At 37.1% G+C, this 288,358-nt stretch overlaps 7 protein-coding genes and 1 long non-coding RNA gene across 14 annotated transcripts in view; 3 read left to right on the top strand and 5 right to left on the bottom strand.

Moving 5' to 3' along the window:
• The window catches only part of LOC109098546 (immunoglobulin superfamily member 21-like), a 203,797-nt gene extending 177,968 nt beyond the window's left edge, over window positions 1-25,829 (top strand). For 2 of the 3 annotated variants that reach the window (XM_042766509.1, XM_042766507.1), the window contains exons 6-10: window positions 9,165-9,645; window positions 15,075-15,175; window positions 19,040-19,232; window positions 21,678-21,716; window positions 24,520-25,829. In XM_042766509.1, coding sequence (XP_042622443.1) covers window positions 9,165-9,645; window positions 15,075-15,175; window positions 19,040-19,232; window positions 21,678-21,716; window positions 24,520-24,596 — 891 coding nt within the window. In that variant the 3' untranslated portion in view covers window positions 24,597-25,829. The remainder of the gene's footprint in view (window positions 1-9,164; window positions 9,646-15,074; window positions 15,176-19,039; window positions 19,233-21,677; window positions 21,717-24,519) is intronic. The other variant, XM_042766508.1, reaches the window with a different exon arrangement.
• A 2,633-nt stretch (window positions 25,830-28,462) lies between these two features.
• LOC109098547 (kelch domain-containing protein 7A-like) lies at window positions 28,463-31,518 on the top strand. Its single transcript, XM_019112137.2, has one exon. It carries the CDS (start codon window positions 29,237-29,239, stop codon window positions 31,508-31,510), a length of 2,274 nt encoding a protein of 757 aa, XP_018967682.1. The 5' UTR covers window positions 28,463-29,236; the 3' UTR covers window positions 31,511-31,518.
• Window positions 31,519-33,284: 1,766 nt separating this feature from the next.
• On the bottom strand, window positions 33,285-38,424 carry LOC109098548 (uncharacterized protein C1orf158-like). 3 transcript variants are annotated; one of them, XM_042766505.1, is made up of 5 exons: window positions 38,084-38,416; window positions 37,778-37,945; window positions 35,971-36,081; window positions 34,890-35,064; window positions 33,285-33,895 (listed from the first exon to the last, which is right to left on the bottom strand). In XM_042766505.1, exons 2-5 carry the CDS (start codon window positions 37,841-37,843, stop codon window positions 33,639-33,641), a joined length of 609 nt encoding a protein of 202 aa, XP_042622439.1. In that variant the 5' UTR covers window positions 37,844-37,945; window positions 38,084-38,416; the 3' UTR covers window positions 33,285-33,638. The 3 variants fall into 3 exon arrangements, with proteins under 3 accessions (XP_042622439.1, XP_042622440.1, XP_018967683.1); XM_042766506.1 differs by having other exon boundaries at window positions 37,831-38,424; XM_019112138.2 differs by having other exon boundaries at window positions 37,778-38,416.
• Window positions 38,425-40,116: 1,692 nt separating this feature from the next.
• aadacl4 (arylacetamide deacetylase-like 4) lies at window positions 40,117-44,834 on the bottom strand. 2 transcript variants are annotated; one of them, XM_042766504.1, is made up of 4 exons: window positions 43,014-44,112; window positions 42,725-42,891; window positions 42,581-42,644; window positions 40,117-42,479 (listed from the first exon to the last, which is right to left on the bottom strand). In XM_042766504.1, exons 1-4 carry the CDS (start codon window positions 43,019-43,021, stop codon window positions 41,696-41,698), a joined length of 1,023 nt encoding a protein of 340 aa, XP_042622438.1. In that variant the 5' UTR covers window positions 43,022-44,112; the 3' UTR covers window positions 40,117-41,695. The 2 variants fall into 2 exon arrangements, with proteins under 2 accessions (XP_042622438.1, XP_042622437.1); XM_042766503.1 differs by lacking the exon at window positions 43,014-44,112 and adding an exon at window positions 44,634-44,834 and having other exon boundaries at window positions 40,118-42,479; window positions 42,725-42,950.
• A 3,698-nt stretch (window positions 44,835-48,532) lies between these two features.
• Window positions 48,533-57,050, top strand: dhrs3b (dehydrogenase/reductase (SDR family) member 3b). The gene is made up of 6 exons (XM_042766502.1): window positions 48,533-49,198; window positions 53,971-54,114; window positions 54,401-54,520; window positions 55,652-55,890; window positions 56,374-56,499; window positions 56,614-57,050. Exons 1-6 carry the CDS (start codon window positions 49,004-49,006, stop codon window positions 56,696-56,698), a joined length of 909 nt encoding a protein of 302 aa, XP_042622436.1. The 5' UTR covers window positions 48,533-49,003; the 3' UTR covers window positions 56,699-57,050.
• A 21,664-nt stretch (window positions 57,051-78,714) lies between these two features.
• On the bottom strand, window positions 78,715-100,238 carry lrrc38b (leucine rich repeat containing 38b). The gene is made up of 2 exons (XM_019088916.2): window positions 98,837-100,238; window positions 78,715-82,102 (listed from the first exon to the last, which is right to left on the bottom strand). Exons 1-2 carry the CDS (start codon window positions 99,462-99,464, stop codon window positions 81,855-81,857), a joined length of 876 nt encoding a protein of 291 aa, XP_018944461.1. The 5' UTR covers window positions 99,465-100,238; the 3' UTR covers window positions 78,715-81,854.
• A 15,883-nt stretch (window positions 100,239-116,121) lies between these two features.
• LOC122146721 lies at window positions 116,122-121,634 on the bottom strand. 2 transcript variants are annotated; one of them, XR_006161241.1, is made up of 3 exons: window positions 121,326-121,634; window positions 120,031-120,108; window positions 116,122-117,113 (listed from the first exon to the last, which is right to left on the bottom strand). It is a non-coding gene; the product is annotated as an uncharacterized LOC122146721 (long non-coding RNA). The 2 variants fall into 2 exon arrangements; XR_006161242.1 differs by having other exon boundaries at window positions 116,122-116,851.
• A 7,564-nt stretch (window positions 121,635-129,198) lies between these two features.
• On the bottom strand, window positions 129,199-273,480 carry LOC109072073 (ephrin type-B receptor 2-like). The gene is made up of 16 exons (XM_042766500.1): window positions 273,091-273,480; window positions 215,696-215,781; window positions 202,108-202,792; window positions 168,192-168,347; window positions 165,845-166,180; window positions 148,747-148,871; window positions 147,092-147,254; window positions 145,388-145,496; window positions 145,056-145,120; window positions 142,350-142,472; window positions 142,010-142,257; window positions 137,592-137,807; window positions 137,349-137,498; window positions 134,688-134,881; window positions 131,131-131,286; window positions 129,199-129,841 (listed from the first exon to the last, which is right to left on the bottom strand). The coding sequence occupies exons 1-16, from the start codon at window positions 273,140-273,142 to the stop codon at window positions 129,733-129,735; spliced, it is 2,973 nt and encodes a 990-aa protein (XP_042622434.1). The 5' UTR covers window positions 273,143-273,480; the 3' UTR covers window positions 129,199-129,732.
• Between the last annotated feature and the right edge of the window lie 14,878 nt (window positions 273,481-288,358).

Below are 288,358 nucleotides of genomic sequence, written 5' to 3'. Positions count from 1 at the left end.
ATTTGAGTCCTTTTTTATATTTATGTATTTATTTAATGATAATTTTAAAAATTACTTTATTTTATTTCCCAGCATATTTTAGGGGCAAGTTAGAGTGCTTTATTTTTATTTTTCAATCTTTGTGCAGTGATTGTGTATAGGGCACAGAGTGCATAGGCCCTATAACTGTTTAAAGTGAATCTTTTCATTGAATGCAGTGGGGTTTCTGCGGCCCACACACCTCAGCCTCATGAACACCATCGACACAAGCTCTGCTTGAGTTCAGCCAGCGGTTTGTGAAAAATCCCACCAGCCCATTAATCATGCTCTGTGGGCGCACCATAATGTATTCCGGATCTATTTTGCCCCCATCTCCAGCAATTAAGAGCCCAGCGTGATAGACATGTGGTGTGAAAATGATTTCAACCACCCCACCTGAAGAGTCACATTGCAGAGTACAAGGCTGACCAGTTCTGGCTTCCATTAGCACAAAACCCATGAGAGCAAGTCCCAAGGAGTGCTCACCCCGCCGCTCTGCCCCTCATTACCGGCCAATCCACTGCCATTCATTCACACAAGACAGTCTCCGCTTCATCAGCGTAGGCTGCACGCTCCTCATCAAACTCCCAGGTACACCCACTAATGCAGACAAGCGACGGGAGCCAAGAAACAGCAGTTAAATTAGAGCTGAAAAGATCTTAGTCAAAGGTTCCTGGGTGTCTGGGAGGCTGATGAGGCTCTTGCGATAATATTTTCCAAAGGAGTTTCAGATCTGGGCAGAATGGTTGAATGTGGCTTGATTTGTGTCATCCTCAATAGCGAGTGAGCTGGTTCCTTTGGTTGTGTGTAGACAACTTATTCAGAGATATAAAGGTTGATTCTCTCTTGCACCGTTTGACTGCATTTTCCACATTTTCAGTAGCCTGTGAATATATTTAGAAACAAATGTGTTTCTAAACCTTTTTGCTGTCAGAAAGACACACAGTTTTTTGGAATATAGTGATGTTTTGATTTGTCCAGTTAATCAGTGTAAATGTGTTTTCTAACATATCTGGACTCTGTTAATTTAGATCTTCCTGATTCTCACATTATTGTCAATATTATAAATCTTAAGAAAATTATGCCATATTCACAGAATTTAGTTTTTTTTTTTTTTTTGCTTAATCATTAATGTTGTTAGTTGGCCTCTGAAAATTATTAAGGATTATTATGTTTATTTTTTATTATGTTTTTTTTTTTATTATGTTTATGTCTTCAAAACAAAAGCATTTGAAGGTTGGACCATACAGGGTAGCAAATAATTACGATCATTAAGTATATAGTGTCTTGTAGTAATTAAGTATGTGTTGAGAAATCGGGAAAGGGATCATTCAGAATCTCGATGGGACTAAAGCTAGATGGGTAAAAATGTTTTGCCAAATTATATTACATCTCATGTGGATTACTCTATTCTATGTTCAAAAAAATTTGGTATCTCCAGACCTGAGGCTGCCCCATTAAGGGAGAACAATGATGTCAAAGTCACCTTGTAATCTGCTGTACTGTAAAAACAACAAGAAAAACGGAGTAAACAAACAAACACGTACTGTAACACTTGGGGCATTATTTGGTTATTAATTAGGGAAGTCTCCAGATACCTAGACCTAGATACTCCTAAATCTTTCATTCTTTTAACATCTAGTTGTTTAGATCTACATACCAAACAATATTCTGATTTGGATAAAGACAAGATAGTGATAAAAATGGGGGGCAATCTCAATGCTTTTAAAAGTATCAGAAACCTAACAGTAAAAAGTAAAAAAGTTTTAAAACCAAACCAAATTATATATCTAAATTATACCAAATCTAATTTTTATCTTGTATTGCAGGATGTTTATTTACTTATTTGCCTCTTGCTTCACTAAGCCTACAAATAAGATAAGATATTGCTGTGCTCCGGGACTGCAGCATTGGACTAAATTTTTCTTCTGCAACTTCAAATGCCTTTCTCCTTTACTGTCTTTTGATTCTTCTCATTTGGGCTTTTCTGGTGTCAGTGCCTTTGTGGCTTTCTTCTAAATCATCTTAAACATTTTCTATTTTCTTTTTCATATTTTTTTTTTTTTTTTTTTTTAAGTAAGACAAATCAGTGCCATGGCTTTGCAGTTTATCACCCTCTTGAAATCAGTTTTAACAGCCACCATGCATAGCTTGGGGTTCAGAACATTGTATCATTCCCTGAATGTGCCTGGTGCTCAATGAGCTGAGCACCAGGCACATTCATCATCTCACCGTTTTTGGAAAAGGCTGTCTTTATTTTGTCACTGTTCAGCTCTTTTCAAACAAATTTGTCTTTCATCAGGCTGACAAAATTCTTCCGACAGATTTGGATGTTGAATAAGGGGATAGCACACCCTAAAATGAAATGATGTAATTATTTTCTCACTTAAGTGTTATTCCAAACCTGTTATATATAAACACAAACCAGTTAAGTTCCACAAATGTTTAAAAATCAAAACCTAAGCAAGCGAATTTATGCATTTACTGATTTGGATCCCTATGTCATTCAGTGACTCAGTGATTCGGTTGCAACAATTTTCAGCTCAGTGAATAACTTACATTTCAGTATTTTCTACACACAGATGTGTGACGTTTTTTGTTTGTTTTGTACTGTTCTGTTGTTTTTTGTTTTTGTTTTTTGGGAGGGGGGGTTGTTTCAATGTTGTTTTGTTTTGTTTTTTTGTTTTTTTTCACTGTAAAGATTATTGAAAATGTCACCTTTGAGTTCCACTGAAAAAATAGCAGTAACAATGAGTTGAGAATGACAAAATGTGATTTGGTCCTTTGAAGTAATTTAGTTCTTTTGGTCTTTTTTTTCTGGCCTGAACATTATTATGTACATACGCATCATCATATGTTTTTGATTACTGATACAGTTGTAGAAATGCTGAGTTTGCTGCAAATTATTTTCACTTTTCTTATATTAACAAAAGGGGCTGATAATAGAGAGGTTAATGAGATAAAATTAGTAGCATTCAGCCATCATGATGGTGTCTCACTCTTACATAACTGCTTTCTATAGGCCACTGATAGGACTCATGTACATCATTTTAATCGTCTTTGTCCAAAGTATTTGTGCATTTTGTTGGGGAGTCTCCTCACATGGCTGATAGACCTCAAGGGATATTTCTTGTCTTTAAATACCATGAAGAGCAGTATTGGAAAAAACAGCAGTCTATCAGCTGACGGGCCAGGCTGGTGTGTCCTCTGCACAATCTGGTGCTGATTGAAAGAGGACTAGATAATAATCCCCCATATTATCTGTTATTAAGTCTGTTCAGCTCTCTCTCCCGCATAACAGCACAAGTAAGGCCATCATTCCTTTGACTTTCCAGTGATTAAATATGACAATTTTAGAAAGCAGAAAAAGAGGCCAAAGGACTCTATTGTCAAGTCTCTAAATGAGCTTTCCACTCAAAATAGTGCACTTGGCAATAAGCTGCATGCAGGTGCTTTCATTAGCGTCCATTCATGGGCAATCCGCTCCCTTGGAGGCGTGAAGCATTGTGCTCTGGTGAGCACACGGAATTACATCGCTGTTTGTTTGCTGCGCTCATTTAAATCCACAGAGGTGCAGGCACATGCATGTTTTTTTGTGCGCATCCATTGTGAAAAGCCTGTTGGAACATCAGTGCATTCAAGACCTGAAACTGAAGGGTTTTTTTTCTTTCCTTTGTAACGTTGGGCGTTAGAACTATCAAAACACTTCAAAGGCACAGAACTACATGCTATTTCGGCTTATTTCAGCACTTACTATATTATTGTGAAATATATCCTGCTTGGATACACTCTACATTGGCTGCTGTGTAATTACTCTCCTTGCTAATGCTTGAGACACAAGTACTGCATTCATGCGGAACTATTTCGGGTTGTGTGGGAGTTAGATGTGTGACAGCCCAGCATCTCCATAAAAAGGACTTTAGAAACTCTGCTTTTCCCCAGACAACAACCAACCAAAGGCAGCCCATCAACAGTGCGTTAAACATGTCTGATATCTAATTTGTATTGACTGAAATGAGCATTGTGACTATGGCTCTAGATACAAGGCAATTATTGAAGGCACTTTAGAGAGACATTAATATAAGGACAATTGATTATCCCCTGTGAAAAGAAACAATGCATTTTCCTGCTCATTGTGTGATAAGTCATTACCAGTAATAAGCAATGCTCTGTTGAAATGATTAATGGCACTTACCGTAATGTACAATAGTTAACATCCCAATTGGACATTGTGGGGTGGGTTTGAACAGTTTTAGACAAAACTCTTATGCATGTTGACTCGCATTTCTTTAGAAAATGTTGGGGAGAGGATATATGTTCAGACTGTGTTAAAGTAAAAACTCAAGTATACCAACCACAAAACACAAAAACTGAATTCTGTTCAAACAGGGTTAAATTCCGCAAGCTGTATTACAGTATGAATAATTGAAGAGACCATGTTTGCTAAGAATGGTGCTTGGAATGAGTTGAGCATGTTGTGTGACCGTTACCTTGGTGATTAGCATGACTATGAATAGGAGTTCTGTGCACTATTTGCAGAGGCAGACTACCTCTCTCTCTTTCAGATCTAACCCAGATTGTGGCAGAGGATTTACAGCTCCACATGCTGGTGACATGTAGGAACTGCAGGAGATTTGGCATATTAACCAAAGATACAAGACTATCACATAACATTCATCAAACCGAAATAGAATTAATAGAAATTAACAGAATTTGGCAAGACATTTTGTTTACTTTTGTATGATAAACCAAGGCTCACATTTTTGTTCATATTTATACATTCTTATGCTTTGCAAAGTGAAACATTCGTGTATAAGTGACATTTTGTTGTGAATTTTGCTTGTCAACTTAAACATTTAGCTAATCAGTAATGTTTTGCCATGTATGTGTATATGTGTGTATACACACACACACACACACACACACACACACACACACACACACACACACACAGTGGGCATAGAAAAGAATCACCCACCTTTCAAATAATCACATTTTGTTGCTTTGCAGTCTGAAATGAAGACGGACACTTTTTTTTTTTTCAACTTATAACATCCAACTGAAGGATATAACACCAACATGTCAGTAAAAAAAAAAAAAAAAAAAAAAAAATAAAAAAAAAAAAAAACCTTCCATGAGTTAGAAAAAGGATCACCCCCTCCTAAAAACAACTTGTAAACGGAATCGGTTGTAGCTAATCACCTTCTCAATGGCACACAAAGCCATTTGACTTTCAGCTGTGGTCATTTTGATTATGGCAAGCGGGTAGGTGATAAACTCTGTCACTGATGCTACAGTATGCATGCTCAGAAAACTCCCTCGTGTGACTTTGTTTGACTAACTAAAACTGAGGCCTGTGGAACCTCCATACATTGCAACTGAACCTCTATTCAGCCATAGCTTGAGTTATTGCATTGTCTTTTGCAAATGGCTCCATAGTCAAAGCATTGTTTTGTTATCTCACATAATCACTAATATTAGGCATTAGCTGCTGTCTGGAGCCTTAGCTAATAGCTTACGGTTCTACTATGCATCTGCTTTGGTCTGCTCTTCCCTGTGTCTACAGGCGCAAATGGTCAGATAATTCAAGTAAAAGCCACAGTGTGGTATATACTGTTAACCCCTTTCAGCAGCCAAGATAAAGTGTGTACTTTAGAGCACATTAGCCACAAAAACAGTCCTCGCATGGAGGGAAATAGCACTGTCCCTTACAAGCCTATCTCTCGCTTCATCTCTCTCTGAATTTTTGTGACATTGCTAGCAGAAAACAAGACTTCTGAAGGACTTGAGCTTAATTCACCCATGTTATATTATGTTTATTTACCCAACAGAATTCGGGGGAAAAATGGTGAGATCAAATAAAAGCCAGACAAAGCCACACACACACAGAACCAAAGGGCAAACAAAGGATACAGTGCAAGGATAGGTCTTGTGTAATGCAATAAAACTTTGATCTGGTGCAAACGGAATTTAAAGTGTCCAAAGGTCCCTGAATGGGCACACAGATTATATATACAGTACATTTACATTTACATTTAGTCATTTTGCAGACGCTTTTATCCAATATGATATGTAAAGCAATTCTTCTTAAAGAGGCAAACAGACACAGGAAGTGCTTGTAATATCAAGTTTTAGACATTGTTCAAATAAGTACAAGCTGGAAAGAGAAGGAATAAATAAAGAGAAAGACAGGTTTTTTTTTTTTTTTTTTTTATGATGAAGTCAAGTAGCTTTGAAATAGATAAGTTTTCAGCTGTCGCTTGAAAATTGTCAAGGATTCCTTATTCCGGATAGGGGTGGGAAGATCATTCCACCAGCCAGGAATGGTGAACGAGAATGTTCTGGAAAGTGATTCTGGACAAGAAGTTGTGCTGCATGCTCCGTTAGAAAGGGCCTGATTTTTCTGATGTTGTGCAATGCAAACCTGCAAGATCGAGCCGTCTTTGCAATGTGGTCTTTTAAGGTCAGCTGGTCACCAAAGCTTACACCAAGATTTCTGACCGAAGTTGATGGGGAAATTGTAGAAGAACCTAGCTGGATGGAGAAATTATACTGTAGAGTTGGACTGGCAAGGAAGACAAGAAGCTCAGTCTTTGCCAGGTTGAGCTGTAGGTGATATTCTTTCATCCATGCCGAGATCTCCGCCAGGCAGCCTGAGATCCGTGCAGCTACCGTTGGGCCATCCGGTTGAAATGAAAGATAGAGCTGTGTGTCATCAGCATGGCAATGGTAAAAAAAAGTGAAAGTAAAGTGACATACAGCCAAGTATGGTGACCCATACTCAGAATTTGTGCTCTGCATTTAACCTATCCAAAGTGCACACACACAGCAGTGAACACACACACACACACACCATGAACACACACCCGGAGCAGTGGGCAGCCATTTATGTTGCGGCGCCCGGGGAGCAGTTGGGGGTTTGGTGCCTTGCTCAAAGGCACCTCAGTCGTGGTATTGACGGCCCGAGACTCAAACCCACAACCTTAGGGTTAGGATTCAAACTCTCTAACCACTAGTCATCCCCACTTCCCCAGCCATGGCCTAGTGGCACATGGCTTCTCCTTCCCCAGGAGAAAACCATTAGCTCCTATGAGAAGAAATGCATGCATATGCATTTACATTTTTGTATTTGTTTCCTTTGTTCTTTGCTAGGCATGTGCAAAACAGTCCTTTTTGAAGTCAGAATTTGAAGTTGGGCCCCATCATACAGGCACATGGCTTCTCCTTCCCCAGTAGGAGAAGCCATGTGCCTGTATGATGGGGCCCAGTGATGTCATGTATGTGGAGAAGAGGAGGGGTCCAAGAACTGATCCCTGAGGAACCCCAGTGACAAGTTGATGTGCTTTGGATACCTCCCCTCCCCAAGCCACCCTAAAAGACCTACCAGTGAGATAGGATTCAAACCAGTGAAGTGGAATCCCTGTGATGCCCAGTGAGGAGAAAGCAGACAGGAGGATCTGATGATTGACAGTGTCAAAAGCAGCAGATAGATCTAGCAGAATAAGAACTGATGAATTGGAATCAGCTTTTGCAATCCACAGGGCTTCCGTGACTGACAGTAGCGCTGTCCCAGTTGAGTGGCAACTCATGAAACCTGACTGGTTAGCGTCCAGTTTGTTGTTCTGTGAGAGAAACAATGATAACTGGTTGAAAACAACTCTTTCAAGGGTTTTCGCTATGAATGGAAGGAGAGAGACAGGTCTGTAGCTAGTTGTAAATGAAGTGTTTAATGTGAGTGTGAGTGTGCGTGTGTGTGTTTGTGTGTGTGTATACATATATACATGCAATGCTTTATGCCGAACCCCTCTTATCCCTCCTTCTTGTGGAGCAGTGGAGGGTAGGAAAAGGAGGGATTGAGAGTAAAAGGGGTACAAGCAGAGCACCGTGCAAACATTAATGCTACAGGCATTAGGCCTACTGAATTTAATACACATATCTGGAGGTTGTGTGTTGAAGTGGGAACTTAATTCCCTGTCAAGTGATTTACCGGCCGGGAATCTTAATACCCAGATGCACTGTAGTGTAGAGAGGCTGTTACAGCAACGCACTAGTGGAACACAAACACAAAGCAGAAACTGTGTCGCGTATATTTACCATTCACCGGCACTGTGGGCTGAATAATGCTTTGCATTGTCCCAGATAGTTTTGTTTAGGTAATTTCACAATTTACTTTGGCAGATACTGACTATTGCGTCCTCTTTTATAAAAAATAAAATAAAATAAAATAATTAAATTCTCATACCTTTTTATACAAAATGATGCTGGTTTTCATGCTGTAGATGTGTAATCTGAAAAAATGCTTTCAGAACCAGCCTGCATATCCAGTTGACAGTCAAGCGATGATGTAACTGACTATTGTACTGCATATTCTGCCAACAAATCAGTGAAGTGCATCACAGTCTTTGTTTACGATTCTTAGACATTTGAAGAATATATTTAAACATCCAAAGTTATTTGATTTAGTATCCTTATGCAGTCACAAGTTTCTTTTGATGTAACAGTATGAAATAGTTAAAATATATTACGAATGGAATTTTTAGTAATCAATTCACACAATTTATTAAATAAAACTAGTAAATGAAATGTATTTTCACCAGACAATGACAATAAAGTAGCTTGAGCCAATAATAATGATTAGTAGTAGTAGTAGTAGTAGTAGTAGTATTTGTATTATTATTGTTGTTGTTGTTATTAAATTATTTCACAAATGTTACATATTTCATGTTCATTTATTTTAAGACCAGCATATTTATTTACTTACTTACCAACATATTTTAGACCAGTTGGAGTCAGTGTCTGTCCCTTTAGTTAGTTAGTTAATTAGTTAGTTGCTTGCTTGCTTCTTTAAAAATTCACTGTCTATATACAGTTCTCATTTATGTATGTTTTTATTTATACATTAATTCATTTACATACATTACATACATTACTTACTTACTTGATTTAATATATTTGTATTTTTATACCAGAATGTTTTAGGGCCTGGTTGGAGTATGTATCCATCCCACATTCATTCATTCAGATTTTTTTAGAGGCCAGTTGGAGACATGTTTCAGTCAAAGGGTTTACCTGACATTAATTAAAGTAAATTATTGTTTTAGTCTAATTGATGTGCACAATCATTAACTTTTTGTTTCTCTTGCCAGATATATTTCAAGCGGGATGGAGAGTTGATAGAGGTGATCTCCTACGTTTCATCCACCGTGGGTTACGAGGGCGGTGGCTCGGCTGGCGTACGTGGAGCCAGACCTCTGATCAGCAGGGATCTGGATGACACTAAGATGAGGAAGTCTCTATCTCTGCTGGGTCCGGATGGCAGGCCCGGACGCCTCTACACAGAGAGCCCTGGGAGGAGCTACATGGCCAGACAGCCCGGTCAAGAGCCCAGCCCGGCCACAGAGACCATCCCAGAGACAGTGGTCAGCCGAGAGTTCCCACGGTGGGTTCAGAGCACTGAACCCCTGTACTACTTCAGCAACATGCAAATCCCCCAGAGCGATGGGTCTGTGCTGGTTCAGGCCAAGCTCACCTGGACTCTGAATCCGCAGTTGGACAACGACGCCCTGTTTAGCTGCGAGGTCACACACCCAGCTCTCTCCATGCCTATGCAGACTGAGGTCATACTGGGTACGTCTTGCTTTTGTTGGATTTAACATTGGATGCAGATCAATAGATCAATGTAAAAGCTTTGTTTTTGACCTTCAACCTAATTATTCACATCCCCTCGTCTGATCACGGGTGAATCCTTTTACATCCCCATCTGACAGATGCAGTGAGATCAACACTGGTTTCTATTTGTTGCTTAATTGCGTTACAAGCAAGCAGATTGCAGTTACTAATGCAGAATGCAAAATCTCCCCGTGATTGACAGGCCAATTCATTGAGCTGTCTGTGCAGTAGATTGAGCTAACTTAACCACATTATTGAAAAAGTCAGCCTGAATTCAAGAAATCAAGCATAAAGGGGAATTTGTTATTTGTGTTCGTGTTCTATTTGAAGTCTGATTTTTAATTTTTGAATAAAGTCTACCACCTGCTAATTATGATGATAAAACAATGATATGCCAAACTGTTTGTTGCGTTTCATTTTTGTGTCAATAAAATAGGCTTGTTGCATTCACTTGTTTATAAGTAATGAAAGTCGTGGCACAACAATGACAAACAATGGGATCCTGGCATACCTTTGTATCTTCATGGATGAGAGGCTTTTTTTTTTTTTTTGTCTTTTTTGCTTTTAAAGCTACAACAAAGATGGCCTGATGATCCCATTATCACTTCAAAGGCAGCACTCACTTGTAGTCTCTGCTATCAGCCCTCAGAAAGAGGCAAGTGATGAGACGCAAGACAAGATAAACAGAGACATTTCTCTCACTTAGTGGTGCAGGAGCAGTACAGAAAGAGATGAAGGCGGGATAAAGGACAAAAAACAACTATAAGACGAAGAAAGTGTGGATGGTCTAGAAGTTGGTGCAGTTTCCATTCAATATTTCTCTCTCGTTCTCATTCTCACTTGTTCCATCATTCTCGACTCATTCCAGCATGATCTCCCTCATGGCTGCTCAGACAAAAATCACAATCCTATCGCAAGAGTATCTGCTTGTTTTGCCAACCTTTAGCATCAGAGAGAGAGATAAAACTAAAACTAAAACTAAAAAATAGTTCCCTGATGTTTATAAAATAATTATTGGAACCACAGGAAAGAAAGACAGCAGAGTAAAATTTGATCATATATAGCCATGATATACCAAAATGAATCATGGGATGCAGTGTGTGAGGAATTGGTTTGTGCTAAATGACAAAGACAGGTCCCTTAGTGAATAACATACTGTGCGATGACAGAACTATGTCAGCTGGGAGAGATTTTGGTTTACCGTTTGTACTGCAGTAGGTGTATACGTACAGCTCTCAGTTAGCAGGACTGCTTAATGTTATTGACGCATAATAATGATACATATAGAAATGTAAAAACATATATTGTGGGACGTATCCCAAAGCCAGTAAAGATGATGAAGAACATGTTTTTAAAGAGGCATAATGCATAGTGGTGTTAAATTGTTTACAGTTTCCAAGCAACATCATAACTTGGCATATTTACTTTTTTATAACTGCATTAATATTATCATTTTTATTTATTTGTAAAGTCAATTCACTGCATTAGTAGTAGGCCTTACAGTTTACATATTTGGTGAAAATTTTCTATGCAAATTTAACAAGTGATGATGTCAGCATCAAAGCAGTTTTTTAAATGTGTCTTGAGAGCAGGAATGTTAAATCCTACAGTCCATTAATTTAGCAGCATCTCTGTTACTAAATAAAACAAGATAGCGAGCACTATTTTGGCTTCTCTTATTGTTCTTACTCAAAACAAAAATGTGCAGTTGTTGTGTTTAATTGAATCGCACTGAGAATTTAAAACATTAATAAACCTGGCTTGAGATTGGCACAGCCCCAAGTGATAACAGTTAGCTCCTATGTGAAGAAATGCATGCATATGCATTCACATTTTTGTATTTGTTTCCTTTGTTCTTTGCTTAGCATGTGCAAAACAGTCATTTTTGAAGTCAGAATTAAATCCTAAACCGTTGAAACGTTTATATGTATAATGTAATTTATTCCTGTGATGGCAAAGCTGATTTTTCAGCAGCCATTACTTTAGGAGATCAGACTGGAATATATTACTATATGAATGCAGTTGCTCTAGTAGGTTTCATTCCAGTTACTATCATGACACCACCAGTACAGGTGATCCACTAACCTGTACTCGGTCAGAAAATGAAATGCAAATCATAGGAGCATTCACAAGTCATGAATCTTTCACAGTTTTTAATGTTTTCACATGAGACAGAAACATCTTGACAGTGACTCACACTTGTATTACATTGCTGAATGCTGAATATTCATGAGGTGAGACTTGTGCTGCGATCTAAATGGATGCGGTTGGTCCGTGGAGGCGGTGTTCTCAGAACGCTGTCCTCACCTCAGAGCATCACGGCTGGGCTTGTTGCCCTGACTTGGCTGTCTATTAGTCATATCCAAATATGCAGTGATTCAGTCAGTGCCTCTTCATAATTAAAGCTGAGCCAGGCTCAGCAGTGAGGATTTGCATGGGTGAAGGTGCTACTGATTCAGCAAAACACAGAAGGGGAATGAGTTATATTCTCCCATCCAGAGGCTAGAGATGATCTATGCCTGCACGCCAAGTTCCTCTACCCAATAGACTGATAATAAGTACACAGATGTTTGTTGTGGGTTGTGAGTGGGAGTGTAAATGAATCTGTGCGCATTCAAACAACCTTATTTCTCTGCCAGGGGTATTAATGGCTTGGAGGTTCAGTGGACCATAAGAAGTAGGTTGACAAGTTTTGGTCAAACAAGTCTGAGAAGAAAGCCAGGGATTTATACATCCTTTGTTGGTCCTGAAAGAGCATTTGTATTAGCAATCAGAAGTAAACCTAATGTTTTATTGGTTTTTTTTTTTTTGTTTTGTTTTTTTTCCTGCTTTTAAGGCTGGTTTATGTTGGTCTAGTTGATAATAAAGTTAATAGTGCATGTAGACAATAAAGCTGTCTAAAAGTACATTTAAAAAAAAAAAAAACACCAATAATTTAATAACACTGTTAAATGTTTTCACACTATGCATTATAAGGATTGAGACTTTGTAGTTGTCTCCCTTAGTGAAACCTGAGAAGTCGGTGCCTCTGTGGCTCATCAGTTACAGTGCTTACAGACATAATCAAAGGTGATGACATGGGTCACCAAATGCTACTCCTGGAACTGGTCCCAGACATCTGGCCATCACCTTTCTTCGACGGCAAGCTTTTTATAAGCCTTTCTCAGGCTAATTCTGTTCAAAATGCTTAAAAAAAATCAGCAATGGCAGAACCCTAACTTGGCACCACAGGAAGGGCACAGCTCAGTGAATTTTTTGTCAGCTCCGGTGGTTAGGGCTTAGGTTGGGCAATCCACGGTATTGATCCGTTAATTCTTCTACTTGGTACGGAAAAGACAGGGTCAGCCTTTGAGTGCCCATTGCTCTGTCAGAACACAGGCCCTATCAAAGGTCTCCTTTTGTTTTTCAACTGTTTTCTTAGGGAAAATCGATGGAGTCATGATTCATGCCTTGACAAGCTCTTAATCTCTCTTGTGTATTGCATTTCACATCTCTTTCTCCTTTCTTCAAGGCCTGACCGCTAATATCCCCAATCATTTCCAATAATAAGAAAGTTGGCGAAAGAGGATTCCTGTGTATTTGGTGTAGTGTCCTGCTATAACTTGATTTATGTGTGAAATACACATTCATGGGACCCATTACAAATGTGAGAGCAGAAATCATAATCCATTAAGTGGCACCAGGGGGTAATCATTAAACTGACTAAGACTGGCCTGATGCCTCATTAGCTTTTGCTGGACACTCTGTGGCTTGAATGATGGCTAAAAGCATGATTAGCCATTGTTTCACATAGTTCTCAGTAGTTGGATTATCTCTATGTGTTGTAGGATCCAAAGCGTCGCATTAGCCGTAATGAGGGTTGAAAAAAAGGCCATAGTGGGATGTATTTTTTAATAATCTCCAGTCTGATCTACATTTACAAAGCTTCGCTTTGGAATTATGTGTTAGCGCAAACATATGGCTCACAAAACTTGTTTTATGGTTCTCAGTTATGCGGAGTGGATCCTGGTAATCATGGTAAACGATGCAGAACCACTTAACACAGGACCGGTCGGAGGCTTTTTCACACTCAGACTCCGCCGCTATAAAGTGCCTAGCTCATACGGCTACATAGAGGAAGTTTCACTTGAGAAACTTATGGTCTCACTTTCCAGACATGTACAAAATCACTTTCTTATCTTTCCCCTGAGTACACAAGAGAAATCCCCGGTGCCTGAGAAGGTCAAAATGTGATATTTTAACCTTTCTTTCCTTCATCACATCCCAGCCATTCTCTGAGACCAAATTAAACCCATCTGGGAGATTCGGTCCACACAAGACAAGGGAATTAGTTCTCTAAGTGTCTCTTATCTTACTTCCTCCACCGTTTGCCTTGTACGCTCTGTTTCTTCTTCAGTAATGAGTGTCTACCCAATTTAGGTCCTTGTCCCTCTTGGGAAATAAATACTCCTCAGCAATTTTAATAAAGGAAACTGAGAATCTCCAAGTTGACCTCCAAGTCAAACGTGGAGGTTTTGGATTTTGGTTCTGTAAATACTGTGCTGGTATACTAGTATAGTTTTAATTAGGGATGCACCGATACCGCTTTTTCAAGAACGAGTCCGATATCATTACTTTTATTTTTGGTACTTACTAATACTGATACCTGTATTTTCATTGCATTTATCATTTTTTAAAAGTATTGGGTACAGATTCGAAACCAAAAGAATGTGAATCATGTTAGCTGGTTTCATTTAGCAAACAGATATTTCCTTCAGTTATTTTCACATTTAATTATGCCCATTAAAATGTATTGTACAAGCTTTTATTACTTTTACTGTTTATTTTATTGCTAAATGGTATTTCATCTTTAATTTAATAGCACAAAAGAGCTGCTCCTTTGCAGCAGCACAGTACTGTAATCACAAAACGTTTTTCTGTAATAATAAAGGGAACCACTCATTATACAGAAATTGTGTAACAGCGATGAACATATTTTCTGAAAAATAAGTTGCATTTTTTTATCATCTGAAACGTGCTTTGACTTCGGAAATGTGCTGCGATTCTAAAGCGAGCAAAACATTCACAGTGCGCACACACATTTGTATTGGTGTAGATTGACAGAGACACATATAGCCTAGAGCAATTCACAAAGGCTGTGAATTCATTATATACATAAACCTGCTTAATCTCTAATAACTCCATTCTGCTCTCTGTTGTTCTGTTGTCTGTGTTTCTTTGTCTGGACACAGCACTGTTCACATGCTGTGTGGTATCAGCTTTTGGTATCAGAGCATTTTAATGAGTATGAGTAAGAATACAGGAGCACAGTATCAGCTCTAGTGCATTCCTAGTTTTAATGTTGCTCAGCAAAAACTGACAGTGTTTTCTCTTGTTTCCTTCCATAGCGGCTCCTAAAGGCCCCAAGCTTTTGATAACCCCTGCCAGGGCAAAGGTAGGGGATACGGTTCGCATCACCGTCCAAGGTTTCCAGGTAGGATCTCCAGTGGTAAGTCCATGGGGGTTACGAAACCAGGGCCAAGTTCAGTTTTGGATACGAGGAGGTTTGTCCCGCATCTGCAGTTAAGCCTGTGTGATATACAGCTATAGTGACCATTCTTACAGAGTGTGCAATACAACATGTGTATCTGTCAGCTTCTGACCTGGTACTGCCATCCTTGAGCTATCAATCCAAATGGTTCAGCCTGTCTGAGGAGGGGTGCACTGCATCTGACAAAATCAAACCGTTCAATCATGTCATGTAATTTTCTATGAAATCAAAATAGAGGGTTTTCAAAGTCCTTCAAAGGTCATGAGGAAAAAAAACTCTGAAAATGATCCATTGAAAAGCACTTAGGGCTGCATATCAAAAAAAAAAAAGACCTTGAGCACTCAAGGATATTAGGATGTACTAGACGTATATTGGTGGTGTGATAAGATAAGAGTTCAATCAAATTGCATTTGTAAATGGTCTACAGACAAAAATGCTCTTTGGATGAAATGCCATTATTATTTTTTTCCCCAATTGATTCCTCTATTGTTAGCACTCTATATTTCCATGAACACTGAAAAAAAAAAAAAAAAAAAAAAAAAAACAATGCTGTGTTGCATTTAATCAATCTCTTAAAATGAAAAACTGCCATAAATTGCTAAATGATAAGATGGGTCACATTTGTTCCATTTAGATGATTATCTGGTTTGCCTGCTGTTAGCTGTTAAAGGAAATAATTGATGTTTCAGAACAATGAAAAAAAAAATCTTAATAATTTGGTATTGATTTCCAATACAAATATCTAAATAATATAGTATGTAAAAACATCCTTGAAACAAGGTACAATTTTTAGTTTATTTTTCTTACCTTGTTGGCAAATAGTGTTTTTCTTGTTTTAAGCATAAAATCTGAATGAATTGTTATATTTGTGCTTAATAAGAAAAAAAAATCAGTTACGATAAGTAAAAATAATAATAATAATAATAATAATGATAATTTGTATAGTTTGTTGTGGTATAATTATAGAACAGTATAAGGCAAAATGTGTTCTTAAGTCTTAATAACTTAAGAAACAGAACACTTAAACTGAACTAGAAAATAATTTTAATGAAATAAATGCTTAAAAAAAAAACTATCCCCAGAAAAAAGGCAGGTTGATTTTAGTTTTTTTTTTTTTTTTTTGCTAATCTCTTCTTTCTTGTGTTTGTGTTCTGTTTGGTATTCTTACCAGAAACCACAAGAGCATCTGATTTAAAAACAAATCAGCTGTTTGTTGATTTATTTCACTGCAGCATTCAGGGATTTCGCTGCTTTGGTTTGTTCTTTGTCAGAATAGCTAGCAAAACAGGTGCGAGCACAGAGCTAGCTAGGAGCGCTTAACTGTCAATGGCGCCAAATTTATACTTGCTTCAATAGTCCATCAGCTCCACAAGCCTAGTGAAGCAGGAAGATTGTCTCAGTGTAACTATCACCGTCTGCCAAGAGCTAAAAAAAAAAAAAAAAAAATTCTTCCCCAGCAGATAAACCCAGAACAGTTAGATGATGATCCGCCCAATCTTTGTGACAGGGCTGACTCACAGATGTGTCTAGCCAATGGCATTTAGGTGGAAAGAAATTAGACCCGATATGCTATCATCCCTGAATCTACTTTACGCTATTTTGTTTGTGACATGAATATAAAAGAATGTTACAGTAGTTATGTTTTATTCCTCCTGGAAATTCCAGGTAGAGCTGGGTTCTTAAAACAGGCTGTTAGCTTGTCCAGATTGGTCAGTGCCAGGCCTAAACTGGTCATTAGCTGGTGTATACTGGTCATTAGCAGATTTAGACTGGTTATTTGCAGGTTAACACTTGTCATTAGCTGGTACAAGCTGGTAGACCATTTAGATGGGCAACAATCTCAGTCTAAACTCATCAATGACAGGTTAGACCAGCTAATGTCCAGCCTGGACTGATTCTGACCAGCTAGAAACCATGTTTCAAAGCATAGCTACCATCTAAAACTGGATTTTCCGTTAAGAATGTCCTCTCATTTTGGGTTTTTGGATGAATAAAGCACTACGATGGAGTTACCTTAGTAGAGGAGGGAGTTGGTTGGTGCATGGGCAGTTTGTCTGGCAGATCTGTGTGTTTATTCCACCTGCATTTTGCATATTTGAAGTACACCTTTAAATAATAGAGGAATGGTCACCATAAACAGGCTTGACGGGGACATAAATCCAGTTTGGATCTTAATATTTACACAAAAGATTTCAGAGGATTTTAAAGCCAATGGAGATTTATTTGGAAGAACATCTCCCTTATCCTTAGCTGCTCCAAGGCCTTGGGTTTCACATGTAGATAAGATACATGTTAACACAGAAAACTAAATACTACCCTGATATTCAAACAGTCCCAGAAAACAGACTCAATATCCCCTTTGGTTTACTTAGACTCTAGTTAAACCACCAACAAATGGAGTCACATTGGTGTCTCTTTCCTTTCTAATTTAAAATTTGTATTTGAATAGAGTACAGAGCATTTTTGCTCTCCAAGAGCTTGTCTTACTCTCATTTATTGACTTTAACCATGCCAGTGCCATGGGGGATATTTTTATCTGGATCTGACCTGATTCCACCAGCAAGTGCAAACTCATTTCACTGCTGTCATGGTGTGAATGTGGAAGTCCAGTTACACACAGCCAAGCCACACTCTCCAATGAGCCGTTATCAGAGGTCACCCAGACAAGCCACATGATTTTGTGAAGTTAGATGGATTGTGCCAGCCAGTCACTTATCACACCTAGAACATGGGTAGATTGGTTTGATCAGCAGGGGAAAGATATTCTCTCCCATGCCTGGAAACAGGATCTACAATGAATCGGGACATAGCCTTGGCTCAGGCACTGAGATTTCTGGGTTTCATCACACCTGTCCTCTTGTGTAGAATCAAATGATCTTATACTGAGCTTTCACGAGTATTAAAAGGCAAGGACTTGTTCAAATAGACATGAAATTATGTATTGTGTTAGTGGACTTCCAGGCATAGTTGCAGACAATGCTACACCATGGTAAATAAGCGTATAAGAATACTTGATATTCTTTTGCCTCTTGCGGGCTACCTGTTTGTTGTGTTTTTTTTTTTTTTTTTCCTTTTTCTTTTTTCATTGCCCCCTAAAAACCATCAAACCTCTTATATTCCTCTTCCTGGAAAAGTCTATTACAAGAAATGCTTTAATTGTCTCCATATAATATTGCATTTCATATTTTCTGTCCTTTCTTCCAAACGGAAAGGTATTGAGTATTGATTTATTATTATTTTTTTTTTAATTTCGAAAGGAAGCTGTTTTTAAAAATGGGTTTATATTATTAATAATATACTGTAACATGTTTCTTAATGACTTACCATGCCTTTTTATTTACCAGTGTTTTTTTTTTTTTTTTTTTTTTTAAAGAGATGTTTTTTTTTTTTTTTTTTTTTTTTGCAGATAAGCTGATAATTATTTAAACTGATACATTTATGATAAATAAATTCTGTATTATTTTAACTTAATAAATGTCAAATAAAGCATTACATCACAACATAATATAGTATTAAAAATGGATATTCATTTTGAAAAGTAATCTTTTGAAAGAAGAAATAAAACTAAGTTTAGGTAAGTGTAACAGCAAATGTTAAGATATGATAAATCATGCACAATTTAAGATCCAATAAATTGAAAAACGAAAAAAAAAAAAAAAAACTAAAATAAGTCAATAACTGATTTAGTACCGATACATTGTACATCACTTTCTGTATCTTGGGCTTCATTCTGATTTTTTTATTTTTTATTTTTTTCTTTATCCTTTTTCCCTAATGTACACATTCTTGTGTACTAAACACGCGCGTACACACTACTTCCAGAATGAGGTGTTTCCTGAGCCTCTGTTCACCTGGACGCGGGTAGGCAGCAGATTGCTGGACGGCAGTGCCGAGAGAGATGGGAAGGAACTGGTGTTGGAGCGAGTGCCTGCGGAACTCAATGGCTCCATGTACCGCTGCACAGCCCAGAATCCACTGGGCTCCACTGACACACACATACGCCTCATTGTTTTTGGTGAGTAGCTCCAGCAGGAACTCCAATTTCTATCCGAAATGCAGTAATTAAAGGTCTTCGTTTATTGAATTCTATTTCTCATTGTATTATTGTATTCTATCGCAGTTGTTTTTTGTCTTTTGAGGACAATATCTTTAAATCAGTATTTCGTAATGTCATTAATTTTAGTAAAGTTTACTCCAAATAACATGTTAGTTCATAAGTGCAAAATAAAACCTGATATTACATATAAAGACATTTATTTAAATTAAGCAGAAAATGCAACTTTTTCTGAAAATTTGTGACATAAAAGATTAACACATGACCATCAAATATGCAGTACCTTTGGAATTTTTGGGTCAAAAGATGTCTTTCCTTAATGGATATTGTGTTTTGTTAGCACAAATATGAAATCTTCTACATCTTGTTAAAAGAAAAATTGCCTTTTTGCGTTTGATTGTGTGACAGTTTCATTCCCCTGTGGTTTTGTCTAGCCATCCTTTGCTGCTGAAACAGATGCTGTGCCCACTAAGTCTTGGCTTTGTTTTCATTGATGTTAGAAAGGGATTGCCTGCTGACGCTGTTGCGTGTGTGTGTTGTGCCACCCCTAGACTAATTTCCCCCCTGAGCTTTCGAGGCTGTCAGGGTTTATGAGAGATCTGCCTATAGCGTGAGCACAGATCTAATCAAAGATGTGCTTTGGAAGATGAAGGACAGTCGGTGCTCCTCTGGATAATCTGAATGATAGCCAAGGCTGAGGACAAAAATACAACTGCACCCATTATCAACAGAATCAGTAGTTTATTGTAGATTCAACCATATGCAAAAATCAGTGTATAACTCCGACCTGGCATATAAAAGCATAAATAAAACCTGATTGCTGATTACTTCACATTACCCCACATTAGCTATACATCCCTACTGTAACTTCAAATGCTAGTCTATTGGAACTTATTTCTCTTATTTCTATTATCTGATTAACCAGCGGTCGGAACAGCGATCCAATGTTAATATAACAATTGTCTGTGTCCTCTTTGTTCTGCAATGTTTTTCACTCTGTAAGAAAATTAATGTGTGCCGTGAGTGAGAGTGAGTTACGGTAGAAGAGTCTGGAAGGTACACCGGATGAGATGAAGTGCGATGTGGCACACCAGGCACGTCACGTCCTTGAGTTCAAGGCTACAATAAATGCTTTTTACAGTATGATTAAACCAAGAAAATTAAGTAGTAGCATTAGTAGTAGCAGGCTTTGTGCAAAACTTTACAACTTAAAACAACTAAAAAAATAAAAAATTCTGAGGAAATAACTAGACTTCACTCATTGAATTAAATAAGCCATTAACATAATCAAATACAAATAATTGCAACTGAAGCTTTCAAACTTCAAAAGAATGCAAAAGTACCTAAATATACTGTATCATTAAAGTGGTCCATAAAGTTGTCCATCCTCTATATCATACAATAACTTCTCCTTGAGTGAACTGTCAACCACTGCAACCAGAAAATTAAATGAGTAATTCAATACTGGTTTGGTGTACTGAATAAACCAAGCCTCAAAAGAAATGATTTAAATGTGCAGGCGGAGGTCATTATTTTCAGTGAATAGCTACTTAATTGATCAGTGTTTATGGGTGAGTTGTATGGACCATTATGTTTGAATGCATCTCTTTTCATTGTGACACAATTGTACACTTTCAAAACTGTGCTGAAAGGACAAGCCGTACATCACTGCTATTCTTCAGGCCTATTCTTCTTACCATCTACAGATTGTTGGGCGGAGTACAGGAGGCCATTTGGTGAAAAGTGTTTTTTTTTTTTTTTTTTTTTTTGGGAGGACGACGACTCAGGAATGGTTCATGTGGAGGAGTGTTAATGTCTATTTAACAGCCTAGAGCGTCCCGCATCATCATACACTTCATTCAAGACATCCTTGTGCTTTTGAGTGTGAACACGGTTGGCACAGACAGGAGAATGGTGATTAAGAGCATTTGAACTCGGTTACTATTGACTGGTTTCAATAGCCATTCATTAGAGCCCATCAGCTGTATTAAAGAACAAAGATGAGCATTTAGGAGAAAGGAAGCTTGCAGTGTCAGATCTTGTTAATAGATTTTTGCCGCTACAGTATCGGTCAAGGGGGCAGTTAAGTATTCTTGGTAAAGATTTGGGGATTTTTTTTGAGTTTGCTCATCTGTGTGTTCATAGAGAGCTCAAAGTTAAAAAGGTTCCAGTCTTTGGTGGATTTTACATTGAAGCCTGCCAAGAATAGAAGTGAACTTATGAACTTTGGCTGCTGATAGCTCTTCGGGGGTATTCTACTCTTGTCTCTAAGAGACTCGTGATTTTCATCCTTCATTAGACCAAAAACCTATGATGGTTATCTCTTATATTATCTATTAATACACTCTTCTCTCTCCCTCTCCACCTCTTAATCTTCAACTCCCTCTCCTCTTCTCTGTCCTGCAGAAAACCCAAGTATGATGAAAAACACACAGAATCCGAACAGTAAGTATTTGAACACCTCAATGATTAGATTCCTTGACTGCGCAAGCTTTTTGCAACCTCTTGCTTGAGAAATCTCCTTGATGAATTAAGAATTACAAGAGAGCCGTTCCGCAGTGTTTTCCTCTTAACGCTGCTATAATTGCACAACTGTAAGTTTTTAAAAATGACAGAGATGCATCAAAGGTCGGAATACTATCCATTTCAAGAATGACACATGAACCAAAAGCAATATCTCATTGACTGAATATTTGCCAAAACATAAAAACTTTTTCTTTTTCTTTCTTTTTTTTTTCTCTTTTTTTTTTGCACAAAATTGGATTAGATTTTCTAAATAACTGCATAAAACAAGCAACAAATAAAATAAGCAACAAACAAGCAATAAGTACAACATGCAACATAGGTCATGTGACAACTCAATTGCATATATATGTATATATATATATATATATATATATATATATATATATATATATATATATATATATATATCGTATATTTCGGTATTGGAAGGGTGAGAAATTAACCAGTAGCAACCTTTCGTGTCACCTTGACTGATTATTTGCCAAAAGTTAAGCCCTTTTCATGCCAAATCACCATATTAATTTCCAAGGTGATAACTATACACCATTGATAGAATTACATATTCTATAAAGTATAATATATATAAATGCAGTACAATGTGTAGAACTGATCTCTTGTAATGTTATATGTTTCAAAAGCTGTGTTTGCTTCCTACGCATGGTATAGTTGTGAAATTGCTAAATTGTAGTTTGATAAATTACTACATACTGTGTTTTTATTGTCTTTGGTCTCCCTCCGTCCTCTCCTCCTCTCAAGAGGCCTTGTGTCTTCCGAGGGCTTGCTGCTTTCACCATTTAGAATTAGAAGTGAGCCATCACTTACCAGTGCACCAGTGCGTCCACAGCAGATATAATTCAGTGATGGATTAAAGTTGTTTTATACATTCAGTGCTGGCTCATTTACAGTATCTTAGAGTCTCATATGTAAAGATGAAGAACTGTCAGGCAGACGGGTGGAAGGAGACCTCAGCCTTTTTTTTTTTCTTATGTTTTTCTCTTATTCTTTTTTTAATTCTCTCTCTTTCGCCTCACCCAAAAGCCCTCACCGCATCTCTTTCCTGTGCACCACTGCATCTACGGATGTAAATTTGAATGTGCAAATGCGGCAGGGCAGGTGTGTGAGAGCAAGGACAGAATCAGGTCAAAGTGAGCACTGATCTTGAGTCGAGCTTCAGATGCCCCTCGTATGCAAGTCAAATGGCATGTAGAACAAGGCCTCGGGAGGTCACGATGTCTGACATGTGTCTGAATCTCAAACACCCTCCCGAAAATAACACCCTAAAGACTTTAGTGCTCACAAATGGCCTGAAGTCTATAATTCTTCTACCGGACTCTTAGTTTAAAAGTGCTGGTTATGTTCAGAATGCCAAACAACTATAGTACTCTACATATATACTGCAGTGTGTTTTCCCCTTTTTTCAGTACTAAGTGAGTGAACTGATTTAAAAATGTTTTTACACAAACTTGGATATAAAAAATAATTATCAATATAAATATTATTTTTTAAAAATATGTATAGTTAATTATTTTATTTTAAAAGATAGAAATTTTTAATATTAAGTAATTTAAGAATTACACATGTGACAGGTCATGAGGTCATGTGACAACAATATAGTATACTATTTTAAATATATTTATACAATTTTTTTTTTGTATACTGTGCTGTGGTATCCTTGTTTTCCATTCTGAACATAACACCATAAAAAAAATCATATTGTGGGTATGAAGTGGTACTAATGTTATATTAATTATAGCACTAACACCCATATAAGCCATAAAAGTAGAGGTAATGTTATTAACACTTGTTTTGTCAGTGAAAATGAGAGAGATGGTAATAAAATTACTTAAGCACTGAAGAAGTATTGCTCATAATACTTATGACAGCCATCATCATTTAGTGCTTATTGAACATTGTGTAGTATGAATGAAAGTTGAGGCACCAGTGATCCAGCACCACTGTACAGCTCGTTCAAACCTTTTAGAGTGCATTAGACGATTACAGCAAAGTACCTGAGAAAAGAAGCTCGCTCATACAGCTTTCTTGCCTACTGTACTACAATCTCTAATGCAGAAAGTAAGGAGCTCTGCTTGCTCCTTTATTAGCCAGATCCTTTATGTTTGAGGTCTATGACTCAAAAATAAAAAGTCTTCAACAATTATTTACTCACATGTTGTTCTAAATCCATGTGCACAAAAACTGTGTTCCAGACAAGTTACAGTAAAAAAAAAAAAAAAAAAAAAATAATCACTGTAAACATAAATCAAATATTCCACAGGTTGGACATCAATAACATCAAATATTATGACATCCAACATTTTGAATATTTAATTATGCGATCTGCATAATGATTTGCATGAAAGATTTGTTTGTTTTGTTTGTTTAGAATGAATAATGATTTTTTTTTTTTTCACAGAAAGCTATTATGTTTCTTAGAATATATGACAAACAAATCATATGAACTACTTTATAGCTCTTTTAGTGCTTTATTTTGTCATTTTTGGAGCTTGATAGCCCATGATCACCAGGAACTGCTTTTGTTCCGCAGAAAACAACAGCACACATTTTTAGAATAACATTAGTGTGAGTAAATGATGACAGAACTTCATTTAGATTTTGGAGGAACCATCCCTTTAAGACAGGGCTATAAGCAAAACTGGATTAGGACCAAGATGTGATAAGCATCTTCCTGCCAAATACTAATTACTTTTATTTACTCTTTCAGATGGAGCTCCTGGTTTGCACAAGCTTGGACTGATATTCCTGCCACTTATTCTCACAGTGACTGTTGAACTGACGTGAATATCCTCGATTCAACTGCACACAACACACCTCCTCTCCAGTCAGGCCCACACACACTCACACACGCACACAAGCCATCTCCAGACCCTGAATAAACCTACCATGCTTTCATCTGTGGGAGAACCTGAATCCACAACACAACTTTTTTTGTGAAAACACACACACACTAAAAGATCCAGATGGAGATTATAATATCGCTGATTAAAAAATAAGATGAAATGAAAGCACGCTGAATATGAGAACAATCACTTCTTTATTGTCTGCCCCACCACACAGACACTCAGTGTTTTTTTGTTTTTTTTTTACTTGCCTGTCAATCAACAGAGACCTGTCATCCGGAAAAGCTAAAAGTCTATTGGTGTTTGAGATGAACAGAAATATCCTATGCTGGAGTGTGGAGAAAAGACATAAAGGAATTGTAAGTCACTGACAATGCTGACTGTCACTTCAACTTCAACTAGCCGCCCTTGAGTTGCCTCCATTAGAATTAGGGTACTGCACACTGGCACAAACAGGACTCAAACACGCCCCCTTTTTAAGGACTGCGCCATTTGTGTTTTTTGGATCTCAGTATTTTTCCATTTACTTTTCTTGAATGGCTCTCGGCTGGAATGTAAAAAAAAAAAAAAAGAGAGACAATACTAAACGTCCTGTGACATTTTATTGCAAAGAAATGGAAGATCCTCTTTTTAAGTGTATTTTGTGTACATCCCTGTAAATAATGAAAAGTATATTACAGAGCAGAAAACAAAAAATAATTAATAGAGGTTCGCGGGGGATGCAAGGGGGATATAGCAGATAATGGCTTTATTGCGTGCATCTGGCCATCCCGTACTGAAATCCAACCCAGGCTTTTAGAAAAAGGTGAAATCAGTGGCCTTTCTACGGTCTGATTTCATGTGTTCAGTATCTGTGACATCTGTGTGACTGTTTTCAACCGCAGAGGAAAGACGACAGCTTTTCTCGGGGGTTGTTGGTGCATGTGACGTTCGAAGATGATTTCCCCTCCTCATCTGTTTGTCGCATACCTGTCCTTAAGTTTTTGTTGCATATTCAGTGACCTGCATCGTGTACAGTCCTTCTCTCTAATCTAACAGTTACTGCTAGGATCATGTTAGCCACCATTATGACCCCTCCATCCCCAGAGGACGTTCAAGTGAAGCCAAGTGTAAACAGGGTTGTTGCATTTGTTTCATACCACCTGTATTAAAAATGGAGATGATCAACTTAAAATGTCTGGTGTGGGATTGTCCTTTTGATACTCAACAGCAAAATACATGCTCTGGCAGTTGTTTTCTGATACTATGTGGTGCTATAATGAAATAATAATCATTGTTGTAAGTGAGGTCTATGTCCAATTTAACTCTGCATTTGTGAATGGTGAAAATCTCAATTACTGTGTTTCTCTGTTACATCAGGTTCAGGTTTAGTTGCAGTGGAGGGACATCACCCAGAATCATTGTTGTCTAAGGGCTTTCAGCAGGTGCATTGACATGACAGGACCTATCAGGAAAGTACTCAAGCATACTGAAACACCTCAACATTAATATTAACCTATATACACTAGCTAATTTTGTTAGCCTACATTTTAAATGGTAACACTTTATTTTAAGGTCCAAATTTATTTTAAACTCCTAATTTGCTGCTTATTAATAATTAGCCAGGTAGCTGTTTAGTTAAATTTAGGTATTGGATTAGGGATGTAGAATATGGTAATGCAGAATATGTGCTTTCTAAATACCAATAAACAGCCAATATGTTAATAATAGGCATGTTAATAATCAACTAGTTAGAATTGGTCCCTATACTAAAATTTATGCAACATTTTTTGTTTGTTTGTTTGTTTTTTTCTATGAGTGATTCCACATTGGAAGATGGAAGGACATGGTGTAACACACGCAACACTCTGTGTCCTTGCCCTATTCGATTAGCTCAATTTGTGCATTTTTTGTGATTAAAGTTGTTGCTTACCGACTGTTCATATTCTTTGAACACACTGGAAAACTAACAAACTGTTATCACAGTCAGAGTAATATTTTTTTTTTCTTTTGGGTATTTTTACATAACATGCAATGATAAATAATCTTGATTGCCTTTTTAAAATCAAATCTTTTCCCCTACCTACTGTAATGCTTCATGGGATGGAAGTCTTTAGAGAAAAAATGTTCAGCTATGAATTCAGCTTAGCACTTGATGGTCTTGTTTAGGTTTGTCCTCTGCCACCCTGGCTCACTCTGGATGTCCTCATGCAAAGTAATCTCTTTTCTTTTTTTACGTTCACATGAATTGCAGTTTAAGCTTTTTCAGACACACCATGTATTAAAGGATTAAGTCTAAAGCCTAGGTGGGAGATGTGGATTTATGGGCTTAATAAAATCAGGAAGATGGGCCCCTTGCCATTTCAGGTCACATTTCATAGACTCAAAGGGAAAATTATGAGCAATTATGAACTAGTAAAAAAAAAAAAAAAATTGATTATGTCAGGATTTGTTTGTATACAAACGTGTTTGTGACTTGATCGTTTAAAATGATGGTCTTCAGGATTTTCTGTGTCTTTCCTGAAAAATGAATAATGACTATGTCACAGTAATGTAAAGTGTATAAGTAAGGGATAATGTACATCCAGCCGGTTGTTATCACAGAATAACCCAAGACAGGGTGATCAGGAACCCGACGCCAAATCTTTTAATTCATTACAGTGTACAAAACAATCCTTGCAAAATGGCAGCAGCTGCATTTGTATGAAATGAGAGCGTGAGTCCGCGATACCAGGATGACATAATTAAATAATTGTACACATAATATTGAATTGAGGTTTTATATTTTATTAGTTAACCAAACGCGAAGCGTCCATGAAGAGAAACTGTTCCTAGCAAGCGTATAGTGCCGACTTCAGTTACCCGGATGAGCCTGTGTTATTATAGTTTACTGGTTGTTATGAAGGGATAACACACCTCGGAATGTCGCGACTGACCAATCAGAATCAAGTATTCCACAGAGCCTAAACTGTTTTAATATGTCTATTCTGCATGAAAACTCATTCCCATGCTTTCGAAAATTATCACATTTAAGTATGAAAGTTAAATCGTTTAAACATCCATCACAAACATTTTAAAGTGTTTTCAGATTTCACTCTTAATATACTCATTTAATGACTTTAATAATAAAGTGTGCTTGCAGATTTTACCAGTGATCAGTAACCCAAAGTGTAGAAAACCTAATTATATAAGTGCCAAAATAGCCTGTTATCTTATCAGAAGGCAATAGTGGTGATTTACTTTGTTTGAATCCCCTGGAAAATTACATTTCCAGGAATCCATTACGGAGCACTTGACAGTCTATAATTTCTATAAATATGTTTAGGCTGCATTAGTTGTGCTGTAGAAAGCAAAGAAAGTAGCTCACTTGGGTGTCAAGTGATTTTTGGCATAGACCCTCTCCAGCAAAGCTAAAGTCCATCTGGATTAGTTTGGTCTGACTTTAACTTGTTACTTTGACACTCACCGTGAGTTTTACTCTATTATGAATTTCACAATTTTTTTTCCATAACATGTTTCCAAATGAATTGTTTCACCAAATCCAAACTCTTCACTTGACACATGATGGGAGGGGCAGAGGGGTAGTAGACCTTTGTGACACATCTGTCAATTATTCAGGAGTAAGCATGCTTGCTGGTTTAGGTTTCCTCAGTGCAGCTACAAGACGGCTATCACATAGCAAAACAATGTCAGTGTCAAAAGAAGGACTCCATTCAGTCTAACAAAATGTTTATGGTTGTTTTGATAATTTTCTTTCATGGTAAGTCAATCATGTTACAGTTGTTTGCCTTACAAGGTTATGACATCTTACATTTAAAACAGTGTTCTTTTTTAAGGGTATGCAAATAATGCCTTTGGCAAATGCAAAGCTACCTCGTATCATCTCTCAAAGCCTTGCTAATCAGCAACACTGTTGTCATGCGTTCATGGGAAAGAACTTTGATCCTCAGCATTTACTGTGCAAACAGCAGCATCCTGGTCATATAGTCTTATGTTTGTAATTTATATAGTCTATCAGCCATCTCCACCTCTTAAGTAAATTACGTTCACCATTCTCACCAGCTGTGTTTGCAATAGCCAGGGTATGTTAGCTGTTTTCAAAGTTAAATAGACATCTCATCAATTAAAACAAAATAATCTGGCATAAACATATAGTCATCTCTCCATTCGCAATGAAATTTGCCTGTCTTGTTTTGTTTTGTTAGGTTGTGCTCTCTCTGCACTGGAAAAATGTCACCTGTATGTAAGCTAACTTGCTAAAAATGTTAGTTATATATCAGTAAATATACATCAATAAAATGTTAGTTCTTCGAGGAAACTAAAGGGTCAGATATACCACCAAAGCCCTGATGTCATGTGTTTTCATAGTGATCACCTGCACCAGGTGGAATGATACAGGTCCCCGCCCTCAGAGAACACAAGATGCAAATGCTCTTGTTGTACATATCAGGTTTTTAGTCATCCTGTGGGAGAAGAGACAGCTGACAGTGTACTTCTGCTCGCCGATACTAAACTACAAACTACACAGGCTGGAATACGCTAGGGGAGAGGCTTCAATTAAAATCCAACGTCCAGTGTACCAGCATACATTTCGCTACAGAGATGACAATTGCAGAATTGCTTGGAATGCCCTTTGACATGCAGCTCCTGGGCAAACTGACTCTATCCGTGGCCACCATACTATTTGTTTCCTTGGTTTTCAGATTTTACAACTCTAGGGCACAAAACAGGCGGCGGGGACGTGAAAGAATTCAACAAAGGGGTGTGCAAGCAACCCGAGGAACCTACAGTGCCTGCAATACTGAGCAAGAACCACAGAGCAAAGCTGCAAAGGAGGAGTCTGACGGGGAAAATCATTTTCAAGAATCTTCAGAGAAACCCTTGCAAGAAAGCCTTAAAAATGCCAATTCTGCCTTGAAAAGGGGTCCGCCAGAAACTATGGGCTTGGACAGTTGTGTTAAGGAGGAACCTGCAGGTAAAAGCAACATAATTGAGGATATAACTGAGACAAAGAGTGGCAAACCAAAGTTGACCTTAAAACTTCCTGGTGTGACTGAAACAGGTCCAGGAAGTCCAAGTGGTGGTCGATCCCCAGTTCTAATGAAGAAGCTGGAAGGTGGCATGGGTGTTGGCAGGCAGCTGAGGCAAGACGTTGGTCACCAGGGTATGTTCTCGAGTTTTCAGTCAAATGCAGAAATCAAAGTAGAGAATGCTGACCTAATCTTGGATGGGCCAGGGAATTGTAGAACGGGCATCCATGGAAAGATCTATGAGTACTACGTGGAGTCCTCATCACATTTCATCTCAGATTTAAGCCCCAGCTGGTCTGTCAGTCCAGTCTATGGTCAAAACGGAAACAGCACTTCACAATCATTGGATTTACCCGGTATTAAAGACAGCTCCCGATCACCAAGTCCACAACCGTCTAGTTTCATAAATAGAGATCTTGAAATTGCTCCACGAATTTCTAATGAGCCTCCCTCAACATTCACACCAGAAACTGTGAGGTACAGCAGGCAAGTAGTAATCCGTCAGGACAGCTATCTTAATGCTGCTAGTGACTCAGAGCTTCCAATCCCCTTTCCTACACAGAGGGCTTTAACACCTCACAGCTGTTCTCCAGCACAACCCAATGACATCCCTTCAAGCCCATTAGACTCTGATATAGCAAACCTGGAAGCGCCGGAGGAACCTCAAGTCGAAACTGTTGCCAGAGCAAAATTCTTACACTTTCCAGAGAACATGGGGAATGCAGAACTCGAGAGTCTAGCAGGGAAGCTCGATTTAGGCAACTGCTTGGAGGCTTTAACACTTGCTAAAAAACACGGTCACACTGGTCTTCAGCAAGCTGCTCTACGTGTCATGTCTGATAATTACCTTCAGGTCCTCAGAGACCCAGGCCTCTTCGGCTGGCTGAAAGCAGGGGAGCGTGATCAAATCCAAACACAACGCATGAAAGGAAGGAAGTGGTTAGTGGTCGCAGATATGGATTCCCCAGATTGGAGTAGACGTCCATCACAATCTATGTATTTAGAGTCTGAATCAGTTAAGTTATCCAGTATTTATTACTACGATGATTATAAGGACACATGGCACCTTCACACCCACATTCCCCAGGAAGTGTTATCTAAAGGTTGTGCCATGTGCACCATGGATAATTATCTATTTATCGCTGTGGGTTTCCAAGGCTCGGACCGTGAAGTGACCCCTTCAAAGAAAGTGTACTGTTACAACCCAGTGACTTCAATTTGGAGTGAAATAAGCCCCATGAATGAGGCAAGGCCTCACTGCAAACTGGTGGCTCTGCAGGGCTATATTTATGCCATTGGAGGGGAATGCCTATCAACGGTTGAGCGCTACGACCCCAGGACAAACCGATGGACCTTTGTGGCACCTCTTCCTAATGAGACATTCGCCATAGCTCACAAGGCCACAGCCTGCAATGGTGAACTGTTTGTTGCAGGGGGCACGTTGAGATACACCCTCTTGCGCTATAATCCCAAGACCAACACGTGGCGAGAGAACATGACTGTGGGCAGCAAGGACAAGACCACAGAAATGGTGGCAGTGAGGAACTTCCTGTACCGTTTTGACGTCAGTCCCCTGGGCATCAGTGTGTATCGCTTTCACGCAGTGGCCCGACTATGGTACGAATGCTCTTCATTACGCCTCCCACATTGCACAGCCTTTCAATGTGTGGCTATGGACAATATTATCTACTGTGTGAGCCGTCAATTTACCTTGAGGTTCCTTGCAGATGAGGTATCGCCAAGCTTTGTTGCACAGGATTTGAAAGTGCTATCTCCGGCTAAAGGTATTTTGTTTCCATTTGTCCTTGTGCTACCCGACAGAACCACTCAACAAACTTGTGTTTAAAAAAGGTCAGCTCTTTCAAGTAAAAGGTTGTCTGGTAAGAACAAACACTTGAGACCATATTATGCACATGTTCAAAGAATGTACCTTTTCTTAATTAGTGGCAATTGAGATAAAATATCAAGGCTATTACATCCAATTATTGTACAGCTAGATCACAATTACACAGCACTTACTGATAAATAAATCTGCTGTCATAGTGGAGGCTGTTTGTTTGTTTAGGCCTTCAAACCACTCTGATGTCTAAATCAACCTTTAAATCCTGGAAATGTCTTGTGCAAGTGCTTAAAATGTTTCAGTAAATATACCGTTTTTGAAACACTGTGTGGATTATGTTAACCAATCAATACTGTGTGTAGAATAAAGCCAAACTGCAGTTGCAGAGCTGGCATCATGAACAACATGAATGGCTGCCATTAGTACAATTTATGTATGCTCTCTAAATACATTCATAGCTTTTTTCTTTCCTTTTTACATACTTGCAGTTGTTTCCCTGCATATCACACAATTAATCTTACATGAAAGCATTATATTTTCTATATAAAATGTAAATCTATTTGTTGTATATTTTGTAAAAAAAAATTATAACATTGCCACAAATTTTGTCATCTGGCCACAAGAATGCAATTCCTTTCAGGTCAATGGTTTTACTTGTGTACTAATTTCTTCAAGCATTTTATGTTAACACTGTGTGGTTCTTTGCAAAGACAGTTTAACATCACATGAGCACTTCGGGGAATCCAAAAGAAACATTTCTTCACTTTGTGTATTCCATTAAACAATATAGAGATAACTAATGACTTAATGGGGGTAAGGAAAGAAGAATCTAATGCTTTGCCTCTTCATGTACTTTTCTCTATATCTTCTGGAGAACTGAGAATAAAATTCTCTCATCTATTATAAGTGAGTCTTGGTTCTTGTGTTAGACTTCAATATATAATGAGTTCTGACAAAATGTGTGTTTGCAGCAAGAGGCGTTTGTATGACCAGTATCTTAATTAAATTTAAATGCAATTATGCTGTCAAAAGCAAAGCAATCACATAATCAATTTAAGTTAATGAAAGTTTACAATACAATCACCGTGACAATCGCTTATGCATATGTGATCAAAGAAAGCAGGCATGCAGAGGAGTGTGTGCTGTGATGCAATTCCCTGTGATGTATCATTTCTCTCCGTGTGTAACTCTAGCACCATCATGTGGGGGAGATCTCAAGGTCTGATGGAATCTCAAAAGTACTAATTCACCACAAATGCAAAAAGACACAAAGCTGGAATGTTCCAAAGGCTAGCAGAAGAACACAGTGGGATAAAACCTACACAGCAGGAGAAGTGTGAACAGATGGTTGGACGTAAAATATAGTGTCCAATTCCTTATAATTAAACACTTTGATTCAACATAATTAAACACATAATGGGATGGGAGTTGTGAAAGTCCCCTTAGAGTATGTTGATGAATGACTCGGCTATCTGAACTAGCACTGTTGTCCAAATGAACTGTTGATTCAATGCTATTTTAGTGTGATGAAGCATTACATATCCTAAACAAAAATCTGCAGGTTTTTTTTGTTGTTGTTGTTTTGGTTAACACTGTTTTCTCTCTCACTCACTAATGTGACCCGCAAATAAACACCAACTTGTAGTAAACATGGAAAGAACACTGTATGACAGATGGATTTACCTGTAAAGATCAAATATTGATATTGACCATTATTATTTCAGTGGGGTTCAAAAGTTAGAGACTGTGTGAACTCAGAAGAGCTCTTTAGGTCATCTCAAATCATGCTGGACAACATGATCATCAGGTTTTACACACACTTGTGGAGTTCATGCAGTTCAAGTACTGCTGTCAGTTGCTGCTTTTCACTTTAAATAAAGTGCTGATAATATGATGTAATATAAAACTAGTGCATTAAATGCTAAAAGTATTTGGACTAGTGATATCAGACTTTTAGACCACATTGCAGTGTATATCTTTTATGTGACTTTCTGCAAACACAGTGGAATGCTCCTGTTCCTTTTGTTTTAAGTGCCATTTATCAGTAAAACAAGGTATTCCAAGCCCTCTCTCCAGGCTGAGGCCAGTCTGTGTGGTACTGGAGGGTTGAAGGTGTTGAAACAAAGGGCAAGGGTCACAGCAGGCGAGCTGAATTAGTGGAGACCTGCCTGCAGGGTCTGTGTTTCAGTGCCAGGTCCTCGTTGCTGTGCTTGGCAGGGTGCTGACTGCTGGAGAAGCGCTTGGGCATGCTGATGTGGCGAGAATAACAGAAGGCGCTGATGGGGTGCAGAGGGTATGAAGCCCTATACTCGCTTAGTGTGGGCACATCTGCCCGCTGTTGTTTCATACGAGCCCGCCAAGACTCTGCCAAGCCAAAATTAGTAGGAGGGCCTGCGTGTAAGAAACAGAGGGAGGCAGAGAGAGAGAGAAAAAAGAGACATCACAAGAGGAGCATGTTCAAATAGACTGTGTGAACTTTCTGTGCCACTAGCACTGCAACAATAAAGAGCAACACTGAAAAGACCACAGAGGGAACTGGGTTATTATCATTGACAAAAACTATTAAAACATTTTTGTTAATTTTAAATAAAGCTGTAAATATTAGATGAAAAACTATAAATGAAAATTCGAATTTGTGCTGAAGCACTAGAATTAATTCTAAATATTAATAAAACTATAAAAGAACATACCAAAATCAGCCTATGAATGGCTTACTTGTAATATTTTTACACTGAAAAAAATGTATTACCGTTGAATGAAGTTAACTCAAAAAGCTGAGCTGTTAATCACTGAAACAGTATCAAACCAACAACTTAAACTTGACCAATTCGATTCATTAATGAATCACTCAGAACAGTTTTGTGAACTGAATCAATAGATTTATTCATTTGAGTCAAACAAACTCTGATTAAAAAATATTTGTTTATCAGTAAGACATTGTTACATTTCTATTAAACTTTCATGAGAACAGAAGTCGTTTTGAGTGATTCACCATGTTTTCCTCATACAAAGATATAATATGAATCATGAGAGTTATTAATTTCTTTGTCTTTTTTTAAATCTTAAAATAGAAATGAAATCATATGGGTTTGGAACAACATGACAATGAGTAAATGATGACAATTTTCTTTTTTGAGTGAACTATTCATTTAAATCACTCACTGGCAAATAATAGACATCAATTTCTCATTCACATTTGCCGCAGTAATTTTCTGGCTATGCTCAAATAAAAGAATAAATAAAGACACTGGACAATAAAAGCCAATGTGTAAATAAAACTGATATCCATAATGATTTACAGGGATGTTCTCCAACATTAATTCAAAACGCAGACTGAATTGCATTAAAGTCAAGGGAAGTCTGAAGTCTAGGGGATGCTTAATACCTTGGATTGGGTGATCTGACCTCTCTGGGACCCCAGCCAGTTTGAAAGGGTTCCAGGAGTGCAGTGCGGGCAGAGAGGAGGAGGCCTGCCGCCCGTACGACTCATCATAGAGTGTCACCAGACAGTGGGAGGAGGGGACGTCATGATGAGAAAATAACTGCCTTAAGGGAAGACCCTAAAGCATGGATTAAACCCAAATACATGGTTTATCAGACCAGGGAAGGACAGAACGGATCATTCACGATGCACAGCTAAAAATATGTGGCTTATAATATGGCTTGATAGTTTATATATATTATATTTTATATACCTGTTATTTGATTGACTGTGCATAATCATGCTGCAGGGATGATGTATTTTTATAGGCATACCTGAGTTTTGTTCAAGTTTTGCACTTCCAGTTTTATAATTTTGAATTGGTTTATGAGCATGTAAGAGGCATAAACTTTTGTTGGTGACAGAGATGTTTTTTTTTTTTTTTTTTTTTTTTGCAATAATCCAAAGGTCAATGGAAAACCCTTTATTTTTTAAGGGAACCAGAGTGATGCTAACTTCCAGGTTGGCCTACAAAAATACACTGCCGCTCTCTATACATGAAAGTCACCAAATAAAAACTAAATATGTGGACAATACCGATGGTTAGTTTCAATTTTATATATATATATATATATATATATATATATATATATATATATATATATATATATATATATATATATATATATAATATATATATATATATATATATATATTCTGCACAAAGTCAACTTCAAAGTGAAATATGTATTAGCATGCAAAGAACTGTCTCCCTCTATTGTCTCCCACTGATTTTGCAACTTAGTTTGAAAGTCAACATTCATTTTTACTTTTAAATACTTGAAGAGATTAGAAAACAATGAAGTATCACAGTTATTCTTTTATAAGTTCTACAATGACGAGCAAGAAGATACAAAGGAGTTTAATAGCATGTTTCACATCTACGTATGCCTGTCGTCCATCATCAAAACTGAACAAGATTTGCTCACTGGTGTGTTTGTGATGTTTGGTAAATCATGCATGAACTGATGAATGTGTCCCAAACCTCTGAGCTGCAAAGAGCCCTTTTGCACGTGACAACATTGGGCCTGTGTGACCTGTGGGGCTTGTAGTCCATCATGTAGCTGCTGATCGCCGTCTCGCAGTCCTGAGTGAACTGTCTCACCACACACACACACACACACACACACACATAAGAAAGACAGAAACATTCAGCAAACAAATGCCATGCTCAGCAGAGCTTGCGGTCCCTTATTGATCGCAGATGTACTCTCTCAGGTCTGTTTCTGACTAGGGGACTGCAGAATGACTTTCATCAATCCCATTTGTCTGCCTCCAGTCTGTGCTGACCACGCTGATCAGCAGCGCTAATCACTTTTGAATAGATCTGAGCATTGTTAGAGGATCTGCACCCCTTTCAGGGTTTAAACAAGTACTTAAGTAGTGTGATAATTACTCAAAACAAGAGCCATTAGGAATTGTGCCTAAATAATAATCACCAATATATGTTAGAAGCTAAAAACACATTTTAAATGCAATATTGAAATAAATCAGCAACTTCGAATTCAATATTCTTGGATATGAATATCCTAGAAACAAAATTCTTGGCCTCAATTTTTTTTCAACTACCTATTATTCTATAATTCAACTATCTATTTTTTAGCCAATGGTTTTCATCAGATCTTCACCAAACATGCATTTACATGCAATTGCAAGGACTTGATGATGTGGACACCAAATAGGCACCATCTTCGCTTTTGGCTATTAAAGTGACTCTTTTCTTGGATGTCATTGCCACCATGGCCCAAAGATATATGAGTATTTTGGGTATATTTACTTTTAATTCATTTATTTGTTAATAATTTTTAAAGTCACCAGTTTTTTAGTGCATAAGATCACAGCAATTAACAAATGACAACAATCCAGACAAATCCCAATGGACAAGTACAACATTACTTTTTTCCCCCTTCTCTCTCATTCAGGAAGCTTTTTCATTTACAGTATGAAATAAAATCAACTTTAAATAGTTTAGCCAAAGGCAAAAACCCTATACAATGTTCCTGGGTCTGCAATATTGAATTTCATCAAAATTCAGTATAAAATTTTGGCAGAAACAGTAAAAGTAGTGCATAATGATATTTAGCTTAAGTTAGTATCAGTTTAGAATACTAATTCAAATATGTTCATTTTAAAAACACAGAAACAAAATTATTTCAAAAAGTAAAGATTCTGAAAGCACTGAAGGACATACCACAGCCTATAAAGTTAATATAGCTTTACAATAGTAACAATAAATGGCCTATGATATTAATTATTATATGATATTATTAATTAACATTATGGTTTCATTATAAATATGGTGATTATCTCTAAAGTGGACACCCCAACTTAATACAGGATATTTACCATCTGAATCTAACCATGGCATGTCTAATGGAAAAGTCCTCGTGTCATCTAACGTCAGTGGTTATAAAGATAAATTTGCTTTTAACCTCTTTGTATCCTATTGTCTCTGAAATTTATTTATTCTAGACTTATTAAGCGAAGCAGTCTTTGCTGAAATATTCACAACACTGTCAAAAAAGAAGATAGCACTATTTATCTACCAAACAGTAATACTTGTTTAAAAAAAAAAAAAACACTTTTATGTCGAAATCACGAGAAAATTAAGTCGTGAAAACGATAAAACAACTTTTATTATGCAGAAATCACGAAAAAAAAAATAGCCTACGTTAAGTTGTGATAAGGCTAAAACAACTTTTATGTCGAGACCACAAGTCTAGAACAACTCAGTTTTTTTTTCTGTGAATTCAAAATTACATTTACACTAATACAGTAACACATATACCTACATGTAATCTCTCCTCCGCCCAGTTACCAATGAGTACTTTGTCGCTGTATTTACCAAGTTCACTCATCCTTAAAGCAGCAGAGCAGTTGAAGCAGCTGATCGTCTAGAGCTCTGTTTCCATGGACACACCAAACACGAGGGGAATATTCCAAACGGAAGTGAGCATCGCCTTGTTGCAAATAAATAATCATTATTATTATTATTGTTGTTATTCAAATGTTGTCTAAATGCTGGTGAAGTGGCTCTCGGAGGAGTTCTAGAGACGAAGTTCTGAAGTCCTCACAGTGAGACTGTAACGTTAGACTACCTTCGCATGGGCGGTCAACACCAAATGAACGAATTCCTTGCTGAGACGACTCGTCATTCCGAGTCACGTTAAAGATTCATTTAAAATGAACGAATCGTTCAAGAACGACCCAGCACTACTTCATACATATTACATACTTGAGTATGTGTAGTAGTCATCCGCGTTCAGTTAAACATTCCATTTTGGCCTGCAGTGAGCCCTAACGAAAATTAACCGTGGTTTCACCACAAATTAAAAAAAAAAAACGGGTACAACGGTACTAAAGGCGCCCCGGGGTAACAGGCGCCTTTTACATTATCTGCATTTAAACCACTAGATGGCACAACGTGGCATAGCACTTTCCAAAACATCCGTTTTTCAAGATGCACGTGTATTTTCACAAGAGGGTCTGGCTGCAGACTTGCACTCTCAGACTTGCATTCTCAGACTTGCACTCTCAGACACTTGCACTTCCACTAGCGACGTCACTTGCAGTCTTTATTTTTTTTTCCTATTTATTGATAACTTTTTGTTTGAATCTCTCAACATTTTATAAACTGTTAATAAACTGTGTTAAAAACTGTGTTTTTAATTATATTTTTTAATATTTATTTTTATATTTTGATATATTATTTGTTTGTTTTTTTATATTGGGTGTTTGTTTTTTATGAAGGACTTTGTGCATTGCGTTTATATTCTGCTGTTCTTTGGCCACGGATTTGCCGGTCTTGTCTTTTTCTTGCAGGACCCTGTACGTTATAGTAGTGAATTAGTTTTAATCGTTTAATCACCACCACAGCGTCTTGTCTCCATTGGCAACATGCACGATTTGTGTTGATTGCAAGTGACGTCACCGGTAGCGGAGCGTGCAAGTGGCTATTGCAAGTGACATTGTAATTTAGTTTCTTTTTTCTTGTCTTCGCCACCTGGCTACTGTTATAAAATGTTGAGAGATTCAAACAAAAAGTTATCAATAAACACAACAAAAAAAAAAAATAAAGACTGCAAGTGACGTCGCTAGCGGAAGTGCAAGTGTCTGAGAGTGCAAGTCTGAGAATGCAAGTCTGAGAATGCAATTGCAAGTCTGCAGCCAGACCCTTCTCTGTATTTTTGATCCTTGATGCAAAGTTGATTATGTGCTTACTTGATCTTATATATATATATAGTATATATATATATATATATATATATATATATATATATATATATCTATAATATATATATATCATTTTTTAAATGTTGTAGACTTAAGTAGCAAGTGAGAACGCTAAAATTACTGCATATATTTTGAGACGTGGTATGATGTTTAGTTTTGTTTAAGATAATTAAAGCAACTGTTTTTAAATAACGAAATAATATGTAAAAATATGGTCTTTGGGGTAAAGCGCCCCTGCTGTTGGGGCTAAAGGTGCACAGTAATTAACATGATAATTAATAGATGGCTGACTTTTCCATTTGTTGACATGGTTACATTCAGATGGTAAATATTATATATTATGTTGGGTGTCCATATTAGAGATAATCACCATGTTTAGAATGAAACCATCATATTTAAAAACATGATATTAATCATATCATATAATAAAATATAATTTGTTGTTAGTACTGTGCATATATATATTCAGTTATTATTGGATCTCCTTCAATTCTTTCAGAATCTTTACTTATTAAAAGATTTTGTTTCTGTATTTTAAAATATATTTTTTATATTTATTAACATTTTAATGACAGTATATTTACTGAAAAATATATATATTTTATTTTTTCAAAAGGCCCCTCTTGCCACCTCAGACATTTATATGATTTTTAAACAAAATAAATAAATAACAAATTATGTTGCTCCATTATTGTTCAATAAAATGTATATTTTTTTTCTACAATTTTACATTTTAGGCACAGTGAATGGAACATTTTTTCTTAAGGTGGGCCTTTAGCACCATTGTACTCTAGTAGTTAAACCATGTTAACCGCATGTTTTTAGTGGTTTTGTTACAATGTTGTGAGTTAAACCATGTTAACCACAAATTAAGCGTTTTTTTGAATGGTAATCAATACGCCAAAAAAACATGGTTACTAATATGATTCATAATGTAATGTAGTTTTTAACCATGAATTCCACTATAAAACTTATTTAAAAAAAAAAAAAAATAATAAAATAAGTTGAATTAATGTGAACAGATTGGTTTAACGAAAGCATTAACATTCGATTAACAACATCGGAGCTCACAGCAGGCCTGTCTTTAAAGATTTGTCAATTATTGTTAAAAATCCATTTCTCTGTGGAGAAAACGAATGGAGTTTTAATTCCCTGACCCGAATATTACACTCTATGAGCAGCTGCAGAGAAAGAAGGTTCATCAGATTCCTTTAAACGCACCATGCAAATGCTGACTAACACTCTGAATGATGATAATTAGCTTCACTTGTAGCACCAAAGGAAAGACTGCAGTCTCCTACAAATGAGGCTGTAGAAGGGACGTGGGAGGAATTTTAAGTGTCACACACTGGAATACCATTCATGATTCAATTGACAAATTGAGCATTGTTTGTACATTACAAACACAGTTTAACACATTTAAAAACACTTTTTTTTTTGATAAACCTAATAATCTTTCTTGCTATTATTCACAGAATATTGCTGAATGACATTAATGATTCTACAAGGAGAAAATCAGTATAGATTTTTTTTTAGCAGCCTTTTTTCTTTAATTATTTTTTTTTCTATTCTTTTTTTCGTATAGGTATTTTTTACGTCTTTAATAAGCCACGAAACAAACCAACCAGCTATGAGGTGAATCACAATATTACAAACTTTGATTTGTGATTGACGCAAAAAAACAAACAAACAATAAAACAATATTTTATAATTGTACAAAAAAGAACTACAATCCCATGATGCATTGTGAATGATAGAATCTTACTATTATCTATAAAACTATTGATTTAAAGATATTGATTATATATACAGAAATAATATACTTTGCGTTTATTGGATAATATGCATATTAAGCACGGAAATATTTAAAATGTCATTCTCTGGTTGATATTTTATAGCAGAATCATGGGAGTTGTAATTTTTCACCTGTAATTAAACATGAAATGATGTGGGCTTATGCCATCGATTAAAGCAAGGAAGCATGCTTTCAAACAACCTTTGCAAAATCCCCTTTTGCATGCAATGCCTCCCCAAACTCAAACATCACAAACTATTATGGATAGTTTACAGATTAACTCTGTAAGTTCATTTAATCAATTGAAATTCAAACATTCTATCAAACTCCTCCATTTTGTAAAATTATCACTCTTGTTTACCTGGTTGCCTGTCTCTGTGTTGTTTGGCAAATCTTTGAATATATATATATTTATTTATTTATGTATGCATATATTTATTTGTTTATTTGGAGCACTTTAATTATTGGTGGCCATCATGCTGTGAAAAGTCTTTCAACCAGATTAACAGAAAATGTTTCTGGAAAAAAATTGCCTACCTTAACTTTAACAACCTTATAACTCTTCTTTAAAACAAATGGGAAAGTGTTTTTGTTCATTCCCATTTCTCAAAAAAAAAAAAAAAAAAAAAAACTCGTACAGGCTATTTTCTATGTCATTCTGACAAATCCTTTGGCTTCTCAGTCAGAGAGTTCTTATATATCTTACAATGCTGTCCATACCCTTTTGAGAAGATTGAAATGTCAACCAGCCCTGGTTGAAGAAACTGATGATCCCGTGGAAGCCATCAGATAGATGCTCCCACGTGACTTCCACTCCTGCATCCTTCAGTCGCTTGCGGAACAGAATGCCATCATCCCTCAGCACATCAAACTCACAGGTCAAGATGAAGGTGGATGGCGCGAGGCGAAGAACATCATCCTCGGCTAGTAAAGGGGAGATCTCTGGATCCAGCCCTTGTTTGATGATGTGATAGACATCACTATCATGGCTTGGGATAACCTGCGGACTTCTTGCTCCCTTTCTAAACTGAGGTGGAAGATTATCTAGATCCAGCCATTTCTTAAAGCGCAGTTTTAGCTCGATAGGAACATGCTTGCCTTCCAGAATCTGCTGGATCACAGAAGTATTCCCGTTGAGGTACTGTAGGAAATAGAACACCGCTCGGCCTCTGAACAATATGGGCACAGAGTGGTTCTGCTGGTATGAGGGCAGGTGGAAATCTGCCATCTGCAGTGCCGGGTAGATGAGAACCTGGGCACAGGGAGATAGCAGATGACAATCCGGTGTCTTTGACAGCCTCTGGCAGAGAGCAGCTGCCAGGTTCGCCCCTGCGCTGTCCCCGCCAACTGCCACCCTGCGTGGGTCCACCCCGAAATCGGTTTCTGCTATTGACAGGAAATGGCGAGTCACGACCTCACAGTCGTCCAGGTGGGCAGGGTACCTGTGCTCAGGGGCCAGACGGTAACTAAACATGGCAAACAGAGAAGGAAAACAACAGGGAAAATTAAACCAGCCAAAATTGAACTTGATTTATACATAAAATGAGTATGCCAAAAGTCAGCTAACCCAACAGACAAAACTATGGTGTCACTCTCCAGTGATATATACTGACACACTTCATCATAATCATCTGTGAAAGAACAAAAACATGAAAACATGTTAAATTATCAACACAACAGTATTCTTACAGTTTCTTTGAGTTTACATTACCAATGCAGCCAAACATCCATCCACCACCATGAAAGTAGACCAGGCCCCGTTTTTTCTCTCCTGAGGCAGTTGTAGGCTCATACACCCTCACTGGAATTCCACTGAAGCTCAAGTCCTTAATATGAAGCCCAGAGGACACCGGCTTTTTGCGGGCCATGATACAGCATCTGCACCATCGTATAAAATTAATCTGATGGCACAGCCCCAATCGTCCCAGAATTTGTCCCTAAATGTGGTTTCAATACAAAAGGGACTCATTACCAATGATTGTCCAATTCATAATACTCACCGTGCCATTAAATGTGCCACTCAGTGGGTAACCAATCCACTCGGCCATTTGAATTCTGTACTCATATTCCGAGATAAGAAAAACAGCTCATATCTCTTTATCATGCCCTTGAGAGAATATCAAGCTAATAGCTACAGAAAAACACTCTACTGAACTTGCTATTCTCAGTTTTAATACATTACACATCACTGAAGAGTTATTAAATTACTGAGGTGGACTTTGTATTGAGCATTGTTATGTTATTAAACAATTCTTTGCGCTAAAACATTCAGAATATAAAACAGAATCACAGTACAACTTCCAGAGGTGGACAAAGTACACAAATCCATTACTTGAGTAAAAGTACATATACTGCTGGTCAAATATTACTCTATTACAAGTGAAAGTTGTAAAGATTTTTACTTAAGACAGATTTTTACTTAAGTGCTTTTAAAAGTACTTAAGTACCAAAAGTAAATTTCATTTTTTATGTCAACAGACGGTTTTATTATTGCTCTATTATTGTTGTATGTAATAACCGCAATACCTTATGCCTCTGAAGCTATAATACATTACACCTACTGAATACACTGACTAGCTTGTAGTATCTTTGGAGTAAAGAGCTTTTAGAATGTTAAAAACCTATAGAAGTGAAACAAGTGAGTTGACAAAAAAAAACAAAAAACACTATTTCATTTAACACCCCTACCCATCAAAAGCAGAATGGTAGTGATCTCACACAGCTTCGGCAGTGTGTGTGCACAACTATGTAGCCATTCATCCACATTTGAACCAAGTGGACAGTGAAATTAAAACCCAGCAACACAACTGTAGCTGTATAACTTGCAACACTGCTTTAACGAAAAAAGCAAAACTAGATTTATTTAACATCAAAACAAAAATTTCAAAAATGCTCTTTTCACTCTTGTGGTACTTTGATGCCATACACAGAATGGTCTGTGGAGTGCTGCTTCAAGTCAAACACCTATTGTTTTTTGTTAGGATATGCACAACAGTTCTTCTGTGGCTTTATTGGTAATATTTTTGTTTACACAATTTTGGAAATTTAGACAATATTGTATATAAAATATACCACAATATTAACTTCTATTGAATTGTAGTAAATAAATATAATATTTGTATTTGGTTTGTGTTTGGTAAGTGTTGGGAAATCACTTCACATAACCCTACAAGAGTGATTACTTATAGGCTGTCTTAAAAAATAAATAAATAAATAAATAAACAAACATATATAGGAGAAGAAAAATAATCAACCACTTACTTTCAAAGCTGCTACATTGAGGACATTGGACATAGGTCAGTTGAGTGAAAAGTACGATATTTGTCAAATATAGTGAAGTTAGAGTCATAAGTTTCCAGAAAAAATAATACTCAAGTAAAACTCAAAGTGTACTTAAGTACAGTACTTAAGTAAGTGTACTTCTTTACTGTATTTTTCTTACAATGTCACTGGACATTCTCATTTTCAGGGGATAGTGTGGAAACCATTTGAAATATTAGACATATATGGCTAAGCGTTACTCTTGTTTTAGTCTGAAGTAGAAATGAGAATTGAACAGGAAATCAACCAATATGATTGGATTCGCCAGTGAACGCAACACAAAATGCATGACCACTCACCACAACGCTTATCCCCACATACACACAATGAATCATGTGTAGTTTCCCAGGATTAGCAACTCCAGGAGGGATATTTAAATTTCTCAGCTCTAAGTACACTGGGGCAACTACCAATAAACAGAAAGCAGCAAAAAAAGCTGCAAATACAGAGAGCAGAATTGCAATTCCAGTGTGCATGGCTGCTTCAACGTTCAAAATACATGTCCCCTCCCCTTTATAGTGCAGGCACAAAGATCAAGTAGTGCCAGGGTTGCCAAGTCCCCACGAGGTTTCACACAGAACTAGATCAAGTGTTGATTTTACAATATAGTGTCATCAGAAACAAGGTAACTGTAACAGCCCTAGTAAAAGCACACATTATACAATAAGTAAATGAGAAGTCTGAACAGAGTACAAATGAAATCTTCCAACCCTGACGAATGCCCAATAGGTATGTTCTAACTGACCAGATAACACATAAGCTAATTAGTAATATCAACACTGCACATGAAAATATGCTGGCTGAAGGTTTACATAAGAGATAATTGATGGTGGCACAGCTTTAGAGAAGACAAAACACTGCATATTCATCAACTGTTATCCCAGTTCCTTTAATCCTATTATGCAAATGCACATGATACAACTATTTTCAATGACAGGCAATGTTTGTGCAATGGCCACCACTGAGAATACATCAGAATTATTCAGTGAACTTTCACTGTTGATCTGTAGATGGCAGTGACACTCTAACAGAAAAGAGAAAGCCTTTTTGTTCAGCATCATCATGCTGTTATATTTCTACAATAAAATGTGCAAAATAAAATAAAACCTCACAATCATATAAAAACAGAGAATAATGGTTCTACAATATTCTGCAATATGGGAAATTAACTCAGCATCTGTAATTTTGGGCCTGTTTTGGGCCAAGTGAAACATGGTTTTTACCCGCACCAGACAACCATTAAGCCTTCTCTGAGAGTTGCTGGGCCATTACTAAGAGGCGCATCATAGCACAAAGCAGTCTTTGTGAGGCTGCATTTTGACCCAGTCCGGTCTGAGCAGCCCTCCATTCAGCTTTTAAGCAGTAGAAGCAGGGGTTAGGCCAAAAATCACAGTCTGGAATCTCCACAACAGCCCCTGGGTTTACTGCATAAGTTTACAAGAGCCATTAACACAGGTCTCCATGTTCTGAAAGTGCACTGGTCTGCAGGAATCCTTCTGTTACCCGTGAAATGATAATATTAACTTGATTTTGTCCTTTATTCCAGTAGTGCAGAACTCACATCGTACACATTTTGTTGGTTGTTGTTGTTTGCTTATAGTTTAGAATTCTTGATCATTCTTGTACATTCTTGTACGTTTACAAACTGTAAACACAAAACAGTTCACAATTAATATTTAGCAATGTTCACATATAACATTTGCATTAGGCATTATCACATGTGATACAATACGGATTTCTCTTACGTTAAGCTTTGTTTACTAACTAAATGCAACATATTGCGCAAATATTTCAACAAGTTACATAATAAACAACATATGTCTACACAAACAGCAAACACAAGTGTATAATATTAACCGTTTAGGCACTATGGCGCTAATCGCACATAATTTACATTATTGTTGCTCCTCTATGTCCAGCCTTTCTGAAACGTGTAAATTTTTACAAAGCTCAACGTTCTGAAAAGCAAGGTGTACACTGATTGGCCAGCTATCCAGTGCATTGTGATTGGCCGAATACCTCAAGCATGTGACGAAAATGTTACGCCCCACACCATACTGTGATGCCGTGTCCTGGTGCGACGAGAAAAAAACCAATACAACCCATTACAAACGAGGCATTTGTAGCATCCAGTGGGGACATAATTATTGATTATAATGACTTACGCATTGCGTTGCTTAGCACCACGTAAACATAAAACCATGTCTGCATTTGTGATCGAAGAAATGACAAACAACAAGTCCTACTCTACAATGCTCAAAACTCGTGTTTGAATCATCAGTGGCAAATTCTTTAAATATGAAAACGTACTTACAGGCTGTGAGTCAGCATTATTTGTCAGAACACCGGCACTGTAGGCTACTCTCCCAGGAAACAGTCCTCGTCCTCCATAAAATGTGCTGCACACATCTGAATATTTAGTTTAAACTGTTCCAGAACAGTGTTGTGAATACAACATAACCACTGATTTCTAGTTGTGTCCTCTTTTGGAAGGCCAAACAAAGTAGTTTCGCTTTCACAACAAAACACAGTTTTTGTGCTGTGACGGTGAGGGTGGGAACATATGTGACGTAGCCACATGCACTTACTAGACTGTCTCATTCTAGCGTTTAATGCCGAGGAGGACTAACCTACAAGTCTCTGAAGGACTGAACTAGGAAGGATGCGGCCTCGGTAGGATGCAGCCTTACGTTTGAGAAGCACCGCAGTGACGTAGACATGTGGGGGCGTGTTTAAACGAGGAGTTTTAGGAGGGCGTGGATGAGTCTTAACTTTTATAAAGAATATCTCTTTGGATTTGAGACTTTAGTCTATGCAATTTTAGGGATCTTATCCATTCACGAACAGCTCGTAACACTCCAAAGAGAAAGGAAAACTTGAAATCGCATCATATGACCCCTTTAACACTTGGGTTAGTTGGCAGCAACAAAGACTGGTGTTTTGTTCGTGAACAAATCTGTTTTGAAACTATCTTTTTACTGAACAACCTACAGAATGGACACAGGTTTGTTGTCTGAGTCTGACCAAGGACTCCAAGAGGCACTAAACGACACTCTTGAACGTGAACGAACTCAACTGAATTATCTTGTTTATTTACAAGAATCTGCATACCTACTGAACAAGCCATTTCATTATTAATTCACAACATGAGGAGAAAAGGGACAGAAGAATCTAAATGTCAAATTGACAGAGCATACACAATTAAAACAGACATAAGTCTGTTATTCATAAACTCATCAATTATTCATAAGCTCATTTTTATTTATTATTATTATTATTATTAAAGCCATGTTGACAAAATATAGGAAAATACTGTAAGACTGCCTTATCATTTGTGGAAAAGGGCAGATATACATACATTTATTAATAAAGGATAACAGGACCTTTTTTCGGCGTGTGTGTGTGTGTGTGTGTGTGTGTGTGGTGTGTTCCATTCGAACCAGCATAAATTAGGGCTGGATAAAAAATATGGATATCTCGATTACAATCTGTATCCTGTCTCTTATAATCGCTCAATCATTGTTTCCTCCATGCAAAGACGTCAATATAACCTCTTCTAAACAATGTCACATAACATCACATTTACATCAGAAAAAATATTTGGTGACCATAAACATATTAGTCAGATAGAAAAATAAACTGTAGAAAGGGGCATTTTGCTAAATATATGCACCAAATAACATATTCATTATAAATTTTACTGTTCTTCGATGTTTAATTTATGTTTGAATAAATCCATCAAGTTTTAATGACAGACACCATTATGTTTATATAAAAAACGAACTGAAGTAGAAATATTATGTAGCCTAACTGTAACTTTATTTTAAAAACTTAATTAAGTGTAATTTTAACCAATCAATCAATTTTAACCTTCAACATTATAGTAATGTAGTACCAACTGACTTTTTTTTTTCCTTGAGAAAATTTATAAGGTACATAATTTAATGTACCTTGAATTATGTTCAAAAGAATCAATATTGAATCGAATCGAATCACAAGCTTGTGAATGAGAATCAAATCGAATTGTGATATTTGGGTCAAAACCCAGCCCTAGCATAAATGTGCGCTGAACAAATCGTTTTATTGAACCGATTCAAAAGATTCGAATCCCTTTAATGAATCAAAACCCCCACCACTAGTAACAATAAGCACAGGTTGAAAGGCAACGAAATTGCCTGTGGCACCACTTCTGGGGGAGGGGACTTAGCCGTCATAAAGTAACCCTCACGCCAACGTTTGATAAAGCAGTACTTCTGTCAGTCATCCAGCTGTCAATCAAGATAAATGGTCTCTTTAAAACCCCTATCAGACCCGAAGTATCGTCATAGTTGGATTCTGGCCGCTGTCAGTAGCGACAGGACTCCGTCTCCTGTGCAAAGCAGCAGCGCACACTTGTCGCAGCAAGAGCTCCGTGGATAAAGTATTTGTGTGGAATAAAGGTGCGCAAAATGACAGATATTCCGCCGAGGCTCACGTAAACTGCGTTGGATTGTGGTAGATAGATGCATTTCACCATATTTAGTCTCCGTCAACTTTGCAAAATCAGGCGAATTGCCTTATCCACTCCTATAAAGTAGGAGTAAAGGTGATCGCTCCGAGCAAGGATTCAATTGGTTCAGCAATTGTTACAGGCGAGAACTGAGATAAGCGGATACTGAGACGAAGTGAAATGGATCTGAAGGCGCTGGGTTGCGTGGCGGTCTTACCCATTCAGATCCTCTACTATATTATCAAGGCGACCGTGTGCTGGTTCTTACCGAGCAGGCGGAGAGATCTGACCGGAGATGTGGTGCTTATCACGGGTGGCGGACGGGGCATCGGCCGTCACCTGGCTAAGGAGTTCGCCGTGCGTGGAGCTAAAAAGGTAAACATAATGTATCATTACTTTTGGTTATAGCTATGGCTTGGTCATACTGCGTTATATTTCAATTCAAATCTTTCTATGAATGTAGTGATCGTATAGCCCCATAGTTTGAATACCAGGTGGTCTCCCTCCGTCTTTCTCTTTCTGATTGCTAACGATAAGTGAGAGGCTACATTAAAACTATCAGTAAGATTGCTCAAAGTTTCATAACACTATACATAGCGCTATTTAGCATATAAAACACAAGCAAATCGAAATAACTGCTATTAATATAACAATAATTTAACTATATACAATGATGCAATGTTACCTATAAAGAAATCAAAATGTATATTCCATGTCTGTCATTATATGCCATGTCTGTTTTACTCTTACAAAAAATTACCAGTGTCCTCCAAAATACAATGCAAAATATTATATTTTTACTTAGAAACTTTCAGAATCTTGCTGTAATTTAATATAGAGTAATAGAGTAAAATTAAAGTCTAAATGGTTTAAAAGTTCACTGCACCTCCTTAACCACTTTGTATTTAATTATTCTGATAAAGAATATCAATTTGATTAAAACATTTGTACATTGTAGCTGTACTGTAATAATCATATCTAATTACTATATATGTGCAAACTGTGGTTATCATGGAAATTTTTGTAAGCTAATCCACATCAAGACAAATCATTAGCCTATCGTAAAAAGCGCTATACAAATAAACTTGAATTGAATTGAATAGTAATGGATGCATTTGTTTTGTTTTGCAAAGTATCAGACTGCATGGTCTACACCTCTCCCTAGGGACATTACATGCCCTGTTCATAAACCCATTGTCTCAGCAGTGCATAGGTCATGATCCCCACGGTCAACAGACAAATCAAAATGTAGAGCTGGAACCCAATGTCTGGTTCAACTTGTAATACAAACTGGGTCAACTAACAAACAGCTATTTTGAGGAAAAATATCCTTATTTCAAACTTCATCAGCTCTCATATTCAGATTATTACAGCAGTCTGGGTGGAAAACCCTCTAGAAAGGCCAGTGGCCCAGAAGTTTACGGTGCCAGCATCTTTGGCCAAATGCTTGGATGATTTGACATCTTTTCCTATGATTTTTTTACTCTATTACAAGCTCTATCTGGAGTATTTAATGGCTTAATTCAGCTAAATCTCTCACGTTGGCAGAAGCATAATGTTTTTGTGTCTCAGCAGTCAAATTGCAAAGCACAATGAAAGCACTAATGAAACAAGACCAAGACTGTGTGCTGAAAGTCAAGAACAGGGAAGAAATGTGTCAGCTGCCTCACCCACCCAAGACATTGCATTATAAATAGACCCAGTGGCCCAACTGTAATAAACAGAGCTTAATAACTTCTGTATCCACAGTGACAGGGGCCCCCATGCTTGGCGGCGTTACACCCAGGGCTTTACTTTGATTTACACACATTTCCCACATTGTGTGTATGGGGCCAAATAAAAACCCATCATAAAAGTTGCAACACAAATCTCACACAGTAAACACTTCAGAGACCTTAGATCCCTAAATGCCCACGGACACAACTCCCCTTTTAAATCGTCCCAGGGCAAAGGTCTTTGAAAGCAGCAGCTTTGCAGCAGTATGTTAAAGGAAGCCACTGTGCTTGTCAACACCCCGTTGTTATCCATTGTCAAGGTGTGAAGGCTTTGGAAGAGACACCTGCCGTGGCTTTCTTTACAGTTAGCCCATTCTTAAGGAACGCTAAAAAGGCATGAATCATAAATGCACAGGCTCAGATTTAACTTGACCACTAGGTGGGGGTTATAATTTTACAGAAAGCAGCCATTTATTATGGCGTCCAAGAGGTCAGCAAGTCCTCACTGCATGGTAACTCAACACTGGAAATATTTTGCAAGAATTATGTCATCGCCCTCTAACCAAATCCTAAACTATGATTTGAAGAACCAAGAAAAAAATACATTCTGGAGCTCTTAAAAATGAAGGTTCTTTATTGGCATCTATATGAAGCCAAAAACCTTTAATATCCATTGAACCTTTCCATTGCACAAAAAGTTCTTTATAGTGGAAAAAGTTTCTTCAGATTATTTAAATATTCATTGCACTAAGAAAAAATAGAACTTTTCTCTGAAATATTCCTTGCAGAAACCAAAATGGTTCTTCTGCAAAACCCCCCTTCAGTGTACAGAAGCACCATCATCCATGACCATCCATGTGGTCCCACAGTGGATGGCTTAAAGAAGTGTGAAGGAAGTGAGCCCTATGTAAATTGCTTTCTGTATGTGTATGGGCTGGGAGGAGGGTGGCAGGGACCATACAGCTCCCAGCTGGGCAGTGCCCTGTGGTTGACCCTTCTGTCTCCACACTAATTAGACAGCGGCAGGCGACTGCCTCCTGAACTCCTTGTACCCCTGCCCACATTCAGACTTATTCTGTAGGAAGCAAAGTGGACGTTGCAAACCAGGAAACTACAGGTCTTACCGATGTTATCGTGCATTTCACCTAAACACCAGATTAAATGCTCCTCCGCAAGGTCTTCAAACACTCATCATTTGTGTTTATCTTTAAGGAAACACAATGTGTGTCCTCACAGGATTGGATTAAGCATGGTTTGTTTGCTCCTTATTTTCGCATATTATATGCTAATGCAGTGCACTCAGCCATTGCTACTCTAAGGACTTGAATGATAAGACTTGCTAATGTGATGTGTGCAGATGAAGCTCATAGAGGGATTGTATGGGAGACCACCTTCTGAGCTCTTGTTCTCTGACAGAAATATCAAGATTGTTGTGAAATCCTATTATAAGATTAATCAAGACCTTCCCGGTAATTAGCTCAAAGGCCATGCATATAAAGCAGACCCATACAAAAACATACAGGCAAGTTTATCAAATAAACGCCCATCAGGCCAAAGAGGTGAAACCACCTGCAGATCTTTGGACTAATTCATCAGCAAACATCACTGATAGGGACCACAGAGATTACTTCAGGTGAATTAAGATGGCTAACATTAAACTGTTATCTGGTTAGAATACATTTTGCTAGAAAAACACAGCAAAATGGTCTTTAATTTTTGGTGAGTAATGTTTCTTCACATTTCAGATTGTAACGGCTCTATTTTTCCACGTAGGAGTCGGCTGAAATACACACTTAACAAAATGAACGCACCACATGCTCAGAGATTGGAAACTTCCACAAACCTTTTCTCAAAAAGAGAAAAATGTAATTGTACCAATTACAGGCAACTGTGGAAAATAAATGTATGTCATTTTTCAGTGACAATCAGCCAGCAGCATGAATTAGGTTATTGTACACTTCAGTATTGTGCAGTCAGTTTTTGCCATTAAAAAAGCTTTGTGCAAGACTCTGGGTTTAGCTGACAACAATATTTTGGTTCCAAAAAAATGTAATATTAATGGAAGTCGAGGCTAAGTGCCTTTCAGTGGCCATCATTGTAAAATATCACAATATTAGTTTGTGATGGACATATTCACACTTATTTATTTCAGAAATCAAGACATATACAACACAATAGGGGTTCTATTAAGTTAATTGTGATTACTGTCGACCAGTGTTTTTTTTTTTTTGTTTTGTTTTGTTGTTTTTTTTTCCAATAATTGAAATAAAGCTGAAACAAAATAAAATATAAATATTAGTTGGAAAAGCTTAAAACTTAATGAAAAACTTTGGAACTAACTGAAAACTATGTATAAATATAAATATATATATATATATATATATATATATATATATATATATATATATATATATATATATATATATATATATATAATTTATTTTTTAATTGGGAAGGTTTCGTCATCTTAGCTAATAGCCAAATTTGTCCCAAAGGATAGTTAACTTATATGCATGCATACACACACAAACACACACACACACACACACATACACACGATAATGAGTTTGTTGAAGCAGAAAATGGCTGGGTCTGTATGCCCAGCAGGCTGTGTAATCTCAGTGAGAATTGTCTGTGAGAGATGATGAGGCAGCATCACTGATTTCATTACCTTTCCTTAACCTCTCAGACTGGCAAATCTAATTGACCAATCACTGCCCCCCATGTTCCCTGTCCCAGTCAATCCATTCAGTTAGGCATCTCTCTTAATCCTTCTCCAAACTAATAGTGGCTCATGGAAAACAGCCCCATTGTTCCTTGAATGAAAGGGACTTTTCTGTTTATACTCATCTACTGTGCTTCATGATGGTGTGGTATGTATTCCCCACAAATGGAAAAAGCTTTTTTTGTAAAACTTGTGGTATGACCCTTGTGGTGTATGGCATAATTTAATTTTAAAATATATTGTTTTTTGGTTGTTTTTTTTACCATGGAATACCATGATGGAATACCATATTTCTCCTAGTCCTCATATAGAGTTCCAAATAAATGTGTTTTTAATTTAAAAAGGACTTACTGAAATACAATAACAGATTATCGTCTGACTCATGCTTTCTGTGTCAAAAGTTTTGGCATGAATTATAGGCCACATATCCTCTTGTGTTTACTAGTAAATATCCACATTGAAGAACTCAAGTCATGATAAATTAGCCAAGACATTGTTAAAGCACAACAACTGACAACATACTTTCAAGCAAATTAAATCTACTTCGAGACATGAATTGATGACTAAGTACTTATCTGCGCTATTGAGCAGTGACGTATTATGGTTTTGCTTTCAGAAATATGATTTATGGCCAATATGACAGATCACATCATGCTTTGTAAACCTTTATATTTCTTGTCAGTTTTCTGCTCTGTTCCTCCTAACAGTTAATATTGTGGGGCCGGACGGAAAAATGTCTGAAGGAGGCGTGCGAAGAGATCGCCCTCATGGGGACCGAGTGCCATTATTTTGTTTGCGATGTGGCCAACAGAGAAGAAGTTTACAAGCAAGCCAAGGTTGTCAGAGAAAAGGTATGCCCCATAATATCATATCCTGAGGAGTTGCTTAATAAAGATCATAATAAGATTAGTTCAAACCTGTTGGCTCTAATAACCTCTAATAACCCCAGTGCTGGCGGCTCTGGCTCAGCTTTGTTGCTTTCCACCCCCATAGCCTGGATGGAGATTACACCTCGCTTGAAATGTCTGGGTTAGATAAGGCCCAGCAGTATAGAGGTGCTGACTAGCCATGAAAGAGAACGAAAGGATATTTTTGGAAAGAATATCTCACTGTGGGTCTTTTTTCTTTTTTTTTTAGGTGGGGGATGTTACCATTCTTGTGAATAATGCTGCAGTGGTGCATGGAAAGAGTTTGCTCGACAGTGATGATGATGCTCTTCTGAAGTCACAGCATATCAACACAATGGGACAGTTTTGGGTAAGTACATAAAGAATTGTTAGGAATAAGAATAAGTTAAGATGGGTTTGTCTGATTCAATAGTTTAATAAAACAAACTATTAAAGTTGCATAAATCTAAATATAATATTAGGGACTTTCGCACCGCAGGAACCTTTTCATAGTACCAGAACTAATCGTGGAACTACCCACTTTTTGGCGTTTTCGCACTGCCAGAACTGGGTATGATTTTAGTACCGGACTGCCTTTTTCGAGAACCAAATTAGCTCCTACTCCTGAGCAGGGTCTTATCAGCACAACTGGTACTACCCGTGACGTAAGTATACATTGATTGTTAGTATTTGAGTTCCTTTTTGTAGATCCTTATTTGTTCATAGACATTCCATGTCCATTATTGTAAAACCCACAAGACACACAAAAAAAACATATTACAAATATTGCTGGCTCTTTGACAAACTGCTTTGTTAAATTGTTAAATTGCAAACTGTGTCTGCTAAATGCATACATATACTTTAAATGTTACAAATTGTTAAAATTTCTTTTTTATAAAATTCTAAAGTAAATATACTAAATAAAACACTATAGATATAGATAAATTCTGAATATTAAAAACTAATAAAAATGACAAATGCACTTTTTAGCATTACTAAAAAAAAAGTGAAATAAAAGCCAATTCAAAGCCTAAATTAATACTATAATAGTATATAAGTAATACCAAAATGAAATTGGTCTGATTCAATTGAAGAGCAGGGCTTATCTTAACCTGAGGCATCTGGTCATTTCTGGTTTGACTGATGAACAGGTGCGCTTAAGTTAGACCAGTGTAAATCTTTTAAGGCTAAAGTGTAATTTTTGTACCCAAATGTTTTGTACCAAAAAAAAAAAAACCCAAAACCAAAAAAACATCCCCTACTGCTCTTTGTTAAACAAACACACACCATTGGTAAAGTTAATGTTGCTGTGTTAGACTTAAACAATGCAATGTTTTAAAAGCACAGTAGAACACATTAAAATGGGTTAGAAGAAAGTATTTTAACTTAACATCATTTACATATTAAGTTTTGTAATAATTGACTTAATTTTCATCATCTGCCTTCCAAATTCCTACTTCCAATTCTTTAATTGACTTTTTAATAATCCTTTCATCCACAGACCACAAAAGCCTTCTTGCCTCGTATGCTGGAACTGCAAAACGGCCACATTGTGTGCATCAATTCCATCCTGTCTCTGTCGCCCATCCCTGGTGCTATAGACTACTGCACTTCTAAAGCATCATCACTAGCCTTCATGGAGAGCCTCACTCTGGGGTTGCTGGACTGTCCGGGGGTGGGCTGTACCACTGTCCTCCCATTCCACACCAACACTGAAATGTTTCAGGGCATGAGAGTCAGGTGAGCTGATGAGTACAGCACAAATTAATTATTCAAAAACCCCATTTTTCCAGAATTTAGTAAATGTTTTAATGGATAAAATCTGTTCCGCCCTACATATTATTTTGATTATCCTGTTTTAACTGGCAGTAAGTCACATTACGGAAGTAAAATGGGTTGGACCATAATTTTGAGTACTTTTACATCAACATCAAATCAAAATTGACCCTATTTACTTTGTTAATGCATGGATGTGGTCATATTTTGAATGATTAATCAGTACACATTTTTCCAAAAACAATTTCCTTCATAATCTTTAACCAGAATGCAATAACTTGGTTTTCATCCAAAACAACATTCCTTTTCTATTGACATCACATCACACAGACATTTTTGTTTAAGCAAAGTCAAATTTGACTCTTTGTGTACCATTTCACAGCGGTACATATTTATAAGTGACAATCAATAAAAACAAGTGTATTTAACTGCGGTTTTTCTCTGTAGGTTTCCCCAACTTTTCCCTCCTCTAAAGCCAGAAGTGGTAGCCCAAAAAACAGTGGATGCTGTGAGGACCAATACAGCCTTTGTTTACTTACCCTGGACCATGCATGCACTCGTTATCCTTAAAAGGTACAGTCTGATATAATTTACAAATACAGGTTTATTAGAAATCAAATTACTTCAGCTTGTGTTTTGAAAACCCTCTCTGATTACATGTATTGCTTTGTTTTACTCTCGAAACAGTATGCTACCACAGAGTGCTCTTGAAGAAATCCACAAGTTCTCAGGAAGCTACACCTGCATGAATACTTTCAAGGGACGGACATGAGGAGTCTGGAAATGACATTGGAGCTCCAAATGTTACATTTTTTTTTTATTATTATTATTTTAAAGTTTCACAGTCAAACAACAGCCATGGAGTTTTTATGGAGTATTCCAGAAGCAGTGAATTAGAAGAAAAACATGTCAGCATGCCAGAGCACATGGTGCCTTATTTCTAGGACCATGTGCAGGTCACCAATGACCCCTGTGTTGCAGTGTGGGACAAACACAGAATGGACAAAAAAGCCTCAATCGACCGCTGTATTGAATGTGTAATTCAATGTTTTTTAGCAATCACCTTTTAACTACTGTCACTGTAAATTCAGCATCTGAATAAAAATCCAGTTTTAAAGAGAAAAGCCTTCTATTAGGATGTTTTAAAACCAACAGGTTCACAAAGTAAAGCTGTAGCCAGACTAGCCCTGAGCTTCATACAGTTGGAAAGTCAGCATTGTCCCACGGGGTCGACAGCAGTAAATGCCTCTTCAGCACTTCATACTCACCAACACAACAGGCTTGACCTGCTGCTCTAGCACGTGGGCTGACTGTCAGAAACATTCACCGGGCTGCTGGTGGAAAGAAATGAAATAAGTCAGATCTGTTTTATGTCATTTTTCTTGGTATGGTCTCTATTGAGAAGATACAACAAAGATGTGAGCTTGGTTTATTTTCAAAGCAGGGTCGAGTTACCACAAACCTTTTTTTAACTTGTGTTGAAGGTTTGGCTCGTTTGTGCTTTCAAAAGTGTGTACTTTGTTCTGAGAACAAAGTTACAGAAAGACCAGGGAAAATCGCAGTGCTTTCTTGTGATTTGCTTTATGGCAAGCTGGAAATATTTAACCACAGATCCATCCAACCACTAAAATTGTTCCTGCAGGAAAAGTATAATACTGCTCTCTTGAAGTGATATGAGGCTACTTACTAAAGTCTGTTGATTTAAAAACATTATTACTTAATTCAATTTGTTTAACCTTAGGTAACATTAAAGCTCTCAAAAAGGGCTATCAATTTAACATGTTAATTCAAAACAAGTGCACTTTAATTGTGCCCCCCATGCAATGTCTATTACATAATTTAAGCATATTAATTCAGTTAAATGTATTTATTTACATATTTAAATTGAACCATTTAGGTTAATTGTATTGATTAATTAAATTAAATGTATTCAATTACATTTTTACTTGATTGACCAGTGTTTTTAAAACTATTAAAAGTCATTTTTGTTAATTGAAATAACACTGAAATTAACTGCCTTGATAACTAACTGATATAAAATAACCCCAAGTTTTAATATAACTAAAACTTATATAAAAAATAAATTAGAAATGTTAAGCAGAAACATTAAAAAAGAAGAAAAAGCAAATAAAATTACTAAAATTTAAGCTGACAAATGAAATCTCTGTACTGTGTAAGAGTACTGTGCAAACATCAAGTTGTATTTGAGTAAAATAGCATTCATCAACGTCTGAAGTTCAATTCTTTGTGCAAGTCCTAACAATGAAAAATAAATAAAAATGTGGGATTTGTCAGACCCCTGGATGCCAAATAAACCACATAAGCATTCATATGAATCACAGTAAACCACAAGCACCTTCCTCAACAATTAAAGCTATGCCACACATCCTGAGTTTGAGTAGAAAATAAATTAGAACATGCTCCATTAAGGAGAAGTAGGAGCCTCTTGTGGGGACTGGTTTTCATTGCCCCAGAGTGGGCCATTTGAAATACTGCAAGAAGAATGTGAAGTCGTCCAGGGGTCATGAAAATGGGGAGCTCTACATATGCAAAAGAAAAGAAGGGTTCAGACCCCAGCGGGAAGGGTTAGACCAGGGCTAGTCAAATATGACATAAATCAGACCACAACATAAATCATAGACCTCTCATACAGTTCTGACTGCATTCATACTCCATTGCAAAGCCTGCTTGAAATCATTAAAACATGTTTGTAATCCATCCTCAGTGATCAGACTTTGATCAGAGGCCCTTGAGCATGAAAAAGATATATGTGGAACAGAAAAACAAAACAACAAAAAAAGACAATTACATTTTCCCCACCAGCAGTAGGATTTATTATTCCCAAACACTGACGAGACATTCTTCATAAAACATATTGCTTATTAATTACTCCTTATATCTGTAACTCGCTCAGAGAAGCCTCATAAACCATCACAGTGAGAGTAAGAATACTGATATTTCAGTTCAGCGCATATCATGTTGTCTCCATACGACTCAATCCCTGTGGAATCATGAGTGGGAATTGTAATGTTGCAAATCTGTGGTTATGCATGACGCCGGGACTTTATTCTGCCGAATCTGTTTTTCATATTAGTCTGTAATCCCATTTTTTCTTTCAATCCATATTTCCTGGCTCACGGTCAAGAAGGCTTATGAGGAATTCAAAAAGCCACAGAAATCCTAAAAATGAACTCTAAAAGGGCAATGTCATGGTTGATGGAAAGCAAACAACATAAATCATTAAGGCAAATAAAAGAAACTTATCAGGTTTTATAGAATCTTTTTTTTTTACCCTTTTTTCAAACTGTTTTAAAATGTTTTAAAAAGTAAAAAAAAAAATGGTTTTATTTAGTTGTAATGATTGAATTCATTGTATTTGATAAATATGGTTAATCCTATAAGCTCACTTTAGGACGTTCTTGATGCCTGGAATTGGATTCACTGTAAATGAATTTGGGCAAGATCCTGTAGTGTTGCTACACTCCTGATTAGCACTGTTGCTAGTTCAGCATGCTGTTCATCCATCATTCAGCAGCTGATCTGACAAAATGAGACTTTGCTGACCCCCAGCAAGGGGCTGAACTCCATGCCTCATTTGCCCTGTCTGCTGAGAAATATGGGCAACTGAGGTATGAGGTTAAAGGTCATGCATAGTGAGCGTGCTAACAGCAAGTTCTCTGCAAGGCAATGAAGTCCTTATTCCAAGGCAGATAAGTAGTTTTTATTTACAAACTTGTGTTACGGTATAAAGCAGCTCAATATACAACTGAATTCACCAAACCCCATTGTTCTGTTATAAAGGGACAGTTGAGGGAAATTACATTTATGTCAAAAATGTACTCTTTGTGACAAAGAGACCAAAACTGAATTAATTAATCACTGACAACAACTACATTTCTCTCCAAAGTGCTGTTTACCACTGCAAACAAATCATTGATTCACTGAGCTGATTCAAGAATCAAATCAGTTTGATTTGAGAAATCATTCCAACTAGTTTTGAGAATTAGATCTACCTGTTCGCTTAATAGATCCGACTCAAAAAGATGATTCGTTCGCAAATCAAGACTCGAGAACTTTCTAGAACATGCCTAGGAGACGGATGTCAAGATTTTAAATAAATAATGTTTAACATTTTAGTCTCTTCCTCACACAAAGTTTTGTATTAGTATTTATCATACTTTGTGTTTTTGTGTCTTTTATGATGCTTGAGAGCCTCAGTACCCAATAATTAGAACTGCAAATAAGTCATACAGGTTTGGAACAACATGAAAGTGAGTAAATGACAGAATTTTCAGTTTGGGGCAAACTATCCCTTTAAGATGAATATTCCTAATCGTTTTCCTGACATGTGAGGTTGTAGCAGAGAATGAACAGTTACATGATCCCATATCAGACACTACACCTGGTTCTATCAGGTGTGCACAATGCTACGCTAACGCTTCCTCTATAGATGAAGCATACAGAAGAGAAGTGTTCTTATCAGCAAGTATCTTTCCTGTGAGCTGTGGTGAACTTCCACTCCCGGTATATTTTTTTTCATTAGCATCACTTTCTGGAACACTGTTATCACTGTAGTAGATCAAAGCAGGAACAACAACAGAACTGCGAACATCACAGCCAGGCGAGAAATTACATAAAGGGCTGCACAGCCATGCAAGATCAGCTCGCCTTTATGGTCGGGCTGTTTATTACACTGAGGCTTTTATCTAGCTGCAAGGGTCTACACCTCCCATATCATGATCACAATGGAGACAAAAACAAAGACTTTGCAATGATTCTTTACATTGATCTCTGCATGTGCTCACTTTTGATGGAATGGCGTGTGGGTTGTGGGAATTAGTTAAAGAAAAGTTCACCCAAAAAAATTATTTTGCAATTGAATAACTCTTAAGTCATTTCAAACCTGTATTACTTTTGTTTTCTACAATACACAAAAGAAGATACTGTTTTTGTCCTTATAATGAAAGTCAATGAGGTCCAAAACAACACTGGATGCCAATGACTTTCATTGTATGAACCAAAATAAAAAACAGACATTTTTTGAAAAGTCTCCTTTTGTGTTTCACAAAAGTAAGCAATGCATTCAGATTTGGAACAACATGATGGATTAGTAAATTATGGCCATTTTTTTAGGGGGGGGGGGGTGGGGGGGGGGGCGGTATACATGCATTATGGTGCTATGGGGCCTCTCTTATCACACCCATGAGTTAAGCTGGGTGACACGAAGAAAGAGACATCCTACATGCTTGGAAACAGAATGAAATTCAGAAGAAAATGCAAACAGACAGAGGGAGTGGGGTGCATGGGTTAAGCACAGTTTAGGATCTGGCATTGTATTCCGGGGTCTTTCTGAAGGCCACCAGGCTGCAAATTAGGGCCTCCACTAAAAGTGCTATTGGATCATTTTGTGAACATTATTTATGGCCCAGGCCACTTCCTTGTCAGTTATGCAACTGTGCTCTGTTCTCAGGCATTGCAACAAAAAAGAAAAAAAAAAGAAAAAAACATCCCCCTTACTGCCCAAGTCCGGAGTTAATCAAGCTAGGGCCATTAGTGGGTCATGAAAGGATACAAGCTCTTCATAGCACCCCAAGCTAATGGGGGAAACAGCTTAAAGAGCTTATGCACACTTTAAACACGCAGATCGAGTCATGACTAAGTGAGAGACCAGATGTGTTTGAACGCCTTTAGCCATTCATAAACCCTGACTCAGAGGTCTTCCAGAGGAGACAAAGAGAGTTACCTTTCTGTGACCTGTTGCTCTGTGTCTGCCCCCACTGGATTTATGGGCCTGTTTGATGTCAATGTGAGGACCCATGTGGGAACTAAATCAAAAAAGCGACAGAGTTCTCACTCACAGTTGCACTCTCTAGATCAATAAATCTGTCAGATCAGACATCATTGATCCTTTGGGGAAGACTCCTTCGCTAATAGTTGCTTTGAGATAACTGTCTTGCATGCAAGGATGTGTGGCAGCTCTGGTAATCAAGTCAGCTGAGGCTGCGCTTGCAAAGGAAGATGGAGATGTTACGACAGAGATGCTCTGAATACAGCGCCATTGATTATGAAAGTGTTTAGCAGTAAAAAATAAAAGATGTGGCATATATGGAACTATGTAAGAAACAGACAAAATATGAAACAACACCTATGAGTCAGTATGGGGTAGACAAGCAACAGTTCCCCCAAAAATGAACATTTTGTCATCAATTACTCACCTTCATGTTGTTCCAAACCTTTCTAACTTCGGCAGAACACAAAAGAAGAAAAGACATATCCTTTTAAACAAACCTGTGAATAAAGGAACTTATAAAAAAGAATGAAGGCTTAGGATGAGCTATATGTCTCAAAGCCTAATAAACACACGAAAAAATGTGAGGGTGTGAATATGGGGTTTTTTGGGGGGAAAGTTTTTTTTTTTTTTTGGGTATAGATATCTATATAAAATTTTTTTTAACAAAAAAATGCAATGGATTCAATTCTCAGGGAATGCAGTATCTGATTAAATATACTTTTAGGTATTTTAAGTCACTTTGGGTGAAAGCATTGTCAAATGCATAAACATAATGCTTTGTGACCATACACCATGCTACATCCTGAGTTTATTGGTAGAGCTGCACAGAAGATAATCAGACATGATGGTACTGTAGGGCTTCTCATTCTGTCAGATAATTAAATAGGGAAGTGACAAATAGACTCCAACAACCAGAATAGTCCCAATCACCGCTTAGACTAGCATTTTATTGTCACTGAAGCCACAAATTGTACATTTAATTCGTTTAAAGATAATAATGTTACAGAATGGAGCCTTTGAGATTTCTTGAGATCTTAAGTCATGATGTCATGCATTAAAGGATATTGGACTTGTTTGGACTTTTTAAAAACAGAAATTCCATCACATGTTGACCTATTAAGCCCAAATTATGTTTGAACAACAGTCCAAAAGAAACTAAATGAAGTAAATGGCACAATGATTGAGTGTATTTTGAAACTCCCCTTAATTCAATTGACAGAACAATGGTTTCCTAACACTGCTGTAATCTTTTGGCTGTTGATTTTCATCGGAATCAAATATAAATCTACACATGTCGGGGTGGAGCATCTGGCTCCTTTAACGAGTGCAATATTTCTGAATTTACTGCACTTAAAACGATAGAAGGAAATTACTTTTGGAAAGTGTACAAATGTGTATCAAAGCAAGGACCTGTAAACCACAAAGAGCCCTTAAAAGAGGCCTTCAAGGGCCTCAGTTCTTGGCAGCTCATGCCTCCATCTTTCTGAGTTGTCATGGTTTGAGTGATGAGGAATGAAGATGAAGACAAGCATGTCATTTACTGAAGCAATGCAATACCCGCTGCATGACCCCTTTCCCCTGGCTGCCACTGCCAGGCTGGGATGAGCGTAGTTGGGCTGAGGCTCACTGGAATGAAGTCTTGGAATCCACACATCTGGCTTATATCTGTGGCTTACGGTCATTTGATTTTTCCAGTAGTTCCACAAAGGCTGGATTGTTCTGAAGACTCAGGGCTTTTCTTCTCCACTCAGTGCTGGCGCCGGTTACCACAGCTGGGGCTGCTTTCCGCAGACGTAGCCTCAGTCCCACAAGGACTGGAGACAGGGAGGAGATGAGCACAACCCACTCAATGGGGACACCAAGCTCCTATAGACCCTTCCAGCAGTTACTGTCAAAAAAGACTGTAACGTCAAGTTATTTTCTGGATGTCCACCCCACTTTGATTTATGATGGTTGTGATGTTCCAATAATTGAACAGATTTCATGGAGAGCAACTGTTGTGAGGGTTAGACCAAGTACCATTGGTCTGGTACATTCCACCTCTTCAGTCCCATCCTCCCCTGTTTTTCTGCAGTGCATTGCAGGGCTGACAATTGGGTTCAACTTCAGGTCAAGCTCTTTGCTTGACAATGGGCCAGCCAGTCTTGAATCGGAGTGGAGCAGGCAGTTTTCCCATAGGGTCCGCACACACTCTCAGAGGGGTCTTAGCTTAGTGGCCTTTCCTGTTTCAGCTTCTCATACCAATGCAGATCTCAGCATTCCTTCTCTCTGTAGACCTTTGCAGGCTCCACTCGGCTGTGCTCTTTCTTAACAGCATTTAAACAAGGGGTGTGTGTCCATTCTGGAGAAAACAAGCGAAGGGAATCTCTGATTTTAAATTATTTCTCATTGTACGGTTAATGTATATTGAGCTTTTCAGCACTAGTTGTCCCATGGGCACAATAAGAAATAAATAATTTTCTTACTCTGTATTTTTTTTCAGTATAAATACTGAAGAATATATTTTTAAAAAATACATCAATACTTTTATTCAATAAGGATGCATTAAATTGATCAAAAGTGGTAGCAAACACATTTACACTGTTACAAAAAAAAAAAAAAAAAAGTTATTTTGAACTTTCTGTTCATCAGAGAATCCTGAAAAAAAAAAAAAAAAAAACATATCACGGTTTCCACAAAAATGTTGGGTAACACTTTATTTTAAAGTCCTACTCTCACTATTAACTAGCTGCTTATTAGCATGCATATTATTAGCATACTGGCCATTTATTAGTATTTATAAAGCCCATATTAATGCCTTATTCTGCATGACCATATTTTAGATACCTTAATCCACCCCATACCTAAACTGAACATATACCTTTCTATTAATAAGCAGCAAATTAGGAGTTTATTGAGAGAAAATTCTTAATTAATAGTGAATAATGTGTTCCCTATTCTAAAGTGTTACCAAAAATTGTTTATTGAGCACCAAATTAGCAGTAGTAACATAGAAAATGGTTATTTTAAATTGTAATATTATTTCACAATATTAATGCTTTACTGTATTTTTAATCAAACAACTTTTCAAAAAAATCTTACAGACCCTAAATTTATAATACTGATACTTTTATTATCTGAAACTCAAGTTCTCTAATATATGGGCATCTCATGTACATTTTTCTTCTCAATAGTACATATTTTTCTGCAGATTTTTTCCATGATATTCATTTTTCAGGAAAAAAGTGAAGAATTTAAGAGTTCTTATAGTAATTTTAGTTATACAGGTTGACAGTGAAAATATTTTTTAAAGAAACTTTGTTTCTTGAGCGGTTTGGTGATAGGGCTGTAGGTATTTGAAGGACAGAATGTGCTGGTGCAGTTGAGCCAGCGGAGGACATGGATCCTACACATTTTGTGTGTGAACTCTGGCTGAACTCCTGGGTTACGGTTTCAGGCACGCTCTGACAGCCTCACCCCAATGACCCGGCTCGCGACTATGCAGTTCACCAAGAGGTCCCCCTGTTCATGCACACCAGTCCGTTCAACCCCCAGCGTTACCCCTCCATTATGCCTTACTCTACCCTCTGCCCTGCTCTTCAGTTCCACTGCTCCCACTTCTTTTCGCCACAGTCCAGGAGATGGGAATCTGTCTTTGATGAGTCTTTTAAATATGGACACACATGTAAAACAATTTGTTTTGCATACCAGAAATTCTGGTAACACAAACTTGCTGGGAAAAAGCGAGTTCAACGAAAGTTTAGATGTCAGTTGAAGTGCAACATTTGCATACACATTACACTTTTAGCCCAGGATGTACTTGTACAATAATGTCAACAGATTTCAAAGGCTTGCTTTAAATGGACAGGAGAAATAAATAAAAACTTGACCTGAATTTTAGCAATCCAGTGTATAATGCCATAAATTAATTCATTTTGTGGTTATCCATGAACCATTTATTTGTGTCTTGTTTTCCTTGGCAATAGTGAGATACTAGCAATTTGAATATGGGTCACCAGAAAGCCTCAAAGCTGAACTTTTAGCACAACAGCAAGTTAAGAGAGGCATTACAGCATCTGTAATTAAGAGAGGCACCAGAGTTTTTTTTTTTTTTTTTTTTTTTAAACAAGTCTTTTAAAGTTATGCTTTAGCTTTTAGTTTGATCTGCATATTACGTCACTCAGGTCAAATCTTGCTTTAAATCGGCAAAGGCTGGAGTATTGAATAGGATTACAATGCTGGCAATAGAAAAGTGAAAGTTAAAATTAAGACCAAACTCACTGTCCTATATGCATGAATGAAAATCTAGATGAAGTGACACCACTTTCAGCTCAACCTTTGAAGATAGATCTCCCTGTAATACCAGCCAACGCATAAATCGACTACAACGTCACTGCACATCTGGGTTCTACACTAATGGCAAATAAAACAGCAAGGCAGCTAAAATTCACCACCCACATCTTGATTGATGTCTTGTGAGTTTACACTTTATAACATCAGTACAATCTGTCTTCCACGAACACTTAACTAAAACCACAATATAATGAATGATTAAATAAATAAATAATTATTTAAAAAATGCTAAAATTAAAAATAGTAAAAATTACAAATTATATTATAATCCTATAAAAAAAATTCTTAATCTAACTGAAGAGCTCAAGATAACAGATACTATAATCACATTTCACTGTTCACCAATGAAATATCAATAGCAACTTCTACTTTAGGGTGGTGCCTAGAAAACCACATCTGAAAAGTCCCCCACACCTCATAAATGTCTTTTTCACTTTCTTTAATCGCAGACATCCAGTCCTAAGCCCCAGGGTTCAGTCTTTGTCAACAAACACCTGCTCACATCAGAAACATGAGTTTCATTCGCAGTGTCACTACATTAACTCACTTCTCTGTGTAAGCCAAGTCCTTATCTCATTATCTCCCAGCCAACACCCTCCATTACTGTTCTGGGCGTGACATAATGGTATGGTCTACTTATTCAATCAAAAGACTCCTGTTGGGCACTGTCTGTACAAAGTGCCAGTGAAGTGAGGCCACCCCTGACTCCTGAAGCATCCAGTGACTGTCTGTCTCCTCTCAGTCTTAACCCAGAGCAACATCTGTCTCCATCACCATATGGTCAAACAGACTCTCACCTGGAATCGACAACCTTTTAATATCATGTCACAGACGGTGCTTTAATGATGTGCCGTAAGAAGCTGCTCAGGGTTCATTTCTTCTTTTTTGAGGCGAGACTGGTGGTCATTTATCTATCTAAGGATTTACCAATATTAAAATGCATTTCACATTATTGATAAATAAATAATTCTATGCCATTTCATTTAAATAAATTAAAAATAACTTATTATATAAATATTTAGGCCTTATTCAAAGTTGTATGTATTTTAATTGAATGAATTTTTTAATTACACAGTTTTGGATTACACAGGTTTAATAAACAAACTATTAAACATTATGTAATGCATATTTGTCCGTCATAAATTAAATATTATACAAAAAAAAAATAATAATAAATTGTGCAATCATAAAAATCTATAAGAGATTATTATTAACTATTTGCATCTATTTTTTATTTTTTTTTAAATAATAATATTTTCAAAATGCATTTATTTAAATTGCGTAAGATCTGTTCATTGTGAAAACAAAGTGATTAGGCTAAATCAATTTAAACGCCACAAGAGAATTCATTTCAAACATCACAATATAATGTACAACATGAAAAAAAAATTGAAATATTTGCTAAATATTATATTTAACATTGTTATTAAGCCATTGGGGTTCTTGGTGATTAACTTTTTTGAGCATGTAATGACGCATAATATAATAATGTCAAAAAGGGTAAATGAGCATCAGCAATTAAAATAACCGACAAATTCAACATAATAATATCAGCCTCAGGGGCTGTTTATATGACAACGTTTTCAGCCAAAAAACGTGAAACTTTATGTGTTTTGCCTGTTCGTTTACACGACAATGGAGTTTTGGGGACTGAAAACACATATTTTTGGAAAACGGGTTTCAAAGTGCAAGTTTTTGAAAATGCCACCGTTATCGTTTCCGTGTAAATACCAGATACAGGAATCTTTGAAAACGGTGACGTCATGCGCGTGCGTAGTATGTGTTAGGTATGTAGACATGCGCAGTATTTGTCGATTTTAAAGGCAAGCGCAAACAAACATACACAACAATGGCGGAATACATGGTACTATTGTTGCTGCTCAAGAGTTTGCTAATGCTTCTTCAAAGTGTGGATTTACTTCACCAATATTTCAACCAACAGCAGAGACGCCTCATTTAAAACATACAATCGTCACTTCATACAGGTACTGTTTACTAACAAAGTGACAGCGCCAACTACTGGCCAGGCATACGTAATACAGCATTTTTGGTTATTTTTGCGGATATGTGTAAGTGCGAATCGTTTTGAAAACATTGTCGTGTATACGTGAAACTTTTTAAAAATGCAAGGGAAAAACTTTTCTGTTTTTGACTACATTGTTGTCGTGTAAACGTAGCCTAAAAAGTAGCTTTCCCAGCATTCTCTATCCAGAAGTTCTACGATAAGATGTTTACAGGGCCCTGGGGGTCTCCATTTCTAGGTCTCAAGGCCTCCATGAGAAGCCTTTTCCACCATGCGTCGTTCCTCCCGTCAGCCAGGGAAAGACCTGAACTTGAGATGACCCTGCTGAGCAAAGTCCCCGTTGGGTTCATCTACAGGCCACTGCACCGTTCCACCCTCCCATACTTCCCCCACTATCATTCCTTTGAATTTCCTATTTCCTTTGGTCTTGGAGTAGCATTCAATGGACATATGCATAGAGAACAGCCCCCTCCACCCCACCACTATCACTCCAACCCAATTTGCAGCGACTCCGTCTTACAGAAGGATGAGATCTAACGTGTTTACCACACCCCCATGACACCACCGATCCTCTTCCTTGGCTGCAGGTCTCCTGCATATATGCACTTCTGTCAGCAAAGACCAGTCAGTGCTGTGCATGAGCGCGAGTGTTTGCACCTCATTAAAAGAAGGGCAATGTAAAATCAAGAGTCAACTGAGAGGAACTTCTCTCTTTCAGTGTTCTCTACATGTGGATCAAGTTACCACTTTCCAAAGCTTTTTTCATCATAAAGAGAGACATCAGAGGGTTTACTCAAATAAGAACTATAAAATATTTCTCAGAAGGAAATTAGCAGGAAATGGATGCTTAAAAGAATGCTTTGGGTTCATATGTCTCATAACATTCATTCATATTTTAATTCTAAATAGTATTTTAATTATTCAAATGCAATTATTCAAGTAATTATTCAAATCCAATACAGCAACAACAGTAATACTGTAAAATATTATTACAATTTAAAATAACTTTTCTAAAAAAAAATTTCAGTTATCTGTAATTCTTTATATCAGTGCATCCATGCTGAATACATACACTCACACACAAGTTCATTATGTTACGTGTTCATGACACTGAAGTTGAAAGATTGGACATAACATTGCACAGAAAAGCTGTCATTCCAATTCTCAAGCTCATATGTTCATGTCTTGAGGCTCGAAATAAGGTTTTAAATAATTTTCTGTAGTAAATGATATTATGCTACAAATGCTGTCAATGCTATTTAACTTCTTTTGAACCCAGGACATTCCTTTAAGCATCAATTGGTGCCCTCGTAATCATCTGCACATGTGTCTTAAAAGAAACACTTTCTTTACTCTCTTTTAAGAGAAATCTGTGGCAAATCATTTTGAAAGTCAACAGTATGAATCCACAACAAAGAATCCATTAGCGGAGGATGCTGCAGTAAAGGGAAACCACAGCCACATTCTGCATTCCTCTTGCTCAGATGAGGGTGTGGGCTGTGATGATTAAAGACAAAAGTGCCTGCTGAGACCTGGGAATGCCATTAACAGAGAGTGCCAAGCGAACGGCCAGCATAATGCTGCAGACTTTTCCAATTAGCTCATACATGACCAATCACAAAGCAAGGCCAGTTAGAAACAGTCCCAGAGAATGGACATTCATGGCAAAGAAAGAACATTCTCCCAACAGTCCTTCAAAATCCAAACCCTCAGAGAGAAGAATATAGGCAAGGAAAAGGATATTTTAGTAACCCAGACTAAAGCACTGTAGAGTGAATTAATATATCTTAAAATGGCCCTTATGAAAATTGGATTTCCATTAAGTACCGTATTAAGGAATTTTAACAAGGTAAAGGCTGATGTCTTGGCGCCATTAGAAATGTCTAGTGCTCAAAATAGGTGCAAATTAGAGTGTTTTCACAAAATTAACCTTATGGCTGTTGTTAATTTAAAGCAGATAAGATGTTGCTATTAAACATCACATTAATGAAAAACAGCTCAGTGTAACAACAGCAAGAGACTCAATACAGTGGATAAGAGAGGAAAAAAATGATTAAAAGAATGACTTTATGAAATGCCCACTGATTTTCATACAGATTTTAAGTAACACTCGGTGAGTATCAAGTATTCTCTATAAAGCAGTATAGACAGAGTGCATAAATGGTCTTCAACACTAGCTTGATTCAGCAGATGCTCTAACTTCTCTCATTATATGATTGCATATTTCCGAAATGAGAACTAGTGAGAACAATATGATAAAATGGTGTGGCAAACGTTTGAGGCTTACATGTGTAGGCTAACTACAACCAAATTTGTAATTTGTCAGCTTACATTTGACCTCTTTTCAACCAAAATGCAGCTCCTAAAAGAGGTTTTAAAACTGATTGACAAAAATATAAGCCTATAAATAATGGAATTCAAGTGTAATTAGTTTACTTCTTTAGTAATAATGCTATTATGTATTTATTTTATTATTTTTACATCCACTCTTTCAGCTGTTCCCGTTAGATGTCGCCACATTAATAATAATAATAAACTATAGATTTCCAGATAAAGTAAACCGAGGGTCCTAAGTGAAATTTATGAATATGCACACCAAGGAGCTCTAAAAGCTCACGGATAACTTTCTTAAGATACCCATTATAAAAACACCCCTGGCTTTCTAACTCACAGTTGAGTTCTTCTGCTCGCGCAGGTCTTGAACCGTCTCTCGTGCACTGCTGCCACCTTGTGGTGACAGTGACAATGACTTTCGCATTCTTAGCACCCGACCCTCAGTAACATAAACAAACTGAATCCACTATTCGTAGAATAATCAAAAATGTTGTTAAAAAAATGAATACAAATGTGTTATTGCAAACAATTTCTTTACACAATTCTAAAATGAGCGCGTGATTGTTCTCATTTGTAATATGACCCACTGAACCTACTGATTGTTGTCTGCCACAAGATGTCATCATATGACTTCAGTTCATCTGGAGCATCACACCACAAGGGGGCAGCTTAACATAAAAACAATCCATCCTGCTAATTTCAAGATTAAATAATTTAATAATAACGTTAATGCACAAATGAATGAATGTTGCTGGTTGATAACCAAAAAGTTAGTGTTAAAATCCCATTATCTGGACCTCATAAACTAAAATCTGAAATATGGTTGAGATATTACTGCAGAGATGCACACTTTCATTTATGCTCATTCCAGAACCCTCGGTTAAATCTTTAGTCTCTGAATCCATTTTCTCAGAACAAGGCCGGTGTGCTGATTTCCCATTGCTTCTTGCATGGCTTTTGGTGTAAGTGGATGTGATTTTTACAAAAGCTGAGATTGCTGTGGGTTTTGTAAGACCTCAGGCCCGCTAATGGTGTGCTCTGGCAGACGTGATTAAGCTCTCTGACATTGTCCGACTAAGCATAAGTCCATCTCTTTCTTGCACGTACACACATTCTCATTTACACTTCTGTATGCAGTGTTTTGGAATGGATTACACTTGTTTATTTGATCTCTGTATATGCTGTGCTTAGCACTTATAAGGTAGTTGCAGGGTATATTTCAGGGAAAAATGGCATCCTAAAAAACTGCATAAGAAAATAATGGCCACTACAACAATAAAACATAAAATATTACAAAATATGACATTAAACAAGCTAGTTTTTAGTGACCACTCAGTTTGTATATATTAAAGGTGCATTTCCCAGGTTCAGTGAGGTGCCTGTGACCTTCATTACAGCCAAGCATTTTATTAATGGTCAAATGAAGGTAGCTATTAATAATAATGACCAAACAACAGTAAAAGCTATGAAGCTATTCGAAAACATACAATGTTAAAGTCATTTCTCCCTCAGTTCTTACAGCTCTGTGGTACAGTGATCTGTCAGTTTGATTGACAGCTAGGCTGATTCAGGGTTTTTGTCCCCATAGTCCCCATGTGGTGTGACATTCACCTAGTCTGACGACACACAATCTAATAGAAAAAAGAGCCAGTAATATGATTTCTCTAGGTTACATTGGCCTTCTTAATGACACTGAGGGTCTGATTTAATTATTGTGGGTCAGGAAATGAGCAGATCAGATCTGGGCCAGAGTATTTTCACTATTAAAGAAATAGTTTACCCACAAATTAAAATTTGAAAATGTACTTACCCTCAGCCATGGAATATATGTATAAGTTTGTTTCTTCATCTGAACAGATTTAGAGACATTTAGCATTACATCACTTGCTCAACTTTTTCACTGGAGAAAGCAATATTATGAACAGAGGACTCATATTTTAGCATGAAGCAATGGTTTGAAGTTAAACATTTCTTAATGATGGATTTTTTTCTTACAAAAATGCAACTTTTCACTTCACTTCACATCATAAATATTGTGATGTTTTAAGCAGCTGTTTGGACTCTCATTCTGAGAACACACATTCACCCAACCAATGGTGAGCAAGTGATGTAATGCTAAATATTTCCTAATGTGTTCCTATAAAGAAACAAACTCATATCATGGATGGCCTGACAGTGAGTAAATTTTCAGGTGAGACGCCATTCAAATCAAAATAACTAAAATCAAAACAATATTAAACATGTTGAAAAAATCTTTGCACTCTTAATAACTATTCTAGTTAAGGTCTAACCCAAGTCCTACTTTGCAGCTCAACCTATTTCTGTCTCTTCCTATACTTTTCTTACACACTCTCATAGATACACTCAGAGGGGACATGCGACTTTGCATCATGTGCTAATTAGCTCAGACAGGCCTCTGAAGGGAGCCAGAGAATGCTGAGTGAGACAGGAGCAGAGCCAAAGCCAGGCCACTCACCGATGTGTAGTTTTCACTCTAAAAGTAATCCAAATCGAACAAAAGTAGCATACTTTTTTTTTTTTTTTTTGAGCAGCCTAATGGTTTTGCTGCTAGCATCATGATTTCATTTAAATATTTTCACATTTACTGTAAATGAATGCATCTTTTCACATGTGTTAGCATTTAAAAATACCAGGAAGCCATAATTAACCTCACTTATTTTTAGAAACACCTTTGCACATTGTCATATTCAGAACTAAATAAAAGTAAGGTGTGAATACATTCAGAATCTTGTTATGTGAGAACTAAATGTTTATTTCTTCAATCCAAAAAGAGCACCTCGTTCCCAGCAGCAGGGCAGCTAACAGAGACCAAAGGTTGCATCCACTAAAAATCTCATCAAAATAGCAAATTAGTTCTAGTATATCCATCTGTACAGTTCATATATGTATTTGGCTTGTAGCCTACTAAGGCTTTTAGACACGGCACATTAACTGCCATGAAGTTATTTCATTTTCAGTTAATTTGCCTGAGTTTGTTCTCCGCTGCCTGCCCACAGTTTGTTATAATTTGTATTTATTTTGTATTTAGAGATCATTCCTTTCCCTTGCTCCGGGGAAAGGAAGCAAGTAGCAGAGTCCTAATTACATCAAGCAAAAACAAAGTTGACCTGTTCAGGTATATGTACTTCTTGACATGCTTTGTAACTTATTGTAAAGCTCAGGGGAAGAGAGTAAAGAGGTATAGATGATATTAGATCAATAGAACAGCAAGTACTTTGTTGGTTTGTCTGTCTGCACCCATTGTGTAAGCAGTTACATCATAGAGACTGCAACATTTACGGTGTAAAATATTCCTGCTGAAAAGACCAGCTGGTCTAGATCAAAATGACCTGTAATAATATGCATAGTATCAGATTCATGTATTTATATACTTTATGATTTTGAAAAAAGCTGGAGTCATGTGGATTGGTTTGAACTCTCATTCGGCACCCATTCGCTTCAGGAGGATAGACTGGTGAGCAAGTGATGTAATGATAAATTTCTCCAAATCTGTTCTGATAAAATATAACCACATAATGGACGGCCTGAGGGTGAGTACACTTTCTGTAAAGTTTCATTTTTGGGTGTGCTATTCCTTTAATACATGTTTTTCAGCATATTTAGTTTGTGATCAGACCTCCTGCTGAAGACCCTTGCTGTATCGTTTTAGTATTGTAATATCAACATCTGTCTTCATTATGCAGTTACTCTGTTTAATTTCATATGACAACCTCTGTAAATGTACATACTCATATTTAAGTGTCTTTAATAGCACATAATTACAGTGCTGAATGATTAAATCACAGATTACTGTAACACGTTAAAATGTATAGTGGTGATTAGTCTCATAGCTCATCGAGTGAGGATAATTTCTGAAAGAAAGTCATAAGACAGAATGTAAGAACAAGAGGTTCTGACCAATTCGCAGTGTTCCATTTACCTGTACTTTACTGCAGACTCAACACTTCTTAACTGAGTTTAAATAGGTCATATGGATCCATGCTCTATTTTTCAAAAGCTTTGGGAATCAAAGCTGTGTATTGCGCACACTTACAAGTTTGCTTGTACTTGATAGTGTGCAATACATAACAATGCAGAAGTGATTTCCCAGTTTATATGCAGAGTCATCTGTGAGTAAGCTATGTGTATGCTGATTCCATTGAAAAGTGTAAACTTTCAAAACATTTCTGTTTGTTTGAGCAGACCAGCCAACAACAGCAATACTGGCTCAACACCAGTGGTGTGAGTTTGGGACGGGACTATCTGTTGGTTCTGACCAATAGCGGATGAGTGGAGTGTTCAGATGTAGCACTTGACCAAAAATCACATTTTTAAAAGTCACCCCAGTTTATCTGAATCGAATGGCTGTAGCATCCTTTGATTCAATATGCTCTCTGTGACTGAGCAGAAGGCTTGTTAAAGGACATGCTTTTGATGAATGGCTAATAGATCGTCCACATTAAGAATGACAATACTCCTTGTGAAATGTGGTCCATCTCCTTCCCTGTTTTTCTCCGTCCAATCAGTTTTGCCACGCTGAATTAATCTGAGAAAGACGAGCAGACATCAATCACATTAGAGGGATGTGGCCTCAGAGGAATATCCCATTTAAGCTCATTCATTGTACAAGGCCACATCCACCATTTCCAAGCCAGACACAATATTGTCAAGCTTTGATGGATGAGTACAGCAAAAACCAGATGCGGAAATTCAAATCTGATGATTATCCACTATCTGTCTGTTGTTGTTTGTACAAGCTTTGCTTCCTAAACACGTGTGATATATGCGCTGATTGATTCTTTCTTTTTATCCCTTCAAATGTCAGGTCTGTCAGAGGTCAAAAGGCCAGGTTGTTGAAAGGTACGTGGCAACTTTTGCCCGCACGCATGATTCAGGTCACATGCGGCATCATAATAAAGCTGTCCATATGCCCTCAATATGTCAGGAGCTGCTAGACATCTGTAATCCATCTTCTCCATGCAAATGTGAGAATATCATACAATAAATGGTATGAAAGTAGACTTTAGGTTAGTATTCACAAGGAGTCACTTTATATGTAATTCCACTGTCCTGGTTGTCAGTATGTGTGATATGTGCACAGATGGCGACTGTGGAGAGCATGTGCTCATGCATACTGTATATATTAGCCTGTCTGTCTTATTTTTCTTGATTTTTTTTCCTCACCACTGTTTTCCCAACAGTTTCCCATTTCTGTGTGATATCTAATGAAACACCCTTCAGCCTAATATACTGGCGAGAGTTCATGATCGATATTTATTAATTCATAGCATTCCTCTACAATATTTGCTTTCGAGGAGCTTGGGTTGGTAAGATAAGTCCAAGTCCAAGACTGTATTTGTTTGATAAAATATACAAAACAATATACTTGTGAAATATTATTACAATTTAAAGTATTTTTTATTTATTATTTAAAGTAGTTTTCTAAGTAAATATATTGTAATATCTAATATATTCCTGTGATGCCAAAGCTGAATTTCCTGTGATGCCAATCTTCAGTCACATAATTATTCAGAAATCATTCTAATATGCTTATTTGGTGCTCAAGAAACATTTCATAGTATTAATGTTGAAAACAGCTGCTTGATTTTGTTGTGGAAACTGTGATATTTTTTTTTTTTTTTTTTTCTGATTATTTTCTTTATTGATTAGTGTGTTAGTGAGAATGTGATTTATTTGAAATAGAAATCCTTTGTAACAAATGAATGTAACTTTTAAACGGTATGAAAAAAAAAAATCTTACCCTCTTCAACCAGAGGCTGCAGTACAGTAACCTGAGAAACCTACTTTACCTGAAGTTTAAACTAAGATCAGCGAGCCTTTGCACAGAGATCTCTCTAGAGGTGTCCATTTCTTCCTTCAGCATTCCTTGCCATTTCTCTCTCAGGGGTTTCTAGGTCATCTTATTTCTAATTTGCTTCACAGTGTTTGCTGAGGGAAAACAGTTGTGTATATATTCATACATACACACATACATATATATTTATTTTTTACATATTTTTATAGACAAACATGTCATAATATAAATTCTTTATATATATATATATATATATATATATATATAAAAGTATTTTTTTGTAAATAGACAGTAAAATCCCTCCAAAATGCTTAGTGTATTTATTGTTATGAAAAAATGCTTGCTTTGCCACTGTACACACAGAAGATCAGATTTAATCTGTGTCTTGTGTCTCTGGCTACTCTTGTGCATTAAATCCTGGGAGTATTAGGCCTACATTAGGGAGAGTTTGAGCGTAAGTGTGCATTTCTGAAAAATAGAGGTCAGCACCATCTTAATCTGAAGTGACTTCTCTGGCATTATGTGAACCACAGATAATGAGAAGAGACTGAGCTCCAAGCTGAAAGTGACCCTGTGAAACCCCTACCTGCTCTTTAGCACTGAATATAGAATCAGGAGACGGGACCTGATGACACAGTCAGACACGGATCTCCCGAAAATGGCACTTCCTCTTAGTGTGAGCAGGACGGACGAGGAAGCAAGTGCAAAAGGCTGTGACCGTGACTGTTCCCGCCTCTCCCTCCTAGCTCACGCCTCGGCATCCCACTGCGCAAGCCTCTGGCCCTGTAGCCATGGTAACCAAATGAAGTAAATGCTTGCAGGAGGTTCTCTTTTTCCACCCGTCATTGCCTAGGTGTTCTCACCATATCTTTTTTTTTTTTTTTTTTTTGACAGCAAGTTTATGGAGAATGGCATTAGCGTTTCTTTTGAAAGGGTAATCACACTTGCGTCACTGTCCATCCATTATGTTTCTGTGCTTTTTGGAGTTTTTAAATAGTCATGTGGATAAAATACAAACATTGAAATCAGGGGCTGACCATCTGCTCTATTATAAAACAGCAATGTGTGCAAACACCTGGGTCACATGAACTGGATGCCATTTACTCTCCACAGCTGTAATCTGTATCAAAATGCATCATTTGTGAATGCAAATACTGAAATACTGAAAAATTTAAGTTAGATGTTAATCCATTTTGTGCATGAAAACTTTCAAGAAAATAGGTTATGAACTGCTCATACTGATAAAATGAATGTTTCAGAAGTTTTGAAATTCAGTTGATATTCTATCTAGATAATTAATGGAAAAATCCTCGTAAAAATTTAAATGAACTCACCTTTATGTTGTTTCAAATCTGATTGCAATAGGTTTAGTGTTCTGAAGCCATATAGTAGCTTTGTGTAATGAACAGAACGAAAGAAAAAATGGTATGCCTTTCAGTTGATTTCATTCTGCACCATAGGTATCATACTTGATTGGAGAGCTAAGGGATGATTTTCAGTCAATAATGGCTTAAATTTTTATCATATGGCCTTGGAAGTCTTGTGATAGTCTTGTTTTTGTCCTTTTTGGGTATTGAATGGAAAAGATTCTGCATGAAAAACAATGATTCAGAATGACATGAGGGTGAGTAAATAATGCTAGATTTTTAAATATATTTTGGGGTGAATTATCCCTTTAAAATAGGCCTATGTTTATTGGATTTATAGGGAAGATTCACGTAAAAATAATATTTGTAGAGACTTTCTGAATTGACTATATAGCCATATAAACGTTCGGTAACACTTTATTTTAAGGACCAATTCTCACTATTAACTAGTTGCTTATTAGCATGAATAATACTAGCATATTAGCTGTTTATTAGTACTTATAAATCACATATTAATGCCTTATTCTGCATAACCATATTTTAGATCCCTTAATCCACCCCATACCTAAACTACATTTCTATTAATAAACAACACATTAGTTTATTGTGATACATTTCTATTAATAAACAACAAACTAGGAGTTTTTCGAAGCAAACCTTAGTTTATAGTTTCAACACTTATCAACTGTCTTAAAGTGACGGGTGAATATTTGACAGTTAAAGAGAGATTGTAACTTAACTAAATCTATTGTTTTAATTTTTTTCTGCAGATCTACAAAGATATCTGGCCAAACATGCTGTCATTGATTGCCAAGGGTATCTAGAGCTTAAGGCCCTGAGAAGTTATCTGTGGTCCTGACAGAGTGCAGACATGACCTGACAGTTAATTATCACCCGTGGAATGATGTCACAAGCATTAGTGTGAAATTAGTCAGTGCAGTTTCTCCTAGTGTTTAGAACCCAATTTCACATTCATTGTCCCTAAAATTACAAAATCTATTAGATTCATGGCTTATCAGTCTTTAAGTAGAAAAGTAACACTCAAACACATCTGATTTACAGAGCTTGACATTGCTATCTATAGGAATGGTAAGAAAAACAAAAATCAAAAGAAATAAAACATCAGTCAAAAATAGCTTACTGTTTAATATGATATTGTATTTCATCAACAGTGCACTGCCATATGGAGAAAAAACAAAGTACTGGATGATGTCGCCACTGGGTCATGCAAGAAAACCTCTCATTTAAATGTTTTTCCCTCATTCTTTGTACTAAAACTACATAGTAGTTGTTTTTCTAGATATATGTGGTGTTCAATTAATACAGATAACAAATATACTCCACGGTATGATGCAACACACATCTTTACTACATCGCTCAGTGTGACAGTTATGACATAGGAAATGACTGACGCTGGGAGCTCTGGGTTCTTTTTAAACGACACATACTGAATTCAGAAACAGATGGTACAGCAATGAACACACTATATTTTACTTGCTATCGTAGACAATGAAGGAAAGTACTGATTATAGAAATCTGATGCATTTTGTCATTGCAAATGCCATTATTCTGCAAAATCTCACATCCAATCCATGTAAAATCAGCTACTGTTCTGTTACAGGTCATGAGTTCCCTCAGGAATTTCAAATACGTTAGCAGTTTTCGATTTATTATTTAACAATTTAAAATGTAAGTTCAAATAAGATGCTTAATTTATAACTGATTCTCCTTATTCAGCAACCTTTTAGCAACTTATGCTTTAAAACACATCTTTCTTTTTTGCAAATTTCGCATTTGAGGTTTGACTGTGTATAATGTATGTTGTAGAACAAACATAAATGTCAAATTCATATAATTTACTCTCATTATTATTATTATTATTATTATTATTATTATTATTATTACTTTTTATTTCTTATTTCATAAGAATAATGCAAAAAAATTATGCAAATAATAATGTAAAAAAAAAGCTATTAAAATAACCCATTTGAAATTCCAACAAGAAACCATGCCGAGGTCTGCCTACAAATTGATGTCATGATTGAGCAGCTCTATTGTCATGGCATAGTAAGTGTCTACAGCATTTGTATATAATTTTTAATTTTTAACAATAATACCTCATTTTGTTTGCACATACATATTCATAGACGTATTTAGTTTTTATTTTATTTTTTTTCCGGTTGGTTGAACAGCTATAAATAGTTTATATAGAGTATATACATGGAGAAAAAAAAAAAAAAAGGTTTGATTTCTGCTGATGATACCATGCTACAGTCTAGCTTTGAAAGATTGTGCATATGGGTCAACCGTGTCCTGACAGCATAACATTTACATTACATTAATATGGATTTGTGCTTTCTACATCCAACACAATATGATATCTGAGGTTGTGTGAGCAGAATAGAATTAGTTTAAAATAAGGTGGTCTTTGAATCACAATGATTTATTTTTTCATCCCCAATATTTTTGAAGGCTAGCACACTGTGTGCCTTATTTCACAGATCCAATTAATTATTCATCCACTGCAAAAATGAAGTTGTGATACCTGTCTGGGAAAAAGATCTATATATTCTCGAAATAGTACATCCAGAGCATCTGTTTATGGGCAGCAACAGTGGAACAGAGGATGGTGATAGACATTAGGATATTAATGAACTTGATTCTTGAAATTGTGGAAAATACATTATCCTAATTCTAAAAACAGATGAAGCCCTTTCAAATAAGGATATGAAAGAAGCAAGACTGATTGAACTATTCTTAAAGGAAAACACAAACAATCAAATGTCTTTTTCTGACATTCTAAAATAGATTCCCCCACACAGTCTACTGACAAAAAAATGGAATTGATGGAATTGACATTTCGAACAGAAATGTATGCCATTTTGTTATACGCTGGATTATTATTAGTCGACACAGCAAATTAAAGACACGTGAATGTACAGTGGCCTCAAAAAAAAAAAAAAAAAAAAAAAACACATTTAGACACTTAAGTCACACTTAAAAAACATGTTAACATCATTCTGTTAGAAAACAAAATAAGTGACATCAGCAATTAAAGAATACGGAATCTTTTCTCAGTACAAATTTCTCATTTCTGAGACTTTTTTGTTGCTTTTCACCATATGGTCTCAAGGTCATTTTTGTTGTGTATATTTAACTTCATTTAATTTAATTACTTGATTGAATTGAATTTTTTTTTTTATTTCATCATATAATTAATTTTATATAAAAGTTTTTTTTTATTATTTATTATTTAAACCAAACAGGCATCTATTTGTGGCAAGTTGTGCTTTGCTTGGTTCAGGTATTTTATAAGTCTGACTTAAATGCCCAAATACTTTTCTGGGCCCATTGTATGCCTTTTCAAATATATTTTAAGACATGAATAACAGAATAATACTATCACATTTGTAGCATGTACTTATCTCCATCTCATAGATATTGTCTTTAGTCACATTAAGGATATTATGTATCATTATATGTGAGTAGTACCATAATTATGCTAAATAAATGTAATCTCGCTAAGATCATAAGCTTTCTTTAAAGAAAAATAAATCTATATTTCAAAAGACAAAACCTCAGTCCCTCAGTCAAAGCGTTCTTTGGCAGATCTGGGATGAACCAGTGTACCTGGTAGCTTGCGGGCCATTTTAAAGTGCGGTATTTGACACAACTATTCACATTAAGCTCTAGTCTAAACTTACAGTTTCAGGTAATGCTTTCTGTAATCTCTTTAAGCTCTTCAAGTTATTGTTTCCTATGCTTTCAAAATTGAGGAAAATGGCTTCCATCACATATTCTTGGCTGTATAAAGTTGCAACATTTGTCTTCTGATTCACCTTGCGTGACTTATATAGCAATTATTCCTCATCATCATTTATCAGTGTTTGTCTGAACCATTGCTGTCTACCTGTGCTGATTTGGCACAATCAACAAATAGTACAATTGTATTTTGCTAACTACATGAAGGGAAACTCTACGGACATGAGTATTCAACGACACTGAAAACTCTACTGCAGGACAAGATCTCAAAGCATTTCCTTTAACAACTAAATCCCTGGAAGTCTGCATACTAAGGCTTGCTTTCAGACCAAATATCCTTTGATTTTGAGGGTACTGTGTCCGTACTGGTCACTTTGTTAGTGACCAGGTAATTTCTGCCAAGTTCTACCTGGTGTCTGTTCAGTCATGCTGTTTGTTTGAACTCTTGTCAGGAACTGGCAGCTCTGAATCATACTGAAGGTCATTCAGCTCTAACCTCGCTCCTCATTCTTCGCTCTCCTCCTCGTCTCCTTTAGTGCCCTTGCTCCAGCGCTGAAAACAATGGACGGTGGATGCCAGGAAGAAGCTGGCCATGATGGCGGCCACTGAGACGGAGATGCCCGAGAAAATGATGATGAGGAAATCGGTGAGGGTGAGGGTGATCTGGCACTCCCGAAAACTGTCCTGGGAGAGCTGGCTGAGAGGCACACGCCGTCCATCGGTGGGCAAAGAGCACTCCATACCCTCTATACCTGTGTAAGCAGCACAAAAACAGTTTTTAGGTATATTAACCAAATATTTGCATTAAGATCATAATTACATTTGACTTTCTGAAAGACTCCACATTACAATGGTTAGATCAATGTATATGGTTTTGATAAAACAAACTATGGCATTATTTTTTATTTTTATTTTTTTTATATATAAAACAGTTGCTTAAACAAATTTAGGTCTAAAAACCTTTGCGGTCTTCTTCTGACTAAGTATAACTGTAATTTGAATTTCAATGTAAGATTCAAATAAATGTATACAAACTTTTAATTATAAAAGCAAGAGTTTAAATGTGGCTTAATGGCCTAGTTTGAAAGCCTTGAAAATATTAATACTTTTATTCAAAAAGATTTCTAATTTCTAATTCACACTCATTGAACTGAAAGGGAGCCCATTCTTAAACTCTGAATTTTGTAGAACCCTGATATATAGACATGCATATTGTCTGAATATCTCATATTTTAATAATGATATCATTGGACTAAATACACAACAGACAAAATAATGGTATGACATTAATAGAACAGCTTTAGTTGACATTTAAAGACTGGACAATTGTACTGTATGGCCATTCATATAAGATTCATGTGACACAAATGGAATCCCTGGACTTGTTTCAAGAACTTTTTGAATATTTCATATGGTAACGAAATGGCAGGGGGCTTATGAGATGGCCTAAAATAGTTCTCATGTTTATGTCACTATTTGACCAGGACAGGAGTCAGATTAGCAGAGCTTGCTCATTTAAAATAACACACACACATATACACTCTCAGTATGGCCCCGCTGATTCACTGCTGCGTGTTAATGAGACTGAATCAAGGGCATATAAGACTTGGGCACGTCGACTGCACACAATCATGAAATCCACAGAGAGGAATATCCGACAACAGCTTTCAGCTGCACAGAGAAATATAATCAACTCTCTTTATGTAAATGTAAATTATATATTTGTGTATGTGAGTACATGTTAATAAGAGTGTGATTAGAGTTTACATGGAGGAATCTAACAGAGAAAAAAACATCTTCATCGAATGAGCAGAAAATAAAAAGAAATAAGAAAGACAAGTAACTGATTCTGAAGATGATATGAAGACAGGCTTGTTTTCTTCTATGGCTGATTGCTTAGACGCAAGATATAAAACAGCAGGAGCATGTCATAAGATTCAAAGATGATAAAACAAGCAATGGGCTTTTCACTCGTTTCTCTCTTGCGCAGTCAGAACGTGCGGTCTCACAGAAGAATGGGAGTGATGATATGTTCGCTCTCATTGCTTTCAACAGCCAGGTCATCTGATGCACTGGAGCGTGAGGCTCTGTGTGGGAGATGTAACTATATCCAGAGCAAACTCACAGTTTGTGTGGGATATCTGCACAACGGCAGAAGTGTGAATCTAGCTTCTCTCATTTTCACTTGCTCTGTACTGTAAATCACTGCAAGCATTTTATATGGTTTAACTAATATTTTACAGTAAATTACTATATTCAAAATTTTACTTTGAAATCAGTGCACATAAGGTCATATTCACTCATAACACATTACAACTGGGGAATACCATAAGCCCTTGCATTGAATTTCTAAAATGATGTATACAGAAATGTAAAACATTTAATAAACAATGATAGGTTAACTGTAATTTTTTACAGTACAATACTATATTCAGAAATTTACCAAGAAATCAGTTCAACGATTTGGTGGAATACACATACAGTGTGTCTGTAAGACTTTATGCTTTATACTTAATTTTAAAATTGAATTAATCATCTGCAAGCTCTTATGGGAATGCTCCCATATATGTGATCCTATACTGAAAAAAAAAGAAAATAAAAAAAAAGATTGGTGGTGAAAATGTTCACTCAGACATTAATGGTAAACGTAAATTTTTTTTATAGTATTAATATATATATTATAGTATATTCTTGTAAAATATACTCCAATGATTTGTGTATTATTTACAAATTCAGGAAAAAATACTGTGCACCATGCAACACTAACTATTTTTTAAACCATAATATGTTGTGTTATGGTAAAAAAGAAAAAGAAAAAAAAAAGGTATTATGCATTAAATCTACTGTACATTTCTGAATATAATACAGTAGTTTACAGCAAAAATATCACAGGTCATTCTTCATTTTTAATTAATCATTCATCATTTTGCTTTTTTTATTAATCATGTAAAATAAATGTTAATGAATAAACAATGAAGATCTAGCTGTGATACTTTACAATAAAATGCTATATTCATACTTTTACAGCAAAATGCGCTAGGTCATTTTCACTCATAACAAAACATGAAAAATGAAATAGCATGATATAGAGCATGTATAGCATGGTGGGATCCCACAATGTTCAACAGTTTTGTTTGTTTGTTTGTTTGTTTTTAACCCACATTTAACCATATGGTCCAAATGATGGAGTTGGTGACTGTCACAAATGATGAGAGTTTGTAATTTACCACAATAGTACTGAAATTAATTCCATCTAAATGAGATACTGTGATTTTACAAAATATAACAGTATGATAAGTAGTAGCCAGTAATATGCTGTCACATTCACAGTAAGATGTTTTACAGTGTGAATTAAACTGATGTGTAATTTCATTTATAAGGATTTGATGTAACAATTGAAGCATATGAAGACGTTTTTAATTATGGGTTGTCACAGTTATGGCCTCAGTCTCAGTCCTGACACCAGCCAGCCTTGTGCTTTTATTATGCACTGAAACTCATGTTAGTTTCTAGCAGCTCAGTCCAGAGGAAATGTTCCCAAATTACCAGTTGAAAAAAGAGGCATGTTGGCTGGTAATCATGGACAGTAAACTGATACACTCTGAAGACCTTGAGGTTGTCAGGATGTTATTCACAGAACAATATTAGTCTGATATCTGCACTCGTGGCATTAGTCACCAGTCCTCCATGACAGCCACGACTATTCCTGACCTGTCTCTCTCACAAATATGATGCCTGACGTGCCATCTGTCCTTTACGATAGAGCACCATCATCACAGGTCATGAGATTAACAACTTTTGCAGAGCTGTTGACAGATATTCAGCAGGGAACATTACAATGTTATTATTTCCACAGAAACTGGAGTGTATTTTGTGTAAAATGACTAGCTTCCAAGATAAACACATTTAGCGGGATATATTTCCTGCAGGCATCAGGCATAAAATGTTGATATGATTAACTCACAGGTGGAAGTACCGAGGGAAGCCGAGCTCAGAGCAGGTGGGTGGATGTTACTGGAGCCAAATGTAATGGAAAACCTCAAACATTGAAGCTTATTAAAATGCAATACACAAAATGTACATAGTTCTATATCTAAATATAAATATAAATGTTTTCTTAATTTTTTCCCCAAGTAGTCACCTTAATATATATATATATGTATGTATATATATATATATATACACACACACACACACACAAAATACACAGTTTCTGTTTAAACATTTCTTATTTTTTGTTAAATATTCATCAAATTGGTTATTAAAATATACATAATGTACAAAATCTAAACATTTAACATTTCAATAAATAGATGTAATACACAAACTATACATAGTTTCTATGTGTAAATATTTCTCTTAATTTTTTAAGATAATTTTTAAAGACCTACATAATGTCTACATGTAAAAAAAAAAAAAAACATTTTTTTTGTCTTAGTTTTTGTCAGGTAATCATTTTAAATTGACTATTAAAATATACATTATGTACAATAATTTTTATCATCTATCATCTAAATATTTAATCTTAACATTTTTAGTAATAACTTTTAAATTATGAAAAAAATATCATTTGACAGTCTTATTTTTGTATTTATTTGTTTTTCCTTATTTTCTTTATATTGTTAAAGAGGATGTGATGCAAGCCTGACTCAAACTCACATTACCTGCTTGAGAACAATGTTTCAAGTGCTGCAACACAGCTCTGACTGTACTGACTGTAGTTTTACTTTGTAATGTCCCCAGTGACCTCACAGCATTTACATATGAATTTTTCTCCCATTTCTAAGTAATAGTCTGCAACGCTGCATTGATTTTCATGTCCGATTCGAGAGCAAGTCTGAAATGTGAGCTTGGAGAGTCCACGTGTGTCTTAGTGTCAGGATAACTCACTGGAGGATGAAGGAGATAAATGGCCTGTATTTATATTCACATAGCTTTGTCACGCACTCATTGCTCTGCTGACTTCAGACAGTGGCCTCTGGCACTTTAAGAGGCTATTCTCTCTGATCATGTGACCCCCACCTGTCTCTTCAAGTTGATTAATGTTGCTTAAGACTTCACATATACCTGCTTTTTTCTTCTATTTTCACCCTTAGGAGATGGAGGGTGAGAGACATTAGGAGATTCAGAGAGAGAGAGAAAAATTAATCAATACTCAGTGTGGCGGGAAATATTCTTGACCTCAGCGCATTGTGACCTGGTTACAGATCGTAAATGATTTATTTCCATCACAGGTTACTGTACTTGAACGGGTGGACTGGGCAGCCTGCTAAATTTTGTGGAAATGAGGTTTCTGAAATTTCAATCATATTTATGTGTCCTTGGGTGCACTCCATGTGCCACGGTTCAAGGAGATTTAAACACAGTTTGAGATTTATATATTGTGTTGATGGAGGACAAAAACCAGGCAAAAGCATCATGTCCTGAAGAGCCTGTGCAAATGTCGAATGTTTGTTTCCGAATACAAAGTTAAAGTTCAAGTTTATTTAAAGGAACTGCTCTACTAAGGATGCTCTGATTGATACTGAGGTGTCAGTATGTTCCCCTACCATAAAGAAGTAAGCTGAAAAGGAACAGAGGAGAAACTAATATTATTCAGAGCTCTTTTAGGAGAGTGTTTGATTTTTATAATATTTAAAGACAAAGAATGAGTCAGAACATTTAAAGGCAAAGCGATTAAAATTGAAATACTACATGCTGGGTTTTACAGAATTAGATCAATAGGTTTTATATTAGGTTTTTGTATTATTTTATAATAATAGTATATTATTAAATTATTATTAAATTTTAAAATCTTTAATATAATTTTCTTAAAATAAATGTCTGCTTAGCTTGTTGATATTCACAAACCTGGCAAAAATGTACTATGAAAAATGTTTTATTTAATAATACTGTGCACTACTAATCTAAAGTTTGGGTTTTAATGTTATTAAAAGAGTCTGTTCTATTTACCAAGACTGCATTTATTTGACAATACAGTAAAAGTGTCACATAATCCTTTAGAAATCATTTTAATATACTGATTGGCTGCTCAAGAAACATGTTTTATTTTTATCATTGTTGTGCTGTTTAATATTTTTGTGGAAACTGTGATTTTTTCTGTATTATTTGATGAATTGAAAATTCATTATAAATTTATTAACTGTCACTTTTGATCAATTTCATGTATACTTGCTGAATAAAATTATAAAAAAAAAAAAAAAAAAAAAAAAAAAACAACTACACTGACCCCAAACTTTAGAACGGTAGTTTACATTATTATATTACAGCAAGTACTACACAAGTCAAAGCAGCTAGTAAGATGACAGTACATATCCACAAATATTTTTATGATAACGGAGGGGAAATATTTAATATTTTCTTCTTTTTTTTAATATTGAGAATACTATTCTAATAAATGTGATTCTTAAAAACGGTATGAAACTTGTAAAATGGAATGTTTACTTTGTTCATCCTGCCACAGATCAGTGGCTTGTTAGAAGAGCTATAAATCTGTGGATATTTAAGCTGGATGACATTTGTTACAAAATGTTACTTCAGGTACACGTTAACACTGCAAACTGTGTAAAATAGACTAGGGCTTCACACAATAGGCTGTGAAAGCAGAGCTATGAACACTCAAACTGGTCAGATTCCCGGATAGCGCCAAGAGGCCCAGAGGAAAACTATCACACTCGCTCGCTTTTAATGAGAAAATCTGAGACAAGCTGTGCCTAGACGGTGTCAGGCTCTCTCTCGTGAGTGTCAAAAGACAGTCCTCTGTCTAACATGCGTTCGGGATAGCTGAGATTAATCACGCAGATTTTCTCTGACCTTTCCACCTAAATAAGTTTTGCTACAGGGAGTAAGCCTGATTCTGTCAGTTTTAACATTTAATATGACCCTGTTATACACCTGAGCGATGCTGCTTCAAATATGATATTGCGCCACATTCAACTGTCAGTACAGCAGGCCTTAATGAGCCACATAAAAGATCACACTGTTATCCTTTCTAAAGGACTTCTGGAGGGCCAAAATTGTTTCTTTCTTATTTTATCCGTATTTTACTCTCCAAATCCATGTCTTATTGTCAGTCATGAATTAGAGGATGAATGTCACCTTCTCTGAAGCTTGAAAAATAAAAAAAAAGTAGACTGCAGCTTTGTTGTAGGCTGGTTGATTTCAAATAACTTAATACACTTCCATTAAAAAGTATGGAAATAAATTAATACTTTTATTTAGTAAGGACATATTAAATTATTTGAAAGTGACAGTAAAGACATTTATAATATTACAAAAGACTTCCACCTCAAAGTATTGCTTTTGAAAAATCTATTTATCAAAGTATCCTGAAAATAAATATATGTATCATGGTTTCCACAAAAAAGTTTAAGCAGCACAACTGTTTTCAACATTGATAAGAAATGTTTCTTAAGCACCAAATCAGCGTAATTGAATGATTTCTGAAGGATCATGTGACACTAAAGAGTGAAGACACAGCTTGACCATCACAGAAATAAATTACATTTATAAAAATAATTCAACATTTACTGTTTTCTATTGTAATATTTCACAATATTACTGTTTTGACTGTATTTTCAGTTAAATGAATGCAGTCTTTGTGAGGATAAGAGACTTTTGTGATATCATAATACTTATCACACCACCTCAAATGTACAGTATTACTGTTATTTTTAATTAAACGCTACATGCAAGATATATAAATTTGGGTCTGTATATCCACACTGAAAATCCTGAATTTATTGTCATTTACTTCTCCCCTATAGTGAAGTATGCAGCATTCAGTAATTGTTAAGGAATAGTGACGAGCGAGCGATTCGAATCAGCCCAGGTATCGTCAAGGTTATGTTGGCACTTGATGGATTACATTCAAAATTAGCGTCTGGTAAGAGGAATGAATGCTCCGGTGTAACACACTGTCTTGCCAGTGATTGATTTACCTGGCCGACGTGAGCTTGATATTGGAGTCTGGCATCCTCCCCATCTCTAACTCTATTCAGTCCATTGACTGTAGACGCATGAATAGCCGGTGTGCATTTCAGCGTATTGACAACCTTGCCTGACCTCAGCTTAACTCTAGCTTTGCTCTCTACCTTGCACCGCACAGACACTCAAGGGCTCTCTTTGAGGGTACAAGTATGAGCTGTTTGATTGAGCTCTGAAAATGGTGCTGTTTTGCACGTATTTGCATTTAAATATGAAATCAAGTGTAAAAGATGGAGCTCACAGAAAGGTCAAGGGGAGGTAGAGAATTAGCAAGCGAGAGAGACTAGTAAAGAAGCTCTTGGTTCTGTGTCAGCTAGAGCCATGCATGACTCATTCTAATCAGGAGGGGTTTCCCTCATACGGGGGTTTAGTGACGTCACAGACACATGGGATTGCTCTCAACGGTGTGCTTAGACATACTCTGAATGCCATTTGCGGACCATACGGTAGATTATTTTAAGCATACAAAAAATGCATGCTATCGCTCTTACAGAAACATGCCAGCAGCCACTCAGCAGACAGGAGTGGGAGCAGAACATTTCACATGTGAAAACACAACTATGTGCTGATTTATTTAATCGCTATTATATAATGAGGATATATGCAGAAAATACAGCACGCCAGTCGATATACACGCTTGGACATGTCAGATGGTGGAAATTAATTAAATTATAATGTCTTTTTGTTTGTTTGTTTGATTTTTGGCCTATTTATGTCCACCTATTAAGTAAGGTCAAATTTGAATCTTCATAGGTCATATTTTGATTTGATGTGATAAATGACTAGAGTTTATTATAGACTAGATCTGATAGAAAGCTGACAAAAATTGAAGTCATATGAGTCTTTTATTCAAGAGGTTTGTTATACACACTAGGTGTGAACCAGTAAGCCTTGGGTCATGAGTTCAGTTTCCAGGGGACATACTAATATAATGTTTACCTTGACTAAAACGTATCTTGCTTTAAAAAAAGCAACATACATACGCCCAAAAGACATAGTTAGGTTTAATGACATGTTCATCTCAAGCTAAGGTCAGTTCATAAGGTTTCGGTTAACACGTCTTGGGTGGAAAGAGCTGCTTGTAAATCAGTTAAAACGAGTTCCTTCAGGCTCCTGTTACACTGGTCAGGGCAGTCTGAGGTCACAGGTGATGTTAATTATAGATGTGCTTTGTTCTGTCTTAACCATGAGCAGTGATGACAGTGGTGGATCATGTTTATACTTGTTCCCCTCGTAAAAGATTCATAGTAGAGGCTGCCTCTAGACTGCCCTGAGGACACTTTTTTAAGCTATTTTCTTAAAATCATACTCATGTTTCACAAAATTTTCACAGGGAATTTATATAGGGGGGAACTAAACGGGTAATTCATATTCCTCATGAGGAATATGTGAATAATTATATAGTTACATAATATTAATGATAAGGAATATAATAATAAATACAATTATTATAATTATCATTATTATTATATGCCTGTCGTCTATGATTGAGATTCATATTATATGCATTTCAATCATAGACAACAGATATGGATATCTGTCATGCTGAAAATTTATTTTGACATGCAAAAAAAAAAAAAAAATGCAGAGTTGGTCAGAATGGAGGGGTGGACAACACTTCTTACCCCATTATTTCACTTCACTGATCATTAAAGTTATTACTTGATTTTCATATTGATTTTATTAAAAAGGCAATTTATCCTATACGTATAGTTAAAAAAATAAGGTTCAAGGTGAGTGGATAACACCTGCTCGATTTATATGGATTCATCATATATTTATTTATCTATCTGATAAAAGACACCCTTAGTGACTAGCTCTTTGCCTTCATCCACCAGACAAAGTTCAAAGGTCACACAGAAAAGGGCCCATCCATCCTTTATATCGTTACATATGCCATTATCCAGTGCAGCCCCCCCTGCCAAGCTGCCTAGTCTGTGCTCAGGGCGTATGATCACATGGGCACATGGGAAATCAAAATGTGTGAAAGCGAGCACCAGCACAAACAAGCACAGAGCAAGTCTGCACTGGCTACACACCAGCCACGATAAATGCCGAATAAATGACTCCAATAATAGCAAAGTCATCCAACTGTCTCTATCTATCTATCTACATAGATGCTAAGTACATTTTTAATACTATGTAATATATATATATATATATATATATATATATATATATATATATATATATATTTTTTTTTATAGTTATAAAACATATTTTTCTTGTTTTAAGCATAGGAGCATACACATTTTTTTTTATAGTTCTAAAACATATTTTTCTTGCCACACACACACACACACACATTCACACACACACACACACACACACACACACATTATATATATATATATATATATATATATATATATGTGTATGTGTGTATGTATGTATGTATGTATGTATAGGTTGTCATTTTAGCGCGTTCATTTAATTAATTAGCCATGGAAAAATAACGTGATTAAAATAATTTAAGGCAATTAAGGCATCTGCCCCGCCCCCAGACCTGTATGTCATCTTACCAGGCTCTCCAGGATTTTGCTATTTTTATTTTATTTTATTTATTTATTTATTTATACATTTTTTTCATGATTTTTGCGATCAGAATGACTGATTTTGTGGTGGTAATTTTCAAATATTAATTATGATAGCACATTTACCATATATTAAGTATTATGCTAGATGCACAATAGACACAAAGAACAAACAAAATCCATGAAACTTGTTTATTTTGCTAAAGAAAAAAAAAAAAGAAAAAAACATGACAACAGGACAAATAAGTATGCTACAACATAAAGATAAAGATAAAAAGAGTGCTTAATTTATGAATTTTTATTTTTGCTTCTGCTGCTTTTTCATTAATATTGTATTACTGTAGACCTACAGTAATACGTGGATCCAGTACTGACACACGTCCCAAACTGTTTTTCCCCAAACAATTTATTCACTTAAGACATAACCTATTGTGTCTAAATGAATACTCGCTGAGACTGACATTTTGGTAAGCGCATGTGGCAAGGCGGAAGTCCGACTGACTGAATTTTTTTATAAGGACTACAAAACAATTTACCCCCACTCTGGTGTAATGCATTAAGAAAATGTTTTGCCGGTCCATGGCAGTTAGCCTATGTGACAAAGTTTTGCTTTCGCTGTTTCACACACACCATACACTGATATCACGTGCGCTGTATCTGTATCTTGAAATTAATGCATTACAACTTTAATAAAATTACGAATGATTCAGTCGCCAATTCTAATTTAGTTTTTTGTGAGACCTCAATTTCTGTGATTATTTTGCAGTGAAATGGCGAATTATGCAGGATCCACATCAAACTGTTTATATCTTAAACTGTTGATCGTGGTATCCGAAACATTGTTTTCATAGCGTGAGGCGCAATGTAAACAAACAACGCTTCATACAATATTGTTCATGTGGCATCTTTATTGTTATGTCAGACCATTCAGAGTCTTGTCAGTTTAAACATTCATGTGTTTTAAGCAATTCAAGCAAGCACAAGACAGCACTATTTCAATGCAGTACTTGTGCGCTGTGAAAGGCCGGTTATGTGCGCACCATTGCATGCAAAAAGCCGCAGCTGGGACAGCATTTGCGAGTACCAAACTGAGTTCTATTTCTTGTCTTCTTGAGCAAATGCACACAATATTACTATTACACAATATAACTGCTCGGTCCCCTCGCCGTATTGGCTCAAATGCATAAGCAAATGCACTTATTAAGGGCTCAACAGACCTTTCAAGTTGGTCTTCCTCCATTTCAAAACACGTGTGTGTTCAAAAAGTAAAAGGCTTATGTTACTTCATTGGCCAACGGAGCAAAGCAACCCCATGATGTCACACGCTATGGCATTGCAAGATGGTGGTGCACTTGCTCCAAACACAACAGACCCCTTTTCAGTTAGTAAACATTATGGGTGGTGCTTAGGTGGAGGCAGAAAGATTCCACTGACTGCTTCACTTAAGCTACCTAGCTTGTTTTTTTATTTGATTTTAGGTTAATAGGCAATGTCACTCACTGCCTGAGATAGTGATTGTTATTTGAAAATGTTTACTTTAAAGGAAGGAACCAGATTGGCCGAATCGTACACACTCACTCAATGAATGGATGATCTGACAGGAGTGGCCTGACACGCCTACCAGATCCGAGCGTGTATAGTAAATAGAAACTGAGGGCATATAAATCTTTAGATGCCTATAACTACTGCTATTGTAAGAAAATGCAACTACTTGAACACCCACCTGACACATAACATGAGCCTTCACTGCTCCCTCTCTCTACACTCTCTGCACTTATGGCAATGGTAGAAAGCGTGACTACACAAACGGTTTCCTTTATTTTTAGTCTCTGGTCATTAGTTAACTTGTTCCCCAATTTCTGATTGGGCGGGCATGCATGAAAAATCTTGTAACCAAACCGTAATCCATATTAACAAAAGACAATAATTTATTTAACCTTTACTGATATGAAATGCAAGCTGCAAATACCACCATTTTTTTTAGATTGTTTCTGTCCAGTCCGCTTATTTTATTGCGTTTAACCACAGCTGTCATCATTTTTTTTTTTTTTTTTTTTTTGTCAGGCAATGGCAACAGGTATGCGATAAAATTTCAAACTGGAGCCTTTACTCCATCGATTCTGACACTTAACAACACAGCATGACATTTTAAGCTCCTTATGTAGCCGACTCTGTGCTGGTTTGTATTGGCTGCCTCCAGTTATCCCTTTGTTTTGCCTCCAGCTAATGCTGTGAGTTAATTGTGAAGTCGGAACTAAAAGGGTCTATTACAAAACTTTTTTTCTTTAAAATGGTTATATTAATTGTGTTTGATATATTTTTATTAAAGTGGAAATCAGTTTACTAACTAAATAATCTAAACTTGACTGACTACTTCACTTTCCCTTTAAATTTCAAGAAATTACTCTCCTATTTATATTATTTATATTATATTAAGTGCTGTTTGTGTCCTGAATAGCACAAGTGCAAATGTGATTTTAAACAACAGTTCAGTAAATAAGAAGTTAAGAAACATTTCATTTAAAAATACATTAATTAATAAACAAAGTGAGTTCACGCAAAAAGAAAAAATTACTTTACTCATTTACTCACCCCCATGTCGTTTATGGAATATAAAAGGAAATAATGAAGAATGTTGGTAACCAAGCTGATCTGGTTAAGAATGACTTTCATTGTATGAACAAAAATACTTAGATGTTTAACAAATTATCCTCTTTTATGTTCCATTGTTTAAGTTAGGCCGCTGTAGCCTAAAAGTTTATGTGTAATAAATTGTATGTTGAATTAAATAAAAGCTACTTTCTGTAATATTTGATTGATATTTTTTCATTTAACACAATAATGGCTTTAAATTATCTTTTTGGAGTTATTTTCACAGGAAAATTTGATTTGCAATTAATTAAATTAACCGTCTCATCGTGTAATTAATTCGATTCCAAATTTTACAGTATACAGTATATATATATATATAGATATATATATATATATATATATATATAGATATATATATATATATAGATATATTGTATATATATATATATATATATATATATATATATATATATATATATATAGATATATATTTATATATATATATATATATAGATATATATTATATATATATATATATATATAGATATATATATATATATGTATATATATATATATATACAGTTATAAATACAGACCATAAGCTCCAGCGATTTGGTCTTTGGTGATATAAACCAGGCTTGCCAGTGATCTCATTTATTCTGATTGTTGATGCTCACAGAGGATTATCTAGACACCCTAGTTCTTAAAAACGAGTCTCCATCTATCAAACATAGCAATCTCACATACATATTAAACACGCATACGATATGCTATCGAACCTAAGTGCATACTTAACATTTTAGCTGAACATATAAGTTTGGATGCGGTAGATAAATGCATCTGAAACATGAAGGTGCAATAGCAGAGAGGTTGAGAATAAAATGGTCATTCTTCGGGGATTTAGCAATGTTTCTAATGAATATGATTATTTGAATATGTGGGTAAGACAGTCCAAAGCTGATTACCAAAACCAGTTTTAAACATATATCAACTGACCTTTGATTGATTATTATGTCTATATTAAGCAGCTCTAGGAGACCAGGGATAGTCTTATGCTCAAATATATTACACTAAAACAAACAATATACTGACCTCTAAAGCCACTTTTCGGAATTTCCTTTTGTCATTTCATGCTTATATTAATCTGCTACTAACAATTACTTTGAATTACCAATAATATTATTTACAATTTGGGAACATTTATCAGCAAATATTGATATGTGGGATTTATTGATTGTGATTCAGTTAATCTATATAATGTGCATTGTGTAATTAATTTGATTACAATTTTTTAAATGTTTGCGAGTAAGAAATAAACTTGAAATGACCCTTTCATAGTTACTGTACCATCATAATCCAAACCAGCAGATGACTTAAGAAAAATGCTAGGGAATAACTCAACTTAGTTATTTTAGCGAAATCAGATCAAACGTGAATTGCAGGATGTAACATAGCCTAGAGGAATGGTGAGAATAATCTACAGTAATATTTTCAGTTTCTAATCCAACAGTTTCTATCCCTTATCATTTTTCTCATGCAGCTAGAAATAGAAGAACTTATAGTTCCTGCTGCTGGGAAATCCATCTTCTCATTAAGGGGATAATCCACGGTGAGCTCTGATGCTGCAGATATGCATTCGCTTATTGCGTCTCTGACCAACACAAAGCATCTCGGGTGAGATCAGAGGTTCAGCTGAAGAGTTAAAGAGGGTAATAAACCATTCCTCTGATATGAGAAGAGAAGCTAATGTTTACTTGATTTAAAACTCTTATTTTCCTAAACCTTGAGGCAGAACATACAGTTTCTCTAGAAGCTACTCTCTTTCTCTGGAGAAAATGTATCATATCTTAGACTAGAAATGCAATGCACCAAGTATTATTTGCTGTATTCAAATCAATAACTGCAGTGGTAGTTGATTAGATCAAAACACATTAGTCACTAAATCTGAATGAATTAGTATGATACTCTCATTCATCATATCAACGTAAGTGAAGTCCATCTCTAGATAGATAAATAGCCTGTTAGGACTTGCTGTCCATGCACGGTCCAGTCATCTGTTTATGTCCGGTCCAAAGGTCATTCTAGGCTGTTTGTAGTTATAACCAGCTGCTCTCTTACTTCCTCAAGTCATTAACGCCCAGTGATGCAGAAATAAGTGGAAAACATGAGGTGAGATGTCCGCTCCTAACTGAATTTCAGAGTGCATATACGGCGGGCCTGTTGGCGGGAACGCCGGAGGCTTGGCTTTGCTTTTGGCTTCCCGTCTGCTGTTGACGCTGATGCCGATGTAAGCTTGGCTCCCTTCTCTCATTCAATTCATTATGACCCTCTAATGACTGCTTTGAAAGCCCATGATAAATTTATTTGTCTGAGCCACTGAGGGATCTCATATTTTACCCAGTGCACAAACTTCTTTTCAATGACCGAATCAAAATGTGCATTAGCATAGCAAATATGAATGCAATGAAAACAACCCAGTGATATGGTAATCAAGATGGTTTTCTGCTCACTGTGGTTGAATCATCAGAAGCTTTTATTAAAGACTAGAAGTTTCACGAGACTCACGAGGGCTGTCTTTTATTAGCCATTGCGTGGTTACTCCCCACAAGCAGCTCTTAACTTCTCCTTGCACTTAAGTAAGGTCATGTTCGTATGTAAACAAACAGTGCTAGCAGCTCAGCTAAATGACACATAATGGAGCTCTGGGGCTGCATGGTGTTTGCCCATTAGATATTATGTTTGTTCAGAGTTATCTATTTTCCATTTTATCCACAGGGAAATGATGATTAGGATTGTATATACAGTTTCAAGTATATCTCCCTGTCCTCTTGCGGAATAATCTAGCATGTAGATAGATGGAGAGAGATAAGATCATTTTATTCACCATCTGATTTATGGGTTTTACTGCTTGTGGGTTTGCTACATTTTTAAAATATTAATTTGAACAGAATGCAACACAGCTTCAGTGGAAACGTTGTAAACCATGTACTGAAGAAAATAAACAGATGATGACTGAATGTTTGTGATCTATTTTTGTATTTTATTTTAGCTATTTTATTTGTAAGAAATATATAAAGCACCAATAATATGTCTTTACTATTCAACTTTCAGAAAAATAAAGACAAGCATCCACAGAAAGTAAAAATTATTCTTTCGTCAACATCTATTTCGTCAGACAGTTAACCAAATCTCTGTATAAGCTGATCTTTTTTTCTATTGTGGCCCTTCTCCTGAGAATGATGCTCTTTAATTTTTTTTCTCTCTCTCTCTCTCTCTCTCTCTCTCTCTCTCTCTCTCTCTCAGTCTCACAAAATATGTTTTTATGATTATGTCTGAGACTAGAGATTATTTCTGAATTACCCCTGTTACTATACCATGGTACAATGAGGGTATTATTATGTTGTTATTATATATATATATTGTGATACTGAATGATTAACATGTTCGTGTATCATGGTAATGCTATTGTAAAAAACAACAACAACAACAACAAAAACCTGGTATTACCACTGTACACATCAGTACACAGTACTCAGATCATCATGGATTAAATAACAAAAATGAAAATTCTGTCATCATTACTCACATTCATGTTGTTACAAATCTCTTTCTTCTGAGGAACATAAAAGAAGATATTTTGAAGAATGTTTAACTGTTTCTGTCCATTATGTGAAAGTCAGTGGGGTCTAAAACAAGATTGGACCCCACTGACTTCCACTATCTGGACATAAATCACTTAGACATTATTCAAAATTCTCATTCATTTATGCTCCATAGAGGAAAGAAAGTCAAACTGGTTTGGAAAGATATGAAGTTGAGTAAAAGATGACAAAATTTATATTCTGGAGTGCACTATACCTTTAACCTCTGTGGACTCTACCACAAACTAATCACAGATCAGCATGAACAGGTTATTTCCATCACTGTAACCCCAATGCACAGCAGAGCAGCATCGCAGTAAGAAAGTTTCTATATAAATAGCATGTCCATAACCGGCTGATATATCACACACAAGCACACTGGCCTGGTGGGAATAAGCAGGTGTTCGGCATGCATAGCATGTATAAAGATCACAAACCACATTCCCATGCGGAATGCAAATGTGAGCTGTTTCGAGGATAAGGGCATCACTGCATACTTAGAGGGGTCGCACAATGTGTCTGCGCTGTCCTCATTTATCTGTCATTACTCTGGAAATCCCTTGTAGTCATTGTGGGGGTGGGAGAAAGAGCTAAATTTAGATCAGAGGAAGAAGTCCCTTGTTTAATCTGGAGTAATATAAATAGCAAAGAATCTTGTCATACAGTAACATTATGCAACAGCGAGACAAGGTTCAACAAGCTACAATAGTTGATGTCAAATTCAAAGACTTACCATTGGGAAGCTTGTGACTGTTTTCCACCAGCCAGGTGAACAGGTTGGCAAAGTTGCAGTTGCACACCCAAGGGTTGCCCTCTAACCTTACTAGCCTGAGGGAGGGCAGTTGGCTCAGGGCACCCACCTGTAGCCCAGACAGGGCGTTGCGTTCTAGTTCTAGTTCACGCAAGGAGGTAAGACCTATGAAAGCATCTTCGTTGACCATGCTCAAATATGGGTTGTTGCCCAAGCGCAACTTAATTAAGCTCCGTGACTCCCCAAAAGTCCCTTTGGGGATCTCGGTCAGGTTGTTGCAACCGAGGTCCAGGAAAACCAGCCGGGAGGAAGTGCTAAGGGTGCCCGGCTCAATGTGTGAGAGCGAGTTGTTGCGGAGGTCCAGGTAGACCAGGTCACTGTAGAGCACAAGGAAATCTGAAGGAATTCGTGGGATCCAGTTATCCGCCAACAGCAGCCTCCGCACATCCAAGGGGATCTCGTCTGGAAGACGGGTAAGTCCGCGCCCGCTACAGTCCACAGTGTGAGGGTCAGGGCAAAGGCAGGTTGCTGGACAGTTTTCCCCTTGAGTGAACAAAGTGAAGAAGAGCAAGGCAAGGACAGGCTGGAGCCGGCAGACACATGGCAACATGGTCAAGAAAGAGGGGGAAAAGAGAGGGAATAGGGTCGGGGTAAAGGGATGAGGGTCAGAGGGCAGGAGACTAGGAAAGGGGAGGGGAAAGGGAAATCGAGAAGAGAAATAAAAGGAATCAGTGCCAGTGCAGGAGCATCCTGCTGTCCTGGGCAAGAAATCTTAAGGCTTGCACATGGAGTGGCTTGAGCAAGACGCGAACGTTGTTTTCCAAGAGATCATGTAGCAAGCAGCCCTGGAGTTACGAGTAGACTGCTGGCTTTGAAGGCACAAGGGGAGGAGAGACAGCGAGCTGTGGGAGGGAGTGCGAAACCATGAGAGACTGAGGGAAAGGGGTGGAGAAATCAGCAGACAGAGGTAAACAGAGACCAGAGAGGCAGAATGAGTGGAAAATCAGAGACACGGACAGATTGGCAGTGTGGAAAAGGAGGGGGGCTCTTCCAGCCGCTCTCTCGCAATTAACCCACGTTTGATCGAAGCCTGGCGGTCTGACACAAAAGGATTCAGCATAGAGAGGCTCTGTCATGGTGAGCAAAGAGTAAAATTGTTGCATCCCTCCATTTGTCTCTCAGCTGAGCACAGGAATGACTGTTCGACCGGCGGCTGTGAACATGACCCTTGGCACTTCGGAGCCGTTGTAATGGAGCTGTCATGGTCCTAATGAGGAGAATTCCCACAGAGAATTAGGTGCAAGGCAGCGGTGTCCTCTTCCCGGCTCTCTTTTTCCTCTTATTATCTCCCTTTCTTCTGGCCGCCGCGTGCCGTGCGATGCCTAGGCACGACTGTGTGTGATGAGAGGTTGTACAGCACGGTTTTGCAGCTCTGTTGCTATGGTGAGGACATCCAAATATCCACAATGAAGTTGTCTGCATGCAGATTAGAGATGGGCGTGGGGAACGGGGGAAGTCTATCAGCATGCTGGCTCATGGACTCCACTGCTTTTGTCCTGTGTTGTCTTTGACGTTTAATATGGAGGGACGAGGTGACCATGCACTCAACATGTGATGTCATTTCCTTGTTAGATAAATTGTCCCACAATTGCAACAGATTTTACATGTATGTATTTATGTTCTTATGCTCTTTAATCAATACCATACATCACCTCTTCCACATTATAAAAATCTATTCTGTATGTCAAGAAATCAGAAATGCATTTGGACCCACATAGCATATTCTAGTAATTCTCTTGTCTTGACCTTCATATGACATAAATCGATTTCAAACCAATCCCAGAGTTTTTCATAAGTGAGGTACACACAGACCCAGCCCTGTTTGCATTTTACTTTGCAGAAGTCAGTGCCAAAGTTAATTAGGGATGTTTCTGGAAGCAAAGGGCACGTCTTTATTCATTTAGCTATCGCCTGGCAGTTCACTCAATCATTGCTGCTTAGTAAAAGACAGCAAGGAGGAGCTAGACAGTGTCAGACTCTCACACAGCTCCTTCAGCCTCTCCAGACAGGTAAATGGAATAAGGAATGCAGACTTTGGTCACGACACAAAGAAAACCAGGAAATTACAAAAATTTACAGGTGAAACATGGCAGAATGGGGACACAAAGCTATCAGTCTGCAATCTAATAGTGCATTTGAAAGAGTCGTGACCTAGAGTGAATACTGTAATTTACAGCTCACTGCTTAGTGCACTTGTCCAGAATAAAGGCAGGCTTTGAAACATCTTGGAGAAAGACATTATCTGTGTGTGCCAGCCTCCCTCTTGAAGACAATGATCTTAGCAACTTTTTGAGGGAGGTTTTGTGTGTTTTTGGGGATAGATATTGTATGTGTTTGTCTTAGTAACTTTTTAGAATTCAGAGACCCATAACATACATATCAGTACGATTTGTGTGTGTGTGTGTATGTGTGCAGTAACTGGATCAGGGAAGAATGAATAAAGGGGGCTGGTAGGGAAAGTACAACAGACTTAACCAGAGAGGGAAGCAAAAAAAACCTGCCAGCCTCCCTCTTGAAGACAATGATCTTAGCAACTTTTTAGTTTCACATGAATTGAACCTGTTCAAAGAATCAATGCAATATAAGGGAAGCAAAGAAGTATCTAGAACATCGCTCATGTCTTCATAATGGTGCACACTCCCAAAGGTAAAGTTCTCTATTGAAGTTCGATAGTTAACTTTGCATGTGTAAAATTAAGTCTCCTCCCAGTCTATCCCCACAGACCTCAGACCCGGTCCAAGAACGGAAGTCTTTGAAGGATCCCTTAAATTATCTTTGGAATAAGGCCATATTACCATAAAACTGCACAATTAATAAGATGCACAAAGAAAATATGTAGGGGGCATGTGTGTCTGTGACAGGGGATTGCAATCATGACTTCCATGGGAATAAATACTATACTTTATATGGGACAAACAAACGCTTTTTTAAAACAGGCCATATATAAAAAAAAATGCCTTTAGCTAAAAAGGATTTATAGAGTGAGCCGTGGCCTAGCGTGAGCGGAGCTGGCTTTGAGTGAGCAGAGGCGGGACGGGCTTGGGAACGGTGCTGCCGGCGGATTCTACGAAGGAGCATCCGGTGGGCTTGCGGCAACCACATGTGACGACCCCGGGCTGGACTCCGCTTCATCCACGGTGAAAGCTGATATGGCAATCTACAGTGCAAAGCTGATGTATTTCCTTTAGCGACCAGCAGGGATCAGTTCTAGACATGACAAAGCGGATATCGTCCTCTTTTGGAAGGCCAAACAAAGTAGTTTCACTTTCACAACCAAACACACAGCATCTATATGACATGGCGGTGATGGCAACAACAATACTTCAACGAGAATAAAAGATATGCCTTCTTTCTTTGCGTGGACATTTGGGCAGGATTATGCAAATCTTCCCACATACTGATGTAGAGATTTGGGGGTGTGAGAACGAGGCGTTTTAGGGGTGTGTGGTTGACTGTTAACTTATATAAAGAATATCTCTGTGGATTTGAGACTTTAGTCTTTGCAACTTCACAGATATTTTTTTATGCACCAAGAGCTTGTAACACTCCAAAAAGAAAGGAAAAATTTTAATCGCATCATATGACCCCTTTAAAAAGCAAACATGGTAAAACTTCAAAATAAAAGTTAAATAAAACTAATTATTAATTGGCTGAAAATGAATAAATATAATACTAATCTTGAAAAAATTCTAATCCTAAATGGGGCATTACAGATGTTGCTATATATTTTAATTATGAAATAACTGATAAGAAAAGATTATACAGAGCACATACTGTAGAAAACCACTGTATATTTTTTCTTTCATCAGGTCAATACTGCAAAAGACCTATTTCTTTTGGCTGACACTGTTTGCTCTATATTTAAAAATCTGCTTAGGTGTGCAGACAGCTGTATATGTGGCCTCTGAGAATTGTAAAACCAGTCCTGACCTCTCAGATCGACTGAGCTTGATTGTGTGTCCATCATACTAATTAGGCACGTTCACACGTCTATATTATTTAGTCCTTTTTTTTTTTGTAACTGTTAAGAAAAACAAAACTAAAGAAAGGTTATTTCTTGGTTTGTTTTCTGTTCTCCATGGGTCTCTTCTCACAAGGGAATGAAATATTACCTGCAGCCTACAACATGTGGTTCCCACCTCTCTTATGTTTTTGGCACTGGAACTAAGGTGCTACGCTTTGTGGGTGGGTTTAGCACCAGACGCTGCTAATGCAACTGAATAGCTTGACTATTAAGGTAAGGTATAGGAAAGTTACAAATATGCTAGATTAAAGTTACTAGTTAATCATCATCAGATATCAACTAGGACATTACATTTATCCTACAATAACATTTATCATATGTTTGGGAAGATTGTTTCTGCCAGACATATAATTTGGTGTTTAGGCCAAATAATTAAATAATTTAGTCTCATCTGCCTCAGAATCTTTAAGGTGTGTTTTGGCAAAGCTCAGTCGTGACTGATGTGGCCTTAATTGAGGAGTGGCTTTTTTCTTTCAACCCTCCCATACAAGCCACATTTGTGGAGAATCTGTGATATTGTTGTCACATGCACACAATGACCACTCTTTGTCATAAATTTCTGCAACTGCTTCAGAGTTACTGTAGGCATCATGGTAGCTTCTCTGACCAATTTTTTTCCTGTCTCTTTCATCCAGTTTGGAGTGACGTCCTGATCCAGGGAGGGTTTTGTACCAAATACCTTACACTTCTTAATAACAGACTTGACTGTGTTTCTAGGCATTGATAAAGCCTTTGAATGTTTATTTATTTATTTTTTATTTTTTTTATCCATCTCCTGACCACAACTTTATCCAGGAGTCATTTTTAGAAGGAGGTGATCCTTTTTACAACTCAGTGATTCTGCATTTTTATGTTTTTATTTTTTTCTGACATGTTGGTATATCTTTGACTTGGATATTATAAATAAAAAAGTTGCACTGAGTAAATACAGCTGGATAAAACAAAAACTGTGTCCATCTTCATTTCAGGCTGCAAAGCAACAAAATGTGATTACTGCAAAGGGGGGTGGTTATTTTCTATACCCACTGTATGTAAATATATATACATATACACTATTGATCCAATGATCTTAATAAATTAATCTTTATAAAATCAGAAGCCTGATTTACATTAACCGATTTAAGAAATTAATAGAAATACTAATACTACAACTAATGATTTACACTTCATTACAATAATTACTACTAAGCTGCAAAATAGTTTTTACAGAGTGCTTTTTCAAAACTTGATAAACTCTTTGTATGTTTTTTTTTTTTTTTTTTTTTTTTTTAAGAAGACAGAATTATCATAGAAAATAAATCACTAACTCAGCAGACCCTTTGTATTGTAAATGCATTGCTAAAGGGCAAGACAACCAGCACTGCCCAGTATGAGATGATGAGTGAGCTGGTTTGGGTTGGTATGGGAGAGCCAGATACTGGAAGGAAACAGCCTGAAAGCTCCCCAGATGCAATTAAAGCCTTCACATCAATAAGTAATGAATGTCAAGTGCAGCATGTTGTTTGGCTCAGCAGGGTGATAGTGGCCTGTGGAGGCAGATGTCCAGTGTAGGATGGGCAAAAGGGTGGGGGGTAACATAGAACAACAGGTGTTGGCGGATGTTGCGCTTGTATTCTGTTGCAAAAGCAGCTTTAGGTGTTATCTCACAATTGTTACCAATAAGCATCTGGACAGAGCTAGCTGGTCCTGGAACAGAGCAAAAGGGCAAGATTTTCCCAGAGGAGGGAAACAGAGGCTTTGGAAATACTTGAAATGTCACCTCCCTTTGAGCTGATCTCGCAATGTGGTGGACATTCAAAACGCTCAGGCAGCTGTCGAGATTAAAACTGTGGACAGAGCAAAAGGATGCCAAGTCAGGATCACACTTAGATATCAGGGATGAATGTGTTATCGCGGAGAAGAGCAGGTGATGGAAGCGAACACGTGATCCTGAGCCACGATAATGTTGATTCACTCAAGTGTGCCTTCTTAATGTGCATGTTATGTAACTCACTAGCAAAAGTGAGAGCTTCTAAAAATAATTTTGACATTTTTGTGTGAATGCCACACAAGATGCACGTCATGTACTGAGATTAATGCATAGAGCTACTGTACATAAATACAATCTCTTTCAATCTCTGGTAATCAGTTAATGTTTTCCTTGTACTCACTGTGAATACATAACAGCAATAACCTAATGACCTAAAGATGGCATACCAATGTCACATCAAGATTAATATACCTAGAAGATTTACTGAGTTTACTGGGGTCTTGTTCTTGAAAGCTCTTAGAAGGGCTATGTCTCAAGGTCAGCTATGCATCGTGCAAATGAGCACTGACAGAAGCAGATGCAATGAGAAAACAGAACAATTCCAGTTTTTGCAATGAGTTTTAGTAGAATTGTCAGCAAGCCGCCTTCTTAAAGGGACATGGCACCCAAAAAATACAATTCTGTCATCATTTATCACCCTCATGTTGTTCCAAAATGACTTTATTTATTCCATGGAGCACAATAGGAAAGATGTACTGTTCACTTGTTTCCATGCAGTTAGTTTTGAAAAAAAAAAAAAGGGATTTATTTGGAAAAAGAAATCCTGTAGGATTAATAAAAAATTACAATGTCAAATGATTAATCACGATTAATCACCCAAAATAAATGTTTTGTTTACATAAATGACTGTGTATATTTATTATGTTATAAAATACACACACATGCATGCATTTAAGAAGAAATGTTATGTATTAAATATTTCATATATAATATTAAGAATATAAATTCTAATGTATATGCAGTAAATATTTTCTAAATATAGTTTTGTAAAAAAAAAAAAACTGACCCTGTACACATACATATATTATGTAAACAAAACTTTTATTTTGGATGTGATTAATCGTGATTAATCATTTGACAGCCCTAAAATATATATTATATTATTATGTCAATTATATAAATGTAATGTTTCCTTTAATAAAGTTATTAAAAAAGTATTAATTTCTTGTTTGAAGAAAGATACAAATTTAAGTTGCTATTCACTTATAATTTTACAACACTGTGAGCTGAACGCATGAGACGAGATCAATAAACCCGTTTCCTAACCAGGTACGATGCGATAAAATTCCAATGACACAACAAAATCGAACAAGAAGAGCATGTGAGCGGAGTCTTTTCCCAAGCACACTGCATTCGCAACAAAATGGATAAATACATAATTTAATTCATACATAGTAAACTAGGGGTTGACCGATTATCTGTGCCGATATTAAGCTTTTTTAAAGGTAATCGGTATCTGTCATTGTCAAATCTGATTTGCAAATAAAATAATTTAAAAGCATTTAAAGAAAATTTTTGTCAGAACCCTTGTTATTCTTATTTTCATTTTTACACCAGACATGTATATCGGTTCAAAATATAGATTATCAGTCTACTTGATCTGTTTGGTATTGGCTCTGAAAAACACATATAAATCAACCCCTATAGTGAATTAAGATTAAAAATACATACTGAGTGACTGATACAATCTTTGTCATGAAATACTTGTTGGTTCACATTGAGTTCACAGTTTTACTATTTATGTTTCCTTTATTTTCAAGATCTGATGTTAATTATCCATTGTTACTTTCAGTATGGCTATAATAAGTCACGCAAAATGATATTCAAATTAGCATTAAATGCTTTCATCATTAAATAAAGCACATAATGAGTACCTGAGATCATCATTGTCGTAGTTTGTATACTGTTACTGTTACAGTGCCGACATAGAAAGATTTCTAAAATAGAATCTACTGTACTGTCACTAGTCGCGTATCATCGTCACAGCTGGTTAGGACAAAAACTCTGATTAACATGCAAAAGTACCTTTTATCAAGTGTCGTGCTGTCGCATCGCATCTGGTTAGGACACGGTGTAAGTCAAGGAGAGACGAATTTGAAAACCAAATTAATCTGATTTGTGATCCAATTTTGTGAACTGGATGAAAAACATGTGACTCATTAACATGTCAAGTAGAGCAGATGTAATCACACAAAGCTTTTTTAGTCAGAATAGTCATTTAGATTATTTTATTATAAACTTTAACTGTGTTTTTGCTTCCTTTTTGAAGCTTGAAAGTTTCAGTCCTCATTAACGGCAACCAGCAGAATTCATAATAATTTCTCAATTCACATTCCACAGAAAAAGAGGGTAAGTAAATGCTGACAGGATTGACTTCCTAATTGGTTATGTCTGAAGCCAATGCATGTATTTTGTTGATTGTGAATCTTGTTCATCATTGCTTCGTCAGTAGTATCAAGCAGACAGTCTGTGGCAATGCAAAGTCAGGTCTTGTTCTGGTGTCGTACAGTGAGAGGAAATTAAAAATATAGATTGTTAGGGTACCACATTGATCCCCTCACGGTGGGAACACACTGTCTCACTCTCTTTAACTGTGTCACGTCTCAGCAGGGGGAATGGGTGCGAATCACTCGCCTCCCTCCACCACAAGAACACCGTGAGGCAAGAATGACACAATACGCCTTGAGAGAAAAAGTAAAAAAAGATAAAACAAACAGGGCAAGCTTGAGGTGACATCCATTTAATTTCTCATTCCCTCATCACGTTGTTTGCCACCTGCCCCTGTCGCCGGTCCCCTGAGCGTCCTCATCTCTCTGTCTGGCTGTGGTTTGCTAGACGACAGCATTAGCATCATATTGCTCGAGCCGCATCTCAGCATCCTTTACACCCGTGCTATTACAGGAGGCGTTTATGTGAGCGTGACATCCAAATGATGACGTGGCTAGCAAAGTGAGCTCTATGTTTTTTCGGCTTCAGCAGTTGTCAAGTTCTTTGGTGCCACTGTATTTTGCTTCGTAAAGAGGGATCTTAAGGCCATGGTTATTTGATGTCAACATCAGTATTTTAAGATGACAGCATATTGTGTGTGTCTATTTATCTTTTTTTATGTGTTTTTTTGTATATATAACTGTATGTATTGAGCGCCCACATAAGTGATTACTATTTTAGTCTATCTATCTGTTTTTAATTTTTTCAGTTACTTTTAGTCATTTTTTAAGATCAGCCTTACCTTAAATCATTTTAGTTAGTGTAAAGCTTTTCAGTTTTTCATCTAATTTTTAAAATGTTATTTTACATCAGCTATATTAAATTTAATGAAACTTTTTAGGGAATTTTTTTTTTTCTTTCAGTTGTCACTAATAACACTGCAATGAATATTTAACTCAATTTTCCTAAAGCACAACTGGACCTGCTTCACTGAAGTACTATGTCAAGTGCGCTACAGCAAAAATTAAGACCTATGGTCACACAACTAAACATCAAAATCTCCTTCTCTACCTATAGTGCCCGATTAGTCTGCTATTAGCCTTGCCAGAAGAAGGTGATAGATTCAGAGCAGCAAATTTTCCATCAAGGCCAAAGGGCATGAAGGTGGTCCTCCCCTCTATTAAATGTCAGCTGCAAGTGATAAATAGTATACTATACTTCATTATGATAGCAGTAACTTCAGCAGTTTTATTTCATATAGTCAAATATAAAAGGTCATGAAATACAGGCTTGTTTCTGTTAATAGCCGTGCGGCTGAAAGCTAAAGCAACAGAGCGTGAAATGGGGAAACAGACACCTTTGGATTCCCTTTGGATTTGGAAAGCCTCAGAGTTAACAAGTGATTGCCGCCCCAATACAACACAACAGAGGAGACAGCAGTGAGAGTGACAGGAGCATGTGACAGCTAGTGCAAGTTTCCCATGAACCTCTGCAGTAAGCCCACACTGGTCTGGGGCTTAACCTCGACAGCACTGTGTCTCCTGAGGCAGTAACTGAGGTAGCCACTGATGGACATGTCGGCTCTAACTGCTAGCGATGGCTGTTTTGCTGAGAAGGACATTATATGTGACATAAGGTTAAAGGACTGTGGTATGTTTAACAAGTTTTCAAGTCAATACTTAGATGTGCCTGAAAAGAGACGTTTATTACTAATGCAGCAAACTACCCAGTAAAAAAAGTGCAGCCACCCATAACATCTTAGCAACATCTTAGCAACTGCCCAGAGCATCCAGGCAACCTAGAACACCCTAGAAAGTGCACAGCAACTCTAACAGAACAACAGCATAGCCAGCCTTGCACTGCGGAAATGAGTTTTGATGCAAGAAGTATCACTATTATTTAGAGTTGCATGAGAAATAAAATGTATATTGTGATATGGCTTAATACTATAATCAAATCACAAAGGCGTTGATTTAATGAAATTAATATATGCACTGCCAGTTTCACTGTTCATTTATAAGCATATTAAATGCATTTATTTATTTGCTGGCAAACGGTCAAAATAAAATATTGATGTTTAGCATTCGAAAATTTAAAAAAATAAAATAAAATGCTAATTTATTTTAGAATTAGAATTGTAATTTTGCAAGTATTTTTTGTTTATATTAAATACTTATTATACACAAGTATTACTGCAATTTACTTCATATTGTTTAATATTTTAATTTTAAAATAATCATAATAAAAAATCAAATTATTATAATTTACAGTCATATAGAATGGGTCAAAAACAATGAGATTTTAGCCCATGAACCCTCAAGTGGACAGGAATTATTTTAATCATAAAAAAAAAAACGTATGGTTACTCTTTAAGTTCGTTCTTGCATATGTATTTATCTATCGCAGAAAACAATAGCATTTTCATTTAGGCCAGTGTTGTGTAACCTTACTTAACCTAACTTAAAAATTTGCTGTGCAACTCATCCCACAAGCTTAAATTGGTCTCCCCCTTCTAGCCAAGCAGGTGTTCAACTGGTTTAGCTGACTGGCAAAGTAGTCTCCCAGCCTGATCAGTAAACTAACAGACAGCATTGTTAGTTAACTGTGGTCGAAATTTCAGTTGAACTCTATTGGTAACAACAAAACTTGCAATCATAGCTACTTTTGGGAAACAAACCCCAGACTAGCTAATACCTGCAAATCAGCTTAGGCTGGATGAACTATTTTTTTTTCAGAGTTTGGTGTTGGGCTCCTTTAATTTGTGCTGGTATGCAACCACCTAGCAACCACATAGCAACACACTAGAAACCACTCTGAACTATTTTGTCAGCCACCCACAACACTTAGTTCTGCTTTGGCAAAACCACTCACATTTTCTTCAGGAAATGTAAAAGTCTAGTTCTAAATAATTACAGTAATTGAGCTGAGCTGGTAATGTCAAAACATTGGATCATGCCACGTTTAACACGTAAAAACATACCGAATGCTGCAACTGCTGACAATAACGGCTAATGCACGTCACCGCACCTCAGCTCTGTCACACTACAGCACCACATGACCTGATACACAACCTCACCTACACACATGTACCCACACACACATCCACTCCCATGGCTGCTCCGCTTCACTTCGCTAATCGAATTTGTCTCTGTTGCAGTCCTTTTAGTTCTGGGATTTGAGGTTTTTTGCCCATGAGCGGTGTGAGTGTCTCATGACATGTCATTATTCACTTTTAGTTCTTTTTACGTTTAGTTGCTCTCACTCCACCACCCCAAACTCTCTCTCTCTCTCTCTCTCTCTCTCTCTCTCTCTCTCTCTCTCTCTCTCCCCCTCTGTCTCTCCATTTATTTCTCCTTTGTTGTCTCTCTGAATTAGATGTTAGCAAACAGGCATGTAATTAGCACTGGCAAACTGTGTCCTGCTTCCTGAAGAGTAAGATTACATAGCAGATAGATGCTAACCAGCTACATGTTGAAATACTTTAAGTCTGTATATGCTCCATTAGAAATGCATTCACCCACTCTGTATTTATCTGTCCACCTGTGTTGTCATTCCACATGGGGCTGTAAGACACACCTGGACATCTCAACACCACATCCTGTCAGCTTTGTAGGGAGGTGGGAACACTTAAACAAACTGCTTGAGAAGATACATCTAGTTGCTCTGAGTAAATGCAGTACTTTGATGGCACACTTAAAGACTCGTGACAGCTTTATTCCCCATTAATGCTCACTGACTGATGATGATGGCAACGCACATCCAGAACAAAGTGTGAGTGCTGTCAGTTATTATAGCGAATTTCTATTTTGCTACTGATAAAAACATGCATCATCCACATCATACATTTTAAACTTAAACTTGATGCCATGGGTCATTTAGATTTGTGTGTGTGTGTGTGTGTGTGTGTGTGTGTGTGTGTGTGTGTGTGTGTGTGTGTGTGTGTGTGTGTGTGTGTGTGTGTGTGTGAAAGAAGGCTCACCAAAGCTGCATTTTTTTGTTTAAAATACAATAATAACAGTAATATTGCAAAATACTATTACAAAATAAAAATAAGTGTTTTCTATTTTAATATATTTTAAAATGTAACTTATTTATTTGATGGCAAAGCATCCATTACTTTAGTCTTCAGTGTCTAATGATTCTACAAATATCATTCAAAATTCTGATTTGGTGATCAATAATTATTTCTAATTATTAACGCTGTGTTGCGTAACATGCCTTTTATTAAAACCATCAAAAGTTTTTTTTTTTTTCAAGATTTCTTGGATGAAAAGAAAGCAAAAAAAAAAGCATTTATTTATATTTAAATTATAATTTAATATTTATTTTTGTAAATATAGTTACTGTCACTTTGGATAAATTTAATGCATCATTGATGAATAAAAGTATTAATGTGCATATACACATATACATATACATTTTACATTAAATAAAAACTATAGGAACTTTTTAAAATATCAATAGTATGCTCTGACCTTATTATGCACCAGTATGCAAAGCAGCTCAAAAGACAATGAATAGCCGCATTTGACTTCAGATTGATTTCACTGGCAAAACTAGTGCAACTGTTAACTTGAGGCTGCTAGTGAAAAGCTCCCTCTACTGCTCAAAATAAACAGCACACGGTTGAGGCAATATCCTGAAGGCTGTTGCTCAGGCTTTATTGCCACATTTAGCATTGTTTCACTTTGCTAGCTGTTTAGAATGCACAGTACAAAATGTTTCCAAAGACAGCTCCAGCAAAATGAGGACGTCTGGTCACCCTAGCTCTGGTTCTCAGCAGACTGTAGAAAAACAACATGCATAGGTAACACAAGGCAAACCACAAATGGGACCATGGTATCAGCATCTGTCTGGATTGTAAAATTGGGTAAAAATATACCATGTATGTGTTTATGATAAACTAAAAATGCACTTTTCTTTGTTTTATGATCTAATGTCTAATGTGCTTAAATGAGTTCCTATGAATAGTCAGAATGCAGCGTGAGTTTTCAGCCCAGTAATAACTTCAGAGATGCTGGACTGTCTCGCAGTGATCCTGGCATGCGATCTCGGTGGCTTGGCTCTGCCTCAGAGGGATCTGGCACTGTGACTCCTAGCAGTTCCAGCATATCCTCCACACAGACACACTGCTCTCCTAATACAGGACAGAGAGCTTTCCGCTCTGCCATACAGGGCATCTCATGTCACACGATGTGGCTGTTTGTATCCTTTAAGGATCCAGTTCTAATTCTAGTAAGTGTTTATTATCTGAACATCTGCATGGCTTATGCGGTTTATTAACTTCATATGGTGAAAGGCTGTTCTCACTTTAACAACATACTAATAGTGGTCTATTACTTAAGATTAACTAATGGCACTTTTTTTAAGATTAAAAAAAGGTTTGAACTTTGATTTAATTCATTGTAGTGAAATTTGTTTTGTTTTTTTAATTACAAAAACATACTACTTAGAGGATGTATATATATATATATATATATTATATAATAATATAATATATATATAATTTATTTCTAGCATAGATTTATCAAAAGTGACAGTAAAGACATTTAGTGTTACAAAAGATATTTCACATATAAATGTTAATCTTTTGAACTTTTTTCATGAGAGAATCCAGAAAAAAAGAAGAAAATAAAAAGAACACAACAACTGTTTTTAACATTTATAACAGGAAAAATCAGCACATTAGATTCAATTATAAATAAAATAATTATTAAAGAATCATGTGAGAATGGAAGATTGGAGCAATGGCTGCTGAAAATTTAACTGTGCCTTCACAAGAACAAATCATTTAAATATATTAAAATAATTTAAATAAAATGTTATATATTTGATATATAATAGCCTAAAAGTAAAATAGCTAGTATAACATGTTTTATATTATTAATATAAAACAACATTATTTATTTTTTTATTTAATTCAAAATCACACAAAACTGTATTTCAACATTTAAAAAAAAAAATTCAGTGAATTTCAAAAACTTTCATCCCAAATTTCAGAAACAGAACTGAAGAAGAAAAAATGTTAATATAAACTGAACAGGAAAAAATACAATTCATGTAGTATTTATCTGACCTCCTAAGAGGTGCATAATGCATCTTCTTTGACTGGCCATCTCATGAATAAGAAAAAAAAAATGTTTCAGGTTTCAGGTCTATTATTTACCCTAAGAGCTATACCCAAATTCGTGGAAACCACCTCCTAAAGCAAAGACTCCATGCTTTTCATATTTTAAAATATCACTTATACCGCTTCCATGCTGTTGACAAGGTCAACAGGTCAGCTTAAGAGATGGCTTGAAAGAATGACATCATTAACATGCCGCCACCAGCCAAGGCAGAGGGCAAGCCAGAAATGAACCAGAAATGGAAATCTCCTGCTCTTTTTCTCCACTCTATCGTCCCTCTCGACACTTTTCCTCTATGCCAGAGCAACTTTACTGATTTAAAGCGAATCTCTTTCAACAGCAAAAATGCAGAACCTCTGAATATCACTTACATATGTAATCTATCATAAACGACCTGGTTGATACAGATTTATAATTTCTCAAGACTAACCAGATCATGATTTCTCCTTGCAACTAGAAAGGGTAAATGTGAATTATGCTTCCATTAAATATTTCCATTTAATTCAACTGTTTTGGGATCAGTGCTAAGACACCCTGGCATGCCGGTTGCCATGGAGATAAGTCCCCCATGTGTGAGAAGTGACGTAAACTGCTGCAATTTAGCATTCTGCTCCCTCCTTACATTGTAGTGAAGAATCCCTGTGTGGGAAGAGAGGCCACGTGACACGCACATCAAGTCAGTCACTCTCTTTCAGAAAGGACACGCACAGACTTTTATCCACGTTATATCAAAGACATCCACTCGTCTGAGAGAGTGAAACCAGAGATGTCCATTCAGCTAGCAGATAGGATGGGCTGTCAGTCAAGGTGACTAATCTGTGGTACGATTGATGAAAAATGTGACATTTAAGTGGAGTAGGGTACATCTCGACCGCCCAGTGACAGGAGCAGTGTTACCCTGCTGCAGAAAGCAATTTAATAGGATTACTAAGTCTTTAGTGACTCTCTGTATATTTTCATACATTTTCATTAAACAGAAATAATGAACAGACTGACCTGGTATAGAGAAAAAGGCTCAGTGCAGGAAAACAAGAATATTATTTTATAGTTTGATTACCACAAGGAACAAGATATGAGCTACTACTAATATTTGTATTCCTTTTTTTGTGTGTGTTAACAAGTATTCAAGTTTTCCACAAGTAGATTTCAATAAATGCCTAATTAAGTAAACAGATATTTTTATTATTTTTTTTTATTATTATTATTTAGCATGAAACTAGTCCTCAAAAATGAGGCCATATAATGAAAAAAAGGGAAACCAACAAAAGCAAGGCTCAGACTCTGACTATATCTTAGTGCAACTTACAGTGAAACATAAAAGAAAATGCTAACAAATGCATTTCTGACATATGTCCACTAACATATTGTATGGCTCCAGTTCTGGTTTATTAAAACTAAATTAGAACCAGAATCTACTCATAAACAGTGTGATTAGTCCAATGAGCCATACAGATCTATCTATCATCTATCTATCTACCTATACATACTGTACATACACTAGAAGTGGATATTTAGCATTTTTAAGACATTTGCAGATCAGTAGGCCTACATCACACCAGAGCTGTTTACAAAAATAAATAAATATTATGTTATGTATGCGTAATGAGAAATCAGAAACCCTCTGCATAAGTCATAAATGTCACTGTAGTTCTGGAGAAAACGTTGGCTATTAATGCAGAGCTGCCTCTCTACCTGCAAAAGTACGGTCTCTCCGGTGAGCTGTTTGTGTGGATTCAAGCAGCAGAAGCAGCTGTAGAAACAGGCCCTGATAGTGTGAGACATTAAAACAGCCTGTGAGGGCGAGAACTCACTGATATGTGACAGCCATTTTACTGTTGAAGTGAAGAGCACAGCTGTGTCTGTGTGCTCTCAGATAAAAGTCCAGTGAAACTGCCATGAGAAGAGTAGGACGCCGTGTGGGAATCTGAGTTTAAAGCCGATATCAGAGAGAATCTCCAGATTTTTTTTTTTTTTTTTTTTTTTTTCTACAATTATATTATGACTTTACAGGAAATTACCATAGACTATATAAAAACATGGACATAGTGTTAACATGGGGAGTCTATGGGACTGACTCCCTTTCAGCCAGTCGATGAATTGCAGTTTTAGTCACTTCCGTGTTGGTTTCACGAGAGAGACCGGAAGGTTGCCGCTTGGAAATTACATGCTGTCACACCAATCATCCCAAGCAATCGAGTGATATCGCTTTTATTCAAGAGTTCAATAAACAAGAAGTTAATATTGAGTTACTACTTTTTATTTTAGAATATTGCATTTTATTTTTTAATTATTGTTGCACAGTTTCTTTGTTAATTATTGTAATAAAGCACATATATTAAGGCGACAAATAAAGATGGTGTTTTTGAATTATTCATTTATCTTTTTTTTGATCAACACACAGTAATGGCCTTATTAAATCAGCCCCTTTTATACTACACGGGTTAATGTGTCCCTGAATGCTTGAATCTGTTTGGCTGACGAACGTTCTGAGGTGTGCAATTATTTTCTGGGACGCTTCGCGTCATGGCCGCATCACCACCTCGGGTGTGCATTATTTTTTGGAAAACAATTTCAATTAACCCGTCGTCAAACGATTCCTTACCTATTGAACTAACAAATCAGTTGAGTTTGACATATGATCTATTGAACAAATCAGTTGAGAGAATGATTCAATGAATCACTCATTAAAACAGCCACGCCTTTTGTTTGTTTGTGTGTATGTGTTTTGATGAGTTTGTTTCGTGTGGAAAGTCACTTTCGTTCATAAATAGCTTATATGTTTTCTTTTTTTCTCTCTTTCTGTTGTAGTAGTGTGTATTATTAATAATTGAATGTCAGTCTGTAAGGGGTTTTCACATATTTTATCTTGCAATGTTTTCAAAGTTTGAATGCAGAATAACCGAATCGGATTCACTCACTTGTCGCCACCTACTGGCATAACAATGTAAATTACAGGAAGATTCACTAGACAGACTGATAGTCCATCTACATGTAAATACTGACAGGCAGAGTGATTCAAGCAGTGAAAAGTCCCAGTGCTGTTCTGAATATGGCTTTTCAGTCACGCTCAATTCATTATCTCATATCTGAGGAAAACAACCAGAGGCTTTTTTGATTTACAAAAACAAGTTTTTGTTCCCCCTCAAACTACAAAATATTATGTTTTCGCTCCAAATAGTTACAAATCAACAAGATAACACTGCCATGTCATTTTATTGTGATTTATTTTAGCTATAAAACAACATAGAGTGCTATACATTAGGTAGGGGCTATTAGCTGGTAATGATTTTTGTCTTGAAAGTCATTCCTGACCCGCTGGCTGAGCTTCCTGGGGTGAGACAGTGCTGTAAGGTGGTCACAAATCTAGTGTTGTCCTCATAACTTCCCTGACCAATTGGCTCGCTGGTCTCTGCCAAATGACTCAGCTGTCCCTTCCAGGGTCCAGCCCATCGCTCTGCCAGAATAATGCCACAGATAACGGCTCCAACTGGGGCCATTCCTCCACAGAAGCTGCTCGGTCATCATTCAAACTAGTAAAAAACAGGGATCTGGAAAAAATGATTTAAAAGAGGAGTGCAGATGGATTTGCCTTTCATCAACATAAAACTGATTAGTAGCTATATGAGGGATTCCATCTGTTATGGAAGCTTTTGGGATTGATGGATGAGGGGTGGATTGTGACTGAGGTGAGTAAAAGAAGAAATGTCCAGACCTCATCTCAACACAGTCCACCCTTCTGGAATCAATTGAGCTAGCTCAGGGCATCGTATCCACACACAGCCTCGATTTTATGCCCAATCAGCAAAGTAACTGAAACACAGCATTAAAAATGAAAGAACTAAAGTATTAAACTTACAGATATTCATAGCAAACTGTAATTGATATTTTCGATATAAAATGAAAATGCAGAAAAAGCAGACTTCTGCTTCGTGTGGTATTGCTTTAAAATAAATCATGTGTGATTGATGCCTCTGCCATGCTTCAGAGAATGGATTCAATTTATTTGGAAATGTAAAGGATGGGTCTTACTGAAAGCTGGTGAGTAGGATTTACTGAGACCTTGAGTGCATGAGGATTTGTTGAATCATAAATTCACTAATATGTAGTGTGCATTGAAGAATGATTTTAAGTTAAAGATAATTAAAGATGAAAACGGCACCTCAAAACAGATTAAAAAAAAAAAAAAAAAAAGTAAAGAACAATATAGTGCCTTAGTTTTGTAAACCAGCCCAGGCCCAAGGAAAGATATTTTAAGTGAACAATGAAGACAATGCTGCCATCTGCTGACCAAAGTTTGTCATTGTCATTTTGGCAAATACAGTTTGACTAGCTTTAATATGGAATCAGAAGCTGCATCCCTATTCATATGGTCCCTATGCAGTGTTCACTAATATTTACATACTAACTAGAATTATTAACTGGGGTGGGGGGAGCATAACATGTTTAAATAAATGTATGTATACAATACCAGTAAATTTTTTGAATGTTTAAGGTTTATGCTTTTTTTGGGAAGAAATCTTTTTATTTAAGCAAAAAGTACAGTAAAAGATTTTTTTTTTCATGCCATCACAGGAATAAAGTACATTTTAAAATATATAATTATAGTAAACAGTTCTTTTAAATTGTAATAAAAATTCACAATATTACAGTTTTACTTAAATAAGTGCAGCCTTGTTGAGCATGAGAGACTTTCAAAAGATTAAAACATTTTTTTAAAAATCTGAATTATTTCAAACTTTTGACTGGTATTGTACATTAATATACATACTACATACATTTATATTTATTTACAAAAGTAAATTACATATTATGTTTTAACAAAATACTTAATCTACAACTTTCAGATATTTTCAAATTTTTCACCCCTTACTCTTTATAGCGCTCAGAAATTTGAGTAGGGTGACCAGTCCAAAAAATGTTCTCATGCATAGCATAGATATCAATCATTCACAGTTTATTCAATTATTCAAGACGTGTTATTTGTTGGTTAACAACATATATGAAAAAATATATAATAGAACATAAAAGAAACACATATTCACCTAGAGAATGCCAAATAAATAAAAATGTCCCTTTTCACTTTTCTTCTCTACCTTGATATACTACGCACAAATTGTCACTAGATGGCGACAGAGTATGTGTATTATTTATTTATTTTATGTTTTTCTCGTTCCACCACCTTTTTATTTTTCTTTCAACGTGGCAGATGGCATAATGAAAACAATTTGGTGCCAGATAAGTCTTTAGCTGCAGGGCATGTCTGAAGGGCATTAAAGACTGTAGTAATATGTTTTTTTTTTTTTTTTTTCCTGCAGTCTCTCAGTGAATGTGCGCATGTCCTCGAGCTGAGTTACCCAACGACCCAGAGTTCACAGTGTTAAGTGGGTCAGACGTGACGCTGTGGCGTCTAGAGGAACGGTCTGTCATAACCCTCACACTCAACAGTCCACAGTGTTAAATAGGTCAGTCACAGCAGGTCACGCACAACCATGTCCACCGTGGAGCAATTTGTTCTGTGAAGTGTGTAAGTGTACGAAGTGTACATGTGTGCTGTAAATATTAATGTAAAGTTATTTTTTTACCACAGTAGTAGTCTAGAGGGTTTTCAAGCTTTTAGATGCTACAAACCCCAAAATATGATCAAAAGGCAGCTATATATTTTAATGTATAAAGACCCATTTTATCCTGCAAAACTGAATATTACAAATGTGCAAAATATTTTATTACATTATTACTTTTCTTTTTTCGCTACTCAGGTACTGTACTATTAAATGTATTTATTTATTTTTAACAAACATTTTATTATTTGTTTAGTTTATTCTAATTTGCGATATTTATATTTTAATTGTAACTTTTTTTTTTTTTTTTTTTTTACTTTTTTGTCATCTTTCTCTAAACCTTTCTATGGACCCCCCAGCACTGTCTTGCAGCCTCTCATTTCATGTTCAAAGACCGAATTTATATTGTAAAAATCAATATTATCAGTAAATATTATTTGAAAAAATATTTAGTTTGTATTGTTACATTAAGTTTTTTCCCTACTCACTAAGGTAATGTACTGTTAGATGTATTTATTATTTATAATAAATGTTTTTGTTTATTTAAAAATATTTATATATTTCTAAATAAAAAGGATTTTAAAAAATTGTTTTAAATTTTTTTTCTTGAATTTTCCATGAATCCCTAGCACTCCCATGCAGCCCCTCATTTCCTGTGTAAAGACCCATTTTATACTGTAAAAATTTATATTATTAATGTGTAAAATATCATTTGAAAAATATTTGTTACATTACTAAGTTTTTCCCCTATACACACTAAAGTACTGGACAGTTTGATGTAGGTGCTATTTATTTATGATATATATTTTATTTATAGAAAATTAAACATTTAATTAATTAAATATCATCTCATTTTTATTATTTATTAATATATTTATAAATAAATATTTGTTTATTTAAAAATAGTTTTAAATGTATTTTGTTTTCCTCTAAACTTTTGTCCCTTTAGCACTTCCTTGCAGCTCCTCATTTCTAGCATAAAATCTAATGTTATTGATTGTAATTGTACAGACACTGACCTCAGACTTGCTTTTATAACCATCCTTAGAAAATACATAATACGAGTCTTTATCGGTTATAAACAAATCACACAGCAAGTCACTTTCTATATTGTTTAATACCAACAGACATCTTTCCATCCTTTTTAAAGCACTTAAATAATGCCTTACCTCAGTTTTTAATGTTTCACATGTGCTGAACACTGGCATATTTCATCCTCATAGTATAGTTTCCATTCCTCTCCATTTCTGTTTTAGAAAAAAAGATAATTCCGTTATTATGAACATCATCACAGTACTGTATCTCTCTGCCTCGCTTTTCTCTCTATCTGGCAAATTGCGTGGGTCTGGGACAAATTTGCAAAGCATTCGGATCTCTGTTTTGCATTAAGTTCCTCCACAGACCTTCAAAAGGCTCAGGTCTTTGGTTAAAGTTAGAGAGATGTGCAGATGATGTCTGGTAATTGTGGGGTGGAAGAGCTCCAGATCATCTATCTCAGAACACCATCAAAGGTCTTTCAGGGTTTAAGTGTTTAAAAATGGTGGCTCTCAAAAGGAATATGCTTTGAACCAGCAAACTCTTTAAATACGTCTTAATTTACTCCTGTGTGTATCTTAATTCTATCCACCATGTACAGTAAAATAGAAACAAATACATTCTCTATGATTTTGTTCCACATAAAGCCTGAAGAACATTTACAACTGCTGCTACTGAAATGAGAATTGACCATATACAGATCTGGTAGTCGGTTAGAATTAGTTTTTGCCTAAAACAATTACAGAAATACATCCAACTGCTCAATAATTCACTTAACCGGACCATTCAAAAATGCACATATTGTGAATAATTTATGCTTTGAATGGTATGATACACAAATAATTACTATGTTCTAGGCTGCTGTACTGTAGTGTATTATTACAGTACATGCATGCTTATTACATTGAAGTATATTATGTTCTGTAAAAAGGCAGGCCTGGAAAATTCTTGTACACCGCTAATGACCCCCTATTTCCACTTTCGCATAAATGTATACAAAGTTTTGTGAATTTATTTCATGTATATTTTAAGCAATGTTAAAATAGCATATCTAACTCTTTCCCATACATTCTTTTTTCTCCCTTTTTTAATGATGACAATAATCATTATTATCATTCATTTATATAGTGGCTTTCCAAAAGTCACTGTACATACAACAACAACAACAACAATAAATAATAATAATAGTAATAATAATAATATAAATCTATACAGAAAAGACAAATATATATATATATATATATATATATATATATATATATATATATATATATATATATATATATATATATATATATATATTCAGAGAATTTGTACAAGAACAAACTGTGGCCATTTTTTTATTGTTGTTGTTGTTGTTTTTAAGATATACAGTACATGTTGTATAAATTGTAAATTGTGAAGAGGAAAAAAAAAACAATGAATTTACCTTTTTTAGTTTAGGCAAAAAAAAATTAAAAATAAAATAAATCCAAGCGCACAGTCCAAGTGATGATTCAGAGTAGTGATGAATTTCGGCTCAGGTCTCCATATGTAAGCAGCTGCTCTCACACACTGTCTCCTGCAGTCTGAATCAACACTTTGACAGCAGAATGAAAAAAAAAGCTTCCACACCTGACCAGTGTTCATGTCATAACTGTCCTAATGATGAAGATTTCTATGAAAGTGAACTGTTTAAAAAGGCTCATAGGTTTCAAAATATTATTACTATGTTGAAATGTTAAAATGTTTTGATAGGACTCTTTTTCTCTCGCTTTCTTTTACTTTTTTTTTTTAGGAAGCCACTCCCACAATTAGTAGAGTAGCACACCTGTTGCTGATTTTACAAGTGCATAAAGCAGTGTGTGTCAGTATTGTTCTTGAAGTCAGCAGAAATGCCTTGACTTTGGCTGAAACGTCACATGTTTTTTAACCAATAAAGTTGGAATTATTTAAGAGTGTGTGTTGCACTTTTTCCCTTATTACATGATCTTTTTTTTTTCTTTTTTTCTTTTTTTATGGTTGCACCTCCTCTTTTGTTGGTAGAGCATCTCTTTTTAATACTTTTTTACTTACTAAGTTGAAATGTTAGTAAGAAAAGCAGGAGGACAATGTGTTTTATACAGTAAACAATCTATATAGAACATTTTATTTATATATATAGAACATTCTATTTAAAAAAAAATCTGAATTTTCAGAAATACTAAACATCATGTAATTATGAAATATTATTTTTAAAAATAACATTCCAGTTATTAAGCTGCAATTTTTTTTTGGTCATGTTTTTAATAATAACAATCCATAAAGCAAAAATACATTTATCTGAGATTCAAATTTGAACGAGATAAAGAATTTAGCAAGGTTTGTTTCATGAAACATTGCTAAAGAGAAAAAAAAGCATTTTAAGAATGTGTGTAACAACAAATATGCTTTAGAAAATAATTTAAAAAGTGTTTATTTTTTGATTTACTGATACAAATTTTTAAATCATCATTCTCTCTATATATATATTTTGTCAAATCTGTATTATATAGCTTTACATGTTATTTCCTCCCATATTATTTTTAGTAGTTTTACAAATAGAAATATCAATATTTACATGAACTATTACTTTTACGCATGTAATCAAAACTTAATGTGACATCATGGGTAAGACTTTCCTATCAAGGCTATCATACTTCTCTTTATTTTTTCACACAGCATGATTTAACATGAATAATATTTCCCTGATGCGAAAAGCTGTAATCGCGAGTGCAAGTGGTCTTTTTGAACTGCTCACACTCCAATGATTCTCTGTAATGGTTCATTTGAATGGCGTGTCTAATATTTGTACTGACAGAGTGCAAATATGAGAAATGTTAGGGATATGGAAGTAAGTCTTCCCAGCATGGGATGATTCAACTAAAATATACACGAGCCGAGAAAAGCCAGAACAAAAAATGGCTTCCACTTGTGATAGATGGATATTCACAGTACGACGTGGCCATCAAAATCGCCAAAACGTTTCGGTTAGTGGCCTGGAAAGCTCACTGATTGCACTTTGATTGACCTAATACTCTTTTAAATATCTGCAGGTCGCATATGTGGAACAATGAACATTAGTGGCCATTCAAATAAGTGAATCACAGGGAGGTGACACATGGCCACTGTTTACATAGATTTATAATTTCCTTATTTCCTTAGCATGACCACAGCATGATCTTTTAAAAATGCGATTCACAAGCAATGATGTGTGAGCGCAAACTATTCTGGTTAGCGAGCACCATCACTGTCATGACCATGAATGAAAAAGCAAAGGGCGTTTCCATTAGTCTAGATATTTCACGTGGAGTCTGGTCACTTTCATGTGCATTTCCAGTGAAAGATGATCGTTGGGTTTTTGGTCGCATTCTGTTGAGGGTCTGGCGCTCGTGCTGTTCCTGCTGAGCCCGTGGTGGCAGTGGTTAACAGGGCGTAAACGAGAGGGAAGCAATGGCGGTCAGGATTAGACAAGAAGAACTGTTTTGGATTGTCAGCGGGTTGCACACTGAACTCCTGAACTCCCACTTCTACTAGCAGGGGCTGCGTTTTTTTTTTTCGCATGCCAGTCTCGGTGAGGTCAGCCAGAGGTCATGGGGCTTTCACACATTGGCCCGTTAACGAGGTCTCCGAAGCAGGGCGAGCTGTGAGGAGACACTGGGATCCGGTCGGGGAGAACAGCAGGAGGGGGAGCGCAGAACCCAGACACCCCACAGGAACATCAGCACAAAAGCTGCAGCATAAAGGCCGGTCCTGTGAGGAGTGATTTGGGGCGTATAAATGCCTTCAATGTGAACTTTCTACAAAGATATTTCAATTTACTATTGCAATTTTACATTAGTTTAGCAAGCTGGCGAGACTGTAATGAGCGGGAAAATAAAACGACAGGATCTTAAAACATTTAAAGCAACATTCCAGGTTCAGTGCTAGCAATTTCATGAATAATTACAAAGAAATAGTAAGCACAGTGAATTAAACATGAAATATTTGTTGCTGAAAACAAACAGAATTTCTTGTAAAATGTACTACAATAACCTTTGTTTTATTTAACACAAAATATATAAATAAATAAAAAATTAAGTGGGTCATTGTAAGCTGGGTAATGTTGATTACCAGTTTGGCTCATCCCATGTTTTCTTTTTAAAAAGATCAATACTGAGGTGACTTTGAGGCACTTGCAACAGAAGTGAAAGAGGACAGTCTTTTAAAGATTCAAAAGCAATTATTTATATATATATATATATATATATATATATATATATATATATATATATATATATATATATATATATATATATATATATATATATATACATACCACAAATGCTGTTAACTGAACATTTTGCCCAACCACATAACATTCATGATGAAACTTATTTAAATTAACTTTGTTTTTATTTTTTTATTTTTAAGAATAAATAGACATTTTACAATCTTCTTCTTCTTCTTTTTTTTTAAATCAACAGTGGAAGTTAAAATTAGGCCACAAACATTGCTGACTGAGCAAACAAGTACTAAACTTGGAATATTCATTTAAATATTTTGTAGCCACTCTGACCTATAGCAATTATAGTGTATTCTGTCCATAGATTTTTAGTATTATGCATTCCCTGGGAATTCAGCCAATGACTTTGGCGGCGCTGGTGCAATGTGCTATCAGAAAACAAACTCACACGTGTACACAAAAAACAATCTCATTTCATGTTTTAATGAGGAGAGTCAAGTTGGGCTTTTTTTCAATTTTTAGAAAATAAACCAATAACAATATTACAAATAATGAAATTGTTACATCATTCACAGGGTTACAGTCAAATGTACATTTTATACAGCGAAACAGGACCTCCCATCTCCGTCACAGTGGTCCAGGTGGGCAGTGCTTTATTTGGGCTAGCGAGAGAGAGACAGAAAGAAAGAGAGAGGTCTGCTGCCCTGTAATGAAAAGCAGGGCTGAAAGACATTGGGAAGAATGTACTACTGCCTTCCTAACAGCAGAGGGTGCTGCGGCCCTACAGGCACTACAGCTTTGTTCAGGGAGCCATTTTCTATTTGAGAACTTCCCACCATATTTGGAGGATGCAGGCAGAAATATGGACCAATGAGAGTGAGCCAGAGCCAGCTTGTATTTACGTTCACAGTCGCACATAATCATCATAATAATGGTTTTGCATTGGTATTACGCTTCAGCGGTAGCTGCGAGCATATGCTGTTCACAGCTTGCTGTCACCCAGCTTTCAACAAAAAGCTTTAAATGGTGCACTGTCCTGTGCTGATCACATTTTTGCTTGCCAGAAGGAACATTTGCAGTTCGCATGTCCACATAATGGCAGCTTATTGGCTATTTTCACAAGCCATCTGAACAAAAAGGGTTCTAAGTTTTAAAAAAATGCCTATGTACCATCATTTGTAAGAAAAAAAGAACTGTGTTGTGGTAAAAACTATGCGTTTAAGGTGATAATCCATGTGGAAAACCAAAAAACCAAAAAAAAAACCAAGTGCTTAAATCACTCAGCATGACATTCTTTCACACTCTTGACGCCATGTCTCATTTGTCTGTGGTCTACGTAGTGTTCTGATAAACAACAAATGAGAGAGGGAGACGTATGAAGTAATTAGTCCCCTACTGAGAAACAAACTTGAGTGGTTAAAGATTCATTGGAAAAACAGAATTACATAAGACCTCCACGATGAAATATTTCTATGTAAATACAGGTTTGCTGAAGAAAATGTGTAGCAAATGTCAAGCATGTCATAATCTTTCAACATATCAATATCTTAAAACAGAAAGGCTCATTGGTTGTTAATGTTCCTTCGGATCTCTCGATGCAAAGTGCCAGAAACTCGTGATCATCAGCGCCAAGCTGCTAGAAAAAAAGTATTTTTGCAAATAGCACAGACCCATGAAACAGTACTTATGAAATGACACTTTTGATTGGAAGGAAAAGAAGATGAGGATCAGGAACACAGGATATCCCTTCAGCACTAGATTTTATTCAAAGCTCTGATAATCCTGTGCTGTTTTAAAACACTGAAACTTGTGGGCAGCACCTCTAAATATTGCTGAGCTACTGCCATGAGTGTCTAAACTTCTGAATTTCTTTCGGTTTTCTAAACATACAGCTGCAGTGTGTGTGTGTGTGTGTGAGTGAGTGTGTGGATTCTGGTATGTGTGCTGGAGCTTTGAGTGACAGTGATTGTCTTAGGAGGGTGAAGCAGAAGCAGTGTTATTCTGAGGAAGACGAGGGATTCAGAACCTTAGGATTCACAGTGCAGCAGTGATACTGAGTAGCCATTAAATATTGAGAGGATGTGCTGGACAGACAGGTAAAGGCAGCTGCTGGCACCATCGCTGGTGAAGTTATATGACGTGAGAACATTCTTCACTCTCAATCTGTCTCTCACCTTCCTGACTCACTCCTTGTCCCAACCAGCTGCTGAAAGCAACCAAGGTGTCACATATGTTATACCATGAAAATTTGACGTATTAAAATGTATTGTATCAAATTAATTACTTTAAAATGTAAATTATTTTGCTTATCCTTGTCCCAACCAGCTGCTGAGTTTTAAGTTGATTTTACACTATTTTTATTTTACAGAAATTTTTTTCATTGATATTCATTTCCAAAGCAGCTTGAAAAATTAATAGTGTTGGTATTTGTGTTCATCCTGTTGCACAGGGTGTCTAGTTTGGGCTCATTAAGATAAATTATTACTTTTATTCAGCAAGCACACATTAAAAATTGATATTAAAAAAAGTGACAGTAAAGGCTAATTGTTTTTATTTTTTATTTTATATTTGTATAAGGTTTTTGTATTATGTTGTTCATTGTACAGTTTTTTGTAAAACAGTTTTTCAATGATAATAATAATTTTTGAGAAATTTGACGTATTAAAATGTATTGTATCAAATTAATTACTTTAAAATGTAAATTATTTTGCTTACTCAGCATATCAGTTAATTATATTTTGAATTTTAAAATATAGAATTTATTTTATATTATATTGTTACTTTACTTTAATATTAGTATTTGTTTTTTTTTTGTTTTTGTATATGTAGCCTTGGTGAGCATAAGAGACTTATCTTACGGACCCCAAACTTTTGAACGTTAGTGTAACTGCATATTAAAAATTGGTGCAGTGCTGCTTTGCTTTCAGTGTCGACGGACAAATTTCATGTTGCCGGTTAGGACAAGGTGTTAAGCCCAGATTCATTTCCTTTCTCCCTGTATCCTCCTGCTGGTGATAAAAAAAAGTTACCAAGAACGACAGAAAAGCTGAGAGCTAAAACTTAAGGGCCATTTAGTATGTCAGACTCCAAGGAAAGTAAAATCCTACCGTCTTTCTGGACACAGAAGAAAGTAGACAAGGTTGTCTCTCAAGCCTTTCGAATTTATGGCTATGTCTCTCAAGAGTTCACACCTGGGATGGCCTGTCTGCTGGACGTTGTGTTTCATGCCCAAACATTGAATGACAGAATCTTCATTCTAATGGAAGCATTATGTAATGGGAAGAACAGAGAACGGTAAACACCATCTGATTAAAGCTTCATCAGCACTCTGAGATTCAGTCAACTGACCTTACCTACAGTAAACTGACCTCACAGTACTGCATGTTTTTAACACAGATGCATGTCAACCCTGAGGTTATGGAATAAAGCAAGCCCCTCGACGGCTGAGCGAGAAATATATTGTTAAGCACAGTGACCTTAATGCTGGTACATGGACATACCTGCACGTGCAAACACACAAACACACTCATTCACACACATAGACACTCCAGCATGGATGAAGATGCCTCTGGCCTGTTCATCTCTACAGCTGCTTCTCATCTCTCAGCCCATCCTAGTACAAAACGAAAGGCCCAAAATATACATTGACAATAGCAACTCTCCATTCAGTTTTACCAACACATAAAAAAAATATATATACACTAAAATCCAACATAGTTTCAAGAAAAAACTCTCTCTGAGGGGGACATTTCTGCTTCAGAATGTTATATACAGATTTATTGTTCTTACGCCTAAGTTATGGAGGTTTAAAGATCTCAGAGAGCATTATGGAAGTACCATACCATGGAGAATGGTTGGAATTACGGATGTATTTTCTGTAAAAAGAAAAAATTAAATAAAACCTATACACACTAATTTACAGCTGATATTGTTCATGATATGTTTTTTAAATATCCTATGTAACTTCAAATTTAAGCTTGGCCCCATTTAGTGAATGTAACCTGTTCAAAAATGTCATACAATAACAATATCCTCATATAAAACTATGCTTCACAATGAACAATCACTTCCCTGTTATGAAAATGTCCTCTAACTGCATACTTTATCAAATATTAAAACCCCTAAACACCTTATTATAAAACATCTTTTTTTTTTTTTAAAGAAATGATTTTGGTGGCAAAAATATAAGCATATCAACACAGTGATCTGCAAAGTGTATCAAATCCAAGCTTCCTGTGAAATCATAGTTTTGCACCACACATGCTCTGCAGCTCCATGAGGCCCTTACGCAAACACACACACACACGGCAGGGATCCAAACAAAAGAAGAGCGAAGATGATGTAAAGACCGCACCATACATGCACTCGGGGTCCTTTTCTGTAAGCAGTTCATGTAAAGAACAGGCTAAAAATGTTCCTTTATGCATCTGCGGGGGAGAATATCTTACGCCGTCTTTCAAACTTAATCATCTTAGCCAAAAGGAGGAAGAATATAAAAGATGACCCCCTCAAGTCATCTACGCACACGCACACGAAAGAAAATCCATCAAATGTCAATGTAGATGCATCTAATACTGAAACTGGAACTAAATGTTGGACTACATCAGGCTTGTACTGATGACCTCACAACATCAAGTGCATCTGATATGTACAGGACGAGGTACAAAGGGATGATGCTCTATTTGGCAGGCTCTTATGAAATCTGTAAAATATTTCTTTTTTTTCTCCCCTCAAGCAATGAGAAATCTGCACCACAAATTCAACACTGTTATAACTATTTCATTTTTTTCCCTCCATTTGTCTGTCTGTTTGTGTTGATATAGTTTAAACTGCAAAAAAAAAAAAAGAAAAGAAAAGAAAAGAAAAGAAAAAGAAAAAGGCAGCTCTGGCTGCCAAAAGGAAGTCCCATTTCATGTTGTTCACATACTTTTCCCTCGGCTGTCAGCGAGGGGTTTTAAGGTCACGCAGGTTGTCCCGTGTGTATCCACTGAGCAGACAGTCATTATTTCTATTCAAGATTTTCCTAAAATATTAGAAAAAAAATCTCAGAAGCATGTATTGTGGGGTGAGTTTTTTTTTAATCTCCTGTTTCTTCATTGCCCTTTTAAAGGGTAGCCTTTCGATTCAGTCCACCTTATTCAGTCTGCAATTATACACCAATCTATATATTTTATATAGATTCCTTGTTTTCATAGCTTTAAAAATTCTTTACAAAAAATCGTTAAAAAAGAAGACTTAAAAAAAGAAAAAAAAAGAAGAAAATTTGAAAGAAAGTAAAAAGAAAATTCAAGAAAAATAGGGGCGGAGCCTACTGCTGGCAGACTGAACGGTCATATTGTGATTGGTGGTGGCTAAAGCTAAACGATCAGGTGTTGTGACCATATTTTTCAGACGCAGCTTTCCCGAGTCGAGCCCATTAGGGTGTCTGGTGGTTAATGAGGGATTCAGATGACACAGATGGAGAACGAGAGTGTTTTGGAGAAGGGGGCAGGTGGATATCCTAGGTGGTCCAGAAGGAAAATCATGCTTAGGGTCTGTGGTGGCCGCCCCATCCCTTCACGTTGGCCCTCGCTGCCTCCTCTTGTCCTCCTGCCAGTCTAATCGGGGCAAGTGGTCAAACCTCTACCGATTGGATCTGGTTCATCTGTGCCCTCATCATCTGAACGCTGTTGAGGATCTTCTTCTGATGACCCGCTAGTGTCACCCCGACCCTGAGAACGTCCCTGTGAACACACACACACACACACACACACACACACACACACACACAGACACACACACACACACACACACACACACACACACACACACACACACACACACACAGAAAGAGGCAAGATTAAACACGAGTGCTCTGAAGCATTTACCATGTTGTAGTAACACATTTTTATTCACTGGCTTCATCACATGATGCCAAAGTAAACTGAGCATGTTAGTTCAAGATTGAGTAAAGGGTAAATTCCTTTATCCCTATCATCCTAAGTTTGTTGCACAATCCAAGCTTCTCTGAAACAACAACACCTCCTTTGTTTTCATGGCGTGTCTGGTTTGGCCAGGTAACAGCTGAGGTGAGGAGAGGAACAGAATCGTAGCATGCATTTCTGTGGCTCCAATTTCCACTATGATTGACAGCCAGCAACAAAGATGAGAAAATATACCTATATTTATTTTTGAATTTGAATCCATACAGTGTGTAATCATTGAGAGATTATTTTAGACTGCAATTTAGAATTAATTTTGAAAAAAGACAAAGAGGATTATAAGGAGACTGAATAGTACAACTACATAATCAATCACATTGAAAGTGAAATTGCGATATGGCCTTGTGCATTTATCATTATACCTCAAAAGACTGTCATTTAAATAAATAGTAAAACTTTACAATAAACTTCAAGTCTTCACATGTAACAGCTTTTATTAAGCTAGGTTTTCTACTTTTTCTATTTCAATGTATTTTAAAATGTAATTTATACCTGTGATGGCAAAACTGAATTTACAGCAGCCATTACTCCAGTCTTGAGTGTCACATGATTATTCAGAAATCATTTGAATATGCTGATTAGCTGCTTAAGAAACATTTCATATTATTAATGTTGAAAACGGTTATGCTGCTTAATATTTTTGTGGAATCCATGATAGACGTTAGGATTCTTTAATAAATAGAAGTAAAAAAAAAAAAAGAAATAAAAAGTTAAAAAAAAATATATTTTGTAACATACTGTTTCATAACATAAGTTTGACTTTTAATCAATTTAATTAATTTCTTTCTTTCTTTCAAAAAAAAAAAAAAAACTGACCCAAGCTTTTAAACAATAGCATAATATTTATTATATTTTATACTATAGTGTGTAGCCCTAATAAATAGAGTGAGAAACTTAGGGCAATATAGAGCAAAACTAGGTATTGACAATCAGCGCTATTAGAGTCAAAGGTCCCCTAGAGGTTCTGCTGACTCAGTGATCAAAGCTTGGCTGTTTTCCAAACCCTTTTCTCTCAAAGGTATAGCACTTACTCCATGGTCATCTGGGAAACGAGGTCGAAGCTGGTGAAGTTGCCATTGGCGAAGTTGTCTTTGTACTGGCCCATCTTAATAGCGTCCAGCCAATCATCCACAGTGTTAAAACTAGAGAAGTCGGGCACACTGCGGTCAAGCAAGGGCAAATGCACACTGGAGGGGCAATGAGAAAGAGATAGAGAGACAGATAAGTCACACTGTTGTGAATGTACAGTACACAGTAAAAATAGCCTTTAACCACCAAGTACACACTACAATCTAGACGTCACCATTTCGGTACGGTTCGGTATGTGCTAGAGAAAAAAAGGACCATACTGTCAAATAAAAATAAAGAAAATAAGAACAAATAATCTAACTACAATCAACAATGCAAATAAATAAATTAGACCAAAGTAAAATAAATAAACAGTGCTTTTTTAGTTTTTTTTTTTTTTGTTTGTTTGTTTACTTTAGGTAGGTATAACATTAGTTTTTAGGTACAGAAATTAAATAATGTAATCAAATGTAAAATAACATTGCATATTTTACTGTATAAAATTAAAGGTTTATCCTTATTAAATTTACAAAAAGCTATTCAATATAGAGCAGTTAGTGATTTCCTTGTCTTTTGTTGTTTGATTAACATTAAAAACACAGACAGACACAGACTGCTGTCACTTTAAGACACGGATCCAGTAAACTGATACTGTACTGTACGTTCAACAGATGAAGTCTGCTAGGATACTCACCAAGACAGACATGTTGACATAATTTTTGTGTGAATTTCTCCATTCAAGCACAAGACTTGAAAAATAACTCAATATTTGCATGCTGTCTGATCCCTGAACATGGGTTTGCACAATTCAGATGAGCATGCACACAAATCTTCTCACTATGCGTGCGAGTTCTGATTCGGGTCTTCTGGCTCTTGAGTGTTTAAACTGGTAAGGCTTAAATGCATTTAGTTTAAACACAGATAGCAACGTGTGCTGTTCAGGTCTCACCTGCGCATGTAAGCTATCAACACCAGGGTGATGAAGGCATAAATGACTGGTCACATTCCAGCATACAGCACTCACACTGAACAAAGTTTACAAAGAGTTACAAAGAGTGGACAGGTTTGTTCACGTTTTATGTTGTTGTTGTTGTTGTTTTTCATCGTTGTTGTTGTAATGTACTGGAAAGCCAGAATGCATATCTATCGACAGAAACATACATTAGCCAAACCCTATCTGTTTTGTGGAGAATTGGTACAGATCGTTTTTTACAGAGAACCATTACACCCCTACTACAATCCCCCCATGGTATACATGGCCCATTCCTAAAATACATGTGGTTCAAATTTATTTGGCATATTATCATCAATGGAAAAAAAAAATAAACAAATAAAATCTTGCATATTTTTGGCAGTTGTGATACACTTGGGAATATTGAGCTATATTATTTCCTGGGTCAATATAATTCAATCTCTGGAGAGGAAAAAAAGATCTTAGGGAAGAATCTAAGAGCAAAATATCCTTTGCCCTGCTTAATTCTTAAAAAAAATGTAATTAATGTCCCCAGATGACTGCACTTTCTAGCAACATTACTGTAGTGTATAAGCCTCCAGGCAAAAAGAGCTGGTGAGAAGCGTGCAAAACCCAAGCCTCTCACCATCAGTGTGATGACAGAAGAAACTGGGCCACTTTACATTTGTCCACAAAAAACTGACTAGAGTTGCTTTGTCTCCCAGATTTACTTTTGTTTCAAGTTTACAACTGCCTAAAGCCTTTAATAATGATTTGATCTATCAAACGCAGTTGATTTTATTTACATAGCAATTCAGTGCCAAAAAATAAAATAAATAAAAATAACTTCACAGCATCAATAAAGTCCACCACAGATATCAGAAGTAAAACCAAAGCATTGACCAAAGATTGAAAACAGAACAGAAATAATTTAGAAGAAGGCTGTTTAAAGACATTTCTATTAAGGTCATATTCCATTTGGTTTTGTAAATATGCCTTGAAGGATGCAAGTGAGTCAGGTCTGGCAAAAGGTTAGAAAGAAAATTCCACCCAATAAATGAACCACGCATGCAAAAGGACACATACACACAGACATACACTTCAGTGTAACGGTGAGGCTGTCAGGCTAATCCAAGTACTAAATACCTTAAAAATGAAACTTCAAAGCAAGTAATAAAGTTGTTTTTGTAGCCACACATATATCATGTAACATGGATGGATCTGCACTTCTCTCCAAACAATACAGTATTATGTATGTGCAACGGTTAGACTGAAAACGTCATTACAATCCCTTGATGCTGCCATGGCATACCATAGTGTAAAGTTTCACGTCTGTGTCTAAAGCGCTTTCCAAAAAGGCAATGTGTCTCCATAAACTAAATACTGTAGAAACTTGTTTAAACATCTCTGTGACTTTCTGCATGAATATGATTTATTGTAACGACTATTGCACACTACTCTGCCTGAGTTAAATTATGTCAAATGAGTCAAAGTGTTAAAAGCACACCCTGTTCTAAAGCCCAGTGAGCTGCCTTGCTGTCTACAGCCTTTTAGGTAGAAGCCTAAGTCAAATGAAACCTCGAAAGTGACTGATTTGGAATGCTCTACACTTGACATGCTTGAGAAACTCCATTCACAATTGGTTACAACAGATTTTGATGTTATTAAAAAGCTCTAATATGCATTAACCAACATAGTGCAACATATATTTGGTAAAATATTAATATTATAATCTACATTTTTGATTTTTTTTTCTTTTTTCACTCATGCTGTTGAAATGCATTCTGTTATTGCATACTCTACAACCGATGCATTATTTATATTTTAGTCTTAGAAAGCAGCATAATGTTGCAACTAACAATTATTTTTATAATAACTTAATCTGTTGATTCCAAAATCATTTAAATTTAAAAAGAAATACATTTTAATCCATTATTTACAACATTTAATTGTACATCCTACTCAGTGTTGTCCTCCAAACAATGTGCAATTTGTAGGCAATGAAAACAAATACAGTGACTGTCTCTATGTAGGTTTTTTTGCAATTACACATTATGTGCAAAAAATAATAATAAAAAAAATAATAGTCCCTTTACTGGGACTGCTCTCATAAAAATACAATTACTTGTGTTACATGTAGAATATTAAACTTCCATTTAATGTCTAACTAGAAATATTACACTGTTATTTTATTGTGCGCTGTCTGTTTGATGCACAAACACACACTGGTGCTCGTTCACCAAACTCTGTGAAACTTAACAGAAACTAGCTTGCTTTCAGGACAAGCCTTTATGCAAAATGGAAATGCTGAAAAAAATGCATTAAACAGTAGATGCATCCGTCTAAACACAACAAAGTAAGGTGTGTTAAACTATGCTTTAGTTAGAAACACTTAATATAAGGCATCACATGTTCAGGACAACTTGAGTTGGCATTGGAGTTGCAGCACTAGTTAATTCCCATCTTTTGCAACACCCTTCACATAAAATGCTGTCTACTGGGTTTTACAACCACTGACTCATCCGCTTCTGATCATCCAAACAAACTGCACTCTGTTTCCCAACTCACCCTGATGACAGTGGAGTCATGGCCTTCAGGCTGTTGGGGTTACGGATCATCTTGTCGAGGTTGTTGACAATCTGGCTGAACTTGGGCCGGTTGTTACGGTCTTTCTGCCAGCAGTCCAGCATGAGCTGATGGAGGGCGCTGGGGCAGTCCATGGGAGGGGGCAGCCTGTAGTCTTGCTCAATGGCGTTGATGACCTGCAGAGGGAGACACAGATCTGTGAGGGTCTAGAGGTGGTCATTAAAAGGGGCTAAGAAAGATACACTAGTTGCATCCCAAGTCATCCCAAATGTCAGTGACAGGTGACAAATGATAGTGGGAAAGAGGGAGGGATGGCTTCGGGAAATGACACAAGCCAGATTAGAACTTGGGCCTCCTGCATGAGAGCACCATGCAACATGCCGGCCTCACTTTTTAAACTATTCTACAATATAACATCCGTTATTGTTTCTCAGGCCTAATTATACTGTGTGCAACATTAATGTGTAACATTATAAGATAATCTAATGTTTAATCAGTATCTCGGAACTGTAACACAAATGTTACATAATGTGTAATGCATTAGATTTAAACTAATTTAAATAAATGTAATAAACTGCCATAAACCATTGCTTTGATAGGAGCTGTCGGCATGGTGTGAGGCAGGTGGCAGTAGATATGAGCCAGCATCTGGGCAGGGGGGTTGTAACACCACAGGAGACAGAGGATTGATCTGCAGTCTTCATAAATGCACTGTGATCATTATCTGGGTCTTAGGGGGACACAAGGAAGCCATTTGTCATTGGCCACAAACACACATGATCACACTCCCTCTTTACACTTACAAAACCACACACACACATAGACAGACTATAAATAAGCACTCATAGTCAGCTGCTATCTAAATACCTCCTAAATCAGCTAATAGATCTTGATTATGAAGGTGCTGATAACAACAATTTGCCAGTACAAGCGTTGCCTCTCTGATCAAATGTGAAAAAAGAGCGGTCTTAGCATTACTAAGTTTTTTGGCAGCATACAGCAAGAGTCTGGCTCCCATCCGTCCTACTCATTTCAATTCATGCAACATCTGTCAGATTAAACATGATTAACCCATGGCCTGTAATCTACACGCTGACTAAATTGTACATTTGGAAAATGTGCTGCAAGCTGTAACAGGAAATCAAGAACGTCACTTAAATAAAACTTAAATACATCTCCAGCAAATTAACTATGTAGCATCACTTAATGTGCAAAACAGATACTGAGCATTTATCCGAACTGAGCCGACGGATGTACTGTCACATCTGAATGAAACAAGGTGCTTCAACTGGCCTTGAAGGCCAGAAAAGAGATGCATGGACACGAAGTGGAAAGTGCGTGCAGGACCCGAGTGAGACCCGTTGTTTCCCAACTCATTATCGTAGCCATTACGGTGCTCCATTCAAGGCCTGATTAATCTCATTCAAACGGCCAGCCCGATGGGAGGACCGCGGCGCTATCTGGAGCTGCTAATAAGATAACTGCGGTCCCTCTTAGCGCATTAGCTTTCACACTTTCAATTTGAAACTATTTTCATTATCTGGACCCATAATTTGCCTTTTCCCAGCCACCCAGAGGGATGCTAGAAATGGGAGCTTTCTTCAAGGGCAGGGACTGTTTAACGTGGCACCGTGCTTTGCATGTGAAATCATCATTTTGTTCACCAGGAAGTGAGTGTGAAGTACAGGTGAATTTTTGTGGTAGCCTTTGTGACAGACACATTTAGTAAATGATCCCCTTTGATATAATACAAGGACAATAGCTTGAAGATACTCTCAAAGTCACATGATGTAGCCACCAAGAGCATACGTTCTCTAAAACAAACACAAATACAGTTCAAACCTCTTATTTAAAAAAAAATATGATATCTTGAAATCCTTATGTCTTCTTCTGAATTCTGAGGCCAATGTGATGTGATGATTGGTGCGGCTGTTTCTGCAAAGACTGATTGCACTCATGCAGTGTTTGGGGTCTGAGGTTTGGCCTCACATACAGCAGAGTAGCACATGGGCAGATTTAAGACGTGCTCTCTCTGCAGTTTACCCTAGCCTCTGATTCAACATTGCTTCACAGCATTCATCTATTACGCACTAACATATGGCAACCATCCAACAGCCTCTGGCATGATGATTAGAAAATTGTTTTATAAGAAATTAGTGGTTTTACTTTATAAAGATAGGGGATGTGCAGCTTAGAAAAGGTTATGAGGTTGGAGAACAAATTGGAAGAATCAAATAACTAAAGTAAAAAGAGTTGTATAACTGTATAATTGTATAGCCTGGAATTCATATTTAACCATGAAACAAATCACCTAATGAATGTGCATCACCTTCAAAGTTTAGGGTAGGTAAGTTTCTTTTTTTTCTCTCTCTCTTTTTTTCAAATTGAGTATATTAAGCAGCAAAACTGCTTTCAACATTGATCATTTTAAATGAGAAATGTTTCTTGAGCACCAAATTAGCTTGTCAGAATGATTTCTGAAGGATCGTGAGACTTTGAATACTGGAGTAATGGCTACTGAAAATTAAGCTTTGCTATTACAGGAATAAATTACATTTTACTATATTTTTGATCAAATAACTGCAGCCTCATTGAGCATAAGAGACTTCTTTCAAAAAGTAGTGTAAGCAGTGAGGTACGTACATCTTGATTGGTCATGTCCCAATATGGCCGCTCTCCATATGACATAACTTCCCACATGACAATCCCGTAACTCCATACGTCACTGGCGGAGGTGAACTTCCTGTATTGGATGGCCTCTGGGGCTGTCCATCGAATAGGGATCTTCCCACCCTGTATAAACCCAAATCATAAACATCAATTCATCTCAAATCAAAGCACAAATTTGCATGAAAGTTTCATATCAAATATCACAAAACTTCTCACCAGGGCACTGGTATAGGTGGGATCAGATGTGTCATCCTCCAAAAAGCGTGAGAGTCCGAAATCGGACACCTTGCATACAAGGTTACTGTTAACTAAGATGTTGCGGGCAGCCAGGTCCCGGTGCACGTAATTCATGTCTGCAAGGTACTTCATCCCAGAGGCGATCCCTCGTAACATGCCCACCAGCTGAATCACAGTGAACTGCCCATCGTTTTGCTGTAAACAAGTACAGAACAGAAATGGGTCAAGAAATAAAAATGTGTTTTAAGTAGTGATTATATTGTTTATTTGTCATGAAAATTAATGCACAAAAAAGGCAGAAAACACTCATATTTTTTCAATGACAAACACACTCACACACACACACACACACACACACACACACACACACACACACAAACAAACAACAACAAAAAATGATTATTTAATAAATCATAAAAAAACTACTTATTTGTTTACTTTTCAGTGGTTTTGTTTTCAGATTTTTTTTTTTCTTTTTAAATCCAGAGGGTTTAGTAATAATATTGGTAATACTGGCCTTGATGTAAATCTGCCTTTTACTATTTAAAATATTCTTCTTTTATGTTGTTTTAATTTGAGGATTCAATGTGTAAATATATCTATGAGCATATTATGCAGCACTGTTTTCTACACTGATAAAAACAAGAAATGTTTTTTTAGCACCAAATCGACATATAAGAATGATTTCTGAAGGATCATGTGACATTGAAAACTGGAGTAATTGATGCTGAGAATTCAGCTTTTCATCACAGAAATAAATTACATTTTAAAGTATATTCAAATAGGCAAAAGGCATTTGTGAAGATGACGTGTGCATAAAAACAATAGCATTTTGCACATTCCTAATACCAACTCATAAGTAATTGTGCTACAGTTATCTCTGGGCAACCTATAAATCCCAAACAACAGCAATAAGGCAAGAATAAAGCTGTGGAAATCATGGTTAATGTCGAGTATGCCCAGTTGGATAAGAGTAGAGACTGAACACAATGCATTGAGTCAAGCCTGGATTGGGTTGGCTGTGCAAACGCTCTGGTGAGGATTGGTAGAGTTTATGCTAAGCAATGCTAGATCAGACATTCGATGATCAATGCGGGCCATGGCAAATCTTGCAGCTGTTGACCTTGGTGGCCAGAAAGCCTTTTGCTCATGAGGAGGTCCAGCAGTTTCTGACCCAGCTGTGCTTGCAGCTGCTTCAATCTGCAGACCCTCCGCAGACAGCCATGAGGCAAGCAGCATTCAGCTTCTGATCAGAGTAGATGAGCACAGCAGACGCAGTGCAGACAGACATGCACGTGTCAAGTGGAGAGAGATGGAAAGCAATGGACGCTGTACAAAAGAGCTACGAGATGTCTTCATTCTGTGTCGCATACAAACCCTTCCTCCTCTGAGCAGCATGTGCCACACTCAAACCCTTCCCCCACTTTAAGTCGACTTGATTGAATTTCTCCTCACCCTCCACAGCAATTAAATGGCATCCATTATTCATAAAGCCGAAATCCTTTGTAAATACAGCCTGGCACTCTAATCTGCTCACAGTGTTTGCCTATAGTTTAATTGGAGGGATTCTTCACCCAAAAGTTATTTGGAGCTGCAGTCTGAGTGAAGCAAACATTCTTAATATGTGAATTATTCTATCCATGCTGTTTCTTCTTAGACACGCCTTTGCTGTCGGTTTGGCTGTGAATAACTTTTCATTTTGATGCTTCTTAAATCTATCTGAAAGTTTTGGCAGCATACCTTTTTGAATTTTTCTCCATTTTGCTCTCTCTCACTTCTTAATCCTCCACAAAACAATATTGGAAGTTGGATCAGGTCAAGGTTAGTGTTGAGTCTCCCTCTCAGTCCTGTTTTACAAGAGCTCCATCAGACTCTAGCACTTCAGCACTAACACACAATGTTGTCTTCCGCTGTCATAGTGAGGTGCCACAACAGAGGCATGTTGTTTTCAAAGAAATCAGTGTTCTGTCAGAAATGGATGACAGTCTTGCAGAAACAACACAATTGTACAGCTACACAAAGATCTGAGGAGTTCCAAAGCTCTCGCACACCACCAAACTGACATTATGAGAGCAAAAAAAAAAAAAAAAAAAAAAATTTTGGCTGGTCTTTTTTTGAATGATTTAATATAGAATTGTGATTTGAACACAGAGTAAACCTGATGTATGAGGTGGTGGTGTAATTTTTCACTCTTCTACTTGTGTTATCAGAAATCAGTCATTTCTTCACTTGATGACACGGTAGGGCATGTGCGTTCTGTCATAGGGTGGGCTGTGCAAGTATAAACACGAGCAAAACAACAGGCTAGCCAAACAGCTAAAATAACATCAGAACCTCACAATTACAGAGGCTAGCAAGAGCTGCATGTGATTGTGGTGAGAAGAAATAAATTCAGTTCAAATGTCTAACAAATGGCGGGTCATTTGGTTCCTGTTTACTCGCCTTCGTTTAAACGTCATAATCATGAAGGTTTCTTGTTTCAGATAATTACACTTCCTGAGCCTAACACCCCGAAAAGCTACGCGTCAAGGATAAAATACATTTTCTCTCGTGATAGATCAGAGGCAAAGCCTTGCTAATGAGCAAAATAAATCATTCCTTCCCCAAAGAATACATATTTACATAAATCAAAGGCTTTTTTTTTTCAACGCAACACACAGTGAGCCCAATTAGCAGCGATCAAGGCATCCGGACACCTATTTTATCCACATCAGCTCTAAGCTGAAATCAAATTGACACATGCCAGTCATCAGCTGACAGCAGAATTTTCTTCTCATTCCTCACACTTGTCTTGTAAGTGGAGATTTGGATGATTCTAGTACTCGGTTAATCATGTGACTCCATCTGTAGGATGGATGCAGTTACTGGAAAATGCAGATAGATACAAAGTAGTTTTCTCATGCTAAGAGTTTTCAGATTAATACACCAAGCACAATTTTTTGATCATGTGTGTTCTGTGATATACGTAAGTCGGAAGCAAATCTGGTGACTCAGTTTATGAGACACACCACTCATCTGATGCTTGTAATGCAGAGAACGTGGTCAAGAGAGCATGACCAATGCAAAATGAGTGCATGACTAACCACAGAGCAGCGATTCAACCATTTCTTTAAAGAGACCGTTTTAAAGCAAATGTTAGTGTGCCAACCCATAGAGATGAATGGAAGAGAATTGAGGTTATTACAACATTCCTACAGCTGGAATCAACACTGAGAGTATTTGTTTGTTCTGGGGGGTAGCTGGGTATTACAGAGAGATCCTGTGGAAAATTACATGATGGACAGCATGAGAAATTAGGAGGGAACATTTTTATGATGTTGAGCATGCTGATGCGCATACAGACCTGCTGATGAGAGATTGAACTGGAATTTGAGTCATGTTTAAGTTACTGAGCTTGTGTTAGTGTGGGAAAATCCACATTATTTTAGTGAATCAGTGTATTTAGAAGGTTTTAGGAACTAGTTGAAAAAATGATTCACTGATTTGTGATTCATTGACCGGAGATGTTCACGCCTTGCCCATTTTGGGTTTGAAGGTTTTGTTTTATTCCTTTTTTTTCATTAAAGTACTATGGGTGCACTTATATTAAATTCCTTTTTGTATAATTAAATAAAAAAATAAAATGGTTAAGCCAGCACAATATTATAATGTACAGTATGAAATGTTAATATTCATTCTTTACTAAATATTATATTTATAATATATATATATATATATATATATATATAGATATATATATAATATATATATATATATATATTAGTGATGTCAAATGATTAATTGCGATTAATTGCATCCAAAATAAAAGTTTTTGTTTAAATAATATATGTGTATATACTGTGTATATTTATTATTTTTATATAAATACAAACACATGCATGTATATATTTAAGAAAAATATGTTATGTTTATATGTTAAATATATTTATATATAATATAAAATGTTAGAATATAAATATATAAATGTATATACATATTTTTAATATATAAAATATATATATATATATATATATATATATTCAAAATATATATATATACTGTATGTGTGTGTATTTATATATACACAATATATATACACAGTATACATATTATATAAACAAAAACTTTTATTCTGGATGTGATTAATCGCAATTAATCGTTTGACAGCACTAATATATATATAAAATTACAATTAAAATTGCATCTCTTCTTTTTTTTTAATTTACATTTTACATTTTTTAATATAACTCTGACTGTATTCATAAGTCATATACACATAGGATGGCTTGAGGGTGAGTAAATCATTGGGTAATTTTCATTTTTGGGTGAACTGTCCCTTTAGTTTATCACTGCTTTCAATTAGGTTATGTAGACTGCAACATAGTTATAAACTGAAGACTCTGAGCAAAAATGCTCACCCTGAGGAAAGAGTCCAATGAGCCATTCTCCATAAATTCTGTGATGATCATGACAGGGCTGCTCTTGGTCACCACTCCCTCCAAATGGATCACATTGGGGTGATCAAACTGCCCCATGATGCTTGCTTCACTCAGGAAGTCCCGTCTCTGCTTTTCTGTGTAACCAGTCTTCAGTGTTTTAATGGCCACAAACATTTCCCTCTTTCCTGGGAGTTTTAGGTTACCACTGCACACCTCTCCAAACTCTCCTATGGATAGAGACAAATGCATCGTTCTTTAAGTCAAGGCACAAGAAAAACTTCACGGTAGAGCACTGTTGGACATTTGGAGGTTTGATTACCTGCTCCAATGACCTGCTCGATTTTCACACACGAGATATCAATCTCCTTAGCAAACTCCCTCACAGCTTCATTGGGGTCTTCATATGTAAATGGATCAATGTAGATCTTCATTCCTGGTGATACGAAAAAATAAAAAACAGCTATAATATTTAAATGCTACAAAAAAATACTGTACATCAGAATAGTCTGTTAAATGTGAGAAAGAATTAGTGATGTGGGCCTCTGGGAATTCTGGAAATGGCTGGCTTTTCAGCAGCTTTGAATTCTGAGCATGACATTGGGGGAGCTCATGACTACAGTCAGTGGAGTGTAACAGTGTTCGCCAAGAGAAAGATTAGGCATTTTAAATGTATGTATCATCTCTGGGGAGTCATGGTCCCCGGTGGAGACCATGTATCAGCAATTTCCATTGCTGCCAATCAAATTGCTTTTGATTAAATTAAGGTGAACTTAAGTGTGTGAGGACTTAAGTCATTCGTGCTTTAAATCCGATTATTCAGTCTTTCGGTTACAAATCTATCCAAAGGCATGTTAATAGACATATTGTGTTTTCATGCAGCTGGAGAGGTTTTCTATTGGTGATCTGGCTGTGCAGACATTTTTGGAATTGATTCATGTGCTCTCGCAACAGACAAGAAGAAGATAAATAGAGTGAGAGAAGCGAATGGCATCTACTATCAAAGGATTTGTGAACGTCACACTATAACAAATTCATGAGGTTGTAGTTTATGTGCTATGCTGGAGAAAGTTCTTCTGAGCAGAGCTCATTCTTTAAGGGATAGTTCACCCAAAAGTGAAAGTCTGTCATCATTTACTCTCCTTCAAGTTGTCCAAAACCCATGGAGCACAGAAGGAAACGTTTAGCAGTATGTTCTTGCTGCTTTTTTGCAGAAAATGAATGTAAATTTTTACATTCCCTTTCATGATATGGACAAGAGCAGCATTCTGCCTAAAATCCTTTTTTTTTTCACAGAATGGAATGACATGAAGGTAAGCAAATGGTGACAATCTTTCCCTTTAAGATTAAGAAACTGTTTAAGACAAAGAGAGGGAAAGAATGAACAAGATACATGTACATGTAAGAAAATGAGAGCACTTTCTGCTCTTGAGCACTAACGGATTAATTCTGACCTTGATTTTCCATAGATGTTTATGTAATTAAGTAGTAACATTTTCATTTTTTAAATTCTTGAGGTTTGATTCTTAAGTTGGTATACTACAATTGCACCCCTATCGGCAAAAGGTCGTGTTCATATTAATGTTTTGTACTCTTTTATTTGCACCGTGATTTGCGTTTCGTGTAGCTCAGTTGGTAGATTATTGCGTTATACCTTGATATGCAATCATGCTATCATGGGTTCGATCCCCAAGAATGGACGTGCACGTAAAATGTATATGCTCAATAAATCATAATTTAGCATGATTTCTGTGAGGGTTAGGTTTAGGGGGTGGGGTTAGGTGTGGTCATTCGAACGAATAAGCCTCCTAGTAAAATATGTACGAATTACTGTGAGATCGGTGTAAAAAGTCCACACATTGCATTTAAATAAACGTGCGTTTTGATTGGTAATGACGTTTATACGTCATTTCATGACGACAGACGCAATGCGATACTGTCATTATTTTTACGCCCGCTAGAGGCCGCTTAACGTTAAAACGTAAAAATAGGTCGTAATAAGGTGCTTGCACAAACGACCTATACGGTCGTTTTTTGTTGGAGGACAGGCTCGGATTAATTCTGACCTTGATTTTCCAGGTTTCACTGGCCCCACACTGGCCCAGAAATTATTTCAACAAATACAGAATTTACAGCAGTATTTACCACTGATTACACAGCTTAAAAGCTGTTTAAATTGATAATGAAGGGCAAAGAAAAATAAAACTTGAGGAAAGGTGCCAGACCATTTTCATTCAGCAGAATGAGCAAGACAGAGATAAACTATAAGCCCTCAGAGAGAGAGAGAGAGAGCAAGAGCAAGCGAGCGAGCTTAGCTTTAAATTATTGCCTCGAGAGAATCTTAAAGATTTATTTCTATAAATGGAACAGCACTCCGAGGCTAAGATGGTATTTACTGAAATATTGCTCATTTTATGATTAATCTTTGACGGATCTTACTAACTTTGAAACACCTGGCACTGAGCTTTTTTGCATTAGCTTTGTGTACTGCTTTGATGGGAAAATAAACAAGTGGTGGAAAAAGAACTGAGCAAGAGAACAAAGATGAACATGAAATCGCTTCTAGGGGAAGTGGCTAATGCACTCTCTGATGGAATTTCGAGGGAAGCTGTGGGATTAATATTATTTACAGATTAATCAGAAACTGAGGTCTACCTTTGAGATAAAGGTGTGTTTGATGGTGAAAGAGATACAGTGGCTGAATAAAGCTGTGTGAAGGGGGTAAGTGGAGGAAATGGAGAGCATTAGTATGTGTATGTATAGTACAGAATAAAGATTCTGGAATAATAGACATTGAAGTGGATGAAAGTAAAACCTTTATGGTTTACTGTCTTGAGGACAGTACTGTATTTTATAATTTCACTGTATTTTTTAATCAAATAAATGCAGAATTGATTTAGTATCTGATGATGAGTATTTTTCAAAATACATTAAAAAAATCTTACAGTCTCTAAACATTTGAACCACAATGTACATTTTAAATGTATTCATAGTGTGTTATTGTAGTATTGTAGACCTAAGTACTCACTGTGGCCGCTGGTATAGTGTTGCAGCTTGTCTGTGTATTCTGAATCTGCTCTCTCTAATCCACGTCTGCAGGCGAAAAAAGGCAAACAGCTCTACTTGTACTGTTTAAAAAGGTGCATAAAGCCACGAAAACAACACTCACTACTGCCCACCGTCATCTTGTTAACACAACCCCATCATTAAGTGAGTTTTTACAAGCTCTGCTGCTCTGTAAATGTCTGCTAATGAAGCAAATCAGGACAAAAGCACAGGATTTTTACAAATGTTGCTGGTATAATTGGGGGAAGCTATGCTAATGGTTTACACGTTTAGAACACAGAAAGAGGTACTCACCGGTTGCAAACGATGATGATGACCACCACCGCAATGAGGAAGACCAGACCAGCGGCCGCCGAGCCAATGATGAGAGGCAGCTTCTCTTGAATGCTAGTGTTGTACTCCTCTGTAGGCACACACACACACACACACACACAATATCCAAAAGTTAGCACTTCCTGACAAACCCCAGCAGAGTGTCTCTATATCTGTTGCAGCCTGAAGCAAGTTCAGACTCCACTGAGGCACTGGAGTCCTGCAGTGAATGTCTACACAGATGAGAGACCCTCACTTCCCCACTTTCACAGTGGGGAATCTGGGACAGGAAGCCCTGTGTGAGATACCTTCAGGCAGATGGGGCCGTACACTTGGATTGCTTAGCTCCAGCAGCATATGGGCAGGCGATGGAGGAAATGTGTTGGGTGGTGTGTTTTGGTGCAAGACAGATGGACTGGGATGTTGGGAAGGCCTGGGGAACTTTCTTTTCCCTTCCTCTCCTGCCTAGCTTTCTCATTCGCCTCTATTCATTTATAATTACAGACTATCCGTTCACAATGCAGACAAACCCCTGTGCTCACTCTGCAACCCTAGAGGCTAAGTACATGCTAGTGTGCTACCAGATTTTACCACATTTAAACACTTGCTCCAAACTCCCAAAAGCTGAGGTAGTAAGTAAACAAAAGCCTGAACTTCATCGGGTCTCATGTGAAATCAACTGCACTGTAACTTCCTTTTTAATCGGTTTTAAACCTCTTGGTTTAAATCACTCAAAGTGAGTGCAGCCTGCTGGCATGACACATCCGTGTTTGGATCACCTGGCTGAGTTGCTGTCTCTCATCATGCCAGCGGAGAGCTCAGGAGGATAGATCAGACTAATTCTGACTCTGCTCATAATAAGCGGCTTAGAGAGCGAGCAGGCATGAGTGAGGCAGCTGCCTCTGAGTGAGGTGATCTGGGAAGGGCAAAACCACGGGCGGCCATCCAATGACATGTTTCAGCTACCATTCTTTTGGAAGCGGGACTGAATCCAAAAAAACTGACCCTAACTACCTAATAAACAAACCATTATTATTTTTTAAACTAATTTTAATATTATTGTTATTATTTACAAAATATGTAGTGTAGTAAATGTAATATGTAAAATTATGTAGTGTGTAATCTTTAACAAGCCATCATATAAATATATTAAAATTTTCATTGTCCTAAGATATCATTCTTATACTGTACACACACTACTGTTCAAAAGTTTAGGGTTGATAACATATATATATATATATATATATATATATATATATATATATATATAAGTTTCTTATGCTGACTGGATGTACTTGATCAAATACAGTAAAACATTATAATTGTGAAGAAAATATTTTTAAGAAAGACTTCTTATTACTATCGATGTTGAAAACAGCTGTGCTGCTTAATATTTTTGTGAATTATTTGATAAAAAGAAAGTTCAAAATTTACTTTCTTCTGAAACATTATATGTGTTTACTGTCACTTTTTACCAGTTTATTGCATGCTTTCTGAATAAAAGTGGTAACTGAAAAGTCAATTACACACAGGTTTGCTCTAATGATAAGATGTAGGAGATGTAAGAATGATGGGCAGAATCATATGCGTGTAATTTATTCTTAGAAAGACCAAATCTGAAGAGATGATGAAGATGTTTGGATGAAACAAACCATCATTTTGTCATTATTTTAATTAGATATTCACCCTCGGTCATGGTCTGGAAGTACATCTTGCCACTGTACCGTCCGAACCCTGCCACCGTTCGTGCTCGGACCTGGAAGACATAGATGCCGCCGGGTTTGAGACCACGGATGACTGCGGTGTTGGTTTGACTCTTTATTATGGAAGAGTTATGCTCCGTCTGGTCCTGAAACAGAGAAATTATCAAAAAAGGCGTTTTGGTCAGTTTTTCACACTGGAGGCTCACAAGAGACTCAGAGGTGTACATATGGCTTTCTAACAGGGCTATCTATCGCATCAAACCCCATCAGTAGAGCTCGACTGTGGGTGCTGGGCAGAGGAACGGTGGCTGACACTTTTTAGGCCAGCCACGATTCATTAGTCTGGGCTGAAAGCTGTGGCCATTGTCGTGCCGCTTGAGTGTCTGTTTATGTAAGCGAAGAGAAAGAGTGATAGAGAAGGAGAAGCAGAGAATGTAGGGCTCTGTGTGTGTGTATACATGTACTACTTGAGTGCTCTGCTTTTTTCCTGTCAGCTCTATTTCTGAGCTCTGTGATGTGAGTTTTGCTGCAGTCTGAGAAGAGTGTTTTGACAGGCAGTCCTTAGCACTGTCTGAGAAAGGAATTATACTGAGGAAAGAGTTAGAACAGGAGCAGAACCCTGGGGACCGTCAGCTTGTGTATGTGTATTACAAAGAAAGACAGCAAAGATAAAAAAGTATCTGTCAAACTATGCATGTTGTATTTAAGGGTGTGGCTTTCTTATGTGTGTCAACCAGCGAAAACAAAGTGAGCGAAATGGGAGACTGAAACAATATCGGCTTACTATGTGGGCGTGAGTGTTTCTCACATACAACTTAGCTTGTGTGTGTTTTCTGTGGCCCGTGCTGACAGAGAGGAATCTGTGAGTGAAATATATATTTTACTGCAGTGAAGTCTAAGTTATTTTAGCGACTGGTATCCAGATCGAACCACTACAGTGTTTTGCAGAGTGACTGTGTATGTAATAGCGCTTGATAGAACAGGAGTTCACTATTCATATCCAACAGCTGCCAAAACCCTCAATTCAACAGAAACTGTAAACAAACAATCATTTTCACAAGGAACTTTAATACATCAACATTAATAAAGATAATAATAACAATACTACACAAAATGGTTATTGTTTAACGCATCAATGAATTTGCTGGAATGATACCAAACTGTGTGTCTGAGGCTGTATCTCTGTAAAGCTTGACATATTGACACCAAGCTTTGTGTGTGTTATTGTCACCTCACACTGACCACACCACATTGATTTGATAACAGCACTACCTATTGGTCAAAAGTGATAAGCCATTAAATCATATTACTAGTGGATGTATTTATGATTTATCAGCCATTTTGACAAAAATCTTCTTAAAATGGCTTCAGTTACTCATTGCTAAAGTTAGTCTGATGCTTGCTGCCTTGCTTGCTTCTGTAGTGCTTGGCCACTTAATTGCTGCTTGCAGCTACATTTATTATTATTATTACATTAACAACAACAAATTTAATTTTAACTTATGCATTTATAAGTCACTCTTACAACACTGAGAATTTTTAATGCATGCTTATAATAATGTTAAATGCACTGCATGCATTCTGCATTAAAAACGTGTATCATGCATTATACATTAACCAAGTGTGTTTATGTGATACCTTCTCATAATACTGCAGCTCGTAGTCGAGTATGACCCCATTGGGCTGGTCTGGCTGGGACCAGGAGAGAGTGATGCTGTCAATGGTGTGACTGACCTGATGCATGATAGACACTGTAGAAGGAGCTGGAGAAAAAAAGACAGAGGCACATTCAGGGGTTAAAGCAAAAAAAAAAAAAAAAAAAAAAAACTTCTGAGCCTAATTTTTTTTTCCTGGGGCAGGGCAGCACATGCAAAGCATGCAATGACTGTTGCAATGACATTTGAAAGGATACTATGGCAAAGTTATTGCATTCTTTATTCAAACTGATTTTCTTTTTCATGAATTTATGGTTGAAGAATGAAAGCTGTATCATACACTTTATAAACTATATCACTACTTATCGACACTAGGGGTATGACAATACACTTAGCTCACGAAATGAGACAAAATACAGATACTTGGTTCACTAAACGTGACAATATTTTAATACTATTTTTAAGAAATTTTCAAAGACAAAATATTTGTCTTTTAATTACAAAAAGTAAAACAATGCAGTTTAACTAATCTAGGGGTGTAACTAATGATTATTTTGGTAATCAAGTAATCTACTGATTATTTTGACAACTGAGTAATCTGATATTTTTAGTAACACAAACAGACCTAAGTGATAACCAGGCTTTAGTATGACTATTTATATATAAACTAATGATGAGGCAATAATAGTTGGCTCAAATAAAATAGCAAAACCAAGAAATTACATGACTGTATTGAACAACACTGTTAAAATACATAATGTAATATGCCTATACATAATATGAACATACTGTAACTAACTTAAGTACATTATGTAATAAAACAAATACCTGCAGAGGGCACCAACGGCCTGGTGACGTTTCACTTTACAGCGTGATTAAACGATGCTTAAATCAATTCAATTTTAATATTTGGCCACATGCAGAAACATTTATTTGGAAATTGTGATGTACAATACATGGCATATTTAGACATAGGTTGATGTATTCTCCTGTGTTGGCAAAGGTTTATAAATGATTTACGTTACAAATCTAGTGAGATAATGCACACTGTTTTTCCAGATGAACGTTAATTCAAATTCACAGCATATACAGTGGAAGAGTTTAGCACCTTTCACATATACAGCCTTTACTGGTAAATTACCGGGAAGTTACCATTAATAGATCATGTGTGAATGGGACCTTTTCAAAAATTCCGGTAAATTTGTTCTGGCAATCATATCGTTTTTATGGAGATGATTACTCTGAGCTGTTTACAAAGCTCTGCTGCTTTATAATTAGCTTTTCTATGTAAACATGCGCTAGATGGACATCTCTGACAATTACGCCTCACAACTTTTTGTTACGCTTCTCCATTCATCAGGGCTGCGACTTCGCAATTGGATACTATTATGTGCATCTCATGTTTATGAGAGCAAAACATTCTGATTGGCTAGTAATGTAAGTTTGGTTGAGAGTGAAAGCTGCTCCTCTCATACCATTGGTAGGCGAACTCATGGACTCGAAAGTGATATCAATCAACAAGTTTTTTTTTTAGTTTTTTTTTTTTTTAGTTTGGGTGCGTTTTTGCAGCCAAACGCCTCAGGCCGGAAATCCGGCACGGTGCCTGAGAACTTTAAGGCCTGCATATTATATACAGTATTTAAAGAATAATACAAATCACCCAGTGGATCAACTTACACATTAGATCTAGCAACAATGACATTAAAGCACAGATCCTGCTGTGTGATTAAACAGATGTAAATTACACTGTGCAGAACGACATAAACAAAGTGGCAAGGGGAATTTCCAGGCCAGGCTCGGTCTCTGTCTCACTCATTGGTCATGGTTCCTCAATGCAATTTAATCTAGCCTAAAATCTCTTGTTATATTCTCCTCAAAAGGAAGGCGGACTAATTTTGTGGTGTGCTGAAAACAAATAAAATCAGGTTCAATTTCTACTTGTGGAAACCACAAGTATGGTGAACACAACTGGTATTTTGTGTCTTTGAATTTGTGAATTATAGAGTTTATTTTTTATCAGCATGCTTGGTAATTACGGGGGAAAGAGTGTCAAACCCTATATTAGTGTCTCTGTTGTGTTGGACTTGTCCAAACTAACTGCTGTACAAAAGAAAGTTCCCCCTTGTTTATTACTGAAATAAACGTCCAGGGTGTTCCTAACAGCTATTAAGCATTAGAGCATGGCATACCGGGTCAGAAAAACTCAATGGAGTTGCTCGAGAACGCAGTTGGAGCTGTATAGGGTTTGGAGAGGCCAGGATTTATGGCCCTTGCCGTCTCCAAGGCTCAGGCCCTTTAAGACACAGGCCTCTCCTCCGGCATTCACTTCTCTATGGAAATGCCACTCTGTGGGAAAGCCCATGGCTGCTATCAGCTTGAGCTTACGGTCTCCAAGGCTGGAATGGGTTTTTCTAGTGGTTTATTTGTGTGTTTATTTATCGCTGTATGGATTGCAGATTTGTTTGAAATTCTGTGTTGATAAAGGAGGTCTTGAGTCCAGTGCTTAGAAGAGCACTGTTCATTTTCAGCAGTTTTTCCTCCTAGGGGAACCAGCAATATTTTGACTTTTAATTAATTCTCATAAAATTAATTGTGATTAATCATTTAATTGTCTGTTTTGTTCATGTTACTTACAGCATAGGCCTAATATACATACTCCTTAAGACGTAATGATTAAAATTGAATGTGAAATAATAAATGTAAGCAAAAGTTTCAAATAAAAATAAAATAATAAAATAAATATAATTAACTTGTCACCTTGTTTATTTCTAAAATAAAATAAAATAAATATAATCAATTTTTTCCAACCTGACTTCTGTAGAAAAATCCTCCATTTATTAATAAAATAAATGCAAAATAAAACAATAAAAAAATTATTCAATGTGACAAAAAAAGTAATAATAAAATCCAATGGAGATATCCCCTGTTTATTACCAACATAAAATAAAAAATAAAAATATAAGAAATGCCATTTCTGTTTCTGCATAATTGCAATATATGATTGTAATCTACAGTGCACAACAATCTCAAAAAATTACAATCAATAGCTGCTACAGGCCTAGTCTGCCCTGTGGCAGCAGGCGTTCATTTATCCAAACATACTTATTGGAAAACACAGGACATAATGCTGAACAAGCTGTAGTCTTGTTGTCCCTGCCAATTAATAAATATATGCCAGAGGTTAATACTGTAAATGGCTTCCCAGGACTCTGAGCACTACAGGAGGGCTTGTGAATCCTTTGTCAGTATGCACAGTCCAGCCCAGAGTTGCGCAATGAAAGACAAGTGACCTGCAGCATCTTGTCAACCTTAATGTTGGTATGTGGAGGACTAATAAGGCATACAGTGAGGCTTTCTCAATGGGGAAGCATATAGGCATCTTATTAAACGTGAAAATTTATATTAAAGGGGACAACAGATAAAAAATTTTTTTAGCTTTTTTTGCATTTAGTTAGGTTTCTGGCATGTCTGCTAGAACAGCAAAGCTGAAAAGAAAACACACAGCCAGTTTGTTATGAGATGTCTGAGACTGAAACCGAGTCATCCATCGAGTCGTTTCAATTTGCAGCCGCTTTCTATGTAGATAGCTAGCTATTTGAATAAGACCATCTCTGAGCCATATACAAAGTCCCCCATGGAAGAGATGGGTGGGGTGAGCAGTAGCTCATTACCATTTAAAAAGGCATGCACCTAAATGGGACGCTGTCATTAAAACCCTTAAGAATCATACCAACTTGTGAAAAATGGGCTTCTGGTGTCCCCTTTAAAGGCTGACATATGCGCTTTGTGCGCTGCATTTATATCATGCCAAGTCTGTCTCTGGTAATCCAATCTGGGCTAATGCAAACAAAGTCAGAACATGTACAACAGCTCATTTAGGGGTGAACATATGCTGATTTGAGAGAGCTGAGAAGGCAGACTGTTAAGGTTTTCCGATTATAGGGGGATGTTTTCCTCATTGCAGAATGACAGCCATCCATCACTGAAGGTTACAGCGCATCACATTTGAAATGAAAGGAAAACAGCAGAATCATGGGTAAGAAAGTGACAACTTAAAAACCCTCTTAGCCAAGAAAGTGCATTCACAGTCATGATTATCACAGCTAGTAAAATATCCATTCTACTTTTGCAAAATTCCAGTGTTTCAACACAATTGCTCTCTATGGTACAGTTGATGGGGACTATTTATCTGCCAGCCTAGATGCTTAACTTATTCCTGGCAGGTGGAGTGTTCAGACACATTGGAATGATCACACTATGCGCCGCACATTGTCTCTAAACGTGAAGTGCAGAAAACATAAGCATGAGGAATAGATAACTGTTGCATATGGGCACTAAGATGGGATGGAACAGTCATGTTTAAAAGCTGGATGGAAGAATTATGAGCTTATAGATACATACATATCCAAACAGTTCATTGGTTATTTAATCATCACAGTGCTGGGCATCAAAATTTATATGAGCTATTATACTGAATCTAATACGATAGACATTGGGGTTTTTGCACCCTTTATGACAATTATGCAATAGTTTCTGAGGCCCAATTCCTGCCTTTGTGCCACTATATCTTTACTTCAACGTCTACAAGATCTATAATAAATAATATATTGGGTTTACCAAGTTAATTCCACTCATATAAGTTTATTGGTCTTTAATGGGGCATGGTCTTGCATGCAAAAAAAAAAAAAAAAAAAATTGAGCTCTGATCCAATTGAAGCTGGTAAATAAGTACCTCTTAGCTGTTATAACTACAGCCAGCCACATCATGCTGAATTCTTTCTCAGAATCTTAAAAAAAAAAAATAAAAAATACTACATCCAAAAAGGACTGAAGTAGTTTAAGTCTTTGGTACTTTTGATTGTGATGATTTTGGCTAACATTTAACAAAAAACCCACCAATTCACTATCTCAACAAATTAGAATACTTCATAAGACCAATTAAAAAAAAAAAAAACATTAAAAAAAAAAAAAAAATTAGTGAATTGTTGGCCTTCTGGAAAGTATGTTCATTTACTGTACCTATACTCAATACTTGGTAGGGGCTCCTTTTGCTTTAATTACTTCCTCAATTCGGCGTGGCACGGAGGTGATCAGTTTGTGGCACTGCTGAGGTGGTATGGAAGCCCAGGTTTCTTTGACAGCGGCCTTCAGCTCATCTGCATTTTTTGGTCTCTTGTTCCTCATTTTCCTCTTGACAATAGCCCATACATTCTCTATGGGGTTCAGGTCTGGTGAGTTTGCTGGCCAGTCAAGCACACCAACACCATGGTCATTTAACCAACTTTTGGTGCTTTGCCAGTGTGGGCAGGTGCCAAATCCTGCTGGAAAATGAAATCAGCATCTTCAGAAAGCTGGTCAGCAGAAGGAAGCATGAAGTGGTTTTCTTGGTAAACGGGTGCAGTGACTTCAAAAAACACAGTGGACCAACACCAGCATATGACATTGCACCCCAAATCATCACAGACTGTGGAAACTTAACACTGGATTTCAAAGAGGACTTTGGACCACTGGGCAACAGTCCAGTTCTTCTTCTCCTTAGCCCAGGTAAGACGCCTCTGACATTGTCTGTGGTTCAGCAAATTCCTTGGCACGGTTGTGTGTGGTGGCTCTTGATGCCTTGACCCCAGCCCCAGTCCATTCCTTGTGAAGTTCACTCAAATCTTTGAATTGATTTTGCTTGACAATCCTCATGAGGCTGTGGTTCTCTCGGTTGGTTGTGCATCTTTTTCTTCCACACCTTTCCTTCCACTAAACTTTCTGTTAACATGCTTGGATACAGCACTCTGTGAACAGCCAGCTTCTTTGACAATGAATGTTTGTGGCTTACCCTCCTTGTGAAGGGTGTCAATGATTGTCTTCTGGACAAGTGTCAGATCAGCAGTCTTCCCCATGATTGTGTAGCCTAGTGAACCAAACTGAGAGACCATTCTAAAGGCTCAGGAAACCTTTGCAGGTGTTTTGAGTTGATTAGCTGATTGGCATGTGGCCATATTCTAATTTGTTGAGATAGTGAATTGGTGGGTTTTTGCTAAATGTGAGCCAAAATCATCACAATTAAAAGAACCAAAGACTTAAACTACTTCAGTCTGTGTGCATTGAATTTAATACACGAGTTTCACAATTTGAGTTGAATTACTGAAATAAATGAACTTTTCCACAACATTCTAATTTATTGAGATGCACCTGTAAATCGTGAAACATTTTTTAACGTTAATTAAAATGTCATAAAAGATGCCAAATTTAATAAGATTAAAAAAAAAAATACTCATTCAGCAAGGATGCATTAAAATAAAAAGTAAAGGTAAGTAAAGACTTTTAGATTGTTACACAATATTTTCAAATAAATGTGGTTCTTTTGAACATTCCACTGATCAAAGAATCCTGAAAAAAATGTTTCATAGTTTCAACAAAACTATTAGAAAAGCACAACCATTTTCAACTGTGATAATGATCAATGCTTCTGAGCAGCAAATCAGAATATTAGAATGATTTTTGAAAGATCATGTGACACTGAAGCATGCTGTAATAGCTGAAAATTCAGTGTTGACATAAGACTAATATTCATTAAAATATATTAATATATAAAACAGTTGTTTTGTGTTATAATATTAAAATTACCATCCTCAAACTTTTGAATGGCATTACATATATATATATACACACAAAATAACCCCCACATAATTAAGGTTTTTGTGAATATGCAATTAAGATTTTTAAATAAAGTGGTAATTTTTATTTATTAATTTACATAATAAAATATTGCACTGTACGTGTGAATGTATACACATATATCTACATATTAAGTCCAAGTAAGTGCCATCTGAGACTGAGTTCTTAATAATAGGTGTGTAATGAGTGATAATTAGGGAGAGTGTGAACAGTGAGCAGGGGTGAAGCAATGACATATATTTTTTTGTCCCGTCAAATTGGTATGGACCAAAGAGGGCTCTCTTTATAATCCCTAAAAGCGTCACTAATCTTAGTTTATTGCAATCTCACAAAGTTCTGTTATAGTCAGTGAAGGGCTCTATACTGCACACTGAATATCTTCTTTACATTGTGCTAACCAATCATAAGCTGTATATATTTAGATGTGTGCAGATATTTTCCACTTGCTGCAAGGGTTTTTTGAGTAATAAATGGAAAGCAAATTATGTTTGCATTGCTTTATTCTATTTACTCCATGGATCTCCGATTTGATTCAGTGGTTTTTGACAATTCATTAAGGATCAATGGCTAAAAAGTAACCATTACTCTGAGTTTAGTCTCATGTTAATCTTGAGTACCTATAGAGTAGTACTGCATCCTCCGAAGTGTCTTTAGTTTTATCTGATTTATAAAAAACAGATACAGGTGTACTGCTTCTCTCCAAAAAATGTTAATCTTGTAGAGGTGTGCCGTGGGCCACGAACACGCAAAGCTTTTGCATAGCGATCGTAAAAATGCAAAAAAAAACATAAAACAGGAACAAAAACTTTATTGACTTAAATTTAATATAGCTAAAAATCAGACCCAGACATATATATATTAAATCCATAATCGGATCCCGACGACTTCCATAACCCGAATGAAGCACACTGATGGGCGTGCTCTTGCTCTTGCTCTGGTTGATGTGTGGGTGCGCTCTTCCTGTGGAGAAATGCACATTCAAGGAATCCCACCCTTTATGAAATCATACAGGGCCATACTCGAGAAAAACTTTCCGAAACTTATACGAACCCTGCAGGAGTGTCTTTGGCACAGAAATACTTTGTCATACGCCCAACTCGTTTTTTTGAGACTTTGGTCATGTTTAGTATGAGAGTCCAACTCCAACAGTGTATACAAGTCAGAATGCATGAAATAGAATTAGACATCCCCTTTAAGTAGTTTTTAACACCTGTACTTTTACTTGTAATTGAGTATTATTTCATTAGTGTAACAGTATTCGTACCTGAGTACAAATTTTCAGTACTCCACCACTGACAGTGAGTGAGCAAAAAATGTTTAACCAAAAGCTTGGATTAATCATCATATAAAAGGCTCTGACTGATGTGGAATGTTTTCTCAGTCCCATTGGCTCTTCATTATGGGTCTGTATAATAGGTTTGGAAGGCATGTGGATCTCATTTGGAGCTGAGTTGTGGTGTGGAAGAGCGACATAGTGATTTGGTAAGGTTGGTAGAAGTAGCCCTTGCAGGTCAGTGCTTATAAATTTCGTCCACCCCCATTGACTCCCCTAGCCCCTTTTATGGTAAAACTTCCCCAGAGTGCAAGTTTTTCCCAGAACAATCTGACAGCAGCTGCTGTTCTTCTCCTGCGCGGGAACGTACACTGTGAGTATCCCCTATTTATGAGACTCACGTCCAGAGAGAGCCAGAAAGGAGGGGAAGAACCCGCTACATTTGCATGTAACTTTTAGACCACCACCCCACCCCCCAAAAAAAAGAGGTAGAGAGAAACAGTGCTTTGGCAGGCATCCCTATTTCCCATCTGTATTGTATTGAGGGTTTTATGTCTCCACAGAGTACAGAATTTCCAGTGCCATTAAGCAGCACACCCCCTTTTCAGTTCATCAAGCTTTAAACCATCTGCACTGGAAAAGATTGAAGCATTAATGTACTCGTATACACACCATAAGCTAATTCAAAAATAGGCACTTCAGCGTCTTAAGAAGATTGCAGACACTTACAGAGAGTTTGAGTCTAATCTGAAGCCCTCTGTACAGTTTCACTGCTCTAGGAACTCTGGTGTTTAGAGTAAACCACGGTAAGTCTGCAAATGGCAGCTGTCCAATGACGTGCATTAGCATTCCTTCTTTTATGCATAGATGCATATGATGTATATTGACTGCCATCTGACAGATCCCATGATCTTCACAGACAACCAGAGGTCTGTTGGCATGTCACATCTAAACAAAGGAACCTGTTCAACTCTTGTTCTTTATGTTAACAGAGAGGAGGACAAATTATATTAACTCCTGCGATTTTGTTATCCTGCCATGACTTATTTGGGTCAAGATTTAGCACAGTGAGATTATCATGTTAGCCCAAGCCTGTATGTGACTTTTGCTTAGGATCTTGGTCTAAAAAATTACCTATGGAACTACTGGCTCCTAAAATGCAAATTCTACTTACCAAATTATTAAAATGTGTTTTTGCAGCATTGAGTAATGTATCACAGACATATCTGTTGATTCCTTGAACGCAATGTTAATTAGAATTCACTCACTGCTCAAAACACTGGAGTTTGTTCAGTGCTGAGTTATGCAATTATGAAACAAATAATTATAAATTAGTTTCATTTTTAAAGTGTATTTTCAGTAATTTAAATAATTTAATATTTCTATATTCAAAATGTTATATTTAAAACATTAATCTCAACTTGAATTTATAAATTGAATTGCCATCTCTGAGCCTCATTAAAAGTCTGAAAATATAACTATAAGCCACTTTTTTGTTATTCTGTGCCAACTCTGTAGTACAAATTATTTTTGTTAATACTGATTTAATTTGATTGATAACTTATTCTTCTGATTCTACTTGTTCTTATTCTATTGTTTTAATTCGAAAAAGCTTATATTTTTTTTTATTTATTTATATATTTTTTTTAATTTGACATAAAAGACATACTTTTAATAAAGCGGCATTACAAACTGAAAAAAAAGCCCCTGTAAGTCATTTTAAGAAGTCAAATATCACCTCGTCATGGGAAGGCTAATTTTTATTGATCAAAAGGAATGCTGTGCTCCTAAAAAGAAAAGTAACCTTAGAGCCCTGAAAGGGTGTTTGTTGTATATTTTAAAGCCTCAATGAATTTCATGGTCATATCAAACAGTGGTTTTACACAAATTACACTGGACATTTGTTTATTCTTCTCTGCTTTTTTAAACATTTCAGAACATCATGATTAACTTCTCCACTTCCAGCAATAAATCAATATGTCTAATTGAGCCTTTGCACCTGTCACTGCGGTACTTTGCTAATCCAAAATGATTACAGCAAAATACACTGTTCTTTGTGAAAATTATTGGCCTTGATTAAATGAAAGTGATTTAAGCACATAATCCATGTTGTATTGCATTTTGATGCATTAACAAAATGTTTTTAAGCATCAAGCGTTAAGCAATTTCCAAGATTTCAAATTTACATCAATGCACTAATATTATAATTTTTCTGGTACACATGCATAATGAAATGGATATTTTATGCACTGGTCACTGCATAGTCAACAGCTCCAGCAGCCTGCCCTGCATACTTATGAAGGCCTTTTTCCCTGGCTAATGCAAATGAAACAGCCCTTGCTTTCCTCCAGTGACACCTGATGTGATTAGTATGCAACAGCATGTGACGAGACGGGAGCTGTGATTTTGGACTTTGCTAGTGCTCCAGGTGTCCGGTGCAGTCTCCTGACCGGCTGCCCCCTGACCCCACCTGGCACCTTCCATATGTGCCCTCTCTGCCACCTTCTGTCACAGTGCTCCCACATCGGCCACCCGTTTTATATTTGTGATGCAAGGCATGAAAAGGGCAGCCTTCTTTGGAAGAGATCCATGTCCGAGGTGAAAAAAAAAAAAAAAAAAAACACAGGCTAGCTCTTCGGCACTACAGGTGACAATCTACATCCATCTGAAAGCCTTACCAAAGTGCGCACATACTGAATATCGAAATAGATGTCTTTCTCTGCATTAAGGTCAAGACAGTAAAGTACGAGAGTGCACTTCTCAATTAAATGGCAATACAATCATCTAGCTCACTATCGCCACTTTCTCCGGAGGCTGCCAGTGGCATCACTGTCTCTGGTGGCCCAGCGGGAGTTCGCTAAAGCAATTCTGAAGATAATTAAGTCATAAATCTTCCACCAGCACCCGACAGTGCCCGAGCCAGATTACCAGACCCGACTCTGCATAATGTAATTCAGTCATACAATGATTCCCCCATCTGATAAGGAACCAATTCATTTCCTCAGGTATTAAGCAAAGCCTGACACATGTGGTACTGCTCACCTTGGACTAATGAAATGGATAAACAAACAGTATCTGGGGTGTATAATGCTGAATGACGCAATAGAGTACGGAGTGAGCTGGCAGACGGAAATGGCATATGGGTCGGCCGTTTATCTGGGTGTGCCAGACTCTCACGCAGAAAGCTAATGGCTGGGAGCTAATGTTGCCAGGAGTTTGCCGTGATGGACAACAAACTGTTACACTCAAACAGTGCGTTAGAATGGAAACATGCTAAGCAAAAATCTGACCATCTGTAAATATATATATATATATATATATATATATATATATATATATATATATATATAAACATTTCCATTGATTTCTGTTATAAGAGAACTGTACCACATACTGTAAATTTTACGTAAACGATTAAAACAGACGTGTAACTCTTTGCAGTTAGGTTTAATTAGGGCTGTGACGATAACCGCATAACCGAATTAGTAATGAGATGCCGTCTGCGGTGTTGAGGTCATCACCGCAGTTTTTTTGCAAGGTATTTGCAGGAGGAAGCTAGAGGTCTGCATTCCCGTGGCTCTCCTGCCAGAACTGCTGGACATGACCAGATTTCTTGTGACGCGGGATTAAATTCCTGATTAAAACATGATAGCAGTCAGTAACTCTGGTATAATTTGAACGGGAGCAGGCGGTTTAACAATATCCCATTCCTGACATCCTTTCAGAACAGCATATCTGTGCTTTACTCACTCTATCGAGCACTGGTACAGTCTGCGCTCAGGACTGTTTATGCACGTGCTGCACGCATGGACCACTGCTTTCTGCATCATGTATTTTATTTGCGGGGTCTGTGCACACAGCATGTGTATAGCGGTCCTCGGAGCAGGCTGTACCGGCGGTGAATATTCGGCCCTCAGACAGAACAGGCAGGTTGTCGATGAGTGACAGAGAAGAATAAGGATGGCAAAGCAAAGTGTGGATGCACTGTACTTGAAGGATGTTCAACTTGGACTGGAAAATGGTCAGTTTACTGCTAAGAAACCCACTTCAGGCACGTCTGAATCAGGACATTCTTCTCAGGCATGTGAAAAAAGTGATTTCATTTTGCAATGGCTACAAGCCAACGGTTTTTTACATATTTTGCTTATAATTTTAAATGGCAGATGTGTGCGATAAATCGCCAAACCGAGTGATTTCTTGCTTCCTTACCGCGGTGAGAAAAAATCCCAGTTAATGAATTAAGTAATATGAACTAACAATGAACAACTTTTTTAATGTTTATTTAAAAAAGTTAACTAACATAATATAATTAATCTAATCTAATCTAATCTAATCTAATCTAATATAATATAATATAATATAATATAATATAATATAATATAATATAATATAATATTTGCAAAAACACAATTTACTAAATATCTCTCAGTTGCAAAATACAGTGCTGTAATGAATTCAGGACATGGCAAATGAAGTAAAGCTCAACCACATGGTGCTTAGTGAATATCACTGACAGAATTGTTGATTTTTTCATTTCCATTAATCCATCTCTGCATGGGGAAGAACAGAAATATGTATAAAGTGAAACTGATTGAGCCATGTGGCTCTTTAAACGACCCCTTGAGTGGCACTTCCCAAGTGCTTCCCGACTGTAGGCCAATCTCAAATTGCGTGATCTGTCACACACTGCTTGAATAAAACTTCCAGAAGAGATGGACACCTGGGCGGATGTTTTCTATCCTTGCCCTGATAAATGCCGGTCTCAAATGTGTGTGTTAGAGTAAAGTGAAGGGCCATGAGTCAGTTTGGGTTTACTTGATGACTGATTAACCTTACATGCCCTTTTGATGCAGAACTGCAGGGAATAAGGGAGGAAAGTCAAGTAGAAGGGAAAGATAAAAACTGTCTTTGTGTCTCCAGCTGCCTGACACAGACGAGCACTATTACTGTAGCTACCCAGAGCTCAAGGCCTTCATTCCAGATTGCCTTTGTAAAATTGCTTCAATAAAACATTGTGCCTTTCTTCAAACCGGCTTTGTTAAGCTTTCTGGTGTGCCATAATTAAGACAAATCACTAAACCAATAAAAGCAAAACATGCAGTTTTTGTTTAGACCTCTAAGGGACACTGATCCAGATTGCTGCTCATGCTGTTGCTGTTGATTATCATCGCACTAATATGTATAAGGACACTTAAGCCACTTAATGTATGCACATCACTGTATTACAACAAATTATCAAACCAAGTGGTAATTATTTGAAAGGAATTAAATACCTCATGTCTAGCTAAATAAATAAAGGTTAGTTTGTAAATGATAAAACAAGACATATTGTTCTAAACTAAGACAAAAAGTGTGCAGAAATGATTTTTTTTTGTATTTGGGGTGGGGGGGGGGCTGGGTTCCATTTTATCAGCTATACTCATTCAACCTACTTCAAAGTGAATTTAATTTTATCCATTAAATTTCAAAACCCTTGAAATAAGTGGTTGGCAGATTTTTTTCTGCCATTTGATTCTCTGATGAAAAAAAGTTTGAGGGTCTTTAAAAGGTTAAAGGGCCCTTGACACAGTTTTACAATGACGAAGTTTATTCTGTCCATAATGGTAGTTATATAATAACTTTCAAAGGTTTTTCTTTGCTCACTTTTTTCTATTTTGAAATGGTGTACACTTTTTTCATACCAGGATCAGTGGTAAGCATATTTAACTTGCGCGCAAATTATATGGTTTGCTATTTATTGTTTTTCATGTTCAAGAGCTTATCATGCCCTCTTTTTGGGTCACGACCCACCGATTGAGAACCACTGGCCTAGATAATAAAAGCGTCGTAAAAACAAACAAACAAAAAACAAATTCCACAGCAGTGAAAAAGAAAGTGAACCAAGCAGTTTTTTGCAGCTTTACTCACTACTACATTCTGGGTCAATGCACAGAACAACACCAACCTGATACTTAGTGGGCAGTCCAGTCATAATTCATCAAGATCTGGAAAAGAACTCTCCAAGGCCGTGATCATAACACTCTCTCCATAATAGCAGTGTTTATGGATTGTTCATCCCTTAATAAGTGAGCACGAGGACAGTTTAAGCCCATGATGTATCACACATAAGTATAACTCGTGCTCTAAAGACCATACAGCATACAGACATTCAGAGTTTTGCTCCCTTTGTCTGCTGTCCTTTTGGCCATTTGAGTCAAGCTTCAACTGTATTGTGTGTGAGATCATGATGGACAGTGTGAAAAGGCCTTCCTGAGCTTCCTGAAAACAATGCCTGAGAACAGAGAGAGAATACTGAGAGAACAGAAAACAGGAATTTCAATTAATCTGTCTACCACAAATCCCATCATCCAGCCTAAGATCTAAAAGGGGGCCACTCGCATAAGAAAACAAAAACTTTTAATGCCAATCACTTCTAATTTTCTTATTTGTTTGCTTCTCTTCAACATACGTCTCCTGTTCAGCAGCCAGGCTTAAAAACGTGCCTAATTAATGCTTGCACATGGACACGGACAAAAACGCGTACCCAAACTACTGCGAGCACAAAACGAGAAGGGGGAAGCTCGAAGCCACCTTTGCTAATGAGGGGTGGCAAGATGTTTATGTAACCCCAAAGCCCTCCAATCCAGATTAAATTAAAAGCCTGGACAGCCTGACCCCGGCGCCTCAGTCTTAGCGCCCTGTTCCAGGGGGCCCGGTCCGCTAACAGGGAGCTGGAGTGAGTACTTTCACAGCTCCCCCGATGGAGGTCCAGGGCTGCTAATCCAAAGTGACAGGCGGAGCTGGGGAAGAATGTCCCAACAGCAGGGAGGGACCCCAGAACGAAGAAAGCATGGGTTAGAGCAGGGCACTGTCGAGTGAAAACATATGGAGAACAATCATTCTATAAAAATTATATAAAAGCAATAGGAATGCATTAGGTAAAAGGTATTTAAGGAGCTATATCATGGAAAATTGGATTTTCCTTGCTGTTTTGAAATTAAATAAGTATACTAAGTAGACCTACTCTAAAATAAAATAAAAAATTGCTCGAGTCAGTCCATTCACTGAAACATTTATCATGGGACAGCTTAACTATTTTAACATTATTTTTGATTAATTCTGGATATTTACAAACAACTGAATTACCTTATAGCTTACATTTCCCATTCACATATAAATCCAAACATTCAGCAACATGACCCACCTTGATGTACCACTTATATGCGGAGGTTAGCAAACGACAACAAGAAGTAATGATCATCATCACAATCATTTAAAAATTAAATCTTAAACCTAACTTTCTGCACAGTGTATAAAATATTTTACTTGTTTCTCTAACTATATATTTGTACTGTATATATTTAAATTTTCTATTGATTCTTACATATACTTCTCTCTATAGCTGTGATTTCAGTTTACGTCACAGTTTCATGCAGAAGATCAATAACTAACTATGCTATCCTCACTTAGACTAGCAAAAATCTGCATGTTTAATTCTAAGATCAGAGAGAGGGGGCAGAATTATCATGCTAGCCAGCTGTTTTAGATGAAAGAAACCTATAAATGGACTAAAAAGTTGAAAATATGGCCCCAAAATGCATGGTTATTTAATAAGAAATCACATTTATCTTCTGAGATAAAATTGCCAGATGTTCTATGAAATTTTCACAACTAAAAACGTACTCTTCAGTACAAACACAACATTTACCATACTGATAATCACATAACATGACCACCTATATTTACACATTTGACATTGAAAAAAAAAGTAACGTTGTAAGTGTACCTCCGAAAAAAAAAAAAAAAATTGACTATAATTACCCCTTTTAGAAAATAATGGGGTTGAATTAAAGAAAAAATGAAATTACAAATACTAAAATATTTAACAAAGACTCTTAAATTTTAATTGCAGTCCCAGTGTGCTTTTATGAGCAATAATGTAACATAAATGTAAGGTTTGGGTAAAATGGCAAAAATTCTAGGCGGTTCTCCAAGAAGAATATGTGGACACATAAAGCCTGGGGGTGGAAAAAAAGTTGGCTTTCGTTTCAAAGATGGCGTTCAGCTAACTCAGTTGAAGCAAATCTAACAATCCTTCTGTTTCAGCCGATCAGTCGTTTCTTGTTCAAAGAAACATTGAAAGCCTCATCATTCAGCTCTCATGGCAGTTTCACATACATTCACAAGTCCCCTAAATGTCTCAAGTGCACTTACTGTAACTGTTGAGAGACTGAATATAAAAAGTTGAAGTCTTAACAGGATCCCCCTGTCAGTTTATGAGAGCGCGAGTCTGAATCCGCCCTTCACCTCTGAGACCTGCTGCGCATGTTTGTTTTCTAACTCGAGTTTCAGTAACAGTATTTAGCACACTGTCTCTACATTCACATTTCTGTGTTAACTGTATCTCAGCAGCTGACTGAATGAATGCGAGTGATCTTAGTTAGGAGGTCCTGTGTGCATGTGCACTACTTGGTTATACAAGATACGTTTAATGATGAGAACACAACATATGTACATCTACTAAATCCTTATGCTCACTCATGCTTTGGGTCGAGTCTCGTCAGTGTCACAACCAATTAAAATACTGTCAAATGCTAGAAAAAGGAGCTTTACTAGGCTAAAGCAGGGATGGGTTTTGATGATCTGTCTGAAGCCAGCAGGGATAAGGAACATAAAATAATAGCTGTCTCTGTTTGAGCCCATAAGAGCTCCCAGTTCTGATCTAGCACAATCAACCGCACATTTCATACTAACTCTTAAAATACAAATCAATGATGCAGCCCCAAATAATTGGAACACAGTAATCTAAACCACAATGGCATGAGTGGAAAAAAAGCAGATTTCTGTTGCCTGTGCAATGGGAGCGTCTGATTGTAAGATGACTCCCAGCCATGGCCGCTGCTTCAGGAGGGAGAAAAAAGGTTTGTCTAATCAGTAGCAAGAAGCTGTTTTTCATTAAAAGTCACCATTGGCTGGAGAAATCCTAGGTTCCGGATAATCTGTCCCACTATGGTTTGGGTCCGATTCAACGTGCATCACATTGACTTCTTGGAAATTATGTCTAATCTCATGGTGACATGGTGGTATGCGAGCCAAAAAGTGTATCAGGATGTAAAATAAATAAAGCAAAATAAATAAAAAACTGAAGTTGTGAACTTACCAGCTTGGTTAGTAGTGATGTTGACTGATGCGTATTGGGGTGAATAAGGGCTCTGGTCCGATACTCCGTTGACAGCCTGGACTTCAAAAGTGTACTGGGTGTGGGCCAGCAGGTCACATATGAAGACCCGGGTCTCGGTGAGTCCCAGCTGCCGTGGAACAAACTGCACGTTGTCCCCACAACGTGTGCAGCCCCCTCTGCCACCTCCGCAGCTCTTGCAGATGATGTTGTAGACCACATCATCGCGACCGCCAGTCTCCCGCGGAGGATTCCACTCCAGCATTAGCGACGTCTCATTCACACTGGAGATGACGTTTTGAGGAGCCGATGGCACAGCTGGAAAAATGTACAAATTGTTCAAATTAATAATTTATATATATATAATATAATATATATATATATATATATATATACACACACATACATATATAGTTTTTTTTTTTTTTTTTTTTTTTTTCTACAAACGTTAGTCTGAACGAAAAATTTGTTTCCACCGGTAAATGACTCAAAAATGAAAAATATTATATACATTTAATAATATTATTAAATTAATAATTAAATGAATTATATAATTTAAAAAATGTTTGTTTAATACATATATTTTATTGTATTTATTTGTTTTTTTTTTATAATTATTTTGAATGTGTATTTTTTTCTTAGTTTTGTTTCTTCTGTATTTTTTGTAGTTCAAATTAAAAATGTTTTCATACTTGAGATACTGCTTTTTTAAATAAATAAATATAAAATCAAACCTATAATGATAATAAAGTGATAAATAAATGAAGGCAAGAAAAGGAGTGGAAAAATATCAGGAAATATCAGTCAGATTTGAACCCCCAACACAACCCAAACCCAACGTTTGCTAACCACTAAGCCATGGCTCTCTCGACTTCGAAACAATGTTTATTGTGTGCATTTCCATGTGTATTTTCTCATGCAGTTTCATCATACTAATTGAAATTACGATAACATTGCACAAATCATAGGCTTATTTGGGTCCAGTCAAATTGTTTCTGTGCTGTTCCTGTGTTTGTAAACATAATTTGTGTTCAGTCATGCACATGCACAGTATGTTTGAAGGAGAGTAAGAGCACCCCAAACAAATGCACCTCCAAGATCTCCTTCTGACTGACAGCCCAACTAAAACTAACAATACCCCGTGTTTATCTTCAGCCGGCATGTGCTCCTAATTACTCTTGGTGCTCCTCTAGGGGCGTGTGAGGTAATCAAGAAACAACCTACTGCCTTTTGCCCTTATAAAAAAGCCCCCCAAAAATGGAAGGCCCCAATTGATTACTTTTTTACATTTGTGCACCATTAAGAGGCATCTCTGTCTTGAAACTACAGCTTTGTCGCACGCACAACTGTTTCTAAACATCTCATTCCCAGGTTAGTGGGCGGTAAAGGCTGCCGTTTCCTCTCTTTAATCAAACCAAGGCCCACTGAGCTTCAGCTCTGCGACACGATGCTGCTCTCTTATTCACAACAGCTGCTCTCCTCCCAGGGCCAAGCTTTTGCAATTGTTTTTTGTAAAGAAGCGGTCTCGTTCTTCCCTTTCTTTCTCCTTCTTCTCTGCCCCCACCTTGCCTCTTTCAAGGAGAGACAAAAACATGCCACTCACAACAGCATAAGGAGCTGTCTGCCCCTCTCTCCTCGTCTTCATGGTCTCATCTGTTTCAATAATAAGGCCACAGGTCTGTTTTTCTCTGCCTGGTCTTAAATCAGCGAGAATAAACAGAAAAGGCTGCTGTTTACATGTGGTGGAAAAAGAGGTGTGTTGTTGGCTATGCTGTACGGATAATGACAATGAAAGTGAGCCAGAGGGGTTAGCCAATAATCAAACTTTCCAAACTTTTTCTCATATGTAGCATATGTATGTATTGCCCATTTTTGTGAATCAGCTTGTATGGATTTTTCAGTGCAATCATGTGCAAAAAGATTCACTTTCTTTTTTTTTAAATATTTAAAAAATATTTAGTTAACTGCTACAGTCCATCAACATGTTTGCAACTCGTTTATAGAAATGTTTTGTCATTTATTTTTTCTATTTAGTATAAATTTATTTATAATTTAATCTAATTAATCTATTTGGGATTAATTAAAATTAATGTTGTGCAAGATACGTACTCAAAGATTTAAAATACTATTTAAAATGATTTTTTTTTTTTTCTATTTCTATTTCTTTTTTTTATACCAATACAATTAGTATTATTATTAATATTATTAATAATATTATATTGATTACAAATATTGATTAAATTAAAGGTATGAGTAACATTGAGAGTTTGGAAAATATAGTTGAAAGTATGTTTTACATGTAGATTGACACAAAGCAGAGAGGACGCACTTGTACAGGGCATCTCTAAGGGGTCCGAGTCTGTGCGGTAATATCCATTTCTGCAGACACAGTTGGTGGCTCCGTTGTTGGTTGTGCGGCTGTTGATTGGACACTGCAGGCATTTCTCGTCACCTTGTGCTGTCTTGAAGAAACCTGAAGGGCATGCTGAAACAAAGATAGCAAAAGTGATGAGAAAAGAAGAAGTGAAGAGAAGATGAAGAAAAGATCTTTTTAATATTACATGATTGCCAATGGCCAGAGAACAGCAAGGAAGTCATGGGCCACTGCAGTCAAGCTGAAACACACTTAAAAGCATTTCACACATACAGTATAAAAAGAAGCACTATAGTCAGGTAAACATAGCATGTTCAGTATATAGGGCTGAATAATTTAAACCCTGTCCTCTTGCATGACACGCTAAGAGCATTCCACATGTCATCTGCTCATGGATGTCCTGGCTTTTATAATTAATAGGAATATTACACAGACAGCAAGAGGTGGTAAAAAGGGGGAATAAATGGAGAAAAAGGCTAGAAAGATTTTACACAAGTACAAATGTGCAGATGAGTGTATGTTTCATGTCTTCTTTCCTTTTGCTGAATCTTGTACTTTTCACCTGTGACACCCTACATTTCGGTTGGTGCTGGAATCCCTCCCCGAATTCAATGCACCTGTAGAGTGTCAAGAGCTGATTTTTAATCTGTTCTGGCTGGACATCTGGGTAAAAGAGTTCCCTCCAGGTAACACACACAATGTCTTACTATTTTTCCCAGAACCCGCATCTAACGGTTAAGGAAACTGTCTTATAATCAACACGAAATGGCATTTACAACCATACTTTTTGAGCGAAACAGAACATTTAGGGTAGGACTTGATTTCATCCATAGGGAATTGACTGAATTGTGAAAAGTAGCCTCCAAAGCCAAAATGAAGCCAGAACTGATTGCAAGCTCGAGGTGGAATGCGCACACTTTGGACTGTGGAGGTCATGTTCACCCTTGAGAGCATCTCAACATAATGGTAGTGTTTCTTTTCAAATCTACCATTATTTTCTGCTATTGCTGTTAACCTTTATTATGTTAAACAGGCATTTAAGTAAGTCACTATGTCCTTGTATTGAATTCACCCAAATTGATATTCACTAAATTATGTGTATTATGTTTAGCAGAAGAGCGTCTGGAACACAAAGGCAGCAGCGTTTTCATTTTAAGGTGAACTATCCCTTCAAGACCAGGATTAATATAGTCATTTTTAATTTCATTTCAAATATTTTCATGTTTGCTGTTTTAATCGCAGTTGGTTTACCAGAGAGCAGGAGTGTATTTTCATGTGCACATGCCAGAATTCCCTGGAGGCCTTTCAGACCAGTACAGTTTTCCTATCCGTACCAAACAAACAAAACACTTCCCAATGAGAGGAACAAGCACTTGACTGGGATGATCAGTACATTGCTGTGGAGTACGTCCCTCTACACTAACCCAACCCTGAGCAGAAGAGAAAAAGACCACAGCCAGCGACGTCCCACCTCCACACACTTCTGGAAGTGAAGGCCGTCTCGGCTCGCCAAGTTTGAAAAACCCTGTCACCCCATTCCTAATGGGCGACCTTGCTTCCACGGCAAATGATTTCAACACACCTTCAATATCTGAACCGTTTTAGGGGAGCTAAAAAACAATAAAGTGCTGACGCTCGGCCTCCATAGTCTAAGCTGGCAATCATAGCAAGGATTTGCGCAGCGGACCGGCCAAGGAAAATGTCTGTCGACGGGTTTATTTGGAGAAATCAACTCCAGTCAGGGTTCAGCTGTGCTCTTAAACACGCAAAAATAAGTCGGACTGTACATCCGCTGAGGCGGTTAGATCACATTCTTGCAGCTCAATTACAGGGGCCAGAGGTTAACCAGTGCCCAGTGGTCATTAAAGGGTGTCTGTTATTTCAGTGAAATGTTTCAGACAGAAAGGGTGCTATTCCCCATTTCCCCTCACATGTTCACCCCAGACCGTCTTTCTTGATCTCATTTCAACACCCTGGCAAACCACAGGACCGGCTCAGCATCCAGGAACACTTAAGACTGCCATACATAGACACACAAATACAGGTTTTTACATTCCCTCTTTGCACTCAACACATCCGCACTCTTTTTCTTATTCCAAAACACCCACACACTTTCTCCCTCTTAAGAGTTTAAGCAAACTTAGTCTTTCCCAAATCCAGCTGACAGGTTTCTATAAGCCTCCACCAGGAAACCAACAGCCCAGTTTCCCAATAAACACACACACACACACACACACACACACACACACACACACACACACACACACACACACACACACACACAAAGTACAAAATTATGGCTAAATATCCCAGAATCCCAAATGAACAAGAATATAATAAGCATTTTGAACTGGTGGAAAAAATGTTCAATGTGAAAGCTATAGAGCACCTCAGTTTAATATTAGATTTGACATGTTTTTCTTTTCAAATGATTTATGGCAAAACTAGCCATGTGTAAAGTGAAATATGAGGCTCGTGTTTTCGGAGAAAGTGTCAATGGAGAGTCACAGAGATAAGCACAACTGCAAAGCTTCAGGATTTTGGATGAAACTTGGATAGAAAGGTAATCCAAAACTGCAATGGGAAACAGACTGGACCCAAACGGAGAGAAAACGGGAAGATAGGGGAAAACTGTAGCAAGAGTGCTTGAAATAAATTAGCCTTTGTCCTATTAATTTATTCAAAATACAATAAAAATTAAATTCATACATAAGAATGACTCAGATACTTCTTTTCTAAGATGAGCATGTTTTTAATTTTTGAATTAAAATTCATTTTATTATATTTCTGGGGGGTATAGGGTAAAAATGTCAGGGTGATACTGCCTTGATATAAAAATCTAATTCTTTAAAAAAAAACTTTTATCATTTAAACCCACAAATAAAAATAAATAAATAAAAATGTTAATGCATAATCATATCATTTATTAAAAAAAAAATCTAACAAAACTGCTTCACTGCATATTGATATATATAAATAAAACTTCTGTTAGCAAAATAAAAGTCAAAAAATATAGCAAAATATAAAACATCATAAAGTGGACCCCTGCAGACCCTCATGACTATGTGCAAAGGTCAATACGTATCTCAAAATGTCAGATAATATGACCTTTTTATGAGATGGCTAATTCAGGTTGCACAATATCATGTGGTGTGACTCCCCATAAACTTCATGTTAAGATCTAATCATTCATGATATTTGTTAAAATACAGAAACTTGTCGGTAAAAAATGAGACCTTTCTTGAAAATGGTAAGTTAAAACTAACATATAAAAAGTGTACATTTCTAATAAATTAGCATGTGTTTTAAACCAGATTTGTAAAAGATTTATTTTTTATCATCACTGACCTATTAACAGTGGTCTTAACACCTGATCTTGTAGGTTGACACACCCTTTCTAGTGCTGAAAGGAAAATTGCACACCTTCCCTAAAAAAATAAAAATAAAAAAATGAGAGGGTCTGAGAGAGGGGGGGGGGGTGGTGGGCTCCCTCTACAAACTCTGCCAGTATCCTAGAGAGGGCTAGCTTATGCCACACTGACGAAGGAACCGAGTATCTGTGCCTGACGCCACCACTTGCTGTCTGGGCATGACCTTGCATGTCTCCATACTTGCTTCCAGATGGTTCCATCCAACCAATGGAAATAATCAGCCGTGCTGTAATCGTGGGGACTGTGCTGAACACGGCTGTTGAAGCATACAACTTAGCTTGCAGACCTACCCTGTATGGAGGAATGCATTTTGAGGATGAAGAGAAAAAGTGTCAGCTGTAGCCCCAGGGATGATAGAAAGCCTGATTAAAGAGCACATCAGTGCTTTGATACAGCTCACATCCAGATTAGAAACTTGACATGGAAAAAAATACTGCTGCTTTATTTTGTTTGTTTGTTTGTTTTGTGCAAATTTGAAATGTTTGTAGAGAAAATAACAAATAAAGACACTTTTGAGACACGCCGGACCCTTTGGTCTCTATTTGACGGAAGTGATTAATCTGGTTCTTTAATGAAGAAGAGATTAAGTAATTTCTAAATTCTTCTTTTAAAAAAATCAGCTTATTAACAGCATTAATTTACAACAGCTGGTCCATAAGGGCCAAGCTGACCAGCATGTTCTTTAAGCTGGATGACTAAGATAGTCTCGATAGTTAAGCTAGAGAAGAAGGCTGGTTGTGACACCAGCATCTTAACAATTTATGCTGGGGACCAGATATATGTTTCTTTAAACTGGGCACTATGTCATTTCCACAACAACAAACAAAATCCACCCCCTTTCATTTCCAACAGATGCTAGAGGGAATTATACTAATGTTCAAAATTAAAACAGTAATATTGTGAAACATTATTACAGTTTAATATATATATATATATATATATATATATATACATATATATATATATATATATTTTAAATGTACTTATTCCTGTATAAATGAAGCAGCCATTACTATACAGTCTCACTGTCACATGACACCCATTCTAATATGCTGAAAAGGTCATATATATATATATATATACACATCAAATATATTCATATTTATGGGCTTTTTATGTCTTTACTGTGAGAGGACAGTGGAGAGTTGACAGGAAAGTGTTGGATGGAGAGAGGGGAGCAGGAGAGACAAACGACCACAAGGCAGGAATCAAACTCAGGTCGCCATGAATCAAAAGTGGCTCAAAACTGCTGAGTTAAAGAAACCCCCATAAACTTTCAATCTAATCCAGATCACATCAATGAGGTTCAAGACCTGCCGTCAAGAATTTAGTTGTTGCATTTCAGTGACTACGGTGAGAAGCAGAGAACGAAAACTGCCTGGTGCTCTTTCAAACGTTGCCTTGCCTGTGTTTATTGCCTCTAATAACACGTGCAGACCGAGGAAAAGGTAGCAGTGGCATAATGTCAGGCTTAGTGGGCTGTGCGAGTGAAATCCTGTTGTGAATGTTTGCTCGGCTGCCAGAACGCTAGTCATGTTTTATTACAGGTAATTCGCTAGTGATTTCAAAGATTGCCAGAGCCTTTTCATCCATACTGATTTACGTAGGTGCTAAAGATGGCTGCATGTGTGCTTGGGCTGGTTGGTAGCGGGGCAGGAATGTGTGTGTACATGTATCGGCGGATATGGCTCCTCCAGCTGCGTCCACTTCAGGAGCCAGCAGTGCAAACAACGGCGAAGCTTCTCAGGCTAACATTTCCATCATGGCCGACTGGGCGTTACGCGGGATTCTCTACAGCTTCTGCTGGCTGTACACACTTTCTAATACAGCTAAAGTCACAGTTGTTTAGAAAAAACACACAACTTGGTCACTCGTGCATATGCAATGGACATTTGTGTACCCCAAACCATACACTGAGTCAGATGTCCTTTCTTTTCCCAACAGAACCAAATTTTTCTTCTTTGTCTGGGGTGACTGTAGTAGTGAAAAACTCCCCTCCCTTTTTTATGCTGCCTGTCTATTCAGCCAGCAAATAACTGGCTCAAAAGTAATACATTTAATGAAAGCTACATTAAAGAGAGACCTGAGACAGAGGTGTGTGTGTGTATGTGAAGAGAGATGCATAGAAAAAGAAAAAAAAAACAGAAAAGTGAAGAAGCAAGGGATGCTTTGTTAATTTGGTGTAAGTCGCATTTCTTTCAAAAACGCTATGGGAACACCCCCTCAGCGTGACCGGCTCTGAATAACATGTGTAATCAGTCCCATGAATGGGCGAGACGTCATAGGCGGGTGACGTAGCGACCAGGAAGCTATAAAAGCACGTGAGTTGTAGCGAGCATCAGCTTTTTGTCATTCAGCGAAGCTCTGTGTGTGTGTCAGTCGCTATTTGTTTGTGAGTCTTATTTAGTGTTGTTTGTTCACTGATAAGCTCCATTATTTCAAACTTCAGTCAAGGAAGTTTTTTGGGCTAAAGCAGGCAGCGTTCAGGCTGTGTGTTTCCCTGCCCTAGAGAGAAAAATATTTGGGGTAGGGACACACGCAGTGTGTTGTCTGCTTGAGAGCGAAGCACGCAGAATCAGCTCTCGGAAAAAGGGAGATGATGGCCCGCGATGCGACCGTCTGTTACTGCTTTGTTTTCACTCTCAGAAGGCTCTCTTCGAGGAGGGAGTCTTCACTAGCGTTTCTCGCGGTGCCGGTCCTGCTTTCGCCGAGGCGGAGGAGTGGCTGTGCTCGCGGGGTTCGCTTTTGCGGCGCCCGTTCTCGGGGTTTCAGAAGCCCGTGTTGCGGTCCTTCTCCCCGCTTAGAGAGGGCGCGACACTCCGCCTGTCTTTCTCCGAGGAGATTGACACGGAGGGCGTCGATGAGCTCGCAGTTGCATAAACATCAGTTGCACAAACATCAGTTTACACAAGCATATTATGCCTAATATTATAACGAGCAGCATTAATGAGGAGCGTTGCTCGCGTGGTCGGCTCTCGTAAAAAATAAGGGGGGCTGATTGTGTTTCTCCGCTCTTGCCGGGCACGCTCCGAGGAGTGTGTCCTTGCTTGTAATCCTGCGATTCCGGTCCTAAGAAAATCTAGAGCGGAAGCCCGCGCTAAAAAGAAAAAGCGGTTTATTCCCCCTCGGACTGTGAACTCGTTGCTGCAGCTATTTATTTCCGAGGAGATTAATATTGTTTGTGTGACTAAGCGGCTCGCGCGCTGCCGAGGCAACGCGTGTATTACATCATTTTCAGTTTTGATGTAATCTTACCACACCAGACCATGTTTACTCGTTTGGTTGTTTGGCTCCATTTAATAATGAGGAATTAAATGAGGCATTTGTCTGACTATGAGAAGTTAGATATAGAATTTTTGATTCTTGAAATGACTCTAACCACACCAGACCATATACTCGTCTGGGTGTTTAGCTGCATTTAATTTTGAGGAATTAAATTCAGTATTTATCTGACTATGAGAAGTTAGATATGTCACTTTCGGTTTTCGATATGAATTGTATCACACCAGACCGTCTTTACTCGTCTGATTGTTTGATTGCATTTGATTCTGAGGAATATAATGACATTTATCTCACTTTGAGAAGTTAGATATACAGGAGCTCTCAAGATAAAATATTTGAGTAAGAACACGTTTACCTCTCTTCCTCCGAGGAGGTTGAGGCGGTCAGCAGGGGCTGCTGGGCGGGGCAGTCCCAACCTATCGTGTTCAAGCTCCTCATTCTAGGGGTGTCACTTCTCGTACTCCGTAGAGTCTAGAGTCAGAGTGGCGCTCCCAGGCCAAAGGCTTCTAGCGAAAAACGGTTCTGCGGTACGTCATTTTCGTTGGATAGCCTTCGTCGTAACATCCTGATGCCTAAGGGCTAGGACTAAGAGCGGTGTACTCCGCATTACATGGTGTCTTCCTAGCAGATGACGCGGGTCTGAGGACCGTCATTTTTAATAGGAGACTTCAGCTATGAGAGTCCTGATGCTGTGGCTCAGGACCTCGGAGGGCAGGCCCCTCTGGGGAAGAGCGGTGTACACCGCATTACACGGTGCCCGTCTCTCCTCAGTGCCCTCAGGAGATCGATCTGCCAACCCTGCCGGTGTTCCAGGGCGCAGCGGTCTCCGGCGAGCGCTTCTCTCAGTTACTGCCCGGAAACGTAGCGGTGCTTAGAGGCTCGTGACCTCCACGGAGGTTTTTTGAGCAGCTAGTTCAGCTGCCCCCCTGCTGGTTCGCTGCATCAAGGCACTGAGCCAGCAGCTGTGATTACACCAGAGGTCAGTCTCGAGAGACTGGTTCCCTTAGTAGACTATTTAGCAGCGTGAAAACTACTGCCAAACATGTCTCAGTGGGTCCTGCACACTGTAGTGAGAGGCCACAGAATCCAGTTCGGTTCTCCTCTGCCTCAATTCAATGGGGCTTTTTTCACCCTGGTGGGCCCCGAGCAGGCTCTGGTAATGGAACAGAAGTAGACACTCTCAGAGGACGGAGGCCATCGAGGTGGTCCCTCCTCGCGTAGTGGTGTCTGGGTCCTACAGCCAGTACTTCACCGTTCCGAGGAAGGATGAAGGGTTGCGTCCTATTTTAGATCTGCGTCTTTGAACCGCTCAGTCAGGGGACTGAAGTTCAGCATGCTCTCACTCAAACAGGCTGTATCTCAGATCAAGTCTGAGGACTTGTGTCACGATCGATCTAGAAAGGATGCATACTCCATCCTTCCCCATCATAGGAAGTTGGTTTTTTTTGGGGCAAAAGCCTACTAATACCGGTTCATCCTTTGGCCTTGCATTCTTACCCCACACTTTCACGACTCAAGCACATGGTGCGATGATTGGTTGATATTAGCTCAATCAGACTGGATGGCGGTTCGGCATCGAGATGTCGTTCTCGCTCACACGAAAGACCTGGGGTTAAGACTTAATGCCAAGAAAGGTGTGCTTCTCCAGTACAGAGAACCACTTATCTGGGCATGGTGTGGGATTCGACCACGGTGCAGGCACAGATGTCTCCTGTTCGGATCGAGTCGATCTTCACCACCGTCGTGAGAGTTAGAGAAGGGCCGGTCACTCACTGTCAAGCAGTTCTAGACTGCTGGGTCTGATGGCAGCTGTGTCCAACGTGATAACTCTTGGCCTGCTGTACATGAGACCCCTACAGTGGTGGCTCAAGACCAAGGGGTTCTCCCCGAGGGGAAACCCGCTTCGCATACTCAAGGTCATGCAGGGGTCCTACGTGCCTTAGACATGTGGAGGAAATCTTGGTTCTTGTCTCAGGGCCCGGTGCTTGGAGCTCCTTGTTGCCGCGTGATGCTAGCGACGGATGCGTCCCTCACCGGCTGGGGTGCGGTCATGAGTGGCCACCCTGCCCGCGGTTTATGGAGGCATATAAACTGCCTGGAGATGCTGGCCATACTTCAAGCATTAAAACACTTTCTCCCAGACCTAAGAAGTCACCATGTGTTGGTGCGCACCGACAACACAACGGTGGTCTCTTATATCAACCACCAAGGGGTCTGTTCTCACGCCGTTTGTACAAACTAGCGTACCAGATCCTTGTGTGGTCCCAGGGCAAACTCCTCTTGCTGAGAGCAGTTCACATTTCTGGGCATCTGAATATGGGAGCAGACCTCCTGTTGAGGCAGGGGCCGAGGCCCGGGGAATGAAGGTTTCACCCCGAGGTGGTGAAGCAGATATGGAGAATATTTGGTCAGGTGGATCTGTTTGCAACTCAGTTGATATTGCACTGTCCCCCTTTGGTTCTCTCTGACTCATCCGGCTCCACTGGGGCTAGATGCCATGGTGCAGACTTGGCCGAGGCTTTGTCTGTACGCTTATTCCCCGATTGCTCTGCTCCCAGGAGTTCTGCTGAGAGTACGCCGGGACGGGGTCCATCTTCTAATAGTAGCCCCGTTCTGGCCAGGCCGAGTATGTTTCTTGGATCTGATTTCTCTCCTCGACGGCGCTCCATGGGAGATTCCCGTCAGGAGGGATCTCCTCTCATAGGCGGAGGACACGATATTCCATCCCCGCCCGGAGCTATGGAAGTTATGGGTGTGGCCCCTGAGGGGGCACATCTCGTAGCTTCTGGTCTCTCAACCGAGGTTGCTGAGACCATCCTCCAATCCAGAACTCCGTCCACGAGGAAACTATACTCCTTGAGGTGGAAACCTTTCACCTCCTAGTGCGAAGACTGCCAGCTCGACCCAGTTTAAGCGCCCAGTCGGTACAGTTCTGGAGTTCCTGCAGGCCCTTCTCTCTGCAGGGTTGACCCACTCCACCCTGAAGGTCTACGTGGCGGCCATTGTGGCCTACCGCGCCCCTCTTGGTGGCCATTCAGTGGGCAGACACCCTCTGGTTACATGTTTCCTCTGCGGTACGCTGAGGCTGAGGCCTCCGGCCAGAAGAAGCTTATGCTAAGCGGTTGATCAGGATGCTATCCTAAAACCTTGAGTCCTCTGATCTCCCCTCACCACTGGGAGTCAAGGCTCACTCGACCCGAAGTATGGTGGCCTCCAAGGCCTTCTTGTCAGGTGTGTCTATGCAGGACATCTGCAACGCAGCTGGATGGTCCACGCCCCTCACGTTTGTCAGATTTTATGGTCTAGACCTGCGAGCCACTCCAGGCTCTTCTGTTATCTTGCCTTAGCTGTGCTCCTCCTATACACACTAGGCAGGGATTTGCAAGTCTGGCGGCGTGGGCATTCTCGTTCCCATAGCGTTTTCGGACGCAGCTCGAGTTCCTGAAGGGGAACGTCCCAGGTTACGTATGTAACCATGGTTCCCCGAAGGGAACGAGACGCTGCGTCTCAAGGCCATACTTCCGGCATCCCTGCCAGAGCTTGCTTCATTCCTAGTAGCTGATGCTCGCTACAACTCAACGTGCTTTTATAGCTTCCTGGTCGCTACGTCACCCGCCTATGACGTCTCGCCCATTCATGGACTGATTACACATGTTATTCAGAGCCGGTCACGCTGAAGGGCGTTCCCATAGCGTTTTTCGGACGCAGCGGTCTCGTTCCCCTTCGGGGAACCATGGTTACATACGTAACCTGGGACTGGGATGCTCAGTTTTGTTTGCACAGCAAAAAATGTGCTGAAAGCAGTAAAATGGGGCAGAGTCTGAGGGGTTTTCTGTTTGGATGGGGGAAGTCCTATTGTGACCAAAGGGAGCAATGTGTGAAACAGATGGGTTGTGTGTTCTAACTGTGCTTTAGAGCAGCTTTATATATAATCAAACCTTGAAATTCATTTCAAATGAACTGGTGGTGCTTAGAAACCTGTTCCTCTCATTGTATTTTTCAAAAAAATAACGTGACATTAAAAGCAATGAGTGCAAAAGTACATCAAATTTTGAATTTATCTAATATCAATGATACAAATATTTAATTGTGCATGCCAATTTCCTCTATTTTTCTATTGAAATGACCTTTGCTGTCATCTAATGCTTATACAGTTCATTACAGTGTTTTAACTTTCATACTGTACATTTTAATGTTGTGATGCCTACATTCACTTTTTGCATTTAAAACAATTGATTTTAATGTTTTATTATTCATTTATTTAGACAAAACAGTGTAAAGTTTTAGTATCACTGGTTTATCCATTATCGCCTATTACATGAAAATAATTTTGAGCTTATCGTATTGGCCATAATTTTAATATTGTGCATCCCTAGCAACAATAGTCTTTAATGATTGAGGATATTCAACAATATGCAAAATAATGCAACAACAATAAATGGATGTGCAGACAGATATAATTTTATACTAGTAGAAATTACTACTAACAACAAACAGTACTAAAATGATCCTACTTTTACTAGTAGCTTAGAGCATGATCAAAATATTTAATATAATGTATGAACATGCACAAATTATGTGTAATATGAACATGTAAGAGTGGTCTTTTGAATTCTGCTTTAAGATTTAAGTAAGTTATTACTAGTTAGTAATTACTGCTAGTAATTACCAGGCCTAGTGATGATCTACAGACTAAAAGGTAATACAAAAGTTCAGAATTCACCATCTCCTCAAGAGTGAGAGAGAGAGAGAGAGAGTTAGATAACGAGCTCAGTTCAGAAAAGCATCAGTGGGTCTTGGAATTGAATTAAGGCTCAAGTCTGACCAGCTAATTCAATCAAAACTGTGTGAAAGCAATTAGACAACTGGCATTCGCCTCACCCCACCACACGGGCATAAATTTGAAATTTATTTCCCTCTCTAGGTCTTTTTGTCTGATGCAATTAACATGCCAGAAACATGTTTGCCCAGCCTGTTAGTGAGAGACCATGCTGTAGCCCAGGGAATAAAGGAGAGCATCAATGATCTTCTCAAGGTCTCTCAAAGTCAACTCTGACTCTGTCAGCACTATCAGTCAAAGTAAGTGGTAACACAAAAAGGGTAGAGTTAGACATAGGTTAAGCAGTGCCATATGCTAGGCTGTCTTGCCACAGTAAGGCCAGAATAGACACAATATTTAATTTGACATGAACAAAATCAAGTACAACCCATTCAATATGAAACTTTGAAAAGTCTTTTCAATTTAAAGTGGATTAAAAACAAATGTGGAATATTATGAATAAATATGGGTTATGAATATTATATGACCTAAGGCTTGAAGACAAAAAGACTGCTACTTCTATCCACAACAACCAGGTTTTCTTTTACATCCAATTGCATAGCTGATCTATTCTGACTGAAAGACTGCTGCAGAATTTCACAAATCAAGTTATGTGTTAGCTACCGAAAATGAAAAGTCTTTTGATTTAGACACAATGTTACATATTTGTATCCGAATATGCATACTTTCTGCTTCCTGCTAAGACCAGTATATCCAGTAAGTAGGATGTCTGTATAGTAAATATATTAATGAAACAGTAGGCAAACAAGAAAAGAATTAAGTTCTTGTGTGTAACCAGTGGATACTTTGCTATCCCATGAGACCACAGGAGCTGGGGAAACTTCAAGATTCAAAAAGTTGAAGGTTAAAAAAAACCTTTGTATGTCTGGATATATAAACACATGCTTGTGATTTATAAACCCAAGCTCATAGCTGCTAGAGACTTTCAGAAGTTCGAATGCTCTAATTTGCGTGAAATTCTGACATACACGTGCAAACTTCTCATCAGAAATTAGGGGATACATCCCAGTGTGTGTGTCCATCTCAGCCCCTCTGCAGTTGTTAGAGCTGTCATCAGACAGGATCTGTAGCCCAAATCTGCCCAGCAGGCGCCAGCGCCACAAATTAGGAGCACCGGTGGAGTGTGTGTGGAGAGAGATTACAGGGAAATGTGTGTGGCACCTCGGAAAAAAGCTCTGTGGAGCGCCTGCAACAGCTGGAATGTGCATATGAGTTCGCAGGCATATGTATGCATTCATCTTACATGCATGCCTCAGATTTTAGATCAATGCATGGTCCCCACATGTTGCAGTCAATAAACGTATCCAGAGAGGGAAGAGGAAAAACTGCAAAATCTATTCCAGCTCTAAAGGAAATCATCCTCCAAGATCTTCAGATGGCTGAAGTGAGAAGATGCATGCTGTAATTTGAACCTACTGTACTGTGTATGGGTTTGTCTGTTTTTCAGTCATTCTATGGATTCTATGGCCACACAGACATATGTGTAAAAAAATAACTAATAATAAATTGCACTTGCCAACTTTATCTATTTGTTAATAAACATAAAAAATCCAGAAACTATTTCTAGATAGATAGATAGATAGATAGATAGATAGATAGATAGATAGATAGATAGATAGATAGATTATAGTTCTATATCATTTATATTAAACAAACATACTTTTATTTGAGTATGTCAATGGCATAATATAACAAATAATATAAAATAAATTATAAAAATTATAATAATTTAAAACTCAGTGAATTTTTAAGCTTGAGATGGTACAATTTATTAACAAGCACATTATATAACATAGTATTTAATAAAAATAAAATAAAAAATAATAACCACTTTCTCAAACTGGAAAAGACACCGGTTTACAGAATTACATTCTAAACATAGATCCATGCAGCACGTTGGCCAAAGAAATGTCTGTTTAGTAGGTAAAAGGACAAAGAGGGCAGGAGAACACAGCAGAAATGCTGCCTCAGCTCCATTATAGGCCTTTACCGTAATGACAGGGAGAAACAGGACATCTGATAATGGCCCACTGTCTTAGCACTGTTTGTTGTCCATAATTTGAAAAAATGGCAATGGGCAAATTAGTATTTTAGAGTGGAAGATGGATTCTGGCAATCATCAGATCACAAACATCCATACGTTGGAAAAAGGAAAACACTGAGTGTGTAGCACAATTTCCTCCCCATCCTCAGCAGTCTAAATTACAGGAATCTGAAAAGTCCGCTAAGAAAGAGACAGACGAGGATCATTTCGTCCAGGCACATTGCTTGACAGAGTTCACAGGAAAGGTGTCACTTAAGGTAGATGAAAAAATCCCCACACTGCCACACACACGCACCCATTTTTACTGCCTCCTCCTCTGGAGCTGCAGATGGTTGGGGAGGGGCAAAGTCAGTCACATTTATCTCCATTAATAACAGAATGTCAATCACAGCACAGTTCTCAACATCAACCAGACCCTTGGCTAATTTAATTATGTTTTCAAGTTACTGAAAATGCTGAAGTGATCACATTTACAGCAGCCTCACACTTGTGATCATTTTAAAGAATGTCAAACTAAACAATCATAGTGTAAGTCACCTTTCATTGTCTATTGCTATGACATGGCTTCACCTGACACACTGATCTGGACAACGGATGCTGCTATTGTGTCGGCAATGTAATGACAATTTGTAACTGGAGTGGGTTCTGTCTTCGCCTGTCCTCTCCTTTCCTCTCAGGAGGGAAAATGAAAGACGTGATGACTAAAGTGGTCGCATTTTTCAAGATCCACCTTTGTTGGTCTATCCCCCCCACCCTGTGCCCTTGGTAACAGGTTACAATAGGCCTCGCCCACTGCTGCAAGTTGACATCGCTTAACAAGCAATTCAACATGATGCAATAGCCTACCGTAGCCGTAGGCACAAAGGCCAAGCCCCTTATTAGGATCATAAACAGCAGATGAATCATGCTATTTTGGGTCTGAATATTCATAATGGCTGGATTCACCCATCAGGACTCTTTATGAGTTTTGATTGCGCCTGTCAGAACCTTGGCCCCAAAACTCCAAACGTGCCCTTTCCTCAAGGACGGAGAAGTTGCCAGGGCAACCACAGCCGTTGCCATGCAGGGCCCTCCCTGGTTGTGCATGCATCCAATGTTCTGGTCAAAGGCGTGAGATGCCTCTTTCAGGATGGGCGGAAGGAGAAGGGGGAGGGCTCTCTTAGCTGGAAACCAAGGTGTCTTTACAACAGAATCAAAATAAGATTGGAGGAAGAAGAGGAAGGAAGCGGTGTGAAGGCAAACAAAGAGAATCAGTCAGGCCAATGGAAATGGGCCCAGTTTTCCTAAACGCAGCTTTGCATCGCTGCGTGGCAAGATGGTTTTTCTCTGAAAGAATGGGAGGAGTTTTTGAAATTATGCCATTGCAATGCTTTTCACCTTAATGCTTTAAACTCAGCCACACATAGAAAAATCAATACAAACACAAATAAGTCTTCCGCTAAAAGGATGGCAGTTTGTTCCTTGGGTAAATAATAGCTGCAAAGTGGGGAGTCGGCACTTGATGAGAAGCAGAAATGAAAGAGAGAGAGAGTTCAGGAAATTGAGAGAGTCAAAGAGAGAGCGACAGGCAGTGAGACAGACAGGAAACGAGAGGGCTCTATTGTTGCCCGGCAGATGCAGTGTCTAATTGACAGAGACTGTCTGTGCAGCGTCCAGTGACAGTAGCGGCCTCAAGGTGGGGTGCGAAATGATGGGCAAACAGCATAAAGGAGCTGTGTGTTCCCTGTCAGAGAGGACAGCAGGAGAGGAAAAGGAGGGGACGGCTGTGGGGCAGAGGATCTAGGGAGAGCAGCTGGTGTCCAATCCTGTTGCGATCCCTTCATACAGACATAAACGTGGATGTGCTCAGACGTACCCACGCACGCAAATAAAATCGGAACGAGTCTAGCAGTGTTCATTTGATTCCCGTCTTGTTTCTTTTGCAAATCCCAGGAGGGTATTTATGTAAGATTATATCAGTTCTGACCAAAAGTTTAATGAGCCTTCAGGGAGTCTGACCTATTATCTGTTCAATCTGCAAAAACAACAGCTGCATAATGCCTCCAGACACACAGAACCCTCTGCATAACATATGTACTGTACAAATGTTTGTATATATCAATATCATCTGCAGCAAAATCAATTAGAGTCAAAGTCCATTAGTCAAGTTCCATTAGCCTGGTAAGGCTGTGGGTAGATTTGCACAGAAAAACAGCAATGTTGGTAGCAAAAGAATATTATTGTAGCATTAAATCTAACCTGAAGATGACGATTTAATGGAGATTCTGTTTGTGTTTTATTTGAACAAAGTATATCTCAAATGTTTCTCCTTGAATAAATACAATTTATTAACACACATACATTTTTTTTTTATTGCTCAACAGTTGTCTTAATTCACATAACAACTTAATTTCATAGAACAACAGAACAAATGCTAGAAAGAACAACAGAACAATGACAGATAGATAGATAGACAGACAGACAGACAGACAGACAGACAGATAGATCGATGATATATATATATATATATATATATATATACATTTTTTTGTACAAAACAAGATGTTGCTTGGCTTCATGCAGAAACCCATAACAAACTGCATCGATATTCAGCATTTATTATCTGCTTCCCTAAGGAGTCTACACCTGCATTTTCCTGGGCGGGTATTATTCATCTGTGATTCATCTGAAAGGTTTAATGGTGGCCATTTAGGGCCGGAATACATTATAAGTGTCAATTATCAAGACGACGAGAGGTTGCGCTCCTTAAGTGCAAATGATTTGTGTGCGTTGCATCAATTAATTACCCTATAAACGATGTGTTTTAGAGAGAGAGAGAAAAAACACTAGGCGGTGTTGTTTGCACTCCCATAATGTCTTCCCCTCACTCGAGTCTGCTTAACCCTGTTACAGAGAGTCTGGGTCGGCTCTGTACTCCCGCATGTGTACCAATCAATGGAGCCTGTTAAAAGCAGACCCTGGGGGTCAGGGAAATTAAGCGGCTCTGCTTGTGTGGAGAAGGGGCCAGACCAGCACGAGGTGCGCAGGGGGATGAACAATGCTCCTCAGTTGCTATGGTGACGAGGTGCCAAACTACTATTTGCAGTCTCCCCTGTATTGGCCGACTGGCTCTTTGAGAACAATGGCATCTCCATGGCATGGGGAAAGCAATATAAATGCTGGGTAGAAGCATGTTTAAAAAAAAAAAAAAAAATGGGATTTATATATTTAAAAAGGATTGCTTTGTTAAGTATGTCAGGGCATAGTTTTTCAAACTTTTTGATGCACAGGCCCCCCAAATATGATTAACCCCTTTAGGGACCCTCTTTACAAAAATAAAGCTATATACCATAATGCATAAAAACACATACAGGATAAGTGTGATATTTTGTAGATAACTATGGATGATCAAGCCTGCAGAAATTAAAAGTATGTAAATAAATAAATATATAGATAAATGAATAAATAAATGTAACAACAGGGAAATATATAAGGAAATAAATGACTTAATAAAAACAAATATAATTAATTTGTAATTTAATCCTGAATAAATTATTACCTTTTTCCTTTAGGTATTATTTTCTGTATTTATTTTTATTCTTTTTAACTCTTATTTACTTATTTTTTTCATTTATTTTTATATTTATTTAATGTATTTATTTATTTTAAATGTATGTATTCATTCATTTATTTTTTTTATATTTATTTATTCCCACATGTATGTATTTGCAGATTTATTTATTCATTTATTTCTTTTTACATTTCTGTGTGCAACATGGAATTAAGGGAGGCGGTCCTTGTGGGGCTCCGGTGAATGATTGGTTAAGAGCTCACACAGAAGCATCAGATCAAACTAACAACAGAGATCGGAGTTTGTGGGATCAACTGGAGAGTTCCAAGATATTTTCACAGATTCACACTATGATGTGAAATTATTTTATAGCAACTGAATTCAGCTACTTTACATTACTTTTCAGATTACATGTAATGAGTCCATCCAGTTAATAAAAAATAAAAAAAACAATACAACCATGATTAAGTTATTTTCTAGGCCAAATCAATGGCTCCCAAAAGAACAATTATGTTGTTTTTATTCTTTTTGGACCACACACACTGAGAGCTTGAACTGACCTCCTAAAACAGTTCACACTGCATGAAATAAGGGACATTTTTTCCCACAAAAGCTAATGTGTGTTTGTTTTACTGTTGTCAGGAGACCATATCTCATGACAGAACTGCTTTAGCATTTTCACACACACTCCACTGTGTTCCCAAAATCCCACCTGAAAACAATAATCATCATTTATGAGACCACAACATGGATTGTTTCCGGATAAATGAGTGTGCAAAAATTCATTCGTACATTACTGCTGCTTTAAACACAGGTGCACATATCACGTAACATAACTGTAACAATATCTTTCTAACTACGCAATGTGCCAAACCCCAAAATCAACACGGTCCATCCCTGAAAACACTGCAACTTCCAAAGCAGTTGTGCATGATGAAAGCGTTACCATGGGAATGGAGGCCAAGGACATCTCAGAATTCAGCTGAGGCTGATTAGGATGGGCCAATTACAACAGGTCCAGCTGTCAATCATCATAAACTGCAAATTCATCAAACACATGCTGAACTCACAGAGCCATAAATCAGACATCCTGAAAACGTGTACCTGTCATATTCACACAGGCCAGTGCAGAACTCAATGTTGGGCCCGTGACAGCTCATTACAGTAATATGAGCTCATGGTGGTTTATTTGCCAGAAGGTCACTTACTGTATATACTCTGTGTGAGAAAAGAGTGTTTATATATGGACTAAATACATATATTTATTTGCATTTCATTGGTCTGCCGGAGAACTTTAGCATACGGAAGAGCAGTTGAGCAAATACTGGGAAAATGCCAAGGAAAACATATATGTTCACATGGATGTAAATGCACACTTGCTGGCATAAATATGAGTTTAAAATCCCATATTGTGACCTCAAAAGGTCACTTAGTCTAAACGAAGCGTAGTGGAACTCCCAAAGGTTCAGCCTAGAGACCGACTGTGAGTGAGAAACTAGCAGGATTAGACTAAGGTTTCTGGAGCTAGCAGTATTAACCCACAGGGTCTGAGAGGGCTGGTTGGATGGACACACTTCATAACAAACATCTTTCTCCCTGGAGTGAGAAAGACATGACAGCTGGATGCTGCTTGATACGAGGGCACATGCGGGTAGCCAGGATGTATTGCTCAGAAGGCTGCTTGCCAGTACAGGGAGAGAAAAATACAAGACAGGGTGAAAAAGCACGAATTGCGACATTCAAATAACACTTAATGGCTTTCAGTAGATTGCATCAGCAAATCTTTACGAATGTGGTGGAATTTAAATTCGGGGTGGATCGTTTCATCTCAGCTATGGAGTCCGGATGCATGATCCATGTCCGGCCTACTTTGTCTTTTGCATATGCTATGTATAAACACAGAGGCCTCCAATCATGCGTTATAATTCATAATGAAATCCACGCACTTTAAGGGCTGGACCTGCTATATTAGGTCCAGTGACACCGAGCTGAACCGCTACAATTAAGAAGGCACCTGCTACTGGAGGCACATGGTGTTTGAACTTGAACATGTTAATTGAGTCTATTTCCAGAGAGCTTGAAGCAACCTGGGCCTCCCAAAGGGTCAAATACTTGCTTATCAGCACAACTTACAGGTCATGCCCAGACAGGCTCAATTAGCCCCTGCTTTCGGTGCACACACTCCATATCAACAGAACCAGGGTGTCATCTGACAAGCAGAACCCTACAATAGTCTGACTGTGGCCTGTGCTGAAAGGCTCAAGTGGGATACTGGATGAAAGATGGATTGTAGTTATAGGAAGAGTACTTTGTTTGGACGTGACACACTTGTTACTGATATTGTATCATGATATTGAACTTGTGATTTTGTACTTGTGCTTTGAAGCATTCTCGATGACTTGTTTCATTTCCCTTTGTTTCTCTGGCTAAAGCATCTAAAACAAAACAATGTTTGCAAGTACGTTTGAGGTCTTGTTGAAATGCCTCAGACATGCTTACACAACTAGTCAGCGGGTCAGTGTTTACCTTATGCAAATGACTCACATGGTGCTGCATCAGCATTCTTTGCTGTTTCTGGCAAGTGAACCATTCCACTGAGTGATGGAGAGTTTGAGTGGAGAGGATGTCGTGCAGCTGAGATGATGATGGCGAGAAACCAAAACATGTAAAGTTTAGCCTTTTTCCTCCAGTATAGAACAAATTCATGCAGTCGGTTGACTTATGAACCATGTTCATTTGCTTTTGAATGGTCACTTGATTGAATTCTAATTCACAAGATTTTAATTTAATTTGGTTCAGTTCCTTTTCACAAGATCTCAGTTCAATTTCATATAATTCAATTATGATTCACTTAATTTGATTTGCTTAAAATTTTAAATTTGATTCTGATTCATTTGATTATATTTCAGTTATAATGTCCATTATGTTTATATATTCTTACATACAGATTACATACAGACTCTAATTGAAACCAGTAACTCATCTTTTTGAAAGATTCAGTCATTTGTTTTGTTGAAAATAAAACTATATAATACAAAATAAACCCATAAAAAATATAACAAAAATTAAATAAAATAAAACCTCTCTTATTTATTAGAAATTCTTTAAATTAATCAATATTTTATCATGTCAAGTGCATTCATTTTAGAAAAATTTACTCTTAATTTGATTTAAATGGAATTTTATTCTGTTCTACAAAATTATATTTTAGTGGGAGAAATGTGCACAATTTTACTATAAATTCACATATTTTATACAGGAATTTAAATGTATCATGAATGTTTCAACTGTTTTTGCCCATAAAATGAAACTAAATATTGTCCAAACAAACTTTGAGCTCACTGACCTCCAACGTATGGACAAAGACATAAAATAAAAAATAAAATAAAAACCCCTGTGACATTCTTCAAAATATATTTTGTGTTCAGCAGAAAAAAGCACACAGGTTTAAAACAACATGAGGATTCAGTAAATGCAGAAAGAATTCAATTTCTTTGTAAACCATTCCTTTAGCTGCTTAGATGTTATCTGATATGCTGCTGTGAGTGGAGACCATTCAAAAGTTGAACTTGGAACTTTCACAACAACATGGAGTGGGAGGACCTGGGAACGGTGTTGTCATGCGACATGGGTGTATTCATTATAGTGGGATCAGTTGTCCATAATCAACCATTTCTACATTGAAAAAGTACAGATGTGAATCCACCTCCCCATTTGAGATCTAGTTCCCCATTTGAGATCTAGTTGTGTGGGCTATGTGATTGAGTCAAAGTGATCTATTGGTAAAATAGGTTAGTGTGTGAAAACATGTCATGAAGGAACCCTGTCCCCAAATCAATACATGATGTTCTATTTATGGTAAAAGGGTCACTAGGAGGAGCTGCCATAGCTGTTTTGGGAGGGAGTGACATCATCAGAGCCTTACGAGTTTCAGAGTTAGTTGGCACTTACTTTAATTGCATATGACTTCCAAAAGTCTCAAGACTTCTGTCGCTTTTGATCGTGCCAAATTCCACTCAGTCAAAGTCAACCATGTTCCGTGCCGTTCAAGATCATGATTTGTTACGTTTACTGTCATTTACTAATCACATCTAATTCTTTGCTATTGATAGTCAATGGTGGATTGAGAGAGAGAAAAAAAAAACATGAAAAGTTTGATTAAAGTTGTGAAAGATAGTTGTAAAAGGCAGCCAGTTCAAACAAGACCTGAATGGAGGGCACACAGCGTGGCTCTTTGATCACCAGGAGCTGGTCAATAATGCTAATGTGCTGTTCTGGACCCTGCAAAGCCATTCATCAAGTGGCCCTTTTGATACTGGACAGCAATACAAATCACAGTTTACCCCGGCTGTTCCAGTAAAGCATATAAATAGAAAATTGAAATATAAGCAAATGGCGGCATGTATATGTACTGTATTTATGCTCTGAATTTCTCACATTCAAGTGCACACACACACACACATATGAAATAAATACAAAATAATGAAATTAACACTTATTCAGCAAGGAATCAAGGATGCATTCATTTGATTACAAAATATTTATATTTCAAATAAATGCTGTTCTGTTAATTTTCTATTCATCAAAGAATCCTGAAAAAACTGTATCTTAGATTCCACAATAATATTAAGCAGCAAAACTGAAGGAAATCAGCATATCAGAATGATTTCTGAAGGATATGCACTGAAGACTGGAGTGATGACTGCTGAAAAATCATGAGCATGAGAGACATTTTTTTGAAGTCTTACGAACCCCAACATATGGCCAGAGAGATAGACAGACTAAGAGCAAATTAAGAAAGAAATAAGGTCAATGGCAGTCTGAAAAAGTGTTAGCGTGCAGCAAGGCCTACTTCTCAGGACTGTGAAAAGAGCAATGTGGTCTTACAGGCATATTTATCATTGTTGGTTAGTCTCAACCAAAGCTATGAGTTTTTTCCCCTTTTTTCTGCTTTCACTTTGGTTTCACCAAAAAGCCTTTACGACAGCCTTATTTTCATACTTAGCTTGCAAAATGCCAGAGGGACAAAGAGAGTCATTAATAACAGGCTCTAATCCATTCCTGCCGGTCCTCTAAAGCTGGCCTGCTTGTCTGAAGCAGGCTGCCAGTTTGGTGAGCCACTGTGGTGCCACCACACAGTCTGCTGGCCCTAGCTTGAGAAAAGCGAGCTTCCTTGACATGTAGCACGTACAGGCGCCTCCTTGCCCTGCCCAAACCTCCCGACATACCACTAAAGTGCCAGTAGCCTTGAGTCGACAACACTGGACTAAAAAAGACCATGCATACATATACAGTCACACACATGCATGGATATAGAGTAGCATCATACTGAATATCTCACTTCCTGTAATGACCATCTGAAAGTTTTTGTTTTAGTTTTTTTGTCTAAAAAAAAAAAACATTTTTGTGGGGTTTTATGTATAGCCAATGTAAACATAAAAAATAAAGTGAATTCTTATAGAGTATTAAAAAATTATAACTTTCAGAACCAATATGCAGATGATTAATAAACAGACTGTGGTTGTGCCTCTGAGGCTGAGACGAGGGCACAGCAACCAAAAATGTTTCCATATTGGCGAACCAACACAAATGTGTTCAACCTACTTACCACAATCCACATTTATCTTAGAAAACATGAATGAATTTTCCTTTGAATAAATACAGTTTTCATTTAACTCAAAGTACAATATGTATCATATAGCATCAACAGAATTATGGTCTTCCGCAGTGGACTTAAACATTGATACCTGTTGGAGGTTTTCAAGGTGGCATCACCATCATGTGGCCTCCTTGTAGGATTCCTGTCCCATATTCTGCAGCTCTCTAAGCACCTCACAATCCACAAGGCCACTATTCATAATTGGAGATCGTCCAGGCCTCACTTACCACCCCACATTCTATTCCATCATTAGAAACCGGGTATTATCGTATTAGTCTTGGAATGTTCCTTTTCATGAGAACAGAGTTAACCATCCTCTATCCCACAAGCAAGGAGAGATACTGCATATTCAAATAGGGCTTGGACTGACTGCCTTTAGTCTGGTCGAAATATTAAAGATTTTAATGCTGAAGAAAAGGCAGCGAATCAATGTGTCATCTGTTTTCTCCATGATGTCCAGCACATATGCTTTGAATTGTCAACTGTACTAAGTCTGCAAGCAAGCCAAATAATTCAATTCAATTCAGTATGTGCCCCAAAATTGCTGAGATTGAAAATCCAAACATAAAAAAAGAAAAGAAAGGGGGGGAGAGAGAGAGAGAGAGAGAGAGAGAGAGAGAGAGAGAGAGTAAAATGATTTGCTGCATTTATTTATGTACAGTGTGTTTGTTCAGCATTACTCTGGAAGGGAACTGAAAGAGGGATTACCTATTTAATGCTAGTTTACTAGGCACACAAGGCTATTCATTATGTAGGCTGATGCAGAAGAATGCACTCCAGAGACATGGACCACACAGCTCTGCATTTCAGTTTGTCCATAGATGTATTCATTATTGTTTATTCATTTTTAGGCTCAAACATTAGACTATTAGAGTCTCTAGCAAATCTGTCTGAAAGTATATGACTAAAACAATGTTTTCAACTACAGTACACTACTTGAAAATGCCTTCATAAGTATTAAACAGTGGAAATAACAGCATGAGGCAAAGCTAGACGTCTATGAAGGCGAAAGACAGTTTGTGTGATTAAACAAGTGCTCGTCGAAAGGACACTGTCTCAATGTGCCAAATAAAACCACAGGCAAGTGAGAAACAAATTGTTGCTCAGGACAGGATGAATTTAGTGTCTGCAGAATGTTGAACTTGGCAACAATTCACTGAGACTATGGCCTGTATTAGTTGCTGAATATTTACTTTAGCCCTTCTAAAATGGAGTCCAAAGGAGACTCACTTCATATTTAGATTCATACATCTTCAAACAAACAGCAGGTGAGTATGTGATGGTATCCTCTAGATGAACTCCTTTCCCTAAACAAAAGTTTAGCACAGAGGGGGTGAGAAGATATCCATCTTACAGCGTGGGGCTGTAGATGTGCACAGAGTCTAAGAATAGCTTATTAGATTGTGTAATTTGCATTGCAGTGCTTGGGGCAAGTAACATTTTACATTCTTAAGCTTGGTTACTGAAGAATTTGGTCGGAATTTGACCAGCAATTGGCTGGTTTTTAATTATGTATTATCTATTTTAAAATCCAATTCTCAAACTACTACTGTGCTTGGTTATGACACCTGAGATATCATAGACATCAAACGTGGTAAATATTATAAATAAACAGTTCAGTCAGGACCACTCAGTTTGATTACGATTATTGTAGAGGTCCTGAACATTATTTTGGTGGCAGGGTTTGTTCTGAAGGGTTCAGATTCTGAGCGGTCCACAAGCAAACCTCACTGAGGTTTGAAACCCCTAAAGCCTAATGCAATTACCAGAATTTTTAAATATGCAAAAGATATAAAATTCGATGCAGAAGTGACACAGGTCTGTAAATGAGACTGGAGAAGATTAAGCAATGATTAGCTGATTAGATGATTTCTGTGGACAAGACGGTGTGTGATCATGCCTGTATAAGGAGGAGTTGGGGATGGAGGAGGGTTAGCCCAATAAAGCACATGACAGGAAGGAAGGATGCTCAATTTATTATCCCCCCAACAAATTATATAATAACGATTAGCTTATGTGAAGATAGGTGATTGTTGTCTCCTTAACTGCAGGCTATTGGCAATAACCAAAAGCCTGAGCAACAAGTATGTTCCTAAAAACAGCTTAGCCAAACAACGTGAACGTTCCAATGATAAACATAATTTGTGCTAAACAGTATATGTTCGAATAATGACTTAGTAACAAGCACATTGCCAGTAACCTGTTAACTTTTAAGTATGAGCATAAAAGGAAAACTTAGCTTAGCTTATTAAGACACATGCAGATGAATGGAGAGTGAAGTATATCCAGATGAAGTATATCCAGATGATTCCTACATCTTACTGATGTCACACTCCTTCATGTTGGGTGGGCTGATCTTGTCTAATACATACTTGACTAAAATATTGTTCTGAAGTCACTTCCAATCAGCTGCTTTTACTGGTCGATGCGGTGAATTGTGAGTTCAAGATCACGAACCTGAATCTGAAGTGAAATGGGGAACAAATCTTTTCATCTGTTTGAAAACTGTCCTGTGTGAGTGTTTGTGAGGAACTAGAAGCGAGTGTCTGTGCAACAGACTGAGCTGACTTAACACGTTTATGCGACAGACTAGTTACTGAACTATACAGACTATAAAGTGACTGAAAGCTGACTTAACACGTGTCTGTGCGACAGACTAGTGTCTGAAAGCTGTCTAAATGCATCTGTCCAATAGAACTGAAAGCTAACTTAACGCTTGTTTGTGCAACATAACTGAAGCTGACTTAATGTTTGTCTGTGTGACAGACTAGCGTGTTTCTGTGTGACAGAACCGAAGGCTTCTAAGGCTGATTTAGCGCATTTTCTGTTCAATGAAACTGAAAGCTGATTTGAAGCGTAACAGAACTCAAGCTTTTTTAGTGCGTTTTTTGTGACAGAACTGAAGCTGACTAAGCACATGTCTGTGTGGCAGACTAGGGCAAGTGTGAGTACGGATGAACTATATCTTATTTAATTGTAGTGGAAGGAGTTGCTGCTGTCACACTGTGGTCTGTCTGAACTACACTTGAGTTCCATTTATCACTCAAACTACATTTATCAGAATGGCAAAGCAACTGAAATGGATGCAGATCACTGACTGTCACGCCCCACTGCTATTTTGCTTATCTAAATGTAATTTTAATAACTGCTGCATATGTTTTAGGCTATAAGTAAGAATCTTGTCATTCTTCCCATCAAACCTTCTCAACTGTGAAAATGTAAGTCTAACATATATATATTTATATATATATTTTTTATAGGAGAGTGATAGTGTATGGTGCATACTATTGATCAGGGACAGGTTTGATGATATGTATTACACTAAACTTTTCTGAGAAGGATTTTAGATTTTAAAACTGAAAAGTCATAATAAACCCAGCAATTTGGCACAGACAAATCCAAAAACCTGGACTGTCTAAATTTTGATAGCTTGGATGAATTATGAAGTGTTATCAAACAAAGCTCTGTAGACGTGTTGTCCCACCAAACAAACAATACCACCAATAAGTCCTACTAATGGCAAACATTTGTTTCTCCAGTATCATTCATGTTGTTTGGCAGAGGAAAACAGTTAAGCTCTATTCAGCTCTGAAAAGTCAACTAACACTGTTCATAGCTTGTGTTTATTTTTTTTTATTCTGGCCTTTTACTTTTTGGTCCCTTGATCCCAAAGCTTTTACACTGCACTTTAAGCAAAAAAAATATTGTGCATTCAGGAAAATAGCTCTTTGGAGAGCACTCTACAAGAGGAGAGACCTGCATTGTCTGAAGAGCTGACAGCTGATATTAACACAGTACGTCACCCCAACTGTGAGGCATCCATTACCGATTGTCCAGTCAAGGGGTGAACACATGCTCTACCTCATCTTCTTCCCTTCACCCACTTTCTTGTTTAATTTTTAATCACCATGAGAGAGGGGACCGGAGACATCATGTAGGGAGACCTTTTGTCAGCAAAGGTTTCTTATTTTAGAATCCATTACTACTCTGCAAATCTATCCCTGTGAAGGAAAGAGAAACTCCTAGAAAGACATGTGGGTTTATGCACAACTGAAAGCATTAAGCACTATTGTGAGAGTTGCCTAATAGGGAATGTCACAAAGATATATCAGTTTTATTTCACCTGAGAAAAATGCATATGAAAAATTCACACATTCACCAAAAAAAAGAGTTTTTGTTTTGTAAGATCATTTTCATTAGAGTTAAGCATTTCCCAAGAAATGCAATTTAAAAAATATTTTAATACGCAAAACATTTTTTTCTTGACCTACAGTAAATACATAAAACAACAAAATGGCAAAAGTCCTAACTGTTACTATATACTTAAATATTACTATATACATAAAATATAAAAAACTGTCTTTAATTTCATAATTCAAGAAATCTTAACAAAATATAAATCAAAATTCAAGCAAAATATACCTTTAAATATGACCAATATTTCTGAACAGTTTTATGAGATTCACTTTACAAAGTAACCATTAGTCATACATCTTTCTTTCTCTCTTTTTAATTTTTTATATAGACATTCCACCCAGACCAGTATAGCTTATTTATTATTTTTGCTTTCGGAATGAAAGAATGCAACCTTTCCAAAGTTCTTGAGCCACATGTGGAGCACATCACACTGAAGTAAAACCTTACAGAACCTTAACATCCAGTGTACTGTAACAAGATCTTCTAAGTGATCTTTGTGAGGTCATATGACGGATCAGGAAACGACACACTTTTAGCCTATACCCTTCATTGCATAACTGGAGGTCAACAGAGTGCGAACAACTGGAATCCTGCAGCAAGGACAGCCACAGCGTGACACAGATAGCAGCCCTAACCTCGCATCGGCATGAGAGCCATCTATCAAAATCTATTGAAAAAGGCTTGAAGTGTAACAAATTCCTAACCCTGCACTAACCTCAAATGTCACTCAAGGTTAAAGAATTGCAATTTATATTGGCTTGCGTGTCAATCTAATTCATCCATCACCAGTCTCTGACATGGCAGCGCAACAGTTGTACTGCTATTTGATCCTGATTTCTTCCCCAGAATCAAATAGCATTTGTGACAAAACATGCCCCGCTTTCTGTAACCCCTTGTTCGTTATTTGCCAGTGGTTAATGCAGACTTGTAGCTCTTCAAAAGACACATGCCCTGTTTCTTTTCTTTCGACCCGTGACAAATTGATACTGGATCCTGTCTAGGCCTTTCATTGGTCAGAGCATGAATCAAAACATATGAAAGAGATCTTTGGCGTGTTTGCGAGAGGTCCCATGCATGATTGGAAAAAAGCATCTGCATTCTGACATCTAAAAGAGAAACCTCTTTTCCACCACAGCCTAGATGTGCTAGAAGAAATGGTTCCATCAGCAGCAGCACCTCTTAACCATTCAGTCTTCAACTCTGAGAACTAGTAAGGTGTCCTGAAAGAAAGACAGGCATGAGAAACCCCTCAAATGATCAGTGATGCCACAGAATAGTGATTACAGCCTCTGAGGATCATGGGACTCCAACAAGGAGAATCCCAGTGGAGATGTGAGCTAATGACCTGCTGCGCGAAGATGCATGTGGAACAAGTTATCACATCATGCTTGCTGAGCTATAGACCGTTCCCAGTCGTTTCAGTCTGGCGTTATCGCTTTCAAGATGAATGTGCTGAGTGAAAAATGACGAGTGCTCCTCAATGGAGCAAGTGTGGGTGAGTGAGTGGGGAGATATCTTTAGTTTTTAGAAATGTTACATCTATTCTGCTTCAGAATGGATGAAAAAAAAAAAGCCAGGGGAAAAAGAAAACACCTGAGCTAGCTGAAATCTCCATTACAGCTAGGCAACATGAAATAAAAGTGTATCACTACTCCCTTGGGTCTCGGTAGGTGGGTAGACAGCTCCTATGGTACTTGTGATCCTAATCCTTGGCTAGCGCAGAGGAATCTTTATTTTCTGGCCACAGGGCTGTGGGCGACGAGTCTATGGACTCGACTTGTTGGCTATAACGTGTGTCTGCTGTCACCAAGAGCACTTTGAGCTCTTTGTCACACTTCCACTCCCGGAGTCGGGACTTAGAGTGAACAATTCAGTATGAGAGGGTTTAATTTCACTGCTTAATGTTCTTTACTTTCCCAATTAAAGCCTAGACTGGAGGGTTGGCAAGAGCAGTGTAGTTAGGAGCTCAGCCATAAAAGCCTGCCATGGGTCACATGTGGATTGAAACTGGCTGAAAATGGTTGCTAAAAGGGCCGTATTGTATGTACTCACTAGGTGAGGGATAAGGGCAAAAAGAAAGTCGAGAGGTTTTTTATTACATTGTGGCCATGATATTCTGAAATGTGTGTATGCGTCCGTCAGCATGAGATAATGCAGGAAATTGCTTGAACAAGTGTTGAAGAGGAGATGTGGTAAGAGGCCACTTCAGTGGAACAGCACTACAATCCATGGACATGGGATAACATCAGTGCTCGTGACTGAATATTTTGGGACAGATTGAGCACCAGAGCTGGGTCTAATATTATCTTTCATCTATTGTTCAAACTTTCAGCACATTAACTGTAATTTGATTTAGATTTCAAATAGAATTTCAAAAACTGCTAGAAAAGTTCATTTAACAACCCAGTGGCTCAAACAAACATTGCAACATAATGTCAATATCAAGGTTTGAAAAAGTATTTAAATATGCACCATAATAAACACAAAACTGCAACTGTCAATCTTGATGGAAAAAATAATTCAGTAACATTTTACAATAAGGTTCTTTGCTCGCAATACTTTTACAGCATTTACTATTCCTTTTTAATATTTACTTCTATAATACATTTTAAAATTACAAGTGGCATAAGTTATATATACCACCATATACTACCATATATATATATATATATATATACAGTATATAGACCAATATATATTTGGAAAAATTACTATTTTTAATTATATTTTTTTTGAAAAACAACCTAGTTTCTGGTATGCTCATCAAGCCTGCATTGAAAGTTAACAAAATTTCATGCTAACAAAAATATAAGAAAAAAATTTAATATTGTGATATATTCATTACAGATTTACAAACATTTCTGTACAGATTTTGTTGTCTGTGGAAAGAGTCTGGGATTTCAGGCTGACCATAAGCATAGCAGTGCCCCACGTTTGCTGTTAGCCAATTAGAGCTATCATTAAAAGCAGATGGGAAATAAAGGGAGCCACAATGGTGTCTGTGCATTGTGATGATTTCGTTGCTAAAGCCTCGTCTATGTGAAAGATAGCCAGGACCAGGAATCCAGAGAGAACCCACTGTCCTTTACTCCTCTCCTCAACCTCTATATCATCATGACATGGATGTCTGTTTGGCATTGAAAATTACTGTAAGATTACATCAAACCCCAGCCTTAATCTTCTGCCTATGAATGTGCCATCACTCCACTGTCTCCTACTAATTCAAACTCAAAGCTGTGGTTGGAAGCAAAAGTTAGTTTGTGAATTATTCACATCATATTATTTACGATTTGTCTTTCTCAAATGTTGTCTGCTGTAGCATTTTAGAAACAGCTTCGAGGGATTTCCCATTTAAAATGTGTACAATTTAGATACCATAAATGAAACGCAAATGTAGAAAGACCTAAGGGAAACCTGCTGTATCGTTGCAGAGCTGTAAATAAACTGTTGTGGATCTGGATTGCACAGCCACATTCCTGAGAAATGTAAGATTAATGCTTACGACTGTAAAACCTGCTCGCTCTCTTTCATCAGACTCAAGTTCATGAGAATTTCTCAACAGGTGGAGGGTCTGCACTTAATCAGTTTTGGCAAAACAATCACTTTGTCTTTCATCGACAATGCTATGTAGCTTAAAATACCTTCACAAAGAAATCCCTCAGTGCCGTTGCATTTGTTTGTGTTCATTTGATGTTCATGCTTATGGATATGTGTCATATTTTTGTCTTATTTTGCAGTTTTCCAGGAACATTTTTCAACTACTGAAGAAAAAAAAAGTTGTCAGTGGAGGAAGATAAAAACATTTATATTAAAGACATATTTCCTGAAAACAACTCTTAATATCAGTATTAATATGTGGTGCTGCTTCTCAAGTGAATTTACTTGTCATTTGTAGATCATTTAAAAGGAAAACAACTCATGTTCTTGCAGTGTACAATATGTTTGCTATGTTCAGTAATATATTCCTATAGTTCACACTTCTAAACCTGTATTCTATAGATTGTGTGGTCAGATTACAATTTGGGAAAACTATGACTATTGTTTGAAGAGTTAGAGCCCTAGCCATGAACATGTCTCCTATTATGTCTTTCTGAGTATTCTGCTACCATTTCAAATGAACACATTCTGCAAACAACACCTTGTGCGTCTCTAGAGGGTCCCCCGTCTCACACAGCTCTAAACGAAATCAGATCTGTCTTTATAAAGGGCATTTCTGCTAAAGGAACCTGGCTTGCTTCATTTACTTACAGTGCCTCCCTGGGAGGAAATTTAATATAACGTTAGTAAAACGATCTCAGTTCTCTGACAAGAAGCCAATGCCATCACAAGCATAAATAAATTGGTATGTTGTCAATATTTTGACAGACGTCATGTCAAAGAAGCGTTATCTGGTGAAAGTGCTGCCGAAGACTTCATTGAAGTATGCGTAATTAGGCTCTCGTTCGTAGTGAGGCATCTGCATAAAGTGTTAGTGGAGTTGTGAAAGTAGCTGAGAGACAGATCTTTCATCTGCAGATCTTATGACCTCCTGCAACCCAGAAAGTAAACGGATACCCAGGCATCCCAGTGAAAACATCTTTCACAAATCAATTCATTACGCTCGACTCTCAGCAGTTAAAAAGGCCCTCTCTCTTGCATCAACCCATCCCCCGACCACTGACCACAGTCCTGACATTGTCTCACGCTGCGGTATCAGCTTTCCCCTGCCAGAGAGATAAATGGCTGGATGAATTGAAGGCAGACCTTGATCAAAACCGCTTATGTATAATATAGACAAACCACCATCAATAACCTTTTTTCATCTGAAATGAGTTTATACTGTTTTCTTCTAACTTTTTTATTCTAAATATAGCCTTGGGTCTCATAACTACTGAAAGTCCTCAATAGTTGCAGAAATGCATTTCTGCTTGATTTCAAACAAATTCAGCCATTTCTACATCCTCAAAACACATCAAGGCAGTGCTAAAAAACTATGACGCTCTGTCTTAGTTTTCTCTAGCCTTAAGAGTGCTGATCCAAGATCAGTACTAGCGCCTCATTAACCTATTTTAGCTCATGGGACCATAAGTGGTGATATAAGATTGGAGAAATGATATTACATTAGCACTCTATCACCCAGATTTGCAATCAGGTCCTGCTGTCATAAAATATTATGAAATATTCCTTGATGCATTAATATTCACTAGGCTTTATGAATATGAGATAAATGCTCAGTGATTAGGATCATTATTCTCTCTGTTAGGAGTAACAGTCTTTCAGCAAACACTGACAGTGTGACATGAAAGACTTGAACAAGCACCTTTTTACAGTTTACAGCTTTTTACAGACTAGGAGCCACTCTATTAGTCACTCACAATTATATTGTTTTTAAACCCAGGTGTTTTCAGAGATACCTCTAGTCCAGGCAGACCATTGGGATATTACAATCTGTAGCATGCAGTAAATTATACATATGTCAAAAACAACCAAATGTGTATAATTATATAGGCTCTTTAATTTAGAGTAGACTGCTCAATGATGATAGCAGGTGCTCCTGAGGAAGGATTGTGACTGCACTCATTAACTAGCATTGAATGCATTTCGGAAGAGCGCTGCCCTGTTAGTGCCTGCAATGAGCAGCTATTATCACAGCTCATCCTGGCCTAGACGGGGAGCCGGCATGGTAATTACAGCCATGCTTACGAAGAGGCTGTGTGAGTGTGTGCGCATCTGTCTGTGCGAGTGGGTGTGAAGGGGTGTGGGGGGGGGTGTCTGAAACACATGTGGGCATTTTATTGTGTCGTCTGTGTCAGCGTGGAGCCTGTCTGCAGGCTGTCGTTGCCGTGGGAACAGGACCCGTCGTCGGGTGAAACGAGAGCTCCTGCTGTAGAGTGAGTTGAATTACAGGTGAGCCAGGCTGAAGGAGAGGAGCACTGGGGTTTGGATAAGAAACGATCAATACCCTCACACGCTGTGAAAGGGCCAGCTTACATTGATGCTGCACAGGGATACTGTGAAAGGGGAAAAAACAGCTGTACTACCCACATCAACATGTTTGAGTTGCCTGGGATATCACAGTGAAACCACAACATCAACAGCAGGCCATTTCTAGAGCTTCAGCACTCCAGCTTGGAAGGAAATACTTACTGTAGCTTGTAGGGCCTTTTCAAAATACAATGTTACAATACAAATACAAAAATCAAAAAATTTCAATTTCAACTCAATTTCTATATGGTATTAGTATGTCACATGGATATTTGCAATATTTATAAGCAATGCTGACACTATCTGTTCCATGCAATTTTTTTTTTTTTTTTTTTTTTTGGTGTTTTGAAAATGTAAAAGGCATCTAAAAACCTGTAAACATGATTAATTTATGAAACAAACTTGTGCAAGATGAAGAGTTGCTTTCACACAATAAATCTTAACAAATCATAATATTTTTAATATTCAAATAAAAAAATATTATTATATTATTATAATAATTATGCATTTAATAATTTTCAAATCTTGAAAAAAAAAAAAATCCTATACCACTTGCAATAACATAAATAGATAATATCTGTTACATTTACCCTTAAAAAAATGTTGCCAGTGGGGTTAAAATATTTTCTCTGAGAACAAGCTTTAATACCATACACCATTATGCTTTAATATATCCAGATGGTTAGATATTTTTATGACAATATTTACTACAAAAAAATTGTTACAGCATATGAGACAAGGAGTACAGTGCACTGAAAATACGACAGAAAACCAAAAGACAGACAAGCAAACAAAGCCTTTTCTGCTTCTCAGTACTCAGGGTCAGGAGCAGCTGCGACCTGAAAATGAGAAGTTTTGTGCAACATGACAAGACCACTACACATTAGCAGAAAAGCGTGCTTACCTCTGCAAACAGTTCCATTCTCCACTGCCTCATGACCTGCTTTACACATACAACGGCCAATAGGGACCATCCACTCTCCATCTCCATTACAGTACAGTTTAATGGGAACGTCGACCTCCTCTGCATTAGGGATGCACTCTCCCCTCGCCAACACCAGTGAGGTGCTCTCTGCTCCCGAATGCGTCTCCTGAAATAAGGCTCCATTCCGAATAGTGCGAGGGCACTTCCGGTAGAACACTCGCACAGCGATTAATGACATGCACCCTCCATAGTCCTGGAAGGCTAGATAGAAACCTTTACGGGAGATGGGGCCGAAACTGCGAACCTCTGTGTTAATCTTCATCACACGTCCACCCAGGTCTACTTGTGAGAAACTCTCATCTGCAGCAATAGTATCCACCTTGATCCAAGGGTTTTCCATCCACGGAGGAAAGTCTTTAGTGGCCTTGTCGCTGTCTGATTCATAGTAAAAGAGATTGAATGTTTCCTTGCAGGAACCAGGGACTCCTGGGATGCTGCTGCAGTCTCGCACTGAGAACTTCATCTCCACGTGGATGCGTTGAGCCCCTCTTCTTTGGATGTACTTGGTGCGCACCCAGTTATTTTGGTTGGCGTCGAAGACATTACACACCTGATAGGTACGAATGGTGTTCATGTTCTCATCATAGCCACTTACTTCTTCCCACTATAAAGAAAGCAAATGAGAAAGCGTATGTTTAGAGATTTGTTTTATATGCAACTTTTTACATACTTTAGCCTTTAGACAAGGAGAAATGAAGTTAGGGTTAAAATTATTTACATTTCAAATAAAAATACAAACAAATTATTACTCAATTTAACCCGTAGCTACCATATTGGGGGAATTTATTATCATGGTTTATAATAAGTATAATTATTCTTTGTATAAATTATTAAATATATGGTCATGTGCACAAATGGTACACTGGACTTCGGTTACAGGTCATACAAAGGTCAATCCCTTCTTATACATTTAGCTAGGCCTGACAGTAGAAAATATGTTATAGACACGTCTGTACCTCTGCATCAGGTATCTGGAGGGCTTTACGAGCACCTGAGCCATTTTCAGCAGCTTTCCCCATATGCACGGGCCAGATTACTGAGCACAGGTGGAATGAGGTGGGAAAGAGAACAAAATTCTTCTGCTAGTCTGCCAACAGGCCCTGGCACTAGGCATACAGAGGGCTGGCCTTGGCTTGGGTTTTCTGTAGACCCCCATGTGACAGTGCCAAGTGATTCTGGTCTCTATTTATTTTTATCTCTCTTACTCGCACTGTATAAAAAAATATGTACTATTAATATCCACGCGGAAGTACTGTAAGACACTTTTTGAGAAAGTGTGAGACTTCCGGTTCATTAGCCGCTGTAGAGAAAGAACGAGAAGAATAACAAATATACAGATTTACCCAATAATAAAATAAAAACTAATTTGTTGGGATATTTGGACAATTTTTTGCCTAAAAACATTCTGGTCTTATTATTATTTTACTGCTACTGCTACATAAATAAATAATAACGTACAGCTTACAAATATATTGAAAATGTTTTATTTTGATTACATTTAAAGTTGCAAACACTCCTATTAAATTAAGTTATTGGTTGCAATTGTGTTATCATTTTCTTCATTATCACATTGTATTCAATTTACAAAAATCACAAATAAATAAACAGAACAAAGCTAGTACAGATAATGCAATTATAAACTGTTGAAATAGGTGAAAATGTGTTGATGGAACAGAATATAGAGTATTGTGTGTATTCTTACAGTAATAATGGATTAAAGTTTGTAATGTATCAATTTGATTGGCAGAGTGTTACAAGAGTGGTGTCTGCATCATTATAGATGGGTGTGGGGATTTTTGAACTCTTTCTGCATGTTACATTTTCATGCTAGTGGGTGGTAATGTGAGTCTATCAATGATTTAGTCAATGAAAATTAAGTAGTTGTATAAAAGCAAAATCACACTCGTAATTGTGCTGTTAAGACTCCATATCAGCAGACTGTGGTTACCCGTGGTCTCATACCTTACCTAAACTGATCTAGAGTTTAATAGCAAAATTCACACTACAAAGAAAATGCTTCCGAAAGAGGAATTTATGTCTCTTTACATGCTGTTTAATGGTGCTCAGAGGTGCATAAATGCATTTACAGAGCAATTACAATGCAAACATAGATACTGAAATGAGTCTGAAAAGGAATCATTTAGTCTGCCTTTTGTAATGCATTGCATCTATACTGAGAATTCTGAGCAGCCACAAAGCAGCCTTAACTCAGCTATGTAGTTTGTGCGATATTGCTTAAGTGCATGTGTGTCAGTGTGCTTGTCAGTACATAATTGAAATTGCCATGAAAATAGAGAGCTGTTATGCAGGATTCTCTAGCCAGAAGAAATATCCAGAAGATCCAAGGCTCTCCTCTCTGTCTTGCAATATGGGAATCTTCACTGAGATGCATGCCCTTTAGAGCTCAAAGTTTTTCTCTGACATGTGGTTATAACATACCTTAGTCCAGAGCATTCTAAAATTATTAAAGAAAAAGAACACTTGAAATCACATATTATCTATCACATTATTATCGGTCAAATGAAAAACAGGGACAATTAATTTTTTTATAGTTTTTTTTTTTTTTTTTTTTTGCTGGTTTCATGTACTATTTTCATAATTAACTGGTTTTATTATAATTCACCGAAAATTACACTATATATATATAAAAAAAGATTATGAATGACTATTTAACTATTTAACATATATTTTAATCACGATCTTTATTTAATATTTATTTAACAGTTGATAGAGTGAAAAAGACTTATTGTAAAATTTACAAGTATATATTGTGCACACTAAAGCATGAAGGGTACAAGGCTATATGCACCAGGGACTTCACTGCTCGGCCTAAAGTGACTCCAGATGACATTGCGGTTTCAGCCAACTTGCCTGCGATCAAGCCACAGGCTTTCAGCACTAAACAATTCAAAAACCAGTTGCAGAAGTCCTGACCTCATCCAACAGGGAAAGCCCTTTTCTTCACCTTAAAACATTTTTAGCAACACAGCCTCAATGCCCAGCAAGCGTATGATCGCCCCAAATCACCCTCTTCTCAAGTGTCTTACTCTTCACTTAACAGCTGACATAATTTCCTAAATTAGTTGCTGCTTAACAAGGATTTTGACAGAGTTTTGACAGACTGGGGGAGAAAGTCATGCCTGTCCAAGACCTCCATTCTATTAAACCATCTTGGACTAATTAAAACAGCTTTCTTTCCTCACAGCTTTTATTCTTTATTCCCATGTCCATGTTATTCAGCCGAGATGAACTCAAATGATTCTGGATAGGATTGTGGTCATTAACACTTGCACTGTGTGTGTGTGTGTGTGTGTGTGTGTGTGTGTGTGTGTGTGTGTGTGTGTGTGTGTGTGTGTGTGTGTGTGTGTGTGTGAAATGAACTTTTCCATCATTTTAGTTCAGTCCTTTCAAGCAGCCAGATGTGTCTTGGGTCACTGGCAGCCATTGACCTTGCCACCTTACTTAAGGATGACACATTCTTCCATGAACCAAAAAGAGGGGTGAGAATGAAGGGCAGTTAAACAAGTGAAGACAGAGTGTAGCATCTTCTTGTTTGTAGTCTGTCACTCTGACTAATCAAATTAGAAAGAATTAATAAAAAAGCGATGTTGCTAATGAGAGACTGAGTAAGATAGTGAACTGCATGATGGGAGGAGGTGAGGAAAGGAGTGGGTTAAAGACGCTCCAAACAAACGGCCTTTAAATGGAAGGCCTCCCTTTGTGCCGTCTCAGCTTCTCTGCCACTCTTTCATCAGAGGCAAAGAGGAGAACCAAATGAAACATAATAAGAGCCAAGCGATCAAGGGCTGAGTGTGAAATTTAAAGAAACATCTTCATTACCATATAGGTTTTCTCCTGGACTTCCAGTGGGAGTGTGGCTAAAGGGTGACCATGTGTTTTAAGATGTAAAAGAGGGATTCAGCATTAAATGGGGAGCTCAGACAATATTTTGTAATAAGGCAGGTCAGCACTTCAATGTCTTTTTTTATTTCAAAAATTAAAAATTAAATGAATGAATGAATGATCAAAAAAGTTATATAATACTATTTTAATAAAATATAAAAGGAGTAAGAAAAATATTTTTCAGCATACTTTAATTCGGTAATTAAAATCAATCATTTTATTTATTTATTAAATGGTCCTAAAAACAGACTTCAGTATTTACGAGAGGTGAAATATAAATTAAACAATTCAAAAGTACTTATGGATGTAACAGAGAGAGACACATGCTTACTGAAACAACAGAGGTGCTCTTCCTCCTAAAACTATGGTTAATCACAAGCTCTCATAAAGTGTGTAAAGGCATTTATCAAAAAGTGTGTTAAGACATAGAAGAAGAGACTGTCTGCCCTCTTTTGAAGTCTATGTTAAGAGGTCAGAGCCTTACATAGGGGGGCCCTTTAGCGGTGGTGCACCACTGGTTCATGTCCCTATTTACTGCCATAGAAATACAAAAAGCACAAACAAAATGATGACGTCATTAGGTCTAAGAGCTCCAGCTATGCTTTGAGGGTCACAAGCAAATAAGGCGAACTGCTAGTGCAGAACCCAAGGTTTCAGGATACTGGTTGAGAACACAACCTGAGACTTATGAGCTCCACATGGTACTTCTAAAATCACACTAACATTATGTTAAGTGAACCTCAACATTATAAAATAATAAAAAAAATGCAGTTCATGCAGTCTGGAGACACTTGCCTTCTGCTCCTCCGTCTTGCTGTTTTTGAATGCAAGAATGTGTCATCCATGAACATCCCTTAAGGCTCCCTTAATGATGTTGATAACACTTTGGCAAACAGAATGCTTTAGTTTTATGACTAATCTCATGTAAGCAGTGTCTTCGGCACAGCAAAGTTACTAATCTCAACAAATCAAAAAAAAAACAGTCACAACTGAACTAAATTAAACTTGTAACTTGCACTGGGAAAAGGAGACCAGTGATAAATGACACAATGTTCTAGTGGACAGAAGAAACGATAACTCCCCTGCCACCCAAGACGAAAGAAAGTTCACAACCGAGCTGTGATGTAAAAGTCTCCCAGACAGAGGCTTGTGCTGAATTATGAAAAAGTCTCGCTCAAGGGGAAGCAGAAATTAGCCGCGATCAAGCTTTTGTGTTACATTAATTGTGTCGCTATGACATGACTCTGAACTTTTATTTGGGCTTCAGCATCTTTTACAAATAAACTGCCAGAACCTTATGACGTTTACATGAAGCCAGCAATTAAATCTCTCCCAGGGCTGTCATTTGTATTCGAGCATTTGTAACTAGTTGAGCGGTGCTGATGATTCCTTCTGTGAAATATGCTGACTCCACATCTCACGGCAAAGCAGTCTGTGGAGTCAAAGAAATACATTGTAAATCTACATAAATACATAATTCACACAGAGGGGCGAAAGGGAGCATGTATGACAGCTCCTGAGGGAAAGTTTCCCAATTTGCAGTTGTAGGAAATCTGACAGATAGAGTAGCATTGAGACATTTGTCCTGAGGGGACATGTGGGACAAATGACATCCGGATATTTCAGCTAAAGTGCAGTGGGATTACAACCCTAAGTGAGATACTGAGCTCCCCACCATTAGAAAGATTGACAGAGAGAGAGAAAGTGATTGAGAGAGACAAAAAATGAGAGGCGACCATAGAAACTGAGCTGTCTTTGGCAGTCAGCTTCAATTACCTCCATCCACTGGTAATGCACAACATGTGAAGACAGACAAACAAGCTCCTTATTGCTCCCTTAACCCTTGTGTCTATCTATATCCATGTGGATCATGTTTACATATCTGATATAAATCAAGGACTTGACAAAAGGGCAATGCTGCCAAAGGACTTCTTGTTTCAATGTGACAAGTGACCACACAAAGATTTGATTCCCTGATGAGGGGAGCCAAAACAATGTGTGTGTGTGTGTGTGTGTGTGTGTATATATATATATATATATATATAATATATATATATATATATATATATATATATATATATATAAATTATAATATATATTATATATGTTTTTTTATTGAAAACAAAGAACAAAATGTCATCATGGGTGTTACAATGTCAAATCACAGAATATTTCCAACATCTTGATATACTGTACAATATCACAGTTTCATCAGTGGTCTATGTACATAATCCATTTTCCCTAAGCTTGTTATATTTTTCCAATTTGAGCCTTAATATAATTGTAAGTCTCTCCATACAGTATATTTCATTCACAATCCCTAACCATTGATCCCTTGTTAGGGGGTCAAACTAAAACCATTTACGAGTTATGGCTTTCCTACTGCTTGCTTAAAGTACCTTTAATAAGTATTTATCCTTGTCTAAAACAGTTTCTGGTATTTTCCCTAGATATTATGTAATAAACGAATAGTTGAACTTTACTCCTATTATCTATTCAATTTCAACTGATACTTCTTGCCAAAAAAAAAAAGTATTTTCGGACAATCCCCAAAAATATGAAAATGATTAGCCATCGGGGTTTCACATTGCCTCCAACAAAAGCCACGGTTCTGTGTGCATGTATATAAATCTGTTAATTTGGGAGTTATAAAAAATCGTACTTTGTTCCCTCCAGGACCTTGAGTTTTAACTTTTTTGTTAAAATAATCTCTAACTTGCAGATATCTATAAAAGTCCTGCTTTTCTAGTCCAAATGTATTAGAAATGAACTGATAATTCTGTAGTTTTCCATTGGAGATGACTGAACAATAAGATGTGATACTTCTCCAAACCCATTGTTTAAATCTGTCATCCATCCTAGCCGGCTCAAAACCTGGCTCAAATGCTATCCATCTTAATACTCCAGCTTGTTTCTCTAACTGTGACTTCTTCAATAACCTAAACCATGCCCTCAATGTAAATAGAATCCAAGTATTCAATCTGTTATAGCTCCTTTCAGCTAGATTTTTATTTCCTAGTATTGACTGTATAGGTGTATATATCTGTGAAACTTCTAGGCTTTTCCACCTTGATTCATAGCTTGATATACACCAGCATACTAAGGGGTTCAATTGTGCAGCATAATAATAATCCTGAAGACATGGTAGAGCTCTCCCTCCGTTTTCTTTTGTCAACTGCAATGTTTTAAACTTTACCCTAGGTATTCTACCATTCCAGACAAACCTTGAAATCAAACCATCCCAACCAAATGATTTTCTAAGGCAGTTCTGATTTGTGGTTTAAGTAAATTGAAACATCTTATGCAATGCTGATCAGAAATACTGAAACAACATGGTTTTAATTAAGAACACAAAATTTTATGGTAAGTTAAAGGGACAGTTTACCCACCATGATGTAATTCCAAACATGTATGGCTGTTTTCTTTAGAACATGATATGAGATATTCTGAAAAATGTCTCTGTGTTGTTTTGGACCCTACTGGCTTTCATTGAATGGAGAGATAAAAAAGGAGGCATTCTTCAACATTTTCCACAGAAGACTAAGGCACAATGCAGCGCAAGGAGTGGCGCAAGTGTTTTTGCTAGTTTCAGCCCGACGCAGTTCTCATTTTCCCATCCTGCGCCGCATTGTTTAAATATCAAATGCATTTGTGACCATTTGTGCCCCCATGGGAGTGTTGGTCTGGGGGAAGTCGTGGGCTAGTGGTTAGAGAGTTCGACTCCTAACCCTAAAGTTGTGGGTTCGAGTCTCGGGCCGGCAACACCACGACTGAGGTGAACCGAACCACCTGCTCCCCGGGTGCCGCAGCATAAAAAATGGCTGCCCACTGCTCCGGGTGTGTGTTCACAGTGTGTGTGTGTGTTCACTGCTGTGTGTGTGCGCACTTTGGATGGGTTAAATGCAGAGCACAAATTCACCATACTTGGCTGTATGTCACTCACTCACTAAAATAAAGGTGTGTTCAGGCCCATTGTTGGCGCTGCAATTTTGAGGAACTGAAAATAGACTGCGCCAAGACCAACTCTAATCTGGTCTAAAGTCTGGCGCAATATTTTTTTCTTTGTTATTTAAAGAGCGCGTTAGTAATATGCGCCTATAGGCGGGTGTACAACGCGTGTATACTTTGGTTATTATACACAGGGTAAGCAGCAAACAAAAATTTTTAAAAATGAAAAATTACATTCCGCCATGTAAATAGCGAACCCGCCATGGTGCGAGTGCAGCTGGCTTTTAAAGGGGATGGGAGATGAGTCTCTGATTGGTTTATTGCACGTAAAGTTAAAAAAACACCCATTACTCATTAAGAGAATAGGAACAACCTGTTTAGACCATGTGCCCGGGCGCGCCGACTGTTTTCCCATCATTAAACTAGCAAAAGTGGATTCTGACACGTCCTGAGTGCACCTGCGCCGTGCGCTTTAGACCATGCTCTTAGATTGTTAAAATAGGGCCCAAAATAATAATCAACAAAATTGTTGTGAGGGTTAGTAAATGATGATCATTCCATTTGTGGCTGAACTGTTCCTTTAACAGAGGGCATTTGTCAGCATGCTTCTCTTAACAGTATCACATTTAATTTCATTGTTCATTACTTGCAAAACATACAGTAACTGTTTATAAGCATGCAAATAGAGTCACAGATGACAAATGACAGGGCTTAGATCTGGACCTCGAGGCAGTCTAGTGAGGACCACATTATCACACCGATTCGTTACACAAATGTACTGGCTTATTTTCATGTTCTGCATCAGTGAGCAACAAGTCTAGATGCATGACCAAAACCGAGTTTGAACATGGTGACATTTACACACATTTGTAATGTCCCCTGCAACACTGTTCTCTAACTAAGCTGGTAATGACTTAATTTGCAGCCTTATGAGGATGTCCACTGCACACACCATAGCAGTTATAAATTAAACATCAGTCATTTTAAATAAAACGTGTACATCTCGATCTTTAAATAAAATGTTCCCACTGCTGTGAAACAAGTAAAATTTTCTCTACCACTTACATTCTGCTTTTTAAGTAAACATGAAGAATGCGTCTGATTCCATGTAGCTGCACAAATCAATTACTAAATGCCCTATACAGGTCTAAATTCTAAGACCAAATTAAAAACGAGCAAATTCCAACTTCAAATTATTAAACAATATCTGAAATAACATGAGTTTGAAAAGCTGCAATGATCTGCAGGTCCAAACAAGTCTCTATGCAGTCATGTGGAGTAATAGGTACAGTCAAACATAATAACAGCAGAAAGCACATGAAGTATGTGCTCCTCACACCTGGCTGTGATAAAGGGTTGCCATAAATATTTCTTTAATGTAGGTGTTAACTTCCATAATTACACCATTCTATACAGTATGTTCCACCTGCATGAAACATCAAAGTGTTTCGAATAAATTCAGCACACAAATGTGAACAAATGAAAGAATGAATGAGTGAAAGAACCACATCTGGATTTTTTCTCCTTGACAGTTCTGCAACGGGGGTTGTTTTGCAAAGAAATTCAGTGGCATGAAAACCAACTGTTGATGGGGTGCTCTATATTTTGACTGACACTGATACTTTAGTTAAGCCCACAAGGCTCTGCAGGGGTGTAAGACAATAACTTAAAACCTTTCTCTCTATAAGGTTTACAGAATCCCACCTGTTTAGTGCTGCTGTGGGGGACCACCCTTCCCCCTACTGAAGTTAAAGTGTGCTATGTCTTCCTATGACTATTCTCTATATGTGAGTGATGTGATATACAGCCAAGTATGGTGACCCATACTCAGAATTCGTGCTCTGCATTTAACCCATCCAAAGTGCACACACACAGCAGTAAACACACACACAGCAGTGAACACACACACACCGTGAACACACACCCGGAGCAGTGGGCAGCCATTTATGCTGCGGCACCCCGGGGAGCAGTTAGGGGGTTCGGTGCCTTGCTCAAGGGCACCTCAGTCGTGGTATTGCCGGCCCGAGACTCGAACCCACAACCTTAGGGTTAGGAGTCAAACTCTCTAACCATTAGGCCACAACTTCCCCAATATCTCATTTACTTTAAGAAATTTGATATGCTCTTTGAAAATACTGTATGTAGTGTCAGACAGCAGAATAACTGAAAACAAATCTGAGGGAAAGTTGGACCGATCACCAGCATTCCTCACTGAAGAATACAGTGTAAATGAATGAGATGTTGAGGCCATTTTAGACATCTTCGTTTCTGAACGTGTCAAAACAGAGAATACGTTTTGCATCTGAACCATGTGATATTTCATATCACTTTATATTAAGACATTCTGTCTAGCTATTAGCTGTGGTACTGAAATAATTCGATGTTTGTTGTTTTGTTAAACCTTTAGAGTTGTAAAGATTGAAAAGATATGGTGATGCAAACCATGTGTAATTCCATTTCTTTTGTTAGAAAGGAAAAGGAGAGGTGAATCTTATTCAGTGCAGACTGAAACCAGAGCCTCAAATCTGGAGACACCGGACTTCTTTGTTCTTTTATATTGATTGCTCCAATCAGTACAGGAAAAAAAAAAAAGTTCATGCCCTAAGGTTTGAAAAGAAGATGGTGAGCAAAATTATATCTGAAGAACTTTGAAGTTTTTCAACCACAATGTCAGCCTTCTATCCTCTTTTCTTACTCCACTTTTTTAGTCTCTCTCTCACACAGTCTTCCATTTTTATTTTACTGTTTCCAGATGCACAGAATGGTACACTTTAAACCATCCCCCAAAACAGATACAGAAGCATAAATAATTGAATAAAATAGGGAGTGGTTTTTCAGAAATACACCAGCAAATTACTAGGGCCCTATGATTTCTGCATTGTGGAAAATATGCACAGAATCGTGGAATCCAGTCATAAAAATGGAATTTACTGTATAACGCGGAATGTCAAGGAATTCGTCAAGGATATACACACAGAAACTTAAAGGTATTCATGGCAACCCGTCAAAACAAAAGTTTGCTTTAACTGGAATAAATTGTGCCAGAAATATATTACTATTGTGCAGTAGAATGCATGTAATACTACTAATACAATTATTAAAACTGTATTTTTTTTAAGGAATAATCACACAATAATTCTCCCATGTTTTATTTTTAATAGTATATCCCCTTTGTTTGCAAAAAATAAAAATAAAAATAAAGTTTAATTTTCATTTGATTAACCCTCTGGGGTCGCGACTAACGTTTTGTGGCAGATTCTCCTGATAAGACCGAAAAGAACTTAAATTACACTTTCAGTTTTGATCGTACAGATAAGAGCAATACATCAATCAAATCTGTAAAGGGTCTACTTTTATTTGTATACACACATAATATCAACAAAATTTTGTGCATTTATAAAATAAAGAAAACAAACAGAGTGTGCTGTCTGCCGCCTTGGTTCTGCGTGATAGAAATGCATCATTGAACTGTAACTCAGCAAATACTCAACACAGAGACATGAGAAATAGATCTATTATAAGCTTGACATGTCTACTTTTAAACTGAGCAAGTCTTATCGAAAACAAATATTCTGGGATAAAGTAATCCATATGAAAACAACACGATGTCCAGTCTTTCACGTCTTCCTTCGTTATATCTAATGCGACCACGCCCACACGCCGAGCACGCTATTGATATTACAATCGTCTGCGTGAAGCTCACGGCGGGTAACCGCCCACATCAGAGCAAACAAAGCAGCAAGACTGTACTTCACATTTTTAAATGTTACTGTTTGCTTCACGCTGAGAGGAATAAGACATAATTCACCTCAATAAGACCGCTGAGAGGAATAAGATATGGATTACTTTAGAAAGAAGAATGAAGCGGCTGGACCCAGCAGAGATCATAAACATGAGTAAGACTTTTTTATTATATAATCTACTCTCTCTATATTTTATAATCTACTTGTATTAGTTTTCATATAACTTGTACACATTTTACTAGTTAGACTTTTTCCAAAATATAATTCCTAACTAAATGTGAAACATTATGAAGTTTCATTTACATCATCTCCATGTTTCACGATGCCAGGAAGTTTTTTTTGTTTGTTTTTTTTAATGTTCTAACCTATAACATAGACAGCAATACGATATAAAAGTAATATGAGGTATGTGCCAGGTATGTGATGTTCATTTATACATTTCATCATGACACAATACCAGTCAAAACTTTTGAACAGTAAGATTTTTAATGTTTTTGTAAAGAATTATTTTCTGCTAACCAAGCCTGCTTTTAATTGATCCAAAATACAGAAAGTTGCATTTGCTAAAGCAGTAATATTGTGAAATAATTTTACTATTTTAAATAACTGCTGTTAAGTGTATATTTTTATATAATATACACTATACCATTCAAAAATTCAAAATTTCATTCAATACCATTCAAAAGCTGGGAGTCAGTATATACAGAAATTAAAACTTTTATTTAGCACACAAGTGATGATAAATACAATAATCATGTTACAAATGATGCTGTTCTTTCAATTAATCAAAAAGTAGCCAATCGGAATATTAGAATGATCTCTGAAGGTTCGTGTGACTGGAGTAATGATGCTAAAAATTCAGCTTTGAAAGTCAGCTTTGATTGTTCCTAATAAACTGTTTATAGTGGCTTTTAAGATTATTTGAATGATTTTTGAAGTGTATTTAAGTATTTTATAAATAATGTACAAACATAAAAATATACACATTTATTTTGTCCTCACATTCTTTCTTGTAACTCTTCCCTCTCAGTCACACACCTGACTGAAAGGCTCATTATGCAGCTCATTATGCGGGCCTTTATTATTGTAGCCCAGTTTGTACTGGTTACAGTGTTATTAGACTTTAGCCATGTATATGTTTATAAGCAACTGAAAAAAAGCACAAAAGTCAGGGGATGTCAAAACTTCTCCAGGCCCCCAAAACCCCTTGGACCCCAGAGGGTTAAAAGATAAATTAAATTACTGTTTTATGCCTTCATTTGATAACAAGAAATATTAAAATACACAATACAGAATTTATGAAAAAACTAAACATTTCATAAGGCTATTGTAAAAATAAATGTTAATAAATTAAGTTTTGTGCATTCAAATAATTAGACACGCTTAAACACAGAATTTGGTAACAATAAAACAGAACAGGAGAAGAAAAAAAAATTCATAGGTCCCTAAAAATGTAATCTTTGTTAAACTTTTGAAATTGATGTTTAATTGTATAAGTTTCATGATTTTAATTAGGCATGCTTTTTGATTAATACAATTTAATTGAACCATTAAAAAGGAGTCAGGAAAAAAAATAAAAAAAACGTATTCCAGAAAAATTTAAATGGAAAAACAGAATTTGGAAAAAAAATCAAATGGATTTCATAGGGCCCTAATTTACTCAGGAATAAATTTTTCTTCACCAGTTCCATTCGGAAGAATATACTTTAGGTCCTGGTGTGGGGGAGGATGTGATTAATTACTCTATGACCAGTGGGTGCTGAGCAGGCATGAGCCTAGATGAATGAAACCTAGTCTTTTTGGCATTACATAATAAGGATTCACATCCAGTTTCTGTCACAATCATCAGACAAGTAGCATTATTGGATAATTTCATGCAAGCTCGGATATCTGTTGATGTAAAGAGAACTTACACTTATACTGCTGTCACCTGTTGCCGACACTGGATATACTGTCCAACCAAGCTCTGCGGTCGCTGTGGTGGAGTCCATCAACATTTCTGTGGAAGCAGGAGGAAACATAAAAAGGTTAAACAGGATATGTCCAGGTCATGCTTTGTACAATGCACAGCTATCAGCCATATCTATCTAGCAATCTATCATTTATCTTCAATAAACAGAGTGAGGGAACTTGCTACTGTTGTTTCCAGCATTTTCAAGAGGTTCCTAAACTACAAATTAACATAAAAACAGACTAAAACCAAATATAGAGCTTAAACACTTTTTTATACTCTTTGCCTAAGGAAATTCTTGGGAAGTATAATAAGCTATGAATATTTCATACATTTTCATGGATTAACATCATTCTTTATCCAGACATTTATAGAGGCTTGTGTTAACACTTAACCAACTGCTCCATAAAATACCATCAACACGTTTGACACGAATCAGCCTTAAATCTGTTTTGATATTACAGCCGTCTCCAGTAGTAAAGATGAAAAATGCTGAAAAATCAAGAAGGGAGCAGGAAATAGTGGGTTCTGCTTCCCTGCTGTGTGATTCAGCCATGATATTTTAGAGACAAAAGGCCACTATCTGGCTCCACCACTGTAGAGGTTACACGAGGGTACAGGATGTAGGTTAGCAGTAGGACAAGGATGAGATAACCACTAGAGACACTTTCAATAATGATATGGCAGCATATTGATACTGAAAATCAAAATTTATTCCAAATACAATATACAGCAGTACAAAAACTTTTGTGGAGATGAGTAAACAACACCTTAGCATCATCTCTTAATATGGCTGGGTATGGCCACTTCATCCATATCACACTCAATGTCCTCCCTTGCAAAACAGCGAGAGAAGAATCTTCTCAAATAGCGAATCCATCCTTACACAGACTCTGCTTCTATAAGGTCACAGGCCTCCTCCATTGCTTGAATGAGGGGTATAACATAGCGTCAGAGATCATAAACCTTCCACTGCCATGCAGAAGGGGAAAAGGAAAGGAAGGGAGAGTGTTGTGGGAGGTACTGGAATAATGGAACCAGACACCTAGTCTGTCCACTGGTTAGTCTGTCTAAAAACGTATGTGGTCAGTGTTGTAAGGACCTATTTTGGCATGCCAGTGGAGGACCCCATTCTGCCTGATTGCAGCATAGATTGTGATGTTACCACCACGTTGACCTGGGACATTCAAAAGAGCTCTCTGGCCAAAGATGTTTCTCCCTATTCCTCGTCCTGCACCACTGCCTTTCATTTTTGTTGAAGACAAAAATTCACTTGTTAACTTTTATAGTGCTTACACCTTGATTGTTGAGTTTACAGTTAAGCACCTAAGTGTCCGCACACCAGATGGCTGTTTGATCAATAGGATCATATGTGTAGTATTTTGGAAAGTAGTGTCTTGAAATGGCAAAGAAGTGACATAATGTTAGATTTCTGTGTCTAATATAGAGAAGTGTGTTTAGTGCTTTGCAAAACAATGTGTGTAGTTTTTTGCAAAACGTGTGAGGCTGAGAATGTGCTTAGTTATGCAGATCTGGGCTGAGGTTTTGCTCTTTGAGTGTAGGGTTTCACTAGCTGTGTGTTATTTTTAATTTTAGTGTGTAAGCAATCTTAAAAAACTGTAATTTGGTTTGCTCATACTGTGTGCTAATTTGAAAGCTGATTTAAAACATATTCTAGTTGAGTTTCTCAATTATTGACTAAAATATAATTCTGCTGCTTCCCATAATATTTGTGGAAAAAATGTGGGAAGTATGCTTTCGCTGATGCTAAACCCACACATTTTAAACAAAAATCTAATAATGTAAAAAGGAGTTATGAAATCACCAAACAGGCAGCGCTGCCTCTTATGGATGTTCTGCATGAATAAAATAGTTTTTAAATCAGTTATCACTCACAGAGCTTCATAAATAGCCCTCTATATACATCAAACATTTGCTACACTCTTCTCACCTAGATAAAACAGTTTAGAAATATTGAAATATAGGGACATGCATTTTATGATAGTATCTGAGCAGTACATAATCTGCAGATTTAAGTGGCATAGCAAATGGAAGAATTATAATCAGATGAAAGATGACCATTTGGTTCAGCAGAAATTAGTAAATAACGATTACTTCAATTATTTATTACAGCTGTTCAACGCCAGGTCAGACCTTCCAGTAACAAGATTAGCCAGCCTTTCACCAACTATATCTGTGCTGAGACTGCTAGGTTGGGAAAAGAATATAGTTACTGGAGGCCAGTTACTCTACTTCTACTGATTAGTTGGTGTTAAAGAACATCAAGTAATTGGGGTCAAAGAGAACACTTTTTGCCGTCTGGGGTCCTCAGAGGTATGGGGATGATAGTTCTCAGTTCAGATTGGCTGTAAGTCATCCCATGTGAATATTTCATGTTATCACATTGATGGCTTAATTAATTTCCTCTAGTAATTAGAGTAAGACTAAGTTGTTGAACTTTGGAAGGAATTAGATAAAGGAGCTTGATAGAAACAGAGGAAGTTTGGGTTTTATCACAGTCTGATGCAGCTGTTCTGACTTCCTTTTACAAGCATCGCAGTACAAAACATCTTTCAGAGGCTCAGCTTGAGGCCAGCATAATTACTAGTCTTAACTATTGGAAACACTTATTCATTTACAGAATTTCATTAATCTTGCATTAGGCTATTTGATCATTTTAAATGTGCTTTTGAATGCTGGTTGCAATTATAAAGGGGCCTTTAAAACGACAGTGATTTTGAAGGAAAACAGTAAGCGTACTGTTTGGGGCTGTGTGGAGGAACGCAGCTTTTTGGGCATGTCTCTATACCTCAGATTCCCTCTGAATTATATTCCAGGAAAAACCAAAGCATTCAATGAACAAACTACACGTGTCCATGTTTATTTTACAAGGACATATTACATCTCTAAGGCACACAAATCTAAGCTAAATTACATTGGACTATCACTAAGCCTAAAATGTATACACACACTCATGGAACTTAGACTCTATGTAAATTCATAACCAAAAATGGTGATCAGTTTTCAGTTGGTACACAGAGGAAAAATCAAAATGCAATTATAGGTCATAAACAACGTAATTGGAAAAGTAGCAAAGTGAATTTTCTAACCTCATGCCATACTTGTGGGCATGTGGTCCTTTATAAAGCATCATGAGTGCATTAACTAGCAAGTGTGGTAAACATCAGAGGACGACAGTAATGACAGTGTTTTTACTTTTTTTTACTGTACTTAAGTACATTTTTCAAGTATCTGTACTTTATCGGAGTAGTTTTATATTGAGAAATTATAATTTTTTACTTCACCACATTTCAAAGCATAATATTGTACTTTTTACGCCACTACATTCATTATCATCATTCTTCATTATTTTGAACTGGAGAAATCGTCACCCACTTTGAATGAGGACATGTCCATGCAAAAATGAAAAATAACATTAAAATAACTTGAATGCAAAAACTGCCCATGTATCTTCCCCACTGCAGTTTCAAATGAGTTTCAAACTAGTATATTTGCATAGCATTGTTAAAATTCTTTATTTTTTATGTCTGTTTTTACAGTATATTGCTTGTCAACAGACATTTTGTTATTTTTCCGATGCTGTTTTATATACTCTTTTTCACTTCTTTGCATGCATGAAGTATCGGTAACCTAAATTGATATTTTAATATATTTAATGTTTTGATTGTGTACAACAAGTTCCCCTCTCCCAGGTACTTTGAGCAGTAGAACTTAATAAAATATATATTATAAAAAGATTAAATATATAAGTGTTAAATAAAATTACAAAATAAACATTCATTGATCAGTACTTTTTACTTTTAATATTTATGGACATTAAAAATCAAATACATTTTTACTTTTACTCGAGTGAAATTAAAGATTTGTATGCTTCGTCCACCACTGGTAAACATTCTTTCACTTTCACAAGCTCCTTCCTTTCGCAGTCTGGAAGAGTGATGCACTGCCTGTCCTCTACCGTGCAATGGATAACCCTCCCAACCAGAGGCCTCTGCTTACGCAGAGCCAAGTTCGAGATTTACGACTCCCTGCAGTTATGGCCATACTTCACCACTACGTCTTGCTTCCAGCTCTTCATCTTCTGTGATGAGGTACTCCACAGGATTATCTTGTGGACTATTTGAAGAGAGTGGTGGATGAGGCACCATGAGGACTGGATGTGTTTACACTCACAACATGTCTGGAGGTGACAACACATTCCATCCTGGACCTATGAATAAGCTTGAGTCACAGTACAGTCATATCTCAGCCATGGTAAGACCCAGGAGGATACATGCGTTTAAGCTTTTGAACAGGAATGAAGGTTTTTTTTTATTTTTTTATTTTTTTGAAGCTGTGCATTTCCCCAACGTGAATATGTGATGGTAGGAGGAGCTTTCTGACAGCTTGGTAAGAAATCTTTGTGTAGTATGATGGAGTTCAAGACCTTTTGCTCATACATTTAGCTCATATTAGTCATGTTTTACCTGAGTTTGTGGTCCAAATTTTAAGTATTTAAAAAAATTATGTGTTCCATAAAAGAATTGAAAAATGAATGACACTCACAAACCTTTAAGTGAACTAAACACATTATTCTTTGTTTGTGAATCAAGCTTTAAGTATTAATAACACAGCCCTTGTTTTCCTTAGGTTTTAGGGTACCATGGCATTTCATCTGAAGGTTACATAGGCCAGTTGTTCACCACAAGGCTGTCGTGGAAATTGATTGGTCAGCAGCTATGCTCCTGAGCCAGAAAAAGTGGCACCTGTTAAAATTGCTACTTTTAAAAAGGCCACAGAAAGTTATTTGGGGACCGCTGCCATGTAAAATGGCTACATGGATCATTAACAGGAGGGTCTGTTTATTTGGGGAGGTGATTAGCGTTTGAGCTGTAGACCGCAGAATGTCACACACACACTCTAGTTGCACAGGCACTGGACTCTGTGTACCCACTTCACATAGTCATAGATAATGTATACTGTACATTTAGTGACCTTGAATCTGGGCCTGTTTCCAAATCTGCATCAAGAGATGTTGACTTGGAATGATAAATAGCAATACTTTGGATGATAATTCTATTGCCTAAATCCCTGATATCTCTAAGGAGGATGCTTCCGGAGAAACCGGCTGGGCTGACTCTAACTCAATTATGTGGGTGGTGGGTGGGCTAGTTATGACAGAAGACTAAGGTATTGTTATTCTAAAACTTGCAGAGGTGGATATAAGAGACTGACTGAAATGTTTTGGCAGCAAATGCCTAAAAAACCTCACCTCGCCCTTGAATAGAGCATGGCAGTGCTTCAAACAAGCAATGGCTTCCAAATAGGCCAAAATTCACATCAGTGACTCAGAACCAGCACCTAGAAGCACTGGTAGCACTTTACAATAAGGCTAAATTTGTTCATTTTAGTAACTAAAATAAAAAAAATTAATAAACAAATAAAATAAAATAAAATAAAATAAAATAAAATAATGTTTTTGGTTAATGTAAATTTATATATACCACTGTTCAAAAGAATCAAGATTTTTTTTAAAGAAATTATTACTTTTATTCAGCAAGGACGCATGAAATTGATCAAAAGCAACAGTAAAGACAATTCTATTTGAAAATAAAATGCTGTACTTTTGAACTTGCAAAGAATCCTAGAAAAAAAAGTATTGTATTTTCCACAAAAATGATTATGCAGCATAACTGTTTTATACATTGATAATTAAAAGAAATGTTTCTTGAGCTGCAAATCAGCATATTAGAATGATTTTTGAAGGATCATGTGACATTGAGGACTGGGGAAATAATGCTGAAATTTCAGCTTGGCCATCTCAGGAATAAACGAATTAAAATATATTAAAATAGAAAAAAATTATTTTAAACAAATACTATTTTACAGTATTACTGTTTTCACTGTATTTTTTGTCAAAAAAATGCATCCTCGGTGAGCATAATTTCCAACCAATAACTTTTGAATGCCAGTGTATGCACTTTTATTCATTGTTGACATATTTTTTTAAATAATAATGAATTTAAATGCTAAAAACGCAGTAGAAATTAATTTAAAGAATATTAACAAAATGGATAAATGCTGTGAAAGTGCTACTTACTATAAGTTTATGTTAGCCACAGTATTAACTAATGTTACCAAATAGAACTATTGTAAAGTGTTACGAAGTACTTTGGACACTAACACCATACTGATTTCCAATGTGCCTCATTATTCTGACACAAAATAATGGCTAATGATTAAGATTAGCCCACTGTACCATTAAAATTAAGAAAATTAAGAGTAACAGCTCTCTTTGTCATTTTGTCTTGAATACGGTGTAAGATTTGTAAATCCTTTGATAGCAAAATGTTTCCTCATTAGCAGCAGCAGTACTGTATGTCTTCCTGGCACAGAAACAGGTCTGTAACTCCAGGCACATGCTCCAGCCCAGATTAGAGTCATCTCAACTACACAGTCATTTGTTCCTCATGGGCATGTAACCTCACACTGTTCTCTCTGAGACACACCTGAAAAATTTAAGCTAGTTGGGTCGGGAACACATTAGAATTGAAACCAGTATTTAGGGCATGTGACCGATAACCACATTTATGTTGCCGCTATTCAGCACAAGGAAGTACTTTTACTATACGACAAGAAACCACACAAGAGGTAATTAAAGCAGGATCGATGTAACACTGGGATCCGGCTGCAATTTAGTGAAGGGTCAGGAGAAACCATTTTATCCGAGTGGCATGTGTACATGATAATGACGTTCATATGTCACGTTGAAGGGCAGAGGCCCATGCGGTTGGAATGATGAGTGAGCTTTGCTTCACAGCTCTGACGTGCCCCTAGCCATCCAGAAATCTTTCAGCACAACGAGGGTCAATTAGGTGGAGCGCACATAACCGGCGCATTACATAATGGCTTTGCATAGGTAATTGAGTCCGTATGCCAGAGCATACTGCACCCAGAACATGCATGAGTGTGAGGCTTTAATCCATGAAGGTGGCGCATACCCTAACCCCACCAGCGTTACTTCAGTGGCTTGAAAAAAACAAAACAGAATCTTCTGCACTTTAGACAGATCCACTAAGAGGTCACGCTCTCTTGTGGAGATTTATGAATGCTCTGAGATTACTGTTGGGCTACTAAATGCTGAATTTAGGGGTCAGATGATGAAAATGAAGACGATGTAGGGAAGTGCGGAGTGATGTGGCAGGGCAGGCAGAAAAAAAAGTGGACTCAGCCAACAGAGAGTATCCGTGTGTTTCCGAGGAAGAGGAAGCGGGCGGTTGATTTTGGCAGCACGCGGTTCCTTGTGAAATATGCTACCACACAGTCGGTGGAGCATTCCTGACTGCTTGACACAATGATGTAGCTCTGAATTCCCAGGGTTCAACACGGGATGAGCTACAGTAATTCTCCATCCTTACATAGCCGACTAGAACATCATTCAAGACACTAAGGGTTGAAAAAGAGTTATAGCAATATAGAAAGTCGGGAAAACAATGCACATTTTTTATCTCCCACTCACACACATTAAAGTACGGCCCCAGACACACACATACACACATTCTCTAAACAAGTAAGATGTCCTTGGCTGCTCTCTAATTTGTGTTTGTCTCAAGGCCAGTCCCTCAAATCAATCCCAGTGCCTCTTTAGCAGCTTGTTTAAATGGGTTGATGTTTCTTCGGTGAAAAGCTTAATTATTTACTTTGAATGTGCCTCACAAGGGGACCACGAAACGGTAATTGCAAGCTGCGCATACACTCGCTTTTTTTCTTCTTCAAGCCCTTTTTCTTCGGGGTTAGGATCCGGCTTCAGTTGATTGGCTGTGTCTGACAACACGACGGAGAGATCTGACAGACAAACAGCCTTTCCAAACGATCGCTATTCCAAAGCAGATCAGAGCACAAATGCTGGACCTTGCATCATGCAGGATTACAAAATCCTATTCTTCCTGCCAACCATTTAAGTGCTGTGGTCTTTCCATGTATCGAAATATGTTTTTGCCGTTAAGGAAGCTAGATGGTGTGCCGCCAACTTGTGAGATGCTAAGGGCTAATGTGTTTTGGTTTTCAAAGATCACCATATTTAAAAACCCATACAGCTGCTGCAATGTAAATCAAGTGTCATAGATGAATCATTCTACAGTTTTGTTACATAAATATACTAATGTGAGCAGGAAGATTTTGATTTAAAAGGACTGCGCAAGGAACTGAAATAAAATTGAAATTACAATTATTAAACTGCAAAAAGCTGCAATTTTTACATTAAGAGTGAAAAAAAATTGAATGTGCCAGGTCTACTTTATTTTCACAGCTGCATAATTTGTATCACTTTTGTGGCCAGATAAGTGTATTAAAACTTTTTCCCAGCTACACAGAAATTTCCACCAAAATAAAAGCTGGAGGATTTAACATCATGCAATGTCACTTGTACAACAAATTTATTACATTCGTCTTTTTCCCTTGATATCTAATAAGCAGCAATACCAGATGTTAAATGTTTGTCTTATCGCAGTTCAAATCATAATCACTCTATTTGTAATAGGATTTTTGTTCCAAAACTTGCAGCCCTATTTCTAACAGAAAGCTGACATTTCCAGGAATAGACAGCATCCTCATATGCAAGATCAACTCCTACTGACTATGTTGCATCACAGCAAAAATACCTGTGAGGGAAACAAGCATGAAAAATCTCTGCATCAAACTGACAGGTTCAGAAACATCATCACACTTCCAATTGATGAAAATGACAACTGCACACATCCAACTCCTTGCCCAAAGGTCATAGACCAAAGCAATAACGATTAAAAAATTTAACATTGTGCACGCATGAACACAGAGGAATCCAATTTGTCACAGCTGTGTGGTTTGGAAGTCTGCAATACATGCTGATGCCTTTCTTCTGGCTGAGCGTGGTAGGGATATGACTCTCCTGAGCTGCTTATACAGCGTGGGCGCTCTGAACAAGGGATATATGCTCTAGTCTCAGTGACTAATGACCAGAGATGCAGTTTTCAGACTTAATCTACATTGTGACAGCAGAATAGAGATACTGTACTATGGATTCGAAGGAAGAGTTACACATGGGGACCTTTTTTCAGGTTGACCTACAGGTATGAGCAATGTAATGTATTCTAATGTATGTATTGATGTATTGAACCCCAACAGGGCGCACATAAATATAATGCATCCAAGAGCTTCTTTCTTCAGCGTTCTGCAATGAAAACCAAACATGACCACAATAATTGTTGTCCAAATGACCATCACCAAATAAACTTTCTCTTTGCACATGTGATTACATTAACAGTCAATTCCGCTTGGTCATCAACCTGCCAAAACAATGGTTTATTACCCATTTTATGAGCTAAAAGACCCTCTAAAACAATCAGTAAAATTTGCTAACAGTCAGCGTGATTCTGTGCCGGGATCTTCTCATTGAGATGGGACTCCCAGGAACCTTTACGAGTCCTCCATGCAAGCCAAAAATGATTTCTTGGAGGAGGAAGCCACAGATGGGCTGCTCGCGAACTGTCAGAAACAGACGCTGCTCTACAACACCCTGTTATGTTCCAGATGGATAAATGTATGCAGATGGATAAATATTCATAAGAGTGAAGGAGACGTGCGGCTAAAGGTTTCCTCTCTCTGATATCCTTTTGAATATTTAAATCTGGCCATAAGGGACGCTAGACTTTCCTAGACTCGCAGGGTTAACCTCAAACAGGTTTGATCTCCTTCTGCTAGCTTTGGACAAGAGTTACACTGTCACGCATTTACATTAATGCATTTGGCAGATGCTTTTATCCAAAGTGACTCTCAGTGCATTCAATACATTTAGCCAGTGGACTGAACCCCTGACCTAGGTGTTGCTAGTGCCATGCTCTACCAGTTGAACAATTACTGAGGCTGCAATGGCATATTAGAACTCATAAATGTAAACACATTTGGGATCATGCTAAATTCTTGCTATATAACACTATTACATTTTCAATTACTTCGATAGCATAATAAACATACTATAAAAATCAAAAATGATTAGTCTGAGATCTATAACAACAAAAAGGTGGACAGAAGCAGGCTTTTATTAATATAAAGAGGGTAAAGGTCAAATATGGATGCTTCTCTCACCTACACTGCATTTTAGCTGTGTCATTAAACACTTATGAGAGTGAACACTTCACGTCATGCAGAATGGGGCCTGTGGCCATCTAACACCTCAGAAGACACTCCACTCTGACAGAGAGGGAAAACAGCACCATTCAAACCTGGAGGTCTGGTGTTCGAGTGGTTGTGATGTCACAGCACCCTGAGGCTGGATAGAGATGGTGGAGGCACAGACATTCTAACGCATGTTAGCTAGCACTTCATATGATGGTTGTTCACTAAAACTGTTAAATATGCAATTACCTTTCACATTAGAACATGAAAATTAAACAAAAAAAAAAGAAAATAAATATCAAAAGAAAATTAGCATTTTTAATAAAAAAAATATGGATTAGACATTTAATCTCTTTATGAATAAATATGTAATGTTAATATTTAATACTCTGATTCAAAATCCATCAGAAATCCTCAACAGATGGACATTTGGAACAGGATTTAAAGGTGCTGTATGTAGGATTGACACCGAGTGGTTGAACTACGTATTGCAGTCTTAATTCAAAATATTGGAGAGGGTTTTTTTCACCCGGCCCCTCCTCCTCAGAGTTGACGCACATGCTTGTTGCCAGGTTGATGACACAAACTGGAATGAGCGCACTTGACGATGAATGAAATGAAATGCGCTGTGTTTTCTGCCAACTGGTAACCCTGGGTGCCGAAATACAATTGGGTAAACTGGCAGTGGGCGGGTTTCACAAACCAAAACAGAGACCGACATTCTGGCCCGGAACGCACATTTTCAAAGGAGAATAACTGACTGTAGCGTTGTTTTTCAGATAAACAAGTATGTTAACTTAGCATGTTTCTTAAATATCTGCAAACATATTATGGTATTTTTATGCTTTAGTAGAGTCAAAATCTTACATACAGCACCTTTAAATTCTAGGGCAATTAAGTGCTCATGGTAAAAACATGATCTCAGCTCTTTCCTGATGAGGCGAGAAATATGGAGCTTTAAATGTTTAATGAATGCCAAATAAATAACTAATTTCTTCATATGCAGTAGTCTCACGTATCTGAGCTCCTTCAGTGAAATTCACATTAAGCAATCAAATTGGCTGGACACTGAGCATGCTTGACCACTCTCTACTACATGTTAATTGATCTAATATGAAACGATTTCTGAGATAAGTCAATATCTTGTGGGCTTTCTTTTTAGCGGCCATGTGCATGAGAAACCATGTTTGTGGAGGGGACAATTACCTTTCCCTCTTGTTCACATTAAAACCAGTGAATTGAACCAGTGTTTTTCAACATGAACACATGATGCTCCAAAGAGTTTTGAAATATAATAGTTCCAAAAGAACACACAAAATGGAACTAATGTGAGTCAGATTTTATTTTGCATTACTTATGGAATACACTTATGCTTTGCATTAAACACAGAAAATCACTGATGGTTGACTGAAAATATCCTTTTAAACATCCAAAATTATAACTGTTAATTATTAAGGATGCAAAATACTATCAAACTTTCAAGGCCACAAACTAAACTAAAGAATCTAGAAAGCAATATTAAATATGAACTGAGTTTAACCAAGTCCAATGACATTCAGTTGTTGAAAATATAACTCAAATAATGTTAGCGCAAAAAAAATTATATATATATATATATATATATATATATATATATATATATATATATATATATATATATATATAGCACAATGTACCACAGAGTATAGCTGATTAAGAAGTCATGCACTGATAATTTTGAACATCCAGTGTGTGCTTGGATGGAGTCAGTGGCATCTGTTTTTCATTTAAAAAGGGTCATCACCACTAACCTTGGAGTAAAATGAACCAAAGCCAAGCATCAAACAAACAATAAGGCTTGAGTCTAAAAATATGAATCTGGAAAAACATCCTGTGAGCATATGTTCAGTTTACAGAGACATCACAGTTAACATTAACACCTAGCATAATTGCCGTGTGCTAATCAGCACTGCGACTCAGCGAAGGCATGATGAGAAGCCATTTAGAGCAACAGCTTTTACACCCGATAAAGAAAAATTAAAAGTACTGACCTGCTGAGCTGGATCACACCTTCAAATTACCCCCCTGCGTAATCCATAACCATCTCCCAAGTGCAAATTATTCAATCTGCTACAGTACGGAGTGTGCTGCTGATACTCAATATGTTCATAATGCCGTGGCTTCATTACAAAAGGCTCTCTTTATTACCTGCAGCTGCAGTTATGAACTGTTCCTTGTTAATGTCGATTCTCAGACTTGATAATAGGTAATGGTTTCTTTCGACTGAGAGTGAGATCCATGAAAGACATAAGGGTAGATTTTCTTGTCGATACTTTGAGGAGGGACATGCACAATGGCATTAAAAGAGAGTTTTAAGGGGGTCTGACGAGACGAGATGATCTCTTGCCAGTCGATGGAGTGCTGTCTGCCAAAAACACACTTTATTGATATTTGTCAGCAGGGTTAGACCAGGGTTTCAATGTATAATCAATGCAAAGCTTCTCATTTCTATCCATAATAGTCTCTATTAAACCACAAATCAACATTAATAAAGAAAAAATAGCATTATTAGTGTGATGAGGTTGCAAAAAAAATGGTGGAGGGGCTATATGCATACAGAAACAGTGTTACAGATAAGAACGATAGAATGGAACAATTATTCTTGAGGGCTGACAGAAGCAATGCCTTTAAGCTGTTATCCAGACCACAGACTGATGTTTTTATCTCTTCGGGACTTTTTATAGGTGGACCATATCAGTTGCTGCTCCATCATGTTTCCTGACCCGGGGAGAAAAGCAGCATTACACTTCAGACCCGTGACCCACCCACCAAGAGGTTGCATGTTAAAGGGAAAACCGAGAACGAATGGAAAGAAAAAGTGCCGTCTCGTTCCAGATTCCAGCCCCATGAGTTTGCTCGTCATCCCGGGATGAATTATGGCTCCCTGTGGTCCTCTGGGAACTATAAACAAGAGCCTCTGGGGCGGCCTCCACTGCAGGCCGCATGCACTGGACCGTTATGCATCTCCTAGCCTGTTGCACCACCCAGACTTCAAAAGTCAAACCCAAACAAAATTCGAGAAAATGACAAACAAAAAGTGCTTCAGGTCATTAGATTGACCTGTTATGCCACTCTGGACGGAAACTAGCTTTAGTTTTACTTAGATACTTGAGCCAAATGACAGAGTTTAAACCCGTTGAGGGCTCTTATATGTCTAGCACTAATTCAAGGCTTGTGGAACAGAAGTGAGGAAAGAGGCCCATGAGTGTGCAAGATTTCTGGGATAGATCTCAGTGCAGCTGCGGAGAGGGAAGCACAATATATAGGGCAGCAAATTTATCATGAACTTTCCTTGGAAGCCCTTATAACTGATGAGTCTCGGTCCGTAAACCCCCTTAGACGGAATTACTAACAGCTGAGGTGTACGACACCCATGTGAAATTTGAACTGTTTAAATATCACAGAAGCACCATCCAACACAAACCACACTTGTATTTCTTTAATTACTTTGGTCTTGCGACATAATGACTTAGACACAAAGAAAAAGTCTTCTAGATGAAGAGAATGCCGCTTGATCTTCAAATCCCAGACAGTTAAAAGACATCAGTGAATCTAATCAGTTGTACAACTGATGGGCCTCATTTCTTATCTAATGGTATGAATCAAGAGTTAAGCCCTCAAACAGATCTTGCACAGAGACAGCTCCATAATTCAGGATCCGTGCTGGACGACTGTGTGGGCTGGAGCTGCTGTGATGAAGGGGTCAGTCAAGTGCACTTAGATTTCGGTGCTTCTAAGCGATCGAGTTGATGGAGGCTTTCAGGACGGAGCTCACTCCCTCTACTCCTGGAGGAGCACAGCTCAACAGCTCATTCAGACGGCAGACGTGAGGCTAAGCAACCTTGAAAGTGGTATAATATTGCAAGCCTGCAAACAAAACAGGGGCTCAAAATACTTGGGTAATTGATCGCCAGGAAGGGCAAGGGTAAGAAGTTTCCCCTGAGCAGAAACAGGCACAAGTCTGTCCAACAAGCCACTCTGTCACCTGAAATTATCCAATAAAAGAGTTAGCAAAGGACAGACTTAGTCTTCGACTTTAAAACACACATAAACGTTTGCTTAAGACCTGTGTAATGCGCAGACAGATTGCTTGTTTAAAGTTTAGAGTCTATGTTCTTGCATGTGAAATGGCCCCTCGTTCACATTCCTCAATCTTTGCTCTTGGTCGATTACAGTCACTTAAGGTGATTTAGAGGTTTGGTTTGCTTATCTAGCAAAAAGCATAAAAAGATTGGTGTTTTGACCAGTAAAGAATTTTTAAGACTAGACCTTAAGGTGCATCATTTAAACAGTTAACATTAATGCTTTAAGTGCTTAAGCACTGTACAGACAAAACAAGTAGCCTGATGTCTAACTATTAAATCTTGTTCTAACTTTAAAGACTATCTTGGAAATTATAAAAACGTGCCAAAAAACATTGATTAAGCAATGGAACAGTGTGCATATTTATTGGGCAGTGTATTCCTGTTTACACCCTCTTCTACTAATGAAAGATGGACTATAATAAAAGTGTCAGTAAAATCTGGCAATAAAAAATGGCTAGTAGAGTCATTCAGCATTGTTTTGGCAAAGCAAAGCAGCACCATCAAATAAGGTGCTTTATCAAAGACAAAGCACAGGCTATCTGGGTACACAGTCTGCTACAATTGCCTAGTTGAAGAAAGAGACACCATTTCCAAACCTGTTTAACTACATTCCACAAACAATACAGCCATTAATAAAAAAAACAATATATATATATATATATATATTTTTTTTTTTTTTCAAAACAAAACTAACCATGACAGCCTATTCACAAATGTGATACATAATTTAGCTTTATGATTTCCTCCTCCGACCTAGAATTTAATTGTACTGTTTGAAATAAATGTGCGTTTATCACAGTCACAATCAAATGTGCTGCAGCTGGCTTATACTGAATAAAGTGCGACTTTAAAACCAGGGTGATCGTATAATAAATTTATAGGTAACCACTTCACTGCCAACACAAATTTACAGTTAATGTTTATGACAATTGGATATTCCTGCCAACATATGAATAGAGTACTGAGCATTTCAATTTAATTCAAATTAAATAAAATAAAAATATTGTGACAGCTCACTGTAAATCCAAGAAAGTACATAAAGTCTCTTTTTAAGGTAAGTGTATGTCTATTCATATTAAACTAAACTAAATTAAACTAAACTAAAATACTAACTTAAGTACATGCTAGGCAACTGGAAAAAGGAGCGATTTTTCCTCTGGCTTTTCAATACTTAATGTGTCGAGCTCTACCTGAGAGGCAAATCTAGTAGAAAAGACTATTGTTCTATATTGCGGCACATTCCTATATCCACAGAACACCAGACAATACCACACAAGTGGAGGAGCATTCTCTAAGATTCTAAAGGACACAGGGTTATGGCTCTGCAGCCTTTAAAAGACATAGTCATTCTTTAAGAAAGTCTTCAATGCCAACATTCATTGAAAGAGACAAAGACAGGAAGCAAGCAAGAAAAAAAAGGAATTCAATTTGTGTGTGTGTGTGTATGTGAGCACTGGAGTGTAAAGATCGGTCTAATTTAAAATGTGCAATCTTCTTCCATGTTTTCCTTTAGTTTCTGGCTGTCTCTAAATAATATGACAATCAACAAGTGCCTTAAAAACATGCATGAGGCATTTTTTATACTTAAACACATGTGCATGCATGCATGCAAAGAAAATGCCAGAGCACTAGCTCTGTGTACGACTCTAAACAAAGCTGATGAGTGATTTATGCCCCTCCACTGATCATAATGAAGCTCAAAGGGGGAAAAAAAGTAGAAAAAGAAGAAAACAGGCACAGAGCAGAAAGTGGCCAGTATGACTGAGCAATTCAGTGCACACATATCACGCCCAGGTGCACATGGTCAGCTGGACAGACAGAGAGAGAGGGAAAGAAAGAAAGAAAGAAAGAGAAAGAAGGGAGAGATAGGGACAGAGGGTTTAATTCACTGGCTTGGCTAAGCAGTGGCCTGGGAAAAGCTATGGGTGGAGGGGGGGTGAATTGGCATGCAAATCAGGTCTGCATGTGGACGCCGGAGCTGAGCAGGACTTTTAGGAGAACCAGCGTTCACCTCCCATTAATATCACACGCTGTTAATGAGGAGCTGAGAAAGAGTGACGGAACAGGTGTCGGAGCAGCTACAGAATGGGAATAAAGAGGGCAAAAGCAGTGATCCGAGAGGAATGCCTATGTGTGCTGAGACTGGTGGGGTGGGGGCAACTGCAATGTTCCTGGCCAGAGGGGGGATAAGGCTGGCCCACAGGAAGTTTAAAGTTTGAATGCATCCTTTTTGAGTGCATGTGAACATTCATATGCAACTGCATTTACTACCATTCAACAGTTGGCATTACTCCAGTCTTCAGTGTCACATGATCCTTCAGAAATCATTTAAATATGCTGATTTGAGGTTTAAGTAAAATTTCATATTATTATCAATGCTGAAAACATTTGTGTTGCTTAATATTTTAATAAAATGTTGCATAATAGTGAAAAAATTAATTTGAAATAGAAATCTTTTGTAACTTTATAAATTACGGTCACTTTATCAATTTAATGCATTCTTGCTGAATTTTTGCTTATTTACAGGTTTGTTTTTATTCTTCAGTTTAGCAGCTTGAAAGAAAGCTGTGATATAGCCATGTGATGTGTTTCTCAAAGACGAAAGTGTGACCATCTTTGGGATGAAAGCTAACACACAGGAAACTCTTTTTTACAGCACTGCTATTTACTTGCCTCTTTCTTATGGGTGAATTTGGAAAAGTGAGTGAATTACTATAATAAAGCACTATACAACATCCTTGTGTGGCCAGGGAGGAAACGTGGCCATCTGAGGTTCACATCCACAATAAAGACGCAATGAAAAGGGAAAATGTTTATTCAATTTTAGAAAATCTCCATCAAGGTCTTCCGTGTTGATTTACTGCGTTTACATTCAAACGCTTGACAATATACAGTCTCTACTGTGCTGCTAACTAGACCACAGTCCATAAAATATGCTGTAAATCCAAAATAACAATACAAAACTGCTACATAAAACTTGAAATGGGACTGCCAGGCTTAGACACACTAATTTGATATCCCCTATAACAAGCATCCTTGGTACGTCGCCCAGTCCCTCACATTCCTTTCGTGACAGGGTGCACATGGCTGGAATACAAGATGAGGATTTTGGTGCCAACTTCAGGAGAAGATACTTAAAGAGACAGGATAACAAGTTGAGAACCTGAACCATAAGGAAACTGACAGGGAAGAGGTTCTCCAGGGGCCGCTGAAGAGGCCACGCATTCCAGCCTCAGCTGAACGGTACTAATGATTGACTGCCTAAATCAATAAGTAACTATTGAAAAAAGCAGGAAACTGCAGAATCCAAAACAAGCAATTAAGTTTTAGAGGGATATATTTGTATTATCATCACCACATATGCATGTCTTGACCACTATGATGGTACACTTTAGTCACAATATTTGAAAATATCCAATTAAATAAAGAGAAGCACTTTTAAGAAAATAAATTCTTTTTTAATAGGCACCTTTCAAAACACTAATGTTAATATACGATTATATATTAATCGGATAAGTTTTTGTTTTGCTAATATAATATATAATATAATATAATATATAACATATATTCATGTATGTGTGTGTATTTATATATACATAATAAATATACACAGCACACACACATATATAATGCAAACAAAAATGTTTATTTTGGATGAGATTAATCGTGCTTAATCTCTTGACAGCACTAAAGGATACCTTACAAATTTAAGCACAACAATTCAAGACAAACTATATTTATAAAAGTCATTATAATAAACAACATCATTATAATCCTAGTATTACAAAGAATCAGCATAAGTCAACTTTATGTATGCATATAAATAAATATAATATAAATATGAAAATATGATACAGACCTCCTCTGGAGGGAAATTAGTTCAGTCCAAATAGGCCTTGGTCCTGTGTTTATTACTTGGTTGATTAATATTGTGTATGTTTGTGCATGTCTGCATATGAAAACAAATAAACAAATAAAGGATATGATGAAACAAGCCACAGCTCCTGTATGACATATGTGGCTAGACACTGTCACCATTCAGATGGAAAAACTGCTGTCCTGTTTATTTTCACTGTGTGCATTCTTGTTAGATGATACAGTGGAACAAACTCTAGTGTAAATCTTGACCCTCATGCATGCAAAGAACATCTAAATAATCAGTCTGAGTTCCCAGTATTTCAAACCGACACACAAAGCAGAAAGTCTGCATTCTTGCACGTCTTCCTCCTTCAAAAATTAACTTGACTACATCATTTTGGGTTCTTGACATTCAAGCAACACCCCATCATAAAAGCCCAGTGAACTAGAAAATCAGCATGGGGTTAGTTAGGTCCAGAGCAAGAGAGAAAGAGAAGGTTGGTTTGGTTTTATGTAGCATTTGTCATCACACCATGTGCTGGTCCCTTCTCCCTGGTGACCAGAGAAGGTGTCTATACTGAATAACCACTGACAAGGCCAGGATAGAGATGAAGGCTGAGAGGTTAATTGAGTCTCTGTGCTGTGCTTTCCTCTGTGTAATTTACTGTGATTAATGCAGCAAGGTTACTGTCAGACTCATTTTTACAAATCGGTCAAAGCACAGTAATTACCTGCAGTTCTGCAAAGGGGCTGCAAATATGGATTCACCAAAAACATATTATTTTATGTAATTTAAAAGGAGACACTTTAATGGTGTTCCTGTTCCACATGTGATGTATTGAGGCAAGCTGAAATGCATATTTAAATAAAAATGAAAAGCATTGTACAAGCTTTTCAAAAATATGCACATATGCTCTAGCCATGTATATGTTTCTGGAGAGCTTGTACTATACACCCAGAAATTTGCTTGAAGATCTACTGTCACACAAATAAAAGCAATAATGCATCACATATTCCTTAGGTATAAACAAGCTACACTCAGAGCATCTCCTGAGAAATGGGTTGCTGAGGAAAGACAGACATGCATTTCTACATGTACTTTAGCTACTTTACAGAAGTTAGGGATAGTTCACCCCAAAATTAGCCCATGATTTACTCACCTTCAAGCCATCCTAGGTGTATATGACTTTCTTCTTTCAAATGAATACAAACAGAGTTATATTAAAACATTTACTTGCTCTTCCAAGCTTTGAATGGGTGATATCCAATAGTCCAATAGAAGTCCAATAAACTCCAGTGAGAAGACATTTTTCTTCACTAATCCTCGTTTTGTACTTCTAAATCGTGGCAGGTGTTTTGTTTTGCTCTCTCCTCTGCGCTTCCACATTTGTCACTTCTCACTGGAGCTTACTTTACTATATGCGATTGGAAATTAAAGTGCATAGTTATCGCAGTTTATTTTTTGGCTTATTATTAGTGAAAGAGAGGGTGAAAACAATTAAACTAATTAAAGCATTCTCGGATCCAAACTATTTTCTGTTTTATTATTGTAATTTTAATCACACACCTGTACTAGCTGCATTTTGCATATGCTTGCTTCACATGATGTGCCAACTACAGCTACAGTAAAACAAGCAAGTCTTAAAAGAAATAATAGAGAATGGCATTATTAGTTAAGACTTCAGGTACAATTTTTGAGATGGAGACAGGAAGAACCTGGAGCATGAAAATATTTCTCAGATCTGTGAAGGTAAATGCAAACAGTATGAGACTGAAAAATGTAGGAGGTTTAAGAGGTAGTGCTGGAAGGGCGGCAGCAACCTCACCATAACCTGACTAAGACAGCAGCCGCTGAAACTTTCAACTAGAACTTTCTCTGGCAGCTCAAACTTTACTTCAATGAAAATCTCCAAAGGCACACAGATCATAGAAGACTCATCAAAAAGACCTTCCTGCCCAACAATGCGATTTCCAGAGCGAATGTTTCATGTTTCACGTCTTCTCCTGTCTGCGTCTTGTCAACATTTCTCTTAGCAGCTTCTGTGTCTTGTCAGAAATAACAGAATGAATACTAGACAGAGAAATATTCTGGAAATAAAATACGTTTTTCTTTGTTTTTTCAAAGGCACCTGTTTAAGTTTTCAAAGCTAAAGTACCAGTTCAAATTAAATTTTGTGTCTTCCAAACCCATACACTCCTATCATTATCTTTCCCCTATGAATATGAAGAGAGGAATGACAAATTTGTCTCATGGCTGCGTTCTGCAGCTGACTTTAATTTAAAAGTCGAGGTGACAAAATGGAAAAAATTCTGTCCTGTGACCAGCTTGCCTGTGTGTGTATTCTTTTATGATATGGACGGCTGTATTTCTTTGGCAACAAATTCACTGGGCTTATCGCTGGGAGTGTGTGTGCATCAATTTTCCAGTGTGTTCCCTTGAGAGGGATGTGTGCCTGCATAAGATATGCGCATTTGCCAGCATGCACATTATAACCTTGTGTCCAAATCTGTGTGCGTTCACTCCCAAACTCTTTATTTAATTTATTTATTCATTAATTGGCATACTTTTATATTAAAGAACAACCGATTCCTCCAGTTTTTTTCTTCTTTGGTACAGGGAGAAGGTCTTGGCAGTGTTTAATGCAAGATGTCTTACCTAGAGAAATGGAAACCAGACAAAACAAACAAGAATCTGCTCAGATTTCCCTCATTGTGACGCTGACCTCGTTTCTCTCACTTGGACAATCTAAGAGGCTACGGACGAGGGAACAGACTAGTCAAAGATAGAAACGGAATTTCTAGCCAGACGTGCAAAAGTTTCTCTTCCGTTGAAAAAAGACGAGTAATATGAGAGGCTCGTTCTCACACTAGATTAACTTTAAATCTTTGTAACTTGATGTGAGCGCTTCAGGCGGCATTTATCATTAACACCTGTTAACCAGATTAGCTATTCAGAGTAAGGCGGGTTTGTTTAACAAGGCTATAGTTGCATGTCATCAATTTCAAATTAATCATTCACTTGAGACAAGTGTGACTGAAAAGTTTACTCTAATCAAATGTTGTGCCAAAACGTACAGCGAAATCTGATTCCTGCTGTTTGGGCGAGACTTGTTCACCTGAGCTTTCTACAATTTGAAACACTGAAATGTTTTGCTTACAGCTGGCAAAGACCTTCTCATAGTCAAATAAGAATTCATATTACGAGATATTTACTAGTGTTTTCTAAAGCAACCTAACACATTCGAATTTGCCCTTGATCTGGTGGATGAATGATACCTATAATAATGTGGTTTGTTGGAGAGAGATCTGTTATTATTTTTCTAATCAATCCAACTTAAAATTTTCACCTGGCAAATGATAAAACGGGGCAGACTGGCAGTGGGCTTGTCTTGAATTGGGCCAGTAAGCAAGAACCCAGCTCACCCTAGCAAAAACTCGAGGCATCACATAGAATGAAAAAAAAATTACTTGAAACACCTTAGTAACCCTATAGTAATGCCCTGGTAACCACCCAGATCAACCAAATGCACCATAGAAACCACATAGAATGCACTAAATCTATTCAGTTCACTTAAGCAACCACATAGCAATGCCCTGGTAACCACACAGAACACCTGAGCAACGCCCTGGGGTAAATATCCAGAACAAACCAAAACCACATAAATTGCATTAGTTCCTCCGCTACTAGCATCACCCTAGAACTCAGAAAACCCTCACAAATCACTCAGAACAGCTTAGCAACTTAGCACTGGCAATGACCCTAGCATTGTGTTGATGACTTTTGCATGGGCAAGCACTACTAATGTATCATTAAAGATTGTGAAAAAAAACCCAATGACATTTACAGCAAACTCATTTACATGCGGAATGAATGGAAGGGAGGGTATCTACGTCTGCAGTCCTGCCAAAGCTCTGGGCTCAGTGCTGTAGACTAGAGTAAGCAGCCAACTGCACTGCGTTCAGCTCTTGAGGGAAAAGGATGGAGAATTGTTGTTTCTAATTAATTATGATGAATTTGCTGCTAGATTACACCAGATAATGCCCATGTCATTACGACATTACTGCCATTAGAGGTTTGAGGTACAGATGCTTTGGTGTTTAGTGTGTTTTTGTGTTTGGTTTGGAGGGATGGAGGTGTGTATGTGTGTGTAAGTGTGAAAGGATTGTTTTGACCCTAGGGACTGTGAGTGAAGGGGAAATGGGGGTTAATTAAACAATCAGATGTAAATACATGAGCAGGTGTTCTACTATAAAATGGAACATGAAAATCCAATCAAATACGATAACAGCTCCTTAATCCATAGCCTGGCATGTGCCGTCCAAAGGCAGACACACTTCAGCCTGTTTTCCTGTCTCATTTGCCCTGATGCGGTCCACTTAATTCACGGCTGACCAAAAAGCCTATCTGGTTTCAAAAGCACTAAGCTACCTGGGAGTGGGCCACCTTGCAGTTTGCGCACACGAAAGCAGTAGTTAAATTTTTTCTGTGGAGTGCAGGGTCCCTGATGCATTTTTAGAGCAACTTAAACCCTGGGTTGGTGTTCCATTATTGGGGTTCAATTGTTTGCCCTTTAACGCTCCTGATGAAATGTGGCGCATGGCATGCGTTCCAGCCCTGTCCCCAGCACTCCAAATAAGGGACAAATGTTTGCTGTGTGACGAGCCACTAAGCCTGTAGGGAATGACACCTCTTTTTTCAGCACCTCAATTTCTCACTCGCTCACTCAAACTCTCTCTCTATCCATCTGGACAAAAGCTATGAAAATGCAAAATGATTGACCATTCCACTAGCGTTCTTCTTCTGTTCAGACTTGCCCCTTTTGTCTGATTAATACCTTCATGTCTTTCAGAGTGTCCCCCTTCCCCCTTTGCCCACTTTAACCTGAGCTCCAGCCCCCCACTCCTAGACAAGCCATGCTCCTCATTATACTGCCCGCTTCCACTCTAGTTCCCAAGATTAGGCAAATGAGCTGCTCAACACACTCTATAGACTCCCCTCAAATTGCTAACTCTTTTCAAAAAGTCTAAACAACAAAAAATGGGGAGGACTGAATAATAACTACTCTCCTGTTTGTCCACCCGAGTCACAAATGCAAGGTCCTTCTTTCCGCCTGATGCAGAAACCGTTAAATCTTACGACAATGGTGACTGTGGCAGCAGTGATGAATAATGAAAACAACTTAAAACTCCAGAGCACACTCCGAATCATACAAAAACTCTGAAAATCCTTAATTTATATTTTTGTACCTAAACCCCCCTATGAAATCACTGGATGTGTGCTCCTTTCTTTCCAGTGTGACATATTTCCATATTACCAGGATGACTGCAGGATGAGCCATCAATATTTTTAGTCTTTTTTTTTTTCAAGAAGACATTTAAATAGCAGGTCTATGAAGTACATGTATGTTATTAATATAATGCTAAACATTCAATATTCACGCCTGTATAGCTGATGTGCGCAAGCTGATAAGCAAAGCACGCTGAGTGGATTGAGCGCACAGCAGCACAGATGTGCGAGCTGGTCGAGCAAATATCCCTTTCTCACAGACATCACTTTTTTTTGTAAAAATGTTTGTAGTTCAGTCAGATAAGTCAAAAGCAAGAAAGTTAAACTATGCCGATGTTACTAAAGTTACTTGATGGTAAGGGAGAGAGTGAGAGAGAGAGCACACGCACTTCTGTTGCATGATCTTGATTGCTGTTTGCTCCATTAGCAAATGCATCAATTGGAATAAACCTAAATTGTAAATATAAATCAAACAAAAATTATATTTCAGAAAATATGTTCATTGCCATTACAAGTTTTATGTATAACTAGTGGTTCCCTGCATTATTACAGGAAAATGTCTTGTGATTACAGTACTGAGCTGCTGCAATGGGGCAGCTCTAATGCGCTATTAAATTAAAGAAGAAATACCACAAAGCAATAAAATGAAAAGTGAAAGTAATAAAAGCTTGTAAAGGGAATAATTAAGTGTGAAAATAACTGAAGGAAATATCTGTTTGTTAAATGAAGCCAGGTAACATGATTCATTTTTTGTTTGTTTTGTTTCTATATCCAGTATTTTTTAAAATTACAAATGCTACGAATATACAGGTATCAGTATCAGCAAGCACCAAAAATAAAAGCATTGATATCGGACTCATTCTATAAAAAGTGGTATCAGTGTGCATCGCAAAACATTTTGTTGTGTTACGCAACAGCACCATTTATTCTGCAAGAAAGGCAGAGAGAAAACATTTAGAGATATGCTTTGATTCACTCCATACAGTGCAACATAAACAAGACCAATGCTCCCGTGCATCCGATCTGAAAGATATCAAAGAATGACATTTAAAAAAGCATCTCTTCAAACCCTGTCCAGCTAAAAGGCATCTCTTTTTTCCTCTCTCTCCCCTTTATCTGTCTCTGTTTCTTATTTCTAGATTGGTTCTCAACTGACAAGGTCGTAGGTCAGTAAGCAGCAGTGTGTGTGCATGTCTGTGTCATGGAGCCTCAGGCTGTGATCAGGGCTGCAGTGAGCAGTAGAGGGATGAATGCAGCACAGAAGGCAGGCAGGAAAATCCTGACATGCAAGCACAGAAGATCTGGAGCCTTTCACTGTAATGAACACAATCTGCTGATGGGATAGTGGGCTCACAGACAATGTCACTTGCCCTCGGTGTGTGGCAGGGATCACTGATTATATAACAGAAAATACAATTAAAGGCATAGTTCACTAAAAAATTTCTGTCATTATATATGATCATGTCTTTTTAATGACTGACTTTCTTCTGCAGAACACAAACAGCGATGTTTTGACTCTTTTCCATAAAATAAAAGCAGTAACCAGCTCCCAAAGCACCATAAAAGTATTATAAGATTGGCCCATATGATTTGCACACTATGAAGTCTTTGTCTTTTTTTTTTTTTCAGAGAAATTAACTGAAAATTTAAATCATTATCTCCTTTAAAATTATATAGCTCACTATATGATATAAGTTCCAATATATTTAAATATGATGTTGAGGATGTGTCAGGCCAGGTTTTAAGCCAACAAAGCTGAAAGCTGAATGCTATTGGTCACATGACCAATTAAAAACACAGCAAGATAGCTACAACAATTTAACGATAATGACATATTTCTATTCTGAGGGTTAATAAAGCATGAAACAATGAACAGTATTTTTACTGAACGAACAGCACATTTTTTTAATTATTGCATCATATGCATTTATGCTTGCAAATATATTTCATAAGAGCTTTATGCAGTTGTAAAGTAGCGCTCTAATCCTTCACACCTAAATTCTACAGAATCGATGGAGATGCTCAAATCACCAACAGACTCCGATTCTAATTCATCAAGAGGGCCAGAGACACTTATTGTCTAGATTTGAATAAACATAAATTCACTTTTGCAATAATACTCTACAGTCCACAGTAGTGGCGTCTATGGCTCGAATAGAGTAAGATAATTCTGGATTTCACATACATTACATTTTACCCAGAGTAAAATCTCAAGTATCTTGAGAGCCTCTCAGACACAAGCTGCCATCTTTGGTGTAAAGAACTCAAATCTCACCCTCTTCTCTGGTACTCTCTGCAGTCTGGTATCCTCTTTAAACGCAAGCATAGCCATTGAGAAGGTGACAACAGGCAAAGCATGACGAAACGTCCTCCTCTTCAGTGTTCAGTTTTACGTGGATTAATCAGTCGAAAGCTCTCATCGAACTTCCACAAATGCCAGACCTGATGGTTGAGAGGCTTTGCTGCTCTTTAGCGTGAAGGATGTGCATTAAGAGGGAAGGAGAGAGGAAAAAAGCAGGAGAAAGAGATGTGAATGAGAGATGAGAGAGTGTGGTGATATGTTCCCCGCTGAGGTGATAGATGCATTTTTTAGGCAGACCGCATGTCAGATTACATTGTGTTGGACTGAAAAGCACGCTTGTACAGGTGAATATAGAAGTTTGACTTAATCTGGGAGTGATCAGTGCCACGAGTAAGGGAGGGTGAGGAAAGTGGTGTGAGATGAAACAGTGTAGCCGACAGGGTGAACCCTATTTATCACACTCAGCTGAACACCATTTTCGCCTGAATCCAGGCTGGAATGGCACCAACACACCAGTCATATAAAACTGGGAGACAGAGAGTGAAGAGACCTTTTTTTTTCTCTAGTATGAATAAATGCAGCTGTTGGCACGTAAAACTCTTCTATTTTGTGTGCACGGTTGTGGACGTGGCAAATTATGCTGTGAACTTGCAACAAAAAGGGGATATAATAGACTGCATCAGCATTTTGTCCAGTACGTAATTGCCTCAGGGGTGATGTATCAAGCCTAGGTGACATGCCATGGAGCTGGAAAAAACTATAGCACACTGCTTAGTCATCGCTCAAGTTTGTGGAAATCACAGAGGGCCACTACATTTCACATTGCCCAGAAAAAAGACCGGGCGTTACCCATATGTGTTAAAACATGCTAACAGATAGTCAGCAGTTCTGACAACATCATGCTTTTATCCACCTTTTTCCTGAGTCTCTGATGAAAGCCGCCATGATGGATTCTAACTTCCGTTTGGATGCTGTCAGGTTCTGGTCTCCATAAGAAATCCATGTTAAAATCAGGTAAAAAGATTGACTGAATTAATTAAACTGAAACTTTTTCAATATAAATAAATGTAAAAATGTGCACAGGGATAAGCTGGTCTGTTGTTAGCTGCCACTGTAACAGGAATTTCTGTAAAGTACTTATTTTGCGTACCACCAAATCTGTCTGTGTCTGGTGCTGTATGCCTTGCATAAACGATGACAAGAGAAAACGAGCATGGCTTGCAACACTTAATCTAAAATACTGTGTGAGAAATAATAAAATGTGTTAAAATAATGTGTGCTGTTATCACATTGTTGACAAAATCCTCCGAACTTTGCCCAATCGGGAGCTGTAAGTAGGGTATGTGGGCTCAACAGTTTTCAGTGCAGCTAACCTCCAGCCGCTTCATGTCATCTGCCCACTCATTAAAGGGATACTCCATCCCAAAATGAACATTTTGTCATTATTCACTTACCCCCATTTCGTTCCAAACCCGTAAAACTTTGTTCATCTTCGGAACACAAAATAAGATATTTTGGATGAAAACCGGTAGGATTGAGACTGTGTACAAAAAGTATTCTCGTCGCTTCATAACGTTACGGTTCAATCACTGATGGCAGATGGACTATTCTGACGATGCTTTTCATACTTTCCAGGACCTTGACACTGTTATTTATTTGGCAGTCTATGGGACAGTCTCAATCCTACCGGTTTTCATCCAAAATATCTTAATTTGTGTTCCGAAGACGAACAAAGCTTTTACGGGTTTCAGCTCATATTTCATGATTAAGGTCCATTTTGTATCTTTTGTTCTGCTAATATGTATTTAAAGGACAGGGTTCAGGAGAGAGGTAAGATAGTAAAATGGCAGAATTGTTTGAAATTGTTTACAGCACCTTTAAATGCATCTTTTCAAAATAAACATCTGTAACAAGTGGTTTTGCTGCAAAAGCAACTAAATAGAAGAGCACATTGCAATCATGCTGTTCTTCCATTGGCACTTAGCACACATCTCTATCTTGCTTTGACCATCATGCCTATTTTTAGACTACAGTTATTGTATGGCAGCCCTGCCACATCTCTAGCAGTGTGAAAGATGGCTTTAGAGCCAACATAAGGCTTGACCTGGTGAATCCTCCAGACAGTACAATTACAGCCAAAGAAATGAGTCCCAGAGAATGAGACATTTCACTTGTGTTGGCATTAGTACCACCACCCTGAAAACCTTTGAGAAATTATGTCTGACATTTGCAGTTAATTAGCACTGTTTTTTAAGGCAAGCATCACTAATGTTATAGCACATTCTTAAAGTCAGGGATTTGAGCACACCCCAACCCTAAATATTAAGTTTCAGCATTTAACTCATCATGAATGATAAATCATGTGGCTTGTTCAAGAGAAGTGTGCATCTACTTTTCTAAGCCATCTAAAACATGATTTCACCTGGTGAATAATAAAAGTCAAAAATGCTTCCATAGACTTATCACTGTGCGCTCACACCGCCGCTGGCGAGAATGTCAAAAATCGCTCTGGCCACCCTGCCAACAATGCTGTAGAAAGATTTGTGGACGCTCTGACGTAGACTGAATGCTTATCTTTTATTTAAAGAGGCCGCAAAGCAAACAAGCTTGTTGATCTTGTGCAGACTGACCACAAGGAGGGTAACGTTATAAGTTAACCTTATTTAATATTGTTGTGGATGAAGTATTAAGATCCTTTACCTAATAATGTATAAAGCAATAATACCACACTGTAAAAATACTCTGATACAAGTAAAAGTCCTGGATAAAAAATGTTACTTAAGTAAGTATAATCAGGTATAAACATTACTTAATGTAAGTATAATCAGGGTAATTGATTTAAAGGTTTAAAAGTGAACTGGGACTATTATACTATTATTTATTATTTATTATATCATTAGATTATTATTACTGTAACGTTAATGCACATTTTGCATTATTGACACACTGTTTTCCTAATTAATGTTGTCCAGTTGCTTTGACACAATCTTTTTTGTTTAAAGTGCTATATAAATAAAGGTGACTTGACTTGACTTGACTTGATCAGCAACTCAAAAGGTAAATATAATATAGTATAAACATTAATTTATGTAAGCATGATTATATTTTTTTTATGTCCCTGTACGCAAACAGGGACACGTTGTAGATTATTGGGAAACCCGCCACAGCAATAATCAACCTCTCCTCCATTTTGCTTGGGAACTAATGTGGTCGAAACTAAAGTTTACAGGGCTGCGTTCTCTGAATCCTCTCAAGCAGTGGACTTCTACGTTCCAATTGGTTGCTGCCGAGCCGCATCATAGCTCATTACCATAAAGTTTACCTAATTTCAACTCTCCTCGACGCCCTCACCGTCCAAGACACACCACGCCACTGCTTGACACTGGCTCACATTGAAAATGAATGACTTCCAGGCACTTCGACGCTCTTTTGACGGTGGTGGTGTGAACGCACGGTTAGCCATATGTAGGCATCAAGATAACAAAGACTTGGGGATGGTCTCTTTTAACCCTTAAAGACCTAGAACATTTTTGGGGCACCTGACACGCCTGCACTTTTCTTTGTTTTTTAAGACCTATTCTAGCAGTCAGCATCAAGGGTCATATATCATTATAAACAGGAGAACTTGAAGTTTCAGTCTAACTAATTTAAAGTCACAATTTTCCTTTTGTTTTCTACAAGAATGAATGAATTTCCAGAATTTTAAGAAAAACGCAAGCAACAATTGGGTGTTTTTTTTACTGTGTACTCAATCAGAAACTCCTGAAGTTTGGATTTTTTTCTTTAGAAAGTTGCATCTGGGTTTTTTACATTTCCAAATAAAATTTTGTCTACACATAACATTGCCCAAGCAAGTTATAGCCATTTATGACAATAGTGTTATAAGCACTTTCAGTGAAAAAACAGGTCTATTTAGTTTACTAACAATATGGATGTGTCCAAAAAACATTTAGGGGGTAAAGAAAATGGAATCAGCGTTATATAATAACAAAATAGTAAAAAAAAAAAGTTACCTTTTTCAGAGAAATATATTTTTAATCCAAGTATGAACAACAACAAACACAAATCGTGCAGCTATATTTAGTGAAAACAATTGCACAAATTGTCTTCTGCAACAAAAATACAAACAGTGCAAATGATTCACAAACTACACACAAAATGAATGTGAAATATACAGAGTGCAACAGAAAAATCTTTATGAACTATATAAAAATTATTTAAATAATATACATAATATAAATGATCGATCCGCTGGCTGTACTCTGCGTCAGAATCGATTTTACCGGGACATCGCCTAGCGACGGGAAGACATCAATTCCAGTGCTTTATACGGTACTTACCACTGTTTCATCCTTGTTTTTGGTTTGTTTTACGTCAAAGTACTCAGTCGTGTGTTTTTCTGGGTTTTTTCAAAGAGTTCTCTCATGCAAATGTGTTATTTTGTGTTTGTTTTCATGCACACATGACAGATTTTACTTTCACTTAGCATTTGTTCAAATTTCCAATAAAAATCCTAATTGGTGGTTCAAAAGACCAAAACCTATCTGGGCCCGGGGGTGGGACTAAGCATCAACAATCGTTCCTATTTGGCTCAGAGGAACGAAATGCATTGGTTTCTTCTGACTAGGGATGTCAAATTTCGATTATTTCCATGATCGATCGTCGTTTAATTTAACGATCAATTAATCGATTAATCGTTAACCATAATGCTGCAAAATGCTCTATTGCTTGCACGCAGTCACCGGCATGACAGGATGTGCCAAAGCCCCACACACACACACACACACAACGCTTTCTCACTTGAATTAAAGGGGTTTTAGTCTGAATAAAATGCTAGTAGCATGATTATAAAATGAATAGATGTGATTAAGATCATTTGATAAAATGAAGAGAGCCCGCCATACTTTTGAGGTAATTTTAGTTTGTTGACTGTTTTCTATCCCGCACGGAGACCGCTGAACGTGCCTCTTTAAATGATTTTGTGGTGCTCGTTGTTGTATTTTAAAACACAATTGCAATGTTTTCAAATTACATTATGGTATTTAAAATAAAATTATCCCAAACGGAACTGTGGCGCGCGTGTGGCTGCATGCGCTGCACATTAAGTGAACTACATCGGCGCTGCTGCAGCAAAACACTGTTGCTCACATCACATTAATTTAGATCCAGCTGGATTCTGTCCTATAAAATGTCAGATTTTTATTTTTTGCATTCCGGTAGGCCTATTTGTTTTTAAAAATCCGGCATATAGTGCATTAGATAGTGACCGTGCATGTGTGCAGACGAAGACGAGCGAGCGAGGCTTTGGCTAGATTTATTTGGAGGTTATTTCTCATGTCTCATTCGGCACAAATCCAAATGTTTCCATATTTGCAATGTATTTGAATATTAAACTATTATTTATAATGTTAACTAGGCTTGTACGCATTAGCATATAGACGGAAAAGATCATCCTCTTCATATGAGCAAAAACGTCCTTGCCATAACAGCAGAGTGAACCGGTATAAGGTCTATTTAAACTGACCAGTGTAACCTTTTAAATGTTTAGTTGACTATTTTATTTTGATAATGAACAGACTGCAATGTAAGTTTGAATCGCTAGAATATACGTGTGCAGCAGGCTCCGGCGCGATCGAAACAGCTGAGACATTAAAAAAAAAAAAAAAAAAAAAAACTTTTCTGCAAAAGCGTTTACTTTCATTTGTGCGCACACACAATAAAAACAGAAGATTTGTGCTCTTGTAAAATAAAGCAAACAAACAGAATGCGTTGCTATCCCTTTTTTTCCGTGAACTTATGGAGCGCCGCCACACTTCTGTTTTAAATCTGTTATCTTAATTATTTAAGTCGGATTTATTTCGCATATTTAAAAAAAAAAAAAAAAAAAAAAAAAAAAAAAAAAAAAAAAAAGGTTATTTTCATGTTGGGCCTATTACTTATATAGGCTATACATTTTCCTTAAAGCATCATATTTTGTCCCAGGGCTTGAGAACCTGTGCCCTAGTTAGGTCCAGGCAGAAACTTGTGAACGATGCTTGTTGTGGCGTCATCGTTTAGTGACATCACTGAATGCTCCGGGAAAACGTATTGTCAGTGTCGGTCACATCGCTTATTAATTCCGCTGTTTTGAATCCAGCAATTATTTATTTACAAATTATAAGCTCTGATTATGACAAGTGTGGTATAAAATCTTTGTTTATTAGAGGAATAATAGGAAAATGTTAGATCATGACCATGCTCTGGATGCGCTCGAGCCCATAGCCTTTATTTACGCGGCTTTGTTCTGGTTTGCCGGTTAGTCACGAATTTCCACAAATTCAATAACATATAGGCATTGTTTCTTTTCCTAAATCTTCACAGTCTAACCCTCTAATTTCGCAGGTTTATTTTATTATCTTTCACTTTTAATCACTGTTTTCGCATCTCTTACTGTGGTAAACATGGGAAGGGAAATTAAAGATTTCATGAATTAGGAATTCGTTCGATTTATTAGTTTGTTCCCTTATTTAGTTAAATCATGGGTTATTTAGGGAACAAAAATTAATGAAACATGGACAATTGCCACAAATTAATAAGTCGTAGGAACGAATTAACAAGTAATAGGATAGCCTTTCTGTCCTGTGTCCCGCAGCCCTGCAAAGTGCATATGCTTTTATGTTGTTGTTTTATGTTGTTTTTATTTTTAATGTAGGCTACTTTAAAGTTTAAATCACGTTAAAACCTTAATTTGTACATTGTGAATGAATGATGATGCTTTTACTGCTACCGTCACCGTCACTCACAGCGCTCGCACACTGTTCTGCGCATGAGCCGCACGCAGCCCAACATTAAAGCGGTTAACCGACCATCGACAGCCTTAATCGATTGCATCTCTTATCGACAATTAATCGATCATCGATTAATCGTTGACATCCCTACTTCTGACTAATCAATTTTGTCAAAATTTGATGACGTAATCACGTACACTATAGAGCCTCTGCATATCCAAATAAGACGATCTCCGATTTGCAACACTTTTTAAAGCATTCAGATAGGATTAGTGGTTCAAAAGTTATTAAACATTTAAGAACAATAGGTATTTTTAGCCGCGGGTGGCTGTCTCGGTCTTTGAGGGTTAACTTCGGCTACTACCCACCTAGCAACAACTTAGAACACACTTGCAACCACACTTAGTGTTAAAACAACTCAGAACAACCTTAACATAGCAGTAACAACCACTCACAAGATCCAAACATCATATTTTCTTTTTAGGCAATGTAAAAATCTGTTTTCTCAATCAATCTGCAATCTCTATTTGATACCTTTGAAGAGTAGATCACAGCCTTCTTAAATCACTTTGAGAGGTGTTAAGATCAGAAAGGAGCAATGAGGTTTGGCTTAATGGAGGATATTTTCTGCTCAGAATGAATAGAGTCACTCAATAAGTCCAGCTGTGTCTTTCTGTGGCACTCAAATTACTATAGGTCACTTCTCTTAGATAGCAAATTTTGCATCGGCACTGACCAAAAATCAATGAGTGTTTTAGAATGCAGCCCACTGCCATGTCAATAATCTTACAATTTACAGAGTAATCCTCCTGCAGCTGCTGTTCACTTCATTTGAGCGAAACCCATATAGATTATGTCCCATTGTGACCAGACTGGGTTTTGAGTCATAAAACGGACATCTGTCATGCTAAAGCTATAAAAAGGATTTTTTGAATGACCGTTTGCAACACATTATGCTTCCATAATTTGATATATTTCTTGGGGAAACAGGACATTCAGTGAGAAAAATGTAGACTTAAATTTTATTCATCAAGAATTAACTGGATCATGAAAAGTGATTGTTACACAGCACAATACAGCAAATGATTAGTTAGAACAATATCTGAATAGTTATTTGGCTATTGGTCAGCATATGTCCAATAGTCTGCATGACTTACAGTGAGTGACATCAGCAGAATTAGAAAGACACGTCAGTAGCAGTAGTTAACTACACCCTGGAGTTGTTTGGGGCATATTTTCAAACACTAATGATGAAATAATAATAATAATAATAATAATAATAATAATAATAATAATAATAATGAGAAGAGTATTTATCTTTTACCAAAACAATAAGTCTCAATAAGGGTGACAACCTTAAATTAATTACTACAAGTAAGAATACTGTTGTGCACCAACTCACTGAATCATTAAGTTTGAACCAGTTCAATTAAACGAACCATCTGAACAAACTGATTCACTAAAGTTAATTGGTTCACTAAGATGAACTGGTTTGTTGAAAAGAATCAGTTTGTTTGAATGGGTTGTTTAACAGGCATAACAGACATTTTGCAGAACATTTTTGCAGAACACATTTGACGATTAGTTAATTCTGCAGTGATAAATGCAGAATACAATAAGACATAAATAGCAATGTAGCAATGTAACTCACATTTTTTTTTTTAAACAGCTATAAGCATCACTACTTTTAGTTAGCTACTCCCCAAACGATGATCCAATAGCATAACAGATCAAAAAAAAAAAAAAAAAAACTCCAATCTCTATCCCAAAAGACCCTTTACAAACACTAAAAAAAAATCACAAACCACATTAATTCTGCCAATTTATTTCTGACCATCACACCAACTCTTTATTATTTAATTTTCACAACTTGCCCAAGATCAGCATGAAGCAAGACCATACTATGTCTTAATGGGGAAAAAAATGCAGCAAGTCTGAACTCTTTCCAGCTACACTGGAAAACTCTTTGCTTTTTCTATCAAAACTAAGAGCAGGAGGCATTCCTCAGGCGAGCTGTGCCAATCAGTGCTAAAGCGAGGTCAAGGTATCACTTCCCCTCCCATTCCTCATCGGCGGGTGTTTATGTCACAGCTTTGAATGTAATTCTATTGGGACAGAATATGTAATTGGGTTTGACTGAGTGTGAGTATTATGTATCTGTCTCCAAATCACTGATGATTTGGCGTTTGTTTGATGTGTGAACATAAGGTTTCACTTAACACAGTGAGTCCTTGACAAAATTCGCGTCTAGCTTTCTGTGAAAACACAGGCCCTTCCTAGTGTGATTTTGCAGATGAAGGTACAATCACTGGGAGTGAATGATGGGGACAGGGTTAATCAAGGCTGGGATTATTTGAGGTGTGCTGAATTTAAAAGTGGCTTTGGGCTTCTTGTACCTCACAGCTTTGTTCCTTTGAAGTGCAAAAAAAAAATAAAAATACTTCCATGGAAATAAAAAGAACAAAAATATATAGAGTTATTTCTAGAATTGTTTCTATTTCTATATTAATTTGAACAAATTTGAACCTGCCTCACTCAACTGAGCTCTCCAACATGTCTGGAGCATGTGTGTTACCCGCTCAGCCAAGGCCCAGATGTGATGTTCCATCTTCATCAATCACTGCTGAGCATAACATACTATACTGAGGACAATCTGGGAATGGCGAGAGAGAGCTACATCTACCAGACAACCATCTACAGCTTCTAGCAGTCTGACAGAACTTGACAGCCTCTGAGGCCAGTCCAGAGCAGATGGACCACACTGTCAGGGTGCAGATGAGCCACGGCAAGCCATCAGAGAGGGAGCTAGTCAAGCAGAGAGTCCAATCTACCAAGCAGGCAGAGATCCAGCTGTAGCCTGACTTAAACTGTCCAACAACATCCAATCAGTTTAGCCATTGGAGCCATCAGTGTCCAAAACGGGTATAATGACTTGAAAAGAGCAGATTAAAAATCACATTTTCTTTCCAGAGTGTGTCTTACTGCCTTAATGTTTGTACGTGTTTGTATGCAAAATGGGGCTGAAATAATCGAGCAACTCCTCAGCCGATCAGTTTTTGGATGCTGATGTTTGAGCCTCACCATTCTCGAAAAATGAGGCCATCGTTAACCTTAATCATGATTTCAAAAAACACTCTAAGTAAATAATCTGGCAGGACAGAAAAAAGAAGAATCCCTGCCTTGGTTTTTACATCTATTTCTGCTGATACTTCAAACACTTACTATGAATAGCACCCTAAGCTCTCACTCTCTCCTCTCAATCAATGGGGAAACAGATCATTGCAACAACAAGGCTGACACATATAATCTTTGTAGGCTAGTATGCCATAGAGCATTAGTGCTGGATTTGATCCAGCAGAAACATTACCAGCGCCTTAGGCGAAGAGTCAAGTAAGTATACAGCTCTCCGTCCTGACTGAACTCACTTGGTATCCATTCCACTTTTTCTCTATAGTACTTTTTGTGCCAGCTTAGGTGTTGAGTGCCAACTAAAGTAAGTTGCCAAAGTTCTAAAATCACAAAACACCAAAACAATGGCCATCACATTCCTTCAAACCAGCCTGAAAGGTCAAAGCTCATCCAGGAGAGGAACAGGTGAAGGTGTGTGATTGGAAAGTGTGCACGAGCGCCCTGCGACTATGAGTGAGTTGGTAATTCATACAAACAGGATGGTCCTTTGTGAATTAAAAAACAACACATCTGGTTTCAGTTGTCTTGGCTTACCTAATGCGAAGGAAATATAAGGTTGGCTACAGCTATGAAGAGTCCATCACTGCTTCTGTCATCCGTCATCAGGCACCGTGGAGAAAGGTTCAAAGAGTAACAGATGCATTCCAACTCCAGTCTTAATTAGAAAACTAGAAATGATTTTCCTGCACACAGCTAATGCTCTGAACACTTTCGATCAGTGTAATGTATTGCCCTGCTCCGATATGCCAAGACAGTCCTGAGTAATGAGCATATTAAATGCACTGCTGACAGAGAAAGCAGTTTTGTATGCTTGTGTAAAACTCGTTGCTTTCCAACAAAAATATTTGATTATTGTTTGCAGAGAGTCCCTCTGGTTTCCAAGACCTGAGCCCTGCATATACAATCTATCTCGATTCGAACAGCTGCCTCCGAACCCACAAAATGAGAAAGGCAGAGGTCGATGTGAACTCGTCACGGACTGGGAGACTGACCGCCTGAAATGTCTGTTATATAAAATATGTTTAAAAGTGTTCTGTTTTTCTGCACAGCATAACAGTGTGCGTCAAAAAAGATGTCTGTTTGTTTGTTTAGTCATTAATTAAGTCATTAATTAATTAATCAACAATGACACATTTTATAAATTTTAGTTTTGTCCTTTGGCTTGGTTGTTGCAAAATTTAGCTGCCAAGAACTTTAATTTTGGTTCATCACTAAATAATATGCATGACGATTTGCTGAAAGAAAAATTTATTAGAAAAATAAACACACCCATTTTGGCTTATACTCACTATACATTGCAAAAGCACCCACAGGTGCAGTTAAAAACAGCTGAGGACGGATGTAACCTACTGACTGATAACCTACTGGTTGTAACCTTTCTGCCACATGTGCCATTAGGGTTTATTTTGTGCAAGTGTAAAAACTGTGCAATGCAAATAAGAGAGTGCAAAACACATAGTTTTGTCCTTCAATAATGTGAAATATGAGGACATGCCACACCATGTTAGCACAAACATCTTAACAATAATTCGAGCTGCCTGAGAAAAAGCCATTTTCTTTGCAACATGCACAAAATAACAACAAAACTGAAACTTGTCATGTTAATAAAATCCTGTCATCCAGGTCTTACATTAAACACGAGAGGAATTCATTCGCAAATATTTTCAAAGGCTTCAAAAGGTGTTTTTTTTTTTTTTTTTAATGAATTGGACGATGAGTGACAAGGACAAATTTTAATCTCTCAAAAAGGGGAAACAAATGAGCTTACTTTATTCTTTTGCCAAAACACATTAGTTGTAAGTTTTAAAATGCTTATCCTCTCACTGAAAAATACCGAAAAGCTTTTAGCATAGATCTAACAAATGAAAACCACAGCCACACATGGAGAAGGCTCTCAATTACTCTTTACAAAGGGAGGTGTTTTTTTCTGGACAAGAACCAAAAAGCTGTGAGCATTGTGTTCTAAGAAATGAATCAAGATGCCAATCTCCTTTCTGTGCTGAGCTGTATGAATGAGTCAGGGGCTCTCATGCAGTATTCATATCCTCTACAAAAGATTTCCTTGGCTGATAAATCTATTGCTATCTGGACATGGACAGGGTAATGTCTGAGTCTCATTTTCAACGGACAGAAGGGCAAAAGGGAGTCAGGGGTGAGAGAGGAACCTGTTGATTCTGTTTTATGTTCTTTTCCTCCTTCGTGTCAAAGGCAGACAGCCTGAAACAGAAACCAGACACTATCTGTTTGCCCATCACAGACAGACTGACAAAACTAGACTGCTTTCTGTGGATATACTGTGATAATATCACCATGGCTAAGAAAAGTAAATATATTTTGTACATAAAAATCTTCTAAGATAGGTCTATGATAGTTTTTTCTAGATTTTATTTAGACCTTGTTGGTCTAAAAATGTAGAATATGTTTAATATATATGTAAAATGTGAGAAGAAATCTTCTTTGACTTTATTCTTTGGTGTTGGGCTACTAAGCAACAACCTAGTAACCACCCTGAACAACCATATATTAACAAGCTGAAGTATAAAAATGATTCATTACCTGTGTGTATAAAACACTGAAAATAATGCAATATCTGTAATTTACTTCTGATAGAAGACTGAATATAACACACAAAAAGACAAATAGCCCTGCCTGCCCAGAGTAACTGTGAATTGTCATTTTTCCCATTCACCATAACTTAACGAAAACATCCGAAAAAAAATGAAAATTTGTAATTTGGTGATAAAGTGCTAGACCCCTCCAACTCATCATAAACAGGAGGACTGCACTTCACAGGCAGAAAAATCCTTTGGGCAGTTTCCTCTGGAGATCACGGATGCCTCTGCATTATCTGACATAATGTGGGTTCTTTTGTTCCCCAGAGGAATGGAGAAACACTATTATGAGTACAGAGGTTGAAAACGTGTTGAATAATGCATGGCGAGTTAATTAATTCACAGGGTGCTTTGATCGAACAGTGCGTGTTCTTACCACCCTTCCCTTGAGAAGGATTTCAACCCTGTGTCTAAATCTTTCTCAGCAGGGAGGCCCTCCAGTGTTTTCCCTGACACACACACACACACACACATACGAGAGCAGACAGGTTTGCCGCCGAGCCTGGATGATTGTCATTCTCCACCTGTAATCCTTCCTGACACACGCACAAACACAATTCTCTGCAGCCACGACTGGGAATGTGGCAACCCCATAGGATGGACTGGGCCTGCCTTTTTCCGTTTCTTTCTTTCTTTTGGTCCCCTCCTCTTTTTTCATTCTCACTCTCTCTCCTTTGTTTTGTGCAATTGCCTTACTGGTTCATTCGCCTGTCTGGCAGCTTTGACACATAGAAGGTGAGAGGAAACCTGAAGCATTAAGACTCCCACATCTGGCCCCGGTCCTTAAAGAGAACACATGTTCCTCTGTGGCCCTGAGCGAAATTGTGTCTAACCGACATCTTGAGCCAAAGCTCTTAAATCTTTTGCCACTGATGAGGTCTTAATACAAAGCAGAGTGACAAGTAATGTTTCCTCCACATTGATCCAGCCACATCACCCTTATACTGTTAATATTTCACGCTTTACATAAGCAGAACGAGAAAAATAAAAAAAGAAACAGAAGCAACGAAGCAGTTTCACTTAGATCTGTCTCCTCTTTCTCCTCCCTAGAAGACTGTATGTGAAAGAAACAGAAAGAGAGGGCGGAAGAGAGCTCGATTTCCAAAGAACAGAGAGTGGATAGAGACCCAACAATGGAGATTGAGGTGGCAGCTGAGTGCCCATCTTGGAGTGTAGTGGATTGTGTTGTCTAAGAGGTCACTGAGCATTGCCCTCCAGCTACACAACTCAAGTGAGGCAGCTTAAGACTCTTCTCTTCTCTTGGTTTCAAGGATTTGAAGATGCCGTCTAGAGGGTGCCAGCAGCAAACCAAAATAGTCCATAAAAAAAATCTTATGAGTAGATTCTTTGTGTTCACACCTGAAGCATTTTTCACCTCTCGAGTGGAGTGTAAACCAGACCATTAAACAATAGTTTGCTTCCTGAATTTAGAAAAGACCAACCTTATGCTAGTTTCCCTGGGCTGCCAGCTTCCCATCGGAATGTTCTGTTAAAGTGTTTTGAACTTGCCAAAGGATAAAAAGGTTAAATGTGGATCCATTAGTAGAAGCAGGGGTGCTGCCAACCAAGGTCTCCATCCATTATTCAAAAAACATGGCCTTCTCAAAGCAGACATTATTTATGACATGCAGCAGATCTATGCCAACCACATGTGCTTATCATCAAGTTCTGTAACAACCAGAGGGTGATCTAAATCACGTGATGCTGCACAAGTTTAAAGAAAAACAATCTGTATTTTGTGTATGCATGTACATGCAAGAGTCTCTGACCTAGCTGTGCTTTTTAGGAAGAAATGCCCCCAGAAGCTGTATTGGTAAAAACAAACTAATCTCCATCTAATGTCCTTAAAAAAAAAATAACTGTTTATAAAGAGGCTAAATAACATCTTTATTTACTTATTAAAATGCCAAATTGTTTTTAAGTCTAGGGTTACTCTATTGTAATCATGATTAGTTAAATAAATAAATAAAACAACAGCAGATGTGTATATGTGTGTCATGTAAATTTCACACAAGATACTTTGACTCCAGATAAAGGACTTTCTACATATGTTAAATGACTTTTTTCTTAATTTGGTGTCTGTAATGATCAGATCATTCTGGAATGTGTGACTCATTTTCTAGTAGACTCATTAAATGTCAAAAAAAAAAATGAATTTTATAGAAATGTTGCAAGTTTGTGAAAACTTGATTATTTTGCTTCAGACATTAACTTTTTGGAACCGATTCTGAACGTTTTTGTGAACCAGTCAACAATGTGAAATCAATCTATTTGATCTGTACAGAGAGTATTGTGAACAAACGTTTCGTCTGCTCCGAAAAAGTCTTTATTTAATAGTCTCGACTTTTGACTTAGACGGAACAACCTAAATGCAATTTACTGTTGGCAAGTAACAAGTTGCTGATAAAAATCGAAAATGACCCAATAAGTGACTTTCCTTCTAAATATGCTTTTTATAGAGCATTGCATCTTGGAAACAGTCTTGAGTACACAAACAGAGTTTCTTGGTGCAGTGAAGCACATGATTTTTTTTAAAAAATGTGTACGAGAAGGGCTCATTGGGTTCTAATGATTTTAGGCAGCAGTGTCTGATGCTGTAATCTACACATGTTGAACACATGCAAATTAGTATCTGACCAATATATCTGACTGATCGGACATGTGTCTTGGCTTCAAATACTACATGAAGAGTGATATTTAACTGCTTAATTAAAAATGATGGACACCTACCAAATGGCAATTGTTGCATGCATGTCAGCCTGTCAATGCCAGCAAATTTATAGATTCATCTAATGGTGATATCATAACGGCTGTTCGTGGCCAACAAAAGCTTGAGCATGAACAGCACTATTATTACAATTTTATGCAGACCTACACTTTGGTACATGTTATTTGGCTTTCTCATTTGCAGTGTTGCTTCAACAATGATTAATAATTAAATAAGCAAATGTGGCCTAAAAATATAGTGTTTTCTCAAGGGAAAAAGTCAGAAGATGCTAATTTGAAGCCAGCTCAAACTGCACCAATAAACATTTCCAGTGTTTTTGAGTTTAGCTGAATCATTTTTTTAAATTGTTGCCATTTGTTTTCACTGACTCAATGTCCCAACAGTATCAGCTTAAATCTTTATTGTATAACTTATGTGTGATATAAGTGGCATTTGTTGTGGCAGTGTTACTAAAAATATTGTAGTTATGCTTTAGATATCATTAATGGTTTGCTTAAAATATTCCTAAATATGTAAAATAAAAGTGCAAGACAAATCCGTGGCTGTACACTAAAAATAAATAATTTTTGCAACCAAAAAGAAAGCCTCCTTTTTTCATTTCCCTTTCCATCACAGGCTTTTAACTTCATTGAACAATTCCTGAGTTGTGGCTTTCAGATTGATTTGTAAAGCAATAGGTTTAGACCACTGTATCAAATGAGCAGTCTGTATGAGGCAGTAACAAATTGGCAGACCATGGTCAAAAACGACAGATGCACAATCTGTTTGCTACCATTTCAAAAGCTTTTGAAAAGCAAGGAGGCCATCAGTGTGCCAGCCATCTTGGCAATGGGCTAAGGATACAAATCCAAAAAGTTTAAAGTGTCAAACGATATCAAAATGTAAATGCAATATCAATAATATGACATATCTGGTGTTAGCTATAAGGTTTGGGCCGACAGATGCCATCGTCCATTGTCGATGGTTGACAGACATCATGATATTAAGCTGACATCATTATCTCCCCCCCCTTTCCCGCATCCCAGTTCGGTGTTTGGTGTACGTCGGAAACAACGAGCAATAATCGGTACAATAATTTGAGTCACCTGACCGTATGTCAGACACCTGACCGCATGACCATATGTGGCCGTGTAGTTCAAAGGCTAGCCATGCCCTTGACCCGATGTTCACACCTCATGCACTAATCCAACTTTAGGCCTCTCGTTTCCATGCATTCAGGCGAGACATGGTCTCCCGGTCTGATCCTGCAGGTGCTCCGACATATATCACCACGCAACAGCCTGAGCCTCCACAAAGAACATGCCTCCACAAAGAACAGCCTCACATGTTATGTTTCAGAAGAAGTGTAGGCCCATTCTTCATCCCCAACGAGGTTTTTTTTTTTTTTTTTTTGGAATAAGTGACCCTTCTAGCCCCATCACTCAAAAGACCCTAGCAGCATGTAGAGGAGAGGGACATTTAGGTAAAAACCCTGACATGTTCTGTGGCCAAACTGTGTAATCAAAACCATGTTTTTCCAATTACTCTATGAGGCAGGCCCCTCTGACGAGAAAGAGTCCATCGAGGCACTCATATGGTTACCGCATGCATGCAATGTGTCTGCCACATATCACCACAGGCCGCAGAGAGAGCGAATGTATCAAGAGGCAGGCCTGCAGTGGGAAGACGCCTTCATGTCACCAACTCCACACAGTGTGTTGAGTTTTGGGGCGTCTCTTAATAATTCACTCTAAGCCCACCAGAAAAATCCAATACAGATTTATGTTCTCACTTAATCACCGGCTACTGTTTAATTTAGCTAATAATAAAAAATACCCCCAGACTGATTGCAATAATGCATAGCTGCTTTGCCAAATGGGAGCACAAAGAAAAGCTCTGTTTCATATAAATTACTTACTTGGAACAGTAAAATAGCACATGGCGAGAAATCAAAGGAAGGAGTTTTAAAGGGTGAGAATAATCTTAACAATGAGAGCCAAGGCTTAAGAGATCTAAACATATGAGAGTCAAGCCAGCAAAAGTCTGGTTCATCAAATGCAGAGCTGTTTAAGCTCAAAGCATGACTCTGATGGGTTTCAAACAAAGGAGAAATCAGGTCGCTCAATGCTGTAATTGATATGCTGGGCGACTCCTATGAGGACATGGTATCATAAACAAGGGAAATTAGCTGGGTGGTATTGTTTATTTTCCTAGAGTGATTAGGCACACTTGACTTGTGATGAACAGTGCAGGTGGCAGAGATGTCTATCATTGAAAATGAAAACATGTCAATGAAAACACACAAAAAATCCACACTGAATCGATCCAATTTACAGTTTATTCTATATGTCCCAAGCGTAAAAGTCATTGCCCTGCATTGTATTCGCACAGCCACCGTGGTTGATGCTGATGGATTGTAGGTAATGCTTGGAACTGACAGCCCAGCTAAGCCCATGCACATGACGTCTTGTGTTAGTGTCAGATAAAAATGGCATTCAACATATGCAACGTTAAAAATAACATTCTGCACATTATCATCACATGGCTTATTCATTTTCATAGAACCGCCTCAGTCACATCCTCCTCTTCACATTTATTCCCTCGGGAGGCTGTGTAGATTTTCCAGCTGCCTGGCTGGATGATCCATGATGATTATTATCTGAAAGGTAGAGCTGGTGGAAAGTATGGAAAATAGTCATCACTCTTTGCTATACTGCGCTCCTGTTTAAGTGAGCAGTGTTACTTCATGGCTACAGTGGTTCCAGACATTGTTTAACCAACACGGCGGAAGCATATTCCAATAACTTGACTAAAAGGAAAAATATTCTTGGATGGACACACTTCAAATAATAGCAATAATAATAATAAAATAGGCAATGTATTTTCTTTTTAGTTCTGAAAAGCTGATTCCAATTGCTATTTTCCAATTAAATGTGTCTGCATTTGAAAATAGAAACAAAATGACCTCTCATTATTGAGGCTTCATATTTTCCACTGATTATTGCTGCTGCACACTAATTGATGGGTTGAAGCTCAAATAATGAATTGCTTATCATTCCAAAGACATCTTTTATCCTTACATTCATGAAACGTCAAATGAATTTCTCTGAATAAATGAAAGCTGATGAGGATCCAAAATGAACTTTTTGCCACCCCAGTCAGTAAATTTTTTTTTTGGCCATTTTTGAGACCCCCTTCTTGAACCAAGCATGCATTTTTTACTGTACAAATAAATACAGCCTTGCTGAGCAGAAGACACATCTTTTAAAACATTAGAAAATATGAACACTATGTGTGAATGCTATAATAAATGTATTAAGAGAGCTGTTGTAATTATTATTAACCTTATTATTGTCTTTTTTTATTTTATTTTATAGAACAACAGTAAAATTACAATAATAAAATTTATTAATGATTATGGAGCTCTTGCTTTTTCTCAGCATTTATTTCGGCAGAAACCAGCAGGAAGACCTCAGTGCTTCTTTTTGTTGACAACAGCAGATTTATAAATGATTCTCATTACGAATTTGGGAAAACGATTATTGCCAGGTGACATCACGCACTCTAAAACAAGCAAGTGTAATAACAGTAATAGTTTTCAAATCTGGGATTTGTCAAGTCGTGATGTGCCACATGCAGTGTAGCATCACTGATTACAATAAGTTCTATAGTATTTAAAGACGTAAGTGTTAAAATAAACATGCACGTTTGTTAATAGATTATTGAGCCTCATTTTTTATTATTTGTTTCAAAATTCTATATAATTTTTTTTATACATAAATTATAGATATAATTAATACTAATTAATATGTATATCAACACCACGCCACTGACGGTAGTTGGTCCATTACCACCGCGGGGGTAAAAATCTGCCACCATCACAGCCCTACGTATCACATTGTCACATGCCTTAAAATGTTACTAGGCAACTGACGAATAACACTATTTCAGCGCAGATTTTCCTCGCTTTGGACTATGAACCCTGGCGCCACGAGCTCATGCAGCACTGTTTAAATACATGCAATGCATTCGTGTATTAGAAAACACAATGTTCTGCAGTTTATTTAATTGTTTAAGGGCATTTTGCAATTTCAGTCATCATACAGTAACCAGCAACAACCACCCCTACTTCTCATCGAAGACATGTGATGAAGTGCTAAACAGTCTCTCATTGTCGGGGCTTGTAATGATTTTTGCGTCTCTCATTAGTGCGCACCTCTGTTTGATCATGTCATGTCATTGTTCGCTACAATTTATTCAGTCTTTTTGTTTATTTTGTTTATTCGGCCGAAAACTGAAAAAGCTTTTGTTGCTATTTTTGGCCAAATAATTTCAGTTGCCGGACATCCCTAATGAAATCTATTATGATGCAGTGATCTTGACTTCAAGTCAGAAGAACAAAAGATCACAGACTTTCTGAAGGGTTCATAGTACTTCTGAATTAATAGGAATACAACAGAGTATTACCCCGTCTGCCCTTTCCGAGTGCAGTCAAGTTACAGCTATGGGCCAAATCACTCCATTATCTCTGCTAATTCCTTTGGTTTCAAGCTAATGCAATTATATGCAAACAAACAGCTCCATGGTAACTCTTTTTCTCTGTGGCGCACTTCGCCTTTCAGCGACAGGTAATTTTGATTAGCTCGGCCTATCAAAAACAGCCTAAACGTCTGCTAGTGCACAATTCCTAAACACAAGGGAAGTCAAATAGCTGTATTTAATTTCAAATCATACTTTATTAAGCAAAACAGAAAAGTGGCAATTGGACCCCCAACATATTATTTCAACACAATTCTGTCACCAAAGGGACCATAGTATGCAAACTTAGATTAGCCATGAAAAAGTCACAGGTGGCCTGGGAATGGAGTGCGGATGTTAATCCTGTAAGGAGGAGGCTGTTTGTTCCAGCTCACATTGCACTGCCAAACCAGTCTGATTCTTACGGAAAACAACCAAGTGAGAAGTGTAATTCAGCACTAGTGTGGAAGGAAAAGGCATCAAGGCAAAAATACTGTGGTAGTAATCAATGAATGTTTATACTTAGCAAATTACCCCAACTTGGCTGCTTATTCTCCTGCCTACAGTTCAACTGACCGGAATGCAGAGAATTCAGTTTGTTTAATTACAAAAATAGCGGGAATTCGCTTCTCAAGCACAGTACTCTGAGGGACAAAGACTGCAAAGGCATCCATCACACATTCTGAAGGCTAAATCATAGACTGTATAAAAACATGGAAGTAGTGTCCATGATGTCACCCGCAGTTTTTTTATGAGGGTTTTTTTTGATGATAGTGGTTGGTGGGAGGAGGTCATCATCTTGTTAGTGCATCACCGCGCATCACTCCCGGATCATCAAAAATGGGCAAAAAGGTGTGAGCTGGTTGCTGAAGCCACGCCCACCTAACTCGACACCAGTGTCAGCAGTGGCAATCCACCTGTCACTCAAGTGGCCATGCCCTTAATTAATGCCGAACTTTAAGGCTTAATATAATTTAAAGGGATATGTTATAAAAAAAAATAATAATAATAATCACCCCCCTCACAGTTGTCATGAAGGGCAAAATTAGCTATATAGACCAAAATAATTTTTTGTACCAGGCTGTAAACATGTTTTTCTGCTGTAAAGTTGGGCATTTTAACATGGGGAGTCTATGGGATTGACTTTTGGAGCCAGCCTCTAGCAGCCAGTCCATGAATTGCAGTTTTAGTCACTTCCTTGTTGGCTTCATGAGAGAGCGGGAGGTTGCCACTTGGTCTTAACGCAATGAAACAACAAAAAGGCATCCTATGGCTAACAGAGACCCTTGCACTCCTTCCTGGGAAGAAGAAGCTTTCTGTGTGTGAGTGCATGTTGTGACCCAGCCCTGTGCAATGTAAGAGTCAGCGTCATAGTGGTCTGAGACAGTTGTTGACAGGGATGAAAGCAATAACATCAGACTGAGTTATAACAGAACCACGGGTCACATCCCCAAGGAGCCAGTATAAGTCAAGCCGTCAGCCCCCTGCAGCCTGAGAGAAAGGATGTATGCAGTCAAAACCTGGCAGACATCACGCGGCGGCGGAAATACCAGGAGGCATCAAGTGTGTTCAGGGTAACAGCAGTTCAGGTGAATGCAGCCTCTCTTTGTGATGCAGATGAGGATGCAATCAACCTGCCTTTATCTCAGAAAACAGACTGTACTCTGGAAGACACAGAGCAGCGCTGCGCCAGTTCAGAGGAACTGTGTTTGTCGAACGCCTTGATGGAAGCCAGATGTTTAATAGTGTGGTCTGACCTCCTGCAAGAACACATACCTGTCTCTAACTTCAGCTAAAGAAAATTGTTCTTAAAGGGACAGTTCACCCAATGAAAATTCTCATTATTTACTCACTCTCATATCATGTCGTTCCAAACCTTTTTCTTTATGCAGAACTCAAAACCACATTTCAAAGAACTGCTATTGTGCATACAATGACGTCCAAAAACCCACTGAACACTATTGATTTTACTCTATGGGAAGAAAGTCATACATGTTTAAAACAACATGAGGGTGACTAGACTAAATGCTGACAGATTTTTTTTTTTTCTTTTTTCAGAATTTTTTTAATAATGTAAATGTGGGAATAACTTTTATATTGTTAGTAATAATTAACCTGTACTGGGCTGAAACAGCTTGGGTTTTCTTGAGTATGCATTTACCATTGTTTTTATATTTTTCATGAAAAGTAAATGTCAAATATGACACAACAGACTTTGAGGAATGTTTATTTGTGTATCTCTCGATAATCACTGAATTGTGAATCTATCTCTAAAAATAAGATACTAAAAAACATACTTGTGTATGTGTATATATATATATATATATATATATATATATATATATATATATATATATATATATATATATATATATATATATATATATATAAATATATATATACATGTGCATATATACACATATCAACTTTTATGAGTATTTCCCCACTACAGGTGGTCATGATGTTGTGTATTAAAATCTTCTGGCTATCAAATGAAGGCATAAAAATTAATTTATCTTTTAATTATTGAAAATTAAGCAAACTTTATTTTTAAGGAATAATCACACAACATTTCTTCCACGTTTTAATATTAATTGTAAATTCCCTTTGTTTACCAACAATGTTTGTTTCTTTTTAGTAGTAGTAGTAGTAGTAGTAGTAGGCTATGTACATTCTGCTGAACAATAGTAATACATTTCTGGCAAATACTTGTCTTTTAATTAAACCAGACTTTTATTTTGACGGGTTGTCATGAATAAGCAGTTCTGTGTATGTGATATGACTTTAGTTTTACTCAAATTAAACAGTCAAATGCTAGTTTTGCTCAAATCAGAGAGTCGTTATGTGGATGTTATTGATGTTTTGGAGTTGTTATTTATGTGTTCAGGAGACTGAAATCACCGCGAGCGTCACACGCGCTTCCATATGTGTGTAATAGACGAAGCCGCACTTCAGCGCCATTCATTAACAGAGACACGCAGAACATGCAGGATTCATATTTAAATCGACTATTCTGGCTTAATATTTACAGATACTAGTCCATATCGCGATTTGATTTAAGTATAATTACCTACTTTTGATTAATTCATTCAAAATTTGACAAATTCCGTGAAATTCCGTGATAAACTGTAAATTACATTTTTATGACTCGGATTCCGCGATTCCGTCGGAGTTTTCCGCATCGCAGAAATCAAAGGGCCCTACACAGCCTTCCAAATGTTTGTATCCCCCAGGATACATCACCCTTTTTAGGGTTAATATCAGGTGAGCTATCTCTATAACATTGGTAGAGAAGTTAAGTCTTCCAGAAACTACTAACCACATAATCGGTAGTATTATTGTTGTGGTATATGTTTATAATATGGATGTTTGTATTAATGTATTTACATATCACCTCAGTGATAAACCTCATGGATTCAGATGGCGATCTATTCACACTCTATAGTTGTATATAATTATAATTATAATATAATTCTGTTTATAATACACATTTTAAAATTGTATTGCATGCCTGCTGCTGCCATAATAAAGAATGTTTACATGCTTTTCTTCTCTTTCTGCTCCCAGTGGCTGTGGTGGAGCAGTTCTGAAGTATTGTTATTTTAAATACTTTCCAGCATTTCAGAAATAAATATGTATGCAAATTACACTGAAGTAGGCTACAAACGTTACCTTAGGGTGTTCGGGAGTGCTCAAAAAGGGTTTAAACACTGAATTTTGAATCGATTTCTTCACGTAATCTCAGATATGTGGATTCGGACGGCAATTAAATAACCACACAACCTTGGTGTTTGTCAAAAAAGAGTAGGTAAATTCAGCCGGGGATTTTTACGGGGGTGGAGAGAGAAAAACACCGACATCCTGGATTCGGACGGCATTAAAATCACCAACTACCCCCTGTAAATGGTGAAAATCCCTTACGTCCCCCTGAGAAACAATTACTGTCCGAATAGGGCTTTCGTATAATTGCATTTCATCACAGGTGAAGGCAGGATGATTCATTTGTTTGTTTGTTCTCTCGCCCTAATTTTAAAATTTGGCTACTTGCATCAACTGTATGTGGATACTAAATTTGTCAAAAAGCTTTGTGATTCCCGTAAATACAAATGGTCCTGTAACAGTGGTTAAAGTGGCCTTGCCTGCACAAGACAAGGTCTGGTTTTATGCAATTAGGCTCCTTTAATTAGCCCCTTAAGACAACCAGCCAACTGAAACTTAATTAGCTAAACTGCTCGCAGTGCCACAAACTCAGTGTACAGTAAAAATCACATTCAGGGGTCTATATGAACTGAGCAAAAATCAATAAATGTGATGTCCAACACACTCCTAGTGGTGTTACAACATGTTTGAGGTCTAGGATCACTTGCAGTGTGACGTGTATGACGGATGTTCATCCCCTAAGACCACCTTTTAACTGGGCGTATTATTATGGCTACACAAACATAGAATGAACAATGGGAGTTCACATATGCATGAGTAATCACATTGCTTACAGCTCTAAGGAGTTAAAAACCGCCTGCATATTTCATTTTGAATGTGTTTTGCACAATGCTTAGTAAATTGCAGGAGACAGTTTTCTCTGCATCTGGTTACAGTAAAGATAAATGTTCTCACAAACTGGACCAATGGGAATGAGAGATAGACATTCTGATCCACCAGTAAGTACTTAGATGTGATTAAACAGACTGATTAGGATGCAATAATCTTTGCATGAACAGATTAAATTATCTACTCATGCCATGATTTAAATATGTTCTATGTACAGTCTCACTAGCTCTGTCCAAACCTCGGCCTGAGCCTCGTCTTGTACTGCAGATTGAAACAATTATCACCTCAAGGTAGAAAAACACAGCTATCATTTAGCTGTTTAAGAAAATCCCACATGACCTTCAACCACACACTCAACAGATCTGTAGCATACAAACCCTCATTTATCCTCTCTCTACACTAACACTAGAGACACCCAAACTCAGGTAATGGTCAAACTGCCATGTTATTGTTAAGAAAAGGATATGGTCCTTCAGCTTTGAGACGCTGTATAAATAAGCACAGAAATAGCTAAGTATACGTACAGAACATAATGAGAAACTAAGATATAAGCGGTTTTAACTGATTATCAACAGCTGCATTCATGTTTTTACACACCTTACAATTGTAAGGAAAAACCTTTTCTTTTATAAAGCACAACAAAGGAAGTAGCCAGATACAATATAGAAACCAACGAGCACAGAGAGCACAAAGGCAAATTAAAAGTAATTAAACATAATCAACTCTTAAAAGTTTTAAAAGAAAAAATTGAGTCATTTTGTAATGCTTCAAAGCCTGAACCATTCGAATTATGAATGTAAAAAAAAAAATGGTAAAAAGAAAAAAAATACCTTTTATATCTTGCACATACTGGTTACTGTACTTGTGTGTAATATATATATATATATATATATATATATTTATATTTTTATATATATAATTTTTTTTTTTCACATTTGGGCCACTTTTAAATGTGGTTTTAAAGGCAAAATGTCTGATTCCTGGTCATTAAACATACGTTTTTTTTTTTTTTTTTTTTTGTTTTTTTTTTTTACATTTGGGCCACTTTTAAATGTGGTTTTAAAGGCAAAATGTCTGATTCCTGGTCATTAAACATACGTTTCACTACTCATATATGATTGTCATTATATTTGGGAATTTTTGACATTGTAATAAGACAGACAGTTAGATCTGGTCTAAAATAACTATTTAGTATAAAGGTTATTTTAAGGTTACAGATTAAAAAATAAATTTGAACATCTATGTCTAAATAATGGTGGGGAGCCAAGATGAAGTTATCAATCTAATGTTAAAGAACAAACACTAGCCAGAAACCTAAAAATAAAAAAGGGAAAAGAAAAGAAAAACAATTATTCAGCAGCTTTCATGTAAAACATGAAAAATGGTCTTTGGCAGTAGTCTTCAATAATTAAGTTTCAGCCTTGTGTATCTTGGTGGAGTATTAAAATGGAGGGGGAAAAAATTATCAAAATTTGGGACAATTAACATTTCCAGTAATCATCAGAGTCACTCTCAAACTACTTGCAGGAAACTGCCTGGACCTGACCAAAGTAACCCCATATTATAAGCAAATAATTGCAGATAGTGTGAGATTCAGTGTATGTGGATCACACCAATATAGTCAAATGCTGAAGAATGGAGTAATGAGCATAATAAGTTTGGCAGTCATTATCATTTATGCTAAATTGCCAGTCACTGCAAGACGAGTTTAACTCTAACCAGCATGTTTTATTAAAAGACTGACTTGACTTAAACAAAAGTGAACTCCTTTGTTAGGGTGATTGTCAACAGATTGTGAATTCCTTAAATTGCTGAGTGCAAAGGCACTCTCCAAACACAAGAAGCTGCTTAAAATACACAGCAAGCGCAGAACTGACACACTCATGAAACAAAAACCTCCAGGTCCAACACTGTCAAAGATAGCATGCTGGGTCGAAAGCTGCAGGATTTCTACAGAAAAAAAAGCCCATTTGCCATGAGTCTCTCTGCTATTCCCGACTTTCTGCTTGGTCAAGGTAGCCCTCGGCCGTTCCATCGTAACGTGACACCCGTCTCACTAGAGAAACAACTGGTACCAGCACTAATTGAAATTTTGCATGCAAAGTGACAATAGCAGGGCCCTGGGCAGCATGGATTAGACCCTGAATGGAGGCGGGTTCTTTGTGAACGCCACTGTGGAGGCTGGCGTGCAGACTAGCTCCCTGCATCTGCTCATTTAGTGAACTGAGAAAACACAGGATTGGGAGCAGCCACTCACTTTACCTTTATCTAATCCTGTTTCTGAACCTCTATCACCACCTCTCCACACCATGCTCTGCCTTTTGTTACACATCCAAAAAACTGTAATGTTACGTGTCAGCTTACTCTGCAGTGGCCCACACTCGGCATATAGCTGGAAACGGATGGGATGCATTTACATTTGAAAGCAGATTATTCAAACTTGGCAGGCATTTCAAAGTGGAAGTGTTGATATGAGGGCTAAAATGGCAATGTTAACAAACAATACCTTTAATTATCCCTCTGTCTGTTGTTTAGAGTGTTATGGAAATAGATTGTGAAAAGCTTAGCTGAAACAAACTTTGCACTTATTCAAAACGCTGAGCAAAAAAATAAATAATTTTCGGAGAAACACAGTCACTTCAGAAATTCTGTATGCAGGGCTCGACGGTGTGAGCATTTCACTCGCATTTGTGACTGAAAATAGATGTGTGCAAACTGAAAAATTTATTTAGGAGCATGAGTGTGATTTAAACATCCTAACATACACGGTAGCCTATAACAAATGTATTAATTTCTTTATGGAAAAACTTATTGAACTTTAAGAAGGCGATGATGAAATACCACAGATGAGTAGGCGGAACAATTGAAGGAGGCGCACTGAATCAAAGCACACTTATTAATCTTAGTTCATGTTAATTTCAACTTTTAATAATTCATTATAAAGTCAAAAGTTGTGTCTGCCAATATTATTTAAAGTAGCTAACATGAACTAACAATAAATAGCTGTATTTTTATAACCAGCATTAACAAATAATATTCACTACTGCAACAATTAGCTATTGCACATTGTTAGTTAATGCTAACCTGCTTTAATTAAAGTTAACTAATGGGACCTTATTGTAAACTGTTACCTGTTGTTCTTTCATTCATTTGAACTTTAATCTTTTGCACTCTAATCTTGAAACACTTGTTTAATTTATATTTTTGTGTATTTTTTTTTTAAATAAAGTCTTTCTTTAGTAAAAGATATTTAAAGGTGCTGTATGTAATATTTTGACTCTACTAAAGCATAAAATACCATAATATGTTTGCAGATATTTAAGAAACAAGCTAAGTTAACATACTTGTTTATCTGAAAAAACAATGATACAGTCAGTTATTCTCCCTTGAAATTGTGCGTTCCAGCCCGAAATGTCGGAGTTTGTTTTGGTTTGTGAAACCCGCCCACGTTTGCCCAATTGTATTTCGGCACTCCGGGTTGCCAGTTGGCTGAAAACACAGCGTATTTCATTTCGTTCATCGTCAAGTGCAGTCGTTCCTGTTTGTGTCATCAATCTGGCAACCTATGTGTGCGTCAAGTCTGAGGAGGAGGTGCCAGGTGAAAAAACCCTCTCCAATATTTTGAATTTGAACTGCAATACCTAGTTCAACCACTCTGTGTCAATCCTACATACAGCACCTTTAATAAAGTTATTTAACCTGTTCGGAGGACAACACTGTTTTTTCACTTACTAAATTATATATTGTGATAAAAACATATACTGTGATAAAAGCTTCAATGACTATTGTGAAAATTTCATACTGTCACATACCTAATGTACAATTTAATATAGTTACATAATTAGCCTTTAAATGAAATTATTCATTTATTAAATATTCGATTCAAAATTATAAAAAAAAGTGTACTTTCTGTATTCTGATAAATTAAATAATTGTGTTTGTAAATATCTCCTTATATCCCCATATTAAGCTAAGACACATAATTTGAAAAATTTGCATTGTGCCCCTACATTTTTTAATGTGCTCCTTGGGAAAAGGGTAAGTCTCAAGCCCTGGTATGATCAAATTGAATATTTTAATAGCGTTACAGCGATAAACTGAAAAAAAAAAAAAAAAAAAAAAAAAAAAAACAGAATCTAAATTAAACACAGAAAATATTCATATATATACAAGTTGTGGAAATAGTATTGTGGTACTAGATTATCATCAAAGCTCTTATTTAAACCAGCTGAACAACCTATTTTCACCCTTGAACAACACAAGGATAGATATTATGTGCAAACTTACTAAAGACAAACGTCTAAACATTTCCATCACTTTGGAGGGATCATCAATATATAATTTATATACAGTATGGGAACAGATGCAGCTGCGTATGGGATGTTTCAAGATGAGAGAAAAGTCATTGTATCATGACATTATGACAGCAAAATGGAATCATGCTGGGAATATTGAAATAGAAAGGAATCTTCTGAACGACTGGTGTCCTGCTTGCAATAGATGCCAACTGTGACGCCATAGATAAAATGCAGCTCGGTCGTGGCCTTGTAGATAACCTGCTTAATAACCTTTTAAATCTATCAAACATTTAATTGTGAAATGTAAATCACAATCCAAATCCAGCAGATATAGTCAAAATTAATTATATAAATGTATTAGTTTAAAATTCTATACATCACATTGTGTGATTACACTGAACCAACTGTGATGCAAAGTGGAATAGCTAAAAGAGAACAAAAAAGGGAAAAGAAAAAAGCAAAATCAGACAACTTTGAAATAGAAAAATTATATATTGCTGAGGAGCCACAGGCACAAGAACTAATTTTAAATTGCACTGTAATTTCAAACCACTGCATAATGAATTCTGACATACTAAGGAAAAGTCCCTTGACTGGCAGCATCATTTGATGTAAAAACACAATGAAGAGCTGAACCATATTCAATGGTCACCAACTGGGAAAAACCTGTCTAAATTCACAAATGCAAATCCTGCTTGGCCTTAAAAAAGCACTTGATTCACTTTGTTCTTACACTAAGGAGACTCAGACTCAAAAGAAACAGAGTCTTATATCTTGAGTGTCACTACGATGGTTGTACAGATAAATTAAACAAGAGATAACTTACAGCAAAACGCGTATGAGTTACCATATCAAAACTGAAATAAAACATCTAGAAAATTACTTACTTTACACACTTAGCGAGGAGAATAAGAATACTGTTGTTTAAGGCTTTAAGATGATCTCAGATCTCACCAACCCATCTCCTCTACTACCTGACATCACTTTTTTTAAGGTCAAGGCAGCGTTGACCTCTTTTTCAACTCTCTAATTTTTTTATGTTTAAGTGCGATATGCTTTAACACCACTGGCTGAAAAACTAGGGTATTAGTCAGAGGAAGAATGTGTAACAACCCATCTCTCCAGAGTTTGTGATTAAGCGATCCTTAAGGAAAAGTAAATAAACTTGATTAGGAGGAGAAAAAAGCATTACAACAAATAGTATAACTAATATTACATACATATTACATACAAATACCAATAAATAGTATATATATAATATATATATATATATATATATATATATATATATATATACACACACATGCAAACTTATAAACACACATAGGGCCTATGTATACACACCATAGTTTAATTGTTATATATATATATATATATATATATATATATATATATATATATATATATATATATGCCTAAATAGAACCTCTTTTCCAGTAGAAAACTATGCTGGAAATCACCATTTATACTCTTCTGTACAGCGAAGACAAAAATGTTGTAATGTAAATATTGCTAAAAGCAACATTTATATTATAAAAAAGAAGGTCAAACAACTCAACCTGAATTTAAATTTTTTTTTCTAATTCCTTTAGTTGCTTCATTAAAAGCTCGGCCTTTTTCTAATTTTTGAATTACAATTACTGTCCATATTACTCATTATTTAAAACCTGCCATATTTCAATTTAAATTAAATTTGGGCGTGGAAATATTTCAACATTTAATTAAGTCGGTGGAAAAAAATTAACAAAAATAAAAAATAGCCCCTTTATTCAAGTGACATAATTAGTTGAATTAATATTAAAAACTATCTGAAATTGAAATGTCAATAAAACTTAGATGTAAAAAAAATTAATACAATTTTAAAGTAGGCTAATATGGTTTATGCTGTTCCACAAATTTTTTTTAAAGAAAGGTTTATCAGCAACAGAAAAAGTAGTCGTGCAGTGCTGTTGAATGAGCTCTTATTTAATTAAAATACAGTTGTGCCAAAGTACAAATGTGTTAATTGTATTGTACATTTTTAATTATCATAACTACACCACTGTTGTTAGCCTTACTGTGTTTTGTACTAAATACCTGATAAAACCTTTATCCAAACGAAATAAATAAAATCACCTGCTTTTAGAATTTCCAGGCCAAATGTACAGATTTGTGTATCCCTATATTAATCCATTACATGACAATACACTCAAGTATCATTAAACTTGAGAACTAAAGCCACAAGAGGTTCCTGTAACACCAGCAATGCCTACTTAAAATTCATTGAGCATAATTCACTGGACACAGACACTTCAAACTGCCGGGGCTTGAAAGTGTAGTCAGCGAATGATGATAAAGGACAGTGTTTGGTTTTTTTGTAATTGTATGCTCACTGGAAACCTGTTTCATTGTCCAACATGCTGAGTCCAGCATCACCATTTTAGCTCTGAATACCCGCCGCACACGAGCTTAAAACAACAAGTGAATGTGTTAAAGGAGAAACATTAATAGTGAAAAAAAGATTTGTATATCTATAGAAAGGGTTTGGGTTTAATAGTTCACCTTTGTAATGACTGTACAAATAAGGGGCGCGAATCTCGTGCATGGCTCGCGCAAGCACACGTATCAGCGCGTGCGATAAAAATAACCGTTTTAATGCTCCTGCCGTATACGAAAAGATTATAAATATATTATTTCTCCAACCCATAAAGTAATTTATCTGATGCTCACTAAATAAATGCGTTTATAAGCCACCTGTGATGATTTTACAATATAGTTTGCCTGACAGAACAATCCCTATCAAAGGAATACGTTCCTGTCAGGGATAATGTAAGTTAACCGTTAAAAAAAAAAAAGGTCAGATTTTTCCTAATATCATTCCACATTCGTTAATCAGCGAAAAACGTTTCGTATCTTATTTCTTGGATGACATTCAAAACTAACGTGCCGTGACCGTAAACTCTCAGTTTGTCGGCAAAGATGCTGGACTCACATAACACGGGGAGAAACATCTTACCTTCAATAGCCAGGACCGAGGGTAGAGTCCATAAAATCCATAGGATATCCATAATTGGTTTCTTAGGGGTGAAATTATATAAAGTCCAGACATTCAAATAAAATGAGCCCTGAAAGCCATTGATATAAGACGCTGGCGCAGACCGGCAGACTTCTGCCTTCCGTTGAATGAATACGATGCCATAAACACACAACTAAAATCCTAAGCGAGTATGGACGAGACCAAAGGAGTCAGACGAGGGGGGACGGTGGTTAGGAGCGCCGGTTGAGATCGGCTAGAGAATCAATGTGTATAAGAAAAGACGCTTTTTAAATAAGAAACAGCATTTTAAAGATTATTTCATTTATAAGAATCGACCTGATTCGATTCCCGTCGGACAGACTATAAAGGCGTGAAGCCAACCAACCCGAAAGCGCAAATGTATTCCGTCCCGCCTGTCAATCAATGCAAGAGCGTAACTATTCAGCCTTATCAGCGGATGCTCGGTGGAAAATTGTGACAATTGGGGATACAGGGGAGGTGTGAATTTAGACAGACTGTTAGATGATTTATAAAGAATAATCGAAAAGTATGTTTGCTGCAGTTGTTTTAATGATAACGGAATAGTCTGTCGCCTTCTTTTTTTTTTTTTTTTTTTTTTTTTTTTTTTTTTTTTTTTTTTACCACATTCTTCATAAAAAAGTAAAGGTAAGATGGCTTTTAAAATTACTATGAAACGATGGGTATAAATAATTAAATACCAGAAAGCATATAAAGTTATTATATTCTTTTTGAATAATTGTTCCTAACGTATTTACTTTATTAAATTGCTTAATACATATGCATATATATATATATATATATATATATAATATATATATATATATATATATATATATATATATATATATATATATACAAAAAAGTTTACAATATAATATATATATATATAAAATAATAAACTACTTTTAATGTACAAAAATAATTGCCTGGCATTATTGGCATTTGTACCTTAGTTTTAGGGACAGATGTTTTGTGTGTAAATCAGTGAGAGCAGAATGAGATACAGTGTGTCTGGCTGCTGTGACAGATTCACTAGGCCTCATTTGCAGTTTTTTTTAACTGTGTGTGTGTAAAAATATTTTTAGTGTGTTTGTTTTTTATGTGTATATAAAATATAGTTTTGTGTGTAAGGTGTGTGTGAGTATGATGTTATAAAAGTACAGCAGAAAAGCAAAGTGTCTTTTTTTAATCCCAAATACTAGCCTATATTTTTTTTTAATTTCTGATGTTTTGTAAACTAGTTCTACAATATAATGTTATAAATATAATAATATAAATTAATTTGTCCATTAGATGAGGATAAAAACACAGACTTTTTAGACATTGTAGCGCACTTGGATCTTTGCTCAAACAAGACATTTTTAGCATGAATTTAAATTGTCACAACAATTCACATGGTTTCCCTTCAGTAAACACTAACCTTGTGATGGAAGAATCATGCTATTTTTTTAATCACTTAATTCAGTGAAAATAGTGTCCTGGCAAGAGATGGAGGTTATATTTGTTATGTGAATAAAACATAATCATGGCATATAAGTTAGACACCTGTTCATACTTTTCTAATTGCATCATTTATAAATTCATTTGCAATTTAATAATATATAATACAACAGCAGATTTTGTGTAGAAAGAAAGAAAGAAAGAAAGAAAGAAAGAAAGAAAGAAAGAAAGAAAGAAAGAAAGAAAGAAAGAAAGAAAGAAAGAAAAAGACCTGTGCTCTCTGGTATGTAAGTCTTTTTTTTTTCCTTCCCTACAGCTCAGTTGACTCTTGAAAATCTCTCAGAAGTCTGGAGGTAGAGTTACCTGATCCCATCTGGTTGTACTACACATAGCTATGTGCTGTAACACATCTTCAAATCACTATACAGAATGCCCGGCTTAAATAAGTAGTTTGCAGAGTCTGTTAAATAAATTAATAATAACAATAAAAATAAATAAAATTAATAAAAAAGGTCACTATAAGAATAGTGCTAGTTGTAATATTTACTATTGGCAAGCACTGGTGGTTTTGTTTTGAAATAAATCTTGAGAGAGAAAAAAAGTACTGCACGAGATACGGTCATCAAGCAAATATTTTCTTTTTCTCAAATTATTTTCCCACAAATATTAGTTTTAAGATAAATAATTGAAACAACATATTTCTGTGACAACAGTAAAATCCATTACTCACTGGTGTCTCAGTAAACTGATCTTTACAAAAAAAGCAATAGCGCAGAAATCTCACTTTTGCATTGTTGTTAAATCTATTTCACAAGTGGATTTAAGAATGTGGCCTGCAAACAAGCTTTTATTAATTACCTCCACTCAATGGTTTTTTTTAAAAAAGGACAGAATAAAATCCTTGAAATACATTGTTAATGGATAAGCTTTTTGACCTGTCAGTTGTAATTTGTAAGAAGCGACAGTTGAATTAATGTGCAATTGTGTGCCAAGCCACAAACAGAATTTTGAAATATTCCTTAAAGGAATATACAGTACAACTGATTTCCTGTCGCAGCAGCTGGTGGTGTCATCCAAATAATGTTAAGCATAATAACCAAAAACTGGCTCACGGGCAGAAGGTAAATTTCAGCAAAGCCCACGAGCTGATTTTCTACACAGATGGAATAAAATGTGTTGTTATAAGTGACAGTAGCAGGGCATGGGGTACAAATCTGACATTAATGGCAGCTGAGACTGCTTTTACCATTCCCTACGAGGTCACAGAATTTGACCAAGTAAATCATGGCAGACTTAAAGGATCACTATATATCAGAACGCAGATATAGACCTATAAGGTGTCTAAATAACCCAAGTCTTGTGGGCAATGCTGGGATTAAGTTATTCTGTTCCCTGTTATTGAATTTGGAATCTGCGTTTTGTTAGTCTGTGCTCTCATGGAACAAAGCTGTTATTGTAATATAAAGAACTGGTAGTATTTTACTTGAAAATACCAGTCAGTCTGAGGAGAAATATCAAAGGATATAAAACTAAACTAACCATGGGAGACTGGACTTTAATACTTTGACTTATGTCTGCTGGAATATCAAGTAAGAAATGTTTTAAATTATTTTTATCATTCCCCGTATGGAAAAGAATGTGCATTGTGAATTGATACCATTCTCTAATATCACAGTACATCAAAGGGAAAACTACCGTGTGTGTGTACGCGGTCTCTGGAGGAGTCATTTAGCCGTCACATTTTTTAAACCCACATTATAACATTAAAATCGCATTAGAACATTAAAATACAAGCAAGGATTGATTTTATATATAAAAAAGAAATGTATGTTATGTATATAGTTTAAACTTTAAGTTTTTGGACTGACTCATGCATAAACATGTTTAACTGCATAATGTGCATAGCTACAAACAGGTTTTTGTGTTGGCTCTGCACTTTATTGTGATTTTTTTCTATGCAAATCCATGTTTAAAAAATAAATAAATAAATAAAAGTAAATTAGTATCAAAATTTTAGCACAACAGTAATATTTAAATTTAAGTTTTATTTTGCCTTGCAAAATTATAAACTTGATTAATAAGTATATCACACACATTTCATTGTCAAAAAAATGTAAACCATAGAACATACAATCAATACAGAAACATAATATATAGGCTAAACAACAATATATAATTAAAATTCATGCAAAGCAAAGCTTTGGTTTTCAAACCAAATTCAAGTTCAGTTTTGCCCCTTTTTTTGGAATATATTTTGCTAATTACAGATCAAAAATGATTAAATAAATAAAAGATAATGCTGAAAGTTGGGCCCAAAGGATTAACACATTACTCATAAACGGAATCTGTTCAAATAAGTAATGTGTAACCTTGACGCCTCTGAAAAAATAAAGGTGCAAATTGCTTCAACAGTGCCACCTAGGGGTGAGGAGTTACACTTCTCTCTTCAATTGCATTCTTGACTTTCTAGTTTGTCAGATGTAGTCTAAAAGATAGGTTTCTTTAATAAATATCTTCAATAAATAATTAAACTTTTGGCAACAGTAAATAATATTATTATTTATTCAAGCTGGATTTAAGAAGAAAAAAAAACACTTCATGGAGAAAAAAAATCATCTTAAGTACTCATGTATCATGCCTCAAAAATCAACTTTAAATCAATTATTTTCAGCCATGACACACATATGCAAAATCCCACATTTTAAGTTCAGAATCAATGTTCTACCAGAAAGACTCAGGAGGTGAAGATAAAACGCAAAAGTATTTATTTACAAAACCAATACAAAGAACAGAATCATTTTGCCGTAGACCCCATCTGTAGCTTTAATCAGACGTTGTAGATTCCAGTTATTCCTGCCGAAGACAAAGGCAGGGCGGAGCATACCCCCGCATGTACGGGGCCATCCTGGTGGTTGTGGGGAGGATGGAGGGAAACATCTCAGCAGTATCTGCAAACACAATGAAGGGTGAGTAGAGGGCTTTTATATTACTTGTGTTGAGTGCCGATTGGCTAGATCTAACTGTAATGTGTGACGTGGCATTAAGTCTTCCTAGTAGAACTTGCGCTGACACTTCCATTTCTCCTTGTATCCATTCAAAAACAAAACCATTAAACAACCTTTTAGATTACATTCAAGTCACCCTTATTTGCATTTTGTTATTGGCATGGCTGTCTGCAGAACTTAATGAAGGTAGGCTTTAAAGTGCTCTGCTATCTGTTAAGTATGTGTGCTTGATCTCTGACCTTTGTGTCAGATTCTGGCTGCTCTATAATCTGAGAAGACTCTTCAGATGTGGATAAACCCTCGAGGGACACTGCCTCACAGGTCAGAGAGAAAAGATAAGGCTTTTATACTGCCACTTCATATTCAAGACTTAAAATTAAACTTGGGCTTGACTCATAAGCGTATTCAACTTGGGGTTTCTTTTGAAGTAATTTTTTTTTTCCTGTTTTAATGTGATAAATGAGCCTTTCCGGCGATAGGGCTTGAATATAATGTGCAAATCTGAACGTTAATGAATTCTATTCTTTAGAGTGAGCACAATAATCAAACCCATTGATATACAATGACAGCTCTCTGTACTTCCCATGCGGTCAGGTTTAGTTACTGCTTATTCTATTCACTTAAGTCATCCTATTAACGTTTCAGTGACTCGCTGCCAAAATGTGAATTTAACCTCAATTAGGCTTTGCAGATTTAATCATAAGGCCAAAAGTCCTGTCCCGTTTTAATTAACTTACGGAGGATTATTACCATGCAAAGTGCAACTTATGTGCTCAGACCTCCTATAAAAGACGAAGGAAAAAAATGCAGTAAAGCTATTTGTGTGAGATCAGAGCTTTAAACTGGAGCAAAGTCATCCTTATAAAGTAGTTTTAGCCATTTCTCATACCGCATTACCTCACTTTTGGGTTGTTTCGTCACAAGAATGCTTTGTTGAAGCACTCAGTCACCGTGTAGCATTGCATCTTTATCCATTTATGAGGGAGAAAAGTCTGTATTAAACAGTCCCGGAGACCCAAACCTCACAAATCAGCCACTGCAATCCAGGACAGGGGTTTTATCACCAAAATTTATCCACGTCCGTTACGGAAAAACAGTCTGTGCTAAAATTATTCAAATGATGGTCATAGAAAGGCAAAAGGTATGTTTCAACATTCGTCGTCAATCATATGTCATATCGTCTGGGTCACATGAACACCACATAGACCTTACTCTAACTGATACAGCTCTATACATATAAAGCGAGGATTGCTCCAGCAGCTATGCTGGTGGACGTACTGTATACAGCCCTAAAGAAGAGTGGATTTCATTAGCGACATGAAACACAAGCTCCCTGTCCACAACTTTGTTCACTTTCCAAATGCAGATTATCCAGAATTCCCTTGCAAAGCTCCTGTGCGTCCTGTCAGATTTCTTGTAGCCAAAAAATATAATCCCAAGAAGGGGATTTTCTCGTGTGCACCTGTGTGCACATGTCAAATGCCATATGTAACTCTAGACAAAACATGTGCGTTTGTTTCAGTGAAAAGCCAAAGCATTAGTTGATTTTGTGGAGGATGCTTCAGGCTCCTTATTTTTTCATTTGAAGCAGATTACTTTGTTAATTACACTGATAATTCCCATTAACCCTCATTCTCAGCAACCCATCACGGTCTGACAAAAGGATTCAATACACATTTGTAATACTGTTCTTTAAAAGCATCAAACAGTTGCAGAATTAAAAATCTTCTGTTAAATTGTAGTCTAAGTGGCCTTGTTTAAAACACAAGCATGTTTTTCTGTCCGAGATATTATGGATCAAAACGACCACATCTAACTTAATTTGGATACAGATGAAGAACAAAGTGCAGAACATTTAGATTTAACTTCAAAAAAAAAAAAAGGAAAATGTAAAATAACGAACAAAGGAAAGCAAAAAATAAATAAAAGATGGATTATTATTACTATTACTGTAGCAATTGTCATGCATCTGCAATGTTTTTACTTCTGGGTCGCTTATCAAGCTAAATACATACAAATAAATAAAAACTGTGAGATTAAAAAGATTAAACCTTCCATGTGTCTGTCAAACCATTCACTTCCAGTACATTTCCATGAACTTACCATGACCGTCACTAACGACCCATGATGCCGAACCCTTAACACCTGTCTACACAGAGAAAGTGTTTAATGAAAATGTGCTTTAACTTTAACGATTACATTTAGCAGACACACATTTGTGCTGATCAGTACTCTGGCCGTCTCCTTGTTTGTTAATGCAAGAGTGCATAGCTTTCAAACAGATTCCTAACTCTCGGTATACTAACTCTCTGCAAATTCAGTAACTATTCATTCTGTGTAGTTCTTCTTCAGGAGATTATTACTATGCAACATCTAGAAGATACTTTCCTGATTTACCATCAGGCCTGTGGAAAACTCATTTTTAATGACTGTTTCATGGTCAGAGTGCGGCTGGGTGCACCCATTTCTTACTGGTACCACATTGACGGTAAAGAAAAAAAGCGCTGTGCTAGGAAGCTCTCTGCGGATGTTTTATTAATGGAAGGGGATGACAGTGTTATGGCCAAGGCAGAGATTGGCCCCTTTAAAACCACAGCAACTGCATTTTCAGAATAATTTCAAGGTGTTTAGTTGGTGCCTAGACGTGAAATATTCTCCAGATTTTCACCAGTTTCAGGATGCAATAACCCTTCAAATGGTCATGCTTCAAAATTATTTATGAAACTTTTTGTTATTGAAGTTACTCATTTATTTTAGAACTCTTTTTAAATGAAATGAAAAAAAAAAAAAATCTAATGATTTTTTTCAAAGCTCTTAAATAAGTGTTTAAATAATGGAAAACATATGTGGTACTTCTGGGTAAATAAATTATTTTAAATGAACAGAAATTTCCATAACTTATATTATCATCGATTGAATTCATAGCATGATTTCTTTAAAAAAATTATACAGGTGCATCTCAATAAATTAGAATGTCGTGGAAAAGTTCAATTATTTCAGTAATTCATCTCATCTCGTGTATTAAATAAATCAGTGCACACAACTGAAGTGTATATACTGTGAAATAATTTTCTGAAAAAAAAAATATGTTGAATAATAATTGTATATTTGAATATTTTCTGAAAAAAAAAAATGGCCTCTTGCCATTTAAAGGCCATCTAGTACAGTTATACTATTCTGGTACTTTTGATTGGTTCACTTGTTTGAAATTGCAGCACACATCTGCCAATTACATCAACGCACATTGCCACAAAAAGCTTTAGGCTACAACTTGCCACCATGGCAAGTGATATAAATGCATTCCAGTGCTGGAAATTTTAAAATCATCTCATCCAGAAATAAGAAAAGGGTACAAATATAAGAGTTCAGTGGAAAATATATTTGGCAACTATTGACATTGAAGGTTTCAATGCTGAACATGAGTATGTAAGCCTACAGTTAACTGTAAGCAGTCATTGAATAAAGTGGGAAAGGCATTGCCTACTCCCGCCTGCCACACCATGCTAAAATATGAGACATCAATGTTTCAGGAGTTTAGGACACAGAATAGGACACACACTTATTCAATAACTGTTGTATTTCCCATTTGGGTTTATTTATATGCTTTATTTTTTAAGATTAACTTTTTTTTTCCTGTCAAAGCTATGCAAAGATTTGATTTCAAAAACAGTGTAATAGCTGTTTAATAGCTATTATACTTCTTGTTGTTATTTTTTTTATTTTTTTGACCTCAGTTTGATCTTAAGGTAGATCTCAAAGTAAAACGAGGTGCAAAAGTCTGATTTTGTGGTGGCTGACTGTTCTTTAAAATTAAATTATTATCATCTTAATTCAACCGATGAAGGATTTTGAAAGTCTGACAGTAATCAGTGTTAAGTACTTCTGTAAGGTTAACTCTGCCCATTTTAAATGTTTGAAAATGATTAACAGTTGAAAGCATTTATTAGAAATGGAAAAAAAGAATCAAAAAGTAATCAGTTACATTTGACAGTTACAGTTAATTTAAATAGTTTTAATAATAACATTTTAATTAGAGTACTTGTAATCTGTAACTTATTACATTTACAAAAGGCACTAATACACTTCTTTCCCCACACTATATATACACACATATGTGCGTGTGTAAATGAGCAATTTTTGGGATAAATGAGAAGAGTAACTTTGTGTTTTAATAATAATGTAATACATATTTAAAACATTTGTATATAGAAGCAATCATAAATTAACATAAATTAACATTCCTTATTACTACCTTATACTACCACATGATTTTTAAAATTCACAATATATTTGTGTAAATGAGTAACTTTATTAATAAAAATTACTTATGCCATTCCCAAACAGAATACTCACATTTTCTGTATATAAAACCTGTCCTTTGATGCACTGATGCTTGCCATTATTGTCAATTGTGCCAATAAAGTACTTATGCACAACATTATGCACCTACTCAATTTTTTGCTTAGTACTATTAAAAACACATTCAAATAAAATATTTTACTATATACTTAAATTTTTTGGATCCACATTCTTTATAGATTGAAATATTAAAATTGTTTGTCAGGCAAACAGAGACAAACAGAACTTTAAAAAATGGCCAATTAACTGTAAGAGTTATTCTTTCCTTGAATGTATACATATACTTTACAAATATGGTTTTGTGTGTGTATATATAAGCGACTGTGTGTATTATTTTGTGCAGAGCAGCAGAGCTGGGAAATAGAGCAGAAGAATATAAGAGTGACATACAAGAATCTGGATCATTCTGCCTCAAGATGAGCGGGGGCCACGAAATAGCAGACTGAAGGATCCAGGGGTCGTTCCCATGACAACCTTTGCCCAGGGAGTCTGCTGACCCCTTCAGCCTGCCAATACAAGCAGAGTACAGATTTTAGGTCACATATGGCACAGACGATCCAATCAGGACTAATCTGACTTGACTCAGGGTCATAAATTATACTGCAAAGCTGGCTTTTACCAAGACTTGTCTCACTGGACAGGTCGGGGCCACATTAATGTGAGTTTATGAACACAATACGCACAAGGAAATCTAGTATTGGAGTAAACACTTGTTAGAATTATTCTTTTTTGTTTGCCAATCTTTGAAATTATTGTCCTTAAAATCGTTTTTTTTTTCTCCCATGGGAAAACCGACAAATCAATGTTATTTGTTGTTCTAATAACAGATGATGAAAGATGATTGATGAATAATATGATGATTAATGATTATTCTTGTTGTTGCTGTGGTGACATAAATATTTAAACAGAAGGCAGAATCCACTAATCAATCAATCAATAAAATTTTGCCTGCATTCCAACTGTGGAACTACAAAGGGGGCTGTTAATCTTTCTTTTGTGCATATAAATTTGCGAGCCTAAGGCTCCATCATTGACTGGTACTCAAGCAGACATATGCAGCCCTAAAGGGAGTCTTTTGGACTCTAATTTCTCAGTTTGGCCCATCTGCAGCCCTCTGGTTCTGACATGCTTGTAGCCATGTGCATTATTTACAATATTCTTGGGAAGTGAAGACAAACTGCTGACCAAGAGGTTCACGTCTAGAGTAAAATAAGATGTTCAGTGTGCAACAAACTGGCACAAAGCAAGATCACACTGATTGCTGACAGATGGGCAGCCATATTCTGTGCTTCATAGCATTTGCCAGGCTCTCATTTTTAATGATAGAGATGTTCCGTATGGCAAAAACTTTGTTTGCCTAAAAGCATGCATTAAAATAACAGTAAAGACATTTATAATGCTACCAAAGATTTATATTTTGAAGAACTGCTTTTCTTTTGAACTTTCTATTCAAGGAATCCTGAAAAAAAAAAAAGTGTATTGTGGTTTTGAAAAAAATACTGATCAAATATTTTCAACATTTATAATAATAGTAAATGTTTCTTGTGCAGCAAATCAGCATATTAGAATGATTTCTGAAGGATAATGTGACTGAGGACTGGAGTGACGACTGCTGAAAAATTCAGCTTTGCAATCACAGGAATAAATTACATTTGAAAAAATATTAAAATAAAAACAGTTCACTTAAATTGTAATAATAAAAAAAATACATATATGTTTTAAGTTAAATTTGTGCTTTTCTTATATTGAGAACATTTACATATATTTGTGAAAAACAAAATAGAGACAGATACCTTTTATTTATTTATTTATTTATTATTTATTTTTGCAATAAGAGTTATTTGCATTTGTGAAAAAAAAAAAAAAAAAATAGTCCAGAGTACATGTGCATTATAGATACTCTGCATACCTGTGTCCTTATAATGTGCCTTTATCCAGAGTGGCCCTGTAAGGATTTCCTATACCATAATTCTTTTTCATTAAAGGCTTCTTAGTTTTTCTGGTTACTGGCTGACTGTTCAGAGTCACAGAGGATGACAGATCAGCAGGGGAACAGATAAGTATGATTTATTTGTCATGTCTTTGGAACAGCACAACAGAGAAGATACAGCCACCGGAGGGCCGGATTTTATTTGAAGAAGGCAGAGAAATTTAATACGAAGTTTAATGTACTCTGTTTTTTATATACGTTGAAACATTAGCTCATGGTTTATGGTCTACAGTCTGCATCTGAGAATGTCTGTGATTTGTTTATAAAAAGAATATTATTTTTCCAAGGTGGTCAAAGACACTTGTGGAAACACTTAGTTGTCGCCACACAATGCACACACACACACACACACACACACACACACACACACACACACACACACACACACACACACACACACACACACACACACACACACACACACACTAAACACATCTACTTAAATGGTTATATAAAGATGCGTCCACTAATCCGAAAGCAATCACTAGAAAAAAAAAATAAAGGAAAAGAAATAAAGCTCCTAGAAATGAGCAGATGTTAAAAATTCAAAGCAAATTAAAGTGCCACACATATAAGATGTAAAGGTCAACGATTAGGACTCGGGTTCATGTAAAGAAGCTATGCTTTCCATTTCTGAGCAATAAAATATACATCTGTTGAATCCACTCGCCTTGCACTCGAAGTTCAAATGAAAAAGGCAGCCTAAGCTCAAAACACCAGCTTAAAGAAAACTCCAACTATGCCTCATATCTCTGTCCTCTGGTTGGAGATTTCATGAATGAGCTGGTAATAATCACGGGTGAATGGATTGTCACCTTTTCCAATGAACGAGGGCCAAACGGAAATATAGAAACAGAGAGAGGGGGCAGCCACACAGCAGTTTTTAATAGACAGATGTGAATGTCTCGACAAGACTTGGTGGTTGGCAAGTGTGAGCGTTCGAGGTCTGCAGAGAACACTAGGACTGAGACCCCATTTAGCCTCACTGGCGTGCTACAGAGGGAGGAAGCAATCAGAAATAATATTCCAAAACCAGACGTGGGATAACTCATATTTTTCAGATGGGAGGTAAAACCCTGCAGCTGCAGCTGCAGAACTAAACTAATCTGATTTTGTCATTAGCAGTAATTTGATTTTTCACACATAATCAAAGTAGCCGCCTCCGGAGACCATCAGTTCAGTCGTATTGTTTGGCAAGATTTAGAGAGATGTCATTCATAATATTTAACATCTGACATCCCATCTGAAAAAATTTTCCCCCCTCTAAGTATGTCTTGAAATCTGTTAAACAGCTGTTTATACCACACTTACGTCTGGAAAAGTGTCTGCCAAAGTAACTTGCATTCAAGGTATATTTTAATAAGGATGTTTTCTTTGGGAAATTAACCCATGACCTTGGTGTCAAGTCAAAATACAGGAACACTTTCATTACTGTCAGAGTCCAGATATATTTTCAGTACTAATAACAACTAAACTAAAGAAAAAATACATTAATGTTATGCAAGTTATGCTTTGATTGCTCATACATTAATAGCAAATCAAAGCATTTCAGGCTTCACATTAATCAGTGACTTTGTATCAAGATTACATTTCTATAACTTATATTTATTATTTATAGCTGATTAAAAATGATTAAATATGAAAGAAAACACAAAAATCATTCATTGTAAATGCTTCAAGCGAAATTGGGCATCACAACATCATAATGCACACTATGAAAAATTAATATTCATTTTAAGATTTGCTTAAAATGATTTACACTGAAATTATTAGATTTTTTTTAAAGATTAATAAGCCACTGATAGATGACACTAAGGCAAAGGTAATCTAAAATGAAAATGAGAATGCATAATTAAATATACCACATTGACTGATATACACTACTGTTCAAAAGTTTAGGATTAGTTTTTAGGATAAACATTTTTGTTATTATTATTTATAATAATTTATAAAAAATATCAAAATAGTTATTTTTAATGGTAACACTTTTTCATAATGTTACTGTTTTTACTGTATTTTGATCATATACATGCAGCCTTGGTGAGCATAAGAAAGTTTTTTCCAAAAAATCTTACAGACCTGGTAGTGTATATTTACACAATAACCAAAAGATTGAGAAAAAAAATTGTATCGGCCATCTATAACATTGATATGAATATTTTGTGCATTTCTACTGCATTGGTGTAATCTAATGTAGTCAGGCTGACTCAGTTCTGTTAAATTACTTTAATAAAACCACTTAATTTTAATGTTACCACATGAAGAACATACATAACAAAAAGTTTTTGACAGTGTTCATTTTAAAATCATATGTTCCTTGGGAATTAAACAAGCTTGCTAAAGAAATGCCATTCTGTATCATGACTGATAGAAAATATTTTTATTACAGCTAAAAAGACATTTGTGTAAATCAGAAAAGTTAAGATTTATTTACTATCCTGCAAATTACTCAGCAAAATTTTTGAATGATTTTGGCACTCCTAGTAAAAAACCTATGCCATAATTTATTTAAAATGCATTTATTTCATACGAAGTACAATTTAAATCCATTAACATATTTATTGACATATCATTTAAGACTTAATTATATACCTAAAATGTGTTTTAATATCACTATTAATAAGGATTGTATGATCTCTGTATAATATCAGTTTTTAAATGCAAGATATTTAAAGTGTACCTGAAGTGCACTTGCAATAGTTCCACTTTAACATGAATCAAATATACTTAAGTTTATCTTTATTTGGACTTCAGCACTACTTCCTCACAATTAAAGTGCATTAAGCACAAAATTAGCTTTTCCAATTTAGCAGACTTTCAGTATACCACTTTGGTATAACAGACGTACAACTGCAGGGTATTTGTATTAAGGGTAATTTTGTTCTTTTTTTTCCACTAGGGTCTTCACTTACCACCCAGTCATACACAATGTGACAGAAATGCAGAGTTTGGGTTTGAGGGCACTAATGAAATAAAGGCGCTAGAAACGGAATGTGTTCCCTCTCACAGCTCTCATGTGGTGGGTCTTTAAAGTATTGTTCAGGTTCACCGAGCAGAGCTGGAACTCTCTGGTGCTGTCATGTGCACGGGAGCATGAAGGATTTCATTTCAGAATCACGCGGAGGTCACCTCCCCAGTGTCTTGTTTTAGGGAAGCTTCTTATCTGAAGTGTGAAGGTGGCTGTGATTAGCAGTTGAGAACAGAAAGGAAAAAGAAAAAAAAATAGGGTGCAGAAGACGAGGTGGCAAGATTTTGAGGTTTGATGCTAATGCGAGCCGAAACGCTCTTTTAATGCCACTGCTCCAAATGGGAAAAATTGACTTTCCATGGAGAGGTGCCACACGCCAGGGCTCTGAGAAGCCGGAAAGGGGCTAAGTGGAATGTTCTGTGCAGGCATCAGTGAAGCCTAGAGCACAAGCAAATATTTCATGAGTAATTTAATATCTGGAACACGAATGCTTCCCCAAGTTGTGAGAGGATACAGACAGCCAGCGATCTGCAAGAGAGAGAGTCAGGCAGGGGGAGCACGATGGAGACTGACAGGAGGGGGCAAGAACTGTGTGAATGTACATTTCTAAGGGCCAGTTAAGGGTTGAGAACACCCGCTATACTATGCTACCATCTTGCTCTGGGTCATTGCCTGGACTCAATCTGTCTTGGCTTAATGCGCCTTGAACGGCATGCCTGCTTATGGTGGGGCCAACGGCAGATGCACGCAACCTATCAGCAGGAGTTTTACTTTGTCATCCTGCAGGGTCCTCCCTCAGTAACCTCAGTCCACTGAGTGTAATGAGTAGCCATTAAAATAAAACTGCGGCTCTAGTGTTTTGTTTTTTGGATTTGTGGAGTTGCATCTGCACTACCTTGACTGTAAGGCTGAATAAAATGAATTAAGGGGTAAATGTTGCATGTTGTCATCCATGGGTAAACGAGAGACAGCAAGACATTTTCTAAGGGTATTTTTGTTGAAGTTGGGTCACTAAAATGACAAGCAGCTCCAGTATTGCCACAGGGTGAGTCTTAATCAGCTCCGTAGTTCAGTAATAACTGCACTTCCTAGGGAAACCATATTGCAGGACTGTCCCATAGTTGAAATAATTTGTGCACCAACAAATTCACGTCCTAGAAATGTCCAAAACACAAGTAAATGGAGGAAAAGCCTTGTTTTTCAGTCTTTAATAGAGACTATTTCTAATTAGCTCTCTTTCTAATATGCATCTCTTGCATGCATAAGGGAAACAATGCTGCAATTTTTATTTGTTAAAAAATAGTAAATAATTAATGGCATTCACACATCAAGGCCCTTGCTAATACCCAAATCCATGTTCCAGATATACTGATTCACATCATCACAAACTAGTGAACAGAATGAGACACAACAACAGCAGTTTCCCCAAGCGTAATGCAGTGTATCATTAGGAGGAAACCAAGG

This window comes from Cyprinus carpio, chromosome A11 (assembly GCF_018340385.1).
Source record: "Cyprinus carpio isolate SPL01 chromosome A11, ASM1834038v1, whole genome shotgun sequence".
NCBI classification, from domain to species: domain Eukaryota; kingdom Metazoa; phylum Chordata; class Actinopteri; order Cypriniformes; family Cyprinidae; genus Cyprinus; species Cyprinus carpio.
Note: the sequence above shows the minus strand (reverse complement) of the source record. Positions and strands in the feature narration are given on the sequence as shown.

Excerpts from the sequence above, each read along its gene's own strand:
- LOC109098547 (XM_019112137.2), top strand. The coding sequence starts at position 29,237 with ATGACAATTGCAGAATTGCTTGGAATGCCCTTTGACATGCAGCTCCTG.
- LOC109098548 (XM_019112138.2), bottom strand. The coding sequence starts at position 37,843 with ATGAGTGAACTTGGTAAATACAGCGACAAAGTACTCATTGGTAACTGG. Across the intron at positions 36,082-37,777 it reads GGGCGGAGGAGAGATTACAT|TTCACTCAGGACTGCGAGAC; the intron begins GTAGGTATATGT and ends GTGGTGAGACAG. Across the intron at positions 35,065-35,970 it reads GGGCTCTTTGCAGCTCAGAG|GGTCTTCCCTTAAGGCAGTT; the intron begins GTTTGGGACACA and ends TCCATGCTTTAG.
- aadacl4 (XM_042766503.1), bottom strand. The coding sequence starts at position 44,810 with ATGCACACTGGAATTGCAATTCTGCTCTCTGTATTTGCAGCTTTTTTT. Across the intron at positions 42,951-44,633 it reads ATGTGGGGATAAGCGTTGTG|GGACAAATTCTGGGACGATT; the intron begins GTGAGTGGTCAT and ends AACCACATTTAG. Across the intron at positions 42,645-42,724 it reads ATGGATGTTTGGCTGCATTG|ATGATTATGATGAAGTGTGT; the intron begins GTAATGTAAACT and ends GTTCTTTCACAG.
- dhrs3b (XM_042766502.1), top strand. The coding sequence starts at position 49,004 with ATGGATCTGAAGGCGCTGGGTTGCGTGGCGGTCTTACCCATTCAGATC. Across the intron at positions 54,521-55,651 it reads ACACAATGGGACAGTTTTGG|ACCACAAAAGCCTTCTTGCC; the intron begins GTAAGTACATAA and ends TTTCATCCACAG. Across the intron at positions 55,891-56,373 it reads TTTCAGGGCATGAGAGTCAG|GTTTCCCCAACTTTTCCCTC; the intron begins GTGAGCTGATGA and ends TTTTCTCTGTAG.
- lrrc38b (XM_019088916.2), bottom strand. The coding sequence starts at position 99,464 with ATGTTGCCATGTGTCTGCCGGCTCCAGCCTGTCCTTGCCTTGCTCTTC. Across the intron at positions 82,103-98,836 it reads CAGTCACAAGCTTCCCAATG|GTATAGAGGGTATGGAGTGC; the intron begins GTAAGTCTTTGA and ends CTGCTTACACAG.
- LOC109072073 (XM_042766500.1), bottom strand. The coding sequence starts at position 273,142 with ATGGATATCCTATGGATTTTATGGACTCTACCCTCGGTCCTGGCTATT. Across the intron at positions 147,255-148,746 it reads AGCTGCAGTATTATGAGAAG|GACCAGACGGAGCATAACTC; the intron begins GTATCACATAAA and ends TCTCTGTTTCAG. Across the intron at positions 137,499-137,591 it reads CCACCTATACCAGTGCCCTG|GGTGGGAAGATCCCTATTCG; the intron begins GTGAGAAGTTTT and ends GGGTTTATACAG.